Consider the following 288,358-nt stretch of genomic DNA (forward strand, 5'->3'; position numbering starts at 1 on the left):
CGTCTCTTATTCCAGCCAGGGCTCGTCTCTGCAGGAAATAACAGTTATCTAGAGCACCGCTTGCAGAACACATTACTTATTTTTTTCCCAAATTCTAAACTACACCAGATGAAGAAAAAAAGGCCACAGTGTTGCTCTGCACAGCAACTGGACTACCTCCCCCGTTTAAAACAGTATCCTCAAAAATAAAATAACTACATCACTGAAGTAATAATATTCCTTAATTAGCCCCTATGGTAATAATATCCCCCATCCTGGCCCCCGTGTGTCTCATTCCTGGCTCCAGCCATATGTTCTCCCATCCTGGCCCCATATGTTCTCCCATCCTGCCCCATCTGTCCCATGATCCTGCCCCATCTGTCCCATGATCCTGCCTCATATGTTCCATGATCCTGCCCCATCTGTCCCATGATCCTGCCCCATCTGCCCCATGATCTTGCCCCATCTGTCTCCATTGTATCCATCCTGCCCCATGATCCTGCCCCATGTCTCCATCCTGCCCCATGATCCTGCACCATGTTTCCATCCTGCCCCAACTGTCTCCATCCTGCCCCGTGTCTCCATCCTTCCCCCGTGTCTCCATTCTGCCACCTGTGTCTTCCATCCTGCCCCGTGTCTCCCATCCTGCCTCCGTGTCTCCCATCATGCCTCCGTGCCTTCAGCCTGCCCGAGTGTCTGCCAGCCTGCCCCGTCTCCATTCTGCCCCTTGTCTCCATCCTGTCCCGTGTCTCCATCATGCCCCCTGTGTCTCTATCATGCCCTGTGTCTCCATTCTGCCCCGTCTCCAATCTGCCCCGTCTCCAATCTGCCCCGTCTCCAATCTGCCCTGTCTCCAATCTGCCCCGTCTCCAATCTGCCCCGTCTCCAATCTGCCCCGTCTCCAATCTGCCCCGTCTCCAATCTGCCCCGTCTCCAATCTGCCCCGTCTCCAATCTGCCCCGTCTTCATTCTTCCCCGTCTCCATTCTGCCCCGTGTCCATTATGTCCCGTCTCCATCCTGCCCGTGTCTCCAATCCTGCCCCGTGTCTCCATTCTGCCCCGTGTCTCCATTCTTCCCCGTCTCCCATCCTTTTCTCTGTGTCTCCAGCCTGCCCCAGTGTCTCCCAGCCTGCCCCCATGTCTCCAATCCTGCCCCGTCTCCATTCTGCCCCTTGTCTCCACTCTGCCCCGTGTCTCCATTCTGCCCCATCTCCCATCCTGCCTCCATTCCTGCCACCTGTCTCCATTCCTGCCCCCGTGTCTCCATTCCTGCCCCCGTGTCTCCATTCCTGCCCCCGTGTCTCCATTCCTGCCCCCGTGTCTCCATTCCTGCCCGTGTCTCCCATCCTACCCGTGTCACCATTCTGCCCCGTGTCTCCATTTTGCCCCCCGTGTCTCCATTCTGCCACTTCTCCCATCCTGCCTCCGTGTCTCCCATCGTGCCTGTGTCTTCAGCCTGCCCCGTCTCCATTCTGCCCTTTGTCTCCATCCTGCCTCATCTGTCTCCATCCTACACCATGTCTCTATCCTGTCCTGTGTCTCCATCATGCCCTGTGTCTCCATCATGCCCGTGTCTCCATCATGCCCCTGTGTCTCCATTCTTCCCCGTCTCCCATCCTGCCTCTGTGTCTCCAGCCTGCCCCAGTGTCTCCCAACCTGCCCCCATGTCTCCAATCCTGCCCCGTCTCCATTCTGCCCCTTGTCTCCACTCTGCCCCGTCTCCCATCCTGCCTCCGTGTCTCCATTCCTGCCCCTGTGTCTCCAATCCTGCCCATGTCTCCAATCTTGCCCCTGTGTCTCCCATCCTGCCCGTGTCACCATTCTGCCCATCTCCATTCTGCCCCAGTCTCCATTCTGCCCCAGTCTCCCGAATGCCCCTGTGTCTCCCAGCCTGCCCAATCCTACCCTCTCTCTCCATTGTGCCCAGAGTCTCCATTCTGCCCTGTGTCTCCCAGCCTGCCTCCATGTCTCCAGAATGCTCCTGTGTCTCCCAGCCTGCCCAGTGTCTCCAATCCTACCCCCTCTCTCCATTCTGCCCCTTGTCTCCATTTTGCCCCATGTCTCCATTCTGCCGTGTCTCCCATCCTGCCTCCATGTCTCCAGAATACCCGTGTTTCCCAGCCTGCCCCCGTGTCTCCATCCTGCACATGGTCCATCTGTCTCTATCCTGCCGATGAAACATATTGCGGCTTATCGCTTTCAATAAAAAAAAACCTCTCAGCAATAGAGTAACTGAACCTGTGTCTTAGACAGAAGCCTGCCGCTGGGGCCCGATCAGCAGAAGAGACGGGGCCCTATGTGAGCCCCCTCTGCTGCTCAGGCCCCATATGCCAGTCAGGGCAGTAGTGACCTGATGGCGGCCCTGCCAATAGGCTGAAAAATTTGGACCTGGGCCCCCACATACATGTTGGTCAGATGTATTAGCCCTTGTAGAGTTCTAAATCCTATAAAAACGTACATATCGTCTCCCCCATGATGTAATAATGTCAAAATCCTACACTAATATCACCCATCCAGTGCTCCGTCCTTGTATAATGTCCTCCATCCTGAGCCCCTTCCAGTATTATATGTCCCTCATTCTGGGCCCCTTCTTGTAATAATGTCCTCCATCCTGGGCCCCTTCCAGTAATATATGTCCCTCATCCTGGGCCCCTTCTTGTAATAATGTTCTCCATCCTGGGCCCCTTCCAATAATATATGTCCTTCATCCTAGACCGCTTCTTGTAATAATGTCCTCCATCATAAACCCCTTCCAATAATATATGTCCCTCATCTGGACCCCTTCTTGTAATTACATCCCCCATCCTGGGCCCCTTCCAATAATATATGCCTCTCATCCTGGGCCTCTTCTTGTAATAATGTCCCCCATCCTGGGCCCCTTCCAATAATATATGTCCCTCATCTGGACATCTGAATGTGGCCCTTTGAGTCATTTGACCTAAAGAAAAACTTGCACAGACCCTCAAATAAGTTTTATCATAGTCCCGATAAATGTTACTCACATTTACATGTTTTAGGCAAAAGAAAGGTTCTTACATTCCCATCAGGCTTTTAGTCTTTTCTGAAAGGATGGAACAACTTAGTCCAGGAGCCAGCACTGGAGGTAGGGGTCTGGATGACATAATTCCGATCCCAGTGGAAATATAAAAAAATATGGAGACTCCTAGTGGAATTGATACAGAAAGCATAGTACATTGGAAAATGGTATAACTTTTCATTTAACAAAGAATAAACGTAAGGATGTTTGGATTATGCACAGATTGTCGGATTGTCGGGACTGCTATATACTCACTCCCTCCACAATTACTATGGAGCCTTTCTCCGATACCCAAAGAAATTTGCAAATGAATAAGACACCTTCAAGAGCTGTAAAACAAAGAAATACAACAACAACCCAAAGAAAAAAAATCACAGTCCTTTAGCCATTGATAAATATTGTCGAATTGATCAAGAACCTTTCATCCTATTCATGCTGTCCAAATCACGGGCAGGATGAATTAGATCATAGCTGCATGATTGCTTCGGAATTTCAGAGAAAATATATTTTGAAGATCCACCCAAGGGATCATAGTGGAAGCGCAGACTAGTCCGGACCTTTACAGCACTGATAGAGGTGATTGACAGGTCTCTCGCTATGGAAGAGACCTGTCAATCACCTCTTGCGGTGCTGGGAAGAGCCGGCTGGTAGTGGTACCGGACTAGTCCCAGGCTGGATCTTCAAAACATATTTTCTCGGAACCACCAATGTGTTTCTGAGAAAAAAATATGCATGGCTGCAATAGCATAGTGAGACTCATGACAGGTTCCCTTTTGTATAATTTCCCCAAAAGATTTAGAAATTCTGTTAAAGTTGTAAACTTCTGTTGAAAATTGCTGATATACCGTACATAAATTACAAATAAATGAAACTTAATGAAAATGAAACTTTTGAAAATTGCTGGTATATAAATTACAAAAAAAAAAAAGAATCTAAATGATAATTAAAACTTACTAGTCCTGATTCATTTGCGTTTCATTTTTTTGTCACTTTTTTCTTTTTTAACTCTTGTGGTATTGTGGACAAATTTTGCAACAAATTCTTCAAAATGGCGCACCTGATGTAAGAATCTTGCTCAAAAACAAAAACGTTCATTATTTTTGCCTTTCTCCTTCTGTGTGACTTTTTAGCACAAAAAGTACCATGTTGCAAAATTTAGGTAAAAATTTCATGCATATATAAAATTAATCCAGGGGTGAAGTGGAGTAAGGCTGAGCATAAATTCTGTGACTGTTCAAAAAGTGCCAATTGATGAAGTAACAAATATATGTAAAAAAAAAAAAAGTAAAAAAAAATTAAAAAACAAGAAAAACAGGCGAACACATATAAAAGAGACTTTAAATAAAAGAGTAAGGAGCAAATGAAAAAAAGGCAAAAAAATGCAAAAACTAGACAGAAAAAGGTGAAAATGCAATAATGAATAATAATAATCTTTACAGCACCAACATGTTCCGCAGCGCTTTACAGTTTAAGGCTACGTGCACACGTTGCGGTTTTTGCTGCGGATCCGCAGCGGATTTGACGCTGCGGATCCGCAGCAGTTTTCCATGCAGGGTACAGTACAATGTTACGCTATGGAAAACAAAAACCGCTGTGCCCACGATGCGGAAATTTGCGGAAAAAGCCGCGCGGATTTGCTGCGGAAAAGAAGGAGCATGTCACTTCTTTCTGCGGATTCCGCAGCGGTTTTCAACATGCACCAATAGGAAAGTGCTGTTGAAAACCCGCAGAGGAATACGCAGAAGAAACCGCAGGAAAATCCACAGTGAAAACCGCAGCGGTTTTGCACTGAGGATTTTCCAAATCCGCAGCGGAAAAAAACGCAGCAGAATCCGCAACGTGTGCACATGGCCTTACAGTTTCAAACACAACAGTCATAAGTAACAACGTTAACAATACAATAATTAAAGCAACATAAGACGACCCTGCTCGTGAGAGCTTACAATCTACAATGAGGTGGGGGAGATACAAAGCACAGATGTGTATTAACAATGATGTATTTACAATGATGGTCCAGCCATCTTCAGGGGGTGGGGGATAGATGGAGATAGTGAATGGGCTACACACACACACACAAACATAAAATGACTGATTAGGGAATGTGGTAGGCCGCTCTGAACAAATGTGTTTTGAGCGAGCGCCTAAAACTATGCAAATTGTGGATGGTCCTAATATCTTGGGGTAGAGCATTCCAGAGGATTGGCGCAGCACGGAGGAGTCTTGGAGTCGGGAGTGGGAGGTACGGATTAGTGCAGAGGTTAGTCGAAAGTCATTTGCAGAGCACAGTGGTTGGTTAGGCCGATAGACCAAAATGAGGGATATTATCTATTTTCCCTATAAAGTGGGAGGCCAGGTCATCAGCACAAATGTCTGCATAGGGGCTTGTGCTTTTGGCCTGAGGAGGGAGTGAAAGGTGTCAAAAAGTTTCTTGGGGTTGTTGGATAGTGAGGAGATCAGGGTGGTGAAGTAGGTCTGTTTGGCTAGGTGAAGGGCAGAATTGTAGGTCCTTAACATAAATTTGAAGTGTATGAAGTCTTCTGGTGTGCGAGTTTTTCTCCATAAGCGTTCAGCACTCCTAGAGCATCGCTGGAGAAATCAGGTTAGCGATGTGAGCCAGGACTGTTTTACTCTGTATTTGGAAGTTCTGAGGGTGAGGGGAGCTACTTGGTCAAGGGTGCTTCTAAGAGCGTCATTGAAGTGATGTACAGCCAGATCAGGGCAGGAAAAAGAGGAGATTGGGGACAATGATGAGTGCAGGGAGTATGAAAGTGTGTGATGGTTAATAGCATGTAGATTTTTGAATGTGTGGTAGGTAGGAGAGTGCTGGGGTGGGTGAGGAATTGTGAGTGTGAAGGAGAGAATGTTGTGGTCAGAGAGGGGAAGCGGTGAGTTATCTAGGTAGGAGATTGAACAGAGCCGGACAAAGACCAGGTCAAGGGTGTTACCGTCCTTGTGTGTCTCAGAGGTTGAGAGCTGTGAGAGGCCTAGAGAAGTGGTTAGTGATAGAAGCTGGGATGCAGACGTGGAAGTGAGGCTGTTAATGGGGATGTTGAAGTCTCCCAGGATAAGGGTTGGTAGTTCCGAGGATATGAAGTGTGGCAGCCAGGCAGAGAAATGGTCCAGGAAGTGGGTGGGTGAGCCTGGGGGCCGGTATATGACCGCTACTCTGAGGGAGAGGGGACGAAAGAGCCTGATGGTGTAGACCTCAAAAGAATTAATGAAGCAACGCCTCATTAGAAAAAAAATACCAAAATACAGTGCTACAGTGCAGTCATATAAGGCGCTAAAAATAATATTATTGCAAACTGGATAAAGAATTCACCACCATGTGGGAAAAAAATATGCTTGCTTATGTAATGCTTGTTCTAAATAATAGCCTCTAAATAGCAATGATCCAAAAGTTACAATTATATTTCCAACTGGATGCACTATATCCAAACTTAGGACCCATTGGACTTATATACGGTTCTATAGATTGGGTGGGTTTAATTCAAATTTCACATGTAAATTGTAATCTGCTTTAATGTTACAAATTATTATAGCCTTGCTGTTTAGAATTTTAACAAATTGTTGTGGAACTATAAAAGTGAAATATAAAAGTGTGAATACTTACCTCTCTCAATGACAATATATCGGCCGCATCTCCACTGCAAAGGTTCTTCAATGAGAGACGGGAGACTGATCACATGAACTTAAATATTTTGTAAAGTTTTTCTATTGTTTTGCATTTGATCATTTTAATTAATCCCACGACGGATTGCAAGAAAATAGGGAATAAACTAAAACAAGTAAACTCACTACTAGATGCCACTTAAAAAAAAAGTATATTCTATAACATCACTGAGTAAGTTTAAAGGTAAATGGCTACCAGCAATCATACATGTATTAGTTTTATTAGAGCTACCTGGCATGTCAGTGTTTAAAGGGAATCCTGATTCATGACATGTGTCACTTACTCAGCTGCTTGCTGCAGTTTTGATTCAAACTGTTTTTTTCTACTGCGGATCTACCAGTTTTCTAACTACTGAGGTCTGTATAACCCCGCCCTCATTACTGACTGGCAGCTGTATGCACTGTGTATAGGCAGAAAGCTGCAAATCAGTGGTGGGGACGAGGTTAGACTACCTGGCAGCAAGTAATCGCCTGCTGATAAAACAATGATTTTATAGAAACTAAAGCAAGCAGCCCAGTAAGTGATATATATCGCTGGAATCAGGATCTTTGTCTCTACATTATGCTGCTCTCAGATTAAATAGCAGAAACCAGTTGACAGATTCATTAAAGTCTCAATCCAGCTCTTTGGAATGGAAAGGATAGAGACAAATTAAGGGGATGTACCCAGAACGTCATTTAGACATACCCACATTGTGCTTCAGGAAAAACCAGGGGCTATTTTACCTAATGTGTTTTTTTCTGATGGATGTCACTTGTGGAAGCTTTCCCACCAGCATTTTTTTTATTTCACACATAACATAGTGATGGTGTCACGAAATACAACGATTCAACAGGGGGGGTCGGTCAGTGCATGGCGCAACAAACACACAACGGGGTGGAAAAGGGGAGAGGAAGGCCCTACCGATAGGGAAATGAGGGATGGACACCCCCCTGAGCCCGTCCCTGAACTGCCCTAACACCCTAAGTGGGTCCTTCCCCCCACCACCATCAGGAACCTGTGCAAACACAAATTACAATTAAAGAAGACCAGATCCAAATCGGGTCAGTTTTTGCTCTTACTTCCCATTGCTCAGTGAACAAGACCAGGTTAATCAACCACTTTACAGAAAGCAGACAGAAAGGATACGAGAGTGACTGTACTCAGAGAGTGGTAATAAATGGCTGCACATCCAATTGGAAGAGTGTTACAAATGGGGGGTCATCATTTTTATAAATGATCTAAATAAGGGAACTGAAGGTAATCTGATCAAATCTGCAGACGATGCAAAGCTGGGAGGGGTAACTAACACTAGAGAAGACAGAGAAAGGATTCAGGAGGATCTAGATAAGCTTAAACAATGGGCAGTGACTAATAGAATGGTTTTTAATGGGGAAAAATGCAGGATTCTACATTTGGGCAAGAAAAACAAAAATTACATCTACAGAATGGGAAGAATAGAACTAAGCAATAGCACGTGTGAAAAAGACTTGGGTCTACTAATAGATCACAGACTGCACATGAGTCAACAATGTGATGCAGCAGAAAAAAGGCAACACAGTTCTAGGCTGTATTAAGAGAAGCATAGAGTCTAGATCACGTGAAGTAATTATGCCCCTCTACACCTTCTTGGTTAGACCTCATCTGTAATACAGTGTCCAGTTCCGGGCGCCAAGTTTTAAAAATAGCCATCGAAAAACTAGATCGAAAAACTGGAGCAAGTTCAGAGAAGAGCTACCAGAATTGTGATGAGACTGCACACTATGTCCTACGAGGAATGGTTAAAGGATCTGGGAATGTTTAGATTGCAAAAAAGAAAAATAAGTTGAGACTTAATAGAGGTCTACAAATATCAGAAGGGCTGTCACAGTGTAAAGGGAACATCATTATTCTAATTTGCATATGTAAACACAAGAAGAAATTAAATAAAACTGATAGGAAGAAGATACAGATTAGATATTAGAAAAAAACTTTTTGAAAGTGAGGGTGATCATTGAGTGGAACAGGCTGCCACGAGAGGTGGTGAGTTCTCATTCAATGGAAGTCTTCAAACAGAGGCTGGACAGACATCTGTCTGAGATGGTTTAGTGGACACGATGATTCTGGAGGTCCCTTCTAACTCTAACATTCTATTCTATACCTCGGACCTGGCTCCCTAAAGGACCGTCGAGGGGTTTCTTGTACCTAATGAGGAACCAGATGGGACGTTGCTGTGCATAGTTAACCAGGAGGGGGGAAGTGTGCAGAGGGATACAAGAACCCAGGGGGAGGAAACTGAAAGCACATGCACGAAATAAGGAGAACTAAGGAGAATAATAAATGAAACAAGAATAATCTCACACCAACCTAACTGAGGAGAAAGGAAAGGTACTGGGAAGGCAAACTCACAGCAGAAATACACACGGTGTTTGCCCAGCAGGGAAAATCCCTTTGAGAAGAGCCGGAACTCCTTAGCACTAATCCATTTAGAAATATAGCCAGCAAGGAAGTGTAGTGAAGGGAGAATATACACACATATACATGTATATATGTGTGTGTATATATATATATATATATATATATATATATATATATATATATATATATATATATATATATATATATATACACAGTACAGACCAAAAGTTTGGACACAACTTCTCATTTACTAACTATGTTACTATCAATTATTAGGTTCTTTAGGTTCTGTAGAAGGACGTAGATCTGGGGATTTATTATGATGGAATATAGGCTGAACTGGATGGACAAATGTCTTTTTTCGGCCTTACTTACTATGTTATTTAAAGATTTTTCTGTATTTTCATGACTATGAAAAATTGTACATTCACACTGAAGGCATCAAAACTATAAATTAATACATGTAGAATTATATACTTAGCACAGTGTGAAACAAGTGAAATTATGTCTTATATTCTAGGTTCTTCAAAGTAGCCACCTTTTGCTTTGATGACTGCTTTGCACACTCTTGGCATTTTCTTGATGAGCTTCAAGAGGTAGTCACCGGGAATGGTTTTCACTTCACAGGTGTGCCCTGTCAGGTTTAATAAGTGGGATTTCTTGCCTTATAAATGGTGTTGGGACAATCAGTTGTGTTGTGCAGAAGTCTGGTGGATACACAGCTGATTGTCCTACTGAATAGACTGTTAGAATTTGTATTATGGCAAGAAAACAGCAGCTAAGTAAAGAAAAGTGTCCATCATTACTTTAAGAAATGAAGGTCAGTCAGTCCGAAAAATTGGGAAAACTTTGAAAGTGTCCCCAAGTGCAGTGGCAAAAACCATCAAGCGCTACAAAGAAACTGGCTCACATGAGGACCGCCTCAGGAAAGGAAGACCAAGAGTCACCTCTGCTTGTGAGGATAAGTTTATCCGAGTCACCAGCCTCAGAAATCGCAGGTTAACAGCAGCTCAGATTAGAGACCAGGTCAATGCCACACAGAGTTCTAGCAGCAGACACATCTCTACAACAGCTGTTAAGAGGAGACTTTGTGCAGCAGGCCTTCATCGTAAAATAGCTGCTAGGAAACCACTGCTAAGGACAGGCAACAAGCAGAAGAGACTTGATTGGGCTAAAGAACACAAGGAATGCACATTAGACCAGTGGAAATCTGTGCTTTGGTCGGATGAGTCCAAATTTGAGATCTTTGGTTCCAACCACCGTGTCTTTGTGCGATGCAGAAAAGGTGAACGGATGGACTCCACATGCCTGGTTCCCACCGTGCAGCATGGAGGAGGAGATGTGATGGTGTGGGGGGTGCTTTGCTGTTGTCACTGTTGGGGATTTATTCAAAACTGAAGGCACACTGAACCAGCATGGCTACCACAGCATCTTGCAGCGGCATGCTATTCTATCCGGTTTGCGTTTAGTTGGACCATCATTTATTTTTCAACAGGACAATGACCCCAAACACACCTCCAGGCTGTGTAAGGGCTATTTGACCAAGAAGGAGAGTGATGGGGTGCTACGCCAGATGACCTGGCCTCCACAGTCACCAGACCTGAACCCAATCCAAATGGTTTGGGGTGAGCTGGTCCGCAGAGTGAAGGCAAAAGGGCCAACAAGTGCTAAGCATCTCTGGGAACTCCTTCAAGATTGTTGGAAGACCATTCCCGGTGACTACCTCTTGAAGCTCATCAAGAGAATGCCAAGAGTGTGCAAAGCAGTCATAAAAGCAAAAGGTGGCTACTTTGAAGAACCTAGAATATAAAACATAATTTCAGCTGTTTCACACTTTTTTTGTTAAGTATATAATTCCACATTTGTTAATTCACAGTTTTGATGCCTTCAGTGTGAATGTACAATTTTCATAGTCATGAAAATACAGAAAAATCTCTAAATGAGGAGGTGTGTCCAAACCTTTGGTCTGTACTATATATATATATATATCCCAATCCAGAATGTGATAGAGGAACCAAAATGGGACAATGGGAAACATGTATAGATGAGAAGGCCTAGGAAGAAAAAATAAAGACAACATCAGCATAAGGACAGAAAATAAAAGGGCAATAGCTCAGCAAAACATGGAGCCAGAGATCACAGGATTGAATCCCACACCAAGCCATGACACCATTTCACTTTGGATTTGGATTCTTGGACAACACAAGAAGAAAATTATATTTTAATTTAATTATATTATAATTCCGAAACGTGTGCTGCCAAAACTTCTAGAAGGTGTCTTCCATAAAAAACATAGGGCCTGATTTATTAGTGCATTTACGTCTATTTATTTCCTCTAGTTTTTGTTAATTTTAGCCATCTTTTCATTTGCTCCTTTTTCCTTCTTTCAATTTCCCCCTTTTTGTAAAGTCTACTTCATATGTGTATTTTTTATGTCCGTCATTGTGGGTGGAGTTTCCAGATGTCGCAACAAATTTTGTTTTCACAAAATTGTCTGACATTTAGTGCAACATGCAGCGGTGACAGGCTTCAGGCACTGAAGATGCTGCGTCAGGCACTGCGGGAAGTGGCATCAGGCTCAGGCATTGCAGGAAGCGGCGCCAGGCTCAGGCACCGCACCGCAGGAAGAGGCGCCAGGCTCAGGCACCGCAGGAAGAGGCGTCAGGCTCAGGCACCGCAGGAAGTGGCGTCAGGCTCAGGCACCTAAGGGAGAGACGTCAGGCTCAGGCATCGCAGGAAGAGGCGTCAGGCTCAGGCACCACAAGCAGCAGTGTCAGGCTCAGGCACCACAGGAAGTGTCGTCAGGCTCAGGGACCAAAGGGAGAGACGTCAGGCTCAGGCACAGCAGGAAGAGGCGTCAGGCTCAGGCACCACAAGCAGCAGCATCAGGCTCAGGCACCGCAGGAAGTGTCGTCAGGCTCAGGCACCTAAGGGAGAGGCGTCAGGCTCAGGCACCGCAGGAGGAGTCGCCAGGCTCAGGCCCCGCAGGAAGAGGCGCCAGGCTCAGGCACTGCAGGAAGAGGCGTCAGGCTCAGGCACCGCAGGAAGTGGCGTCAGGCTCAGGCACCTAAGGGAGAGACGTCAGGCTCAGGCATCGCAGGAAGAGGCGTCAGGCTCAGGCACCACAAGCAGCAGTGTCAGGCTCAGGCACCACAGGAAGTGTCGTCAGGCTCAGGGACCAAAGGGAGAGGCGTCAGGCTCAGGCACCGCAGGAAGTGTCGTCAGGCTCAGGCACCTAAGGGAGAGGTGTCAAGCTCAGGCACCGCAGGTAGAGGCACCAGGCTCAGGCGCCGCAGGAAGAGGTGCCAGGCTCAGGCACCGCAGGAAGCGGCATCAGGCCCTAGCACCGAAGGAAGCGGCGTCAGGCCCCAGCACCAAAGGAATTGGCGTCAGGCCCCAGCACCGAAGGAAGCGGCGTCAGGCCCCAGCACCGAAGGAAGCGGCGTCAGGCCCCAGCACCGAAAGAAACGGCGTCAGGTTCTGAGACTGTGAGGTGCTGCTACGGGTTCAGGGACTGATGATGCGATTTTGGCAACCATCAGGTGCGGGTTTGGGGTCAGGGACCGCCAGGTGTGGCTTTGCGTTCAGGGACTGCTGATGTAGTTTCAGGGACTGCCAGGTGTGGCTACGGGTTCAGGGACCGCCAGGTTGGGCTAAGGGTTCAGAGACCGCCAGGTGCGGCTACGGGTTCAGGGACCGCCAGGTGCGGCTACTGTTTCAGGACTTAGCCACAAAAAGACCTGGGGATCAGATGTACTACCTACATGGGGGACCTGGTAACATACACTTGCACGCAAACTAAATCAAGGGAACTACAGTAGTTGCTCAGGTACCTCTCTACTGGGGAGGGTGCCTTTTATACCAGATGCCTCCCACCTATTGGCTGGGGGCATTTACAAAGTATGCACACTGCTCCTCTAAGAGCGGGGAAGTGCGCGCACAATGCGCATCGCCGGGACGCTTCTGCGGCGTGGACAGGAAGCAGGAGATGAAGAGCTCACCGCGCAGCCGGGGCAGTATGTTGGCATCACTGCATGGATGGAGAAGATTGTTCATACAGGGGTGTTGGAATTAGTATCACTGGAATTAGAGTCTCTGTCCCTACATCATGCTGCTCTCAGATTAGGAGGCAAAAACCCGCTGACAGATTCCCTTTAATGATTATCTTCATACAGTATATAGTGAAGTATAACAACAGATACATAAAGCCTAAGCTACCAATATAACATCTACAATCACCGATACTTTTACTAAAGCACATACATCATTAGCAGGAATAGTTCGGTTTGCGCTGGGGAGTCATCCACGCGAGAACATGGTACAATAATGAGGATTATTACACAGAACATTAATTCTCTCGGCTACAAGCTTTCATCTGATCATAAAAATCCACAGAGATGAAGCATCATGGAACCAGTATGGAGATTACATCACCCCAGAGCTCCAAAGTAATCACAAGAGAGGGAGAGACCACTAATAGGAACCTGGCAATCACCGCATGGGAGCGGCACCAACGTCTGCCAGATATCAGCATTAACCTTTTGGCAGAGCTGGGTTAGCTACTGCAGTGTACATTGTGAATGGTGATAAACTGATATAGTGGAGAACCCCAAATCCAGGTGAGGATAGAGTCAGATGGGCGGCTGCTTCATGGGAGCGCCAAGCTGGCGGTGGGAATGTTGCAATAAGGGCGGTACACTGCAGCTCCGGCCGGGCACCTCAAGAGAGGATCAGACAGGATAGAGTAAAAAGAACCGGTCATGGAGAGCGCAAGCAACGTAGTTCAGCTCGTGTTAAAAAACTCTTCATTTATTAGTTTCCACAACGCGTTTCAACGGAATGGCTCCGCCTTCCTCAGATGGTAGTTATACATAGAGTGGGATGGGGAAGGTATATAAAGGGGGAGCAGCCTATGAAAATTAGGAAGCCATTCTTCAGAAGGCCCACATGATTAAAAATGCAAATTCTGGCTGCACTCAAATATAAAAACGGATGCAATACACAATAAATAGAACCAACCTAAAAAAGAATACAAAACAAATAAAACAAAGTGCATAAAAAATTACAACAACATACATATATTTCGTGACTTACTCAATAGTGATTTTTAACCCCTCAGGGGCCAATGTGCCAACTTTAAAACTCCAATAACTCTCCTTTCTTATTAAATTATTGTACCGATCAGGAAAATCATCTGGAATCTGGTCGATAACAGTAAGTTTTAATTAATTCAAATTTTTGTGGTGCACTAAAGAAAAATGTTTCGAAAGACTATGTAGCATGAACCCATTACGAATATTATGACGGTGCTTATTGCGCCTTGCATGCATCTTCTGTATCGTCCGACCGATGTATTGCAAACCACAACCACACTCAAATAAATAACGTAGCAAGATTGGTAATTAACATGACAGTTGATTTTAAAGATGGCGCCAGTGGTACGAGATTTAAATTCAAGTGCCCCATTCAATATAGAGGCGCAACACAAACACTTAGAAGTCCTACATGCAAAACACCCCGGGTTGGAATTTATCCGGGTTGTAGAGGAAAGTGAGGATTTGAGAGTTGTGTTGCTAGGGGCAACAATATTCCTAAGAGTTCGATTTTTCTGAAAAATCGTTCTGGGTTGTGCGGATATGTGTGTAGACAATATGGGGTCCCCTTTCAGGATAAACCAGTATTTTTTAACAAAGTTACGTATGGTGGCATGGGATTGGTTGAAAGTAGTGCTACAACTCCAGTTCACTAAATCTAGGGATTTATCCGACGTGTTCTCCTTAAATTTTATTTTCTCAATGCATTTCTTTTGTGTAAAGGGCATCACCAACCAAGTTCTTAGGGTAGCCTTTGCTCCTAAAGCCATTTTTTAAAATTTCTGCCTCTTTAAAAAAAAAAAACAACTGTTGAGAAAGTCACGTAATATATATATGTTGTTATAATTTTTTATGCACCTTGTTTTATTTGTTTTTTATTCGTTTTTAGGTTGGTTCTATTTATTGTATATTGCATCCGTTTTTATATTTGAGTGCAGCCAGAATTTGCATTTTTAATCATGTGGGCGTTCTCAAGAATGGCTTCCTAATTTTCATAGGCTGCTCCCCCTTTATATACCTCCCCCATCCCACTCTATGTATAACTACCACCTGAGGAAGACGGAGCCATTATGTTGAAACGCGTTGTGGAAACTAATAAATGGAGACTTTTGTAACACGAGCTGAACTACACTCACTGGCCACTTTATTAGGTACACCTGTCCAACTTCTTGTTAACACTTAATTTCTAATCAGCCAATCACATGGCGGCAACTCAGTGCATTTAGGCATGTAGACATGGTCAAGACAATCTCCTGCAGTTCAAACCGAGCATCAGTATGGGGAAGAAAGGTGATTTGAGTGCCTTTGAACGTGGCATGGTTGTTGGTGCCAGAAGGGCTGGTCTGAGTATTTCAGAAACTGCTGATCTACTGGGATTTTCACGCACAACCATCTCTAGGGTTTACAGAGAATGGCCCGAAAAAGAAAAAAAATCCAGTGAGCGGCAGTTCTGTGGGCGGAAATGCCTTGTTGATGCCAGAGGTCAGAGGAGAATGGGCAGACTGGTTCGAGCTGATAGAAAGGCAACAGTGACTCAAATCGCCACCCGTTACAACCAAGGTAGGCCTAAGAGCATCTCTGAACGCACAGTGCGTCGAACTTTGAGGCAGATGGGCTACAGCAGCAGAAGACCACACCGGGTACCACTCCTTTCAGCTAAGAACAGGAAACTGAGGCTACAATTTGTACAAGCTCATCGAAATTGGACAGTAGAAGATTGGAAAAAAGTTGCTTGGTCTGATGAGTCTCGATTTCTGCTGCGACATTCGGATAGTAGGGTCAGAATTTGGCGTAAACAACATGAAAGCATGGATCCATCCTGCCTTGTATGGAGCATCTTTGGGATGTGCAGCCGACAAATCTGCGGCAACTGTGTGATGCCATCATGTCAATATGGACCAAAATCTCTGAGGAATGCTTCCAGCACCTTGTTGAATCTATGCCACGAAGAATTGAGGCAGTTCTGAAGGCAAAAGGGGGTCCAACCCGTTACTAGCATGGTGTACCTAATAAAGTGGCCGGTGAGTGTACATCGCTTGCGCTCTCCATGACCGGTTCTTTTAATTCTGATCAGGTCAAAGTGGTCAGTTTTAGTTATTACTTTATTCCCGCTGCATATTTAGGAGGGAAGAAAGGCCATGAATGGACTTGTTACCCCGGTGGCTCCTATTACAGGAATGCGCTGGTATCAGTCAGATCCGCACCACCAGCCTTTACGTCACATTAGTATGAGCAGACGGCATGGCGGGGGGCCGGAGGTTATACACTGGAGGGCGAGTGGTCAGATGTTATACACTGGGGGGCGAGTGGTCAGATGTTATACACTGGGGGGCAAGGGGCCAGATGTTATACACTGGGGGGCAAGGGGCCAGATGTTATACACTGGAGGGCAAGGGGCCGGATGTTATACACTGGGGGGCAAGGGGCCGGATGTTATACACTGGAGGGCGAGTGGTCAGATGTTATACACTGGAGGGCGAGTGGTCAGATGTTATACACTGGGGGGCAAGGGGCCGGATGTTATACACTGGAGGGCGAGTGGTCAGATGTTATACACTGGGGGGCAAGGGGCCGGATGTTATACATTGGAGGGCGAGTGGTCAGATGTTATACACTGGGGGGGCAAGGGGCCGGATGTTATACACTGGAGGGCGAGTGGTCAGATGTTATACACTAGGGGGCAAGGGGCCGGATGTTATACACTGGAGGACGAGTGGTCAGATGTTATACACTGGAGGGCGAGTGGTCAGATGTTATACACTGGGGGGCAAGGGGTCGGAGGTTATACACTGGAGAGCGAGTGGTCAGATGTTATACACTGGGGGGCAAGGGGCCGGAGGTTATACACTGGAGGGCGAGTGGTCAGATGTTATACACTGGGGGGGGCAAGGGGCCGGATGTTATACACTGGGGGGGCAAGGGGCCGGATGTTATGCAAGAGAGGGAAGGGAATCAGGATGTTATACACCGGGGGCCGGATGTATTACAGCTAGGGCATTGGGGCTGAATGATAAACCTGAATTCAATATTTAAAGGGAACCTGTCACCAGGTGTGGCCAATATGAGTTACGGCCATCACCATTCAGGGCTGATATATAGCATTCTACAATGCTGTATATTTGTCCCCAACCCGACGTGGAAAAGAAAAATTATTTTATTTTACTCGCCTGCAGGTCGGTCCGGTCTAAGGGGTGTCACTGGTCTTGGGCCGGCACCTCCCATCTTCTGGTGATGCCATCCTCGTTCTTGCTTCACGTGGATGACATGTCCTACGTCACCCACATAGTCTCCCCGACATCGTGCTCCTGACGCACTATCCCACCCTGACGAGGGCAGAGTGCATGCGCCAGGAAAGGTCATAGAGCCAACCAGGCGAGTATTGCTCTTTGTTCCTCACCTGATCCATTAATCTTCTCCTACTGCGCTTGGAGAGCGATACATTTTTCTTTTTTCCTAAGTGAATCGCATTTTCTACAAAACCCTGAATACATAGAGACTTGTATGGGCCATTTACAGCATATAGATTTTAACCCCCAGTGATCCTAAAAGCAGAGTGTGCTGTTTTCCGTCGGCAGGTGGCTGTCGATGTCCTGTCATTCTCCATGAAAGCTTACAGGAGGTAGGAAAGCAGCAGCGGGCGTCCGCTCTACAACAGGAAATGCTACCGAGCCCCGCTATTCTTGGGAGATGCCCACAGCTGGGAAACCACGGACATCGTAAATAAGAGGACCACCTAGGACAGATGCATGATATATACATTTATTCAGGACAGAAGGCATTTCAGAATGACACCCAATATACTGTAAATATATAAAACACTTCTAATGGTTGGCTTTTCTGGACCTTTGTGAATGTCCTCAATGTCTTCTCCACCTTGGCAGTGCACACAAATACAGAAGGAAAAAAAACGTGTCTCACAACATCTGAAGCAAACGCTCACATATAGAGGCTTCAGTGCGAAAATCAGAAAGCTGCAACACAGCACCCATTCAACGCGGCTCCTCAACCTGAAAAACGGAGCCTTCAAAATCAAACTTGGGAAAAAGAGAGCAAACATCGAAGCAGCAAGGACGTGTGGGCCGAGAGACGTCAACCTGGAAAGTGAATGTTCACTTTTTTTTTTATTAGACCATTTTTTGGTCTAAAAATCTTTTGCCAATTAATATCTAAAAGTTAATGTGTAATCAGAAAATGGCCCAAGGTTTATATCTGGATTTTATGTTAAACATTTTTTTTTATTTTTTACATCACTGTTCATATAAAAAAACACAGATGTCTTCCAATTTCCACTCTAGCCACTAGGCCTAGTACTAGACACTTACTTCTTGTTCTGTACAGAAGACTTTCCAGCAGTCTCATTATCTTCACAGACAGGATAATAAAGACAGATTAGACCTCTATATATAGTATATAACACAGTATCCACCATTCACCTGTGATGTCACAGCTCACCTTCTCCCCTTTGTGCTTTTGTAAAGGTCCATGACTGCTTAAAGAAAAAAAAAGTATGAGTCTAGAATTAGAACTTATTGCCAGTGTGAAAATTGCAAGATTTCCGATTTTTTTTATATAAATATATAAGGATATGATAAATTAGAATAATATTATCCAAAATTACACAAATAATTTTAAAGGAAAAAACTGATTTAAACAATGGGCCATTTTCCTTTCGATATATCCTTAGTAGTGATGAGCTAATGTGCACTGATAAGGTGTTATCTTAGCATGCTCGGGTGCTAACAGTGTCTTCGGTGTGCTTGAATAATATGTTTGAGTCCCCGCGGCTGCATGTCTCGCGGCGGTTCAACAGCTGCAACCCACGCACGGATTTCCTGTTTGTCAGACAATCCCTGCATTTGTTGTGGATGTCGAACAGCTGCGAGACATGCAGCCGCGGGGACTCAAACATATTATTTGAGCATGCCGAAGTCACTCGGTTAGCACCTGAGCATGCTTAGATGACACCTCGAGCATGCTCACTCATCTCTAATCCTTAGAAGATTGGGAGTTCTGTTTTGCTGATGCAGAGCGCCGATTTCTTACATCCCCCATACATATTACCCTGACTTAAACCAAACGCAAATAAATTGGCCGACAGTCTGATATATATGGGGGCCCCTGAAAGATGATGTTGGGGGGAGATAAGGATCTGGCATTTACCAATTTCGGCAGAGCAAGGAGCTGTGAGAGACAGCTGCGGCTGAAACACTAGTATTTAACCTTTGCCTCTGTAGGTTTCGCAGCTCGGAGTAATCTCCAGTTACTATAAATTTCTATTAAAAAAATTCTATTAAAAAAATATTCAGCCTTTTGGACCTATTTAAGTGAAATAAAAACAGTTACACGTGGAACATTCACTTTAGCATATGGCACTTAAAAAACAGTCACAATAATAAAAACTCTTCCCACCTTTACTACGTGTAGCAAGCAAAAATACTATTCCAAGAATATACTTTTTTTATACAACAAAACTAGGTATTTACCAGGCTCCTCAGAAAAAGCCAGAGAAATGAGCATGACCGCATATGTCCAACAGGCAGATGACGGCAAGAGAATGATTGAGTCAGGACTACGTGTCTCGTGCCTCCTGGTCCAGCCCTGCTCCCAGCACTGATTGGCTGCTTTCTGCCTCTGCACTGTGTACACAGAAAGGAGCCAATCAGTGGTGTGGGCAGGGCAACACAGAGCTCAGCTTTCAGAGCTCTGCAGTGCAGAGGAGGCCGTAAAGCTCTGATGACTCGGAGTAACAGGTCACTGCTCTCGAAGGCAAGATAGGACAGGATTTTTATTTGGCAAAAAAACAAATCTATATGGAGGAGGACTGAAGCATTTTATAATATATTTCCTATATATGAATAGTTTCCAGATAAAAATATATAAACACAGTATGTATATATGGACACGCACACAACAGACATGAAGAATAAAACACTATACAATATTTGGTTCGACACTTTGTAATAAAACGTAGACGATGTTCATCAAGTTCTCCTAAAGGGTTAGTCCTGCTCCGCTCACCTCCGCATGGACGGCATCAGTAGACGTGATGTCACCTGAGCCGCTTGATGGAGAAGTAACCGGAGCAGGACTAACGCTTTCCATTCGGTAGTTTCCATATTGCAGCTCTCTAGCTGTGTCCCATCATCAGCCTGAGGATGATGGGAGGTGTAGCTTCATAACCGGAGAGGCGCACGCTGGAGACTACAGCTATAGCTGGACGCCACCAAACACTGAACACCTTCTACAATCTGTCCGCCTCCCTCGCATCACCAGGTACATCCTATAGGCACGGCTTTCCTTTTCTAAAGGGCAAAGTAAAATTAAAAGGCTGCCTGAACAAGTGTGGTCGGCAGGTTGAATGGTTTCTTTAGACATCTCCATCACCAGAACTGGTCAAGAAGGAGAGGTTGGTGAAGGACACAGTTGTGCTTTCATGTTTTTCAGAGGTTTTATCCATTCCCTAAGGATATAAAATGGAGATCGCTGAGGAAGGCCCCTGTGCTCATTGCAGTGTAGCTTTCAGTACAGGCTGGTCTTCTTCATTATTCTAAGGAACTCCTGCTCATTCACTTCCCCGTCTCCATCCCGGTCAGCTTCATCGATCATCTCCTGTAAAAAGAAATAGACTATAGGTGGAATACTGAGCCCAGCAGACGTTCACATCTTCTCTTCTCTGTGGATACAAGGAGATAATCTGAAATTAAAGGGGTTGTCTGGTGAGAACAAGTTATCACTTATCCTGTGTATAGGTGGTAACTCGTTGATCGGGGAGGGTCCGATGGGAGAGACTCGCCGTGGAATTTTTTATCCCCATTACAATATGATCTCGCAGTTGGATTTCTGACCCTCGCCCCATTCATTCTCTATGGTGCTGCAGGGAAAAGTGGAGCGCAACCCTCAGCAGCCCCACTGGGATGAATGGAGCGGCACACTGCTGCTCCACTTTAAGCCCGCAGTCAGGTGGCCATATAACAAGGATGACGATTGCATCGCAATGCTCGGACTGGCTGGCGGCTCTCCTGACCCAAGTGTGAGACCTTGTATTTCTCTGCACTTCTCAGGCTCGGGTCAGGAGAGCCGGCGGCCAGTCCGAGCATTGCAATGCAATTGTCCATCTGTCTGCACCCTCACTGGGATGAAAGTGCCAATCAGTGTCAGTCCCAGCAGTCGGACCCCCAAAGATCAACAAGTTATTACCTTTTCTGTGAATAGGTGATAACTTGTTTTCATTGGACAACACCTTTAGGCTTTAAGGGGTTGATCACTTTCAACACCCTCTTTCCATTAAAAAGGCGAATGGCGCTGAAGGATCTTAGGTGGTCTCATCAACAGGTGAGTCAGATCAACCAGAGTTAGACCAACCCTTTGCGGCACAGCCCCTCTAAATACCCACATCCCCCTTACTGTCCACATTCATAGGACTGTTCACTATAAACAACATCTGACAAATCACAGAGAATTGCGAGAAAATGCCGATGACTGGGGAAATTCCCAAATTAAACAGTTATTCCCATCTTTAGAGGTTATAAATCCGTAGCCCCCACCGATCGAGCCAAAGAAAAGTTATCTGCACAGCCCCTTCTGAATGGAATGATGGCCCGTGGTCGCTGGAGATACTGGAGTACAACTCTAAGCGTTCGGACACTCACCGCTCCAGCGACTTGTGTATCAAGGCTTTGGCAACTTACGTGCCGAAACACAATGCCATTTAATCACACTATGTTGTGATACAGCAGCGGCATTGTGCAATGTTTGGGTGTTGATTTCTCTTTTTTTGCTGAGATTTTAGAGCAATTCTCCAATCAAAACTCCGTGCTTTTTTTTTTTTAAACTCCTCATGTTTTTTGGAGAGTTTCTGGGTCTCAAAACATAGCCAAAATAACCTCAGTGTGAACACAGCCTTAACCTGGAGATCGTTGGTATAATCTTTACCTCTACTTATTTTCATACTGAAGCAAGAATTGTGTGATTTCTGGGGAGGAGAATGATGGCCGAGCTCTGAATCGTTAGATATTGGACCTAGTATTGCAGGCCAGCCCTACACGGTTCAGGGGGAAGTCATGGAGCAGCAATATGTAGCATTAGATTAACACTATTAGGCTATGTGCAGACGTTCAGGATTTCTTGCAGAAAGTTCCTGAGCAAAAGTGGACATTTTCTGCAAGAAATCCGCATGCGTTTTTTGCGCGTTTTTGGTGCGTTTTTTGGCGGATTTTTCCGGAGGTTCCCAATGCAATAATATACTGGGAAATCCGCAAAAAATCCGCAAAATTAATGAACATGCTGCGTTTTTTACCGCAAAAAAAATCATGTGCACAAAAATTGCGGAATGCATTCTAAATGACAGGATGCATAATGTATGCGTTTTGTATAGCGTTTTTATAGCGAAAAAACGCAAAAAATCTGCTACGTGTGCACACAGCCTTAATCCATAATCTGCTCAGCTGTAGACACATTTCTGGCATAAATTATTATAAATTCGTCTCTCCTTTTTCAAAGCACCACTGATTTTTTTTTTACAGTGACACAAAGTTAAAAAAAAAAAGTTGTGAATTATGACGTACATGTGGTGTGTGCCATAATTTAAGACTTTTTTAAAGCAGTTTCTGGCATAGAATGTTCCCAAGGGGGGGAATTGTGACATCATGCATAGAATGTTCCCACGGAAGGGGGGGTTGTGACATCACACATAGAATGTTCCCATGAGGGGGGGTTGTGACATCACGCAAAGAATGTTCCAATGGAGGGTTGTGATATCACACAAAGAATGTTCCAATGGAAGGTTGTGACATCACGCATAGAATGTTCCTACGGGGGGGGGGATGTGACATCACGAAAAGAATGTTCCAATGGGGGGGTCGTGACATCACACATAGAATGTTCGCACAGGCAATATTTGTGACATCACGCATAGAGTGTTTCCACGAGGGGAGGGGTGTGACATCACGCATAGAATGTTTCCATGGGGGAATTTGTGACATCACGCATAGAATGTTCCCACGGGGGGGATTTGTGATATCACGCATAGAATGTTCCCACAGGCGATATTTGTGACATCACGCATAGAATGTTCTCACGGGGGGGAATGTGAGACATCACGCATAGAATATTCCCATGGGGGGGATTTGTGACATCAAGCATAGAATGCTTGCACGGGGGGAAAGGGATGTGACATCACGCACAGAATGTTCCCATGGGGGGTTGTGACATCACGCACAGAATGCTCCCACGGGGGGGGGGGGGGGGGGGTTTGTGACATCACGCATAGAATGTTCCCATGGGGAGATATGTTACATCACGCATAGAATGTTCCGACATGGGGGGGAATTTGTGACATCACGCATAGAATGTTCCCACGGGGGGAGAGGGTTGTGTCATCACGCATAGAATGTTCCCACGAGGGGGGGATTTGTGACATCACGCATAGAATGTTGCCACGGGGGGAGAGGGTTGTGACATCACGCATAGAATGTTCCCACGAGGGGGGATTTGTGACATCACGCATAGAATGTTGCCACGGGGGGAGAGGGTTGTGACATCACGCATAGAATGTTCCCACGAGGGGGGATTTGTGACATCACGCATAGAATGTTCCCCTTGGGGGGGGTTGTGATATCACTAGTGTTGAGCGATACCTTCCGATATTCAAAAGTATCGGTATCGGATTGGATTGGCCGATATCCAAAAAAATATCGGATATCGCCGATACCGATACCCGATACCAATACAAGAGAATGGGACACAAATATCGGAACGTAAATCAGCCCTTTCTGTCCTTCTATATGCTGTTCTGGAGGGGGGAAGAGTGTGGGCGGTGCGTGGGCAGACACTGTGAGTGTCTGTGTGTGCGGGCGGGGTCTGTGCGGGCCTGCCAGGGATCTAATTCTATGCGGCGCTGTATCCGGGCTGCCCAGGCTCTATGCGGCGTGCCGGGGCTCGATGCGGCGTGGGGGGGGGGGGTCTCTGTGCGGCGTGGGGGGGTCTCTGCGGCGTGGGGGTGGGTCTCTGCGGCGTGGGAGGGGGGGTCTCAGTGCGGGCATCGTCCGATGGGACTACAAGTCCCATCGGGCTATGCCTGCTACACTGACAGTGATTGACACATTAGCTAATGATGGGACAGTAGTAGTCCCATCATCCGGCTAATGTGTTGAATGTAAAAAAAAAAAATTACTCTATACATGCTAAATACATACATACATGCTACATACATGCATACATGCTACATACATACATTCTACATACATACATACATGCTACATACATACATGCTACATACATACATGCTACATACATACATTCTACATACATACATGCTACATACATACATGCTACATACATACATACATTCTACATACATACATACATTCTACATACATACATACATGCTACATACTACGTACATACATGCTACATACATACATGCTACATACATGCTACATACATACATGCTACATACTACATACATACATGCTACATACATGCTACATACATACATACATGCTATATACTACATACATACATGCTACATACATACATACATACATGCTACATACATGCTACCTGCTACATACATACTTGTTATGATCCTTAGTGGTTGAGGATCACAAATTACTCCAGCTAAGTAACAAACATAGGACAAGCTCTAGGGAGGTGGCAAACTGGACTGACCGCAAATCTGAACCTATCCAAACACACTAGAAGTAGCCGGTGAACGTGCCTAAAAAATCCTAGACGTCTCGAGCCAGCCTAAGGAACTAACTACCCCTAGAGAGAAAGAAAGACCTCTCTTGCCTCCAGAGAAATAATCCCCAAAGATATAGAAGCCCCCAACAAATAATAACGGTGAGGTAAGAGGAAGGCACATACACAGGGGTGAAAGCAGATTCAGCAAATGAGGCCCACTAATACTAGATAGCAGAAAATAGAAAAGGGAATCTATGCGGTCAGTAAAAAACCCTTACAAAATATCCACTCTGAGATTTCAAGAACCCCCGCACCAACTAACGGTGTGGGGGGAGAAACTCAGTCCCCTAGAGCAACCAGCAAGCGAGGAAATCACATTTTAGCAAGCTGGACTAAAAACATAATGAACACTGATAATCAAAAAATGATCAACAAAAACTTAGCTTGTCTTGGAGAGACTGGGAGCAAGGTAGACACCAGGAATCTGAAGAGCACTGAATACATTGATAGCAGGCAAGGAACTGAGTATCCAGGTGAGTTAAATAGGAAACCAACCAAGGATAACGAACAGCTGATGCTGCCAACCTGCAGAAAGACAACACTACACAGTACCGCTTGTGACCACTAGAGTGAGCCCAAAAATAGAGTTCACAACACATACTACATACATATATGCTACATACATACATGCTACATACATGCTACATACATACTACATACATTCTACATACATACATGCTACATACATACTGCATACATACATACATCCATACATACTACATACATGCTACATACATCCATACATACTACATACATGTTACATACATACTACATGCATACATACTGCATACATACATACATACAGTACATACATACAGTACATTAAACATAGATTACATACTCACCATTACTTGTCATTTTGATCCCCGAAGCCAGTGTCATCTGTAAAAAATGTGAAAAAAACAAACAACCAATATACTCCCTGTCCGCAGAAATCCACGAGTGTCCCACGACGATCTCCCGTGGAGAGCAGCAGCAACAGCTGTTGCAACCGCTCTCCAGGGGCCCCAGAAACACAATGACGGGAGGAAGGTATCCTTCCGCCACTGTATTCCTCCGCCGCTGTAAAAAAAAAGTCCCTAGTCTCACTTTATGGCATTGCTGGCTGACAAATTTTCCCAGGCAGCAATTGCCATAAAGTGACACTTTGAACTCAGGTAACCTCAGTGATGCACTGCAGGAGCCATTGTCTCCTGTCAGTGTGTCACTGAGGGTCCTATAGAGCAGTGACATCACCCGATGTCACTGTTCTATAGGGGAGATCGTCGTGGGACACTCGTTATTAATTGGACTACGGCGGACAGGTAGTATATGGTTTATTATTTTACGTTTTTTGCAGGCGCTGAAGTATGGTAAGTATGGTGAAATGAAGAATATTAAAATACTTTTTCCTAATGTGTGTGTGTTTTATTAACCCTTTTCTTACTATTGGATTAATAATGGATAGGCGTCTTATTGACGCCTCTCCGTTATTAACTCGGCTTAATGTCACCTTACGATAGCAAGGTGACATTAACCCCTTATTACCCCATATCCCACCGCTACACGGGAGTGGGAAGAGAGGGGCTAAGTGCCGGAATTGGCGCATCTTACAGATGCGCCATTTCCGGGGCGGCTGCGGACTGGTATTTGCAGCCGGGGGGGGGGGGGGGGGGGCAATATCCATGGCCCCTCTCTAGGCTATGAATATCAGCCCGCAGCTGTCTGCGTAGCCTTTCTGGCTATAAAATATAGGGGGACCCCACGTCATTTTTTTGGGGGGTCCCCCTATTTTAATAGCCAGTAAAGGCTACGCTACTGCGGGCTGATATTCATAGCAGGCTACAAATATTGGCCCCCGGCTTTCCCCCTCTGGCGCAGAAAATTGCGAGGGAGCCCACGCCGTTTTTTTCCGATTTTTTTTTTTTTTAAATTCAACGCTCATAAAGGCCTCTTTCACACTTGCGTCGTTACGGGTCCGTCGCTATGCGTCGGGCCGACGCACCGACGCACGTTGTGAAATTTGTACACGACGTGGGCAGCGGATGCAGTTTTTCAACGCATCCGCTGCCCATTCTGAAGTGCGGGGAGGAGGGGGCAGAGTTTCTGCTGCGCATGCGCGGTAGAAAATGGCGGATGCGACGGACAAAAAAACGTTCACTTGAACGTTTTTTCGTGCCGACGGTCTGACAAAACACGACGGATCCATTGCACGACGGATGTGACTTGTGGCCTTCCGTCGCTAATACAAGTCTATGGGTAAAAAACGCATCCTGCGAGCACATTTGCAGGATCCATTTTTTTCCACCGGATCCGTGTTTTACCGCCGGATCCGTTTTTTTCTGCCAGATCCGTTTTTTTCCGCCGGATCTGTTTTTTCTCGTTGTATTAGCGCCGGATTGCGCCTGATGGCCACACGTTTCATCCGTTTTTTTGCCGGATCCGTCAAAAAAGCTGTTTCTGCCTGACGGATAACACATACAGAGGAACGTTTTTTCTGTCCGGCAAAAACACGCACAGCGACGGATCCGGCAAAAAACGTATGAAACTGAGATGTGAAATGATGAATCCGGCTTCTGAATCTGTTTTTTCATGCATGTTTCCATTCAAATCATGCACATTTTCCGTTTATTTTTTTTCCAAATACTGCATCAAAACCTGCATCAAAACTGCACCAAAAACTGCATCAAAAACCGCACCAAAAACCTGCATCAAAAAAAGCACCAAAAACTGCATCAAAAACAGTATCAAAAAGCTACATCAAAAACAGCACCAAAAACCGCACCACAAACCTGCACCAAAATCTGCATCAAAAACCGCACCAAAAACCTGCACGAAAAACTGCATCAAAAACTGCATCGAAAACCGCATAAAAAAAGCACCAAAAACTGCACCAAAAACATACATCAAAAACAGCACCAAAAACTGCATCGAAAACCGCATCAAATACCGCACCAAAAGCCTGCATAAAAAAGCACCAAAAACTGCACCAAAAACATACATCAAAAACAGCACCAAAAACTGCATTAAAAACCGCACCAAAAACTGCATCAAAACCTGCATAAAAAACTGGTGCAGTTTTGATGCGGTTTTTGATGCTGTTTTTGATGCAGTTTTTGATGCAAGTTTTTGGTGCAGTTTTTGGTGCAGGTTTTTGGTGCGGTTTTTCATAACGGTTTTTTATGCCGTTTTTGGTGCTGTTTTTGATATAGGTTTTTGGTGCAGTTTTTGGTGCTGTTTTTGATGTAGGTTTTTGGTGCGGATTTTGATGCAGTTTTTGGTGCTTCTTTGATGCAGGTTTTTGGTGTGGTTTTTGATGCGGTTTTTGATGCAGGTTTTTGGTGCGGTTTTTGATGCAGTTTTTGATGCTGTATTTGATGTAGCTTTTTGATGCTGTTTTTGATGCAGTTTTTGGTGCAGTTTTGATGCAGGTTTTGATGAGGTTTTTGGAAAATAAATAAACAGAAAATGTGCATGATTTGAATGGAAACATGCATAAAAAAACCGGACAAAAACCGTTCCTATGTGTTTTCCGTCCGGCGGAAACAGTTTTTTTGACGGATCCTGCAAAAAACGGATGAAACGTGTGGCCATCAGGCGCAATCCGGCGCTAATACAACTTTATGAGAAAAAAACGGATCTGGCGGAAAAAAACGGATGCGGCAGGAAAAAAGGATCCGGCGGAACAAAAACGGATCTGGTGGAAAAAAACGGATCCGGTGGAAAAACAGATCTGGCGGAAATAAAACGGATCTGACGGAAAAAAACGGATCCGGCGGAAAAAAACAGATCCTGCAAATGTGCTCGCAGGATGCGTTTTTCCCCATAGACTTGTATTAGCGACGGATCGCGACGAATGGCCAAACGTCGCGTCCATCGTGCAACGGATCCGTCGTGTTTTGGCGTGAACGTTTTTTTGTCCGTCGCATCCGCCATTTTCTACCGCGTATGCGCGGCAGAAACTCTGCCCCCTCCTCCCCGCACTTCAGAATGGGCAGCGGATGCGTTGAAAAACTGTATCCGCTGCCCACGTCGTGTACAAATTTCACAACGTGCGTCGGTACGTCAGCCCGACGCATAGCGACGGACCCGTACCGACGCAAGTGTGAAAGAGGCCTTTATGAGCGTTGAATTTAAAAAAAAAAAAAACGGTAAAAAACGGCGTGGGCTCCCGCGCAATTTTCTGCGCCAGAGGGGGAAAGCCGACGGCCAATATTTGTAGCCTGCTATGAATATCAGCCCGCAGCTGTCTGCGTAGCCTTTACTGGCTATTAAAATAGGGGGACCCCCCAAAAAAATGACGTGGGGTCCCCCTATATTTTATAGCCAGAAAGGCTACGCAGACAGCTGCGGGCTGATATTCATAGCCTAGAGAGGGGCCATGGATATTGCCCCCCCCCCCCCTGGCTACAAATACCAGTCCGCAGCCGCCCCGGAAATGGCGCATCTGTAAGATGCGCCAATTCCGGCACTTAGCCCCTCTCTTCCCACTCCGGTGTAGCGGTGGGATATGGGGTAATAAGGGGTTAATGTCACCTTGCTATCGTAAGGTGACATTAAGCCGGGTTAATAATGGAGAGGCGTCAATAAGACGCCTATCCGTTATTATTCCAATAGTAAGAAAAGGGTTAATAAAACACACACACATTAGGAAAAAGTATTTTAATATTCTTCATTTCACCATACTTACCATACTTCAGCACCTGCAAAAAACGTAAAATAATAAACCGTATACTACCTGTCCGCCGTAGTCCAATTAATAACGAGTGTCCCACGACAATCTCCCCTATAGAACAGTGACATCGGGTGATGTCACTGCTCTATAGGACCCTCAGTGACACACTGACAGGAGACAATGGCTCCTGCAGTGCATCACTGAGGTTACTATAGTTCAAAGTGTCACTTTATGGCAATTGCTGCCTGGGAAAAATTGTCAGCCAGCAATGCCATAAAGTGAGACTAGGGACTTTTTTTTTTACAGTGGCGGAGGAATACAGTGGCGGAAAGATACCTTCCTCCCGTCATTGTGTTCCTGGGGCCCCTGGAGAGCGGTTGCAACAGCTGTTGCTGCTGCTCTCCACGGGAGATCATCGTGGGACACTCGTGGATTTCTGCGGACAGGGAGTATATTGGTTGTTTGTTTTTTTCATATTTTTTACAGATGACACTGGCTTCGGGGAACAAAGTGACAAGTAATGGTGAGTATGTAATCTATGTTTAATGTACTGTATGTCTATATGTATGTATTGTATGTATGTATGCAGTATGTATGCATGTAGTATGTATGTAGTATGTCTGTATGTATGTAGCATGTATGTAGTATGTATGGATGTATGTAGTATGTATGTATGTAGCATGTATGTAGTATGTATGGATGTATGTATGCAGTATGTATGTAGCATGTATGTATCATGTATATAGTATGTATGGATGTATGTAGTATGTATGTAGCATGTATGTAGTATGTATGGATGTATGTATGCTGTATGTATGTAGCATGTATGTAGTATGTATGTATGTATGTATGTAGCATGTATGTAGCATGCATGTAGCATGTATGTAGTATGTATGTAGTATGTAGCATGTATGTAGCATGTATGTATGTAGTATGTATGTAGTATGTAGCATGTATATAGCATGTATGTATGTAGTATGTATGTATGTAGCATGTATGTAGCATGTAGTATGTATGTAGTATGTATGTAGTATGTAGCATGTATGTAGTATGTATGTATGTAGCATGTATGTAGTATGTATGTAGCATGTATGTAGTATGTAGCATGTATGTATGTAGCATGTATGTATGTAGCATATGTGTATGTAGCATGTATGTATGTAGCATGTATGTACAGTGGGGCAAAAAAGTATTTAGTCATTCAGCAATAGTGCAAGTTCCACCACTTAAAAAGATGAGAGGCGTCTGTAATTTACATCATAGGTAGACCTCAACTATGGGAGACAAACTGAGAAAAAAAAATCCAGAAAATCACATTGTCTGTTTTTTTATCATTTTATTTGCATATTATGGTGGAAAATAAGTATTTGGTCAGAAACAAAATTTCATCTCAATACTTTGTAATATATCCTTTGTTGGCAATGACAGAGGTCAAACATTTTCTGTAAGTCTTCACAAGGTTGCCACACACTGTTGTTGGTATGTTGGCCCATTCCTCCATGCAGATCTCCTCTAGAGCAGTGATGTTTTTGGCTTTTCGCTTGGCAACACGGACTTTCAACTCCCTCCAAAGGTTTTCTATAGGGTTGAGATCTGGAGACTGGCTAGGCCACTCCAGGACCTTGAAATGCTTCTTACGAAGCCACTCCTTCGTTGCCCTGGCGGTGTGCTTTGGATCATTGTCATGATGAAAGACCCAGCCACGTTTCATCTTCAATGCCCTTGCTGATGGAAGGAGGTTTGCACTCAAAATCTCACGTTACATGGCCCCATTCATTCTTTCATGTACCCGGATCAGTCGTCCTGGCCCCTTTGCAGAGAAACAGCCCCAAAGCATGATGTTTCCACCACCATGCTTTACAGTAGGTATGGTGTTTGATGGATGCAACTCAGTATTCTTTTTCCTCCAAACACGACAAGTTGTGTTTCTACCAAACAGTTCCAGTTTGGTTTCACCAGACCATAGGACATTCTCCCAAAACTCCTCTGGATCATCCAAATGCTCTCTAGCAAACTTCAGACGGGCCCGGACATGTACTGGCTTAAGCAGTGGGACACGTCTGGCACTGCAGGATCTGAGTCAATGGTGGCGTAGTGTGTTACTTATGGTAGGCCTTGTTACATTGGTCCCAGCTCTCTGCAGTTCATTCACTAGGTCCCCCCGCGTGGTTCTGGGATTTTTGCTCACCGTTCTTGTGATCATTCTGACCCCACGGGGTGGGATTTTGCGTGGAGCCCCAGATCGAGGGAGATTATCAGTGGTCTTGAATGTCTTCCATTTTCTAATTATTGCTCCCACTGTTGATTTCTTCACTCCAAGCTGGTTGGCTATTGCAGATTCAGGCTTCCCAGCCTGGTGCAGGGCTACAATTTTGTTTCTGGTGTCCTTTGACAGCTCTTTGGTCTTCACCATAGTGGAGTTTGGAGTCAGACTGTTTGAGGGTGTGCACAGGTGTCTTTTTATACTGATAACAAGTTTAAACAGGTGCCATTACTACAGGTAATGAGTGGAGGAAAGAGGAGACTCTTAAAGAAGAAGTTACAGGTCTGTGAGAGCCAGAAATCTTGATTGTTTGGTTCTGACCAAATAATTATTTTCCACCATAATATGCAAATAAAATGATAAAAAAAACAGACAATGTGATTTTCTGGATTTTTTTTTCTCAGTTTGTCTCCCATAGTTGAGGTCTACCTATGATGTAAATCACAGACACCTCTCATCTTTTTAAGTTGTGGAACTTGCACTATTGCTGAATGACTAAATACTTTTTTGCCCCACTGTATGTAGCATGTATGTATGTATATAGTATGTATGTAGCACGTATGTAGTATGTATGTAGCATGTATGTATGTATGTAGTATGTATGTAGCATGTATGTATGTATGTATGTAGCATGTATGTATGTAGCATGTATGGAGTATTTTTTTTTACATTCAACACATTAGCCGGATGATGGGACTACTACTGTCCCATCATTGGCTAATGTGTCAATCACTGTCAGTGTAGCAGGCATCGTCCGATGGGACTTGTAGTCCCATCGGACGATGCCTGCACAGACACAAAGACCCCCGGCAGTCCGCACAGACCCCCCCGGCAGGCCATACAGACCCCGGAGAGGCCGCACAGACCCCCCGGCAGGCCGTACAGACCCCGGAGAGGAAGCACAGACCCCCCGGCAGGCCGTACAGACCCCGGAGAGGCCGCACAGACCCCCCGGCAGGTCGTACAGACCCCGGAGAGGCCGCACAGACCCCCCGGCAGGCCGTAAGACCCCGGAGAGGCTGCACAGACCCCCGGCAGGCACGCACACTCGCACAGACCCCGCCCGCACAGAGACACGCAGTCTCCGCCCACGCACCGCCCACACTCCATTATAGTGATTTTTGCACTGTGGGGACTTCCGATTCCGATTTCGCAGAAATATCGGAACTCGGTATCGGAATTCCGATACAGCGAATATCGGCCGATACCCGATATTTGGAGTATCGGAATGCTCAACACTAGACATCACGCATAGAATGTTCCCACTAGGGGGGTTGTGACATCACGCATAGAATGCACCCACTGGGGGGGATTTGTGACATCAAGCATAGAATGTTCCCACGAGGGGGGATTTGTGACATCACGCATAGAATGTTCGTACGGGGGGAGGGTTGTGACATCACGCATAGAATGTTCCCATGAGGGGGGGTTGCGACATCACGCATAGAATGTTCCCAAGGGGTGGGGAGGATTTGTGACATCACGCACAGAATGTTCGCACGGGGGGATTTGTGACATCACGCACAGAATGTTCCCACGGGGGGTTAGGGTTGTGACATCACGCATAGAATGTTCCAATGGGAAGGTTGTGACATCACGCATAAAATGTTCCCACGGAAGGGGGGTTGTGACATCACGCATAGAATGTTCCCACGGAGGGGGGGGGTTGTGACATCACGCTTAGAATGTTCCCATGGGGGGGTTGTGACATTACGCATAGATAATTCCCATGGGGGGAGGGGGGGGTTGTGTCATCACGCATAGATTGTTCCCAAGAGGGGGGATTTGTGACATCACGCACAGAATGTTCCCACGAGGGGGGGATTTGTGACATCACGCATAGAATGTTCCCCTTGGGGGGATATGTGACATCACGCATAGAATGTTCCCACGGGGGGAGAGGGTTGTGACATCACGCATAGAATGTTTCCATGGGGGGGTTGTGACATCACGCATAGAATGTTCCGATGGGGGGATTTGAGACATCAAGCATAGAATGTTCCCACGAGGGGAGATTTGTGACATCACGCACAGAATATTCCCACGGGTGGGTGACATCATGCATAGAATGCTCCCACAGGCGATATTTGTGACATCAAGCATAGAATGTTCCCACTGGGGCGATTTGTGACATCACGCAAAGAATGTTCCCACGAGGAGGAATTTGTGACATCGCGCATAGAATGTTCCCATGGGGGGGGGGGTTGGGACATCACGCATAGAATGTTCCCACTGGGGGGGTTGTGACAGCAAGCATAGAATGTTCCCACGGGGGGGGATTTGTGACATCACGCATAGAATGTTCCCACGAGGGGGGATTTGTGACATCACGCATAGAATGTTCCCACGAGGGGGGATTTGTGACATCACGCATAGAATGTTCCCACGAGGGGGAATTTGTGACATCACGCATAGAATGTTCGCATGGGGGAAGGGTTGTGACATCACGCATAGAATGTTCCCAAGGGATGGCGGATTTGTGACATCACGCACAGAATGTTCCCACGGGGGGTTAGGGTTGTGACATCACGCATAAAATGTTCCCACGGAAGGGGGGTTGTAACATCACGCATAGAATGTTCCCACGGGGGGGGGGGGGGGGGGGGTTGTGACATCACGTATAGAATGCTCCCACTGGGGGAATTTGTGACATCAGGCATAGAATGTTCCTATAGGGGGTTGTGACAACACGCATAGAATGTTCCTACGGGGGGGTTGTGACATCACGAATAGAATGTTCCCACGGAGGGGAGGTTTGTGACATTGCGCATAGATTGTTCCCACTGGGGGAATTTGTGACATCACGCACAGAATGTTCCTACGGGGGGTTGTGACATCACGCATAGAATGTTCCTACGGGGGGTGGGTTGTGACATCACGCATAGAATGTTCCCATGAGGGGGGATTTGTGACATCACGCATAGAATGTTCCCACGGAGGGGGGGGGGTTTGTGACATCACGCACAGAATGTTCCTACGGGGAGGGGGGGTTGTGACATCACGCATAGAATGTTCCCACGGGGGGGTTGTGACATCACGCATAGAATGTTCCCATGAGGGGGGATTTGTGACATCAAGAATAGAATGTTCCCATTGGGGCGATTTGTGACATCATGCAAAGAATGTTCCCACGGGGGGGAATTTGTGACATCGCGCATAGAATGTTCCCATGGGGGGTTGGGGCATCACGCATAGAATGTTCCCACTGGGGGGGATTTGTGACAGCAAGCATAGAATGTTCCCACGGGGGGATTTGTGACATCACACATAGAATGTTCACACGGGGGAAGGGTTGTGACATCACGCATAGAATGTTCCCACGAGGGGGGATGTGTGACATCACGCATAGAATGTTCACACGGGGGAAGGGTTGTGACATCACGCATAGAATGTTCCCAAGGGGTGGAGGATTTGTGACATCACGCACAGAATGTTCCTACGGGGAGGGGGGGGGGGGGTGACATCACGCATAGAATGTTCCCACGAGGGGGGGATTTGTGACATCACGCACAGAATGTTCCCACGAGGGGGGATTTGTGACATCACGCATAGAATGTTCCCCTTGGGGGGATATGTGACATCACGCATAGAATGTTCCCACGGGGGGAGAGGGTTGTGACATCACGCATAGAATGTTTCCATGGGGGGGATTTGAGACATCAAGCATAGAATGTTCCCACGAGGGGAGATTTGTGACATCTCGCATAGAATGTTCCCACTGAGGGGGTTGTGACATCATGCATAGAATGCTCCCACAGGCGATATTTGTGACATCAAGCATAGAATGTTCCCACTGGGGCGATTTGTGACATCACGCAAAGAATGTTCCCACGAGGGGGAATTTGTGACATCGCGCATAGAATGTTCCCATGGGGGGGTGGGTTGGGACATCACGCATAGAATGTTCCCACTGCAGGGGTTGTGACAGCAAGCATAGAATGTTCCCACGGGGGGGATTTGTGAAATCACGCATAGAATGTTCCCATGTGGGATGGGGGTTGTGACATCATGCATAGAATGTTCCCACGGGGGGAGGGGGGGGGGTGACATCACGCATAGAATGTTCCCACAGGGTGGTTGTGACATCACGCATAGAATGTTCTCATTGGGGGGATTTGTGACATCACGCATAGAATGTTACCATGGGGGGGGAGAGGGTTCTGATATCACGCATAGAAGGTTCCCATGGGGGGTGTTGTGACATCACGCATAGAATGTTCCCACGGGGGGGGGGGTTGTGACATCACTCAAAGAATGTTCCCACGGCGATATTTGTAACATCACGCATAGAATGTTACCATGGGGAGGATTTGTGACTTCACGCATAGAATGTTCCCATGGGGGGGTTGTTTCATCACGCATAGAATGTTCCCATGGGGGGGTTGTTTCATCACGCATAGAATGTTCCCATGGGGGGGTTGTGACATCACGCATAGAATGTTCCCACTGGGCGGATTTGTGACATCATGCATAGAATGTTCCCACGGGGGGGATTTGTGACATCACGCACAGAATGTTCCCACGAGGGGGGATATGTGACATCACGCATAGAATGTTCCCATGAGGGGGGATTTGTGACATCACGCATAGAATGTTCCCATGTGGGGGGGGGGGTTGTGACATCATGCATAAAATGTTCCCACGGGGGGGAGGGGGGGTTGTGACACCACACATAGAATGTTCCCACAGGCGATATTTGTGACATCACGCATAGAATGTTTCCACAGGGGGGGGGTTGTGACATCACGCATACAATGCTACCACGGGGGGGGGGGGAGGGTTGTGACATCACGCATAGAATGTTTCTATGGGGGGGGGATTTTTGACATCACGCATAAAATGTTCCCACGGGGGGAGAGGGTTGTGACATCACGCATAGAATGTTCCCATGGGGGGGTTGTGTTATCACGCATAGAATGTTCCCATGGGGGGGGGGGGATTTGTGACATCACGCATAGAATGTTCCCACTGGGGGGATTTGTGACATCACGCACAGAATGTTCCCACGGGGGGATTTGTGACATCACACACAGAATGTTCCCACGAGGGGGGATATGTGACATCACGCATAGAACGTTCCCACGGGGGGAGAGGGTTGTGACATCATGCATAGAATGTTCCCACGGGGGGTTGTGACATCACTCATAGAATGTTCCCACAGGCGACATTTGTGACATCAAGCATAGAATGTTCCCATGGGGAGGATCTGTGACATCACGCATAGAATGTTCCCAAGACGGGGGATTTGTGACATCACGCATAGAATGTTCCCATGTGGGATGGGGGTTGTGACATCATGCATAGAATGTTCCCACGGGGGGGGGGGGGGGGTGACATCACGCATAGAATGTTCCCACAGGGTGGTTGTGACATCACGCATAGAATGTTCCCATTGGGGTGATTTGTGACATCACGCATAGAATGTTCCCATGGGGGGAGAGGGTTCTGACATCACGCATAGAATGTTCCCACGGGCGATATTTGTGACATCACGCATAGAATGTTACCATGGGGAGGATTTGTGACTTCACGCATAGAATGTTCCCATGGGGGGAGTTGTTTCATCACGCATAGAATGTTCCCATGGGGGGGTTGTGACATCACGCATAGAATGTTCCCACTGGGCGGATTTGTGACATCATGCATAGAATGTTCCCACGGGGGGATTTGTGACATCACACACAGAATGTTCCCACGAGGGGGGATATGTGACATCACGCATAGAAAGTTCCCACGGGGGGAGAGGGTTGTGACATCATGCATAGAATGTTCCCACGGGGGGTTGTGACATCACTCATAGAATGTTCCCACAGGCGACATTTGTGACATCAAGCATAGAATGTTCCCATGGGGAGGATTTGAGACATCATGCATAGAGTGTTCCCATGGGGGGGATTTGAGACATCATGCACAGAGTGTTCCCATGGGGGGGGATTTGTGACATCACGCATAGAATGTTCCCATGGGGGGGTGACATCACGCATAGAATGCTCCCACAGAGTGGTTGTGACATCATGCATAGAATGTTCCCACGGGGGGTTGTGACATCACTCATAGAATGTTCCCACAGGCGACATTTGTGACATCAAGCATAGAATGTTCCCATGGGGAGGATTTGAGACATCATGCATAGAATGTTCCGACGGGGGGGGGGGGGGATTTGTGACATCACGCATAGAATGTTCCCACGAGGGGGGATTTGTGACATCACGCATAGAATGTTCCCATGGGGGGGTGACATCACGCATAGAATGCTCCCACAGAGTGGTTGTGACATCATGCATAGAATGTTCCCACTGGGGGGGATTTGTGACATCACGCATAGAATATGAACATAAGGATGAATGACCTCGGGGAGATCAAAACATCCAACATCGCGGAGACACCATCACGTGTTTCTCAACGCAGTGATCCAGAACACTGCCCCCATCCCTTATGCGAAATATGCAAATGCATGCAGAAAAGCCGCAGAGACACCATCACGTGTTTCTCAACGCAAACAATGAATAGTCAGGTCTTTCACTGGGAAGGAACAACCACGGGAAGGGCAGCATCCAATAAAGCAATACCACCTATGCCAAAACATGGTATCTATCCACAGACAGCTGTTTCGGGGTATTTGCCCCTCATCAGTGTGGATCACTGCGTTGAGAAACACGTGATGGTGTCTCCGCGGTGTTGGATGTTTTGATCTCCCCGAGGTCATTCATCCTTATGTTCATAGCCTTTTCACTAGGCACTGCTCCTAATAGCCAGTTTCCTACTCCACACTGATGAGGGGCAAATACCCCGAAACATCACGCATAGAATGTTCCCACGCGGGGGGATTTGTGACATCACGCATAGAATGTTCGTACGGGGGGAGGGTTGTGACATCGCGCATAGAATGTTCCCAAGGGGTGTGGGGGATTTGTGACATCACGCATAGAATGTTCCAATGGGGGGGTTTGACATCATGCATAAAATGTTCCCATGGGGGAGTTGTGACATCACGCATAGAATGTTCCCACGGGGGGGGATTTGTGACTTCACGCATAGAATGTTCCCATGGGGGGATGTGACATCACGCATAGAATGTTCCCACGGGGGGAGAGGGTTGTGACATAACGCATAGAATGTTTCCATGGGGGGGTTGTGACATCACGCATAGAATGTTCCGATGGGGGGTTGTGACATCAAGCATAGAATGTTCCCACGAGGGGGGATTTGTGACATCACGCATAGAATGTTCCCATGGGGGGGTTGTGACAACATGCATAGAATGTTCCCACTGGGGGGGTTGTGACATCATGCATAGAATGTTCCCATGGGGGGGATATGTGACATCACGCATAGAATGTTTCCATGGGGGGGTTGTGACATCACGCATAGAATGTTCCGATGGGGGGGTTGTGACATCAAGCATAGAATGTTCCCACGGGGGGGGGATTTGTGACATCACGCATAGAATGTTCCCATGGGGGGGTTGTGACAACATGCATAGAATGTTCCCACTGGGGGGGTTGTGACATCATGCATAGAATGTTCCCATGGGGGGGATATGTGACATCACGCATAGAATGTTTCCATGGGGGGGTTGTGACATCACACATAGAATGTTCCGATGGGGGGGTTGTGACATCAAGCATAGATTGTTCCCAAGGGGGGGGATTTGAGACATCAAGCATAGAATGTTCCCACGAGGGGGGATTTGTGACATCACGCATAGAATGTTCCCACTGGGGGGGTTGTGACATCATGCATAGAATGTTCCCACTGGGGGGATTTGTGACATCATGCATAGAATGTTCCCATGGGGGGGGGGGGGTTGTGACATCACGCATATAATGTCCACACTGGGGGGGTTGTGACATCATGCACAGAATGTTCCCACTGGGGGGATTTGTGACATCACGCATAGAATGTTCCCATGGGGGGGTTGTGACATCACGCATATAATGTCCACACTGGGGGGGTTGTGACATCATGCACAGAATGTTCCCACTGGGGGGATTTGTGACATCAAGCATAGAATGTTCCCACGGGGGGGATTTGTGACATCACGCATAGAATGTTCCCATGAGGGGGGATTTGTGACAACACGCATAGAATGTTCCCACGAGGGGGGATTTGTGACATCACGCATAGAATGTTCGCACGGGGGGAGGGTTGTGACATCACGCATAGAATGTTCCCAAGGGGTGGCGGATTTGTGACATCACGCATAGAATGTTCCCAAGGGGGGGGGATTTGTGACATGACGAATAGAATGTTCCCACGAGGGGGGATTTGTGACATCACGCATAGAATGTTCCCACTGGGAGGATTTGTGACATCAAGCATAGAATGTTCCCACGAGGGGGGATTTGTGACATCAAGCATAGAATGTTCCCACGAGGGGGGATTTGTGACATCACGCATAGAATGTTCGTACGGGGGGAGGGTTGTGACATCACGCATAGAATGTTCCCATGGGGGGGTTGCGACATCACGCATAGAATGTTCCCAAGGGGTGTGGCGGATTTGTGACATCACGCACAGAATGTTCCCACGGGGGGTTAGGGTTGTGACATCACGCATAGAATGTTCCAATGGGGGGTTATGACATCACGCATAAATTGTTCCCATAGAAGGGGGGTTGTGACATCACGCATAGAATGTTCCCACGGAGTGGGGGGGGGGGGTTTGTGACATCACGCCTAGAATGTTCCCATGGGGGAGTTGTGACATCACGCATAGAATGTTCCCACTGGGGAGGGGATTTGTGGCATCACACATAGGATGTTCCTACTGGCGGGGTTGTGACATCACGCATTGAATGTGCCCACTGAGGGATTTTTGACATCACGCATAGAATGTTCCCACGGGGGGGTTGTGGCATCACGCATAGAATGTTCCCACTAGGGGGATTTGTGACATCACGCATAGAATGTTCCCACTAGGGGGATTTGTGACATCACGCATAGAATGTTCCCATGGGAGATTTGTGACATCACGCATAGAATGTTCCCACGGGGGATTTGTGACATCACGCATAGAATGTTCCCATGAGGGGGGATTTGTGACAACACGCATAGAATGTTCCGAGAGGGAATTTGTGACATCATGCATAGAATGTTCCCACTGGGGGGATTTGTGACATCAAGCATAGAATGTTCCCACAGGGGGATTTGTGACATCACGCATAGAATGTTCCCATGAGGGGGGATTTGTGACAACACGCATAGAATGTTCCGAGAGGGAATTTGTGAAATCATGCATAGAATGTTCCCACGGGCGATATTTGTGACATCACGCATAGAATCTTCCCACGGGGGGGGGGGGGGGGGATTTGTGACATCACACATAGAATGTTCCCACTGAGGGGGTGACATCACGCATAGGATGTTCCCACAGGCGATATTTGTGACGTCACGCATAGAATCTTCCCACGGGGGGAGATTTGTGACATCACGCATACAATCTTCCCACTGGGGGTTGACATTACGCATAGAATGTACCCACAGGCAATATTTGTGACATCACGCATAGAATGTTCCCACTGGGGGGGTGACATCACACATAGGATGTTCCCACAGGCGATATTTGTGACGTCACGCATAGAATCTTCCCACGGGGGGAGATTTGTGACATCACGCATACAATCTTCCCACTGGGGGGTGACATTACGCATAGAATGTACCCACAGGCAATATTTGTGACATCACGCATAGAATCTTCCCACGGGGGGAGAGGGTTGTGACATCACGCATAGAATGTTTCCACGGGGGGGGGGGGGGGGGGGGGGTTGTGACATCACTCATAGAATGTTCCCAAAGGCGAAATTTGTGACATCACACATAGAATGTTCCCATGGGGAGGATTTGTGACATCACGCATAGAATGTTCCCACTGGGGAGGGGATTTGTGGCATCACACATAGGATGTTCCTACTGGGGGGGGTTGTGACATCACGCATTGAATGTGCCCACTGGGGGATTTTTGACATCACGCATAGAATGTTCCCACGGGGGGGTTGTGGCATCACGCATAGAATGTTCCCACTAGGGGGATTTGTGACATCACGCATAGAATGTTCCCACTAGGGGGATTTGTGACATCACGCATAGAACGTTCCCATGGGAGATTTGTGACATCACGCATAGAATGTTCCCACGGGGGATTTGTGACATCACGCATAGAATGTTTCCACTGGGGTGATTTGTGACATCACGCATAGAGTGTTCCCACGGGGGGGGGGGGGGGGGGAGGGGGGGATTTGTGACATCATGCATAGAATGTTCTCACGGGGGGGGGGGGGGGGGTGTTGTGACTTCTCGCATAGAATGTTCCCACGGGGGGGGGGATTTGTGACATCACGCACAGAATGTTCCCATGGGGAGGTTTGTGACACCACGCATAGAATGTTCCCACAGGCGATATTTGTGACATCACGCATAGAATCTTCCCACAGGGGAGGGGGGGGGGGGATTTGTGACATCAAGCATAGAATGTTCCCAGGGGGGGGGGGGGGGGGGGGGGGTGTTTGTGACATCACGCATAGAACGTTCCCATGGGAGGAGATTTCTGACATCACGCCTAGAATCTTCCCACGGGGGGGGGGGGATTTGTGACATCACGCATAGAATCTTCCCACGGGAGAGGGGGGGATTTGTGACATCACGCATAGAATCTTCCCACGGGGGAGGGGGGATTTGTGACACCACGCATAGAATCTTCCCACTAGGGGGATTTGTGACATCATGCGTAGAACGTTCCCATGGGAGTAGATTTGTGACATCACGCATAGAATGTTCCCACGGGGAGGGATTTGTGACATCACACATAGAATGTTCCCACGGGGGGGGGGGGGGTTTGAGACATCATGCATAGAATGTTCCCATGGGGAAGTTGTGATATCATGCATAGAATGTTCCCATGGGGAAGTTGTGACATCATGCATAGAATGTTCCCATGGGGAAGTTGTGACATCACGCATAGAATGTTCCCACGGGAGGGGGGGGGGGATTGGTGACATCACGCACAGAATGTTCCCACGGGGAGGTTTGTGACATTACGCATAGAATGTTCCCAAAGGCGATATTTGTGACATCACGCTTAGAATGTTCCCACGGGGGGGGGGTTGTGACATCACGCATAGAATGTTCCCACTAGGGGGATTTGTGACATCACGCATAGAACGTTCCCATGGGAGGAGATTTGTGACATCACGCATAGAATGTTCCCACGGGGAGGGATTTGTGACATCACGCATAGAATGTTACCACGGGGGGGGGGGGGTTTGAGACATCATGCATAGAATGTTTCCACGAGGGGGGGGGATTTGTGACATCACGCATAGAGCGATAGTGTTCCCACGGGGGGGGGTTTGAGACATCATGCATAGAATGTTCCCATGGGGAAGTTGTGACATCACGCATAGAATGTTCCCACGGGAAGGGGGGGGATTGGTGACATCACGCACAGAATGTTCCCACGGGGAGGTTTGTGACATTACGCATAGAATGTTCCCACAGGCGATTTCTGTGACATCACGCTTAGTATGTTCCCACGGGGGAAGGGGCGGGGGGTTGTGACATCACGCATAGAATGTTCCCACGGGCGATATTTGTGACGTTTAAAATCTGCTGCCCGAGTAATCCACCTGTCGCCCCGCTATTCCCCGGCCTTTCCCCTCTGCCAATCCCTTCACTGGCTCCCCATTGCCCAGAGGCTCCAGTACAAAAGCCTAACCACGACGTACAAAGCCATCCACGACCTTGCTGACAGCCTTACAATACACCAACGCTAACGGTGTGACTAAGTGCATTTAGTTTCTGCAATATATTAAAAGTGTTAATAGCAGGATCTAGTGGAAATATCACCCACATATACCAGACTGGTAGCACCTATTGGTAGCAGTTTTATTATTTAACGTTATTATTGTATTAGTATGCCATAAACAAGTAGCATAATTGAGATATAACATCAAGTGTGGTTTATTGGACAACAACTGTTTTAGTACTGGCCTTTACCTTTAGAGCGATATCTATGTTATTGCTTTAAAAAAAAAAAAATTATATCCCTGACAGAGTTGGCACACAGCTTGTCTTGATATCAGCAGCTTCAGGGCTCTTCTTAGCACAGGCGTGTTTCTTATTTTCTTGATTAACCTGATCGCTAAACAGCATAGCGAGAAAAAAAATTAAAAACGGCAGAATTACGTTTTTTTGGTTGCTGCGACATTGCATTAAAATGCAATAGAGGGCGATCAAAAGAACATTATCTACACCAAAATGGTATCATTAAAAACGTCATCTCAGCGCTCAAAAAATAAGCCCTCACCCAACACCAGATCACGAAAAATGGAGACGCTACGGGTATTGGAAAATGGCGCAATTTTGTATTTTTGTTTTTAGCAAAGTTTGGAATTTTTTTCACCACTTAGATAAAAAATATCCTTGACATGTTTGGTGTCTATGAACTCGTAATAACCTGGAGAATCATAATGGCAGGTCAGTTTTAGCATTTACTGAACCTAGCAAAAAAAGCCAAAACAAAAAACAAGTGTGGGATTGCACTTTTTTTTTTGCAATTTCACCACATTTGGAATTTTTTTCCCGTTTTCTAGTACATAACATGGTAAAATCAATGCGGACGTTCAAAAGTACAACTCGTCCCGCAAAAAATAAAGCCCTCACATGGCCATATTGATGGAGAAATAAAAAAGTTATGGCTCTGGGAAGGAGGGGAGCGAAAAACGAACACGCAAAACCGAAAAAGGGCTGCGACTTGAAGGGGTTAAGATTATTTTACTTGTTTTTTATTATGTATACCCCTCCTCACATGTAAAGCGCCATGGAATAAATGGCGCTATAATAAATAATAATAATAAATGCTGCAATAAATAGCCTAGAAGTGCACCGAAATATGATGGTGGGGAACCAATGAAAGCAATAATGACCCAAAGTGGTGGCACCTCTGCAGCTCGATACAGGCAGTGAACGTCCACCCTGGTACTAGTACAACACGTTTTGGGTTGCTTTCTATGAATGGCGCAGAAACGTATTAACAGTCCATTCAATCACCAACAGGCGGAGGAGTTTGGCTGCTAAAAAGATCTGAATTCCACATTATTATGTCCAACCCCGGATCTGAACCTGTTGCACCCAAATCTACACTTTTTGCACAGCGGCGATCGCTGCTTTAGTTCCACCTGGGTTCTGCAGAACACTTATAGGACAAGACACTTCTGAATACTAATAATATAACATTCCCAACACCGAGCTTTATAGATCTAATGGCCGATATGCCGGGATATTTCATTATCACCATCCTATCAGGCTGCAATAGTCGGGGATTACAGACCTGTAGTTCCTCATCAGTGAGGTTCTCGCCCAGCTCTTTTGCTACTCGTTTCAGGTTCTTGAAAGATATTTTTCCGGTCTCGTCATCATCAAATAACCGGAACGCTTTCATTATTTCTTCTTTAGAGTCCTTTTCAGCCTAGAAAACACATTTTGATCAACTGTAATGATTTAATCAAATATATAACATATTATGTAAGAAAATTAAATTAAATCTATACATTGACCTAGAGAATATCTAGTGAGTTGTAACATGGAGACGGAACTGGAGACGGGACTAGTCTGCCGCTTCTCCCTGCAGATCTCACCGATGTGTACCTGTCAATCATACATAGCATGGCTGGGAGATGCTGTCCACACTAGTCTAGATTTTCTCTGAAACACTCTGGGTGTACGGTCTGCAATCGTGCCATGGTTTGGGCAGCATGACTGACAGGTTCCCTTTAAGTTTCCGGCAGCCAGGATCTGAGTTGTGTGATACATGCAGTGGAAAAAGCCGTGCTGGTTTCCCTTCAATAACCTCTGACAAAGTCTAAGACGGCCATTATTATACTAAGGCTACAGTCCTGCAGCGAAGGTTATACTAATTATTGTGCAATCGCCACATGCGGAGTGAAACTCTTCAAGCCGCCTTCTCTTTGATGGGACCAGATCCCATCACTGGAAAGAAAAAACATGGCCGAGCCTTGCAAGTTCCTGCATCCCATCAAAGCCACGCAGTGAGATCATTTCACAGCCATTCACTTCCATGTGACGCCATATAACATCATCGGACCCACAACTTGGTTAATAATGTAGTTATTTGTCAGTCCAGTGTTTGTATTTTCTTTGGACTGGGGACAACTATGTCTCTCCAATCCAATACGTTATTCAATCCGTATTCTCATAAAAGGGGTATTATGTTAAAAAGAACAAATGCTATTCTATGCAATACTGGATGCAACTAATTAAAAGGAATTTGTCAGGGGGATATGAAATGATAGATGTTTAAACTGATCTAAATGAGGCTGAAGGGCAATTTGTAGACCTGAACCCTCTGTCACTCCAGCTCTATTCACCGGTCAGCGCCACCTCCTCCTGCCTGACCGATGGCTCCTTTGCCTGAACTCGCACAGCATAGAGGCTGTCATTCAAGCAGGAGTAGGCGGCACTGTGCGGGAATAGAGCTGGAGTGACAGAGGCTTCAGATCTACAAATAGGACTTCCGCCTTATTTGCATATCTATTCAAACACAAATTTCTCAGTAAAGAAGGAAAAGGTATTGATTTGTCTTTGAAAGAGTTACATGTGCATATAAATAGCTTGGGGGTGAAATCCTGATGATGGATTCTCTTTAAAGGGACTCTGTCAGCACAAAATAAATGTACAAACCAAGTACAGGCGCTCGGCGCACCCTTGTTGTGGCCAAACTGTTCGGTGTAACTTCCCACCTGCTTGTCTTCCATCTGTGTCCCCCCTTCCCAGGCTCTATGAAGCCACAGCTGTCAATCTAAATACAGTTTGAGGGGTGGAAATAGGACTACAAGCAGGCAGGAAGGTGCACAGAACCGTTTGGCCCCGCCATGGTGCAACAAGCTCACGTTCTTGGTTTGATCAGTCATTTTGTGCGCCCTTTAAAGTTTTCTGAATAGCTGCAAGCAGAGACTTCAATTGACAAGTTGCTCGTGTTACTAACAGTGTGCAATGTTACCTATTTAATCCCTTAATATACGGCATCTGCTTTATGGCAATGAGAGGATCTTACCATCTTCTGGGTCATCGCTGAAAGAAAGTCACTGAAGCTGATTTTCCCTGTTCCTTCCTTATCGATATCTGAAATCATCTTTTTAATTTCTTCTTTTTTGGGTTCAAACCCCAGAGCTCGCATAGCAACCTGAGAAAGTGAAAAAAAAAGTCAGAATATATGAAATAAGCAACGTAACTAGGCAGAGCTCAATACTAGCGGATGAGGCAGTGCTCAGATCTGCATGGGGTCTTCTGTACCCATTGAATGAAAGCAACGGTGCTAAATGGAACCGATGCATTGGCCCTAGGCCTGCGGTGGTAAGAGGCGACGCAGGGATATTTCTGCCATTCCCCTGCACCTCCTCACTATAGCAGAGCCGGGTATGCAGCGTTGTACCATTCCACTCTGTACCCTGACCAACCTATGGAGTCGCAGCAAACAGAGGCTGCGAAGTACCCCGGAATCTAATAGTGATCGGTGAGGGTACCCGGGGTTGTTCAGCCACTGATCAGTTATTGATGACCTATACCAAGGATAGGCCACCAATATTCTGAACCCAGGAAACTCCTTCTTAATGGGACAGCTGCACAAACAAGTTCAGAAATATCAGAGATGGAATACTATCCCAGCCTGATGACAAGGCCCTTCAGAATGACCAATATTCTGGCAGCCGCACTCTAGCTCTATATCCATGCAGAATAACACTGTCACCTTCAGCTCCTTTACGTCTATGGTTCCACTGGAATCGGTATCAAAAAGATCAAAGGCCTCTTTGATCTCCTGCTTCTGCTCCTCGCTGAGCTCAGGTTTTGGACACGGCTTTTTCCTCTGAACTGCTGTTCCTAATGATGGCTTCTTGTAGTTAGATGCCTAAAAAGGAGCAGATGAAAGCTAAGGATTCAGTAGCTCGCGGGTCTAGAGACACATGGGAATATAGTAAGAAAAGCAGAACAAATGGAAAAGAGAAAAATAAAAAATTATAAAAATTATTTTAAAGGGATTTTCTGCTTTTATCCAAACCCCTGTCCCCAGCTGCAGTTTTTTAAAAATATATATATTTTTTTACTCACCCTCCCCAGGTCCATCATGGAGTTTCTGTTGCTGCTCCCAGTGTCTGTTATTGTCTGCGGCAGTAATGTCACATGGATAGCGCTGCAGCCAATAACTGAACTCGATGACTCATGCCAACTCCTTTGGAGCCGTTGGGCTCACTGATTGGCTGCAGCACTGTCAACGTGACATCAGCGCTGCAGACAATAACAGACACTGCAGACTCAGCCCAGAATCTGGGGAGGATGAGTAAAGCACGGCTTGTTTAACACAAACTTGAGCCAAAACCTAAAGGGTTGTGCCAATTTAATAGTGTCAACATTAAAGGGGACAACGTATTGATTGCTAAGGGTCTGACCGCTAGGACCCCCATCATGAAAGCTGGACAGTGCAGAGCCCCATCTGAATGGAGCGAGAGTCGGGCACACACAGCTCTGCTCCATTCATCCTCTAGGGGTGTGATGGAAATAGTTGTGCACAATGCTCATCTACCACTGGCAGTCCAATAGAGAGTGAGTGGAGTGATGCGTAAGTTTGACTACTGCTCCACTGAGACGGGGCCCTGCATGCAATCAGCATGAGGAGAAGGAGGACTTATAGACTGGATTACCTTACAATTAAAGATTGATGATAATCTGTGCAATATAATATGTCATTTCAGAAGAAGGAGCCCTTTTCAATGAGATTTATTAAAGGGCTTGTCCGGTCTTATTCATAAGTCTGTAGTCACATAGAGTGACTGCAGACTTGTAGTCTACTCACATCTCATGCACTGCTTCTCCGCTGCTGGGAACGGCAATATGCATTCTCCTGGCCACATCCCGACTAGACTTCTCCCAGCCTCGCTCAATAACCTTGCACTGAGTCCACCCCCGACTAGTCGGACTGTGACCGGGCATATACATATTGCACTCACATGACCGCCGTTCCAAGTGACGACACTGAAAAATCCTCACAGCGTACAGTATGTGAGGATTCACAGCTCTGAAGTCACATAGTGACTGCAGATATGTAGCGTAAGATCAGACAACCCCTTTAAATCAAATATCGGATAATCCTCCGTGCTAAAGGAATTTTCCTCCTTGCATTTCCACTTATACCACACATTAGAGCATTCCGGGGGCAAAAGTGGACTGATCGTCTACAGCAGGGGTCACCAACCTGTGTCGCACAGCTCTGTGGTGTGTGGCTCATGGCTGTCTGTCAGCTTGATGCATTAGTAACAGGTCTAGCAAACAGCTATGAGGAGCACGTCTCCAGGTGGGGATTTTTGTGAGTAGCCCCGCACTTTTGTGGCGGGGTACAAGGTGCTTTCTGTGGATGGTCACAAGGTACTTTCTGTGGGGGGGGTACAAGGTGCTTTCTGTGGGGGGGGGGGGGGACAAGGTACTTTCTGTGGGGGGTACAAGGTACTTCCTGTGGGGGGTACAAGGTGCTTTCTGTGGGGGGGGTACAAGGTACTTTCTGTGGGGGGGTCACAAGGTGCTTTCTGTGGAGGGGGTACAAGGTGCTTTCTGTGGGGGGTACAAGGTGCTTTCTGTGGAGGGTCACAAGGTGCTTTCTGTGGGGGGTACAAGGTGCTTTCTGTGGAGGGGGTACAAGGTGCTTTCTGTGGGGGGTACAAGGTGCTTTCTGTGGAGGGTCACAAGGTGCTTTCTGTGGAGGGGGTACAAGGTGCTTTCTGTGGAGGGTCACAAGGTGCTTTCTGTGGAAGGGGTACAAGGTGCTTTCTGTGGGGGGTACAAGGTACTTTCTGTGGGGGGTACAAGGTGCTTTCTGTGGGGGGTACAAGGTGCTTTCTGTGGGGGGTACAAGGTATTCTGTGGGGGGTACAAGGTGCTCTCTGTGGGGGGCACAGGGTGCTTTCTGTGGGGGGGTACAAGGTGCTTTCTGTGGGGGGGTACAAGGTGCTTTCTGTGGGGGGGTACAAGGTGCTTTCTGTGGGGGGTACAAGGTGCTTTCTGTGGGGGGTACAAGGTGCTTTCTGTGGAGGATCACAAGGTGCTTTCTGTGCGGGGGTACAAGGTGCTTTCTGTGGGGGGTACAAGGTGTTTTGTGTGTGTGGGGGGGCGAAGGGTGATTTCTGTGGGGGGCTCCGGCTGTCATTGTAACAGTAGTGTGGAGCTCTGGGGGTCACTGCGGTGGGGTAGGGAGGTGCTGGATGTGGTTTTCAAGGTAAGAAATGTTGGGGACCACCAAAAACTATACTATGGTGCGTACATAAGAGCTCATCACTATCATGGACCAGCGTGGGGATAAAACTGGCTCCAGTACCCAACCTTGTGGGCCACAGAACGGCACCGCTGCCTAAAGGGGAGTGGCAGAGGATGCATATTTATACTTTATATTTATTATTATTTTTAGATATTCAATTCACATCAGGACTACAAGATACCAGGTCCTTTCAGCTGCATCACATCTAATGTGGTGTACCTAATTATTTGTACTAAATGTCCAACTGGGGGTCTGTATGTGGGGGAGACAGGGCAGAAACTGAGAACAAGGATGAACTCTCACCGCCATACAATAAGAGAAAAAAGAATGGATATACCTGTGGCAATACATTTCTGTCTCCCAAATCATAACATTATGGACATGAAATTACTTGTGTTGAAAGGTAACTTCAAAACACAGAGAGACAGAAGAGTCTGGGAATATAAACTGATGACGACCTTTGACACTCTTAGTGCAGGAATGAATGTGTCACATGCATTTATGTCTTTTTACATCAACTAAGGAACTTGCCCCTCAGACTATGAGGGGTCATCACAACAGAGACCCCAATCAGAGGACAATAAAACATTCCTTATCTAAGAACTGGCCCAACATTTATGGACATAACTATTTATCTCTCATGGTAATTCTGCTTCATGCCACCTGTCTTATCCATGGGTTTTTTTTGTTCTGTGCTATGTTGTGCATAAATATGTGATTCTTCAGAATTTGTATTAGTCTTTGCCTGATGAAGAGACCTGTGTAGTCCCGAAAGCTTGCAATTTGTTACCATCTTTTCAGTTAGCCATTAAAAGGTATCAACCACTGAGGACTCTCAATTCTAAACATTTTTTTATTATTTTTAATAATTTATTACGTTTTCTCATTTATCTTTTTTTCATATTTTTCTAATATTTGTTTCTATTATTGTTACATATGCATCAGTATTTATGAAATCCTTCATGTTTCCATCCCACATATGAAGTGGTGCAATAAGACAATGCTAGAGTCAGCCTCCTAGATTCCAGGTGAGGTGTGAGCCCCCAGCATGCACCTGGGCAGCCACCCCGCCTACACTAGAGTGTATCCTCACTAGGGCACAGTACAGACTCAGCGTTATATTATATCTGACCAATGTTTTACAACTCACCATATCGGGCTGCAGCGCTACCGAACCAGTACCTCTCCTACCACACGGCGCAACCGCCTGCTCCAATCATTAACACGGGACACACTCAGTCAACCAATCAACGCTCAGCAAATTAGTCAACTTAATTCCTATTGGCCATCTATCAACAGCTTAACCAATAAGAAATAGACTGTCATTGGCCAGAACGAGGCTTGACACGCGGTGCTACCCCCAGGCGCATACTGAGTGACGTTACATGCTGGTTACCATGGGAGCTGCTGATGTCTTTTTCTATTGGTTTACTGAGTGTTAGGTTAACCAATCAGATGCAAGCATTTGAGCTCGGCTGATTCTCAGCCCATAGTCAGGCATGTTATCTGCAATTCTGCATGTTATACAGGGAGGACTGGGAGCTCAGAAGATAACAGCGGGGAGAGGGCTGAGAGCACCGGGGACAGGTAAGGGCAACTGGGCCAACCAGCGTCTGCACCGCAGCACAGGCTCAGGGCAGACATTTAAAGGGGCGGTCTAGCGGAAGCAGCAGTGAAGACAAGCAGGAATCCCTGTCTGCTGGTCGCTATGGAGACTTTGGCTCTGGAGCCTATCTATGTGATCTGGAATTATTTGACCTCCGACTAATTGCTCCATTGATTGTTTCCTACTATTTTGTGTATATCAGTCATACTTTCATTGTGGGAACCAGCAACCAGTCATGATGAAAATGATCTCTGATCTGCAGGCAGGGTGTTATAGAGCAGGAGGAGCTGATCAGGGTGCTCCACATTTCTTGTGGGAAAAGTTTCTGTAAAACTTGCATTCCATCCTTTGGAATCCTTGATGTTTGTATGTGGAAGTCCAGTGAGCGGACCTACTCTGTGTATGTGGGAGTCCAGTGGGCGGACCTACTCTGTGTATGTGGGAGTCCAGTGGGCGGACCTACTCTGTGTATGTGGGAGTCCAGTGGGCGGACCTACTCTGTGTATGTGGGAGTCCAGGGGGCGGACCTACTCTGTGTATGTGGGAGTCCAGGGGGCGGACCTACTCTGTGTATGTGGGAGTCCAGGGGGCGGACCTACTCTGTGTATGTGGGAGTCCAGGGGGCGGACCTACTCTGTGTATGTGGGAGTCCAGGGGGCGGACCTACTCTGTGTATGTGGGAGTCCAGGGGGCGGACCTACTCTGTGTATGTGGGAGTCCAGGGGGCGGACCTACTCTGTGTATGTGGGAGTCCAGGGGGCGGACCTACTCTGTGTATGTGGGAGTCCAGGGGGCGGACCTACTCTGTGTATGTGGGAGTCCAGGGGGCGGACCTACTCTGTGTATGTGGGAGTCCAGGGGGCGGACCTACTCTGTGTATGTGGGAGTCCAGGGGGCGGACCTACTCTGTGTATGTGGGAGTCCAGGGGGCGGACCTACTCTGTGTATGTGGGAGTCCAGGGGGCGGACCTACTCTGTGTATGTGGGAGTCCAGGGGGCGGACCTACTCTGTGTATGTGGGAGTCCAGGGGGCGGACCTACTCTGTGTATGTGGGAGTCCAGGGGGCGGACCTACTCTGTGTATGTGGGAGTCCAGGGGGCGGACCTACTCTGTGTATGTGGGAGTCCAGGGGGCGGACCTACTCTGTGTATGTGGGAGTCCAGGGGGCGGACCTACTCTGTGTATGTGGGAGTCCAGGGGGCGGACCTACTCTGTGTATGTGGGAGTCCAGTGGGCGGACCTACTCTGTGTATGTGGGAGTCCAGTGGGCGGACCTACTCTGTGTATGTGGGAGTCCAGTGGGCGGACCTACTCTGTGTATGTGGGAGTCCGGGGGGCGGACCTACTCTGTGTATGTGGGAGTCCGGGGGGCGGACCCACTCTGTGTATGTGGGAGTCCGGGGGGCGGACCCACTCTGTGTATGTGGGAGTCCGGGGGGCGGACCCACTCTGTGTATGTGGGAGTCCGGGGGGCGGACCCACTCTGTGTATGTGGGAGTCCGGGGGGCGGACCCACTCTGTGTATGTGGGAGTCCGGGGGGCGGACCCCACTCTGTGTATGTGGGAGTCCGGGGGGCGGACCCCACTCTGTGTATGTGGGAGTCCGGGGGGCGGACCCCACTCTGTGTATGTGGGAGTCCGGGGGGCGGACCCCACTCTGTGTATGTGGGAGTCCGGGGGGCGGACCCACTCTGTGTATGTGGGAGTCCGGGGGGCGGACCCACTCTGTGTATGTGGGAGTCCGGGGGGCGGACCCACTCTGGGTATGTGGGAGTCCGGGGGGCGGACCCACTCTGGGTATGTGGGAGTCCGGGGGGCGGACCTACTCTGGGTATGTGGGAGTCCGGGGGGCGGACCTACTCTGGGTATGTGGGAGTCCGGGGGGCGGACCTACTCTGGGTATGTGGGAGCCCAAGTTTAGTAACCCGGCCCCATCAAATTGGCTTGGGCTGGTGGTTCATGTATATTGATCATGTTCCTTTAGAGTAGATTGCATTGGATCCATATTTATATCTCTTTTGTTTTCAGGTGAACATTGGAAAAAATATATTTAAATGGCGACACGAATCCGACCTGTAAGTAGCGTAATGTGGACTGGATTAATTATTGTATACATTTCTGTCACTTGGAAAGGGAATCTATCAGTAGGTTTTTGCTATTTAATCTGAAAGCAGCATGATGTAGGGACGGAGACCCTGATTCCAGTGATGTCAGTTACTAGGCTGTGTTTTTCTGTTTCGATAAAATCAGTGTTTTATCAGCAGATTATTACTATAGAACTAGGTATCTCATGCTTCCTTGTTCTTCCACGCCTCCCACCACCGATTGGCAGGTTTCTGCCTATGCACAGTGTACACAAAAAGCTGCCAATCGGTGGTGTGGGCGGGTTTATACAGGGCTCAGCATTCAGGGCTCTGCTAGATCTGCAGCAAAAAAAACCTGATTGTATCAAAATGACAGCAAGCAAATCAGCATGTGACACATCGCTGGAATCGGGGCCTCTGCCCCTACTTTATGCTGCTCTCAGATTACATTGCAAAAACCTCTCTATTACACATCCATATTCCTTAACGTAAACTGTTCTGTTAAAAAAATCTTCCTTAGGAATTACTCCATTGTTAGGTAACCCCACGGCTGTGTTTTATTTCAACCAATCAGACATTGCATTGAAATGCAAAATGTTCATAGCAAATTGCACAGATTTGGGAATTTTTGCACCTAATGCTTCACCTATTTACCTGCCAAAACCAAACTGTCCAGAGTCACTGTCATTTATTGAACAGTTAAAGGGATTATCCGGTCAAAACCGATAAGTCTGCAGTCACTCTGTGTGACAGCAGACTTATGAATCCCCCCAGTGCGCACACTACACTGCAGAGATTCGGCAATTTCAGACCCTTGACCAATGGGAGTGTAAATAATACGTACCCTCCATTCCCCGATCTGAAACCGGCGAATCCCCACACCACACAGTGTGTGCACTGGAGGGATTCATAAGTCTGCAGTCACACAAAGTGACTGCAGACTTATCAGTTTTGACCAGACAACCACTTTAAAGAAGTTGACAACTTTATCTTTTTTTTTCTTGTACTTAAATGCATGCATTCTTGGCTAAAAATCATTTTTGCAATTGGACTTTATTAAAGATGTTGCAGTGTTTGCCTTCTGTAGCCTCTGTTGCTCTTTCTACTGCAGAATGAGTAAACTGAGAATCTGTAAGTGAGCTAATTCTGCCCGTGCATTGGGAGTGTTTCTCATTGTATTTTCTGATTTATGACCAGAGATCACATCAAAGTTGAATGTGCAGGGAAACCAAGACCCTGTAAAAGGAAAATGGTGTAAAATGTTTGATAAAACCAATTGCAAAAATGATTTTAGCCCCAAATATATGCATTTAAGTAAAAAAAAAGTCATCGGAGATAGACAATCCCTTTAAAGGAAGTCTGTTTTTTTTCCCAACCATTAAAGGGAACCTGTCGCCAGTTTTTTATTTAAATCAACATAGGTCCAAAAAGTACTTAAGGGCACTTCATCAAAATGCAACCATCAAATCCCACATCATTTAATGTTAGGGACAAAGAAGAGATCCCACACAATATAAAATCAATAATTTTTTATTCAAACCAATAAAGGACAATAAACAACAGTAAAAAAGCAAAATGCCATCTAGGGGACGCCAGAAAAAATGAATAGAAAAATTCCCCACATTCAATCAATAATAATCTAAGGCAAAAATTTCTTTATTATCAACCGATACAGAATATGTTATAATTGTATTAATACTTTTTTTGGCAATAATAGCCATTCAAAAAACATACTCCACACCTTTTTATTCCAACAAGACTCAATATATCTAAAGCCAGGTTATATTAACATCAGTAATCCTGTGTTATGTGTAACCAACAGGGAAAGGAGACCTGTCTTTATAAATCACTGCATGGTCTCCACATTATATACATGCCAACAACCTTCCCCTGGTATCTGGTGATTAGGGTGGTACAATAGATAGTAAAGGTTGATAGTTACCTAATGTGTGGTTTGTTCTGGCGTCCCCTCACCCCGACGCGCGTTTTGCCGCCTGCTTCTTCTGGTGGCGTGTGTGTTTTATTTGCCAACAAATGCCACCACCTTTTTCTGCTGCTGTTATGCATTTCACAAACTATTAAACTGTCTCCTGACTCCCCTGTAAACCTCAAAATACCATTTGATTTGGTGTAAATGAGTCTGGTCCGGTCTGATGGGCGTCTGTTCCTCTCCGCTAGTAAAACCCGTCCTCACGCTCTGATAGATGCGGATGACGTGTCCTGCACCATTCACATAGCTGAACCAACTCTTGTGCCTTTATCAGTGGTAGTTTTGAGGTTTATAGGAGGAGTCAGGAGTTTACTGAGGAGAGCACTTATGGGGCCAGGTCCACCCACTGCGCACTTGTGACTTCATTTGCATATTTGCCACAATGATAAAAGCATGTTTCCACTCCTAAGATCCCTACCAGCTGCTGTTATCGGCTTTATTGACTGACATGGAGTCTTAGAATGATGAATATTATTATATCAGAAAGTGGATTTCTAGTTTTGGGGATGAATCATAACAGTGTCGTACCCCTGAGATGACTTGAGGGGCCATCATATGACCCAGCGCCCACCCCATATTCCTAAATGCTCACTCATTCCATCAGGGAAACCTTGGAATTGTCATTTGCTGTTTCCATGATGCTACTTTACGGCCGATCCCATACCGTGCCCCCTAATAAAGACCTTCTGTATATTCTAGGCCAGCAAGAAATGCACTGTGATTGGTGGATCGGGATTCCTTGGCCAGCACATGGTGGAGCGCCTGCTGGAGAGAGGATACTCCGTCAATGTATTTGACATCCGTCAGGGCTTTGAGAATGAGCGAGTGCAGTTTCATATTGGGGATCTCTGTAGTAAAACGGTAAGAAGACATAAATGTCTCCACTGGGATCGGTGGGGGTCTTAGAGTTCAGACCTTCATCGAAAATTAAGTGGTGGCATATCCCAGCAATGTCCCATCACTACAATTTTTGTGTACAGGTGTTATTTGTAATTTTCACATATAGCAGTAGTACCTGTGATGGGCCATTCACTTGTCTGATTTTTTTTGCAAAGGGGAAATGTCCGATTTTCCCTTCACCCAAGACAGCACTCCTAAATATACAGGTGCTGTCATGTGTTCTGGAAAAACCGGCTACCGGTAAGTAACCTTGGTGTTGTCCCTTCTCCCAGACAGCACCCATATATTCAGGTGTGCTATCATGGGTTCCGGATAAACCGGCTACCGGTAAGTAACCTTGGTGTTTTCCCTTCTCCCATGACAGCACCCATATATTCAGGTGTGCTCTCATGGGTTCCGGGAAAACCGGCTACCGGTAAGTAACCTTGGTGTTTTCATCCAATCCTTCAATAAAAATCGGCAATGCAAGTCTATGGGTCCGGGGAAAAATGAAATTGTGCTTGGATGACGTCAGAGTTCAGTTCGTTTTTCACAGACTGTCCGAATGGAGAGGATTGACAATTGTATTTATTTATTTTTTTATATTCTTCACATATGAGAAAATCAGACCAGAATAATCCGTTTTTCACGTATGTGGAGAGATCAGATATCTGCACGAGGCCTTGCTGAGATGCGAATTCGCTTTATTTACAAACCTTCCATTGTCTTAGTCCTTACATACTCTTCGTTATCTTGCAGGATTTGCTGCCGGCGCTCCAGGGTGTGAACATTGTCTTCCATTGCGCATCACCGGCCCCTTTTAGCAACAATAAGGAGCTGTTCTACAAAGTGAATTACACCGGGACAAGGACAGTCATCCAAGCCTGCAAAGAAGCCGGCGTTCAGGTGACCGTAGGAATAAAGCGGCGTTACAATGTGGCGTTCAGTGTCACCGTCCATAACAACGGGCATCTGTAGGAGCGCTCACATTGCTGTTCTGCCAAGAACACGTGGGCAGCACTTCAGAACCAGGGGCTACTCGGCCCCACCAGTAATGGCCGGTGTCACTGACTCGCTTCACATTGAAAGGAATTATGTGTAAATGTCCGAAATGTCTCCAACCGTAGTTAGCACCATTCACATTACCATGTTGTAAAAACTGGTTAAAAATTCCAAGTGCGGTGAAACGGCGTTTTTTTGAGTTTTTTTTTTATCTACAGAGTTCATTGTGCAATAAAAATGACCTGGTAACATAATTCTTTAGGTCAGTACAATTACGGCGATACCAAATGGGCATTTTTTAGTAGACACTTTTTTTTTTTTTTGTTACAAAAAAAAAGAGAATAAATTGGCTTTGTTTCTTGAGGTGGTGTTTGTTTGTTCTTTTGTTTGGCATTTTTATTAGTACCATTTTGGAGTAAATACAATCTTTGGAATGTAACTAATAAAATAGCAATTTTTTTTTTTTTTGTTATCATTCTGGCATTTATCGTATAGGTTAAATGATTTTATATTTTCATAAATTGGGCTTTTAGGCCAAGGATATATTGCGAGTTTTCGTAGCGCTGCAGATTTATTTTAAATATTTAGCTCCAGCTGCAGCCCAAAGCGATGCATTGAGTTGTATGTAAGTGGTGGTCTGCCGATTTAACTGAGAATCCATCAGTGAGCACTTTCTGACGGGAGAGTTTGTAACTCTTTAATCTGTCTTTTTCCAAAACTCTTTTAGGCCTCTTTCACACGTCATTGTCTCAGGTACATGTGGTGACAGTTTTCACACGTACCAGAGACACTGACAGACATAGACCCATTCAAATGAATGGGTCTGTGCACATATCTGCACGGACTGTGTGTCTGAGTGACACACACGTAGACATGTCCGTTTTTGTGCATCTGCACGGATCACACGGACCCATTCAAGTCAATGGGTCCGTGTAAACACATACCCCACATGGATGCCATCCTTGTGATGTATCAGTATCACACGGACGGCCGCCGAGGAAGAAGCACTGCAGTAAGCTCTGTTCCCCGGCAGCTGGTGCTGAACCCGGCTCTCCTGATTCTCCCCTGCTCTGCTGTGATCGGTGCGAGCAGAGGAGAATGATGAGAGTTATCTTAAAGTCCGAACAATGACAGCAGGTGGGGGCTTTTGGGACTCTTAGGGTACCGTCACACAGTGCCATTTTCATCGCTACGACGGCACGATTCGTGACGTTGCAGCGTCGTATGATTATCGCTCCAGCGTCGTAGACTGCGGTCACATGTTGCAATACACGGCGCTGGAGCGATAATTTCATGATGTATTTGCGATGTAGAAGCCGTTGGTTACTGTGCGCACATCGTATACAACCTGTGTCACACAATGCAATCATGCCGCCACAGCGGGACACTAGACGACGAAAGAAAGTTTCAAATGATCTGCTACGACGTACGATTCTCAGCGGGGATCCGGATCGCAGTAGCGTGTCAGACACAACGATATCGTAAATGCATCGCTGGAACGTCACGAATCGTGCCGTCGTAGCGATCAAAATTGCACTGTGTGACGGTACCCTTACCCCCTATCATCTGACACCTGCTGCCGCTAATAACAGTGACAGCAGGAGCGGATGATCGGGGTATTCCACAGCCGCCACCTGCGATCTAACTAAATGAATGAAAAACCTGACGTGGGTTCCCCCCTATTTTCTTGAACCAACCAGACAAAACTCACAGCTGGGGGCTGCAACCATCAGCTATCAGCTTCTCCAAGGTTGGTTATCAAGAATAGAGGGGTCCTCACGCCTTATTTTTAATTAAATAAATAATTTTAAAAAAAGACGTGCCCTCCCCCTCAGCCTAAAAATAGCAGCCCCCAGCGGCCCAGAAAACGTGAATCTATTAGATGCGCCTTTTCTGACATTTTGGCCGACTCTTCCCACTTGCCCTCTAGCGGTGGCAATTGGGGTTAATATTTGTGGTGTTGATGTCACCTCTGTAATGTCAGGTGACATCAAGCCCAAAGCTTAGTAGTGGAGAGGTGTTAACAAGACACATGTATTTATTACTAATCCTATAGTTATATGTTAAATAAAAAACGGCCAGAATAAAATCATTTATTTGAAAAAATGGCACAGACTCCTTTATTAATCTCAATTATACCATACTTACTGCATCGCCTATTTCCTGTGAAGCCCTTCCTCTCCTGTAATAAAAGTTAAATAAAAAAACAACAATATACCATAACTGTCCGTCGTTCTGTCCCACGCTGTAATCCATGTCTGGGGGCTAAATAGTTTTCAACCTGGACGGTGACAAGATGCGACCGTCCCGGCTGAGAACCATTGGTGAATGAGATGCTGAGAGTGCAGCATCAGTCACCAGCGGTGACATCATCACTGGCTTTTTCCCACATTCCTGAGGTCACCGTAGTTCAGCCCGGCCTCGATGATGTCACTGCTGGTGACTGATGCTGCGCTCCCAGCTGTTCATTGACCTTTGGTTCTCAGCATGGACAGTCACATCTTGGCACCGTCCTGGTTGAAAACTATTTAGCCCCCAGACATGGATTACAGCGTGGGACAGAGCGACGGACAGTTATGGTATATTGTTGTTTTTTTATTTTACCTTTATTACAGGAGATCAAGGGCTTCGGGGAATTAGGCGGGGTGTAAGTATGGTTTAATTTATAATATTAAGAGTCTATGTCATTTTTTAAATACAGGATTTTATTCTGGCTGTCTCTTTATTTAACATATAAGGATTAGTAATGGATAGGTGTCTTATAGACATTCTCCAATACTAAGCCTTGGGCTTGATGTCACCTGACATTACAGAGGTGACATCAACCCCACAAATATGAACCCCACTTGCCACCGCTAGAGGGCAAGTGGGAAGAACCAGGCAAAGCGCCAGAATTGGTGCATCTAATAGATAGGCCTTTTCTGGGCAGCTGTGGGCTGCTGTTTTAAGGCTGGGGTGGGGCAATATCCATGGTTCCTTACCAGCCTGAGAATAGCAGTCCCCAGCTGTGAGCTTTAGCAAGGCTAATTGTCAAAAATGGGGGGACCCCACACTGGTTTTTTAAAAAATTGTTTATTTAAATAATAAAAAAAAGGCGTGGGGACCCCTCTGTTCTTGATAACCAACCTTGCAGAAGCTGACAGCTGAGGGTTTCAGCCCCCAGCTGTGAGTTTTGTCTGGTTGATTCAAGAAAATAGGGAAGAACCTACATGGGGTTTTTCATTCATTTATTTTGTTAGATCGCAGGTGGCGGCTGTAGAATACCCCGATCATACGCTCCTGCTGTCACTGTTATTAGCGGCAGCAGGTGTCTGATGATGGGGGTAAGAGTCCCAAAAACCCCACCCGCTGTTATCCTTCGGACTTTAAGATAACTCATCTTATCATTCTCCTCTCCTCGCACCGATTACGGCAGAGCAGGGAAGAATGATGACAGCTGGCTTCAGCACCAGCCGCCGGGGAACAGCACTTACTGTAGCGCTTCTTCCCTGGCAGCTGTCCATGTGCTACTGATGCGGCACACGCGTGCCGCATGTAGTACATACCCGGACACGGATATCTCCGGTACCAGTTTTTCCAGTACTAGAAATATCATGACGTGTGAAACTGGCCTTATACTGGTTCATAATCAGAGCCCACATGAAGGTTCAGCTGAACTGGTCATACATCACCTGGACATTTGAGTGGGTCAGGAAAAATTATCATTTGCCTGTTCATGCAGTTGTCTTCCTTGGAAATTTGATTTACGGAGAAGTTATTCTCTGCAAATTTAATGTCCCTTATTCTCCAGAACGCAGAGCGTAATACATGTAATTTGTAAAAAAAAAAAAAAAAATAGTTTTTGCTTCTTATACTGTCCTAGACGTCCGGCTGTCATGGCGTCCAGGAGATCAGCGGTGGCGGCATCATGTCATCACAATGTGTACCGCGATCTTCTCCATCGCACGCGCAGAACCGTCCCGGGCGCTATTACTTCCGGAAGTCCTGGCCAGTGTATGAGGACTGATGATTTCAAAACGAGCGTCGGGGAAGGTGCCGTCAAATCTGCCAGTCCACATCTCACCTCCAGTCCAGCCAACAGGATACAAATGTGCATAACAAAACCTGCAGCCATTTTTTCTTGTTATTATACTTTAAAGCTAATTGCCAACATAAGGCTCTGCATATGTAGAAAGTGACACACGTCGTCGCCTCAGTTGTCTGTCTGGAAACCTTCCCAGCGTCTTTATGGTTTGGGGATGGTAGAGATTTGCACCTCGGTCACTGATTATAAGGGTGTTCGCTAACGTTATCCTTTCCAATCTCCATCTCCTCTTACACACGGCGTGAATTAGCGCTGAGGCTGCTGTAATCACAGGATGTTATTTAGGACCATCGCTGCGGCTCTGTATCTCTCTTTCTTGGCAGCCTCATTTTGTGGATTGTAGTAAAGACCACCAGTGATTAACTCTAACAGTAAAGGGCTGTGACCCCATTATAGTAGGGTCCCTTACTGATTATAGACATGTATATGACATCATGATGTGCACACGTGGTCAAAATTGTTGGTACCCTTGTGTAATGACAGAAAAACCAACAATGGTCACAGAAATAACCTGACAAAAGTAAAAATAAATAAAAAATCTATGAAAATGAAAGTCAGACATTGCTTTACAATTGTGCATCCACAGAATTTAAAAAAAAAATAAAATAAAACCCATGAAATAGGCCTGGACAGAAGTGATGGTACCCATAACTTAATACTTTGTTGCACAACCTTTTGAGGCAATCACTGCAATCAAACGATTCCTGTAACTGTCAATGAGACTTCTGCACCTCTCGACAGGTATTTGGTCCCACTCCTCAAGAGCGAACTGCTCCAGTTGTCTCGTGTCAGAAGGTTGCCTTTTCCAGACGGCATATTTCTGCTCTTTCCAAAGATGTTCAATAGGATTTAGGTCAGGGCTCATAGAAGGCCACTTCAGAATAGTCCAATGCTTTCCTCTTAGCCATTCCTGGGTGTTTTTAGCTGTGTGTTTTGGGTCATTATCCTGTTCCAAGACCCATGACCTGCGACTGAAACCAAGCTTTCTGACACTGGGCAGCACATTTCTCTCTAGAATCCCTTGATAGTCTTGAGATTTCATTGTACCCTGCACAGATTCTAGACACCCTGTGCCAGATGCAGCAAGGCAGCCCCAGAACATAACACAGTCTCCTCCATGTTTCACAGTAGGGACAGTGTTCTTTTCTTGATATGCTTCATTTTTCCGTCTGTGAACATAGAGCTGATGTGCCTTGCCAAAAAGTTCCATTTTTGTCTCATTTGTACATAGGACATTCTCCCTGAAGCTTTGTGACTTGTCAACATGTAGTTTGGCAAATTGTAGTCTGGCTTTTTATGATTTTTATTCAACAATGGTGTCCTCCTTTGTCGTCTCCCATGAAGTCCACTTTGGCTCATACGACGGATGGTGAGATCTGACACTGATGTTCCTTGAGCTTGAAGTTCACCTTTAATCTGCGTAGAAGTTTTTCTGGATCTTTTGTTACCATTCGTATTATCCGTATTATCTCTTTGATTTGTCATCAATTTTCCTCCTGCGGCCACGTCCAGGGAGGTTGGCTACAGTCCCATGGATCTTAAATTTCTGAATAATATGTAACTGTAGTCACAGGAACATCAAGCTGCTTGGAGATGGTCCTATAACTTTTGCCTTTAACATTTGTCTATAATCTTTCTAATCTCCTGAAACAACTCTTTCCTTCGCTTCATCTGGTCCATGTTGAGTGTGATACACACCATGTCACCAAACAGCACAGTGAGTATCTGTAGCCCTATATACAGGCCACTCACTGATTCCAAGATTGTAGACACTTGTAATGCTGGTTAGTGGACACACTGTGATTTAACATGTCCCTTTTGTCACATTATTTTCAGGGGTACCATCATTTCTGTCCAGGCCTATTTCATGAGTTTTTTTTATTTTATTTTTATTTTTTTAATTCTGTGGAAGCATGGTTGAAAAACAATGTCTGACTTTCAATTGTTAATTTTCATAGATCTTTTATTTATTATTACATTTGTCAGATTCAAGTTATTTCTGTGACCATTGTGGGTTTTTCTGGCATTAAACGAGGCGTACCAACAATTTTGACCACGTGTGTAACAATACAGGGCTGTGACCCCGTTATAGTCGGGTCCTGTACTGATTATAGACATGTATATGACATCATGATGTAACAGTAAAGGGCTGTGACCCCGTTACAGACGGGTCCTGTACTGATTATAGACATGTATCTACTATATAATTGTCTAAGGGTCACTTCCATCTTTCTGTCTGTCTTTCTGTCTTTCTTTCTGTCACGGATATTCATTGGTCGTGGCCTCTGTCTGTCATGAAATCCAAGTCGCTGATTGGTCTCGCCAGCTGCCTGTCATGGCTGCCGCGACCAATCAGCGACGGCCACAGTCCGATTAGTCCTTCCCTACTCCCCTGCAGTCAGTGCCCAGCGCCCGCTCCATACTCCCCGCAGTCACGGCTCACACAGGGTTAATGCCAGCGGTAACGGACCGCGTTATGCCGCCAGTAACTCACTCCATTACCGCCGCTATTAACCCTGTGTGACCAAGTTTTTACTATTGATGCTGCCTATGCAGCGTCAATAGTAAAAACATCTAATGTTAAAAATAATTTAAAAAAAATAAAAAATCATTATATACTCACCTTCCGCCGCCTTTCCCGCTCCTCGCGACGCTTCGGTTGACCGCTCCATGCAAGCGGCAGGTTCCGGTGCTAAGGATGGTGTGCGACAAGGGCCTGCCATGACGTCACGGTCATGTGACCGCGACGGCATCACAGGGCCTGCACGAGAAGGACCTGCCATGGCGTCACGGTCACGTGACCCCGACGTCATCACACCCTGGGACCGGAAGCTGCCGCCTGCACTCGGAAGGTGAGTATATGTTTATTTTTTATTTTTTAATTTGTGACATACGTGGCTGGGCAATATACTACGTAGCTAGGAAATATACTACGTGACTGGCCAATATACTACGTCGCTGTGCAATATACTACATGGCTCTGTGCTGTATACTACGTATCTGGGCACTATACTACGTAGCTGGGCAATATACCATGTGACTGGCCAATATACTACATGGCTGGGCAATATACTATGTGGCTGGGCTATATACTACGTGGCTGGGCAATATACCATGTGACTGGCCAATATACTACATGGCTGGGCAATATACTATGTGGCTGGGCTATATACTACGTGGCTCTGTGCTGTATACTACGTCACTGGGCAGTATACTACATTAATGGGCAATATACTACGTGGCTGGGCAATATACTACGTCACTGGGCAATATACTACGTGGGCTGGGCAATATACTACGTGGGCTGTGCAATATACTACGTCGCTGTGCAATATACTACGTGGCTCTGTGCTGTATACTACGTCACTGGGCAATATACTACATTAATGGGCAATATACTACGTGGCTGGGCAATATACTACGTCACTGGGCAATATACTACGTGGGCTGGGCAATATACTACGTGGACATGCATATTCTAGAATACCCGATACGTTAGAATCGGGCCACCATCTAGTATGACATAATGATGTAACAGTAAAGGGCTGTGACCCCGTTATAGTCGGGTCGTATACTGATTATAGACATGTATATAACATCATGATGTAACAATATAGGGCTGTGACCCCGTTATAGTCGGGTCCTATACTGATTATAGACGTGTTTATGACATCATGATGTAACAGTAAAGGGCTGCCTGTGACCCCGTTATAGTCGGGTCCTGTACTGATTATAGACATGTATATGACATCATGATGCTTCTTATTTCCAGGATCTTTCTGTTACCATAATAGTGAATAATAAAACCACTTCATTATGGTAGGACGGTTTACATAACCAGCAGGTTCCTCTCATGGCCGCCGTACATACCTGAGCACTGTAGTCATTTGGCATTCAGTTTGTGATTTGTCATTTCTATATTATTTCTGTACAATTACAGTTATGGTGTAATCATAGCAACCATCCATGTTACAGCCTGTAGTCTTCCCTCCTGATAATACCTCACATATTCACACTTAATGCCTTCACAGAAAACATGGTGTTGCTGCCCTCATGCACGGCAGGGCGCACATTCACTCTGTCAGCACCATTATAGTCTGTGGCCCCGTCGGCACATATCTCCAAATCCCATTTTGCGGGGGGCTCAGACGTAAGCCTTGACGACACCACCTAATGCGTGCTGGAACACAATATGAAAGCACCCTAAGAGATAACATGTACTGAAAAACCTGAGTATGTATTACAAGACACGTCGGGACCTCCAGAGCAAGACACTGCGGCATGCAACTGATTTAACACTATTCTATCAATGGCCCCCTATATCAATTCAATTAATCACAATCTCCGCTCACCTAGCCTGACTGACAGCGCCTCAGTGTCCCTCCTCCTTGCTGCTGCTGAGATCTCACATTGCTCAGTACAACCTGCAGCCGTCAGTCTGGGTAGGTGGAGACGGGATACACTTGGGCTCATTAGTAATGTCACTTTTTAACTGGACTCCTAAAATGTTCCTTTTTTAGTATGAGAATTATGCATCCATTCTGGCATAGATTTCCAAAGTAAGTTCACCAGCCTCATCAGGTCTAAGAGTTCTGTTTATTATTGTAATACAGTGGATATAGTAAAATCTGGGAACCTAACTTCTCCATGACCACCTTCCCTTGATCCGGGAGTCTGGTAAAAGTTGAGTTTTCCTGGATAGTAACAGCTATGGTCCAAACGTTGTAGTTTAATTCCAGATGGAGCTGAGCTGCGTTGGCTTTCATGGCACGGCTCATCACATTGTTATGTGTTGTTATGGGATGGATGGAGAATACAATATGTTTCTCGATCAATGGGTGTTGAAACTTCTCACAGCTGCTTTTCGCCTTGTCTGAATAGCTGCTTTCTCAGGGTGGAGGCCACTGGGAGTTCCCACCTGAAGGGACATGTAGAGGTGTGGGGGATGATTAAGGGCAGAAGGTTGGGCCGTGTGATGCAAGTCACTGCTAAATGGAGATTATCTGCTTACTGTGACACCGGATGGCACTGACTGATCGATTGTGTGTAGAAATGAACACGAGAAGTGCCGCGTCTGTTTTCTATGTCAGTTTCAGGGACTGCGCTGTCATTTTCTGGTATCCTCTCATGTATGACATGTCCCTGTGTGGTTAGTCCCTTTTACTACACAATCTTATGGGTTCATAGCACCAATAACAGGAATTCTTTTCTAATCCAGAGTTGGATCTCTGCTCGTATAATAAGGAATACAGTCACTTGATATCAGGAACTTTTCTTCATGTTATCACCTCTCCTAAAAACTATATACGGTACTTTTTTTTTTTTTTGTATTTTGTGTAATTTTTTTGTGTCGCTACATTATTTTTGCTATTAATTGCACTCATATCGGGAGATTTATCAAAATTTGTGCTAAAGGAAAAATGTATTCCAGTATTTTGAATAACTAAAAGGGGAATCTGACTGTGCCACCGCCGTAACCATGTATGAAAAAATAAAAGATGGATTATCAATTCAATAATATATATATATATATATATATATAATGTAATCATAGACTAAGGGAATGCAGGAGGCTCACGGGGAGCACTGTGCTGCCTGAAACCTTCTTTTTCTGCAGGTTAATGTTAAATATTAGTAATTGAAAGGGGTTCTTCACTACTAGGACGACTCCTTCTTAATTACTATATTCCACTTTTTGTAAAATAAAAATACCCTATATTTAAAGGGGTTGTCTGCCCCTGGCGGACAAGTATGCAGTCATTTTATGTGACTGCCGACTTGTCAATACTCACAGCTTGCCCAGTGCACAATGTGAGAATTCTCCAGCTTCAGGAGCGGACGGTCATGTCATGTGACCCTAAATATGAGCAAGGCAACACACATCTAGTCGGCACATGATGGCATGTATGCCAACCACTCCAGTCGTCGGAGAATCCTCACAGGGAGCACTGTGCACACTGTGAGGATTCTCAAGTCACATAGCCTACAAGTCTGCAGTCACTCTAAGGCCGGACAACCCCCTTTAGCGCCTATACTTGTGCAAGTCCAGCGATATCGGTGCCAAGGCTCACATAGTTATTCCACACCTTCCCCAGATGACAGCAGTTAATCCCATGGAAGCCAATTAGTGGCTGCAGGGCTCCCGTGGCATAACACCTCCCATCCCGACGCCATTCATTTATTTTACAATGGGAAATATAGTATTTTAGAATGGGTTTTCTGAGTAGTGGACAGCTCATTTAGAATCCTATATTTTTTTTTCTTAGAAACTAGTGTTGACCAGCAGTGCCAGTGTTGTATTTGAAGGCAAAGACATTAAGGATGGAACTGAGGACCTTCCATATGCCCGTAACCCCATTGACTACTATACGGAGACCAAGATACTACAAGAAAAGGTAAAACAGCATTATAATCTTCATCTGTGATCAAAATCGTGTTTTCAGGACTGTGTTGTAACACCAGGCGCAACCAAAGGGTGGCACTGTTGCTGGAGAAAAAAGTAGACCCTTTTTGGTTATTTTACCGTTGTTTTTTGGGGGGTTTATTTTATGGCATTCATTGTTTGTGCAGTAAAAATGACTTGTCAGTACTAGGGTTGAGCGACTTTCATTTTTTTAAGATCGAGTCGGGTTTCGCGAAACCTGACTTCCTCAAAAGTCGAGTCGAGTGAAATCGGCCAATTATCGCGAAGAGTCGGGGATCGACCGAAACACGAAACCCAATGCAAGTCAATGGGAAAAAAATCTCCTCCTCCCTCCTCCTCCCCCCACCTCCCTCCTCCTCCCCCCACCTCCTCCCCCCCAAGCGATAATATGGCGATAGGTGTGCACGCCCCTGACACCTATGTCATCACGCTGCCCACACTTTCATTGGCTGAAAAATGGCACTGAACGCGTCATACAAAACGCGACTTTGGCGCGAAGATCGTCGACCACATGGCCGATCCCACACTAGGATCGGGTCGGGTTTCATGAATCCCGACTTTGCCAAAAGTCGGCGACTTTTGAATTTGTCCGATCCGTTTCGCTCCACCCTAGTCAGTACGTTTATGGCAATACTAAACTTATGTAATTATTTTTATTATTATTATATTTTTTTTTATTGAATGGTAAAAATTTATATTTTTCAACCAGTATGAAGAATTATTTTTTGCTTGCCGAGTTGTAGATTTTAATGGTACTATTATAGGGTACCCACAATGTTTTTTAATAGCATTTTTTGGTAGACGGTTCGGCTACCAAAAGAAGAAAATGGCAATTCTGGCATTTTGTCCTTTTTTTTTGCTTTATGTTGTTATCCATGTGGGTTAAATAATTTTATATATTGGACTTTTGCAATGGTTGCAAATGATGTTTATTGCCAAGATGGCAGCCATGGGGGCCTTCAATAGACTGTCAACCGCCGTGGCACCCCACCTGTACACCTTGCAAATGTCACTAAGGGGGCGACGGATGCCCACTCGCACTCCCTGTTTGATGTACATGTACGTCACATGTCTGGAAGGAGTTAAACACACCATTAACAGGTTAAACCAAAAACGTATTCATTTCCTCATTTACTACTGGTGTAATCTGTTGCAGGAGGTTCTGGGATCAAACGACCAAGCAAATAATTTCTTGACGGTGGCCATTCGCCCCCATGGTATATTTGGTCCAAGAGACCCTCAGCTTGTTCCAATAATGGTGGAGACAGCAAAACGTGGCAAGATGAAAATCATGATCGGGTAAGTGGCCATGTCCGTGCCAGCTTTAACTCCTTCAGTATCATTATCCTATCATGCTCCGGGTCTTCTTAATAAACAGGCCTTGTTGTCCATAGCAACCAATCAGAGCTCTGGTTTCATCTCAGAAACTGCTCCGGAAGGTTGAAAGCTGCTCTATGATTGGTTGCTAAGGGAAACAAGGCCTGTTTTTCTTACTAGACCTTTTTCGTAGTTTTATATTTGATTTGGTATCTTTCCATTTTATTACTTTACACATCGATTCAGAAATGGGAAGAATCTGGTGGATTTCACGTATGTGGAGAATGTGGTCCACGGCCATATCCTGGCGGCTGAATATCTACAGAAGGACTCTCCTCTTTGTGGAAAGGTATGCTTTATGTTTGGAGCTGTATCCTATATGTTATGTGCAGTGGGAAAGATGGAGCACAGCTGAGTTCATCCGGAAATAGAACATGTTGTCAGGAAATAACCTATTGTTTAAATCGTGTTCAAATGTTAAAAATATATCTGATAGTATCACTATTCATTTCACGATCTTTATTACAAAAAATCTGAAATATTGCAATTTTCACGCAGGGTACTAGGCCATATACTAGACTGACACTTCCTGTTCTCTACAGATGACTTTTCAGCAGTCTCATTATCATCACAGACAGGATTTCAATGTGCCTGGTTTGGAGCATGCACAGACAATGCATCAGTCAGTCTATTAATGTTAATGTCCATGTGAAGAACAGCGAGAAGGAGCCTAATATTAGGCTTAGATACCATAAAATTATACATTAAATAAAGTCATATGGGAAATAAAAAATATAACAAATTAAAAACAAAATACTTAAATGGCCATACCAATCTCCAAGATCCTACCCCAATATGTAGTAGGTGTATTAATAATTATAGTATTAGCAAATACCTCCAATTAGAAATGTAGTATAGTTCTTCTGATTTGTTATGTCTCTTTCCTCATGTGCAGGCATTACAGGACCTTACATATCCATGGTTACGACCACTGATATAGTGACAGTTAGTTCGCTAATGGTCGATAGAGGCCTAACAGTTATACAGTTGTGTGAAAAAGTGTTTGCCCCCCTCCTGATTTCCTATTCTTTTGTATGTTTGTCACAATTAAACGTTTCAGATCACAAAACAAATTTAAATATTATACAAAGATAACACTTGTAAACACAAAATGCAGTTTTTAAATGAAGATCTTTTATTAAGAGAAAAAGAAATCCAAACCGACAGAGCCCTGTGTGAAAAAATGATTGCCCCTGATAACTGGTTGGGCCCCCCTTAGCAGCAACAACTGCAATCAAGCGTTTGCGATAAGTGGCAATGAGTCTTTTACAACGCTCTGGAGGAATTTTGGCCACTTATCTGTGCAGAATTTCCGTTCTTTGCAGGTTTCTGAGCATAAACTGACATTTTTATTATCATGCCACAGCATCTCAATTGGAATAAGGTCAGGACTTTGACTAGGCCACTCCAAAGTCTTAATTTTGTTTTTCTTAAGCCTTTTCAGAGGTGGACTTGCTGGTGTGTTTTGGATCATTGTCCTGCTGCATAACCCAAGTGCACTTCAGCTTGAGGTCACAAACAAATGGCCGGACATTCTCCTTCAGGATTTTGTGGTAGACAGCAGAATTCATGGTTCCATTCACCACAGCAAAACAGCCCCAGACCATCACATTGCCAGCACCATATTTTACTGTTAGTATGATGTTCCTTTTTTTAAGTGATGTTTTGCTTCTATTCCAGATATAATTGGACATACACCTTCCAAAGGTTCAAATTTTGTCTTCAGTTTCTTGGCGATTTCTCGCATGGAATAGCTTTCATTTCTAAGAACAAGAATAGACTGTCGAGTTTCACGTGAAAGTTCTTTTTTTTTTTTCTGGCCATTTTGAGAATTAATTGAAACCAACAAATGTAATGCTCCAGATTCTCAGCTAGCTCAAAGGAAGGTCAGGTTTATAGGTTCTCTAATCAGCCAAACTGTTTTCAGCTGTGCTAACATACTTGCACAAGGGTTTTCAATGGTATTCTAACCATCCATTAGCCTTCTGTCACAGTTAGCAAACACAAAGTACCATAAGAACACTGGAGTGATGGTTGTTGGAAATGAGCCTCTATACACCTATGAAGATATTGCATTACAAACCAGACGTTTGCAGCTAGAATAGTCATTTACCACATTAACAATGTAGAGAGTGCATTTCTGAATCATTTAATGTTAGCTTCATTGGAAAAAACTGTTTTTCTTTCAAAAATAAGGAAATTTCTAAGTGACCCTAAACTTCTGAAGGGTAGTGAATGAGTTTCACTTTTTGTATTGAAGAACTGAAATAAATTAACTTTTTGATGATATTCTAATTTTGTGAGATGCACCTGTACATTTGTTTGGTGATCTGAAACATTTGTGACGAACATGCAAATGAATAGGAAATCAGGAAGGGGCAAACACTTTCACACAACTGTATGTCACGTTAGCCAATGTTAGCCAAGGGAGGGATATATACTAGTATGTATAATTTTTTTTACATATGTTTTATTATACATGGACTCTTTGCTGAAATTTGCATTGCATGGAGGAAACCAAAGCAGCCACACTATAGGTCTACACAATGCTTTAGTACTGTGGATATTTGCTGGATCAAAATGAAACTGAGAACAACATTTTGTACCTGGTGCTTATACGATACGATACACTTTATTGATCCCGGGGGGAAATTACAGTATAATATATGATATTGTATACAATATGCAGTGCTCCTTTTGCAGTGCTGATATATACATGTCTACGAATTCTCTTCTTTTAGGCATATCATATCACAAATGACGAGCCTATTCCATTTTGGACATTTATTTCTCGGGTCTTGGTTGGCCTGAATTATGACGCCCCCAAGTACAAGATTCCCTACTGGTTGGCTTATTACCTGGCTCTGTTTGTCTCCTTTTTGGTGTTCATTGTGAGCCCACTTATCACAATTAAGCCAACGTTTACACCGATGAGGGTCGCCCTGGCGGGAACTTACCACTATTACAGCTGTGAGCGGGCCAAGAAGGACATGGGCTACAAGCCAGTGGTCAGTCTGGATAAAGCTATAGAGAAGACTGTCCAAAGTTACCCACAACTGCGGAGAGCAAGTCAGTAAGAAGACGTGACCATGGGGAAGACTTCTGTTTAATAATTTTCTACAAGTAGCGACATTAGTAACCAAATCTGAATCTGACCTAGCACTGATTTATTTTGGCATTTTAATGAAAATGTGGGCAAAAAATATGAAAAATAAAATACTAGGGCATAATTAAAAATCCCTATAATTTAATTGATCTATAAAACTAATGCTATAAATTCGGTCATAAAGAGCAGATCACAGTATTTCATTTAGATCCCAGACTTCATTTCAGCGCATATTTTCAATGCCATTTTTTTTTTTTTTTTTTTTTTGCTCGTAATTTTTAAATGTAAATGTTCATATTGAATCTAACATTCCTAAATATCGTACTGAAAATTGCTAATAAAACAATTGTCTATGAAGTAGTTAATGTATCTTGTCACTTTACAGTTTTTGTATTTTTTTTTTCTTCACTTTTTTTTTTTCTTATATATATATATGTTTGGTATTTACAGCTGATATTTGCAAAGCATTTCACCCTTTGCAGCGCAGACTCTGCATAGACCCAGCTTAAGGGTATGTTCCCACGACCCATATCTGCTGTGGAATTTTCACTGTAAAGAAAGTTGTGGATTTTCGACACATTACACCTTTCACATTGCACAAGTCGAAGTGTGAATTTTTCTTGCAGCATGTGAATGAGATTTCTCTATACTGTAATTTGCAGCAGGTTTATAGCACACAAATCCGCAGGGGCGTACTTACAACGTGGGACCATAAACTTACAGTGGGGAAAATATGTATTTGACACCCCTCTGATTTTGCAAGTTTTCCCACCTACAAAGAATAAAGAGGTCTGGAATTTTTATCGTAGGTTCACTTCAACTGTGAGAGACAGAATTTAATCAAAAAACAGAAAATCACATTGTATGATTTTTAAATAATTAATTGCATGAAAAAAGTATTTGATCACCTACCAACCTGCAGGAATTCTGGCTCTCACAGACCCGTTAGTATTTCTTTAAGAAGCCTCCTACTCTGCACTCATTACCTGTTTTATTTGCACCTGTTTGAACTCATTACATGTATAAAAGACCCCTGTCCACACACTCAATTGCAATCCAACCCTCCACCATGGCCAAGACCAAAGAGCTGTGTAAGGACACCAGGAACAAAATTGTAGACCTGAACAAGGCTGGGATAGGCTACAGGACAATAGGCAAGAAGCTTAGTGAGAAGGGAACAACTGTTGGCACAATTATTAGAAAATGGAAAAAACACAAGATGACTGTCAATCGTCATCGGTCTGGGGCTCCATGTAAGATCTCGCCTCATGGGGTAAGGATGATTCTGACAAAGGTCAGGAATCAACCCAGAACTACACGGGAGGATCTGGTCAATGACCTGAAGAGAGCTGAGACCACAGTCTCAAAAATTACACTTAGAAACACACTACGTCGTCAACGCAAGGTCCCCCTCCTCACGCCAGTACATGTCCACATCCGTTTTAAGTTCGCCAATGACCATCTAGATGATCCTGAGTAGAGAGAAGGTCATGTGGTCAGATGAGACCAAAATATAACTTTTTGGTATCAACTCAAATCCCTGTGATGGAGGAAGAAGGATGAGTACAACCCCAAGAACACCATCCCAACCGTGCAGCATGGTGGGGGAAACATCATACTTTAGGGGTGCTTTTTTGCAAAGGGACAGGACGACTGCACCGAATTGAAGGTAGGATGGATGGGGTCATGTATAGGGAGATTATGTCCAACAACCTCCTTCCTTCGGTATGAGCATTGAAGATGGGTTGTAACTGGGTCTTCAAGCATGACAATGACTAGAAAGACACAGCCAGGTCAACTAAGGCGTGGCTCCGTAAGAAGCATTTCTAGGTCCTGGAGCGGTCTAGCCAGTCTCCAGACCTGAACCCAATAGAAAATCTTTGGAGGGAGCTGAAACTTAATGTTGCCCAGTGATAACCCCGAAACCCGAAAGATCTGGAAAAAATCTGTATGGAGGAGTGGGCCGAAATCCCTGCTGCAGTGTGTGCAAACTTGGTCAAGAACTACAGGAAACATATTTGCAAACAAAGATTTCTGTACCAAATATTAAGTTTTGTTTATCTACTGTATCAAAAACGGTACTTATTTCATGCAATAAATTGCTAATTAATTATGTAAATATCATACAATGTGATTTTTCGGGATTTTTTTAAGATTCTGTCTCTCACAGTTGAAGTGTACCTATGATAAAAATTATAGACCTCTCCATTCTTTGTAGGTGGGAAAACTTGCAAAATCGGCAGAGTACCAAATACTTATTTTCCCCAATGTATATGTGCCTATACCTATCAGTTATTTGTGGTCCAAGGCCTGTTCATTTTGGTGGAACGGGTTAACCACGTATGAGTATGTCGTGTCTCTTCTACCATGTGAATAGGCCCAACATTTGCAGTGTCTGATAACAGCTTATTCTTCTGCCCTATTGAGAACGCACACACGCTTGTTGGTTGAGTTGCTGGTTGTCGGACCCCCACCGATCTCATATTGATGTCGGCCTTGGACATCTCCTTCAGGGGTATTTCTGCACAAGACATATCTGCTACTGGTTTTCCTTGTCTAAAGCTGAAAATCGGCAACAATAAAATCCACTCCAGTCCAAACCGTTTTGATTTCAAGGTGGATTTAGTTGTGGAAATTCTCTATTGCAAATGATGAAAGTTCACATCAGGTGGATGATCTCTAATTAATTTATGAGCATTCGTCTAAGAAAGTTTGAATTGGGATCTTCTGCTTTCACCATGGGAAATACTAAAGTCAAGACATGATCCCTATTACTCTATATAAAAAAAAGTTTACCAGCAATTATGAAAAGACGCTTGTAAAGCCACATGTAAAAGCTCATCTGCATCCAACATCAGGAATATTAGACTCCAGCCTTTAAAATAGCAAAAACCATAAAGGAAAGTATTAGACCAGGGATTCATAATCTGTGGCTTGGGAGCCACATGTGTCTCATAGGACTATGATGTGTGTCTCGTGGCTGACTGATATGTTTTGGTGCATCAGCACCAGGTCTAGCACACTAGGTAGAGCAGGTCTCCAGATGGTGAGTTTTGTGAGTAGCCCCATATAGAGTAAAGTTAGATGCAGATATATTGGGGTTCAAGAGATAAATTAAGTACTAAGCTCGACATAGTGAGAGGGAGAGCTTAAAGTTGGATGCAACAGCGGGGAGGGACTTCTTGAAAGAAGAATACAGAATGAGTGTAAGGTGGGAACCCCTAGTTGGAAGTATACTGCTTTGGTGTGATTTCTGCGGTGAAGTTTTGGTTGTCGTTATACAAGTAATGGAAGGTCTGATGTCACTATTCGGGAGGTGGGCTCTGGATGTGGCTCACGATGCTCTTTCAGAGCTAAATATGGCTCTCGAGGTGAAAAAGGTTGGGGATCACTGTATTAGACTATCCTAAATGTAACCATGATATATTCTAATCATGAAACCTAAGAAGATGGCGGATATTTCTAAATGGTACAGGCTCAGCTCCAGATGTGTTCGGCTGGCCATACACCAACTGTCTGCTATCTCTCCTGACTCCCTGATGCACATGAGCTCTCGGAGCAGTAGAATCTTCATGTGCTTCCAACGGGTAAAGAGGAGAAATATGCGACTTATCTCCTGAAGGACAAAATGGTTAGGCCTTAAAATTTAAATGATGCAACCCTTATCTCCTACAGAATCATCTATCGGATTGTCTGTTTGTTAGGCAATCCACGCATGTGTTGCAACTGTCGAACAGCTGCGAGACATGGAGCTGCGGGGACTCCAACGTAGTTTTCGAGCATGCTGAAGACACCGCATGCTCAGATAACATGATATCCCAACATGTTCCCTCATCACCAATCCTTACTGATAGAGAAGATCATCTCTCCATGCCGAATACATGATGACCGGTCATTCAGACTCACACTTTACACTTGTACCTGGAGAAAGAAGGACGAATAATGAAACATGGTGTCTCCACGTGACACGCAATGACGGGGACAAGAAGCGTTTTATAGATCTGTCATCGTTGTTTCCACAATACACTTCTGCAAAGTCAGAAAAACCCATAATGTCTTGTGTTCCTCAAAGCTGCTAAACTGGTTTGTGGTGGAAAAATCTATAATTGTCAGCAATGGTTAAAAATCTTTCAACCTGACCATGGTTGGTCAATGACTAAACATGAAAAAAAGAAGCTCGGTGACTGTTTCCAGGAGACTGGGTCAGCGATGACGCCTTCAGTGGGAATGTGAAGAATGTGGCAGCTATGCCCACTTAGAGAAAGAGAAAGATGAGGACGGAGGAATTTTTGTAGGACAAACCTGTTTGGTTCCCTGAAGGGCACAACTCCCTTCGCTCCTCCCAGGCCTCAAACCTTGGGCTTGGCTGTTTTCAGTAGAGCACATCTTCAGTCAGGTAACCCTGAGTCACATCGACCTGACAGCTCTGGAGACAGGTACTACAGACAACGCCTGGACTGGGATTACTCAACAAGACCGAGGTCTGAATTTATAAGTCGCAGGATTTGTAAAACCTCGCAGCGCAGGTAAAATCTGATTCTGGAAAAAAAATCATAGTGGCAGTATAGCATTAAAGGGATATGGCTGAAATAAAGGAGCGCTCGGAATAAAGTATAGAGTGGCGGAGTCGGTGGATACGTCTATGCAGAATTTTATGGTTCTTGCCATATATGCATATGGGTTTATGGACTTATGTTGTATGCTCACAAGTATGTATTCCTTGCATCAGCCTGTCCAATATATGTCGCTCTGCAGTAATTTGTGCAGTATGTCCCATATATGTCCTACAGGCAAGGCTTACACCAGAGCTAGTGCAAAAATACTGATTTTATTTGCCTGTGTTATATCCCTGCTTCACTCACATTATAGTATATATTGATGTCCATATTGATGCACATATATATATTTCTATTCATTCATTTATTAAAATGTTTTTCCAGTTTTCCCACATTGCCTTATGTTCTCCATAACCATCCGATCGTCAGGCTGCAGCCAATCTGTGTTCTCTCTCTATAAATACTAAGGTTCCGCTATTGTCCCCTGCTATCAGCCATATCGATTAGGAAAGGGAAAATGGCTGTTATTCAATATAATCCCTTCCGCGATGACCCTTACTTTATCTCACCCATCTGCAGCGCCGGGGAACATGTCTGTGCCCATGTGTGAGCTGTTGTAATCTGTATTTTTATAGGTCGCAGATATTATTAGGTTTTTATGGCCCTTTTAAAGTTTCGGTTTATTACAGACTAATGTATTTTATAGGAATCTTTTAGATATGCGGCGTTGGCATTTAAAAGGTTAACGGCACATAATATTTTCTGCGCTGTAAATGCCCATTCAGACTCTAACGGCGTTTTGGCTATTTTCTGTAAATTTTGATTCATTTTATGAATATGCTCTATATATATATATATATATATATATATATATATATATATATATATATATATATATATATATATATATATATATATATATATATATATATATATATATATATATATATATATATATAGTTTTTTATGTAGTGGCAAATTCTTGACAAAGTTTTGGTCTTGTGAAACTACAACTCCCAACATGCACTAACATATGACTATTAGCATAAAACGCCTGTTCTGTCCATGTAATTGTGCAACAAAGCAATGAAGAGCTGGGTTTGTCATTTGGCGTGGCATGTCGTAGGAGCAGGGTTGTACAAAATTGGCTCTGCTACATCTGTACATACCTGATTGGGTTATTTCGCGGTTGCCCTGTGTACCGTCCTTGGCTTGTAAACATATTCCTGCCTTTGTTTTCTTGGCATGTTGAGAAGATTGTATCTCAATTATATGGTGCAGAGTCTGAATGCTTAGACACCAGGATTCCTTGTAGGGGCGGCTGATTCTGTAGTGTTTGTGAAATGAAGGCTGTAGAAGAATGGGTTAATACCTGACCGCACACACTATATACAGTATATGCAGTACCTATAGGCATATATATCTATCCAGGGTGCAATCACAGTGGTGGTAGAGTCCTAGGAGGGTCCTAAAGGATTAGAAAACTGAAACTATTACTGATGCTTAAGAAATTGGGATGGGGCCTGGGAACTTTAAAGGAGTTGTCCATCTTTGAGGACAAATGTAATATACATTTTAGTAACTTCTACATCCCCAAAGCATTAATATGACTCTGTATCCCTTTAAAAGATAAGCACTCTGATGCCTTTATGACCACAAAGCGATGGTCTTTGTGAGAAGTTCTCTTTTGAATATCCATGCATATGTGTGTGGAAGTGCTTTGGGGCGTGACCATGCACTTCCAGATCCTCAGCCTCACGCTGCAGCATAATACAGGATCGGTGCAAAATACATCATGTATTTATTTAGAGAGCAAAAAGGCTACTCAATGGTGGACATACTGTATGGTTGGAGTTTTGTGTTGCATGTTGTACAGTAGTTACATAGGTTGAAAAAAAGACTACGGTCCATCAAGTTCAACCTTTCTCCACCAATTATACTGTCCATTTTTTGGTCATTAAATTTGACTATAGCCCGCAATGTTATGTGTACTGAGAGAATCATCCAGCCCTTTTTTAAAAGCTGTTATAGTGTCGGCATTTCACAGTCTGACTGCTCTAACTGTAAAGAACCCTTCCGTACCTTAGTACTACCTGCATAACTAAGAGCGTTAGACTGTGGGTCTGGATACTGCATGTGAGTAGTGATTAGCAGATCCATTTGTGAGACTCCAGTGCGGCCTCTAGGCCAGTGGTACGCGACCGCTTGATGGGAGGCCCGTGAATCTCTTACCTTTCGAAGTCCTCGGCGCGGCTTTTGATTGGCCAGGACTGGCGTCATTACACACAGATAACGTCGCACCAGCCCCGACAAATCCAATTCCGTGCCTGGGACAGCAGAAGGTAGAAGGTTCATGGGCCACTGACCTGGACTGGAGTCCCACAGATCGATCCGCTCATCTCTATATCTTTATTAGTGAGGTAGGGTGTACTTTAATCTGCTGAATGCACATATCCCACAGGGATATTCCTGTTATTTGGCTTTATTATTGTAAGGGTCATATTAGGAAATGATGATTGGGGGAGACATCTTCCCATCTATAGATGCCATGCATATTGCCAAGGTCTAAGGTCACATTCACAATTTTAATATTTGGTCAGGATTTTACCTCACTATTTGTAAGCCAAAACCAGGAGTGGGATAATCAGAGGGAAAGTATAATAGAAACACGTCACCACTTCTGGATTTATCACCCTCTCCTGTTTTTGGCTTACAAATACTGAGGTAAAATAGTGACCAAATACTGAATGTGTGAACGTGGCCTAATTCTTTTCTTTTTATTTTTAATAAAAAAAATAAAATGACATAATTGGTTACATTTCCTATCCCACAAGATTTGTAGAAAAACATGGCCTCATCCCTCAAAAGGTAAAACTGTTTTTGGTACGCATAGCAGTCTAGTATGGAACTGTCCCAATTCTCGTATTTTGTAACTTGCCGTTCACTCTGGGCAGTTCCTCTTCTAGACCCTTTCTTCTATCACATTCTTCATTGCCCCTGTCCAATGACTCGGCTTCCCTAAAAAGCTCATTGAATTATGCCTGTGTGTAGTTTGACAGAGAGAAGAGCAGGAAAATCGAGACAAAGATCTGTCCCCACTTTCTGCAATCCATCTATGCTACAGTCAGATTAGCTTGAGAACAGGCAGTGGATTACTCTTGACAACAGACAATGGATTACTCTTGACAACAGGCAGTGGATTACACTTGACAACAGGCAGTGGATTACACTTGACAACAGGCAGTGGATTACACTTGACAGCAAACAGTAGACAGAAAGTTACTCAGAAGGGAGAAATCTAATGGAGTGATTTACTTAGCGGTACAAAGATATAATTTAAGTAATTATCAGATTGTATATTTATCACATTTTTATCAAATGAGATCAAGTTATCTGAAAGTACAGGGACCATTAAATGACAAAGACATTTTCCAGCATGTTTTTAAAACCAGTTGTACAATATCAAATTCTTTTGTTTAGGCCAATGAATCAGATTCTGTCTGACCTCCTCAAGCAGATGTGAAACATGGAAAGATAATAGTGCGCTGATAAGATCCCCATACACTTTAGATAGCTTTTCAGCTGACAGCCGTCTCATCCGATTCTGATACACATTAGTGCTCACTATGCTGAGTGCTCCTGTGACCTCTGTGCTCTCGGGTGGCAATTTATCTCTTTGAGAACAAAAACACCAGCAGTCCATAATCAGACATGCCAAATTCTTATCTTCCCCAACATAACCTGTCTGGAGCCCTCATACACATCACACTGTGGACCGAACCCCTGGATATTCAACTTTAGGCGAAATTTGTCTAATTTATGTGGGGGCCTTAAAAGAGGTGATAGAAAAAATAGTCAGCACAGTAGTAGGACAAAGCACAAAGGTAGAGGCTCAGGCAGATTATCCTGCAGCTTTAGTGCTGGATTCACAGCTACACAGCTCAGTATGTTTTTATGTATAATGTGTCCTGTAGAGAAAGAAAAACAGATATCCATTTCTCTTTTTTGGAGACATCATAGCAGATAGTTTGTACCTAATAAGTCAGAGAGTAATGACCCTAAGATTGCCTTTTTTATCTACGAACTATATAATCCATTGTTTGAGGAGACACAATTACACTGTAGAATTGACAAAATTGTGACTGCAAAGCTTTTCTTTCCCTTGATAGCTATGTCTATTGTTCGTTGGCTACAAGATGGCCATACAACTTGCTTTCTGGCTTCCGTTCGTTAGTCCTGTCAGGGCCAACCGAACCCCCAGCAAAATAGGATTCAGGCGTGTGTGCCGACGGGCCTTAGACTATAATGGTGCTGACAGAGCGAACGTGTGCTCTATTGTGCAGCATTTTCTGGCATGTACGCCAGAAATCGTAGACATAAAAATGGACAAACTGTTGGAACAAAGATGAAATTCTGATGACAATTAGAAAAGAAATGGTCCAAGTTTTCTCCATGAAACTTGGACGATTTTTCATTTACACACTTGCAGGCGCACTAAGGCATATGCCCACTTTGAGAAACGATTATCATGTAGTACGGACATTTTTAATTTTCTCCTACTCGATACCTATAACATCAGTGACCAGATTTGATGTAATTACTAAGATGCCTTTGGCGTCAACCCAAGGATGAGCGCACAGCGTTGTTTGTGAATAAATAATCAAATTTGTATCCTCTAAGGCAGGATAGAGGAATCTAATGCAAGTTAGAAAACAGATACATGGACTGTTTTCTTTAAGTTCCCTCCCTTTAATTTATATTGAATAGTCCTTAGTGTGACATAAGTAAAGGTGAGACCTGCCAACCAGAGGAAACCATGACGTAACGCGGATGACAAACTGATCAGAAATGTTGTGGAGCCAGTGACGTTAGTACACGAAAAGTCTGTTATTGCCGTATACAGTGATACTTTTTACAGATGACCACCCAAAACTCCAAATGGATGCTAGTCCATGTTTTTTCGGAGGAGAGAGTGGGATAAAACTCTGCCAGGCAACATATTACCTACCAAAAGCAAAAAAAGAAGGGGCATGATAATTCAACATGCCTGATCATTCTCTTTCCTGACATCATCTTTTTTCAAATAGTCATCATTTTACACCTATTCAAAGGAAAGGGGGAAAAAATGCATGTAAAAATTTTCATAAAATATTCACACATTGCAGCATTTTTCCTTCAAACGCACTGTTTTTTGATGCAGTAAATTCTGGTGCAAATACCCAAGGTGTGCTCATATCTGTGTTTGTTCACACGTAGCTTTTTTTATGAGGTTTTTATGTGTGTTTCTTTCGTGGGAAAAATACGCAATATTTTACAGTAACAGCAAAATGAATGAAATTCATAAAATCTCATTCACGCAATGCGATTCTTATTTTGCATTTTTTTTCTAAGTACAGCATGTCCATTCTTTCAGAATTAATATTTCAGTTGTACCCCATTGGGATCAAAATGGTTTTAGTAACTAATAAAATGCACCAAAACACTCATCAAAAACACGTGGGCGCTATTCTGGCCATGGCATGAGTTTTTTATGCAGAAAAAAATGCATAAAAAATGCCACGTGTGAACAAGCCCCAACGTCATATATGTGTTCAGCGACGAGGTTTTGTATTTTCCTTGACATGTATCTCACATATTTAAGATCGTTGAAAAAATCCCTACAAAGAGGGGAACTATGGTGCTGCTTGGCAGTCTGCTGTCAAGTGTATCTATGTATATGTGATTATGGCCGAACTTGTTGGCACCCTTGAAATTGTTTCACAAAATGAAGTATTTCTCCCTGAAAATTATTGTAATTACACGTTTGTTATTACACACAGTTATTTCCTTTGTGTGTATTGGAACAATACAAAAAACTGATAAAAAAGGCAAATTGGACATAATTTCACACAAAACCCCAAAAATGGGCAGGGCAAAATTGTTGGCCCCCTCAGCTTAATATTTGGTTGAACACCCTTTAGAATAAATAACTGCAATCAATCACTTCCTATAACCATCAACAAGTTTCTTCCATCTCTCACCTGGAGTATATTGAAGGCTCCTTCTCCCAACAGCAATTTTAAGATCTCTCCACGAGTGTTCAATGGGATTTAGATCCGGACTCATGGCTGGACACTTCAGAGAATAATTGTGGTTCTCAGGTCCTCAGACAGTTCTCTTCTCCTCTTTCTGTTCTCCATGCTTAGTGTGACACACAAGGTAAAGATTGAGTCATCTTCTCCCCTTTTTATCTGGTTTCAGGTGTGATTTTCATATTGCCCACACCTGTTACTTGCCACAGGTGAGTTTGAACGAGCATCACAAGCTTGAAACAAAGTTGTTTACCCCCATTTTTTATATTTTTGTGGGTTTTGTGTGAAATTATGTCCAATTTACCTTTTTTTCCTCTGTTTTTTATAATATCCTAAACATTCACAAAGACCCCTTGTCACTTAGACCAATAATACTTGAAATTAGATAATTAAGTGAACGTTTAATTCTCAACTACAACCCTTATTAGTCTAACATACTCTTTATGATGTATTTAAACAATAATAATGTGAATTTTTAGATGTTTTTCAGCCTTGGGGACATTTAGTTTTAATCAAATCCATTTATTTGGGGATAAAAATAATGTTTGCAATTGGGTTTCATTAAAAAAAACAGTGGAGAGGAGCTCAAAAAAGCCAAGTACAAACTTCCTATCTGACTGTCATAACCATCTGACTGATGGATTCTCAGTTAACTCATTCCGCAGCCAGCAAGCGACAGTGCAACATAGAGGCTACAGAAAGCAAACAGTTAAAAAATATAATGAAATCCAATAGCAAAAATAATTTTTCATCTCAATTACATGTATTTACATTACAAAAAATGTCCTAAAAGGTGGGCAAGTCTTTTTTAAGGTTTACTGGTGCTAATATGATAATTCAGTTACATTCTTGGGTGCATCATCTGAACAGGCGCTTGGGGCACAAATGTATTCCCCTGTTGGAGTTGATTTAATTCTATGTTTTGGGTGTGAGCTATTCGCCCTCAGGATAGTATTATGAACCTGAGGTTTGCGGTAAATAGATGGTTGAACCGCACTCATCTGTACATCACCCCTTAAGGGGAACCTGTCATATCCCCAAACACAGATAACCTTACAGATGTAGGGTTAATTTGCAGGTTAATAACGTTAGCAAGCAGCTGGTCCATGGCACTGAAAGCCCGGCTACTGGGAGAAAATGAACTTTATTCCTTTCCGGGAGCTGCCATCTTTCAGTCATAGAGGCATGGCCAGCACGGCTACAGCCACCGCTTACAGCATTGTACTAGGCGGCTGTAAGCGCACTCCAGCACTTTGATTGACAGCTGGTTCTGCACAGATGAGCTGCAGAGCGAGCTCTTAATTATAGTGTTGTGGAGTGCAAACAGCTGCCAATCACAATGCCGTGAGCGGTGACTAAAGCTGCTCCAAATATGTGTAACGAGAAATGTTCATATTGCCCACACCTATTACTTGCCACAGGTGAGTTTGAACGAGCATCACATGCTTGAAACAAAGTTGTTTAAGTACAATTTTGGAAAGGTGCCAACATTTTGGTCTGGATCATTTTCTGGGTTATGTCCAATTTGCCTTTTTTCGCTGATTTCTTGTGTTGTTCCAATACACAAAAAGGAAATAAATAGGTGTCTAACAAAACGTGTAATTGTAATAATTTTCTGGGATAAATATTTCATTTTCTGGAACGTTTTCAAGCGATCCAACACTTTCGGCCATGACTGTATATGGGTCAATTTATTGACGCTTCTAATTTAGAAAACTGGCATAAAAGCTTTGAAAAGTCGCAAAATTCTTTACGTAGTGGGGAATTCTGCTCTTTTTTTTTTTTCGACTTCTGGTATTTTTTCACCAATTTCACTCAGCTCCACCAACATGTATGTGACTGGGGCTCGGCTACATACTGATGTCAAGTTGATCAAAAATGTCTGCGCGCTGTACACCACAAATAGGACAACAGTCAGGGACTGGCGCAGTGCACGGAGGCACACATCACTTACTAGAGGTGCAAAATTCATTAAATGGAATGCTCCTCTTAATGGACTCAGCGCCTTCTGTTTCAGTAAGTCTGATGCACTGCTTTTCTGTGTTACGCCAGTCTTAATAAATCTGCCCCATAGTGTCCAGATCTTTGCTGAGCAGCAGTTGAAAGGGTTTTCAGAAGGAGCATTACCACGGCATTGAAACAGCACTGGAACATAGTGTTTGGGAGAGAAGGAAGCAAAATAAGGTAATAAAGTATATTACAGAAATTCATAACTTTCCAATGTCTGGAGTATATTGGGTTTTTTTTTTACTTATGGGGCTGAGGACTAGCAGGCAGGTAGTTACTAACTACCTGCTTGTTTTGCCTACCGACAATGTCTGTTGGCACAGAGCAGTGACTCTCCTGCTTCCTTTGACCTCTTCTGCTCTTCTCTGACTGCCAACGTCATGCTGATTGACAGCCGGCTGCCCGTAGTTAGGCAGCGGGGAGCTGGCTGTCAATCAGAACAACATTGGCAGTGACGTCTCAACGAATGGGCAGATCAGACGAGAAGGAGCTGCTACTGTGTTGATGTGGAAACAGAAGAATCACAGGCAGCAAAGGTCCACGACCACTCTGGGTTGGCAGAGATCTTCAACAGGCAGGAACTTAGCCACAAAAACAAGCAAAGAACCCTTTAATATGGGACGTTCGGCATGTGCCTAGTAGGGTTTTTGTCTTCCTCTCGGTCAACATGGTTTGATTGTCTTTTTTTAACCATCTCATAGATATAACTATCCGTGGCACGATGCTGTAGAGTTCATCCAAAGTTTGGTCATAAATCTGTAATTAACGCTTGCAATCAACTACTATTTAGCTGCCATAGCGAACCTCCATCAGTAGTAATCTGCGATACCTTACAGGCCTGTAATGACGACTTCTCTTTCTTCCTCCATTACATGGTTCTGTCATTAATTGATGTTTTATTGCATCAGGAAACACCTTATTCCCGGAGCAGGATCCTACATGTTCTGTAGGAATGCCCGGCCAAACCTCAGCCAGCAGCTAATATACCAGAAATACCGATTACGTACCATGGAGAAATAGCAGTACCATGGAGAAATAGCAGTACCAATAACTATGGGGGGAGATATTGAGGTACCGTACGCCCCATAAATGTGCTGCAATCATATACATATATACATATCTGCCATAAAAAATATGTATTTGTCCTGGGTCCCTCGGTGGTCCCTCGGGGTTCATTCCTATGTGGCAGTAATGGTCTGTAGCTCAGCAAGAACTACATGTACGTACAGCTGCAGAGCAATAGTCAGGGCGTCTTGCCCGGACAGCTCCGAGACCACTGCTTTGAACTGTAATTTCAGTCGATGACCCGGATTAACCAGTTTATTTGTGTTAATGCACAATTAGAAGCATTTCCTAAGCAATCTATAAGCTTAAGAAAAAATTTTACCCATCAGCAAAACACTTTCACTTTAAGGCTATGTTCACACGTTGCGTTGTTGCTGCTTTTTTTAATGCAAATTTGAAACTGCATTTTACACCACCTGCAAAGGCTAGGAGATTTTTGGAAAACTCATGCACACACATTATTTTTTTTTCTTCCCGACTGATTTGGAAAACTGCTGCGTTTTTGCAAACTGCAGCATGTCACGTCTTTCAGCGTTTTTTCACCCGTAGAAAACAATGAATAAATGAAAAAAAATAGCAAAAAACGCAGTTATCAGGTTTCGCTGCATTTTTGGTGCAAAAACATAAGGAAGTTGCGTCATGTTTTTTATTTGGGGGGGGCACGAAACTTTATCAACATGCACAAGAGACAATGAAAAATCAACCCGTGAACGTAGCCTAACTGGAAAAAGTTTGAAGATTAAAAGTGGATGAAATTAATAGTAACGGGTAATGGTAAAAAAACAAACAAGTGTCCGTCTTGAAGAGGGTGAGTATGTGACTGGGGGCAGTGAACTTAAATTTAAAGCACTACTCAAGGGGTGAAAAAAAGTAGTGCTTTAAAACTTACTTAAAAATCATTGTTCTCGGAAGCACTTTGTACCATATAAAAAAGTGCTGCCGAGAACAATGGAATGATCTGCGCACAGAATGATCACTCCTTGCACAGGGATGTGTAGTTGGACTGCCTAAGCAGACTATTAAATGGTCTGCTGAAAATGGCCGTCTCTTGTACGTAGACAATCAGCAGGCTTTTAACGTCCTTGAGAGTTACCAATAGCAGATTTCTGCCCAGCGACCAGTGATCAATGATGCAGCAAGTAAATCAGCACTCATTTCAAGGTTTTGTGTCATATTAATATGTTATCTTCTAAGGGAAGGATAAGAGGTAATCTTATCTTTTGATCGCTGGGAGTCTGACTGAGGGACCCTCATCTCTCCTAAGAACAAAATGTCTGAACGGAGCATCCTAAAATTGCAGTACTAGGCATATTAAGGAGTCCTGTAGGAGAAGCTGTAATGGTCACTATGGTAGTAGCCACCCAGAGTTTTACAGAACCAAGTATGTTTCATAGGAATGATGATTTTATTTGTATATACTATTTTTTCTTTGGTTTAGGGGGTACCGGTTCCTCTACTGAAAACCAGTGGAATGCTCCCTAAAAAACAGTATGCAAGCTAGTTCTCCAAGAGGAAGGAACCTGTCTCTTTCTAGTGCCACCATCAGAGGCTACTATACAATAAGTCAATATCTGATCTCGCCAAACAGGGTGTACTAAAAATTGAAAAGACTTTCATCCACCGACATTTGTTTGAGGTTCTTGCTCCTTGTCAGTGTAGAGTACGGTAGTGGTTGGCCCAGGGTAGAGACCTTTGTTAGAGATCTAGGGAGTACTGTTTTTCCTTGTGGGCTGTTAAGGGGTAGGAAATTGACATACTGTATATGGGAATTATGTTCTATGGGTGGCACAAGAAATCCAGCTTTCTTCCTTTTGGAGGAGAGATAACTTGAGTAAGTATAGGAATAATATAGCAATATGTAGGCAATATACAGTACCTTGTGCAGAACCTCAGGGGCGGTGCATGACTACTAAAGAGAGACTTTATCCCCGCCCCCTCGGCACTATATTTACTGAGAATTGAATTTTGTTGAGTGTTCCTTTAATTACTCACTTTTTAATTACTATTGTATTTTCTCGGTGTTCAGCAGATAACATATTGTACTACTTGACTGAAACCTCCAATGAAAACATTGCATCACAGTATCAGCACCCTGGACTGTGTGATGTGATCTGGAGCACTCAGTCATGGATAGTCACCATGCAAAGCTGACATTTTTTGATTATGAGGCAGGTGTACAAAATATTCACTTACCTCCATAGTTCATCATTTTATCCCTCAAACATTCATGCTGCCGAGATCCACCTAATTCCAGTCACTGCAGGGTGTTATTAGCAGCGATTGTCAGATATCAGGTTTGTTAATATCCTCATTCACAGGAGATTACTTTCTTGGTGAATCATATAGTATCTGTTGGTGATGATGTCAGTCTGTATCTGGCAACATACGGTATCAGTGATATTGGCTAGGAGACTGATGAATGACACCATTTTTGGTGGTCTGGTTAGAAAGATTCTTGCATAGGTCTCCACTATGTGAAAATCAGCGGAACTGATTGATCATCTGATTTATATAAATCTTCCCCAACAAATAATGTTGGGGGAGAGAAGGATCAGGACTTTGGATTTTCAATTGGCGATACTTTTGATTTCTAGGGAGATGAGTCGCTGCCAATGGTGTCTGGCAGTGCTTTTCTCTTCTCTAGGGTCACACCACCATTTTTTCTCTCAACCAAGAAAATTGATCTATTTATGTTGATCACAATCTGATCATACTAGCACAGTGTGATCCGATTTTTTCAGATGTGGAGAAGATGTAAAAAGAAAAAAAATTCTCTATCTTCTCCATTCTGTCAGTCTGTGAAAATGGAATTCGAGTACAGTCCAATTTTTTTTATGCATTTCGCCATTTCTCTGCATGGGGCACATCCTATCTGCACAGCGTATGTTGGAGATTTACAGATATTTTATTTGGTTTCTTCTCAGCCAAGGAAAATGTTGCTGGGCAGGTTAGACAGGCATTGGGTGGCAAACAGACTGACAAGAAACTATGTTTCTGCAACCACACCCCCCGAGAGGAATTAACGAGAAGCTATCACACCCTCATTAAAAAGGATGGGGTAGGTTTTAGATCATTCTGGAAGAGAAATTGTTGCAAAAACACATGATAATCTGTAGGAAACATTTGTTAATTGAGCCAATGATATATGAAGTTGATATCCAATGTTCTCGGGAGTTTGTCCCTGAGGCTCATTCTTTATTAGGTCTACCTCAGGGTTATACGGGTTGCAAGAAGCCATGGAGGAACTCACAACAATCAGATATGTTCCACTTTCAACGACCTTTGCATTTCTACAACAATAAAGGTGACCATACACTATGGATACCTGTCAGACAAGCATGTGCAATGGAGAAATGAGAAGTCACTGCTAGACTGCTCTTCAAAAATGGCCTGTCTCCCACAAGAACAAAGAAACAGAAATGTAAAAATCTTCCACTGGAAATTTTCTTTTTTTCCCTTGACATCTGAGAAGAACATTAGTTGGTCAGCCAGTCCATCGAAATTTGGTCTGGAGAACCTTACATACATAGTCAATGTTTTAAATAGCTCTCAGAAAAACTTTAATTTGGTCGATAAACTAGCCCATCTGCCCTCTTGAACAAAAGCATAATTAGTTTAGCCAAGCATGCGTGTGTTCTGAATGGGTAGATAAGAGACAGGCGCTGTAGGACACCTGTAACAAAACTTTATCTCTCTTGAGAACAAAAGTGCTGGGGGTACTTGAAACCCAACTGCCCAATCCTTATCTCCAAGTCAAGAGGTCCCATTAAGATGATTCAGCCAACATTTTGCAGGTTCAACTATCCTAAGTGCCAGAAGCAAATCCCATCTACTGATCGGGCATGGACCCACCTCTTCAGTCCTGGTTCCATGGTTGGACCATACTATCAGAGAAGGGGTGACCTGTGGTCTTCTCACATTGCTTGCTCGGTTGCCTGACTGCTTAATGTGAATATCTAGACTTGAACATATTTTTATTAATCTACTAGATGGCAGCCCGATTCTAAAGAATCGGGAGTCTAGAATCCATATATACTTTATTTATTCAAATGTAAGAATAATACAATTAATAAATAATAGTAAGAAAGAACAAAAAATGGCTGCACTCACCAGCTCTTGACAATTCTTGACAGTACGGCACATTTCTGATTGGTCGCTCGCGGCAGGCGGCAACCAATCAGAAAAGTGCCGCGCACCACGAAGGCATATATCTTTGTCCACCCTGAGCGGGTGTAGGACGCTGGTGACGTCACTTATCTCCGGACATTATCTCCGGACAAAGCCACGGAAGTTGGCACAAATTGCCGGAAGTAGTATTCTAGGCAATTATATATTAGATTTTAATGTTATCAGTGTTTACCTTTGAACGTTTATATTGTATTGTCCTGTCACCAGCCATGTGTACGATTATCGGCCGAAAGCCTCTCTGGAACCAATAATCACCCCATGTAAAGGTATCTTTATAAGTTAAAGATTCAGAATACTATGACTTTTATCATATCCTGAACAGTCAAGTTTTTTATGAACCGTTAAGGTTTTCTGGTTGAAGTAAAAAAAACTCTGAGTGTTTACAGTTTGAAACCATAAAATGTTGAAAAATTATGTCATTCTTGAGTATATCACTCAATGGTGCTCATAAACGTGTCAAATTTGATCTATAATATACTGTAATATACGTTACTTTAATCTTTAATATACTTAAGAACAGGGCCCCAGACATCACACAGGGGGTCTGAAACACCGCACAGTGGTCCAAAATATCGCTGTGCTCTGCCTGGGGCCCCATATGCTGCCTGGGGCCCCTGTGCTCTGCCTGGGGCCCCATATGCTGCCTGGGGCCCCTGTGCTCTGCCTGGGGCCCCTGTGCTCTGCCTGGGGCCCCTGTGCTCTGCCTGGGGCCACTGTGCTCTGCCTGGGACCCCATATGCTGCCTGGGGCCCCTGTGCTCTGCCTGGGGCCCCATATGCTGCCTGGGGCCCCTGTGCTCTGCCTGGGGCCCCATAGGCTGCCTGGGGCCCCTGTGCTCTACCTGGGACCACTGTGCTCTGCCTGGGGCCCCATATGCTGCCTGGGGCCCCTGTGCTCTGCCTGGGGCCCCATGTTCTGCCTGGGGCCACTGTGCTCTGCCTGGGGCCCCATAGGCTGCCTGGGGCCCCTGTGCTCTGCCTGGGACCACTGTGCTCTGCCTGGGGCCCCATATGCTGCCTGGGGCCCCTGTGCTCTGCCTGGGGCCACTGTGCTCTGCCTGGGGCCCCATATGCTGCCTGGGGCCCCTGTGCTCTGCCTGGGGCCCCATATGCTGCCTGGGGCCCCTGTGCTCTGCCTGGGGCCCCTGTGCTCTGCCTGGGGCCCCATGTTCTGCCTGGGGCCCCTGTGCTCTGCCTGGGGCCACTGTGCTCTGCCTGGGGCCCCATGTTCTGCCTGGGGCCACTGTGCTCTGCCTGGGGCCCCATAAGCTGCCTGGGGCCCCTGTGCTCTGCCTGGGACCACTGTGCTCTGCCTGGGGCCCCATATGCTGCCTGGGGCCCCTGTGCTCTGCCTGGGGCCACTGTGCTCTGCCTGGGGCCCCATATGCTGCCTGGGGCCACTGTGCTCTGCCTGGGGCCCCATATGCTGCCTGGGGCCCCTGTGCTCTGCCTGGGGCCCCATATGCTGCCTGGGGCCCCTGTGCTCTGCCTGGGGCCCCATGTTCTGCCTGGGGCCCCTGTGCTCTGCCTGGGGCCACTGTGCTCTGCCTGGGGCCCCATATGCTGCCTGGGGCCCCTGTGCTCTGCCTGGGGCCCCATATGCTGCCTGGGGCCCCTGTGCTCTGCCTGGGGCCCCTGTGCTCTGCCTGGAGCCCCATATGCTGCCTGGGGCCCCTGTGCTCTGCCTGGGGCCCCTGTGCTCTGCCTGGGGCCCCATGTTCTGCCTGGGGCCACTGTGCTCTGCCTGGGGCCCCATATGCTGCCTGGGGCCCCTGTGCTCTGCCTGGGGCCACTGTGCTCTGCCTGGGGCCCCATAGGCTGCCTGGGGCCCCTGTGCTCTGCCTGGGGCCACTGTGCTCTGCCTGGGGCCCCATATGCTGCCTGGGGCCCCTGTGCTCTGCCTGGGTGTAGGACACTGGTGACGTCACTTATCTCCGGACATTAGCTCCGGACATTATCTCCGGACATTAGCTCCGGACATTATCTCCGGACATTAGCTCCGGACAAAGCCACGGAAGTTGGCACAAATTGCAGGAAGTAGTATTCTAGGCAGATGGGCATTTCCTGAAGGAAATACATGGTGCTTGAACAGCGCTACCAGCTTTACAGCAGCACTTTTCACACACGGGACTGGGGGGCGCGCTTACTTTTGCACCCGGGGCCGGGGGCGCGCTTACTTTTGCACCTGGGGGCGCACTTACTTTTGCACCCGGAGGCGCACTTACTTTTGCACCCGGGGGCGCACTTACTTTTGCACCCGGGGGCGCACTTACTTTTGCACCCGGGGGCGCACTTACTTTTGCACCCGGGGGCGCACTTACTTTTGCACCCGGGGGCGCACTTACTTTTGCACCCGGGGGCGCACTTACTTTTGGGGCTCCTCGGCCTCCGATTTGGTTGGTGGGGCCCCTCGTCCTCCGATTTGGTGGGTGGGGACCCTCGGCCTCCGATTTGGTGGGCGGGGACCGGCCTTCAATTTGGTGGGCGGGGACCCTCGGCCTCCGATTTGGTGGGAGGGGACCCTCGACCTCCGATTTGGTGGGCGGGGACCCTCGGCCTCCGCTTTGGTAGGCGGGGCCCCTCGGCCTCCGATTTGGTGGGCGGGGTCCCTCTGCCTCCGATTTGGTGGGCGGGGACCCTCGGCCTCCGCTTTGGTTGGCGGGGCCCCACGGCCTCCGATTTGGTGGGCGGGGTCCCTCTGCCTCCGCTTTGGTGGGCGGGGCAGCTCGGCCTTCGATTTGGTGGGCGGGGCTCCTCGGCCTCCGATTTGGTTGGTGGGGCCCCTCGGCCTCCGATTTGGTGGGCGGGGCCCCTTATCCTCCGATTTGGTGGGCGGGGACCCTCGGCCTCCGATTTGGTGGGCGGGGCCCCTCGGCCTCTGATTTGGTGGGCGGGGCCCCTCGGCCTCCGATTTGGTTGGTGGGGCCCCTCGGCCTCCGATTTGGTGGGCGGGGACCCTCGGCCTCCGATTTGGTGGGCGGGGACCCTCGGCCTCCGATTTGGTGGGCGGGGACCCTCGGCCTCCGATTTGGTGGGCGGGGACCCTCGGCCTCCGAATTGGTGGGCGGGGACCCTCGGCCTCCGATTTGGTGGGTGGGGCTCCTCGGCCTCCGATTTGGTGGGCGGGGCCCCTCGGCCTCCGATGTGGTGGTCGGGGCCCCTCGGCCTCCGCTTTGGTGGGCGGGGCCGGGCCCCTCGGCCTCCGCCTTGGTGGACGGGGCCGCTCGGCCTTCAATTTGGTGGGCGGGGCTCCTCGGCCTCCAATTTGGTTGGCGGGGCCCCTCGGCCTCCGATTTGGTTGGCGGGGCCCCTCGGCCTCCGATTTGGTGGGCGGGGATTCTCGGCCTCCGATTTGGTGGGCGGGGACCCTTGGCCTCCGATTTGGTGGGCGGGGACCCTCGGTCTCCAATTTGGTGGGCAGGGACCCTCGGCCTCCGATTTGGTGGTCGGGGACCCTCGGCCTCCGCTTTGGTGGGCGGGGCCCCTCGGCCTCCGATTTGGTGGGCGGGGTCCCTCTGCCTCCGATTTGGTGTGCGGGGACCCTCGGCCTCCGCTTTGGTGGGCGGGGCCCCTCGGCCTTTGATTTAGTGGGCGGGGCCCCTCGGCCTCCGATTTGGTTGGTGTGGACCCTCGGCCTCCGATTTGGTGGGCGGGGACCCTCGGCCTCCGATTTGGTGGGCGGGGACCCTCGGCCTCCGATTTGGTGGGCGGGGACCCTCGGCCTCCGATTTGGTGGGCGGGGACCCTCGGCCTCCGATGTGGTGGTCGGGGCCCCTCGGCCTCCGCTTTGGTGGGCGGGGCCGGGCCCCTCGGCCTCCGCTTTGGTGGGCGGGGCCGCTCGGCCTTCGATTTGGTGGGCGGGGCTCCTCAGCCTCCGATTTGGTTGGCGGGGCCCCTCGGCCTCCGATTTGGTGGGCGGGGACCCTCGGCCTCCGATTTGGTGGGCGGGGACCCTCGGCCTCCAATTTGGTGGGCGGGGACCCTCGGCCTCCAATTTGGTGGGCGGGGACCCTCGGCCTCCGATTTGGTGGGCGGGGACCCTCGGCCTCCGATTTGGTGGGCGGGGCCCCTCGGCCTCCGATGTGGTGGTCGGGGCCCCTCGGCCTCCGCTTTGGTGGGCGGGGCCGGGCCCCTCGGCCTCCGCTTTGGTGGGCGGGGCCGCTCGGCCTTCGATTTGGTGGGCGGGGCTCCTCAGCCTCCGATTTGGTTGGCGGGGCTCCTCAGCCTCCGATTTGGTTGGCGGGGCCCCTCGGCCTCCGATTTGGTGTGTGCTCTGCCTGGGGCCACTGTGCTCTGCCTGGGGCCCCATATGCTGCCTGGGGCCCCTGTGCTCTGCCTGGGGCCCCTGTGCTCTGCCTGGGGCCCCATGTTCTGCCTGGGGCCCCATGTTCTGCCTGGGGCCCCTGTGCTCTGCCTGGGGCCACTGTGCTCTGCCTGGGTGTAGGACACTGGTGACGTCACTTATCTCCGGACATTAGCTCCGGACATTAGCTCCGGACATTAGCTCCGGACATTAGCTCCGGACATTAGCTCCGGACATTAGCTCCGGACAAAGCCACGGAAGTTGGCACAAATTGCAGGAAGTAGTATTCTAGGCAATTATATATTAGAAGTGCCAAATTGCACACCGTGATTTTATTTAGTGATGGATCTTACAAGAGTTGTGTTCTAGACATCAATGCCTTCAGTCATGCTGCTGATGAGGATTAGTGATGAGTGAATATACTCGTTACTCAAGATTTCTCGAGCATGCTCGGGGGTCCTCCGAGTATTTGTAAGTGCTTGGAGATTGTTTTTTTACCGCAGCTGAATGATTTACATCTGCTAGCCAGCATAAGTACATGTGGGGGTTGCCTGGTTGCTAGGGAACCCCCACATGTACATATGCTGGCTAACAGATGTAAATCATTCAGCTGCGGCAAGAAAAACGAAATCTCCGAGCATGCTTGAGAAATCTCGAGTAACGAGTATATTCGCTCATCACTAATGAGGATGGATTTTACTGTGGGGCAACTGATGATGATCAATGATAAAATACAGTTGTATTATTAATCTCTCACCTTCTCCTTCACGTAAAGTTGTTCTCAGCGAATTAAAAAATAGAAAAGATTGGAAGTGTAATTCTGAATAAATGCTAATTACCTGTAATTTATCAATCACATTTCCCCATTAGCCACATTTAGGGAGAAAATCACTGTAGCACATTAAACAGCCCCATTTAGTTACACTGACAAGAATCTGTCATACAATATTAATACATGTGCAGTTAGTAGCTCCACTTCTGTGACCTGGAAATAAAATATCGCATAGTATATATTATTTGCAGGTCACAGCAGTTGTTCAGCAATCAGAAACTTAACTGGGAAAAAAACTTAACCGAAAACTGAACTGAAGTATAAGGCTACTTTCACACTAGCGTCGGCCCGACGTACCGACGCATACTGTGCAAGCGCCGCACAACGGGGGCAGCGGATGCTGTTTTTCCACGCATCCGCTGCCCCATTGTGAGGTGCGGGGAGGTGGTGGCGGAGTTCCGGCCGCGCATGCACGGTCGGAAATGGCCGACCGTCGGCACCAAAAAACGTTACATGTAACGTTTTTTGCTGCCGGCGGTCCGCCACAACACGACACAACCGTCGCACGACGGTTGCGACGTGTGTCAATACGTCGCAATGCGTCGTTAATGTTAGTCTATGGGGAAAAAACGCATCCTGCAGACGACTTTGCAGGATGCGTTTTTTCGCCAAAACGAAGCATTGCGACGTATGCAAAAAAACGCTAGTGTGAAAGTAGCCTAAGTTGGTATGCATGCAAAATATTGGAGCTTGTTCACACTGGCCATGTTCTTACATAAACACCCCTGTTATCTCCACTAGTAGAACAAATAGGGTGGACAACAGTGTGAGCAGCCTTTTCTTACATTAGCACTCATCATATCTCCAGTATTAGATCAGATAGACAGGGCAGACAGCAGTGTGAGCAGCCTCTTCTTCCCTCAGCTCTCCTGATATACCCAGTATTAGATCAGATAGACAGGGCAGACAGCAGTGTGAGCAGCCTCCTTACCTCAGCTCTCCTGATATCCCCAGTATTAGATCAGATAGACAGGGCAGACAGCAGTGTGAGCAGCCTCTTCTTACCTCAGCACCCCCCCTGGTATCTCCAGTATTTGATCAGATAGACAGGGCAGACAGCAGTGTGAGCAGCCTCTTCTTTCCTGAGTACCCCTGGTATCTCCAGTATTAGATAAGATAGACAGGGCAGACAGCAGTGTGAGCAGCCTCTTCTTACCTCAGCATCCCTGGTATCTCCAGTATTAGATAAGATAGACAGGGTGGATGGCAGTGTGAGCGGCCTCTTCTTACCTCCGCACTCATGGTATCTCTAGTATTAGATAACATAGACAGGGTGGACAGCAGTGTGAGCAACCTCTTCTTGCCTTCATACCCCAACACCCCTGTTATCTTCATTAAAAGAATAGGTAGACAGGGAGGACAGTACTGTGAGCAGCCTCTTCTTACATTAGCACTCCTCATATCTCCAGTATTAGATCAGATAGACAGGGTGGACGGCAGTGTTAGCAGCCTCTTCCTACCTCAGCTCTCTTGATATCTCCAGTATTAGATCAGATAGGGTAGGCAGCAGTGTGAGCAGCCTTTTCTAATCTCAGCACTGTTCATATCTCCAGTAGTAGATCAGATAGACAGGGTGGATGGCATGTAAAAAGAGAGAACAGTGAGCTTTTAAGTGGCAGCTATCACTCTCCTATTTCATAAAAACTTTAAAGAGGTTGTCCGGTCTAAAATGAAAAGTCTGCAGCCAACTAGCCTCACGCTCTAGATGGCTTCTGCCCAGGAGTATGCATATCGCATACAGCACTGCCGTTCCTGGCTTACAGACAAATCTCCGTAGCACACAGTGCGTGCTCTGGGGGATTCAAAAGTCTTCAGTCACATAGATAGATAATTGATATGGATAGAACAAGGAGAAAATTTACAATTTGCATTAAAAAGAATGGAGCACAGAATTTATTTCAAAATTAGCACAAACATAATTGTCCTACCTCGGTCAACACCCAACCATTTGTCATATGCCAAGTACTTAAATCTGTTCAGTTAGTATTAGAGTTGTGGTCAGAACATGCTTATTATTGATCATACACTGCGCCTACATTTATCAAGATATTTCATGCTGTGTAAGAGTGAATTCACACTTAGCAAATTTGTTACAAACTGTCCCATCGATTTGGATGTAGCTTCTAGAAATCCATTTGCTTATGAAAGAAACAGTCAAGCACCGATGTATGACACTTCACGGGAATATACCCTTGTAATGCCCATAGATTTGTTTATGATCCCATTACACTTCCTCCATGGATATTTTTAAAATGATCTCCTATAACAGACAATAGCACCACCTCAAAAACCCAACCTCCAAAAAGAACTTGGTCATGGTCTGCACCTTGATCAGGCCAACCTGGGAAAGTGTTTTGACCCTATCCAGGTTTCAATTTGCCATATATTTACTGCAGATGTGGTGTAGACTGCATATACGAAGCAGAATTTTCTCAATACAGCACATGTGCCGGCCAGGGCCAAATGGAGCAGTTTAACAGTTGATTTGAAGCCTCTGTCACTCAACTATTCCACACCCAGCGCCGCCTCCTTCTGCTTCACTGACAGTCGCTATCCTATGTGACTTCAGGCAAAGAAGCTGTCAGTCAAGCAGGAAGAAGCAGTGCTGTGTGGAATAGAGCTGGAGTGACAGAGGCTTCAGATGTACTATAGCTCTTAAGCCTCATTTGCATATCAATTCAAATGCTGATTTCTCAGTAATGGAGAAACAGACTGGCCAGGAAGAGGTATTGCTGGACTTGCCTTTGAAAAGGCTATATGTACATAGTTTGGGGTGAGAAATCCTGCTGACCGATTCCCTGTAAAATAAAAAATATTAATTAGCTTACTCCCATTTTTATGAAACTTAAAATGTAAAAGAAAACTACAGCTTTTAGTGCAAGAAAACAAGCTGTGATACAATTCTAGCAAAGAAAAAAATAAAAAGTTAAAGGTCTCGAAAAGTGATGTTAAAAAATTGAAAACAAAGAGCGTCATCCCCATAACTTGCCCTATTGCACACATAAACATTGAGCCGTCTCTCAGTTTTCTGCATAGAAGACATTTCCAGATTGTTTCATGGGTATTTCTGGACTGATCGTGGGTGAGTCTTATTTTTTGGCAGTAATCTGTTGGGAGGTATGGATCTCCACCTCTACTTATATTTAGAAAGGAATAATTCATAATGCAGACCAAGATGATTATAACATTTCACAGTTGCTGGCAGGCTGCTCTTATGTTTGCTGTCATTGCATTATCAACATTTGACTGAAATAGTTTTATCATACAACAGACTGGTTACTAGTCATACATAGCCAAATAATCCAGTACCTACTAACCAGTATGCGATCAATGCTCAAAATATGTGTATCTGGACAATGTATGACTCTCAAATAAGCATCTGTCTAAATGATAACTAAAGGTTTAAAGAGTATCTATTTTTTATTTAATTATCTTTTGGGCATTGCAAAGTTATCATTTTTGTAATTTCTTAATTTTCTTATTTTGTTTTCTTCTCCCCCAAACACTATGCCTTGGAGGTGTTTCAATATCCATTGCATGCTCTTTTGGAAGTTCATTTCAACTGCAGCTCACCAAAGATCTGCATACTATATTCAAACAATTAGATTCTAGGAATTCCCTTCTCTGAGTATCTCTGCTCCCTACTCTCTAGCACACAGTAGAATTGCTGTAGAAAGACTGTTTGACTAGAGTGTAAAGATCTTTGCTGAGCAGCAGCTAAAAGCATGTCGGGATTGCCTGTTTGTTAATCAACCCCCACATGTATTCAGGCTGTCTAGCAGCAGCAAATCATGCAGCTGCGTGGACATAAACTAAATCTCCGAGCATGCCGAAATACTCGGAGACCACCCGAGCATGCTCGGAGAAACTCGAGTAACGAGCATACTCGCTCATCCCTACAAATAAAGTGTAGATGCTTACATGCAGTGTGATTGGGTCAGCGTGTCCCTGCAGCTGCAATATGCGTTTCGCCATTCTTTGTCAGAAGGTGTGTTGGGGATGTGGAAGGCTAGAGTTTATTAAGCCTAGTTGGACCAATGGTACTCGAGTCTGAGGAGGGTGTGTGCGTCAAATGTCCGTGTTCTGATTAGCGCTGGTCTCCCTGCTTAGCAGCACATGCATCACTGACATCACATCCAGATGAACTAACAATACCCAATATGTTGTTTATAACAGGTTAGGTCTTGTTAGTCTATCTCATCAGGAACAACCTGATTAGATAGGTTATAGTGACAGACCAATATAAACTTAGCTTAGATTGTCACAATTCCACCACTCACAGTGTCCTATGGATGCTATGAATGACCGCTCTACCGCCCTATGGGTGCGGGGGATTGCTGAGCTGTCAGGATTGAGAGTGACAGCTCTGAGGCAGAGGTGTGAGTATTGTGAATGACAGCTCAGCTGTCCTATCTGGCTGGGTCTATGGGATCTCCTCCAAGGGTCATCCGTTCTGGGTGATTACAGGGCTATTTAACAGTCTGACATTTGTCAGACCATTGCCAACTGTAGCTTTGCTCAAGTGGTGTGTGTGTTTGAGCTGTGCTCTGAGTTGTATGCTAATCTCCGTTGCCGACCTTGGATTTACCTTTGATCTTCCTTTTGATATACCGTTTTGTCTTGATCTACCTTCCTGATACTCTGATCTCAGACTTTGACCTTTTGTCTCTCCCCTTTGTCTATTACGAGCCCTCTTGGTGCTGACCCTGGACCTCTTAACTATCCGGCATCACGGCAAGTCCGGGAATAGGGACTAGTGTCACACTGACTAGCCATAGTGTCACATTACAGTTGTCCATACTACGTTTTTTCTATCTCCCACCATTATGGAACCAATTTGCACACTTTGTGATTAGGTGATGAATCGGACCCAGGTAGTTCAGGATCTGACCAGTCTCAGCTGTTGGGTCAGTTTTCTACCGATAGGTGCTACTCAGAATCCTTTGTTGCCGGCAGTAGCCATGATGGCAGTACTTTGTGATGTGCAATTGGTCTCTCCTGAACCAGTAGTTGCTCTCCCTGATACATTTTCAGTGGAGAAAGATCAAGGAGGCCTGTAGATTATTTTTTACCCTGTGACCCCTGTCTTCAGGGGATGAGTCCCCGCTGGTGGGAATAATCATATCACTGCCATGAGGCCCTCAGACTTGGGTTTTTTCTTTGTCCCCACAAGACCCAGAACGGTATTTGGTTCACATCTTTTTTGACGCGTTGGGGTTAATCTATGACAACCCTGAAAGGATCTAGGTCATGGAGGTAAAGATTATGACCCTGACACAGAGGGGCCGCACTGCTGAGGATTACTGTACCGAGTTCCGGCAATAGCCCACGGAAGTGCTGTGGAATGATGCAGCTCTCCTCTCAAGTGCCAGTTTCACAGAGGCCTCTCCGATACTTCCAAGGACGCTCTTCATACTCCACCTTGTTCCCTGGATGAGGCCATGACCCAGGCTATTCGATTGAATTGCAGAATTTTGTAGAGGCATCATAAGAGTCAGGAGGGGTTTTACTGTGGTCACACTGGGCATTTTCTTCGTGACTGCACAAAACGCCCTCAAACAAGCAAGCCGGTAGGAAATGCCTAAGTCTGACTGATTGTTGAGGAGGTCACCCAGAATTCCAGGTACCTCTTTACTCCTCTGATAAAGTGCCGTTAAACGTGGAACTATGTTTCAGGAATCTGCTTTTTCTTTCATTGATTGTGGACCTGCAGCCAACTTCATTGATTCAGGAATGGTTCTTAAACTAGGATTAGGAACCGTTAGATTAGAGAGACCCATTCAAATATTCGCCATTGACAGGATACCATTACTCCCTCCAGAACTTTGTGCAGCTGGTAACGGTGGAATTCACACTTAGAGTGGGAACTCTTAACTTTGAATCCATTTCCTCCTATGTTTTGGATAATTTACCTGCTGTGTTGGTATTTGGGTTTCCATGCCTGAGTATTCACAATCCTGTTATTGATTGGTGTCAGAAGGATATTGTTAAGTGGAGTCCCGATTGTCATAAGAAATGTCTTAGTTCTGTACAAATTTTCTCCGCTAGTCTGGAGGGGCTGCCCGGATATCTGAATGACTTCAAAGATGTGTTCTCGGAAAAAGAGGTAGAGATACAACCTCCCCATCGTCCTTATGGTTGTCCTATTAATCTTATGAATAATGCCAAATTGCTTATATCTCACCTGCGTATTTGTCGGGCATGAACATACCGCCATGAAAGAATATTTAAACAAAAGTTTAGGGTCATATCTGTCCTTCCTCCTCGCTGTAGCTGCTGGGTTTTTCTTAAAAAGAAAGATGGTAGTCTCGTCCTTGCCTCGATTTTAATGAATTAAACAAAATTATGGGTCTGAATACTTACCCACTTTCGTTCATCCGCTACCTATATAATCAGCTTACTGGGGCTAAATAGCTTTCTAAACTTGATCTTAGAGGGGCTTATAATTTAATATGCATCCTTAAGGGTGATGAAAGGGAAATGGCGTTTTTAACGTCTGAGGGCCTATTTGAAAATGTTGCCATGCCTTTTGGGTTAACCAATGCACCCATAGTATTTCAAAACTTTATGAATGACATTTTCTGATATTATTGGAAGGTTTATTGTGGTATACCTTGATGACTTTCTAATTTTTCCGCTTGATCTGGATTCACACTACAAATATGTCTGTTTTGTTTTACAAAAGCTCAAGGAAAATTCTTTGTTTGGTAAATTGTTTTCAGTTCAAGAAATATCATTCCTAGGGTTCATTGTATTGGCTGAAGGGTTTAAGATGGATAATGAGAAGCTGCAGGAAATAATCGAATGAGTTCAACCTTGAGACTTTAAAGCATTGCAATGTTTTCTGGGATTTGCCAAGTACTATAGAAAATGCATTGGTTTTTTTTCCCCAGATCATTAAGCCTCTTATGGATCTCACAAGTAAGGTGGTGGATCTTAAAGTTTGGTCGCTGGATGCTATTGGAGCCTTAAGTAAATTGAAAGAGAGTTTCATGTCCGCTCCAGTTTTAATCCAATGCAATGTCAAGAAATCATTTAAGAGGTGGATAGAGGTGGATGCCTCAGAGGTCAGGGTAGGGATATTTTGCCTCAAGATCCTAAAACTCTGACAAACCTGCGGCCATGTGCAATTTTCTCTAGGAAATTTTCATGTGCTGAGAGAAATTATAATGTTGGGAATCGCAAGCGGCTCGCTGTCAAATTAGCTTTTGAAGAATGGAGACATTTTTTCGAGGGAGCAATACATCAGGTCACTGTGGTGATGGATCATAAAAAAATATAGCTTATATTGAATCTGTTAAACCAGTGTTTCTCAACTCCAGTCCTCAAAACCCACCAACAGGTCTTGTTTTCAGGATTTCCTTAGTATTGCAAAGGCAATGGAATTAATGCTTGAGCAGGGGATGAAATTATCACATGTGCAATACTGAGGATATCCTGAAAACTTGACCTGTTCGTGGGTCTTGAGGACTAGAGTTGAGAAACACTGTGTTAAACATTTAACTCCAAGGCAAGCCAGATGGACCTTATTTTTTTCTAGATTCTATTTTGCCATCATGTTCAGGCCAGGGTCAAAGAATGTTAGGGCTGACACTTTATCAGCAGCCTTGATTCAGTTTCTCCCCCAAAACCTCCATCCTCCATTCTTCTTCAGGGTATTGTGGTTTCCATGGTATCCACGAAGTTGGAAGCAGAGATGTGTGAAGTCCAGTTTTAGCTCCTGCTGCTACTGCAGGATCAGTTGTTGGAACAAATTTTAAGGTGTTTTGCTGTAGCTCAGTAGGAGGGCTGGTCCTCATTTTTACCTCCTAAAAAAGCTGACAAGAAGAATCAAGTACTAAGTCCAAGAGTAAAATATATAATGTTTATTGATATGGTTTAAAAAATATTAAATAATTTAAAAAGTGGCGATGGGAACTGAGATAGCAGCCTGCAATGTGACTATCAGGGAATTAGCATGAACGTAGTCATAACAACAACCAGCACAGTTATACTGAAAGGGATATTACTACAAAATAGGGTATATATGGCCATGACAATAATATAGTATAATCAAGTGACACAAAATAATTATTCAAAGACATTCACATAATTGGGTTATAAAGTGCAATCAATAGTAAACAGTAAATTTCATAGTAGTTGATGGTAAATATGCTCTAAAGAGAAATAAAGTCAGGTGCAGTCAGTAACCATGATAATGATGTACGTAAAGAGGCATGATTCAAAATAAGGCATGGTAAAAAATGCAAGTGCAAACAGACCTTAGTGAATAGTCACTATGTGGCAGCCAGGACCCCGATGCGCATTTCATGTTAGCTTCTTCAAATGGGGGAAGTAATAGTTCACCTTTAACAGTCAGGTTAACCAGTCTACTGGAACCTAGCTTTTTTTTTGCAATCATAGTTTTCATCCCCATTTTGGTGAATTCTCTAGGATGAGTTCTGGGTGTCCTGGAGTAGAGGTTGCTATACAGAAAATTGAGAATGTCTGGAGGAAGGTTAAAAAGAACATTGGGGTGGCTCAACTTTGCCAGAAAAAGAAGGCCGGTAGGAAACATTCGGCAGGTCCCTTATTGAAAGTAAGTGATAAGGTTTAGTTGTCATCCAAAATTATTAAGTTGAAAGTGCCATCAGCAACGTTGGGTCCTGAATTATTGGCCCGTATGATTTTAGAGATAGATAATCTGAAGGCATTTAAATTAAAACTCCCTCCATCTTTTCGCAATATGTTCCATAGATCACTGCTATAGGAGTTGTCCTTTCGGTTTTGTCTCCCTCATCTCTGACTCCTCTGGTTTTTGTTAATGACAGTTTAGAGCATAAGGTAAAAAACATTGTTGATTCTCGGAAAGTCCGTAATTCTCTCCATTATCTCATCCATTGGAAGGGATATGGACTGGAGGGGAGATTGAAGTCAGTGCCTTCAATTGTAGGTTTCCTGGAAAACCTGGGGGACTGGTGGCCCCCCTATAAAAGGGTGTACGGTAACAATTCCACCACTCACGGTGTCCTATGGACACTGTGAATGACAGCTCTGCCACCCTATGGGACTGAGGGTGTAACAACCCTGCCGGCATGAATGCATGGCATCTCATCCCCCACCTGCCTGATACATCAACTTACTGCTCCAGGCCATGCTGTGAGTTCTGTTTTCTGCCGGTTCCATGCTGTGTGCCTCATGTCTCCTGCATGCTCTGTGCATGCTTCCTGGCTGTGTGCATAGGGGGGTGGAGCTGGCAATTCCTGATTCTTATTGAGACTGTGTGCACCTTCCTAAGGTGTTCCGGGCCAATTGCCAAGAGGCCTCTGATACTTAAGGCATCCCCACCTATTGGAGGATGCCTGAACAACTTTCTCCCTCAGTAAGTGTCTTGCAACGGAGCTACCAGGTCCTGTCCTGTCTCAGCCACCCTGTGGGGCATTGTACCCTGGCCTGAACCTGTGTGTCTTGTCTCAGCCACCCAGTGGGGCTTTGTACCCTGGTCTGAATCCTTGTCTTTGTGCCTTGTTTCATTCCTGTCTGTACTCTGGTCTATATCTGTTCCTGTTGTTTCCTTGTCTGTTGCCTTTCCCACTCAGCTGTGCATTCCCTTGTGTCTATTCCTTCCTGATCCGCTCACCTCAACATGTGGCTCTGCGCCTCTCTGCTCTGCTCGCCACAACTTGTGGTTCTGTGCCTTCCTGCTCTGCTCACCACAAACCCGCGGCTCTGCTCTGTTCTGCTCCGCTCCTCACTTTGTGGCTCTGCGCTGCCCACCGCAACCTGTGGCTCTGCGCCTCTCTGCTCTGCTCGCCGCAACCTGTGGCTCTGCACCTCTCTGTCCTGCTCACCGCAACCTGTGGCTCTGTGCCTCTCTGCTCTGCTCGCTGCAGCCTGTGGCTCTGTGGTTCTGCTCTTGGCTCCACCTCCAGCGGTTCTGCTCTTGGCTCTGCCTCCAGCGGTTCTGCTCTTGGTTCAGCCTCCAGCGGTTCTTCTCTTGGCTCCGCCTCCAGCAGTTCTGCTTTTGGCACTATCTCCAGCGGTTCTGCTCTTGGCTCCGCCTCCAGCAGTTCAGCCCTTTGCTCTGTCTCCCTCAGCTCTGCTCTTGGCTCCGCTTCCTGTGGTTCTGCTCTTAGCTCCGCCTCCTATGTTTCTGCCCTTTGCTCCGCCTCCCTCAGCTCTGCTCTTAGCTCCTCCTCCTGCGGTTCTGTTGTTAGCTCTGCCTCCTATGTTTCTGCTCTTTGTTCTGCCGCCCTCAACTCTGCTCTTAGCTTCGCCTCATGCGGTTCTGTTCTTAGCTCTGCCTCCTACGTTTCTGCTCTTAGTCCGCCTCCTGTGGTTCTGCTTTGCATCCGCTCCTTTCGGTCCTGCTCTACTTCCATTCTGCAACCTACAGGTCAGGTTCCTACCTGTTCCCATATACCCTCCAGTTTGAACAGGTCCCTACCTGTTTCCATACACCTGTCTGCATTCTGGTCCCTACCTAGTCAGTAGTACCTGTCCTGCCAGAGTGCCAGCCATGCCCACCTGTCAGAGTCTCGGCCATGCCCACCTGCCTGCCAGTGTCTCAGCCATGCCCACCTGCCTGCCAGTGTCTCAGATGTACCCACATGCCAGTGTCTCAGCTGTGCCCGCCTGCCTGTGTCTCAGCCGTGCCCGCCTGCCTGCCAGTGTCTGTCATACCTGCCTGCCAGTGTTCCGTCCCCCAGTGGGATCAGCAGCCACAGCCAGACACCACCCTGGAGTGGTACCTGGCAGCTAACTGCTGCACAAGCCTGACCTCACCATCAGAGGCTCCAGTGAACACCAAGGTAGCTGCTTAGTCATGCCCCTTCTAGAGAAGTCTGGTTTGTGGCACATTGGGGCCACATCCCCACGCTCGCGCCAACCAGTCAGGGCGCGAGCATTACAGAGGGCTTGCTGAGCTGTCAGGATTGTGAATGACAGCTCAACCGTCCTATCTGGTTGTGTCTGGGATCTCCTCCAGGTGTCATCTGTCATGGGTGATTACAGGGCTATTTAGCAATTTGACAGTTGTCAGCTTTGCTCAAGTGGTGTGTGTGTTTGCTCTATGTTTTGAGTTGTGTTCTGCTCTCCATTGCCGACCTTGGATTTACCTTTGATTATCCTTGTGATTTACCTCTTTGTCTTGAGCCGCTACCTTCCTGATACTCTGCCCTCGAACTATGACCTGACTACACTTTTTGTCTTTTTCCTTTGTCTATTATGAGCAACTGATCCCAGATCTCTTGATTATCCTGCATCACAACAAGTCCGTTAAGTAGTGACTAGCATCACATTGAGTAAAGACTAGCGTCACATATATTCTACAAATTTATAAAACCGCATAAACCATTGGAAACTAAGACCCAGTTTATATAAATCGTCTTTATTTCTATGCCCTGTCATCAGATGTGCAGAACTAGGTAAGTACATAAACTATGCTGTCCATGTACCCGTGGGGTCTATGATCCAGACTAAAGTAGGGGTATTTTATAAAATATGAGGATCTCTACCTTACAAATAGATTACTTTATTTGGAAAATTAATGATTGGATAGATCAATCTAAGGCTCAATTTTCTTTTTTTGTGTATTAGCATCCTGTACATTCCTGTTTCAAACGGAAGGAGAGGAGTGCCATTGGTTTTAAAGGGGTCCGTCTGATTCTTGTCTGTTTTTAAAATAAGCAATAAATAAACGGCTTCCGTGTGAAACAGGAATCTGTAAAAGGATCAGAAATGTTGAAGAGGCATGTTGAAACTGACATGTGAACAGAGTCATACTGTGAAAAGAAACAGGAAACCTTTGGAGTGTTGAATAGTGGAATGTGTTCAGAACAATAAAGCATAACAATTATCAATGTAAATCAAAATGAATATCCCATGGAGGTCTGGATTTGGAATGATGCTCAAAATCAAAGTGAAAAATCAAATTACAGGCTGATCCAACTTCAGTGGAAATGCCTTATGACAATGAAAAGATGCTCAGTTGTGTGTGTGGCCTCCTCATGCCTGTATGACCTCCCTACTGTACAACGCCTGGGCATGCTCCTGAGAAGGCAGCGGATGATCTCCTGAGGGATCTCCTTCCAGACCTGGACTAAAGCATTCGCCAACTTCTGGACAGTCTGTGGTTTAACGTGACATTTGTGGATGGAGCAAGACATGATGTCCCAGATGAGCTCAATCGGATTCAGGATTGAGGAACGGGCAGGCCAGTCCATAGCTTCAATGCAGGAACTGCTGACACACTCCAGCCACATGAGGTCTGGCATTATCCTGCATTAGGAGGAACCCAGGGCCAACTGCACCAGCATATGGTCTCACAAGGGGTTGGAGGATCTCATCTCGGTACCTAATGGCAGTCAGGCTACCTCTGGCAAGCACATGGAGGGCTGTGTGGCCTTCCAAAGAAATGCCACCCCACACCATTACTGACCCACTGCCAAAGCAGTCATGCTGAAGGATGTTGCAGGCAGCAGATCGCTCTCCACGGCGTCTCCAGACTCTGTCACGTGTGTCATATGTGCTGTGTGTGAACCTGCTTTCATCTGTGAAGTGGACAGGGCGCCAGTGGCGAATTTGCCAATCCTGGTGTTCTGTGGCAATGCCAAGCGTCCTGCACGGTGTTGGGCTGTGAGCAAAACCCTCCATCTGTTGATGTTGGGCACTCAGACCATCCTCATGATGTCGGTTTCTAACCGTTTGTGCAGACACATGAACATTTGTGGCCTGCTGGAGGTCATTTTGCAGGGCTCTGGCAGTGCTCCTCCTGTTCCTCCTTGCACAAAGGCGGAGGTAGTGGTCCTGCTGCTGGGTTGTTGCCCTCATACGGCCCACTCCACATCTCCTGGGGTACTGGCCTATCTCCTGGTACCACCTCCAGCCTCTGGAGACTACGCTGACAGACACAGCAAACCTTCTTGCCACAGCTCGCATTGATGTGCTATCCTGGATTAGTTGCACTACCTGAGCAACTTGTTTGGGTTGTAGAGTCCGTTTCATGCTGCCACGAGTGTGAAAGCACAACCAACATTCAAAAGTGACCAAAACATCAGCCAGAAAGCATTGGTACTGAGATGTGGTCTGTGGTCCCCACCTGCAGAACCACTCCTTTATTGAGGGTGTCTTGATAATTTCCATCTGTTGTCTATTCCATCTGCACAACAGCATGTGAAATTGATTGTCAAACAGTGTTGCTTCTTAAGTGGACAGTTTGATTTCACAGAAGTTTGATTTACTTGGAGTTATATTCTGTTGTTTGTGTTCCCTTTACTTTTTTGAGCAGTGTATATATATATATATATATATATATATATATATATATATATATATATATATATATATATATGTATTTTATACATTTCTTGGTGTAAATGCAGGAAGACACATTTACTGATATTGACTTCATAGGAACGTGCTTCTTCTTGTCAAGTTATTTTGTAGAAGAATTCAGGTCCTATAGTTAGAATTACACCTGTGCTGCCAAATAGCTGGAGGGACGGACCTGAGTTGTGTCACGCGTACAGAATCATAAAGCTGCATTTAGATTTGCTGGCTTCAGTCTTGAAAAGCCCACCGGCAGTAGACGCATGATGTATGTAGCTTGTATGGGTTACAACATGGTCTAATTACTGGAAGCGAGAACTTTGCAGCAAGCAACCAGAGACAGTTGTAAAGAAGAATAAAATGTTTCCTGCAAAATTAAGTCTATTAATTTACACTTAAGTGACTATGTAAGGGTACTTTCACACTAGCGTTTTTTGCAATACGTCGCAATGCGTCATTTTGGCGAAAAAACGCATCCTGCAAAAGTGCTTGCAGGATGCGTTTTTTCACCATTGACTAACATTAGTGACGCATCTGCGACGCATTGCCACAAGTCGCAACCGTCGTGCGACGGTTGCGCCGTGTTGTGGCGGACCGTCGGCTGCAAAAAACGTTCCATGTAACGTTTTTTGCCGCCGACGGACCGCCATTTCCGACCGCGCATGCACGGCCGGAACTCCGCCCCCACCTCCCCGCACCTCACAATGGGGCGGCGAATGCGCTGGAAAAACAGCATCCGCTGCCCCCGTTGTGCGGCGCATTCACTGCTAGTGTCGGTACGTTGGCCCGACGCTCTGCGACGGGCCGAGTACGATGCTAGTGTGAAAGTAGCCTAAGTCATATTAGTCAGAAATCCACCTCCTGTTCCACCAGAAGCTCAGGCGTCTCTCTTTTCTAAGTCCAATGCTTTATGCAGAAGCTTCAGACAGGCTGCTGTGTATAATAATTATAAAAATAATGTTGCAGATGTAGCTCCTTATCCTGACGATATTCTCAGGGTCGGCTGCAAGTAGTTTATGCAGTCCCTTGGGCTACAATGTCCTGGTGGTCCCCTTTTACCTTTTGACGTTCCCACCTTACCTTCTAAGAGATATCACTTTTTTATTTCTTGGTGGATACAAGCTATAGGTTTATCATTACCATTTTTGGGTCCATACAATAATCTGATCTCTATTCATTCCATATTTTTGGGAGACGAAGTGACCCCCCAAAAATGACGATTTTGATTTTGTTTTGGTGTTCTCTCTATATGATAAATATTATAATATTTTATTTGAAAACAATAGCATTTTTTTTTTTTTACATTTTAAAAACTTTCTGGCAAAGGGTGAACTTTTATGTATATTTTTTGTGATGTTTTAGATTTTTTATTAGGTTCCCTAGTTGATTTGAACCTGAGATAACTTGTATAATACACTGCTATACCGTAATATTGCAGTGTATAATACCCTGAAATACTTTAATATTGCAATGTATTGTAAAATTACCATCTCCCATGAAGCCAAGCCACAGGCTGGGCTTCATAAGTGTTCACACACGGAGGACAAGAGTGGCTACAGCAAGTATCTGGCTGCCATAACAATGCCATGTTACCCATTTCCAGCCTGTTAAATGCTGCTGTCACAATTGACAGCATAATCTAAGGCAGTGTTCCCCAACTCCGGTCCTCAAGAGCCACCAACAGGTCACGTTTTCAAGATTTCCTTAGCATTGCACAGGTGATAATTGCATCACCTGCACAGGCAATAATTCCATCACCTGTGCAATACTAAGGAAATCCTGAAAACATGACCTGTTGGTGGCTCTTGAGGACCCCAGGGATTTTCCCATCTCAGAAGCGCACATTAGGGAAAATTTCAGAAGACACCTATCTGTATGGTTTTGGGAGTGTGGAAGAAAATTGAAGTAGCCCGAGGAAACAAAAAAAAAAAAAACACAGGTGGAAATTGAAAATTCATGCTCATCTGGTCTCTGGCCCCAGGGCTTCAAAGCAGCAGGGAAAAGAGGTTACTGATATTGCTGACATGCCTCTCACATTGTGCAGGTTTTACCTATTTAGCCAATGGCTGTTCATGAAGACACCTGGAAAACGTTATCAGGTGGCAAAACTGCACACAACATTTCTAGTGGTAACATCAACTGGACTATCACTGTTTGGACAACGGTGGAGTCTCCTAGCGCAAAGGTCTACATTTACTTTGACCCACATCCTTAGCATTTGTCTCCTCTGGATGAGATATACAAAACTGAAGACTCAATAGTAGGAATTTTCCAAGACTGGCCTTTTATACTCCGGTCTAAAACAGCAGTGCGATGAAGTAAAATATGCCAAGATTTGGTGTTGTGTTCCAGATAATAATATTTATTGTGCTACACGTTGGCATAGATTGTCACTATAACTATTGCCAATTTTTGGTGTAACTTAACATCTGCCGGTTCACAGGGACGCTTGCCACCTTAATTCTCCCTCTCTTCTTATACTTTTAAGACGTGTGAAAAGTTGAAATAGCGTGAGCCAAAAATTTGCAACTTTTTACAGGTAGAAAAGTGGCGTACAGCAATTGGTAACTTCTCACAATGAGTATACGGTAGTTTCCCTATTTTCTTTGTCAGAAATGAAATAGAATGGCGTTACACCACACCGTCAAGAGACATTGCTGTTTCACGATAAACCATATTTCTTCTTCTGCCAATGATTGTGTATCATTAATAGGAGTCTTGAAATTTCTAGCTAAAGCAAAAACAATCCCTAGCTGGCGTCATCGGTCTTCACCCACATAACGCCAGCTGTATTTATGTATACCATGTTTTAAGGGCTGACAACAATGAGTGCACTCATCTTCATCAAATGCACCTCAGAATAAGGGGATAACAGTGAAGGCATTCGATGCCAAATCATACAGTTATTAATAGGAAGTTATACAAGGTGGTGTGTGTAGTTGTGGTGACATACAATGTGCAGAGATCCATTTAGGGAACATTCTAGCATTTCATGTATGAATATGGTGGGATCATCCAAAGGTTGACTCCCTTTGTTCCAGTAGAGATGTTGGGTGTAAACTACCATGATATTCATGCTGCAGACATCACTAGGCACCATAACCTACCGAAGAACTGGCACCATCATGGGCACACTCCAAGTTGGCTGTAACACAAAAGTCTTTATGATAAGATCATGAAATCCATTTATGATGTCTTGATCGTGCATTTGGCCTGTGTAGATGGCCTGTCCATCAGAGAATCATTGGTGAACTATAGGTCATAGTGGGCTTATTTATGAAGTATAAATGGTGGAAGGTCAAAAAGACTTGTTCATTGCTGGAGAGGTGAGTGGGCTGATGGCCTGATAGTGTATTAATGGGCCTAGGTATATGCTCAGTTGATCACCTGGCAATCTTTTGGAGACCCTAATAACAAGAGTTAAAGGTTTGATATCACTGATCACGGACTGTAGATTGTCATAGAGAGCAGAGGGAGAGTTGACCTAAAAAATCATTATTACTTGAGTGTAGGGGACTGGAGTAATTCAGGAGCACAAGAGGGAAGCTCACAGAAATCTGTGGTGATTGCTCCTAAAGTGGTGTGGAGTGAACACACACTGTCAGCCTGGGAAGTCTGCTGAGGCTGTGAGAGACATAAGCCGAGAGGGAGACAAAGCAGATTGGGTGGTGTTAGACTCATGCATCAGCTAAGCCTAGGAATGGCTGTGTGGGTCATTAGGCTGGGAGAGACTGAAAAATAGCATGTAGTGGTGACCTAGCTGCCCTGACTTGTGTGGTGTGGCCTGGCTGGTTAAGTCTGGTGGTATATTACACAAAAATGAAGTTTAGTAGGAGACGTTGGTTATCAATGGGCTCCAAGGAATTAAGACAGAAATGTAAATGACCCGTCTTCTGTTTACAAAGTTTTCGATGAAAAGTTGAGTTGTGAATACCCATAAAAGTGGGACAAGTTTGACAAACCTATGTGCAGGTAAACCCTACCTGGACATCTGTGCGAAGCAGTACGGGTCTGAGACCTCTGTGAAGCTAAAACAGCTAGAGAGGGAAAGAAAGTTATACTTTAACTTATAGTCTGGAACCCTCAAGCAGAAGCGTTACATAAAATGAACTCCAACCACCAAGCTATGTGTGCCTGTGTGAGAGTTGTAACCATTAAGTTTATCGTGACACTGTGTGCGAAAAAATGAAAAGCTAAGTTTTTCTGTTTCAACTAACCTTTGTCTGCAATGGTATCTTTGAAGGTGAAACACTCAGCCACCCCTCTACTGAGTTTTCGACTGTAGACAGTGATTTATTCAGTCAAATGGTGGAGGAGAAGCTATATTATTCTCTTCTCTCATTCAATTTAGATGTTTTATTGGGGAAAAGTAGAACGCTGTACAATCATGTAAACTACAGGTGCTTCTCACAAAATTAGAATATCATCAAAAAGATAATTTATTTCAGCTCTTCAATACAAAAAGTGAAGCTCATATACACTCACCGGCCACTTTATTAGGTACACCTGTCCAACTTCTTGTTAACACTTAATTTCTAATCAGCCAATCACATGGCGGCAACTCAGTGCATTTAGGCATGTAGACATGGTCAAGACAATCTCCTGCAGTTCAAACCGAGCATCAGTATGGGGAAGAAAGGTGATTTGAGTGCCTTTGAACGTGGCATGGTTGTTGGTGCCAGAAGGGCTGGTCTGAGTATTTCAGAAACTGCTGATCTACTGGGATTTTCACGCACAACCATCTCTAGGGTTTACAGAGAATGGTCCGAAAAAGAAAAAAAATCCTGTGAGTGGCAGTTCTGTGGGCGGAAATGCCTTGTTGATGCCAGAGGTCAGAGGAGAATGGGTAGACTGGTTCGAGCTGATAGAAAGACAACAGTGACTCAAATCGCCACCCGTTACAACCAAGGTAGGCCTAAGAGCATCTCTGAACGCACAGTGCGTCGAACTTTGAGGCAGATGGGCTACAGCAGCAGAAGACCACACCGGGTACCACTCCTTTCAGCTAAGAACAGGAAACTGAGGCTACAATTTGTACAAGCTCATCGAAATTGGACAGTAGAAGATTGGAAAAACATTGCTTGGTCTGATGAGTCTCGATTTCTGCTGCGACATTCGGATGGTAGGGTCAGAATTTGGCGTAAACAACATGAAAGCATGGATCCATCCTGCCTTGTATGGAGCATCTTTGGGATGTGCAGCCGACAAATCTGCGGCAACTGTGTGATGCCATCATGTCAATATGGACCAAAATCTCTGAGGAATGCTTCCAGCACCTTGTTGAATCTATGCCACGAAGAATTGAGGCAGTTCTGAAGGCAAAAGGGGGTCCAACCCGTTACTAGCATGGTGTACCTAATAAAGTGGCCGGTGAGTGTAATATATATATATATATATATATATATATATTTCAAGTGTTTATTTCCGTCAATGTTGATGATTATGGCTTACAGCCAATGAAAACCCAAAAGTCATTATCTCAGTAAATTAGAATAATTAACAAAAAACAAATACAAAGGCTTCGTAAGCGTTTATAAAGGTCTCTTAGTCTGCTTCAGTAGGCTCCACAATCATGGGGAAGACTGCTGACTTGACAGATGTCCAGAAGGCAGTCATTGACACACTCCACAAGGAGGGTAAGCCACAAAAGGTCATTGCTAAAGAAGCTGGCTGTTCACAGAGTGCTGTATCCAAGCATATTAATGGAAAGTTGAGTGGAAGGAAAAGGTGATAGAAAAAGGTGCCCAAGCAACCGGGATGTAATAATTATAGGGGATCACTCAGGAGACTCTTTGCGTGGAACAAGACAACTACAGGACACAGTTTTATAAGTGGTAAAGTCTATATTATCACACGGTGATTCAAACAGGTGCAGAGAGAAACTCAAGTCCACATCACTTGGTGTAAATATTAAATGCAGCTTAGCAGTCTATAGGAAACTTCAGAGGAAAATGCAATCAAGCAGAAAGTCTATGAAGCACAGTTATTCTTGAGGATACTTGACACGAATAAATCCTTGTCTTAGTCCAGGCACAGATAGATATGCTTATTAGGCAGTTCAAATCATATCTTAGCTCAACCAGGGAGGCCTGGTTAATAGTCTCAGGTTATTGCAAAGCAGCAACAGCTTACATGACCAGCAAATGCAGATGGAAGTAAACACGAACAGCAGATGAAGGAGGATTACTGGAAACTTGTGTATGCAGCAGGAACTCAGAGCAGAGTAGCAGGATCACCACACAGGTTCACAGGAGCAGGTGTATAGCCAGGGAGTCACCAGAGGTCAGGAGCTGGATGCAAGGCAGAATACTCTAGCACAGACTGAAGGCTGGGGTGGAGTTTTATAGCAGGAGACACAGTGCACATGAGACCAAAGACGCCATCTTGAAAAAGGGCAGTAATGCACAAAAGGTAAAAAATGTTCAGAGTCCTGACACGGGATAACTGCTGCCTTGAAAGGATTGTTAAGAAAAGGCCACCACACAGACATATCCAGGACATGGGCAAGTGTCGCATTCCTTGTGGCAAGCCACTCATGACCAATAGACAATGCCAGAAGCCTCTTACCTGGGACAAGGAGAAAAAGAACTGGACTGTTGCTCAGTGGTCCAAGGTGTTGTTTTCTGATTAAAGTACATTTTGTGTTTCATTTGGAAATCAAGGTCCCAGAGTCTGGAGGAAGAGTGGAGAGGCCACAATCCAAGCGCAGCCATCTACCCTATACAATAGGGTGACTCTATATAATAGTGACTCTATATAATATATGAGTTTCACTTTTTGTATTGAAAAACTGAAATAAATTAACTTTTTGATGATATTCTAATTTTGGGAGAAGCACATGTAGGTTAAAAGGTTGTGGGAATAGTTACACATGTCCACTGGAACATCTCAAGCTTTCAACACGGCTTTGTCAATGAATAGGCCATAATGGGTCACCACCATCATTACTCATCTTGACATGGAGTCATTATATAACCCATTCTTTACACTGATTTGCTATTGTTCTGTCCTATGATATTATTACTATAGTCTCATGCACTAATAATGAAAGCTTCTTCTTGCTAGATTTATGGCATCATGTAAGAGACTAGTAAAACAATATAAAAGTACATCTATAAAAACAAGTTCAAAGGTAAAAGCGTTGGGTCTAGACGGCCCTTTTAATAATTGTCTGCTCTCAGACACCTAATACAATGCTATCTAATATTTGCACATGTTAACATGCGGACTTAGAAGATACAAAGCATTACACGAGGTGCTTTATGTAGCTTGGATAAAGGTCTTTGTATTATTGCATCTCCACCACCGCTACGGTGAATCGAGTTGACATGGGTAATTTAATAAAGTTCTAAAGACTCCTTGAATGCTGCGATCACAATTGTGATGTCTTTCTAGAAATGTCTAGGTCCTAATTACCCCCAATGCATTAGACAACAAACACATACCAGGGATTCTCTAAAGCAAAGTACAATACGCTATCTATAATCATGGCTCTCACAAAAAGTCAGTTGACTTGTGTTTCAGTGATTAACCACTTCTACACCATGTTTGTATCCTTTGCGATAATCTTATCGATCTTAGGACTTTTGTGGGGACCTTTAACAAGGGCAGACAATCAGCCTGTTATGAGCGTTGATTTACCATACAATATGCCGAATGACACTTGTTACACTTCCCGTATGATATAACAATAATTACTATGATGGTTAGTTCCAGTAAAATTTGCTTATTCTCACCAGATCATCCCATATATACATGTGCTGCCAACCAATATTCATTGTAATGCCCACTGCAGCCGTTAAAAATGACCGACAATCGGCTACCGGCAAACCAATCCGTGGTCATTTACTGGCCTGTTTATGTAGCGCCCCCCACTGCTGCAGGGCCGAGGGGTACCCGGTACCGGGCCTCTGAGTCTCTGCTCTGGGGTTGTCACGGCGGCTAGGCCCCGGTCCGTGACCCTGCCGTGGGGCGCACAGTGAATAATAGGTGTGGATGATGGTGGGGATGCTGTGGTGGTGCGGTGCAGTAAATAACGAGGACACCAGGTTGCAGTCTCTTTACCTCTTTACTAAAGATCTCTGGGTCCTCAGTCCGGAACACGGTTCACCAGGCTGCGCAAGTCCGGCCGGTCCAATGGCACCTCCAGAGTTCTCTTCACAGGTGGAAATCGGTGCCTTCCTACTAGCGCTATGTGTTGTGGTCCTTCCCTGCTGTGCTTACGGAAAGTACCCCACAACTGTTGTGTCTGTTTCTGATGTTCCCTCACAACTCGATTAGATGATGTTCTGCTAATCCTCCGTCCCTCCCTGATGTTCTGGTTGGGACGGCACCCGTTTGACGGGTAGGCTCGGAGCTCTTCCGGGACCCTAGAGTCGCCCCTCTCCACAAGTTGCCCCCCAAGACTGCATAGGTGATATGTGTTAGACAGCCCGCCTTAGACTGACTGTCCTGCCGCGGTTTGGAGTATTGCTTGAAGCTGAATATTATTCTACTCCCTCGGCGTTCCGGCCACCGGTAGTGCGCCTCAGTAGGATGTTGCTTCGGTCTTACAGCACGACTCCTACTGGTATTTCTCCTTTGCGTGATCTCGTTTCTCACTCAGCACAATCTATCTCGCTTCTAATCCTTCCTTGGGGACTGCCGCTACCCGGAGCAGGCACGGTCCCGTAACGTTCTTTCTTGTTGCCAAGCCTCTGTCAGGATCCCACCCCTGACAGAGACCCTACTGTATCTTCCCCCACAACACCCTCTGCCACAAGGTGTTGCCTGGTTCCAACCCAGTCAGCTTTCTGATCTAACTTCCTGCCTGACCCGCAGTTTACCCACTATGGTGGGGAGTGGCCTAATGAATAGCACCCTTAGCTCCCCCCGGAGGCCCAGCTGTGAAATGTATTGGTGTCTGTGATACCTGGTCAGATGAACTCCTTCAGTGCCATCAGACGCACCACAGCTCCCCATAGTGGCGGAGCCACAGTACTGCAACGACCAGGACTCTGGGGCGCTGCACTCCCCCCTGGTTAAACACAGTACTCCGGGACTGGGAAGAAAACAACAATACAAGTTAGCAAAAAGACATACAGTTTTGTTGAGTGCAATAACAATAAGTATACTTGAACAGGCTTCCCTTTATGGGAGGTAAGGACACTTGAACGTTACAAACATGGTTAACATTATAAATTACAGGCTATAAATAACTCCTGTTACCCAACCGGGTATTCTACTAAATGCAAAATTGTTGAACAATAATTTAACATTGCCTTTAAGGACATACACTCTGTATCCACTAAAGACCTTCCTATAATCACATTATAAGGTAATTTAACTTTTTCATTCTCCTTCTTTAGATCTGCAGGACCGCCTGTCCTATCGGCACCAGACCTTCTGCCTCTCCTTTCAATTACAGGACCGCCCCGTTCAGCCAGGGCCTACTGCCTTTTCAACTACTATACACAGTATAGAACATAACATTACTTTCAGTTTAAGAGCACTGAGCCATCTCTACATGACTCCTATGAGGACTCAGGGTTTACCTTCTATCCTAACTATCTATCAACATTATCAAAACATTTTCTATTGAACATTAAGCCTTCTCATTATCTTTCTTTCTATCATGCATGCTGGACACCACGTCTATCCCTACGGGCCCACTGCATCCTTCTTCTATCTTTCAACTTTTTCTTCTCAGAGAACATCATCAGTATTTCTTCACAATTAACTAATTAAATACATATAACTTTCCCATGTTGACATTATCATCTCTTTCTTTGGTCAAGACATTATTGCTTCCTATCTTAAGCAATATCACAGTTTAAGCGCAACAAATGAACATCCCCTTTAAGAGGGGACCAAGTCTTTATGAGGTAGCACGCCTTCTCAAGCTACCAGTCCTTACTCAGCAAAGGTTCCAGTGTGGTATCTTCACAAAGAGTCCTTCTTTAAGTAAAACCAGTAGGGAGCGCCTTTAATAAGGTGCAAACTATATACAAGAAGTTCGGATCATGCACTGTTCATGATTTCAGCAGTTCTGTAAACTTTGTGCAAACTTTAGAAAAAAACAAACAAAAGCAAAACAATAGGGATCCCAGGTCCACAGAAGGATCCCCTTAAGAGTTAACCCTGGACGGGTTCAACAGCAAAAATCAGGAGACAAACAATTAAAAACTATGTACATCTTTAAAGCATTATGCTTACTCGTTCTTCGGGGAGGAAGGTGGTTTCCTCCCGGGCATCACCAGGCCAACGGGTCGTCCTGCTGGTTCAAGGATCGGGTCCCGCCCCAACAACGACAGGATCCCTCGCCGGGAGGTTCTTTTTACCGAGGATCCAGCATGCCCCCACGGTGCACGATAGGTCCGGGTCCCTCGCTGCTCCACAGGATCAGGTTCCGTTGTCTTTTTGGCGGGAAATTTATTTTCGGGAGCTGCAGCGGCGGCCTGGAGCGCAACGCACCGCTGGACGCCCCGCGCCATCCAGCCTGCTTCGCCGGTTGCTCTCCTCCACCTGGTGTAAGTGACGGCATCACCCGGCTCCAGGTCGCGATCAAACCTTCCACTGCAAGGTTCCACCTCCTCTCGGTCCACGTGAACTTGTAGCGGCTCCCCGATCTCCTGGATAACCCCGCGCCCATGTCGGGGGTTGAAGGAGACCACTACACCCCAGTGGGACAAGGGGGGCTCCTCGACAGTGGTTAAGTCAACCTGGGTTACCGGTTGTGGTCGGGCTCGCCATGCAGCCATCAAGCGCCGCAGGTGCTCGGCCTCAGGCATAAGCTTCAGGCCCGGTGTCTGCGGCGCACTTTCAGCCGCGACCGGGTTGAGAGGAGCAGGGGACATCGGAGACAAGCAGACCTCCGTGGGCTGGCCCAGCCGAGCAGTCACACGGGCATCGGCCTCCAGGCGGGCAGCGATCCGCCGGGCCTCGGCTGCGGCCATACACTCTTCCGACGGCGGCCGGGGGGGTCAGCCCATCGCTGGCTCCGTCAGGGTCAGCTCCCGCAGTGACGGCGTATCCAGAGCCACCTCGGGCTGTCCAGCCTCTCTCCGGGTTCGACCATTCCCGCGCGGTGCCTCCGGCGTCGCCATCTTTGTCTCCTCTCCAATGTCTTCTTCCCGCGGTCTCTTTCGTGGGCGGCCCCGTCTCCATGGTCTCCACCCTCCAAACAGGATCAGGAGGCGGACCTCAGCTGTTGACGGGCACGTCCTCAGGACACAGAAATATTTGGACTGGGCGGCCATTGCTGTTCGCGCTCTCCAGCTTGCCTACGCCCACTTCACGCCCCTCTTCTCTTGCTGCGCTCTCCTCAGCGCTGCAATGGCGGCGGATTTTGGCGGCAAATGGCGCAGCACAGTCCTTGCAATAAAGTACAGTCCAAGCACCATAAATCACAGTTCCAAGGCACACATGACCCGATTCTTCAGGCTTAAGTAGATCCTGTTCGTGACGCCAAGTTGTAGCGCCCCCCACTGCCGCAGGGCCGAGGGGTACCCGGTACCGGGCCTCTGAGTCTCTGCTCTGGGGTTGTCACGGCGGCTAGGCCCCGGTCCGTGACCCTGCCGTGGGGCGCACAGTGAATAATAGGTGTGGATGATGGTGGGGATGCTGTGGTGGTGCGGTGCAGTAAATAACGATGACACCAGGTTGCAGTCTCTTTACCTCTTTACTGAAGATCTCTGGGTCCTCAGTCCGGAACACGGTTCACCAGGCTGCGCAAGTCCGGCCGGTCCAATGGCACCTCCAGAGTTCTCTTCACAGGTGGAAATCGGAGCCTTCCTACTAGCGCTATGTGTTGTGGTCCTTCCCTGCTGTGCTTACGGAAAGTACCCCACAACTGTTGTGTCTGTTTCTGATGTTCCCTCACAACTCGATTAGATGATGTTCTGCTAATCCTCCGTCCCTCCCTGATGTTCTGGTTGGGACGGCACCCGTTTGACGGGTAGGCTCGGAGCTCTTCCGGGACCCTAGAGTCGCCCCTCTCCACAAGTTGCCCCCCAAGACTGCATAGGTGATATGTGTTAGACAGCCCGCCTTAGACTGACTGTCCTGCCGCGGTTTGGAGTATTGCTTGAAGCTGAATATTATTCTACTCCCTCGGCGTTCCGGCCACCGGTAGTGCGCCTCAGTAGGATGTTGCTTCGGTCTTACAGCACGACTCCTACTGGTATTTCTCCTTTGCGTGATCTCGTTTCTCACTCAGCACAATCTATCTCGCTTCTAATCCTTCCTTGGGGACTGCCGCTACCCGGAGCAGGCACGGTCCCGTAACGTTCTTTCTTGTTGCCAAGCCTCTGTCAGGATCCCACCCCTGACAGAGACCCTACTGTATCTTCCCCCACAACACCCTCTGCCACAAGGTGTTGCCTGGTTCCAACCCAGTCAGCTTTCTGATCTAACTTCCTGCCTGACCCCCAGTTTACCCACTATGGTGGGGAGTGGCCTAATGAATAGCACCCTTAGCTCCCCCCGGAGGCCCAGCTGTGAAATGTATTGGTGTCTGTGATACCTGGTCAGATGAACTCCTTCAGTGCCATCAGACGCACCACAGCTCCCCATAGTGGCGGAGCCACAGTACTGCAACGACCAGGACTCTGGGGCGCTGCACTTACACAATCGGAACTCAATTCTGTGCTCACAGGACAATAGCTAAAACTATTCTTGCGCATATTATGTCATGTTATCGGCAGAACATCTCCTGTTTACATGTGAAAATTCGTTTTCGATAACTAGGAATTTTAAAGGGGTTGTCCTCTTAACTATACAGCTATGTTTTTAAATTAATTAGTCCCCCTTGTAAAATAAAAATAATACTCAGCTCCACCATTCCAATGATGTCCGCACCGGTTCTCTTGGAGCTCGCGTGACATTGTTATGCCATGTTAGCCCTCTAGCAAAACAGTGGCCACCTTTGGGATCCTGAGCTTTCATTTTCCTGGAATGAATGTCAAATTAGTGGAAGACGTGATAGCGCATCAATCCAATAGCAGCCATTGATTGGCTGGCGGGCTCACGTGGCATAACAATGTCTTGTGAGACTCATGAGACCCGGCATTGACATTGCTAGAATGACGCAAGTATGCGAGATGAGTATACCGTATGTTATTTCTTATTTTACAAGAGTTACTGCTTCATTTAAAAAAGGGTTGTCTGGGTAATGAACAAACCCTTTGTGTCAGCATTAAGATTCTCTTACCAGATGAAGAAGAATTTTAATTGTTTGTTTGGTGATTGTCGGCCTATTTGGACAGGAAGGTGTGTTTCTAGAAATGCTAAGGTCACAAATATCTGCTCATCTAAGTGGGCCTCTAGGCTTGCATAAAAGATGGGATCAACCCACATAGGAGCCTTTGCTTGTTTGTCTGGTGATCACCATGCATGTGTACACAAGGGATACAAGCATTTCTTTAGATATCCTATAGGTGTGATGTTATAGTCCAACACAGTGACCAGACTGAAAATTGTGCATTTGTTTGGGGAACAGTCAACCTCTTATTTTTATGGATCAACTGGTCTATCAAAATGTCACTCTTTCCAAGTTCTGGAAAAAAAAAGGAAAATGAGACCCAAAGGTCCAGGTAAGACAATCCCATTTGAAGAGAACCAATCACTTTCTGCTAGAGACAGAAATTTATTACAAATTTGTGCAATGAAAGGATCATCTAGGACACAGATACAAGTAGACATGCCAGTGTTCTGCATAGACCCATAGGAAGCCTTAAGGATTATTTTCTCCAGTGTGCCCAAGGTTCCCAAAGTCCATCAATAATTCTTGCAACGAAAAGCACTTAAACATCGACGAAAAATTCTCCAACATACAGTATCTAACATTATTCAACCATTGACTAGATGTCACATTTCCTAGTGTTTGTTAGTCTTGATAGCACCATTTAAAGTGTCCCAAAAATGACCATAAATTTTTAGGCTTGGACATCATTTCACGGCCTAAAACCTGTACTTACTGGAATTTTTTTCCCACAAAAAGCCCAATTCGTACCTTTTGCATTAACAATTGTTGTGACTGTGATACACACAAAGGGCCATGAATACATTTTGCCTCTGGTAAATATTACTTAAACGGCAGAGAAAATGAAATCAATGATAGTAGACATCTTGACCTTGATGCTCGTCAAGTAAGAATAGACAATGGATGGGTTTATGTGAAATGTTGTCATCGTTATGTAACAGTGGATGAACTCTCTGATTCATTCATTCATTCATTCATAAAACTGCTGAAAATAACTCAGTCGTTAATGAATCAACCTTGGAAGACGAAAAAGTAGGATGCCGAATCCGAGTCTTCATTAATGACAGTAATACCCATGGTTGAGGCATGATTTTGTAAGTATGAGACTGAATGAGGCAGATCTTTTTTTCTGGAAGTCTCATGTTGAAAATTGCAGACCATAAGAAGTTGCCTTGTTGCCTTGTATTTAGCAGTGTAGAAGTGGGAAGCCCTGGGTACCAAGTGGAGAATTTGACAATATTATAAAAGTTAAAAAATGACTTTATTGAGAAAAATTAAGAAAAATGCTTACCCATGGCCTTTTTTCCACTTTGGGTCTTGCGTTCAAATTCCAATGTTCTCCACTGCTCTTCATGTGATGGTCTATATAAAAGACTCAAGTTCAGGCTTTGTGATTGGCATATTAGATCTTCAGCATTGGAAATGTACCTATTTACACCAATTTAAAAATGCAGGGTCTTCTGGAGCGATGGGTTTGGCCATCTTGAGGTTGTGTCTCAAGTTGTTTAGTTACAGAACTTGTCTGACATTAGTCAATATACATGGAGTTATTATGGAATTTTAGACAGCAATTTAAAAAATTGAGGCTGATGAAAAAATGTTCAGCCTCATTTATGTGGTTTAGTCCTTTTTGATTTTAGAATGCTTTTAGAAAGAATTGAAGCTACTTTCAGCACCCCCCCAATAATTGGCATAGTGTTTCATAGTTTTTTTCCTTATCTTTTAGGTGAATTATTGTCAAAAGTAAATACAAAAGTAAAAAAATGGAAAAAGAATATTTTCTAATTTTAGTTCCCCAAAATCTACACTAAATGATTGTGCTATTGATTCATAGTTAGTGAGGCATAGAACACAAATTATTTCATTATTATATTGGTTTAATGGACGTATACAATCGAGAGCAATTGGAGAAAAACACCCATTGTGTAATGAGCTGTTAATTTGTTGATTAAAATCCAGTGTGACCAACAAGTTTAGCAAGTTATTATGACATTAATCATATTCTCAATTGAGATAATGTAACTTTCAACTGAAAGTGATGCTCCAGCTTGAACATACTTAAAGGGAACGACCAATGCATCCTACTACAGTTCCTCTCTTGCTTTGGCATCTAAGACCTTGCCCTCTCCTGGATCTTCTCATACCTTACCAACTGAACATTTAGCGTCCCCTACTCCCACACTACCTCCTCATCCCACCCTCTCTCTGTTGAAGTCCCTCAAGGCTCTGTTCTAGAACCCTTCTCTTCTCGATCTATACCCTTGGCCTGGGACAACTCATAAACTCCTATGGCTTCCAGTACCATCCGTATGCTGATGACTCCCAGATCTACCTCTCTGGCCAAGACGTCGCCTCTCTGCTCTCCATAATCCCAGAGTGTCTATCAGCCATATCCTCCTTCTTCTCTTGTTTCCTCAAACTCAATATAGACAAATCTGAAATCATTATCTTTCCTCCATCTTGCGTATATTCCCCACCTGATCTATCTATCACAATAAATGACATCATGCTTTCCCCTGTACCGGAAATCCGCTGCCTTGGAGTAACCCCTGACTCTGCCCTGTCCTTCAAACATCCAACTCTCGCTGCTTCCTGTCGCCTCCAGATCCAAAACATTTCCAGAATGCGTCCTTTCCTCAACCCTCAATATACTAAAATGCTTGTGCATGCCCTCATCATTTCCCACCTCGAATACTGCAACATCCTTCTTTGTGGCCTACCTTCTAACACTCTCACACCTATCCAGCCTATCCTTAACTCTGCTGCCTGACTAATTCATCTCTCTCCTCACTGTATCCCTGCTTCCTTCTTTGCAATTCCCTTCATTGGTTCAAAATTCCCCAACCATCCAGTGCCAGCTACTAACACTGACCTACAAAGCTGTCCATAACCCTTCTCCTCCTTACATATCCTAACTAATCTCCCAATATCTTACCTCACATAATCTGCAATCCCCCCTAGGCCTCCTTCTCGCCTCCACACTTATTCGTTCTTCATCCAATTGCCTCCAAGACTTCTCCTGAAAATACCCCATCCTCTGGAATTCTGTGCCCCAACACGTTTGATTAGCCAACACATTCGGATCCTTCAGACGGGAACCTGAAAGCCAATTTCCTCAAGAAAGCTTACAATCTGCTATAACCGCACTGCCATCTCAAACCACCTGACCCACTGCAACCCCCCAACCTACTGTCTCCTTCCTCATCATCCTGTAGAGTGTAAGCCCACAAAGGCAGGGTCCTCTTCCCTCTGTACCAGTCTGTCATTGTTAGTTTGTCTACTGTAAGTGATATTTCTATTTTGTGTGCAATCCCTTCTCATGTACAGCACCATGGAATCAATGGTGCTATATAAATAATAATAATAATAAAAAGGAAGTTGTTACCAGAAAAAAAACGCTATTAACCTGCGCATATGGGTTTAATCTGCAGGTTAATAGCATTATAATGCTGGCCAGTGCCTGAACATAGCCGAACGCTGTAGCGGTGAAAATGAACTTTATTCTCCCCAGCAGTGTTACTGTTTCAGTCACGGGGGGCTGCACCAGCCCTGGTTCAGGCACTGCTCTGAGTGTACAGAGAAATAAGACCTGTCGCCAGTTCAAAAGTGGGCAGTTTGCAGTTTTTGCTCTTATTTTATTCCCACTGCTCCTCTGAGTATACTGTTTTGTTTCTCAATCCATCCTTTGGTTCCTGAGATTTTGGGCCTTTTTATTTAGTGCCAATTTTATGGTCTTTACCAAGGGAACGTGGTTCTCTGGGGGTGTGCCTTTAGGCAGCTCTACATAACACTGTGAGCATCAACCACAGGAAAATTAGCACTAAATAAAAAGACACATATTTGTGAAATTGTATGATGGATTTAGCAAAAACAACCTCAAGAAATTAGTGGAAATTAAGTTAGCACTTCTGAGGCAGCTGAGGGCTGGTGTTATTAGTCTGTGAGGGAGCTAATATCCATAGCCTCTTACCAGCCTATTAATATCAGCCTGCAGATGTCTGCTAAGCCTTTGCTGGTTTTTAAATATAGGGATGACCCCATGTAATCTTTTTGGGGTCCCCCAATTGTAATAACCAGTACAGTCTGCGTAGAGAGCTGTAAGCTCATATTAATAGGCTGGGAACATTTATGGATATTTGCCCCTTCCCAGAATAATAACACCAGCCCTCAGCTGTTTGCTTTCCCTCAGCTGGTTATTAAAAATAGGGGGGATCCTAGGTCATTTTTCCGGGGACCCCCATTTTTAATAACTAGAAAAGGCTTCTCAGACAGCTGTGAGCTGTTATTAATTGACTAAGAACCTTTATGATTTTAGTTCCTTCCCAGAATAATAACACTAGCTCACAGCTAGTCAGCTTTTCTGATCCTGGAACACTTTTTGTTTTTCTTCTGTGACCTTCTGTTACAAAGTTATGCCCCCAGGTGCATAGCACAGAACTTCTCCCCCTCATTTTTCTCCTCTCTATGCTGGAGCTGTGTTTTGATTGGCCAGTGTCAGAGGAGAAAAAGTCAACGCCCACAAAGAAGTTCTGTGGCATATACCGAGTTGATGAAGGGAACATTTGCATCATTATTACCGGAGGAGGGGGAAATTGGCATAACTTTGGAATGGAGGGGCAAAGAAGAAAAAAGGAAAACTTCCAGAATCAGTGGAGCAGCAGCAATTGGAGGAGGCTATCAGTTTAAAGGTGGTATGTAAAGATCTCAGGATGTGAACATATAACCAACAGGTAATGAGTCACCTTCCCAATATGTTCAGAGATCATACTATCGCATATTTGGTTTTCCTTACAGAAGAGATGAGTGCCTCAGAAGCTGAGAGAAAGAACATCCTAAAACAGATGAAAGTGCGGACAACATACAAGAAGGACAAGAGCTGGATAAATCAACAAAACTCAGAAGATGAGAGAGATGAAATCCCAAGCCCGATGTAAGAAGTTCTTACTGTTTTTTTTGAATGTTACGACAAAATTAGTACATCGTAATTTCATCACCTTTCAGATTACATACAGTAATTTAACCTTCATCGACATGAAGTATACATGAAGAAGGCCTTAATAGATATGGACGCCTTTGGGTACATTTTTTTTAAAATTAATACATATATTTGGGGTTAAAAATCATTTTTACAATTGGGTTTCATTAAACAATTTGCACTGTTTGAATTTTAAAGGCTCATTGCTTCCCTGCACTTCCCTAGTGTATTCTCATTTTATGAAATAGTTAAACAGCATGAAAATAAACAAGTTTCCAATTTACTTGCTTTTTCTATATACTATGAGAGCTTTGTCTTACATTCCTTATAACTCATTGACAAGGAAATTGACCACCAGAACCTGGTTGAGTGTGCACAATAGATATATTCCAGGACAGGAGTTAACTCCTGAAATCCTAGTCAACTCTCTACAGCCCATTAATTGCTATACAGCAGTTGAACAGCTGCTCACCTCTCCCTCCCTGTCAACTTCTGATCCAGAGTTGCTATCATTCCTGAAAAATCACAAGACACAAGCCACCACCTGTCAGTGTTTCCAAAGCAGTTTTACTATAGACTGCCCATTCTCACTTTCCCTTTCACATGTGCTTGTTCAAAGGCATATATGCAAATATAGTGATGACACTGTAGACTTCAGAACAAGCACTGTTACATCTGAGTGTACCACAGTAGCAGGATAAGCTCAACAGAAGGATGATGCCACTTAACTAGAACTGTCATTTAAGGAGGAGCGCCCGCCCACCCAGCTACAAAGAAGTGAACAGACTTGAGAGCTTTTTGCTGTTCAAGGCACATGTTGAGAATAACCTTTTAACTGAGAAGCTGTCAGTCAGCTCATTCTGACCGGAGAATGTATACCGTAACTCTTATTTCTTTTTTGAAGATGAGCTCCTCTTCTCTGGTTTATGACCACAAAGTTCATCTAACCTTTGATGTGGTCTGTGATCATAAATCCTCAGAAAAATACAAAGAAAAAAGCTCTAAACTCTCCCGCCAGAAAAAAAAACACACTGACAACTTTTCAGTTAGTTAATTCTGCAGACACAAACAGACCCCAGCAAGCACACGTGTTCAGAATGTATGTCTGTGACCATAAGTTGGTTTCCTAGCAGTACTAATAGTCTAATTGGGATCATACCATCAAATGGAAGAGCTTCAGAATTTTTTTATCCATGTACTTCGTAGAAATAAGGCCAATTTCTGAATACTTTTATAATATAATTTCTCTCTTTTTTTTTTTAGATCACCACAGCTAAAGTCCCTCGAGGGCAGGAAGTCCCTTTGGTCTCCAACCCCAGATTCAAAGCCTGAGAGGTGATTATATGTGTAGTCACTAATATACAGATGTACAAAGGATGTGGAATTTAGAGAAAATGAAAATTAACATCTGAATCCTTTGAAACAGAATCATGAAGCTTAAATGGGATGTCCTCTGCTGGACAACCTTTTCTTAACTGCTAAAGTGGCCATAATAAAATTATAAAATCAAATAAACTTACCTCCTGGACCAACGGCGGTTGTAGAGTGTTGGCATAACTTTCCCAGGGGTCACATAACATTATTACGTGACGTGACCACTGAAGCCTTTCATTATTCCATGAGAGAGGACGTCAACTCTGACAAAAGAGTGAAAGCTGCAGCCAATTACTGGCAAGAGATTTGCTGCAGTGGTCACTTGACCAGTAGGAGACACAGAGACGGTATAAGAGAAGTGGCACCATTCCGGGAAGTAAGTATATGTTATTTTTTAATTATATTATGGCCACTTTAGCTGCCACGTAGGGATAGGCCACAGGTGGACAACCCTTTTAACCACGGTTGATGGCCCTTTATAATGCTAGGATCCAGTGCACGTCTTCTCAAACAGACAACCCCTTTCTACATGCCCTCTAAGGGCTTTTCCGAGGATGTTATGAAGATGGGTATATCATGGTCTCACTTTACTAACTTTTTGTTATATTATTATAATACTCTTTTTTTTGTCTTTTAGGAATTCAGGATCATTTACAGCTAAAGAGATTATTACAACATCTTCATCACCACCGGTTCATTCAGTCAATAAGTACGCAATAGATTGGCTTAGAAAGAATTTTCATTTATCATGATCATCGCCCTCCAAAAAAAACCCGTGGTACTCCTCCACCGATCCAGCACTGACGCGCCAAGAGTCCTTTCAATCTATGTTTACAAGCATCCAGCACATGATCACAGCCAATCAGTGTTTGTCCCTGTGCACATTAGATTGTTGCCCAAGTACCCCAATAAGCCACCATAGATATGTTTTATGTCATTACTTAATGTAAATGCCACTGCACTCCTGAATCTGGCGATGTTTTTCTTTTGTTCCTGTGCCTCTCCGTTCCTGAGATATTGTCCTCTCTACCTTGTATGTAAACCTTGGCTTGTTAGCCTAGTGGGTGTGGTCATAAGCTCATCCAATGGGAGACTTCTTGATGACCACACCCAAATGGCTAAAAGACTAGTGGAACATGCATGGAAGAGGAGGCCATATCTCAGGAATGGAGAGAAGCAGGAAAAAAAAAACATCTCTGGATTCGCGAGAAAAGCGGTATTTACACCAGGTAAAAAAATACATATTTATGGCAAGTGACAGGTTATCTGTAATCTAATGTGTATTTCTACTTTTCTCCCATAAAAAGAGAAAAAACAAGGCGCCCCCAATGTGTCACACTGTTTAAAAAACACACATACAGTCCTTTGTAGGGAATGTGCTCACCTATTGGTGTTGTGAAACTGGGTCACAACTCCCAAGAAGGCATAATCGTAGCAGCAGGTCTCCACAAGAATCCAAAGGGATGCTGGAGGTAATAGTCTTAGGCGAACTGAAGACCGCGCACACGAGGTAGATTTAAGGTGGTTTATTGAAGCCTACGCGTTTCAAGAGCTATCTTGCTCTCTTCTTCAGGGCATATAGTACAAAACACAAATATGGGGTATATTTATACAAAAAGGAAGGGGAGGGGCCCCAAGGCCCTTGTACTATGATACATAAATACCTAATAAAACACATATTTAATAACATATAAAAACATTATTCTTTATTATTTATAACCTAGGAACATTATTTGATATAAATAAAAAATAAATTTAAAATATAAAATTTAAAAATGTAAATAGGCCATGAAAAAAATAAGTAACCTACTGGGTGTTCGAACCGGGGAACTCTGTATAGAATTATATTGTTTAAGCTATTCTAGTCCTTGCGCCACAGAATACTGGTAAGTTCCTTATCAATTTCTCTTGTGGAGATGAAAACATCTAAAATGTTCTTATGGGCAAAAAAGCTAAATATTGCAAAACGAACAATATATGCCGTTATAAATTACTTAAAAAATTACATGGTGTTATATTTATTATAAATTATATATAGTTATAAAAATATTAAAATTGTTACAACATGAGTGGTACTAGAGCCATCCCATGGGACACAAAGAAAAATTGTTATTTGGAGTGAGGCTTAATGATAGGAACCACACTTCAATTAGAGAATTTATTCAGTCACAATAGGTCTGATATTACATTTAGCCCTTCAGGCTCCAGAGAATTCAAGGTATATATCCAAAAAACCTCTTTCTTATTAAGTGACTGTGTGCGATTAGGGACATGTGCAGGAACGTGATCAATGGGGTGAACATGAAATAGTGAAGGATTGCTGTTATGTGAGATGCTGAAGTGTTTGGAAAGACCATGTTTGAGGTAACCTATTTTAATGTTGTGTCGATGGGAATTCATACGGAGGTGCAGTGGTTGTGTTGTCCTACCAACATATATCTTGTTGCATGGACAAGTAATAATGTAAATAACATAGGAGGTGGTGCAGGTGAAATGGTGACTGATTGGAAAAGGGTGAGGAAAAGAGGAGTGTTTAAATGCTGTACTGGTGTGTGCTATGATACCACAGCACAAACATTTCTTGTGAGAGCATTTGAATATACCTGGTTTTAGTGAAGAAGGTGATTTTTTTAAAATATCAGGGAGTCTGCTAGGTGCCAATTTATTTTTCAAGCTGGGTGCTCTCCTAAAAATAATTTTAGGATGTTGTGGCACCAGCTTACCTAGTATCTTATCCTCTCTTACTATGTGCCACAACTCATTGATGGATTTTTTAATGAATTTGTGGTCTGTGCTGAATGTGGTTACAAAACTGCAGGTGTATTCTTCTGGGCTGGCTGCAGGGTCAGCTTTTTCTTTTTTTAGTAACAAATCTTGATTGAAATTTTTATAAACATGTTCAAGTGCTCTATTCACCAACTCTCTGGGGTATTTTTGTGCTAAAAACTTATTTTTTAAAATCTCAGATTGGTCCTTAAAATCACTATCAGAAGAACAATTTTTCCTAATACGCATAAACTGGCTTTTTGGAATGTTACAGAGCCATTTGTCAAGATGGTTGCTATTGTAATGGACATAGCTGTTACTATCTACTTTTTTAAAAAAGTTTTTTGTATGAATCTTTCCATCCACAATGAAAAATGTCACATCTAGATAGTCAATGGCAGTTTTGTTAAAAACAGAAGTAAAACCAAGACCCCAGGGGTTGTTATTGAGCTCTGACATTAAATATTCTGGAGGTTTAAAAGTTGTGTCCCAAATAAAAACAAGATCATCAATATAACGTCCATAAAAAAACAATGCAATCAATAAAACCACTATTATAGATAAAAGAATTCTCAAAGTGACCCATAAATAAATTAGCATATGTAGGCGCTACCCGAGATCCCATCGCTGCACCACGTGTCTGGTGGTACAGTTCACCCAAAAAAGTGAACTATCTTTCCATTTTATGGAAATTAAATTAAACTCATTAGAAATATAAAATGGAAAGATAGTTATATATTTGTTACAGTTGATGTGTGCTCCCTATATACAAATATCAAACATGAAATTGGACTTGCAAGTATGAAATCATTTATGGATACAGATCCGAGATTATTGGATAAACAAAAACAGTTTTTAATGTCAGGAATGGAGTTCATTTTAAAAAATAATTATTTTACTTTTTTGGGTGAACTGTACCACCAGACACGTGGTGCAGCGATGGGATCTCGGGTAGCGCCTACATATGCTAATTTATTTATGGGTCACTTTGAGAATTCTTTTAACTATAATAGTGGTTTTATTGATTGCATTGTTTTTTATGGACGTTATATTGATGATCTTGTTTTTATTTGGGACACAACTTTTAAACCTCCAGAATATTTAATGTCAGAGCTCAATAACAACCCCTGGGGTCTTGGTTTTACTTCTGTTTTTAACAAAACTGCCATTGACTATCTAGATGTGACATTTTTCATTGTGGATGGAAAGATTCATACAAAAAACTTTTTTAAAAAAGTAGATAGTAACAGCTATGTCCATTACAATAGCAACCATCTTGACAAATGGCTCTGTAACATTCCAAAAAGCCAGTTTATGCGTATTAGGAAAAATTGTTCTTCTGATAGTGATTTTAAGGACCAATCTGAGATTTTAAAAAATAAGTTTTTAGCACAAAAATACCCCAGAGAGTTGGTGAATAGAGCACTTGAACATGTTTATAAAAATTTCAATCAAGATTTGTTACTAAAAAAAGAAAAAGCTGACCCTGCAGCCAGCCCAGAAGAATACACCTGCAGTTTTGTAACCACATTCAGCACAGACCACAAATTCATTAAAAAATCCATCAATGAGTTGTGGCACATAGTAAGAGAGGATAATATACTGGGAAAGCTGGTGCCGCAACATCCTAAAATTATTTTTAGGAGAGCACCCAGCTTGAAAAATAAATTGGCACCTAGCAGACTCCCTGATATTTTAAAAAAATCACCTTCTTTACTAAAACCAGGTATATTCAAATGCTCTCACAAGAAATGTTTGTGCTGTGGTATCATAGCACATACCAATACAGCATTTAAACACTCCTCTTTTCCTCACCCTTTTCCAATCAGTCACCATTTCACCTGCACCACCTCCTATGTTATTTACATTATTACTTGTCCATGCAACAAGATATATGTTGGCAGGACAACACAACCACTGCACCTCCGTATGAATTCCCATCGACACAACATTAAAATAGGTTATCTCAAACATGGTCTTTCCAAACACTTCAGCATCTCACATAACAGCAATCCTTCACTATTTCATGTTCACCCCATTGATCACGTTCCTGCACATGTCCCTAATCGCACACAGTCACTTAATAAGAAAGAGGTTTTTTGGATATATACCTTGAACTCTCTGGAGCCTGAAGGGCTAAATGTAATATCAGACCTATTGTGACTGAATAAATTCTCTAATTGAAGTGTGGTTCCTATCATTAAGCCTCACTCCAAATAACAATTTTTCTTTTGGTCCCATGGGATGGCTCTAGTACCACTCATGTTGTAACAATTTTAATATTTTTATAACTATATATAATTTATAATAAATATAACACCATGTAATTTTTTAAGTAATTTATAACGGCATATATTGTTCTTTTTGCAATATTTAGCTTTTTTGCCCATAAGAACATTTTAGATGTTTTCATCTCCAAAAGAGAAATTGATAAGGAACTTACCAGTATTCTGTGGCGCAAGGACTAGAATAGCTTAAACAATATAATTCTATACAGAGTTCCCCGGTTCGAACACCCAGTAGGTTACTTATTTTTTTCAGGGCCTATTTACATTTTTAAATTTTATATTTTAAATTTATTTTTTATTTATATCAAATAATGTTCCTAGGTTATAAATAATAAAGAATAATGGTTTTATATGTTATTAAATATGTGTTTTATTAGGTGTTTATGTATCATAGTACAAGGGCCTTGGGGCCCCTCCCCTTCCTTTTTGTATAAATATACCCCATATTTGTGTTTTGTACTATATGCCCTGAAGAAGAGAGCAAGATAGCTCTTGAAACGCGTAGGCTTCAATAAACCACCTTAAATCTACCTCGTGTGCGCGGTCTTCAGTTCGCCTAAGACTACTTTTCTCCCATGGTATTATCCATAGTGATAGCATTATGCTATAAATACTTTCTTTATTTCACCAGGCAATTCTCCTATAGTGCGAATGAAAGTAACAAATCATCATCTACATCTCAGCCGTCCCCGCCATCATCGACCACCGGTGCCAAGTAAGTTACACAACAGGACTCAAGCGGATATTGAACAATTAATTATCATGATTGGTCAACCATTAAATCAGGCATCTTACTTGTTATTTGCCATTTTTACTCCTTCTGAAGCCTCGGCCCGGTCACAAAACTGATGTCACTTTAGGCTCTAATGAGTTGTAGGAACACAAATTGGAAAAATGGCCACACAAAGAAAGATATGCGGCACATAGATATGTAGCAGATATGCGGCACACGGATATTTAGCCAACATGCGGCACATGGATATATTGCACACACATATGCAGCACCCATATATGCAGCAGATATGCGAGGTATGGATATGTGGAACATGGATATGTAGAAGATATGCATCACACAGATATGTAGCTGATATGCGGCACATGGATATATGACATAAACATATGCGGCCGAAAGATATGTGTCACACAGGTATGTAACAGATATGCGGCACATGGATATATGGCATAAACATATGCGGCCCAAAGATATGCGGCACATAGATATGTAGCCAACATGCGGCACATGGATATATGGCACACACATATGCAGCACCCATATATGCAGGAGATATGCGAGATATGGATATGTGGAACATAGATATGTGGCACACGGATATGTAGAAGATATGCAGCACACAGATATGTAACCGATACGCAGCAGATAGGTAGCAGACATGTGGCACATGGATATATGGCACACACATATGCGGCACACAGATATGTAGCTGATATGCAGCAGGGGAGCATTGATTATCAAAGTAAATTAGTAAGTTTAATCAATTTCTACTTTATCCACCACATTTAATGTGGAAGGGTAATCCCTTAAATAATTAATTTCTGACTGCCTGTAGATGCCAAAAGGAGGAAGTTAAAGGGAATCTGACAGCTGTTACATGCGGCCCATCCATGGGCACCGTTTATCAGATACTGGCTGCACGATTTCAGCCATATGTGTTTAACGCTGCGACATTTCAGAGAAAAACACAGCTTAATAGCTGGAGGGGAGAGCGCTGCACAGGAGACTGGTCAGAGAGGCGGGTCCTTTGTGCTTTCTCCCCGCCCGCTGCCCTTGAGTGACAGGTCTCCCCCTATATACAAAGGGCAGCAGGTGTGGAGAAGCTGCCAGGGACCCGATTATCTGACATTATATTCCCTGGTATCCGACATCTCACCCCGCAGTAGTGTAAGTTACAGGATTTGTGATTCATTTATGGCAAAGTTTCCTATATTTGTAAAGTGCATTGTATCTTTGAAAGTTTAGAAGAAGATGGCTTGTGCAGAGTAACTGAGTTTTCTTGTATCTGTGCAGGGTGACGCCATCTTACATTATCAGGTACGTGCTCTTCTATAATCAGTAACGTCATACATAACACAATATGTAACTGATATAATAATATAAAACAACAATACATAGTCACATGGGTCCATGGGTTGGGAATGACAAAGCTCTGTCAAGTTCAACCTTTCTCCACCAATTCTACATTGTCTGTCATTAAATGACCCAGAAGGAAATCATCCAGCATTTTTTTTATAAAAGCTGTTATAGTGTCGGCCATTCCACAGTCTGACTGCTCTAACTGTAAAGAATCATTTCCATCACTCTCTCTCTCATTTTCCAATATCCTTTTTATAATATGAAGCCCAAAACTGGATCCCATATCCTAGATGTGGCCTTACCAGTGATTTATAGAAGGGTAGTCGGACTGGCCCACCGGAGAACAGGAGAATCCCCCGGTAGGCCCCTGTGAAGGAGTGCTAATGAGTAATGCTATTACACTTGATTCATAATTTGCAGAAAAAGGTGTAATCTAATCATTCATTAAGCAAGCTAGATAAATTATTATATAGAAGCAAAAGTAAATCTGCGTACTAGGGTCAGGTTGTTTTTCCATGGAGCTGAACAGTAGACCCCAAAAATCAATGTTACTGGTGGGCCTTTGCCAAACCAGTCCGACACTGGTAGTATTAACTGAGATCATAGATTGTTATCCCTTTTTATATAACACCAAAAAGCGAAGATAAAAGAAGAAATTAAAAATCCCCATCGAAAGAACATGGACACACTATGGATTATGGATGGATTGGTCTTTACTTGCCTCCAAGACTTCAACCATTTACATTTTGCAGGGGGCCAGGTACATGGGTGCCCATGTGATATATCTGCCCCTGAATTCAGCTCTGCTACATCTTAACCTGTTTGTTTATTGTTATGTTTTTAAAGGGAACATGTCAATGGACAATGCACAGGGTTTTCTGTGTTACATTTATTTTTTTTTATTTTGGCAGTTTTTTTTCCCCCTCATATCACAACGTATATTAAAAAAATTCGGAATCCTGCAATTTTCACATTTGTCAATGGGGCAGTTTTATACTGCCTGTTCTTTCATGAAGAGTTTTCAGCAGACTTATTATCACAGGCAGGATTACAATGACAGGAAAATACCTCTATACTGACAGCACAGGATCCACCAACCACAACAGGCGATGTCACAGCTCCTCTGCTCCCCCTCTTCACAATGGTTTTGGCACACGCTCATTAGATGCTTCAATACAAAAGATAGAGTCTGAGACTGTTCATTGCCTCTAATGTACATGTGAAATTTCTGAAACGACAGGAAGTATAAGTCTGGAACCGCTCCAGTAGAAAGTGTGAAAATTGAAAGATTTCTTATTTTTATTAAATAATGCGATTTAAAAAAAAAACTTTCGTAAAAATGCAAAAGAAAAAAAACATTAAATATAAAAACCTGATTTAGGCAATAAGTAATTTTGAGATGACACATTCCCTTTCATTCATTGATAAAATGTGCCTTTGTATTGTAGGGGTCAGCCAGTAAATGCTGTCTCACAAGTAAAGACCCCAGCGTCTTTCAATGGATTCCAGAAGAGGTAATGAATATTTATCTATGTACTGTATGTAATGCTCTGTGGGGCAATAGAGGTGTAACATGTATCTAATCCCAGTTCTGGTACAAAGTATATATTTCTTATTATGATGCAAAGTATATAGCGAGCTGATAAAGCCATAGTAGAGCCGTAAGCTCAATAGCCTAACAGGAGGCATAGGGAGCAGAAAGGGAGGCAGTGGAGGCCGGAGACAGCAGGGACTCAGTACTTTTTGAAGCCTGTATGACTATGCGACTATGCAACTTAAAATCTGCTAAGAATGAATCCTATACTTCAGCTACTTCCAGCTGTAGAAAGAGGATAGGAGTATAAAGAGGCGAGATTGGGAATAAAAATTGGAACAAGAACCTTGTAGAAAGCCAAAGTTGTGTAACCCCCAAACATGTTGATCTCAGTTACAGCACAGTCCAGCCTCGGACATCAAACAGCCTCCCAAGAGTGCCCACCGCTACCGGCCATAAGATGTCCACAGACGAATACAAGAAATTGTAAGATACATTGTCATCCCCACATTGTGGTCTTTGATCCTCCGTTGGTCTATTCCCACCAACAGTCCTTGAATATTTAGGGACTTTCCTGCAAACTAGCTTTTTAGTGTTTGCAAATTTGGATAAAATAAATAAATTTGGTGGTATGTTTCACAATTTAGAAGTGAAATGTTGGGAGGTGGGCTTTGAAAGGTATTATAATTTTGGTACTGATTTTGCTATTTTGGACAGGGCGCCTTATAATGTAAGGAACAAATCTACAGATCTGTCGGATGACGAGACACCTTATACACAACAGGAACAAGCCACACGGTAAATAATGATTAATAATTTATAGACTGTATCACTGTAGGAGCACAATTTTACAAGCAGCAATGTCCTTGCCTGTAAAGCTATTTTCTATATATTGTGCAATCACTACACATTTCTATCACTATAGGATGTATGGATATTGTATATTAATTTGCTTTCTTGCTGTTGCAAGGACTGAACAAGCCAGCAGCGTATTAAGAAACACATCATCGAGGGACCGATCCTACGTCATATCTGCAGCTAAAAGAAACAGCGGGTGAGCTCTTCATAGAATCATTAGAATATTAGAGTTGGTAGGGACCTCCAGGGTAATCGTGTACAAACCCCTGCTCAATGCAGGATTCACTAAACCATCTCAGACATGTCTGTCCAGCCTCTGTATGAAGACTTCCATTGAAGGAGAACTCACCACCTCTCGTAGCAGCCTGTTCCACTCATTGATCACCCTCACTGTCAAAAACTTTTTTCTAATATCTAACCTGCATCTTCTCTCTTTATCTCCCCCCTTTTGTTTGGATTAATTGATTGGATTAAAAGAGGCACTCTCAAAGAGATTAGGAAATGCATAAATAACACAGAACTTACAGGGTTCACACATCCCTAATAACCTGTCAAAACATTTGGGACTAAAGGTACCTTCACATTAAGCGACGCTGCAGCGATAGCGACAACGATGCCGATCGCTGCAGCGTCGCTGTTTGATCGCTGGAGAGCTGTCACACAGACCGCTCTCCAGCGACCAACGATGCAGAGGTCCCTGGGTAACCAGGGTAAACATCGGGTTACTAAGCGCAGGGCCGTGCTTAGTAACCCGATGTTTACCCTGGTTACCAGCGTAAAATGTAAAAAAACAAACAGCACATACTTACATTCGCGTCCCCTGGCGTCCGCTTCCTGCACTGACTGAGCGCCGGCCCTAACAGCAGAGCGGTGACGTCACCGCTGTGCTGTACTTTCACTTTCACTTTACGGCGCTCAGTCAGTGTGGGAAGCGGACGCCGGGGGACGCGAAGGTGAGTATGTACTGTTTGTTTTTTTTACATTTTACGCTGGTAACCAGGGTAAACATCGGGTTACTAAGCGCAGCCCTGCGCTTAGTAACCCGATGTTTACCCTGGTTACCAGTGTAAAACATCGCTGGTATCATTGCTTTTGGTGTCAAACATGACGATAAACGCCGGTCTGACGACCAAATAAAGTTCTGAACTTTGTTCAACGACCAGCGATATCACAGCAGGATCCTGATCGCTGCTGCGTGTCAAACTAAATGATATCGCTAGCCAGGACGCTGCAACGTCACGGATCGCTAGTGATATCGTTTAGTGTGAAGGTACCTTAACACAAATTTAGATTTTCACACCATTTCATCCTTTAGGTTTTAAAGTGTCAATTTTCATTAACTCTAGATTGTTATGAAGAGTGATCAGGTGAATTACAAAAAAATTGTGAAATCAATCCCTACCATAAAAATGACCTGAATCACAAGAACCCCATTTCCACTGAATTTCGGCCATGGGTCAAAGCGACCTGCTTAACCAATTTTATTATTAAAGCAGTCTGGTATTAGTAGCTTTTTTGAATTTTTATCTAAAACCTATACTTAAATAACACTGCTTCCTTCCTACCTCTATATTCATAGGTTCATAGGAAAAGTAAAAAAATAGACTACTTTATGTGCTTCATTATTTAAGAAACAGAAGCCTTTAAGGCCGTGTATCGAATGAACAAAACTCTACTTTTTATTTTGTAACAACTTTGCCCAATAAGATAGAGATAAGTTTGGGCTATCGCAAAGATTAAAGAAGTTGTCCTCTTAGAACAAGTTATCCACCACCATCCTCAAGATAGATGATAACTTGATGATCGGTGTGAGTCCCACTACCGGGACCTGCACCGATCAGTAGATTTTTTATCCTGGTTACAAAAGGACTTGGCTGGTAGGATGCCCAACTGTTGTTCCATGCATGGGGCTCGGAGCCCCATAGGACATGAATGGAGCCCAGGTTGAGCTTACGTACTCCCGTTCCATTCTTACAGGATGTAGGGATTTAGCTAGTCGGTAATGGTCAGCGGTCACACAGGAACGCAGTTTCTTGTTCAAACCGGAAGGTTTATTAACTCTACAAACTTCCAACAGAAAGTGATAACAAGGTAAAGAGATCATACAGCAGTATGAGAAAACAATACCAACAGATTGTAGCAAGCATATTACATGTAGAACATCCCAAATAGGGTTAATTGAAAAAATATGAATTGCATATTATTGTCTACATGTAATATAAGGACAAATAGAGGCAAACTGCAACTAGTACAAACATCAAACACACAAAAAATAGCAGTCAATAAGTCCCAAAGTGTATAAATGTTATTACATAACAATATTAAAATCCAGAAGTACAGGTACATTGGCATGGGTGAGGAAACAACGAAGTACCCTCAGTGGTCATGGGTAACAAACCAGGGCTGATAGGCTTCAACACTCCTACATAGTATCACCCATAGGCCAGAATATGGCCAATATCTGTGGTACAAAGATACAAATAGAATCATATGATATTAACGGCAGAGAGAGAAAAAAAACAATCATACATACCTACTGTATGCGGGAGTGCAGAGCTGACAACCCACCCCGACGCGCGTTTTGGAGCATAAAAAACTCCTTCCTCAGGGGGCGTGTGGGAGCCGATACAAATTATGTGTATATTTATAGACCGCCAGATGGAAAATGAGCCGCTCACCTGTACGCCGCACCATCCGTCACCACCGTATCTTTGTACCATAGATATTGGCCATATTCTGGCTTATGGGTTATACTATGTAGGAGTGTTGAAGCCTATCAGCCCTGGTTTGTTACCCATGACCACTGAGGGTACTTAGTTGTTTCCTTACCCATGCCAATGTACCTGTACTTCTGGATTGTAATATTGTTAAGCAGTATGAGAAGCAGAGCGGTTCAGCTGCTCAATATTCAAAGTCCAATACTCGGCCTCTTGCAACGTACACCCGTCCTCCACCTTCTATACACAGACCCAAATACCAGAGGTGTTTGCACCTCCACTCCCGGACAAGGAATGAACAGCTCAGCTGCACCTCCTGGATTCGAGGGTGGGAATGACTAGTCCGCCCATCTCATCTAGTCATTCCTAACACACCTGGATCCATATATTGGTCCTATTAACCCTCTCAGCGCCTCTTATCCAGGATTCTGACAGCGTCTTGTCTACATGGGATAAAAGTGTCCCTCTTGCCGATCGACGAGATTCCTGAAGTCAAGAAGTTAACACTTTTCCTGTGGATAATTGATAACTTGTTTTCACTGGACTGCCCCTTCAAGCATACAATATGTTCCCACTCTCTAAACAGTAAGTGATATCGGGGGTAATTTGGAAACCAAGCCTTTCATTTTTGGGTGAGGAAATATAGAAAAATAGAGAAACAATTACTAAATTACTATTACGTTTGAAGAAAAAATGTTCATACCGTCACATTTATGATCGTGATATTTTATTTCAGAATCGGAACACAGGAAACATCGACCCCTTTTGTGGCCAAAAGGTGAAATTATTTATTTGTGCAATATTTTTTACAATTATATTACAATAAATTAAAATATAGTTTGTTACCTTTTTTTTCAGTTTTAACTTGTAAGAACTCTTTTAACCTTTTAGGGAATTTTGAGTTCCCAGATGAGGTCCTCTGTTCAGGAGCCTTATTTCTTGGCCAAAGTGGAGAGCGCTTACAAGGCCTGTCCTCATCTCCTGCCCTTTTAACATGAAGGAGAATGGCCACTGCTTGATTGACAGCTTGGATCAGTGACATCTTTGTGCCACTGTCCCAAACCGTGCTCCCACAATGCTGTTATATGAGGCTGCTTTGCCCCTGTGGTATGGGAGGAGCACAGTTACTCTGAAGCTGCCCAGATCAGGAGATAACAGGGCGATCCAGCCAGCTTCAGGGCAGTGCTTACAAGCTCCATCGGAAAGTGCTTGTAAAGACCCCAGATTTCCTTACAATATAGCCAGAAGTCATATATTTATTTATTTTGTTCTTAAAGGGTGCAAATAGAGGAAGAAAATAGTCCAACCAAGAAGAGTCAAACGCTACCTAAAACCCTGTCTTCATATCTATACGATGATAATAAAAGGTATGTACTATACTGACTTTCCAATAATCTTTATTATAGGGGTTCAGGACTTATACCGCTAGGATATGCCATCAATATATGGTATAAGGGGGTCTCACCTCTAGGACTTCAATACATTGAGAGAAAAAATTGAGGGTTGAGCTCATGGTAATATTTTTTGATGTGATGATAAATGGAATTTTTCCTTATTATGGTTTTGCCTATTTTTCAGATGTTCTTGGTTTGTTTTACATTACGAATATCAGATAGTGGGAAAATAATAGGGCCAGGCACTTCAGATGCGCACCCTCTGCTCTGCTTTTCGATAGGGCCTAACAGGGTCATTCCAGGGTTAGTCCATCCCTGTCGTCTTTTATGTGACCTTCCCTTTACATCCTATAATATATTATAAACCATTGCCTCCTTATTGTTGCTATTTTATGTATTTCTCTGTACTATTTTTGCGTTAAGAGTAAAGTTTCCCCCATAAACATTGGACGAACATCAGCTGAACCCACCGATACTGACGGTTCGGCCAATAGTCTAATGTATATGGGGGCTCCCATAAGGATCTTGCATGTCCCATTTTGGACTGCCGCTCCTTTTGTTGTCCCTAAGATAGGCTGCCCCCAGAGATGTTTGGCAGCGGCTCTCACATGGAGAACACAGGAGCACCCCTGTGTTTAAGAGAGTCGGCCAAGATGGCTGCTGGCCAAACGATCTTTTAGTTATATAATACATATCATATATCATATAATATCATATATATCATATAATACATATCATGTCAAGGGATTGTACCACTCAGACAGCCACTTTTCATATACCCTGTATGGGCATATAGATGTTAAAGAGGGGCTCTCCATCTTAGGACCCCTTTTGTTATTCAGATTAAAGAACTAAAAAAACTAAAAAAAACACCAGTTTCATCCATGTATTAAATGCCAGATATTGATTCTCGTAGCTGGCACATGTAGTCTTCGATTTAAAAGGGGTGGTCTTGATGAGGTAGGTGACACCTTGTATGATCACAATGAAGCGATATATTAATATTCCTTCTTGTGTAGCCTACTTTAGATTTTTTACCTTGACACTGTGTTGTTTGACGCCTTTTTTTGTGTGTTTTAGAGTTGAAAACCACTGGAAAGAAGCACAAGCAAAGCAAGCAAGTTCACAGGTGGCCTCCTCCGGACAAGTGTAAGTTTTGTGTTTTTTAATATAACTCATGACTCAAGCTACAATTTACGTGCCCCAGAATATCCCCTGACTTGTCAATGGCAGAAGTCGTCTGTGTAACCAGAAATTCAGTGTTAGAAACACGAGTAATATCATTCACTCTGAACATAAAATTTAACCATTTAGTAATTCCATGAGGTCTACCTGGAAGTGGCGGACCTCTTGGGTTGCAATGGGCTTGGTTTGAGTTACACTAAGGAGTGGGAACTTTGCGGTGTGAGAAATGTGGTGAGACTAGCCGAGGGTGGTAGACTTCTATCAATATGGCTGTAAAGCAGAAGGTCAGGGCAGGGCGGCAGACAAGAACCAAGGTCAAGTTACAAGCCACATCTGAAACTGGAAGACTACATTGAAACACACCTTTTCACGGCAAGGAAACCATTTAGTAATTCCATGAGGTCTACTTGGAAGTGGTGGACCTCTTGGGTTGCAATGGGCTTGGTTTGAGTTACACTAAGGAGTGGGAACTCTGAGATGTGAGAAATGTGGTGAGACTAGCTGAGGGTGGTAGACTTCTATCAATATGGTTGTAAAGCAGAAGGCCAGGGCCACATCTGAAACTGGAAGACTACATTGAAATGCACCTTTTCAAGGACAGGAACTATAGCTCCTTATTCAGGTGCGTTGTTGGGGGTCCGTTGAGTATCTGAGGTCTGCTGGGCATTAGCTGGGGAAGAAGGATCAGGGCGTACTTACCCTTAAAAAGACTGGGAGTGGTTTAGATAAAACGTTAGTGGTCTAAGGCAGAGAACGGTGCTGGTGGCCACATGACATGGCATGACATGAGAGCTCGTGGAGAATGTAAGGTGGATGGCACCAGCAAGCTGGTAGATAAACAATGAAAATAAACTCAGAGCAGAACATTCAGCATACGATTCCAGGTGGTAAACTGGATATTCATCCGCCTGATGTAGTAGTAATGTAATTCCTTGGTACCTAGAGGCAATAATAGCCTATTATGGTCCAGTGGCCTGCTTTGTCCTGGTGGTCCGGTGGAGGACAGATCCTACTTAATAAGTGTCAAACTTACAAGCTGAGCTCCTAGACCATGGTTGTTACATTTTTCCAAAAGGTTCAGACAACAGGACCGTGACCGTCGACCGTGGTCAGAGCCCCCTCAGCTGCTGCACAGAATGATGGTTATAAAGGATATAAAAGCGGAGGACGGCTTTACGTTTACAATAACATGCTTATATTTACATGATATATTCGTACCATCACTTTTGGATTCTTGTAACCTCATGGGATCGCCACAAAAACAACACAAAACTGTATTCTATCTACAGAACCGACAGAAGCAGCAGCCCAAAATTAACTTCTTACTCTACAAGCAACACCGTGGAGACCATAAAGTCAACAATAAAACCCGAACCAGCAAAGATCACAGTTGTCAGAGAAGAAAGGTCTGATATTCCATATACTAATTCATATCATGTGATTATATATCACCTATTACATTACTTCTTAATCACTTATTTTAATTTTACTTGTTTTAATACACTTTTTCATTATGGATAATTGATTACACTCCTTCTCAAACAGTTTATCTGATACATTAACTGCATTTGGGCTGCCCATAGACTTTATACAGTACGTCTGTGTGGTCCACATTTTACTCTGCACTGACGTTCGAAAATGTCAGTGCAATATAACAAATTTGCATGGAATTGTTCAGTATGGAACCAGCTGTCAGATACAGCCAGACTCCCCGCAGAGAAGATAAACATATTTTATTACCATGTTTCCTTGGTCGATCTTTATATATAAAGCACTGAAGCAGCACTTGTGTATACAGACTAAGGACTGTCCCACACGTCCGTGTCCGTGTGCCCGTGCGTTTCTGTGGCACATCAGTGTGGCACACGTGTGCCGCCCGTGTGCCGACTGGTTACCACACGCACCGTGCAGGAGACAGCGCTAGAGATAAGCGCTGTCCCCCCCACCTGGTGCTGAAGCCGCCATTCATATCTTCTCTGCAGCAGCGTTTGCTGTAGAGAAGATATGAATAATCCTTTTTTTTTTGTTTCTCGTGTTTAACAAAGATCCCTGTCCCCACCCCCCTCCCACCCCCTGTGCGCCCGCCCGCTGTTATTAAAATACTCACCCGCCTCCCTCGCTGGCGCTGCTTCCTGTCCTGGCCGCACCTTCTACTGTATGAGCGGTCACGTGGGGCCGCCGATTACAGTCATGAATATGCGGCTCCACCTCCCATAGGGGTGGAGCCGCATATTCATTTCTGTAATCGGCGGCCCCACTTGACGGCATACAGGAGAAGCTGCGGCCAGGACAGGACACTGCGAGGGAGGCGGGTGAGTATTTTAATAACAGCGGGCGGGCGCACAGGGGGTGGGAGGGGGGTGGGGACATGGATCTTTATGTTAAACACGAGAAACCCCCCAAAAAAGGATTATTCATATCTTCTCTACAGCAAACGCTGCTGCAGAGAAGATATGAATGGCGGCTTAAGCACCATGTGGGGGGGACAGCGCTTACTGTAGCGCTGTCTCCTGCACGGCACACGGACTGCACACGGACAATGTCCGTGTGCGGTACGTGTTTTACACGGACCCATTGACTTTAATGGGTCCGTGTAATCCGTGCGCTCCCACGAACACTGACATATCTCCGTGTTTGGCACACGGAGACACGGTCCGCAAAAAATCAATGACATCTGCACAGATGCATTGATTTCAATGTGTCTACGTGTGTCAGTGGCTCCGGTACGTGAGGAAACTGACACCTCACGTACCTGAATCACTGACGTGTGAAACCGGCCTAAGAAGCATATGCCTGTTCTTCTTCTTCCAGAGCCACTGAAAATATTCAGTATGTGATCCCTGGGTGTAGGGAGGAGGCAGGAACTGCTGGGTACTAGGAGACCCAGTCAACTCTGCTGTGCAGGCAGGAGGCTGAAATTCTCCTATAACTCAGGCTAATACACCAGGGGAAGTCAGCAACAACAACAAAAATTATTAATATGTTAAAATTCCCCCCAAAGGTCTTTTAAGACATCAAAGAGGCACATTGTTTAAAATAAATTAAAATAAATAAATAGCAGAAATAAAAAAAAAAGCATATATAAATGAAAAAAAAATTGCCAGTTTAAGCCGTTGTCCCTAGCAGACTCTCCACACCCCATAAAAAAAGATATATTCAATATATAAACATTATTTCTACAGAAAGGAGAATGTAGTTGGAATTTTTTTTTTTTTGTGGTTGTAAAAAAAAATTCAAATTGTGAAAAAAGATTTAACTATTTTTCCTAGTATTCCAAAATGGAAAGAAAAATATTTCCTATTCTTTACAATTTTAGCAAAAATAAGCATATTAAAATAGAGTGAAAAGGAGGCAAAAAAATTGCTTGAATGTTTTTTTTTTTTTTTAAGTCGTTAAAAGTGCAAGTGTGATAAAACCCCAAAATGCACCTAATCAGGAGGGGGGAAATTATTTTTTCAATTACCGTCTATTTCTGGCTGCAGAATGAGTTATCAGATAATCCGTCAGTGAGCTCATTCCGAGGTCTGACAGGAGAGTTTCTAACTATTTTATGCCATTTTTTAAGCACCTCTCAAATGATTTATGACCACAGAACTCATCAAAGATGAATGTGCAGGGAAACTAAGGTCCTGTAAAAGCCACACTATGCAAAGTTTTAAATGAAACCCAATTGAAAAAAAAAAAATTTTACTCGAAAACCATGCACATCTAAGTAAAAAAAAACAATTGCTCGAAAAGGTGGACACTCCCTTTAACTACAGTGACCTCTTCTGGCAAATTGCGGAACTGAGCGACAGATGTAGATCTTCAGTAGTTGAATGAAACTTATTTTTATTAAGTAGATCGATGACTAAACTTGGTCATAGACAAAGACTATTTCGCCCAGTAAATTAAAATTGCATTTATTAGTGATTTAGTAATATTTTCAGTTGCTGAATATGCTACTCTGACTAAATAAAGTAATTTTATTATCACCCACACATTTTGGGGGTGAGCAAAATGAGGTTGGCTCATAAACTCTGTATATGATCTTTTTACATCTTGGGGGATAAAAACAGTATAGTGTCAGATCTCTGCCCCCCACTAACAACGAGAATAACAGCCTTAAAGTCCCGTGTTATTAGAATGCTACTGAGCATGTGCGACCACTGCTCTATTAACTTCCCATATTAGTGATGGTCGCACATGCTCATTACCACTTTGGAACCCGAGTTCATGGGAGCATTGTGGTCCTAGGATCTAGCCTGCCAGTGATCACACCTAAGCTATAGAAAGGTAATAAATATTATTTATAGGAAGACCCTTTAAATTCCTCTTGTCGTTACTATGATTAATTCACAAATTTTGAAAAAATGGAATTTAATTTATTTATTTTTTTTTTTTTTAGAAACAATAATGAGAAAAATATATCTAAGCCTGCCACAGAAAGTGAAGTCCCTACAGTTACTACAAGGAAGGATCGGTGGGTAGAGGATTTATTTATTTATTTTAGGAAATTTATATTTGAGAAATGAATTCTAGGAATCAATTTAAAAACAAATGACAGTATATACACAGAAGAGAGGAAGCCCCCGGCAGGATGAGTGCAGGCTATGTATCAATTATGACGAGTGAGTTTATTAATGTGACCCTCGTGGGCAGGGCCACAAAAACTACAATTGGTAAAGACCACAAGTCTTCCTGATTGGTGACCCGGCCCATGAGGGTCGCATTGATAATACTTGTATATTATTTTTGCCCCTTTTTAAAGCCGTAAGGGATTTTCCAAAAGTGACGCTATCACTAGATGTGTCGTACCAGAGAGTGGGGACCTGACACCTGGGATCCTTACCTATTATTAGATCGATGGGTCCATGGCCGGTTCCTCTGTCAGTGCTGACCCCTATCAGAACGTTCTTGTGGGTTTTACCTCCTGACATCCAGCCTGTTATTGGCCAACATGGTTACTATTCTGACCCATTTGTAATGAGAAGTAAAAATTATGCAAAAAAAATAATAATTCCATTTTGTCATTTGTACTTTTTGTTGGGTTTCACGTATGAAGAGCGGACAGATAATAAAGCTGTTCTCCTCGGAAGCCAATCATGGTCCTTGTTTCTTGATCTAAAAACAATGCCAGAAAATGAGATCAGTATCCTGATTGGTCGAAATCGACAACTCCTACTGTCCGCACTTGCTTTCATACATTTTCAGGATCACTGGAGACTTTATTTTCATCTTTTGTGAGCAGAATTTTCTGCAGAGCTGCACCTTTTACTGTTCTAGCCTGTTTTACCTGTACGTGTGTCTTTATTAACACGTAATGTAACTACACATATCATACTTCTCTCTTTGGCAGCGTGGAGACGACAAAGAAGAGCGACGCTCTCCCAGAATCTCTGTCTTCTTATTTGTATGATGACGTCAACAGGTAAAGACCATAAAAATTAGCACTAAATAAAAAGGTCCTTATCTCTAGAACAGTATGGTGGATTTAAAAGAATCAAAAAATGTAATTCTCAGTAGAGCAGAGGATAAATTAGGAGGAAAACGGGCAACTTTTGACCTGGTGACAGGTCCTCTTTTACTGTATAGTAAAGCAAACAACTATTTCTGTTATAATCCAGATCAAATCTATTATTACACACTGCTACGATAGGGAACCTTGATGCTGTTATATATATATATATATATATATATATATATATATATATATATATATATTTAGTTTTTTGTGCATGTATTTTCAGGTTTGAGAAAAGCAGGAAATCAACTCAGCCTGCACTGACACCATCACAGACACTGACTACCAGGTTGGTTCCATAGTTTAATCGTCTCGACCATCCGATCACCGACAACAATCCACCTCACCGGCATTAATTGTTTTCTGCAGGGTGACAGAGCGTCCAGAGAGCCCAAAACTGACCTCACGGAGCACCCACACGGAGAGCACAACCTCAGCTGTGAAGACCGAGCCGGGGAAGATCACAATAAGAGAAAGTGGACCCCCTACTAATACTGTGACTACAGGGAAGGAAAGGTGGGTCGCGGATTTATCTCTTTATTAGCAAATGAAGAAACCTACACAGAAGAGAGGAAGCAGGATGTGCGCAGGCCGCTCACCTACCAGTCCAGATCCACAGCAGATATCAGAGGGTCAGCCTTGGATTTCTGCTGCAAAAAATACACACCAAACACTTCCCCCAAATGTCGCTTGAGCGACCTGTGACTTGAAGAGTATTTTTGGGATGAGCACCATCTATACTCGTGTTAGGATAAGCTCGAATTATGTGCATTGAAACAAAATAATGCCAGTGCCAAATTCAATTTATGACAGAAACCAACATCACCCGACAGACCCAACTGATAACAAGAAGGTCCCTTGAGATTCCATCATTGTGTCTGACAGTTTGCTATAAATAAAATTTGGGGTTTTTTTGGGGACTTTTTTTTCAACAATAAATTTTTATTGAAATTTTACGTTTACATATGGTGCATTAGAAAGTAACATTACAAAACTGTGAACATAACTTATGCACAATGCTTGTAAATGAGTAACATGCGTTCCTATATACTAACAACAATAAGGGGTAGGGGGAGGAGGGAGTAAGGAAGGCAGGGGGAAAAGAGAAAAGTAGGGGAGGGGGTTGGGAGAGGAAGGGGGAAAAGGGGGACCCGGGGGTAAAATCACTATATACGCGATAATTGCGGAAAGTCATTCTGAGACCGAGGGTTCAGCGTTTGTTAAATAAAATGCAGGTACGGCAAAGGGAGTGTGGCTAACATATTCCGCCCAGGGGAGCCATACTTTTTCGAACTTGCCCACTTTGTCCATTAGAATAGCAGACAGCTTTTCATTAACCATGTACCAGGAGAGGCGTGATTTAACTACAGAAAAGTCTATGGTTGATTTTTTCCAGGCCAGAGCTATCGTTTGCTTGGTTGCTAAAAATATAAATGATATTAGGGCCTGAGTGTGTTTTGGAATGTTGGGGATTCGCTTGTTGAGTAGGGCCTCCCAAGGGTTTTTTCTAAGATTTATGTTTGTAACAGAAAACACCAAGTGATAGATTCTGATCCATAATCTCCTGACAATTGGGCATAGCCACCAGATATGGAACATGTCTCCAATTGAGTTGCAACCCCTAAAACAATTTGGGGAGTAGTTGGCAACTGTCTTGGACACTCTAGCTGGGGTCAGATACCAGCGGGTCAGCACTTTATAATTGGTTTCCAACATGAGGGTGTTTAGTATTCCTCCAGTGGAGGAGGACCAAATTTGGGACCATTCCGAGTCAGACAGAGTGGAGCCAATATCGGACTCCCAGCGAGAGGTGTATTTCAAACAGTTTCTATGTGAGGGTGAGTTTAATAGTGAGTAAAGGAGGGATATAGTTCCCGAGGCGTGGGGGCTTTGACGACACCTTTGTTCGAATGGGGTAAAGGTGTATGGAGGGGTTGAGTTTTTTAATAAGGAGATGACAAAGTTTTTTAGCTGTAAGTATCTAAATATCTCTCCAGGGGGGAAACCGTGTTTTTCTTGAAGGGCCGGGAACGGGATGATCCCGTCGACATTGAAGAGATGATGAACTCTAGATATCCCCACTTCAACCCACTTTTGGAAGTATCTAAGGGGTCCCATGCCTGGGGGGAATAGGATGTTATTCCATAGTGGAGCAAGGGGCAAAAAGGGCGAAATTAGCTTTGAGGAATATTTATGTGAGTCCCAGATTGCTAGAGAGTGTCGTATAATGGGGTTCGAGATATGCTTGCGTTGAGTTGGGAGAATCCATAGAATCGTATCTATGGTGTCGGGTTGCATCTCGGATGCCTCTAAGGATAGCCATAAGGGAGGTTCAGTGTAGGCGTGGTATAGAGTCAGTTGGCCCAGTTGGGCGGCGCGGTAATATTTAGAGAGGTTGGGAACTCCCAAGCCCCCTTTCAAGCGATGACGGTAGAGGGTGGTTTTATTTACTCTGGGGAGACCTCCTCTCCAAACAAAAGTGTCTATTGATCTTTGGGCCATTTTAAGGAAGTACGAGGGGATAGGGATTGGCAGGACGCGGAAAAGGTAGAGTAGCTTGGGGAGAATCGACATTTTCAAGGCACGCACTCGGCCTAGCCATGAGAGGTGTAACTTCTCCCAAGATTGGAGCAAAAGGCGAAGTTTACGGAGCATAGGCGGATAATTGGCTGCGTAGAGGGAGTCTAGATTAGCCGTCAGTTTTACTCCTAAATAATCCAAATGCTTAGCAACCCACTGGTATGGAAAATCTTTTTGGAGCTGTGTTATAGTTGATTGCGGGAGGGATACGTTCTTTTGGGGACTTTTTTGATAAAATTGCGTGAATCCCTTTCTATTTCTCTTTATCTAACCCATGCTACCACATGAGAGCTGGATTCTTATTGGTCGTAATAAACTACAACTCCTACTGTCCGCACTTGCTTTCATACATTTTCAGGATCGCTGAAGACTTTGTTTCCACCTTTTGTGAGCAGAATTTTCTGCGGAGCTGCACCTTTTACTGTTCTAGCCTGTTTTACCTGTACGTGTGTCTTTATTAACACGTAATGTAACTACACATATCATACTTCTCTCTTTGGCAGGGTGGAGACGACAAAGAAGAGCGACGCTCTCCCAGAATCTCTGTCTTCTTATCTCTATGATGACGTCAACAGGTAATCTATGCCAATCATGGAAAATCTGGCGCCCAAACTCATCGGACTGTTGACTCCAGAAATCTTGCTTAAAGCACTTTCAAAATTTGCAAAATTTTTGAGTACCGTAAGAGTGCGCACATATTTTTTGACTTTTTGCGTTTTCTCCTGCTAGTTTCACCCAGCTAAGCCAAAATGAGAAGAGCTGGGTGGGACAGGGGAAGAAGAGGATGCGGTGACCCCCACTTGTCCAATTCACGATGAGCTGTGGTGAGGAACATGGAAGCACATGCGCTGGATTCATTAAGGGGCATGCACCTCTTAATAAATTAGGGGCCTCTGACTCCAGCACCTCCCCCTCATCAAGAACCAGCGTGGACAACACCAGTCTCGATTAATCAGGACTTTAGGTGCTGACACTTATATGGGATCAGTAATCCTGATGACATCTACATTGTTACATAGCCATTAATGTTGGCTTGTTCTAAAAAAAAATGGTAGCCAAACACACCAGTTTTGCCACACCACATATGTGCCTTAACTTTCCCGTTAATGCAGATGTCAAGGAAAAGAGGAAAGAGGGATGGAGCATATTGGATTTCAGCATGCCCAATCCTTTCATAAGCTTGGGAGATAAATTACCTTCAGAGGTGTCTGACCGCAACTTACTCCCCTCTCCCAGTTGAGAACACATGCACACTCCGCTGTACTGGAAATACATGTGTATGGATGGGTCAACAGGAATAGCTTGTTATAAGCACCTTAAGAGACTCTCTCGCAAGGTCCAAAGTGGGAAGTTTTTTCTTTTGTTTTATTCCTGCTGCTTCCTTTAATAGTTTGTTTTTTAGTTTTATTAAATCCACCATACGGTTCCAGAGATATAGGCCTTTTTATTTAGTACTCATTTTTATGTTCTTTATCATTGAGGTGGTACTTACAGGGTAATAATGCAAAGTAGCCTAAGTACACGCCCCCGAGGATCCTACGATCCACGTCTTATTGGTAAAGACCATAAAAATTAGCACTAAATAAAAAGGTCCTTATCTCTAGAAACGTATGGTGGATTTAAAAGAATCAAAAAATGTAATTCTCAGTAGAGCAGAGGATAAATTAGGAGAAAAACGGGCAACTTTTGACCTGATGACAGGTCCTCTTTTACTGTATATTAAAGCAAACAACTATTTCTGTTATAATCAAGATCAAATCTATTATTACACACTGCTACGATAGGGAACCTTGATGCTGTTATATATATATATATATATATATATATATATATATATATTGTTTTTTGTGCGTGTATTTTCAGGTTTGAGAAAAGCAGGAAATCAACTCAGCCTGCACTGACACCATCACAGACACTGACTACCAGGTTGGTTCCATAGTTTAATCGTCTCGACCATCCGATCACCGACAACAATCCACCTCACCGGCATTAATTGTTTTCTGCAGGGTGACAGAGCGTCCAGAGAGCCCAAAACTGACCTCACGGAGCACCCACACGGAGAGCACAACCTCAGCTGTGAAGACCGAGCCGGGGAAGATCACAATAAGAGAAAGTGGACCCCCTACTAATACTGTGACTACAGGGAAGGAAAGGTGGGTCGCTGATTTATCTCTTTATTAGCAAATGAAGAAACCTACACAGAAGAGAGGAAGCAGGATGTGCGCAGGCCGCTCACCTACCAGTCCAGATCCACAGCAGATATCAGAGGGTCAGCCTTGGATTTCTGCTGCAAAAATACACACCAAACACTTCCCCCAAATGTCGCTTGAGCGACCTGTGACTTGAAGAGTATTTTTGGGATGAGCACCATCTATACTCGTGTTAGGATAAGCTCGAATTATGTGCATTGAAACAAAATAATGCCAGTGCCAAATTCAATTTATGACAGAAACCAACATCACCCGACAGACCCAACTGATGACAAGAAGGTCCCTTGAGTTTCCATCATTGTGTCTGACAGTTTGCTATAAATAAAATTTGGTTTTTTTGGGGACTTTTTTGATAAAATTGCGTGAATCCCTTTCTATTTCTCTTTATCTAACCCATGCTACCACAGGAGAGCTGGATTCTTATATGTGGTAATAAACTACAACTCCTACTGTCCGCACTTGCTTTCATACATTTTCAGGATCGCTGAAGACTTTATTTCCACCTCTTGTGAGCAGAATTTTCCGCGGAGCTGCACCTTTTACTGTTCTAGCCTGTTTTACCTGTACGTGGGTCTTATATTAGCATGAAATGTAACTACACATATCATACTTCTCTCTAGCAGGGTGGAGACCACAAAGAAGAGCGACGCTCTCCCAGAATCTCTGTCCTCTTATCTGTATGATGATGTCAGCAGGTAATCTATGCCAATCATGGAACATCTATGCCCGGTATCAGGACTTTAGGTGATGACGCAGCTATGGGTCCAATGATCCTGATGGAGAAATTCACCAGATTAGTTCAGTTTGTCAGTTCATGGGAAAAATTCATCAGTCATCTCATCTCAAGTTGGTGAATCGAATCTTTAGCCTGATTGCACCATGTCTCGTCCAATCGGATGATGCAGGAGGAGATCAGGATCGGGCGATTCTCCAGGCAGATAAATCTCTGACAGATGAATTTTGCAGCCGATTGTTCCACTCTTTTAATCCAAAATTGGGAGAATCGGTAGAAATAGCTGTGTGGCCGACAGTTATCTTAGGTCATTCATTCTCCTTGATGTCTTCTGTGTAGTTGAAGACCATTCTTTTCCTCTCTTCTTACTTATCTGACTGGGAAAATGTATGAAAAATGGATGAAAAATTATAACTTGAGACAGTTTGAGGCATGAGTTAGTTTGACCTAAGAATGGTAAGACTGAATTCTTTGAAGAACTGTATACATTTACTTACTGTAGTCGTCAAAGTTTTAACAAATTGCCTTAAAGTGTTAAACACATCTTACAAGCTTTGGAGGGACTGGGCGACCATCTAATGTATATGTGTCATGACTTCCCTGTTATTGCAGATAGTAAAAATGAAAGAGGGATGGGGCATCTTAACTTTCAACATGCCCAATCCCTTCATGATCATTGAAGATAAGCTGCCGCCATAGGTGCTTGACCGCGGCTTACACTCCTCTTATTATTAAGAGCACATGGACACTTGGCTGTAGAAAAACAACACACGGTACTTAGTGTTGGGCTATGAAACAAAGACCAAACCATGCAGATAAGAAGTAACAAATGGAGGCAAAAAACGGTGGTTTATTAGCCTATAGTGACAACGTTTCGGTTGTGAGATATGAACCTTTCTCTAGCAGTGATAGGATACAAATGCCAAATATTTAAAGGCAAAGTGATTAGGAAGGTCAGTATGCAATGTTATAAAAAATACATATACAAGTTGAATATACAATATGCAGATGTATGACCATGTACATATACATTAAGAATGCCTGTAAGTGAAGATATTGTAGTATGACAGTGTACAGAAAAAGTGCAATGGTGCTTAACTTTGCAGGTTAATACCAGGTAAAAAAAATCATAATAATAAAATGTATATATATATATATATATATATATATATATATATATATATTTATTTATTTTTTTGCATTTTCAGGTTTGAAAAAAGCAGGAAATCGAATCAGCCTACGCAGACACCATCACAGACAGTGAATACCAGGTTGGTTTTGCAGTGTAATCTCCTCGATCATCTGATCACCCACCGACAACGTCCACCTCACCGGCATTATTGATTCTCTGCAGGGTGACAGAGCGTCCAGAGAGCCCAAAGCTGACCTCATGGAGCACCCACACAGAGAGCACAACCTCAGCTGTAAAGAGCGAGCCGGGGAAGATCACAATAAGAGAAAGTGGACCCCCTACTAATACAGTGACTACAGGGAAGGAAAGGTGGGTCGCAGATTTATCACACATAACATATAAAAGAATCGGTCCGTTTTTCATGGACGAGAATCGCACAAATGTTCCCAAACAGTGATCCGTATGTAATCCGTTTGCAATGCGATGATGCGATTTCCTCGCATCTATGTATCCGTATGACATGCGTATTTCTCAATGCGTTTCCCCACTGAATTTATCGGCTCGATGGGCTGAAATTAGGAAAATGCTTGCGTATTTCTGGCAAGTCACACTAAAGGTCCGTGTGTTCTCCGTTTTTTTCTCGCACCCATAGACTTGCATTGGCAAGTCTCGCCCGTTATACGGTGCAAATCGCTGCATGCTGAGATTTCACTCGCACGTACAATACGGCTGAGAAAAATAACGGATGATGGGAGCTGCCCCATAGATTAACATTGGTCCGAGTGCTATGCGATTTATTCTCGCATAGCACTCGTCCGTAGTCCTCTCTAGTGTGACTCCGGCCTTTATTAGGATATTTCTGTTGAACAGTGAATATTGGAGTCGATTCAGAAAGCAAATGATGAAACATACACAGAAGGGAGGAAGCAGAATGTGCGCAGGCCGGTCACCTACAGCAGCGGGTGCTGTGTACTGATTACATGACTATCAATGTGACATGCCTGGTCCATAGGTCAGGAAAACTTGTGTTATTAAAAAGCATAAAAGTCAGTAAGAGAAGATGTAACGTTCTCAACAACAAAAAAGTACCTGGATACTGAATCCAGGACAGGAACACAGAGATGTTGGAAAAAAGAGTAACTAAGTTGAACGCTTGACAGCAAATTAAGATTTCTAATTGCCAGACAATAGGGCGAATCCAGATCCACGGCAAAAATGGCAGCACATCCACAGAAGACGTCAAACCTTGGATTTCTGCTGCGAAAATACTGTATACACCAAAGACTCCCCCCAAATGTTGTTTGAGCAACCTGTGAATGGAAGAGTACTTTTTGGATGAGCACCATCTATACTCATTTTAGGCTAAGCTCGAATTATGTCCTCTCTGCATTGAAAACAAAAAATATTGCCAGTGCCAAATTCATTAGATGACATAAACCAACATCGCCCGACAGACCCAACTGATAACAAGAAGGTGACTTGAGTTTCCATCATTGGGTCTGTTAGTTTGCCATAGATAAAATGTATTTTTTTGGACTTTTTTGACAAAATTTGTCAAACGATATGAACATAGTCTAATTTTTTTTGCCCCTTTTTTAGCACAATGAAGTTTTTTCCAAAGTTAAAGTTACGTAATATAAATAGGATGGTCCATGCACCGTGAGTGGAGGTCTGAAGTCTGGGACCTGTACATATTAGTAGATTGGAGGATTCTCGCTATCTCTGCTCTGTACTGATTCTTCCCAGGAGCTGAACAGTGATCAGTAGAGATGGGCGAACCCGAGCAGTAAGGTTCAGCGACCGTACCGAACACCTACTGTTCAGGCATGGACACCGAAGATGGGCTTCACCAGAAAGTCTGTGTTACTGTTTAGGTTTGGCCCCCCGAACATCGGGTATTTGTCGCACTGTCATGTGCATGACAGCACGGCAAACACTGCTTCTGATGGGAGGTAAAATAATTACCGACGGTCAGACAGCTGCGCTTACCACGCTGTCAAATGACAGCATTATCCCACAGCTGTGATCGGAGGTGTAAAGTTTAGCTCCAGACACTGGGGGCCACTAATAGGACTACTGTTTCCATCATCCGATGCCGATAATAACAGTGAGAGCAGGAGTGTCTGATGGGAGTATTTAACAGCCGTCTCCTGCGCTGTAAATAAATAATAAAAAAAAAGGTGTAATTTCCCCTGTATTTTTGATAACCTGACAGACAAAACTCACAGCTGGGGGCTGCAACCCTCAGCTGTCAGCTTCAGAAAGGCTGGTTATCAAGAATGAGGGGTCCACACTCTCTTTTTTTTAATTATTTAAATAAAAAAATTTAAAACGGCATGGGATCCCCCCCATTTTGACAACTAGCCTTGCTAAAGTAGACAGCTGGGGGCTGGTATTCTCAGGCTGATAAGGAGCTATGGATAATGCTACCCCCCAGCCTAAAAATAGCAGCCTTCAGCCTCCCAGAAAAGGACAATTCTGGCACTTTGCCCGGATCTTCCCTCTTACCATGTAGCAGTGGCAAGTGGGGTTCATATTTGTGGGCTTGATGTCACCTTTGTATTGTCAGGTGACATCAAGCCCATGGATTACTAATGGAGAGGCATCTATGAGACACCTATTCATTACTAATGCTATAGTTACATGGTAAATAAAGACACAGCCAGAATAAAGTCCTTTATTAGAAACTAGATTGTGGCCCGATTCTAACGCATCAGGTATTCTAGAATATGCATGTCCCCGTAGTATATGGACAATGATGATTCCAGAATTCGCGGCAGACTGTGCCCATCGCTGATTGGTCGAGGCAACCTTTATGACATCATCGTCGCCATGGCAACCATTATGACATCTACGTCGATACTGTGCCCGTCGCTAATTGGTCGAGGCCTGGCGGCCTCGACCAATCAGATGCGGGATTTCCATTATGACATCATCGTCGCCATGCTGTGCCCGTCGCTGATTGGTCGAGGCCTGGCGGCCTCGACCAATCAGACGCGGGATTTCCAGGACAGACAGACAGACAGACGGAAAAACCCTTAGACAATTATATATATAGATAAGACTAAACACAGTTTTCCATTTTATTTAAAAATAACAAACACAGTTATACTCACCCCATGCCTAATTCTACCGAAGCCCTCGTCTCCTGTAATAAAATAAAAATAAAAAACAACAATATACCTCACCTGTCCGTCATTCTGTCCCGTGCCATAATCCATGTCTCAAGATTGATAGTTTTCAACCTGGATGGTGCCAAGATGTGACCGTCCAGGCAACATCCAGGAGAATTTCACTGCAGTGAATTTGACTGCTGTGAACTCGCCTCTGCACCATGAGACTTTTTCTCAGTGTGCTAGTGGTGATCTCACCGGAGGCAGTTCAGCCTGGTTGGGATGCAACCTCAGTGACCTGCAGTAATCTCGATGATGTCACCGCTGCTCAATGATGCTGTGTTGCAACAGCTCATTCATCAGTGGTTCTCAGCCTGGACGGTCACACCTTGGCACCATCTAGACTGAAAACTATTAATCCCCAGACATGGATTGCGGCGTGGGCCAGAACAATGGACAAGTAAGGGATGTTGTTTTTTTTTATTTTTGTTTTATTACAGGAGAACAAGGGCTTCAGTGGAATTAGGTGTTAGGTGAGTATAACTGTGTTTGTTATTTTTAAATGAAAAACTGTGTTTAGTCTTATTTTAAATAAAGGACTTTATTCTGGCTGTGTGTTTATTTCCAATATAACTATAGGATTAGTAATGGTTAGGTGTCTTATAGACGACTCTCCATTACTAACCCATGGGCTTGATGTCACCAGACAATAGAAAGCTGACATCAACCCCACAAATATGAACCCCACTTGCCACCACTACAGGACAAGTGGGAAAAGGCGAGAAAAGCACCAAAATTGGCACATCTAATAGATGCACCTTTTCTGGGGCCTCTATTTGTAGGCTGGGGGGGGGCAATTTCCATGGCCCTTTACCAGCCTGAGAATACCAGCCCCCAGCTGTTTGCTTTAGCAGGGCTGGTGGTCAAAAATGGGGGGACCCCACGCCGTTTTTTAAAAATTATTTATTTAAAAAATGTAAAAAGCAGCGTGGGGACCCCTCTATTCTTGATTACCATCCTTGCTGAAGCTGACAGCTGAGGGTTTCAGACCCCAGCTGTGAGTTTTGCCTGGCTGGTTATCAAAAATACAATTTTTTCAAAATTATTTATTTACAGCCAGGAGCGGCTGATGAATGCTCCCATCCACCACTCCAGTTCTCACTGTTATTAGCAGCAGCAGCAGGTGTTAGCTGATGGGAGCAGTAGTCCCATCAGCCGACACCAGTGATCGGAGGTAAACTTTATACCTTCGGTCACAGCTGAGCGCTCACGCTGTCATTTGACAGCATAGGAACCGTGTCTGTCTGACCAGCAGTAATGATTTTACCGCCAATCAGAAGTAGTATTTGCTGCACTGTCATGTACATAACAGCATGGCAAGCGCTGGATGTTCGGGCCCCCCATTCAAGTGATTTGGGGTTCAGGTCCGGGTACTGTTATGGTATCCGAACCCAAACTTTTATTTAACTGTTCGGCCAAACCCGCCGGACCAGGGGTCCGCAAATCTCTAGTGATCAGTATTAGTGATGAGCAAACGTGCTTGGATACTGTCTTATCTGAGCATGCTGGGTGTTATCCGAGTATCTTGGGTGTGCTGGTATATTATGTTCAAGTCCCCATTGCTGCATGATTTGCAGCTGTTAGACAGACATAACACATGCGGGAATTGCCTGTTTGTTTGGAAATCCCCACATATGTTGAGGCTGTCTTACAGCCGCAAATCATGCAGCTGCGGGGACCAGAACATAATATATGACCATGCCCAAGATACTCGAATAACACCCGAGCAGGCTCAGATAAGATGGTATCCGAGCACATTCACTCATCACTAATTAGTATGTTTTTGTGGGTTTTTACTTTCTGATATCCATCCTCAGCCTTTTATCCCTTTATTAGGTGACCTGGTTACTAACCTCTTTGGTCAATAGATACTACGCAAAAAAATATTTCATTTTGCAACTTATTGGGATTCACGCATAAAAGCGCATAGATAATAAAGCAGTTATTCCCGGCAGCCAATCCCTTTCCATTTTTCTTTATCTAACCCATGCTACCACATGAGAGCTGGATTCTTATTGGTCGTAATAAACTACATCTCCTACTGTCCGCACTTGCCTTCATACGTGGCTCTAAAACATTTTCAGGATCGCTGAAGACTTTATTTCCACCTTTTGTGAGCAGAATTTTCTGCGGAGCTGCACCTTTTACTGTTCTAACCTGTTTTACCTGTACGTGGGTCTTATATTAGCATGAAATGTAACTACACATATCATACTTCTCTCTAGCAGGGTGGAGACCACAAAGAAGAACGACGCTCTCCCAGAATCTCTGTCCTCTTATCTGTATGATGATGTCAGCAGGTAATCTATGCCAATCATGGAACATCTATGCCCGGTTTCAGGACTTTAGGTGATGATGCACCTATGGGTCCAATGATCCTGATGAGAGATAAGTGGAGAAATTCACCAGATTAGTTCAGTTTGTCAGTTCATGAGAAAAATTCATCAGTCATCTCATCTCAAGTTGGTGAATCGAATCTTAACCTGTTTGCACCATGTCTCATCCAATCGGATGATGCAGGAGGAGATCAGGATCGGGCGATTCTCCAGGCAGATAAATCGCTGACAGATGAGTTTTGCAGCCGATTGTTCCACTATTAATCCAAAATTTAGAAAGTCGGGAGAAATAGCTGTAAATAATAATTTAAGATAAGCACATGGACACTTGGCTGTAGAAAAATGCCATACTTTGTGTTGGGCTATGAAACCTTGAAGCTGTAATGTATATATGTATGGAAAGTCAGAGCAGCACCAGGGTAATGTGGACGCTGAGCCTCCCTGGCAAAGACCAAACCATCCAGATAAGAAGTTACAAATGGAGGTAGCACACCTAGCCTAGCAATAAGGCAAAAACGGTGGCTTATTAGCCCATAGTGACAATGTTTCGGTTCTGAGATATGAACCTTTCTCTAGCAGTGATAGGATACAAATGCCAAATATTTAAAGGCAAAGTGTTTAGGAGGAGTGTTTATACAATGTTATACAAAATACATAAAAATACTGTCATGACACAGCTGTCGGGTGACCCGGGACCAAGGGCTCCTTCCCTGTCCCTAACAGTAGGGGGTGCCCTAGCTCGCCCTATTCCCCTGGATCTCCACTCTTACATTATCTCCTGAGACAGCCCTCCGTCTGTTCTCTTCTCCCACCCAGGGAAGAAGGGGCGCTACTGTGCACCGTAGTATACCAACCCGACAAACAGGGCAACACAAACAAGGGTTAACAGAAAACTCTAGGCATTCAAAATATTCACTCACATATAACAGTGGAATATACCGGGGTGTGAAGGTAGGGGAATAAACCAAAATAGAGAAGGATAAGGAATTACCACACTTTCAAACCAAGCAGCAGTCACTAATTACTCCTCCAACACTCCTTCTCATATGAAAACCTTCCTCCTGAAGCCGTGCAGCAAATGCTAGCTCTGACAAGGATTTGCATCAGAGCCCAGATTATAAAGGGGAAAGGAGTGGCTAACTGAGCTCAGCTGCGAGCGCAGAGATTTTCCACATGGCCAATTTACCCCTGTTCTGCCAGAAGGAATAAACACCATTAAAATGAAGGAGAAGTGCTTCTTCTCAGTGCCGGAGTAGGAGCAATGAGACGCTGCAGTCTTCTGGCTCCACACTGTTGGGGTAACCCCATGACATATACATACGCAAGGTGAATATACAATATACAGATGTATGACCATGTTCATATCTATTAAGAATGCCTGAAGTGAAGGTATTGTACAGTAGTATCAGAGTGTACAGAAAAAGTACAGTAGTTCTTAATTATGCAGGCAAATAATAGGTGAAAAAGATCACAATAATTAAATATATATATATTTGCATTTTGCATTTTCAGGTTTGAGAAAAGCAGGAAATTGAATCAGCCTGCACAGCCACCATCACAGACAGTAACTACCAGGTTGGTTAAATAGTTTAATCTCCTACACCATCCGATCACCGACAGCAATCCACCTCACCGGCATAATTTGTTCTTTGCAGGGGAACAGAGCGTTCAGAGAGCCCAAAGCTGACCTCATGGAGCACCCACACAGAGAGCACAACCTCAGCTGTCAAACCCGAACCCGGAAAGATGACAATAAGAGAAAGTGGACCCCCTACTAATACAGTGACTACAGGGAAGGAAAGGTGGGTTGCTGATTTATTTCTTTATTTTGGATACTTTTATTGAAAAATGAATTGTTGGACTCTAGTCAGAAGGCAAATGATAAAGTATACGCCCCCGGCAGGATGGGTGCAGGCTGCAGCAGTAAATACACATCAAAGACTTACCCACATGTCATTTGAGTTGGCTGTAAAATTGCCGTATTTTTTAGATAAGCACCACCTATATTTGTTTTAAGCTGGACTCACTGTTTTCTGAACAGTAATGTGCATTAGGTTTTAGAAATTAGCTGATCTTTTGAAAATTGAATTTGCCAAATTTTTCCCTGAAATTTTCATTTGCATTGATTTGATTTGCCACAAATTGAAAGTATTAAAGCCTCCAATTGCCCTGAAAAAGGTGTGTCTAATACTCTGAGGTCTCCTAGGATTGTACTCAAAAGCTTTCAAATTCTTTAACGCAAACACAGCTTTAGTAATGTCAAAGTGACTTCAACACACGGTGTATGACTATTGGTGAATGGATGGTAACTGGTGGTAACCTCGGCACTGATAGACTTTTTATGTTTTTTAAAATTAAAAAGTTCCAAGATTTAACCCATTTTGAGAGCAGATGCCTATTGTGGAAGCATTTGTACGTATGCAGTGTATTCTGAGGTAGCCATGGCTTTTTCACCTAAGGTGATCCAAAAATTGCCCTTTATAAGGAGTAGAAACAAATTTGGCATTTGCAGTTAGTTTGGCTTCTCTCAGTCATTAAAAAGGGGACTATAGACCAGAAAACAGAGTTGTCATTAATGGAACTGAAAGTCCACAAAGTAAAAAGTTAACTGTTACACCAGTGGAAGATGGGGACTGTAAAATACTGACTCAACTGATGGTGTCACTGTCAGAGTTAACATAATCCTTTTGTGCCTTAGACAACTGATGCGTCATATATTCCATAACATCCTCTTTCTGAAGACAAAAGAGGCAAATTGTTATCTGCTTTTGGTAGCTTTACTGGCCAGATTGCTGGTGCCAGTAGCCAGAAGTCATGATATTTTCTTTCTATTAGATTGCCCTGTTTATGGCAACTTACGCTTTTTATTTTAGCATACATTTTTACTATACTATAATTAACTTTTGTCCCTGTTTTGTACTGCTAGTCCCTCCTTACCAACAAGGACCGTCCAAAAAAAAATGCTCAAAACACAGCTTACCCAAAAAACAGCAGAAATAGGACAAAGCATCGGTATGGCTGTAAGTCAAATTTCACCAATAAAAGGGGTGTACAAATATTCAGTAGTTGCTGACACACACACTTTGAGGGTCACAGAGTTAAATGTCCGTATTTTTTTTTTAACTTATCTATCTTTTTTTTTTTTTAACACAATTCCCCCTCACCAAAAAAAAAAGCACCAAGCAAGAAATGTTAATGACTTGACCAAAAAACAGAGCTACTGTAGGTGTAATGTAGAGGTGTCTTAATACGTTTGTCCATACAGTGTATATCAAATTGTTCTCTTTGGCAGAGTGGAGACCACAAAGAAGAGCGACGCTCTCCCAGACACCCTGTCTTCATTTCTGTATGATGACGTCAACAGGTAATCTATGCCAATAATGGAAAATCTATGCTTGATATCAGGACTTTAGGGACTGACATATCCATGGGATCAATGATCCTGATGAGACATAAGTGAAGGAACTCAGCAACTTGGTTTAGTTTGTCAATTAATCTTCGTGAATGACCAGAGGAGGAGGAATTCATCAGACTATTAATCTCAAGTTGGTGAATCGAATCTTTAAATTGATTGCACCATCTTTAGTCCAAAGAGAGGATTCAAGACCTGGTGATTCTCCAGGCAGATAAGTCATTGACGGATGAGTTTGGGAGCAGATTACTCCTCTCTCCCTATAGAGAAATGGGGAAATCGGGAGAGATAGCTGTTTGTCCAGGAGTTATTGAATGTCCTTTATTCTCCCTGAAGTCTTCTTTGTGGTTGAAGGCCATTCTTTTACTCTGTTCTTACTTATCTCCCTGGGAATATGGATGAAACATGAGTGGTGGGATATATCTTACAACATTGTTTCTACTTATTGATTGAAAGGAATATAAGAAGAAAAAAAACATAAGGAGATCAGACTGAGTGCATTGAAGAATTACTGTATATACATTTACATACATGCTAATGTTACTTTGTTCAATAAATTATCTAATGTTGACAAACACATCATCCGAGCTTCATCTGAACCAGTTGTGGAAAAACAAGGTGACCATGTAGGACATATTTGTCACGACTTTCTCGTTACTACACATGTTGGGTTGGGACATCTTGGATTTCAACATGCCCAATCCTTTCATAATCATAGGGGATAAGCTTCCACCATTCATGACTAACAGCAGCTTACTGCCCTCTCCCCAATGAGAATACATGCACACTTGGTTGTAGCAAAAGTGCATGTATGTGGATGGATCAAGAGGAATACCTAATACCTAATGCCTAAGCCCATCTTGAAGCAATCAACTGTTACTTCTATCATCAACTTGTGAGATGTATAGGTGTAAGAAAACATTGCAATCTCTGGGGAACTCAGCTTTTCTTTTTTAGGGACCACCCTCTACTCTTTGAAGAGGATATGGAATTGCTCCTCACCATATTTTTGTGGTCCATTTATAAATGTTATTTTCTCGCCACTTTGACTTTTCTTCTCAACAGTAAATCATAGTGACTTGTTCCATGGTCGGCACTAGAGATAGAAATTCGATTTGCGCTGTCCTCCTTTGGTGCCCAGTCCGGTCCTCTGTGGCAGATGGTCTTCTCTTTTGTATGCATCCTAAGATCGGCATCCACGGCACTTCTGGAGACGAGACCCCATGAGATTTCATGACATTATGGTGCTTAGTAAGTGTAAGATGCACCCAGGATCCCAGCCTGAGGATGGCGGCTACCAAAGAGGACCGGACAGGATATTGGACACAGGCGGCATGAATCAAATTGCGAATTTCTGGGTGGCAACTTTACAAACTATTATTGAATATGTGAAATGCTCCACAAGCTTTAGAATTTTTGCCCTGTTCCCAAATATTGTCCCAATAGTGGGTGTCCCCATGTCACTCATTGCCAGCCACGTAGTTGTGCCAGCCATATTTATCAGCACTGATGGTTCCTCTGTGTTTCTGTTACCGCTCGTTCTGTAGTGACATCACCAAAGTGCAACACCTCCAGTACATACTTACTGTTGGGATAGGCAACCTCAAATCTGTAATATACTGTATATATATTTGTATTTTGCCTCTTCAGGTTTGAGAAAAACAGGAAATCAAATCAACCTGCACAGCCACCAGCACAGACTATAACTACCAGGTTGGTTCCATACTTTAGTCTCCTCGACCATACGATCACTGACAACAATCCACCTCACCGGCATTATTTGTTCTCCGCAGGGTGACAGAGCGTTCAGAGAGCCCAAAACTGACCTCATGGAGCACCCACACAGAGAGCACAACTTCCACAGTGAAGCCCGAACCCGGGAAGATCACAGTCTTTCGTGACGAAAGGTATTTTTTTTGGGGGGGGGGACAGAGATGGAGATGGAGATGTTTTGGGGTAACTTTTTAGTTATTGCATCACATATGGTTGACTATGCTCTACAATTTTACATCCACATCAAACAACATTGGCCAAGGGACATCAGAGGTAAAGCCTGGGAATATTCTCCCCGTCTGTTACCATCAGTCCGACATTTCTCCATTACACAAAAGACTGTCACATAAAGATCATAAACTTGATCTGAACTCTGTTGGCTGCTTAACTAACCCCTAGGACCCCCACCAATCCTGCACATGGGGCCCCCAAAGTATCCTATGTGAGCTGCATAGTAGTGAACCTGCCTGACAATTTCTTTGGGGGCCCGGCCTCGTGAAGATCGCCATTCCATCGGTCCCATAAAAGTGAACAGAGCAATGGTCGCACATGCACACTATTGCCCTAGACTTTGGGACCCCCCTATTTTCTGGATCAGTGAGAATCCCAGAGATTAAACAACCAGAAATCATCTGTTTATCACCCATCCTTTAATCAGGTCTTAAGGTACCGTCACACTAAGCGACGCTGCAGCGATAGCGACAGCGATGCCGATCGCTGCAGCGTCGCTGTGTGGTCGCTGGAGAGCTGTCACACAGACCGCTCTCCAGCGACCAACGATGCCGAGGTCCCCGGGTAACCAGGGTAAACATCGGGTTGCTAAGCGCAGGGCCGCGCTTAGTAACCCGATGTTTACCCTGGTTACCAGCGTAAAATGTAAGTACATACTTACATGCGTCCCCCGGCGTCCGCTTCCTGTAATGACTGAGCGCCGGCAGTTAGCAGGGCACAGCGGTGACGTCACCGCTGTGCTGTGCTTTCACTTTCAATTTGCGGCGCTCAGTCAGTGTGGGAAGCGGACGCCGGGGGAAGCATGTGAGTATGTAGTGTTTGTTTTTTTTTACATTTTACGCTGGTAACCAGGGTAAACATCGGGTTACTAAGCGCGGCCCTGCGCTTAGTAACCCGATGTTTACCCTGGTTACCAGTGTAAAATATCGCTGGTATGGTTGCTTTTGCTGTCAAACACGGCGATACACGGCGACCTAGCGACCAAATAATGTGCAGACCTTCTAGCAGCGACCAGCAATTTCACAGCGGGATTCTGATCGCTGCTGCGTGTCAAATACAGCGATATCGCTCCCTAGGACGCTGCAACGTCACAGATCGCTGGCGACGTTGCTTAGTGTGACGGTACCTTTAATTGTATTCAGTGGGAAAACTTCAATAAAGAAAGTGGCCTGAGTTTCATCAGTTTTTCACTAATAGGTGACATTCAGTATTTGGTCAGTATTTTACATCTTGTGAAGTGCTGCAGAATATGATGGCGCTATAAAAGTATAATAGAAACACGTCACCACTTCTGTATTTATCACCCACTCCTGGTTTTGGATAACAGCTATCAAGGAATTTTATTTCATCTTACCGGAAACAGCTCCACTCTTACCCATAGCACTAGTCACTTAAAGGGGTTGTGCATTTTGAAAACCTATATTCATATACCCTTTAAATAAATTCAGAGTTAATAATGAGGGGTCCTCTGATTGGGAACCTCATTTCTTGGTCAGAATTAGGGTAATTATTATGAGTGTCTCTCGCTCTAGAGGACTGGTCCTGTCCTTCAGTACCCACCTATTAGAATGGACACTGTGTAATATTCTCCAATTTGACATAAAAATGTAATAATTTCTAAGGAATCCTTGTGTAATTACCTGACGCCCTCCTATGCAGACCTCTGCCTCTGTGCTACTGATTGCCGCGACTATTTTCTTCACCTTTACCCCCTGTACAGTATGAGACACTCCCACCTGCTCTCAGATTGGCCAGGTGAACAGCATTAGCCAATCCGAGAACTGGGGGCGTGTCTCAGACTACAGCTGTCTACAGTAGTCTAAGAAATGCTGTGGACACATTGGCTTAATAATTAGCATATTAGCAGTATAAAAAAGGCGACACGGTCACTTTACCAAACATCATATTACAGTTTTATGACAAACCAGTGGGTCACTTTAATTATCCTGGAAAATGTAGCAATTCCAGGTTTCCCACAGCTTATAGCTGATTGCAGGAAATCTAAAAAAAAATGAGGTATAATTTGCAATACTCTTTGTCAAGAGACCCTCAAGATTAGTCTGAACTGAAGAATCCCTAGCAATGAGCTGCAATACTAGATCCAGCCACGTGACACGAGTGGCACTGTGTCTGCAAAAATAAACAGATGTCATGAAACCATTTATCTACACAGGTAGAGTGTACAGGGGGTTACAGGGTGGTACATCCAGAATACAGGCAGTTAACCTTGAGATCTGTCTGATCGAGGCCTTATGATGAGTTTACCGATATCTTCTCTTTTTTGCAGTTATGGCACCAACAGAGAAACACCGAAGTCCCCAGTGCAAAGCCGCACTACGAGAGTCACAGAAAAGTAAGTAAAGCTCAGATATACAGCAGACGGGGGCGTCCTACAGGGGGTGCGGAGGTGACAGTGCTGGAGGGGGTCCTAAGGCCCTTCTGCCATTAAAGTGGAGCAGTAATATAAATGGCCCATAGCAAGTGAGGACGGTATTATTGGATCTGGATAAAGCATCAGCCTGGTTTCAACAATATAATGTTCAGCATTTGGGACAGAAAAGTTTCAGATTTTGTCTCTTTTTACCTGGGAGGCGACATGTTCAAAAACTTTAACCTTTGGGCAGACATTGACTGGAAAAACAAAGAGTAATTCTTCTAATAATTGAGACATAACAGAACCCAGACAGATGCTCTAACAATCAGCGCGGCCCCTCCACGCCCATCTACATCAGTTATGCTGCTCATCCGTTTTGGACATAAATAGCGTTTGACTTATTCTCAGAACGGGACAGATAAGTGGAATTCCCCAACACAGGTGTGAACTCAGCCCTAACCCTATGTACCACCACATTGGTTCTGAATCTAGATAGTAATAAATATTAGGATTTCACGATTATCTCAGTGATACATAACATATAGTAAAGTAGAGCACAATATCTACAGTTCATGAGTGAATGTCATTTCACATTACTGTGTTTCTAAGCAGCAAAGATGCACCAGGTGCCATAAATCTAATATCGTCATCACTGTCCACAAGTGTCACCGAGAGTCCACAGCCCAGAACACCTGCTGGACCTGGGAAGATCACCGTCATCAGAGACCAAGGGTGAGACACGTGACACCAGTATATATGCAGCAGGACTTCTAGAGAAACCTGATGAATTCTTCTGTCCTTCCTTTTTTTCTCAGTCTCTATTCTGTGTTTTTCTTTCTTTCCTTTCTTTTTCCCTGTCTCTTTTCACTGTTTTCTTTTCTCTCTTTTTTTTTCTTTTTCTCAGTCTCATTTTCTTTCTTTTTTTTCTTAGTCTCTTTGGTCTCAGTTTTTCTTTTTTCAGTATTTTTTCTCTCAATTTTTCTTTCTTTTCTTTTTTTTTCTCTTTTCTGTTTTTCTTTCTTTCCATCTCTTATTTCTTTTTTATTTCTTTTCTTTTTTTCTCTATACTTTCTTTCTCTGTTTTCTTTCTTTTTCCCTTCTTTCTGTCTTTCTTTGTTTCTCAGTAAAGTAAATGTTCAGCACAGCCCAGGGTGGAGGTGCATGAGAATAGATGCCCAGACCTTTAACTGTGATATAGAATATATACTCAGCACACTCCAAGAAGTCTGATGCAAAAGGGGGGTGTTTAATACATACAGTATTTATATTTACAAACGTTTCGGTCTCTGAAGACCCTCATCAGTGTGCTCTATAGATGCATCTCGGACTTGCGGTGGATACCACGTCTCCTCTCCTACCCTCCAGCCTGCTACAGGTGCGATCGGCTTGCTTAGCCCTCTACCCTCAAGACCCTCCTTTTGTCATAAACAGCGCTCGACCGGCCAGTGTTAGCCTTCTATTTCTAACAGCTAATCCTGTTAAATTCCAGTACCTGATGCAAAATCTCTATATAAAGGGTGAATAGCTCACACCCCCTGGCTCAAAATTATAGAGCACACTGATGAAGGTCTTCAGAGACCGAAACGTTTGTAAATATAAATACTGTATGTATTAAACACCCCCCTTTTGCATCAGACTTCTTGGAGTGTGCTGAGTATATATTCTATATCTTTGTTTCTCAGTCTCCTTTCTCTCAGTTTTTATTTCTTCTTTCTTTTTTCTCAGTCTTTTTTCTGTTTTCTATCTTTTTTCTTTTTCTCTGTATTTCTTTTTCTCTCTTTTCTTCTTTTCTTTCTTTTTCTTCTGTCTTTATCCTTCCGTCTTTCTTTCTTTCTTTCTTTTTTTCTCAGTCTTTCTCTCTGTTTTTCTATCTTTTCTTTTTTCTCTGTCTCTTTTCCGTTTTTCTTTCTTCCTCCCTCCTTTCTTACTCCCTCTTTTCTTTCTTCAACCTTTCTTTGTTCCTCCTTTCTTTCTTTCTCTTTTTTTTCTCAGTCTCCGATATCTCAGTTTTTCTTTTTTTTTCTCAGTCTCTTTTCTTTCAGTTTTTCTATCTTTTCTTTCTTTTTTTCCTGTCTATTTTCTTTTTTTTTTCTTTACTTCTTTCACTTCTTTCTTTCTCTTCTTTGTTTTTCTTCTTTATTTCTATTCTCTTTCTTTCTTTCTTTCTTTCTTTCTTTCTTTCTTTCTTTCTTTCTTTCTTTCTTTCTTTCTCACAATGTCTCCTCTTACATTACAGTGATGCAGATAACAGCAGAGGAACCAGCAGATCGACTGAGACAACCACCACTACTACTACGTCACGTGCCAAAATCACCATAGAGACTATAGAGAGGTGAGAAACTACAGATACCAGCAGATCTCAGGTCTCCTGGTGGTGGGAAGTCACATAACATAAGATGATACATTAGTGGGTCACATGCCAACAATGTGCAGAAACATCTTGTAAGACTTGAGAAGCTTTTGCGGAACGTCCTAATTTGCTCTTCTCAGTGTTCTCCTTCTGGTCTTGTATAATATTCCTAATGTTAGTTACAGAGTTCCTGTATAAATAAATGCTGTTTCATGGAAATGTCCCTGTATTTTAGTCCTAACTAGTGAGAATCTATGTAATAATTCATTGTTGTGTTATATTTTCAGCATATCTCCCAAACCTGCACCCAGAATGGAAACAAAACCAAAAGAAGCGCCAGCAGCTACTACAAGGTCGGGTTCTCCATCTTGCTGTAAATTGTCTAATTAGAGGGAGGCGCTCAGCATGTCTTTATATTTGGAAGTAGTCGCATGGCTGTGTAGTCGCTTGTCCGCCAATAAAAATGATACCTTTACTGTGGAGATCCGATGTGCCAATCATGAGAAATCTAGGAGAGAACTCATATGCAAATTAGGCAGGAAGTGCACTTGGCATGATTCTTCCAAGTACAATGCCACGCCCCAGTGCACTTCCTGCCTGATTTGCATATGACTTATATCCTAGTTTTCTCAGGACTGGCACATCGGATCTCCACAAAAAAGGTATTGTTTTTATTGGAGGAAACGCACCTATACAGCCATACCATTACCTCCATGTACAATAACTTATTGACAGGACTAAAAAAAGAATATATTATTTATTAGTATAACCAAAGGAAGATTTTATTTGAACCTTTAACCGAGTGTAAATCTTTGTTGTTTGCTGCAGAAATAAGGCCGAGCCATGAAGTATAAAATGCTTGTATGGCCGATATGTACAGTATTTCTACAACTCCCCCATATGTATGCACACTCCTCTTGGGAGGCATGCATGTGTACTTAATAGAGAGAGGAGTACGTTCCTAAAATACTCCTTTACCTGGTTTAAGAATAAGGGTGCTTTCAAATTGCGTTTTAGTACCGTTCGGTGGCCCCATTGAGGATTACGTCTAGAGCCCTGTAAAACGGGATAGGAACTTATGCGCTGACGGGGCCATAGACTATAACGGTGTCGGTAGAGCGAATGTGTGTTCTGCCGTGCATCATTTTCAGGTACGACTACTGCCAGACACTCACATACAGTCTGCTACGTCTTAGTGTCCACCTCCTATAGGTGTACACTCCTGATTATTATGCACAACAGAGCACACGTTCTCTCTGCCGGCACCATTATAGTCTATGGCCCCGTCGGCGCATATGTTCGAATACCGTTTTTCGAGGGGTTCAGACGTAATCCCTGACAGGACCACCGAACAGGTGCCGGAACACAATTTGAAAGCACCCTAAAAGGATTGGACATGTTGAAATCCAAGATGCCTTACCTTTCTCTCTCCCCCTCTCCAACCTACCAATGGGGGAAGAGTCATACCATCATCACTATATACAAACTGGTCAGCAGCATCGCCAAATCTGCAGCTTCAGTCAAAATTCATCCAAGAGAGGGTGATGTGTGGCATTGTGTCTGATCTCCATGTATATTTTCATATTGTAGTGATAACAAGCAGGATCTGATCTCCTGGTCTGATCTGGATACAAGTACAAACACCAGGTAGGTTCTAATGTGAATAGTTATATGGAGGGAGATTTTGTCCCTCCAGAGAATTTATCCCTCTACGCTCTGCCTAGTGGAAACCAATACCTGCTCCCTCCTAATCCTTGACCATTGACTCGAATTCCTACTTTTGCTAGTGTAACTTTTTTCATTAAAACTTTTCACTATCTTCTAGTCCCACTAGATGGCAGTAGTGAGGTGTCACATTTCCCTGTTGTCCCTGTGAGTGATCAGTACTGAGGACTTTCTTGAGCAAGTCGGGTGCACGTGTAATAGTCACCCTCGAGGCTCACCATTATGCAAATTCCGCTCTATGTTTCCAAGAAACTTAGTTTCATAACTTCTCCTCCCAGTTTGTTCTTCTCTTTACTATTTTATCATGAAAAGTAAAAAAAAAAAAAGCGCTTGATTTGGACGACCCATACTATTGACCCGTTTGTGAAGGTTTGGTGATATTTTGCAGTCGCCTATTTAGGATGTGCAAGAGGCACAATAATCGATGTACTGATTTGCGCGATTTCCTGTATAGAATATCTCAACCCCAGATGAAGGAACGTTTGAAGGAACGTTTCACTGGTTCTATTGACACTACTAATTAACAGTCCTTGGACTTGTGGTGCTTCAAGTCATTTCATTGTGTCAAATAAGACATTTTCTAATCCGTGCTGGAATCCTCACAGTACTTCAAACTCTTTTATTGTGTTTTCAAATCAGAGTAGGATTCTTCATCAGTTTTTTTTTAATTGATGGCATTTTTTTCAAATTCAAAACTGCATTTTTTGACACAATAAAAGAAACTTGACGTACTAGAAGTTTCAGAATTGTTATTTGTTAGCGGCAAAAGTGTCCACAAATTATTCCACCCATTCAAGGTTATTCTAGGTATCTTCTCGTTCCATGCTCATGTGAACTCACTTCTTCATGTCCGCGTTTTATTAGTGAAGATATATATGCGGGACGGGAAGAAGAAATACAAATATATATAATTTATTAAAAATTGTATAAATCTATTTTTTAATTAAAGGGGTTGTCCATTGCTAGATTTTATTTTACAGATGGGCTCAAAGGAGTCTAAAAAAAATAAATAATAATAATGTTAGCGCTATATAAAAAATAAAGATTATTATTATTATTATTATTATTATTATTAATAAAAAAATGATCTAGTGTACCACTGACTGTGACCTCCGCTCGTCTTCCCGCTTCCTCTTCAGCAGCAGTCAGTGGTCGTTGATTGTTTGCAGTGGTGTCATTCCAATCGAGCCGAAATAGACAGTCTTTTGCTTGGACAAGAAAGTCACCGCTGCAGCCTGTCAGTGGTCACTCATTGGCTACAATGGTCATATGACTTACCTCACTGGAAAAATAAGCGAGGCGACAAAGCTTACAAATATTGATGTAAAATACTGAACGTGTGAATAATGGGGAATAATGAACTCACTGCAGATTCTGAAATCCACACCATGAACAGAAAAGCTGCAGATTGGATCTATTGAGTTATAGCTGGACTAAACCCTAGCTAATCAGCAGCAGAAATCTAAGGTTCCCCTTCATCATTTTTTTTTTATCTTTTTTTTTGTCTTGATGTTTTTTGCTCCAAATTCCACAAAACAACATGCAAAGTGTGTATATTTTGCCCAAAATAAAAAACTGCTTTTTAATTTACATAGAACTTTTTATGACTTCCAGCCAAACAGGTGATAATGTCACTCCAGGGGTGAAACTGGGCTACATTTGCTCAAAAGTAAAAATAAATATACAGATGAATAAAAATAAAATATACTTTTAAAAAAATACACAAATTAAAAGAAAGAATAAGATGCAAATTAAAAATACCCAAAAAATAGACAAAAAAGACAGAAAAACAATAATGAATTGGCCCCTATGTTTCAATTTGGGGTTTTGGATAATTCACTTTCTGAAGAATCTATGGTGAATGTGCTCGGACAAGGTGTTATCCCTGCATGCGTTGAGACATGCAGCCCCAGGAACTCAAATATAGTTTTCGAGCATGCCAAAGTCATTCGGTTAGCACCCGAGCGTGCTCAGATATCACCTTATCCCAGCACGTTCACTAATCACTAACGGTGAATCTTCCTGTACTAAATAATGACTAAGATCGATCACATATCACCATGACTGCCCTTACTGGTGCATGGGGCCCAGTGATCAAGATCGGGCCCTCTCCTTTTTGCTCACTGGGCCCCAGCGGCAGAATTCTGCCAGTTCAATAACTGAACGTGCGTTCTCAGATGCACGTTCACTTAAGATAGATATTGCTGTGCGGGAAAGGGGAAAGCTTCCAGCACTGCCATAGTTAACAGCCGCCAGCCAGTCACAGGCCAGCACGCATTTTGCCAGCGTATGGAGGGAAAGCACGTGCTGCTGGACCAAAGCTAGGTAAGGAGAAACCTTTTATTTTTTGGTAAAGCAGTCTCACTATTTGAGCATTATGGAGAGACATGGGGGCAGAATGTAGAGACATGGGGGTAGTATGGAGAGATATGGGGGCAATATTTAGAGACATGGGGCAGTATGGAGGGATATGGGGGCACGATGGAGAGAAATGAGAGCAGAATGGAGAGACATGAGGTCAGGAAAGGGAGAAAGCATTGGGCAAGGAAAGGGAGAACATATGGGGTCAGGAATGACAGAATATATGGGGCCAGAAATGACAGAACATATGGGGCCAGGAATGGGAGAACATATGGGCCAGGTATGAGAGTACATATGGGAAGAGAATGTGGGGAATTATCACTGTATGGGCTGATATTACTGCTGAGATGTATTTTACTTTTGAGGATACTGTTTTCAGTGGGGGAGAGGTCCTGTTACTGTGCAGGGTGACACTGTCACTTTTTTTCTGGTGTACTGTAGTGTAGAAGTTGGGCAAAAATTTTCTGCAGAGACGAGTTCTGGCTGGAAGCAGTGAAGGTGGTCTGTGTTGGATGAAGAAGAAAAGCAAAGATGAAGGAATTTCAACTAGTAACATTGCCAGTAAATCAGTGTGTTACCTGTACACTGACATTATATGCTGTATGTTATATACAAAGCTCCTTTGTATAATGTCACCATTGATCACTGTATTACCTGTGCATGAACATTACATACAGAGTTCCTGTGAATAATATCGCTGGTGATTACTGTATTACTTGAACACTGACACTATACACTGTATACTATATACATAGCTCCTGTATATAATGTCTAGTGATGAGCGAATATACTCGTTACTCGAGATTTCTCGAACATGCTCGGGGGTCCTCCGAGTATTTTTTAGTGCTCAGAGTTTTAGTTTTTAGCTCCGCAGCTGAATGATTTACATCTGTTAGCCAGCATAAGTACATGTGGGGATTCTCTAGCAACCAGGCAACCCCCACATGTACTTATGCTGGCTAACAGATGTAAATCATTCAGCTGCGGCGCTAAAAAGTAAAACTCCGAGCACTAAAAAATACTCGGAGGACACCCGAGCATGCTCGAGAAATCTCGAGTAAAGAGTATATTTGCTCATCACTAATAATATCCCTAGTGATCACTGTATTACCTTTATACGGACACTATATACAGAGCTCTGGTGTATAATGTCACCGGTGATCACTGTATTACCTGTACACTGACACTGTATACTATATACAGAGCTCCTGGGTATAATGGTACTTATTGTAATATTAGTATTGTGTTTTTTTTTTATTAATGATCGGTATTGTAGTATTCATTTACTATGTGGTGGTAATATGTGGTCTGGTCATGGTGTGGCGGTATTTATCTCTTATATGTGGTATTATTGGTCATCATGTGGTGGTAATATGTGGTCTGGTCATGGTGTGGTGGTATTTATCTCTTGTATGTGGTATTATTCGGTCACTATGTGGTGGTAATATGTGGTCTGGTCATGGAGTGACGTATTTGTCCCTTGTATATGGTTGTATTCAGTCACTATGTGACGGTAATATGTAGTCTGGTCATGGTGTGACTGTATTTATTCCTTGCTTGTGGTATTATTGTTCATTTAAAAAAAATATATGACACATTTCTTAAAAGAAAAATAAATACAAATATACCTAAAATAGTATTTTGTATATGTTAATAAATGTTTAATAGGTTTGAGTAGAGTACGACCTGGCCAAAAGGGTTTATTAAACAAAAGCTGCTCACTATGTATGTGATCTGGTGTTAGATGGGAACTGTTAATGTTTAATTAGTGAGGATGTGGTGCAGAAGTAGAGTTTTTCCAAGAGTGGGTGGTGGGACTGCTGAAGGTTCAAGGGGTGGAGGTGCAGCATGGGCAGAGTCTCAAGGGGGCCCGGAAATTTTGCCAGTATAGGGCCTTCAAATTTCTAGTGGCAGCCCTGCATATCACCCATAATAACTGCAACCATCCAGACTAAGCTGGCCAATTATTATGTCTATGATCAATATGATTTACACAGTCATATTTCACATTGTAAAGCCCAATCATACGAGGTTTGACTCGCTGTCATCCATCTAAATGTCTCTATGTCATCTAATACCAAGAGCTGTGCTAGATGTGTCATAGTAATTAACATAAAATGTTCATTAGTTGGGCATCAATCGAAAGGAACAAACATGGTTCTCATGGTTTTTACTTATATGTATTGGGGCCTTTGGGATGTCTTCAATATCCCCAGCACTGTTATGACCTGGCGGTTAAGGAGCAACATGGAACGAGCTCTGAGGAGGTGGTATCTGTACTGACCGTAGTTCCTGATCCTAACACAAACACTAGAAGTAGCCGTGGAATGTTCCTGTCACTCCCTAGACATCTCGTCACAGCCGGAGAACTAACTACCCCTAAAGATGGAAACAGAAAGCTATCTTGCCTCAGAGAAAATCCCCAAAGGAAAGACAGCCCCGGCCCCCACAAATATTGACTGTGAGTGGAGAGGGAAATGACATACACAGAATGAAACCAGGATTTAGCAAAGGAGGCCACTTCTAACTAGATAGACAGAACAGGAAAGGATACTGTGCGGTCAGTATTAAAAGCTAGAAAAATCCACACAGAGTTTACAAAAAACTCCACACCTGACTAACGGTGTGGAGGGCAAATCTGCTTCCCCAGAGCTTCCAGCTAAGCTGAATATATCATACTGACAAGCTGGACTAGAGAAAACATAAAATGAGCTGAGCGATTAAGTCCACAGCAAGTGGACAACAAAAGAACAAGCAAAGACTTATCTTTGCTGAAATGGACAGGCTATCAGAGAAATCCAAGGAGAGATCTGAATCCAACCAAGAAACATTGACAGCTGGCACTGGCTGAAGACTAGAGCCAGGCTAAATAGCAGAGCCAGGAGAGACGATCAGTGGAAGCAGCTGCTAATGCTAAATCCAAGGAGCAGCAGTTCCACTTAAAACCACCGGAGGGAGCCCAAGGGCAGAATTCACAAAAGTGCCATTTACAACCACCGGAGGGAGCCCAAGAACGGAATTCACAACAGTACCCCCCCCCTTGAGGAGGGGTCACCGAACCCTCACCAGAGCCCCCAGGCCGATCAGGACAAGCCAAGTGAAAAGCACGAACCAAATCGGCAGCATGGACATCGGAGGCAACAACCCAAGAATTATCCTCCTGGCCATAACCCTTCCACTTGACAAGATACTGAAGCTTCCGCCTCAAAAAACGAGAATCCAAAATCTTCTCCACCACATATTCCAACTCCCCCTCAACCAACACCGGAGCAGGAGGATCAACAGAGGGAACAACGGGCACCACATATCTCCGCAACAAAGATCTATGGAAAACATTATGGATGGAAAAAGAAGCTGGAAGGGCCAAACGAAAAGATACCGGATTGATAATCTCAGAAATCTTATAAGGACCAATAAAGCGAGGCTTGAACTTAGGGGAAGAAACCTTCATAGGAACATGACGAGAAGATAACCAGACTAAATCCCCAACAAGAAGCCGGCGACCAACACACCGACTGCGGTTAGCAAAACGTTGAGCCTTTTCCTGAGACAACGTCAAATTGTCCACCACATGAGTCCAAATCTGCTGTAACCTGTCCACCACAGAATCCACACCAGGACAGTCAGAAGGCTCAACCTGCCCTGAAGAAAAACGAGGATGAAAACCAAAATTACAAAAGAAAGGCGAAACCAAAGTAGCCGAACTAGCCCGATTATTAAGGGCAAACTCGGCCAACGGCAAGAAGGTCACCCAATCATCCTGATCAGCAGACACAAAGCATCTCAAATAGGTTTCCAAGGTCTGATTGGTTCGCTCAGTTTGGCCATTTGTCTGAGGATGAAACGCTGAAGAAAAACACAAATCAATGCCCATCCTAGCACAAAAGGACCGCCAAAACCTAGAAACAAACTGGGAACCTCTGTCAGACACAATATTCTCCGGAATGCCATGCAAACGAACCACATGCTGAAAAAACAATGGAACCAAATCAGAGGAGGAAGGCAACTTAGGCAAAGGTACCAAATGGACCATCTTAGAAAACCGGTCACAAACCACCCAGATAACAGACATCTTCTGGGAAACAGGAAGATCCGAAATAAAATCCATGGAAATATGCGTCCACGGCCTCTCCGGGACCGGCAAAGGCAAAAGCAACCCACTAGCGCGGGAACAGCAAGGCTTGGCCCGGGCACAAGTCCCACAGGACTGCACAAAAGAATACACATCCCGCAACAAGGAAGGCCACCAAAAGGACCTAGCAACCAAATCTCTGGTACCAAAAATCCCAGGATGACCAGCCAACACCGAACAATGAATCTCAGAAATTACCTTACTAGTCCATCTATCAGGAACAAACAGTTTCCCCACTGGACAGCAGTCAGGTTTATCAGCCTGAAATTCCCGAAGCACCCGCCGTAAATCAGGGGAGATGGCAGAAAGAATCACCCCCTCCTTGAGAATACCAACCGGCTCAAGGACTCCCGGAGAATCAGGCAAAAAACTCCTAGAGAGGGCATCAGCCTTCACATTCTTAGATCCCGGAAGATACGAGACCACAAAATCAAAACGGGAGAAAAACAGGGACCATCGAGCCTGTCTAGGATTCAACCGCTTGGCAGACTCGAGGTAAATCAGATTCTTATGATCGGTCAAGACCACAACGCGGTGCTTGGCTCCCTCAAGCCAATGTCGCCACTCCTCAAATGCCCACTTCATAGCCAACAAATCCCGATTGCCGACATCATAATTACGCTCCGCAGGCGAAAACTTTCTGGAGAAGAAGGCACACGGTTTCATCAAAGAACCATCAGAACTTCTCTGAGACATAACGGCCCCTGCCCCAATCTCAGAAGCGTCAACCTCAACCTGAAAAGGAAGAGAAACATCCGGCTGACGCAACACAGGGGCAGAAGTAAATCGACATTTAAGCTCCTGAAAGGCCTCAACAGCCGCAGAGGACCAATTCATTACATCAGCGCCTTTCTTCGTCAAATCGGTCAGGGGCTTAACCACACTGGAAAAGTTAGCAATGAAACGGCGATAAAAATTAGCAAAGCCCAAAAATTTCTGAAGGCTCTTCACAGATGTGGGTTGAATCCAATCATGAATGGCCTGGACCTTAACTGGATCCATTTCTATAGCCGAGGGAGAAAAAATGAAACCCAAAAAAGAAACCTTCTGAACTCCAAAAAGGCACTTAGACCCCTTCACAAATAAAGTATTAGCACGAAGGATCTGAAATACTATTCTGACCTGTTTCACATGAGACTCCCAATCATCGGAAAAAATCAAAATATCATCCAAATATACAATCATGAATTTATCAAGATAATTCCGGAAGATACCATGCATAAAGGACTGAAACACAGATGGAGCATTAGAGAGCCCGAATGGCATCACAAGGTATTCAAAATGGCCTTCAGGCGTATTAAATGCTGTTTTCCATTCGTCACCCTGTTTAATACGAACAAGATTATACGCCCCTCAAAGGTCAATCTTAGTAAACCAACTAGCTCCCTTAATCCGAGCAAACAAATCAGAAAGCAAAGGTAAAGGGTATTGGAATTTGACCGTGATCTTATTAAGAAGGCGATAATCAATACAGGGTCTCAAGGAGCCATCCTTCTTGGCAACAAAAAAGAATCCCGCTCCCAACGGTGACGAAGACGGCCGAATATGCCCCTTCTCCAAAGACTCCTTAACATAACTCCGCATGGCGGCATGCTCTGGCACAGACAGATTGAAAAGTCGGCCCTTAGGGAACTTACAGCCAGGAATCAAGTTAATAGTACAATCGCAGTCCCTATGAGGAGGAAGGGAACTGGACTTGGGCTCATCAAATACATCCTGGAAGTCCGACAAAAACTCAGGAACTTCAGAAGAGGGGGAAGAGGAAATTGACATTAAAGGAACATCACTATGTACCCCTTGACAACCTCAACTAGTCACAGACATAGATTTCCAATCCAGCACCGGATTATGTACCTGTAACCATGGAAAACCCAGCACAACAACATCATGCAAATTATGCAACACCAGAAAACGACAATCTTCCTGATGTGCTGGAGCCATGCACATGGTCAACTGTGTCCAGTACTGAGGTTTATTCTTGGCCAATGGTGTAGCATCAATGCCCCTTAAGGGAATAGGGCTCTGCAAAGGCTGCAAGGAAAAACCACAGCGTCTGGCGAACTCTAAGTCCATTAAGGTCAGGGCAGCGCCTGAATCCACAAATGCCATAACAGAAAAGGACGATAATGAGCAAATCAGGGTAACAGACAAGAGAAATTTAGGCTGTACAGTACTAATGGTGACAGACCTAGCGACCCTCTTAGTACGCTTAGGGCAATCAGAAATAACATGAGCAGAATCACCACAGTAAAAACACAGCCTATTCTGACGTCTGAATTCCTGCCGTTCTGCTCTAGTCAAAATCCTATCACATTGCATAGGCTCAGGACTCTGCTCAGAGGACACTGCCATATGGCGCACAACCTTGCGCTCGCGCAGGCGCCGATCAATCTGAATGGCTAGAGACATTGATTCGCTCAAACCAGCAGGCGTGGGGAACCCCACCATAACATCTTTAAGGGCTTCAGAAAGACCATTTCTGAAAATTGCTGCCAGGGCATACTCATTCCATTTAGTGAGCACAGACCATTTTCTAAATTTCTGGCAGTATACTTCTGCCGCTTCCTGACCCTGACACAGAGCCAGCAAGTTTTTTTCTGCCTGATCCACAGAATTAGGTTCATCATACAGCAATCCGAGCCCTTGAAAAAATGCGTCTACATTAAGCAATGCAGGATCCCCTGACTCAAGGGAGAATGCCCAATCCTGAGGGTCTCAACGCAGCAGAGAAATGACAATCTTCACCTGCTGAATGGGGTCACCAGAGGAACCGGGTCTCAAAGCAAAAAACAATCTGCAGTTATTTTTAAAGTTCAAAAACTTGGATCTGTCCCCAAAAAACAAATCAGGAGTAGGAATTCTAGGCTCTAAAGCCGGAGTCTGAACAACATAATCTTGGATACTCTGTACCCTTGCGAGTTGATCCACACGAGAGAACAAACCCTGAACATCCATGTCAGCGCCAAAATCCTGAACCACCCAGAGATTAAGGGGAAAAAAAAGACAAAAGAGGCTGCAGAAGAAAAAAAAAATGGCTCAGAACTTTTTTTCCCCTCTTTTGAGATGCATTCAACACATTGCTGGCCAGCTGTACTGTTATGACCTGGTGGTTAAGGAGCAACATGGGACGAGCTCTGAGGAGGTGGTATCTGTACTGACCGCAGTTCCTGATCCTAACACAAACACTAGAAGTAGCCGTGGAATGTTCCTGTCACTCCCTAGACATCTCGTCACAGCCGGAGAACTAACTACCCCTAAAGATGGAAACAGAAAGCTATCTTGCCTCAGAGAAAATCCCCAAAGGAAAGACAGCCCCCCACAAATATTGACTGTGAGTGGAGAGGGAAATGACATACACAGAATGAAACCAGGATTTAGCAAAGGAGGCCACTTCTAACTAGATAGACAGAACAGGAAAGGATACTGTGCGGTCAGTATTAAAAGCTAGAAAAATCCACACAGAGTTTACAAAAAACTCCACACCTGACTAACGGTGTGGAGGGCAAATCTGCTTCCCCAGAGCTTCCAGCTAAGCTGAATATATCATACTGACAAGCTGGACTAGAGAAAACATAAAATGAGCTGAGCGATTAAGTCCACAGCAAGTGGACAACAAAAAAACAAGCAAGGACTTATCTTTGCTGAAATGGACAGGCTATCAGAGAAATCCAAGGAGAGATCTGAATCCAACCAAGAAACATTGACAGCTGGCACTGGCTGAAGACTAGAGCCAGGCTAAATAGCAGAGCCAGGAGAGACGATCAGTGGAAGCAGCTGCTAATGCTAAATCCAAGGAGCAGCAGTTCCACTTAAAACCACCGGAGGGAGCCCAAGGGCAGAATTCACAAAAGTGCCATTTACAACCACCGGAGGGAGCCCAAGAACGGAATTCACAACACAGCACCAGGTAGAAAAAGTTAAAATCTTCCTTCTTCTGCACAAAGCAATTTCCTCTTTTTGGGAAGGCTCCCTTGTTGCATAATATATTTACTCAGCTTTATTCTGCAATCACTAAAGATGCAATCAAAACTGATACAGCTCATTACACAATGACGCATTATGTAAAGTGTCTTTATGGCTGTTTACTTTCCTGCGGTTTTCTTCTTATGTGGTCGGTAGATTCTTTCTCATGAACATAAATATTCATTAATGTCAGTACAATATGGGAAAACATTGCCAACATCAACACACTGAACAATGATATTATTCCCTGTGGTCTCCTTGACGTGAAATCAAAGACTTCAAAAACAAAGGTGACAGCTAGGTCTGAAATACTGCATTGAGCAATGAATGGAAGTATTAGAAGGGACTGGTCTTCTCACCAAGGACCTAACGCTGGGTTGAAGATGTTTAAAAACTTGTAAATAATCAGGTTAGGTTCTTGGCAAAAATCGTCCTACTAGAAAATCAGGCTCCTTGGACTATGTTACTAACAAATAATGGATTCCACTTCGAAAATCTGACATGTGACGAAGAAATTGTACTGGTTCATGCCGACCTTCACATCTGAAAATGAGATGGATTTCCTTTTTATAACTTTTTATGACTTTGGGAAGCCCAGGACGAGACTCAAGTACAAAAAACAAGGAACCAATGAGAGCTAGATTGTCCAATCTATGGACACTATATGGCCCAGTTCATCAAAGCTTTTACCCCAGTCAGGGATGTACATAGAAATCATTGGACCCATAGCAGAATTCCTAATTGACCCCTACTATTAAAATTCAGTGGGCTCACAGAAAAGCATATCTCAAAATGTTGCAGCCTTTACAAAGTAATTTTCCTACTAATGAAGCCCTCATAAAGTATGATGCTAACAAAAGTGCCCCAAAAATGCTGTATGATACCCCCACAGTGAATTCCTCCACATGCACAGTATGACCTTACTGTACCCCACCTCAACTCTCCCTGTAAAGTATGATGATCCCAACTCAACATACTGTGACCCATATACAGCCCTCCATGCAGTACAATGTCCCCCACACCTCTACACACTGTACAATGGCCCACATTAGCCATCCAAACAGTATAATAGCCCCCACATAGCCCTCCAAATATTATAATGACCCCCACATAGCCCTCCAAATATTATAATGGTTCCCACATAGCCCTCCAAATATTATAATGGTCTCCACATAGCCCTCCAAATGGTATAACAAGCCCCTACATAGCCTTCCATATGCTATAATAGGCCTCACATAGTCCTCCAGATAGTATAATGGCCCCACATAGCCCTCCAAATATTATTATAGCCCCACACAGCTTTCCATATAGTATAATGGACCTCACATTGCCTTCCATATAGTATATTGCACTTTGAATACTCATCCATATAGAATAATGCACTTCCCATAGTCCTCCATATATTATAACGTACAACCCCATAGTCTTCCATATAATATAATGCAACCAATAGTCTTCCGTAGAGTTTAATGCAACCCCCATAGTTTTCCTACAGTATACTGCACTCCCCATAGTCCTCCATATGGTATAATATACCCCTATAGTCCACCATACAGTATTCTGGCCACCACAATTTATTCACTGATTTAAAAAAACAATACTCACCTTTCCTCATTCCCCCCACTGCTCCGGTCTCTGCAGCTAGCGTTTTGAAGCACCGCACATCTCAGTGCAGCGGGCACCATGTAATGACGTCACTACATCTGTTGCGCTGAGACGTCAGATGCCAAGGAAGAATGATGGAGGAGGGATCGTCATCTGATTCTCCCACCTCCATCATTACTTTCAAATGTATCGGCATCTAGGGCAGGGGCCTCCATAGAAGAAGAGTGTCCAGCTGCCATTGGTGATACTCCAGTGACGCCAGTTTACATGATGAGCGGCGGCACTCGCTACGCCAGAAATATTACTCTAGCAAGGACTGCAGTAGGATTTGTAGCCAGGCACACACAGAGGTGTACACCACTCTTCCTGATTCATAAAGAGGCTTATAGCTCGTCATGAATCAGGATTGCCTGACTCCAGCACATCTCATAATCAACGTGAACAACCATGGTCTTGTTGTATTAGGCCGTATAACTGTAATTGGGGCATGATGCATCTTTCCTCAGTGGCCATTAGAATTTTCTCACCTTGTCCAACACACTAGTAAAACTTTGGACACGACACATTCCTCTGAAATGGAGAGGAATAAAAATTACATGAAAACATGCTGAGAGCTTTGGACATTGTACTCTGTGTGAGTAACCAATAAACACAAGTTAAATGGATTATTAAAAGTCTGTCGTAAACCTTGCATTCATAACATACTTACCTTTCTGTGCTCCTGATTTATTTTTCTTCCTGGCAGTGCTGGCGGAAGAGTGTGGTGGTACATATGCTTAGCCTAGTCAGGTTGGTGAACAGTATCGCAGGCTAAAGGTGGACCATTCAATAATAGCGCCTGGTTAGCAGACCAGTTCCAGGTCAATCAGTGGGCCTATTGAACCTTTTAGGTCTTGTGTTTTGTACCCTGTGCCAGCTACCTAATAACTCAAACTAAAACCACTAGTGCTCTGCCACGTTTTTAGGCCACTGTATTACTGAAGGTACAAGACACCTGACTGAAGAGAGAAAACAGAGAGTTCAAAATCTCTCAATCTTTACCCAATTCACACCAACAGCTATAACAGCTATGCACCTTTTGGGCTTAGGGTTCTATTGCAGGCCTTAGATTAAAGGTCCGCTTCCCAAATTATGCAAACCCTCTATGACTGTCTGTCGTCGGATCCCTTTGATCCCCATCAAGAAGCTGTTGTTTCTTGACTAGGATTAAACCATGGTTGTCCACTCTGGTTTGACCTCGGACTGTCTGACCGTTCTTTTGCCTAACTCCTATAGACACTTCCCTGGATATCCCTGACTTCACTTCTTGGTTCTTTGTCTGTCCCTGCTAGTTTAGTTTATCCATTCAAGTTACTTCATCTGTCAGCGACTGCTCCGTGGACACAACCTGAGAATCTCTGCCATGAAGTCCAGATGTCTGTAAAGGGAGTAAAGTGTGAAAACCAAAGAACTCTTTAGTTGTGTAGCTGACACAAATGCTTCCTGCGGAAGCATGTTTTGGGCTGACGGTTTCATTGTAGCACCTCACCCAAAAGTATTTGCCAACTATGTGATCATGGATTATTTTCCAAAACTGAGGCAATCATGTTCTACAGATCTCATGTCTATGGCTAACTCTTATCTAACTGATATACAGAAGTTATGATGGCTGTAATATTAGATAAATGTTATTCTAACCTGGTGGGATCTGTTAATTATCTAACGTTCATGACCTTGGAGGTCTCTTAACTTTACCAGACATCTTGGTAAAACAGGATCAGACAATCCTTGAAATCAAACATGTCCAATTCTCTGTTTTTAAGAGATCTAAGTTATTGCCAGAGGGCTCTATTATCAGCACAGTCCCGTTTTCCTCTGGTAAACATAATCAAGCATTAATGTTTTTGGAGAGGTCAGGCGTTAAGGCTATCAGATGGCTTTTCAGCCTATAACCATCTTTTGTGTAGCCATCCTTAGATTTGGCTACCCGTCTCTATATGGACAGAGTTTATACTTAGACCTGACTTTTTTTTTTTTATTTGTTTATTAATTCTAGAATAAACTATACAATACACACGTTTGCATTTGTTATTATCAATGACAGTATGGGATACAGATAGGTGCAATGCATCATCATATCTAAAAATATTGCAAAAGTAACAAACTGTGCATGTTAAATCACTGACGTCTTATAAATCACCTATTATATAACATTTAACTACATCAATTTTTAATAGTACGCCGCCAAGAAGAAAGTTCCATACAGATTTCGCCCTTTAAGTGATGCACCCCAAACCACGAGCCCCACTCTCACATAGTTGTCAAGTTAATGGGGATTATAAAGTATTATAAGAGGAGTTCCATCTACCCCAGATCTTCTCGAATTTACCTGGACATCCTCTATATTGACATAGTGTACACTCATACGGGATGATCGAATTCACCAGATCGACCCAGGCTCTGAGAGATGGGCAGGAACCACCCATCCAGGGCAGTATTTAGAGTTTCTGCTGCCCTAGGCACTTTTAGTGCTGCCTCCCCCTTTGGTGAGTATGACACTATTGGCAGTGACTTTGGCAAGTATCGCTGATGTGAAAGTCGCCTTTTGCAGCAGATCCGGCAGTTTTTCTGCATGTGCCACGTAACAGATCACTTACGACAACACTGCGTTTGGCCTCATTCATTCCTTATGGGATTTGCGGCACTTGCCATGATCTGGCAAATGCGGTACCATACCTCCCAACTTTTGAAGAAGGGAAGGAGGTACAAAGTTTGCGGCGTAGTGCGCCGCGGCAAATTTTAGGCCACGTCTCTGACCACACCCATTTCACAACTAGTCACACCCATATCCACGTCCCCAACCACAGCCATTTAGCACTGCTGATCACACTGTTTTATATACAATAATTATAAACGAAAAAATATGGCCACAGTGCTCCATACTGTATAATGGCCACACATGATGTTCCATACTGTATAATGGCCACACATGATGCTCAATACTGTATAATGGCCACACATGATGCTCCATACTGTATAATGGCCACACATGATGCTCCATACTGTATAATGGCCACACATGATGCTCCATACTGTATAACGGCCACACATGATGCTCCATACTGTATAATGGCCACACATGATGCTCAATACTGTATAATGGCCACATATGACACATATGATGCTCCATGCATTCTGTATAATGGCCCACCCCCCTCCCATCATGTATGCATGGCTCATCTCCCCCTCCCTGTATGCATAGGTGGCTCATCTCCCCCCCCCTGTATGCGTGGCTCATCTCCCCCTCCCTGTATGCATGGGTGGCTGAGGCACTGGCTCATCTCCCATCCCCCCCTGTATGCGTGGCTCATCTCCCCCTCCCTGTATGCATGGGTGGCTCAGGCACAGGCTCATCTCCCACCCCACCCCCCCCTGTATGCGTGGCTCATCTCCCCTTCCCTGTATATGCGTGGGTGGCTCGGGCACTGGCTCATCTCCCCCTCCCTGTATGCATAGGTGGCTCATCTCCCCCTCCCTGTATGCATGAGTGGCTCAGGCACTGGCTCATCTCCCATCTCCCCCCCCCCCCGTATGCGTGGCTCATCTCCCCCTCCCTGTATGCATGGGTGGCTGAGGCACTGGCTCATCTCCCATCCCCCCCTGTATGCGTGGCTCATCTCCCCCTCCCTGTATGCATGGGTGGCTCAGGCACAGGCTCATCTCCCACCCCCCCTGTATGCAAGGCTCATCTCTCCTTCCCTGTATCTGCGTGGGTGGCTCGGGCACTGGCTCATCTCCCCCTCCCTGTATGCATAGGTGGCTCATCTCCCCCTCCCTGTATGCATGGGTGGCTCAGGCACTGGCTCATCCCCCATCTCTTCCCCCCATATGCGTGGCTCATCTCCCCCTCCCTGTATGCATGGGTGGCTCAGGCACTGGCTCATCTCCCATCCCCCCCCCTGTATGCGTGGCTCATCTCCCCCTCCCTGTATGCATGGGTGGCTCAGGCACAGGCTCATCTCCCACCCCACCTGTATGCGTGGCTCATCTCCCCCTCCCTGTATGCATGGGTGGCTCAGGCACTGTCTCATCTCCCATCCCCCCCTGTATGCGTGGCTCATCTCCCCCTCCCTGTATGCATGGGTGGATCAGGCACTGGCTCATCTCCCATCCCCCCCTTGTATGCGTGGCTCATCTCCCCCTCCCTGTATGCATGGGTGGCTCAGGCACAGGCTCATCTCCCCCCCCCCCCCCCCCCTGTATGCGTGGCTCATCTCCCCTTCCCTGTATCTGCGTGAGTGGCTCGGGCACTGGTTTATCTCCCCCCGGGCCCCGCCGTATGCGTGGCTCATCTCCCCCCCCGGGCCTGGCTGTATGCGTGGCTCATCTCCCCCCCCGGGCCTGGCTGTATGCCTGGCTCATCTCCCCCCCCCTGGGCCTGGCTGTATGTCTGGCTCATCTCCCCCCCCTGGGCCTGGCTGTATGCGTAGCTCATCTCCCCCCCTGGGCCTGGCTGTATGCGTGGCTCATCTCCCGACTCCCCCCCTGGGCCTGGCTGTATGCGTGGCTCATCTCCCCCCTGGGCCTGGCTGTATGCGTGGCTCATCTCCCGACTCCCCCCCTGGGCCTGGCTGTATGCGTGGCTCATCTCCCCCCCTGGGCCTGGCTGTATGCGTGGCTCATCTATCCCCCCTGGGCCTGGCTGTATCATATGCGTGGCTCATCTATCCTCCTGGGCCTGGTTGTATGCGTGGCTCATCTATCCCCCTGGCCCAGGGGGGATAGATGAGCCACGCATACAGCCAGGCCCAGGGTGGGAGATGAGCCACGCATACAGCCAGGCCCAGGGGGGGAGATGAGCCACGCATACAGCCAGGCCCAGGGGGGGAGTCGGGAGATGAGCCACGCATACAGCCAGGCCCAGGGGGATAGATGAGCCATGCATACAGATACAGCCAGGCCCAGGGGCCCTGGGCCTGGCTGTATGCGTGGCTCAACGGCTCCCCGACGTGACGCTCCCATCCTGTATCATACGGCTCGGCTCCCCGTCCACCACGGTCCTCCTTCATCCTCCCCAGCTCCCCCCGTCCTCCCTGGCTGTCATCATTCATACACTCACCGTCACCTCACACACCGCGCAGAAGAAGAAATCCGGCTCCAGCTCTGTCCCTGCACAGCACAATACGGCTCCAGCTCTGTCCCTGCGCAGCACGGTGCACCGTTCCCTGTCCTGTGTGAGCGGCGCCGCGGTCAGGTGGTACCGCTCATTTAAGGTGATGATGAATATGCATGATGCATATTCATCATCTTAATGAGGCGGCACCATGTGACCACTCACACAGGGCGAGTTGCAGTCGTGCAGCCGCTGAGAGCAGACCAGCCGGCACCGCTGGAGCAGGTGAGGTGATTATAATGACAGTCAGACAGGAGGCATCTGTGGCGGCGCCGGGGGGGGGGGGGGGCGGGGTTTTAGGTCGCTGTCTACTCTTAAGGTGACCACCATGGCCGGACCGGACTTTATAATTTAAAAAAAAAAAAAAAAACCTGCTCAGGTGCCGCCTCCTGCATTGTCCCCGCCCTAGGCACGTGCCCACGAGTGCCTAGTGGGAAATACGGCCCTGCACCCATCCATCGTAATGCTAACACCTTCCGTGCCATAAAAAGTGCCTCTCGTAGAAATATTCCGGTATAATGATCCCAAGCTTCCGCATCCCACACCCCAAACAAGCAGATCAGTGGTTCAAGTGGGACAGGAATCAGTAATAAGGATGTTAATAATGTTGTCACCTCCTTCCAATAATGAAGAATAACATGGCACTTCCAAATCATATGAATGAAATCTGCATCACTTGAGTGGCACCTCAAGCAATCTGACGAATGGAGGCGGCCCATTTTAAAAAGTCGCACTGGGGTCAAATAAGACTGATATATAATATACTACTGGGTCATTTTATTATTAATTGAGGGAGAGACTTTAGTTGGGGACTCCAAAATATCCTCCCACTCTTCTCCCGATACATCAGGAAGAAGTCCCTCCCACTTCCCTTTGATGGAACTTATAGTACACCCAACTCCCATGGACAACAAATAAGTATATAAGGAGGAAATAAGTCCTTGAGGGCCCTGTGAGTTGAGAATACCTATCAAAGGTAAAGATGAAATAGCTCGATCTGTACCCATATTCCGCATGTGTGATTGAAAGGCTGATCTTAGCTGCAAATAACGGAAGAACTGAGATCTCGGAATACTGTGGGTATTCTGTAGTTGTTCAAAGGATACAAAGATCCCTTGGTTATATACATCTCTCACCGAGAGAACACCATACGAAATCCAAAAATCAGTGGATGGATGGCTCAATAGTCCCGGAAAGTAACTATTATTCCACAGGGGCATTTCAACTACTACATCTACAAATCCAATGACTTTTTTAATATGCCTCCATATTAATCGTGCCAACCGGAGTAAAGGCAGCAAACGGGGAGCATTAACTTTCTCTAGTTTTAAAAACCCCAGTGGACAATAAACCCGGGCAGAATGGAACTCCGAGTTAGGCAGGGAATTATTGGGCATCCATTTATTTATTGCCTTAGCCTGACCGGCGAGATAATATAAGTAGAAGTCCGGCAGAGCCGCCCCACCCCCCTGCTTCGGCCTCTGTAATGCAGATAATTTAAGTTTAGGTCTAGTTTTCCCCCATATAAAGGATGTAACCAGGGAATTTAAACTCGCAAAGAAGTGTTTGGGTATGGGCACGGACCTGACTTATTTTTGTCTCAGTGTTCGCAATAATTTTCTCATGATGGATGCCCCCATGGTTGTCCTTTTCAGTTTTGACCGTGACTTTTCTGGTCATGTCCAAGGAGTCACATGTTCTATCTTTCATTGGGTTCTTAAAACTTAGTGCCAACACCAAGGTTGAACTAGGTCCATCTATCTCGTTTATGGGGTCTGTTATTGGTCATTTTTCACATCTGTAAGGAACCATGGACAATCTCATGACTCGGACAGCTCTGAGTCTTCAGAAATACTTTTGAGATTTATAATAATATCCCCCTTACTCATCTTCTCTTCCTTTCATAAATGGATATATAGAGTATAATTTACTCAAAAACAGCAGTCACATACTCCTGGACCTACTGAATCACTGATCCTTTCCTGTCATTTTCCCTCGCGCTTAGCCCTTAACTATATTAATTTGCAGTGACACGAAGCACAAGTATGGTTGCAATCTAACAATGCCTAATTCATGCATTTGCACTGGTTGTGGGAGTAGAAAAGCACCTAGGTCACACCCTACCTACTGATATTTGACCCAAGGTGCATTGAAATAGTAAACTGGTTGAGTGAGAAGCGGTGGAGGTTACATTTGGCAGAAGTGGACTGAGCAGTGAGGTTGGCTCAGCTGAAGACGTGCAGTAAGTTTACAATCTAGGGGTAAACTTTGGGCTGGAGGGGGTTTAAGGCATAGATTGGAGGTACACTGTTTGGGGTGTCCATATGGAACTGCAAATTCCACCTGGTTATGTTAGATTTCTGAACATCTACAGTGAGCAAGGCAGACGTTATAGTGATTGACAGAAGTGGTTGCATGAATTGTATGGCTGTGTAACGCTTAAAAAGCTTCTTTTATAAATGAGCACCGAAATGTTATGATTGGGTCAATGGTTGTGAACCTTAGGATTAGTAGGGGGCTGACGGCTATATTTATTTGGCCACAGCTAAGACTTCATATGCATGATATCTACTGTACATTGTTCTAAATTTACATGCAATGTCTACATGCATAGAAAATAAAACCAGCCTATAGTCCTCCAAGAAAAACACTCAGGGACTAGGCTGTGTTCAGTAATCCCATTAAAGCGTACTACAGTCAGCAAGAAACGACTGATATCAGGAAATAGTGGGTTTTTTTTTAACTGGACAGCAACTAAAGATAATATGGACATTATATTGTGTACAGTTTATAATTTTGCCTGCCTTCATGCTATTCCTGGTGTGGTTGGGCGAAACAATGTCCATATTTGATTGATTTGTTCCATTGTATATTTTTAGATAGTAGCTCCACCTGCATATACTTTCTATTGTGTAATAACACATTGTTATATATGAGAAACTTGATAATATATGTAAATTAGATTATATGTCAGGAACTACAAAAGATTAAAGGCAGAATTTGCCTATAACTAGGACCAGATTGCATGGTTTCCCAAGGGTCTGGATTAGGAGAGGGCTTATTGGACCATTCTTCTGCTCCACAACAATACCTAATAGTAGTATATTATCTTAATTTATTAGCACTTATTGACAATATGGCGCCCAGGCCCCTCACAGTCCAGCCCTGCAATATAAGAGAATAATGCAACTACTTATGGAAAAAAACCAACAAATCCTCAAAGTACAGGGGTGTAGCCTAGTGAGGAGTGGGGCAGACAAGTCACTATGCCTTGATCAGGATATTTAGCTACCCGGTTGGTTGCGAACCTAGCTCTACACAGATATGGAGCCTAGCTAGCTATGACGCTGTCCTTGGGACCATAGATCCTGCACCCATCTCACAAATTGGACCCACGGCTTTCTGAATTCACTTCTATGGAAGTTCTAAAAATTACAGAGCAAGCAATCACCTATATGGGAGTTTAGAAAATTCTTGACCATGCTTGCTTGACTTTTGAATCGTCCATATATGTTAATATTAGAGAGTCACCTCTGTGGGGTCATCTCTCCATTCTTGGTGACTGATTCTCAAAAGAGGTGCAGGTCCTATACATTTTACTTGAACTTGTCAGACATCTTTGTGGAGAAGTAATAACTGTCGGAGCAAGGTATAACCCTCTAAAGGTAATATTTAGCTAAATCAGATTCAGACCTGGCACCTGCGAAACTCATGATATAGTTAAATGAAGAAGAATTATATCCTTCCCAAATTCCTAGTCAACCCCCACAAAAATACAGTATATATATATATAATACCAAAATAATTATTTTATAGTCTTTAGGATACACGTGAAATAAATGTCAAAACCATTAGTCACCGATGGTGATAAAAAAAAAAAAATCAATGGGTGAGTCAGGGAAATTTTACTTTGTCCTTTGTCTTTGGAACAAAAGGAGAATAATAAGAATTGTAATTATTTAATTTCCTTGTTGTCTAATAGGATAGCAAAGGAACGATCCATCACCCCAACACCGGTGCCCCGTCAAGCCAACAAAGACAGGTAAGTGCATGTCCCTGAAACAGTGTTGCAGAAATCCTCCATTGAATACACAGGTTGGTTTTGCTATGAGAGGTTAGGACTTAACCCAAGATGACGAAGTTCCCATTGTTTTTAACCTACGCCAGACAGGGCAGAGTAGAGGGAGGCTCCTGCTGCAGGCAGCTGTCTTACAGCCAGGCTCAGGAGATACACAGGCTGAGTGGTCATGTGTATGGGAAATCGGGACAAATAAGCTAATCATTCAACCAACTGCAGTTGAAGGTTGTATGAGCTCCTTTTTCTTCTTTTCATTAGTACAGAATACACTAATAGCTGGGTATAAGTTTTGACTCCTAAAAATACCACTGTCCGACCAGCTCTATCCTCACCCATCCCTTGTCGATTGTGAGCCCTCATGGGCAGGGTCCTCTCTCCTCATGTACCAGTTATGACTTGTATTGTTCAAGATTATTGTACTTGTTTTTATTATGTATACCCCTCCTCACATGTAAAGTGCCATGGAATAAATGGCGCTATAATAATAAATAATAATAATAATAATAATAAAAATACATGTTAAGACAGTTTTGTATGTTTCACTTCACGCTGTCAGTGAGAAGTCTGCAGGGGAACCTCCGCTCATTATTATCTCCCCAGAGCTGAACAGTAACAGGTATTATTACTAGTACTACATCTATTATTATAAGGTGCAATGAAAATATAAAAAATTGGAGCAACTAGTTATTCTGATATAAATTTGTCATGGCCTAAAATGTAAAAAGTTATATTCCAAAGTAGTGGGTCTCATAACAAATCTCCAAAGGGCTATTACTACATTCTAGAAAAAGTACCATAAATAAAGTGCAACATTCATGAGATCTATGGAAATATGATAAAGAACATAACATGGAGATTGTTTAGCAAACTGTTTTCAAATGTTGTATTAAGAAAAATAGTATAATAGAAACATACAAAATGCAAAATTAGAACAAAAAATTGAAATAATTAAATAATTTCTTCTCTATGAAGTGTCTATTAGACTTGCTGATCTCTGAGCCAGGAATCTCAATCTTTCCCCAAAAACAAAAGGGTCCAAGTTCAAAGTAGAGGACTGCACACCTTCATATTTAATTGATATATGCAATTGCAGCATCCTGTTTTCCTGATTGGGGCCCTGGTCATTATAATAAATAGAACTTATGGAATATAACACAATACTGCATGTTTCCATTTTAGCTAAATAATTCAATGACTCTTTTAAATCCATTTTATTTTCAATTGAATCATTAATGCGCATTTTTATTTCCAGAAGCAATCAGCCTTCAAAGCCTGGTTATATCAATACTGTGGATGAGACTAAAGTTAGTGAGACCAGATACCGAGTTCCTGAGAGTCTTGATGAACCAGAATCCTATATCAGCAATAATCGGTAAGAAGCAGCAATGTTATAATTAAGCTGTAATGATTATTATTTTTTTCGATTTTTTTATTTTGTTATAGCACTTTTATCATTTTAAAAAACGCTTTTGTCATTGTTTAGATATTATTCAATCATACTTTGGGTACCGTGATGGGGTCTGTCCCCTCTCTCAGGATTGCTCATCAATCACTCTCAATGATCACTTGATCATTCTCAATAGCCATTCTAATCATTACATAAGTAATATAATTTACGAGGGCAACACAAATTATCATACTAATCGCTTAATGTGCTGAAGTATTGTAGTTGGCACAAAAACAGGTGGGATGAGCTAGCCAATTGCGGGACCCCAAATAATAAAAATCTGGGGACAGAGATAAGAAATTAACTCAAACCTATAACTTATAGCTGAAAATATGGTACTCTCTTACTATATTTTCCCTTTTATAGTTAAATATGTATGATTTACTTGTCAACAGATCATCTTCTGGAAATAAAAGAGTGACTTTTTCATCCTCCGAGACAGAATTTGAGCGCCCTCGAACCCCAGAGCAGAGAAGTAACTCTCCAAGGTTATTACCACTACATTAACTACTGTATTATTATCAACCTAACGACTTAATGAATATATATGTCCGTATGTATGATCACTTATTGTACTATGGCATCACACATGTCTAGCTGTAGACAACACGTTATACCATAATCTGTTAATTTTACTGAGAGGAACCACATCCTATTTATTGATGTTGCTGCGGTGAATCATCACAGGGTAATTACTTATTCAGATATCAGTGCTGCAAATAACTTCCACCATTTTGGAATAAAATTTCATATTTTAATAAAACATTCATTCATGAATCCTGCATTCATGTTCATGTGAGCCAGGATCTATGTTGGTCTGAAACAATGGTCCATCACTGTCCCTCTGGCTCTTTCAGTAGAGCGACGCGGATTTAAGTATATAAATATATATTCCACATATACAGTATATATGCACATATTTCTATGCATACATGTGGGTGGAATATCTATATATTACCAAGGAACATTTGTAAGCTTAACATGGATTAACAGTATGAAACAATGATGTACTTTCCTCTTCTGCTCACAATAAAAGAGTAGATGTTAACACTTACTAGGGGCCAATGACAAGACCAGTTGACCACATTAATTAATAGATGACCCTGATTAATTTTTTTTATATCTCAGTCCTATCGCACGTCCTCGTGAAACCACCACAGTCACCACAGAGTCCAGATACAGAGTTCCAGAACTTCTTGAAGACACAATGCTAGAAGCAGGTCCATCCAGGTAATTGACATCTCTTCATTTCTCGAAAATGTTTCCTAAAGCCATATGGTTTGCCTTTTGGGTTATATTCACAAGTTATGAAGAGTACATTTCTCCATGTGGATATCAAGCTAGTAAGAAAAACAAGAAGAAGGTCCAATCCCTTGAAGCATATGGTAATTTTTGACCACAGATACCCAACTGTTTGGTAGTTGCTTGTCCTCATCGGTACGGAGTAGGGATCCGTTTGACTGTATGTACTATCACAAACTTACAGGAATGTCCTCATACTGGTATGTAGGATTTTAGATGTGCCGAAAACTTTCACTAGATGTTACACCAGTAACGATGAAGTATTGATGGATGAAATAGTTGCATGTTTTTCTGGTGAGATCTGTTTGCATAACTCCAGTGTCGTACATGAATAGTTTTTCTATTACCAGTTCATCGTTGGAGTCTTATTAAACCAAAGCACTCATATGAGTCACCATTATACGGTTCATGGAAGGGCCCCATTGCTAAATTGAAATTTAACAACCATATAGTTACCGCCCTCAATAATCTGCATTTAGGCTGAAGTTTACATAGGGATAGTATATACCCAGGAAGGTATAGACTAGTAAAACTCATACCACAAGAGCATCATCCCTCCACCATGCGGTCATCCATGTCCATGTCCCAAGTTGTGCATTCAGTCCTTTTGCTGTATGAGATAAGTGAAATGTCACTCCTTCCTTACCTCAAATTTACAGATAGGAAAGTCAGAGAGTGCATGCAGCCCAAACAGATGTTCCCTCTTCTGATTGATTTTCCTACTGGTCGTAATGACAACAGTCAATAAGTCTGACCGGTCAGTGCTGCCTTCTCCTGCTTGACTAATGGCTCCTTTGCCTGAGGTCACACAGAGGCTGTCAGTCAAACAAGAGGAGGCGGTGCTAGGAGTGAATAGAGCTGGAGTGACATAGGCTTCAGATCTACCATAGCTCTCCTTATCACTTTAAATGATGATTTCTCAGTAACGGATGAATGGACTAATCATGTAAAGGTATTGCTGGACTCATTTTTTCAAAGGCTTCATACAGATATAGTTTGGGTAGTGAAATCCTGCTGACAAATTCCCTATAACAAGTGCAATGCCACTCTATTTATTGTCTGTGGCAATGATGGGTATAGCTGGAGTGCTGTCATAGGGACCTCTGCTTTAGTGAATGGTGGAGGGTCGCATTAGACATCTATTCCTAACTTCTTAAACTTCTCCACTGGTGGTGAACATTTGGCACCAGGTGTTTTCATAGATTAGATCATCACTTAGGACCCCGACAGTGAGACCACCTGTGATTGTCCAAGTGAAGAAACCCATTAGTAAATTTTCGTACACACTAGGAAGCTCTGACAACTATACTCCATGCACCTACACACGATCATCAGAGAAAAGTCATGTTTTCCGTCTACCCCCAAAAAATTCTTCTAACATTTTAACAAAGGGAGAGGTCTAACCCAAAGATAAGTGCCTGAAGGGAGGTGACGGGTCCCGAGGCAGAACATTAGACATTTCTAGTTGTGTGTGGCTCCCAGTTTGCACTTCTATGTGGGTTTTCAGCATTCCCAGCATGCTTGGGGTTGGTGCAGTCCACTGTTTTTTGAAGGAGGTGGCTCCATCGGAGAACTGGTTCTACCAGCGCTCTCCACTGTACGATATGTGGATGATTAATCGCCCTGAGACTAGCACTATGTGCACATTCAGCTGTATATAACAGTCATGAAAATTCTTTCTGCTGTAATAAAGGTGATGCGGCATAGATCCCATTGTTTATCCAGCGGTAACGTATGGTAACGTATAGACCTCCTCCTCCTGCTACTAATACAAAAGAAGGGTAACACGCACGTAATAGCAGGTTCTGTGGATCTAGTAAATTCTCTCCATTCCTGAATCCATATTATTCATAAAGAAGATTGTTACTAAAACTGAGCTGTGCGTAAAAAAAAACTCCTAAAAAATCAGGTCTGATCGTCTAATAAAAATGCTGTAATTCTCTATATACTTTGTATATTAGTCAGGACCAGGCAAAGCAGGGTATATGGAGAAAGCTCTGGAGCTGAGAATCCTCCATACAGTGTGGGTGCCGGCTGTGGAGTCAGTAAGCCAAACCTCCGACTCCAACTCCTCAATTTCTATGACAACGACTCCGACTCCACGACTCTGACTCCGACTCCACAGCCCTGGTTATACAGTTAGTGGCCGTATCTAAGGCCAAATTCACACAAGCGTATTTCCAGGACTGGGTACGGACAGCAATGCCTGGTCATATGTGTCCATGAGGCTATATATTTGGGTTGGGAGAACCGCGGTCAGTCTGGGCATTGTGGTCTATATACGAACCATGAAATACACTCATGTGAACCCGGTGTAATTGATGCAGTTTTGACCTCCGAGGTGACCCTATCAATCGTAACAGCGGCATTTAAGAGGATGGAAACAAGGGAAGGTGTCCCTTCCAACCCCCAATGCCCCTTTTTTTCCCCACAACATGATTGTGTGTGGTGCTGATGGCCCAGTCATGGTTAGCAGGGGACCTTGGAAGACCCTATTTATGAAATGTTTGTACACCTTCAAAGGAGATAATTTAATAATGAACTGTACTATTAATGCTATGCAGGAGGGGAAGCAGACATAAGAGGGCCCCTGTGCAAGAACAGGATATGGGCCCTTTACAGTCCCATGACTCATCATAATGCACCATTCCTCCTGCTATTGGGGGTGTATGTGGCCCCCTGATCTCTTGGGAGATGTCCACCCCTGATGCTATGTATTGTACAAGTTATCCCTGGTTGAAAGTATTATTTGATTCTTCTTTTCCTTGTTATTTTTTAATTATGGAGGCATTTACCCTATGATGTTTTTCTCATGGGCGGTTTAGTAATGTTCACAGTCGTTTTTGTAAGTCAGCTCAGGGGTTAACATACAGCGGTCGGTTGGCGGCTCCGTCTACCAGGACTGCGGAGCTTTCTCCAGCTTGTCAGCATTGATTAGGGATATGCCCGTTTTATACTTTTTCTTTGTCTGTCCCGCTCTTTTACCTTGTGTGACCTCGATCACATCTCATAAATACAGAGAAAAGCGTGAAACGTTTGCATGACATTACTGCCTCCTCTCATCACTGTCTCCACGTAAAAGCTGCAATTATTGGAGGTGACGTGAGGGTATACGGGTCTCACTAGAGAACGCGTGATCGGCTTAGGAGATACACACAGGACTAATTTTTATGCATCGCAAAGGGATTTCCCAATGAATCCAAAGACTAACCCAATAAATATACATTTTTGAAAGATATTAGTTGCTGTGAATTCAACTAACTTTGCATAAATCAATCATATAAGCAAATATAACTTTGTAATATATCTTATCAGTGAAAACTGCTTCTTTCTCCACTTATGAGCCACTTCTTCCTATCCCCTTGCCTCGCGAATTCATCATTTAATCTGAGAAAAAAACTTCAAATATGACTTGGTCAAAGCAAGAAGGACTGTCAGTTTACAAAGGGTTCCGGTCACACATTCTATTATTTAGAGAGGAGGAGTGAAGAGCACTCAGCGCAGCTTCAAACAGCTGATTTACCTAGTGCTGGATTCACAGTAACACAGCTCAGTACTACTTTTATAATACCCTCCATGCCTTTGCCACTTCTGTCTTTGTGCTACAAAGGAAGTTAGAGCAGAAATCTCTCTCCACCCACCAGCTCAGAGAGAGAACGGAAAATGATAGAGCTAAATTACTGAAAAATGCAGGATACAGGTGATGTAACGGCTAAAAATAGTTCGATTCATGATGTATTCACTAATGACAGCTTATTCTGAACAGGTGTCGTATATGCTGTCATGAAGTGCTTGAGATGCGTATTGACAGCTCAAGGCAAGGGAGAGATTTTTTGGAAGTTTTAAGGAGGAGATGAATTTTTACAAACGTTTTGACATGTGCTGAAACCTCCACCAATCATGAAAAGAGGGACCGAAGAGCCAAACTGAGCCCTGCTTGCCTTCAGTCTCTGAGCGCATGACTGGGTGCTTCTATTCCTTTGTTTTAGCAATCAGCCCTTTGACCCCTAATTATCAAAACTTCTCTACGACCTATCAAACGTTTTGCAGAAGTTTAGTTACACTCTAATGATGAAGATATTGCTTGTCCTTACCTTAAAATAAACAAAAAACAGCCAACTAGAACTTTTATAGGGGTCATCGCACCCTTTTTTCATGGGAACCTCCAGGGTCAGCTGACCATAAGTTGGGTTTCAGAAACCCCAATGATTAGTTATTGGGGGAAGCCGTGGCCAGACATAGATTATCCCCATAAGTACAGGCCTGGCCATGAGAGCTGGTATTTGCAGAGGCTTTCCATTGTAAGAGGACCTTCATGAGCAAGGACATACATCGAGACGTTTTCTGGAAAAGGGAGTCGTGCATGTCATCATCCTTAGACAGTGTCTTCTGGCCGTCTGCTTATCTATTTAAGAACAATTAATAAGCAGCAATTACATGATTATCCGAGCTAATTACATTCCAAACCGGAAAATTGACTTAATGTAGCGGAGCAAACTCTCTTCTAATAGGGAAAAGATTTCATTTCATACATGCAGAAAATATTTCACTGCTACTTTATTATCATAGTGTACTGATCCTTCGTTGTACGCCCCAAAGGTCAATGATTGCATCTTAAAGTCATAAAATTGTCATTGGCATAAATCAAGATTACAAACAAATAAAAGAAAATTTTTAATACATCATTTCAGAGAAATGTAAATATTTCTCCACTTATGAGACAATTATTCCACTCCCTCCTCAGTCACGAACTGATCATTCACTCTGAAAAAAGCTTCAAATGCGTCTTGGTCAAAGCAAAACTGACTACCAGCACAGTGAGGAGTCAGGTTACAGATCCTATTAAGGTTTATGGAGAGGGGAAATGTTAGGAAGATAGGAGGACGCAGAACAGTGACAATCTATGTTCACAAAGGTAGAGACACAGGCAGATTGTACTGCAGCTTTAAGCAAATTTCCCTTTTGAGCTAGATTCACAGCTACATTGCTCAGTACTGCAGTAAAATGTCCACCATGCTGCTGCTGCTGCTTTTATCTCGTATCCCACAGAGAAAGAAGAGCAGAAATCCATTTGTATATGTGTGTTGTGTATGGGAGACATCATAGCAGCTAGTATCCACCCACTAGCTCAGAGGCAACAGAAAATTAGTCTATTCTGAACAGTCACCAGTCTGTATGCAGTTAAATTAATTTTTTGATATATTTCACTATCATACCTTTACATTATTCTGTAGCCATACCCTTTATTTTAATTTATTGTAATACTTAAATTGTGGTAGTTTTCTTTATTTTTCTTTATTTTAAGTAACCTGTTTATGGATCAATGTTTTCCAATACTCTTGTAATGACACATAATGATCATGGAGGATACTGTACCTTGTGTAGATGACATGTCTGAATATGATAATTGTGGTCTTTTAATTAGATCCAGCTCACGTACAACAGTCACTACAACTCGCTCTACGGATCCTGTATACACAGAATATATGGACGACTCCAACAACCGATCCACACGGTAATTGAACTGAGAAGGGATCATCCCATTCATTTATAAAAATGAAAAAAAAATGTAATAATTAAAAAAAAAATGTCATTCTAAATCTTTTTTTATTTTTACACACATCACCTAATGCAACCAGTCAAGGAAAAGCAAATTCCATCATCCACTGTATATATAGTGCCGTCACCCAAAATATAGTAAATCCTGCAACCCAACATCCTCAGTCTTTGATTCTTTCCAAGACGTATCTTGTAATAAAGGCCATGCAGCCATCATGCCAGTGTGCACAAGGCCTTACCTATGTTGTAAAAGTGCTTACTAAGGAATGCAAGATGGAGTGATTGTAGGTTTCTCAGTTGATTTCAATCAGCAGTTGATTCTTGTTATTTCCAGGACTGTATCCAGCTCCAGAGAAAAGACCACCACAACCACCAACGTGGAGACGAGATATGAGAATTCTTCATCTGATGCCAGCCAGTATGATCCTCAGTCATCCAAGTAAGCTGCACTTCAGATTACACACAACCGATGTGCCCTGGTTCCTAGTCATGGCCAGCCTAAGGGACCCAATACTTGTTACACAGACGTCGGCCAAACCTGCCGATATGGTCAGTCTAATGTGTATGAGGGCCTCATGACTGATGATGTCGGAGGAGATAAGGATCCACCCAGTTCAATTTTGCAGGATAAGACGCTACCATAAAAAGTCTGGCAGTGGCTCTCTCCTAGAGAACCCAGGAGCGCTCCTCTGAGCGAGCGCTCCTGTGTATAGTGGAAACAATCGGCCAAACCATCGTGCGGCCAACAGCTACCGATTGTGTACGGGGCCCCCTAAATCTGACCACATTCATAAGATAAAAATGGGTTCAAATGTTCAAATTTGTCCATTGCACCCAATCATCGTTTTAAGATTGTATATGAAGTATCTTTTGCAATACCCAAAGGTTGTCTTCTAAAAATGTGATCTCTTGGATTGGATTTTCTCTGATCATTTTCCACTATGCACCACTACTCTTCTTGTGATCTCCCAGTTTAGTGCGACTTGTTGATGGTCTTATCGTTTGTACAAACTATACTTCGCTTGATGTATACTTCGCTAATCTTGGCCATCATAAAGCCTGAGGAGGCTTCAAAGAGGCACAAGAAATTTTGGCTGGTTCTTGATTACAGCATATTTCTACAATTTTCTGAACAATGTTTACACATTAGATAGAAATCGGCTGAACCTGGAAATTTAGGTGGCATCAGCCAACCAGCTAATTAATGTACGGTGGCCTCCCAACTGTTGCCCAACAGATTATGTCTGGGGACAGAAGGAATTCAATCACTTGATCTTTTGGGGGGAGAGCTAAACAGGTGCCTGATGATTTTGGCAGCAACTCTCTCATAGAGAAAATGGGAAGGTTGAGCCGATTGCGCCTATGTATGGGGGAGTGTAGGGAGAAATAGTCAAACACTTGTTTAGCCAAAATATATCGAATGTGCATGGTCAGCTTACACCATACAATCGGAATTTGTTGTAATCTTGACACTAAGTGTTCAAATTCCAAGCAGTGCCCCCATAGGGGACATTGAGTATTACACAGTAACCAACGATCTAACCATGCAATGCATTAATATGCCGGCTCCAACAGAGCATATGACGCATTTTGCACACACTATCGCTTATAGTTAATGAAGGAATCTATACTTTTAACTCCTTAAAGCATTCTGTAAATTAAAGTCATCTAGTGCTTGTTATCAGAAACACTGGTAAATGGTGGTTATACAGCTCCTAAAGGCTGCAGTTACGCCTGGTACAATGTGTGACTCTTTGTGCATTTGTCTTATTTGGTATTTTATTCTCTTTTTATAGCAAAGGAGTGCTATTTGTAAAGGAATATGTGAACTCAAGAGAGAGCATGAAACCTCCAACCACCTCCGGGTAAAACTTAAAGTGTAATTTCTACGTGATAATGTGAGATTTATATGAACATGTTACATATCTCTGAAGTGTATATAGTCAATAGAATTTCAGCCTGTCCCATCTGAATCAGCAGGCTTAGCAGACCTTATTCTAATGTGTATCATCAATTTTAGAATAAGTCATCAATGTATAATTAGAGAAAACCCCTTTAAAGAGGACCTATCACTTGTCATAAATACGGTATTTTTTTTTTTATTACCTGGTGTAAATGCTGCTGTTCTGCTGAATCCAGCTTTGTGTTACATAAAGCGGGCTCACACAGATAGGCGGATCCACTAAGCCCAAGGTCCAGGTGGGCACACGAACCATGGTCAATGGTGCAACAGCCAAATGGAGCACACGGAACATGGACATGTAGGATGCAAACTAGACGTTTATTAAAGTACTGGAAACCACAGATGGAAAGCAGAGATACTGTACACATCAGGCAAATTTACTGTACACCTTAAGCAGGCATCAGAGTTACTGAAGACCTCAGACAGATAGCAGAGTTACTGAAGACCTTGGACAGCAGAGCAGGAGCATAATGACCGAGGTGGCAGACGTCGTGACTGGGCCCGTGAGGGTGAGCGGTCCATCAACCCCAGTGGAAACTTCAACTAGATGTGCATCCTTGGACGCACATCCAGTTAAGTTCATTGTGGCGCACATACCCATCGGGTCCGTAGACAGCAATACATGCTGCCGGCCAACCAGAGGCCAGCAGCTGACGTCGGCATGCATGTTACTGGGGACGCATGGCAGTGACATGTTCTCTTGTAGCTTGCACAATGAAGTCAGCTGCCGGCTTCAGAAGAGGACACCATGTGGCGGGGGAGCGGAGGGAAGGGGAGTATAATTTTTAGGTTTTTTTTGTATATATTAAAAAACAGTGGCAGAACGGTGGATATATACCAGGATGGGGGATATATACCAGCATGGGGCCAAGGATAAGGGACATATTATTACTTATCATTATAGCGCCATTTATTCCATGGTGCTTTGCGTGTGAGAAGGGGTATATATAATAGAAAACAAGTACAATAATCTTGAACAAAAATAGTTATCGACTAGCACAAGAGAGGACCCTGCACGCGAGGGCTCACAGTCTACAAGGGATGGGTGAGGATACAGTAAGTGAAGGTAGAGCTGGTCATGCAGAGGTATGGTGGAAAGAGAGTTACTGAAAGTTGTAGGCTTGTTGGAAGAGGTGGGTCTTCAGGTTCTTTTAGAAGGTTTCCACGGTAGGTGAGAGTCTAATATGTTGGGGTAGAGAGTTCCAGAGTAGAGGTGATGCGCGAAAGAAAGCTTGTATACGATTGTGTGAAGATGAGATAAAAGGGGAGTAGAGAAGGAGATCTTGTGAGTATTGGATACTGTGTTCAGAAAAGTACCTGCAGAGATGTATGGAGGAGACAGGTTGAGGTTGGCTTTGTATGCCATGGTTAGAGTTTCAAAGTTAAGTCTCTGGGCAATAGGGAGCCAGCGAAGGGTTTTGCAGAGTGGAAAGGCAGGGGAATAGTGGGGGGACAGGTGGATTAGTCGGTCTGCAGAGTTTAGGATAGATTGAAGGGGTGTGAGAATGTTAGAAGGGATGATACAAAGCAGGAGGTTGCAATAGTTCAGCCAGGAGATGATGAGGGTATGCACTAGAGTTTTTGCAGATTCTTTGTTAAAGAATGTGCGTATCTGAGAAATATTTTCGAGTTGAAGTCTGCTGGAAGTGGAAAGGGCTTGGATGTGTGGTTTGAGGAAAAGATCAGAGTCAAGGGTTACCTCGAGGCATGCAGCTTGCAGGACTTGGGAGAGTGGGCAGCCATTGACTTTAATCGATAGGTCTGTTGGAGGCAATTGAGTGAGATGGGGGAAAGATGATGAATTCTGTTTTATCCATGTTAAGTTTTTAAATCTAGCAGAGAAGAAAGATTAAATAGCGGACAGACATTGTGGGATTCTGTTTAGTAAGAAAGCAATATCGGGGTCCAGAGAGGTAGATCTGTGTGTCATCAGCACATGCTAAAAACTGTGGGACTCTATGAGCTGTCCCAGGACGAAGGTGTAGATGGAGAAGAACAAGGGTTCTAGAATATACCATAATGGGGGAACCCCGGTCCAAATCTTGCACCAGGGCCCATCGGATTCTAGTAACGCCACTGTAGCAGAGTTGCTGAAGACCTTGGGCCGGTAGGAGGCATCATGGAGACACAGTGAGATAGCAGACAAAACTCTGGAGTGACAAGGATGTCTAATACCATGGGAACCGCACACAGCCATGAAGACGTCTTGAAAACTGTAGGCAGGCTCGTAGAAGAGGTCCTAAACGGCAAGTGGGTAGCAATACTGGAAACCGCAGATAAGCAGGTGAAAACCTCCACTGACAGGTAGCAAGACCACTGGAAATCGCAGATAAGTAACTCATGGACAGGGAACCACAGATAACCACTATATCTCCTGATAAATGTCGACTGGAACTGTGCACAGCAAACAAAGAGTTACTACAAGTATTAGAGCCATACAAAGACACATGGGTGTCTCTAGGTAGCCTTTATATAGTCCTTGGAAGTACAGCACATGGCCCGATGTGGAGCACCAGAAAATAAAACAGACCGGGGCATATGCGTAACACTTTGTTTTTCCTCTGCCTCTCCATTCCTGAGATATGGCTCTCTTTTCCCTGTGAGTCAGTCTTGTTAGTCAATTGGGCGTTGTCTCAAGCTCCTCCCTAGAGGAGTCTTATATAGGGTTACTCCCACTTGGGTAACAAGACTAGATTTATGTACAGGGAAGAAAGAGCCATATCTCAGGAATGGAGAGGCAGAGGAAGAAAATAAAAACCACCTTGGATTCAGGAGAACAGCGGCATTTACACCAGGTCAAAAACAAAAACAAAACATATTGATGGCGTATTACATGTCCTCTATAAGCCATGATGGGTCAGGTATGCTGTATAAGACTAGTAGTGATGATACAACTTTTTCTCTGACAGAAGCTTCACAGATTACTCAGATGATGGGGAGCATGTGTCCTACAGCAGCAGCTCCAGTTATCTGTACAGCAGCCCACCAGAGAGGTAAGATATGGAGACGGACGTCACGTGATCGTTACCTACCCAGATACATGTGTTTTTCAGTGAGGGTATACTTTATTCTCCTGTGAGGTGACATCAGTCCTCTCTATATAAATTAAGTTATATCATGTATTCTATAAAAATATAATAATTATTGATTACTTTTCACGTAAAACAATATATTCTTTACGTGATATTATCCTAATGTCAAGAGGTCGGCTGAACTCATGTGAGCTATAGACATAATTGTGATACGTGCTGTCTCTTTATGACCCAGATTTCAGAATTCTGCTCTTAAATATTAATGTGTCAGTCAAACTAAGCAAAAAAAAAATCAAAAAATGAAATGTCAGCGTTGTCTCTCTGTGTGATCCGACGCAGATATCAAGGGACGTTTTCCCTTTGATGGATATAGTCAGGATCAGTCGGTTCGCTGTTGTAGTTAAAACTGCAAAAAACTGGAAATGGAATTTTGGTTTGGAGTTTTTTAGACTTTTTTTTTTACTTCCCTACAGTATTTGTGACTTAGTTGTACAAGGAAACAAACCTATAATGTGGGTTTTAGCTTTGCCAGAAGCTTGTATGGGAAGCAGGACAGATCCGATGTCAGAAAGCTCATGCAATCTATAGCTACCCGGGGCAGAGATGAATGCAGCGTATATGCAACCAATGAAAGGTCCAGTGGGTAAGGGGGCACTACTATTAGTAAGGCTATGTTCACACGTGGCGTTTTTGCTGCGTTTTTTTCTGCTGCAAAACCTGCTTTCTTGCCAGTAAAAAAGCTGCAGAAAAAAAAGGACGTTTTCCTTGTTTTTTCTTACTTTTTTTCTGCATTTTTTGTGCGTTTTTGTCATGCTACATTTGTCTCTCGCACATGCTGATAAAGTTTAGTGACACAAAAAAATAATTAGATTCTACTTCATAATGTTTTGACACAAAAAAACGCAGCAAAACCCGATACCTGCGTTTTTTTTTCTACAAAAATGTAGATGAGATTTTCAGTATCTCACCTACTTAGATGATACTGTATTGTATGCGTTTTTGCAGCGTTTTTATACAATTTTATTGTACCAGCAAAGTGAATGCGATTTCTGAAATTTCAGGCTTATATTTTGCTGGCAGACTTGATCCATCAAAGCGGTTTTTTTTTCACATCTGCAGTATGTCCATTTTTTCAGCGATTTTGCGATGTTTTTACCTATTCAGATAAAGGAATAAAAAAATTCTAAGTAAAGTAATCCTGATTTTACATGTTCACAAAGAGGGTAATGTGTTGCCTCTTGCCTTCTGTGCCTAGAGCACGAAAATACCCTGCCTCCGCCATGCTTATCAAGGGCTGAGATTATTGATTTCATAGCTCGCAATTGATGCATCGTTAGAGAGACTTAAAGGGGTGGTCCATGACGAACGATCAGAGTCTGGTGTCCATGTACTGCTTGTATACAGGGGCCCTCTGCTGTCTGTGCCCACTACTGACACAGGTCGCCCTGCTTTCATCACTCTTGCTTTTTGCTGACCACTGACAACCTGGTGGAGGAGAGTGGACTGTAGTTGTCACTTCCACGGAGACTAGAAACTATGAGCGGAAATCTTGATTTTTTTTTTCCATTTCATACTTCTAACAGGTTTAGGGTCAGTTGTTCTCTTAATTACTTACTTCGTTTATCACCTTTGTTTCCAGATCTGGTGAAGGTCCCTGCACTTACTGCGGTCGGGAAATCAAAGACTGTCCCAAAATCATTCTAGAGCACCTTAATATCCACTGCCATGAATATTGCTTCAAGGTAACAACGCTTTGTATCATTTCTATCAGCTTTAGAAAAATGCCTGCAGTAATTCAATAGGAGCCTATGGAATACTGTGTTATTGAGTTCAGCAGATATAGATATATATGGCGCTCAGAGCTCTGACCCACTGAAATTGTGCTCTGACTCCAGAAAATATATATCCCAAACAATAGCCTATATCACAGGCACTTCCAAAATAAAGCAAATATCCAAGAAAATAGAACCAAGACGGAAGCTTTGTGCCAATAAAAAAACATGAATTTTATTAATAATACATTAAAAATTCTGGTAAAGTCCAAATGACAATCAGTGGAAAAACATAAGACAAAATATACTGTCTGCTGAGGAAATACATATATAGATACACCTATCCAACATAAAGTGTTCCCTAATAAATAGAGCCCAGTAGAAAAAGGTATAAAATATCGATAGTTCAAGCAAATAATAGCCTAAGTGCTAGAATAAACAATATTATATATGTGGGCTAGGTAGAAATGCCTGGGTCAGCGCTGCATGTCACATATAAGCTGGGGCTACAAAACATATATAATAAGGAGGTATATTAACCTAAAAAAGAGTAAATAAGCCCTAAGAAAATTGAAAATAGTGTCACTGTATGTAACTCAACATACTGACCACATAGTGATGCTCAGATATAAGGCATAATGAAAGGTATATAAGATAATGCCACTATGTATATCAATAGACTGACCACATAATAGATAATGCACAAACATTAGGCATAGAGAGAGGTGAAAGTATATTTACCTATAACAGCAGAGCAGTAGATGGACCAGAAAATATATGTCCAGTATTTAAGAAATAATTCAACAAAAAATTTTGGACATAAAAATTACATATTAGTTCAAGGTGGAGATTGAGATTTAATACACCTTCTAGAAGGCCGATGCAAAGATTCTACCACTGCTTATTGAAATAGGAATAGGAATTCAGCTCAACATACTGGACAAGTGCTGCTGTTTAACTATATAAATGCCAGTGTCACTCTCCGACAGCAACATTTAAATGGTAGGAAGCTGGAACAACTGTTCCTGAGCCCATCAGCCACTCACAACACAATCGCAGGGAGTCAATGATTTGACATGGTACCCAGGGCCAAATAAAGGCCCCCATCGTGGTGCCCTGGGCTGAGTTTCATAGATCAGTAATTTTACTGTATACTGCAATACCATAATATTGCTCTATATAATACAAGTGATCAAATGATTCAAGTTCCCTAGGGGGACTAAAAAAAATAAAGTAAAAATGTGTATATATATATAAAACAATAAAAATAAATAAATAATAATAATAACAAGTTTAACTCATTCTCCTTTTTCCCAATTCCAAAATTAAGAAATGTAGTAGATGAACATATTTATTTTCACAGCGTCCATAAAAAACAGTGTATGAAAGTATAAAATTAAACCGTTAAAGACTTTCAAGCAAAAAAAAAAGAAAAATCAAATTGCCATTTTTCTGTCATTGCACTTCACCCAAAAGGTGTCAAAACATCATATGTGCCCCAACATGGTATAAAAAAAACTACAGCTCGATGGAAAAATAAAAAATAAAATAATATGTTGATGGAAAAATAAGAAAAAAATAAAAAACTGACTCTTGGAAAAAAGGAGGAAAAGAAACAAAGTGCAAAAATGAAAGGCCACCTGGTTGGGAAAGGGGATAAAAGTGTTCTAAGATGGAAATATCACCACGGCGGAGATCGTCTGCGCACCGGTTTCCAGCTTTAGGGGCAGATGAATGTGCCATTACATACTCACACATCGTGTCGTCGCTTTGCTTTGCAGTGTGGGATTTGCCACAAGCCTATGGGAGATTTGATTGACAGCCTGTTCATCCATCGTGACGTGGTTCACTGCGAGGGTTGTTACGAGAAGCTCTTCTAGTAAGTAGAATATATATATTACTATTCAGTAACATGAAAGAAAAAAGCAAAGGTGAAAAAAAATAAAAAATAAATAAATTATGCATTCAGCCTAAACCCTGGTTCCCATGAATACAAACCTTTGCAAAAAGAATCCATTACTGCCTCTTTTGCCACCATGGAAAGTTATGGCCGGTCACACAATTCCCTTGCGGTGGTGTCTGCTTACAACGCAACTCCCTCGTGATGTCCATGTGCTGTGACAGAGGTTGATTTGGCCAGCCAGCCCCTTTGAGGAGAACCATTACAAGTGACATCTGGCTAATGGGATGTGCCGCGGTGCTGGATACCAGGGTGTCCTGTGCCAATTTGCTAATTGGCCTTTTGTCAGTTTATTTAGACATAGGCTGGCAAGCTGAATCTTTCCACGGCTGAAGGAAAACCGGTCTACAGTTTGTGGATCACTTTGTGGAGTTGACAGGGAATCTCCGTTACCGTCGCTTTTCAAACCTCCGAGCAGGGGATAAATATTAAAGATCACTTTTAATGAAGACCTGTCACTTGCAGTAAATCGTTAAATCTATCACCTGGTGTAAATACAGCTTTTCTCCCGAATCCAGCTTTGTTTTTCTTTTGTTCCTGTGCCTCTCCGTCCCTGAGATATGGCCTCTTTTTCCCTTTATGCCATCTTGACTTTTTAGACCAGTGGGCGTCGTCATCGAGAGGTCTCCCATAGACAACAGCGGAGGACCACACCCACTTGGCTAACAAGACTAGATTTATATATAAGGAAAGCAGAATCACAGGAATAAAAGAAGAAAAAAAAGGCCGGATTCAGGAGAATTTACACCAAGGAAAGAAAGACATAAACATATTCATAGCAAATGTCCGATTTAGAGGCTGGGATGCGCGGCTGTGCTGCCTCAGAAGTGATAGTTAGGGAGGTATATATAGCTAAAGTTTATTAAAAAAATGCATAGGGTTATGGGATTGGGCACTCAGCAAGTAGCTTCCGCGGGCCTCTACACAGTTCTTCACCTCTTTAAATAGGTTATCAAGGACTTTTTTTTACTATGGGCAAAATACTAACAGGCGCGTAGTTGCTACCTACCAGCCCGTTGTGCCCGGCGCCGATCTCTGCCAGCATATAGAGGTCACAGACCGCTCCTGGTGGCGATTCAGCAGCTTCCATTGACGTGACATTGATAGAGCAGTAACTTCTCTTCTGCCCAGTTGACGGGATGTGACTACCGATGTCATGCTGATTGACAGCCAACTCCTTACTGCCTAACTGCGGGGAGCCGGCTGTCAATTAGCATGATGTCAGCAGTCACGCCTCACCAACAGGACAGCCTGGAAGAGGAAGAGCTGCTCCATTGACGTGGAGCAGCTGAATCGCTGGCAAGAGCAGCTGATGACCGCTATGTGTCGGTGGCAAACAGAATAAATAAATTAAAAAAATTAGTAGACCTGGAAAAACTCTTTAGGGGATTATCCTGTTTGTATAATTCCTTTGATATTGTAGGGAAATCTGATTATGAAGCAAGCTGTTTTTCAAACAAAAAGGGATGCATCAATCATGACTTGGGACCACTAGCATCCATTAGACTGGGTGGGACCAGTGCATTACTCCATTGTCCTCTGCAGACATTTTTTTTTTTAGAGAAAGCAGTCACACTGGGGTCCTGGTGCCTCAATAGCCCCGTAATGTACATAATAGTAGGTGAGGGGTCCGGTTACAGATTTTACAAGACACCCAGGACCTTCACGTTATAAGAGTGTAGTAGATGAGACAACCCTTTTATAAGAGTATTTCTCCCCGATACATTATGTGTTTAGAAAACCCTGCGTGTAGGTGTAATCTGGTATAAAGAAATCTACAGTATGTGCCTCATTATCTAAGCGCGTCCAGAACTAGAAGGAATGTATTCATACAATGGGTTCTATATGGAACATCCCGGAGTATCACACATTGGAACAATATGAGAGGGAAAACTGATGAAAGCAGCAGAGAACGGGCAGCCATGCAGACAAATTGGGAAGTGACTGTAGATTCACAGCGAAGAGATGCAGCGGAGCGCGGAAAAATAGCCTGAATTATTCATGGCAAAGAATAGCACGGCAATCAGCTGGAAATAAGGGAAGGATAGATAGATAGATAGATAGATAGATAGATAGATAGATAGATAGATAGATAGATAGATAGATAGATAGATAGATAGATAGATAGATAGATAGATAGATAGATAGATAGATACAGATAGATAGATAATTCTGGGAACGTTCTAATGTATATATATTATTTTCAGCGGTCAGACCCAACTTCTTCACACTGATGTATTCTTTCTGTTTCAGGTTAAGAGAAAGAAGACTTTTCCGTCCACTCCCAAGATTTACTAAAGCTACAGCCACCTTTTTCTTTTTTTTTTGGGTTAGAGATGACCTGATCGCTACATCTAAAGTATTTTATTACTTCTGTTCCATTTACTTCTAATCTCCAAGGTGTAAATGATCCGCTCAGAGTAACTCTGCCCTTATCTTCTGCGTCATGTCAGCTCTTTATAACTCTATTGGTGATTTATAGAAATCGACCAATCGTGTATGTAGGACAAATCAGTCATAATAATTCAATATGTCAGATACAAGTGAGAGGACCACACTGGTGAGGTCTTGGACCACCACTGATACTCAGAATGCAAAACACATCTGATACAAGTGAAAGGACCACACCGGTAAAGTCTTGGACTACCAATGATACTCAGAATGGAAAACACGTCAGATACAAGTGAGAGGACCACACCGGTAAAGTCTTGGACTACCAATGATACTCAGAATGGAAAATATGTCAGACACAAGTGAGAGCACCACACCAGTGAGGTCTCGGACCACCACTGATACTCAGAATGAAAAACACATCAAATACAAGTGAGAGAACCACACCAGTGAGGGTCTCGAACCACTGCTGATACTCAGAATGAAAAACACGTCAGATACAAGTGAGAGGACCACACCGGTGAGGTCTCGGACCACTGCTGATACTCAGAATGAAAAACACGTCAGATACAAGTGAGAGGAGCACACCTGGTGAGGTCTTGGACCACCAACGATGCTCAGAATGGAAAACACGTCAGATACAAGTGAGAGGACCACACCGGTGAGGTCTCGGACCACTGCTGATACTCAGAATGAAAAACACGTCAGATACAAGTGAGAGGAGCACACCGGTGAGGTCTTGGACCTCCAATGATACTCAGAATGGAAAACACGTCAGATACAAGTGAGAGGACCACACCAGTGAGGTCTTGGACCACCACTGATAACCAGAATGTAAAATGTAATGAAATCAATAGCAGTTTGCACACAATGATGTGTAGTCAAAGTCTCTCCGCAGAGCTAAAGAGGTTCACATGCATCTTCGATATGTTAGATTATTACGATTGGATTTCCCCCTTTTAAAATAACCATTTACAATATTTATCTGCAAAGTCTGATTTCCATCTAACCTTTCCTCTTCATTGCTCTCACTGCCTAATTATGTAATGAACAATTATATAACTGCAGACCTTATAATAATAATTATCACCGGAGATAATAACCCAATATAGTTCTCTGGGTTCTGGACCCGTGGAGTCGCCTGCGGCACTACAGAGTCACGGGGACTCAGTCTGGCACCACGTTGAGTTTCCATTCCTCTAGAAGTGAATACTTTCATACTTAGTCTCAAAAACCTGTCACCATCCTCCCAACCCCCCTAAAAAAAAAGAGTTGATCTAACCACTTTTGGGCAGGGTTTACGTAACCACTGCACCTTAAGATCAGTATAGTCTTGGCAAAATTGTCAAAAATAAAAAGGTATCAAAGGAACACATTGTATGCTTCAGAATTCCATTAGTGGGTGCAGAGGTCGAGTAAAACCCTGCAAAAAAAAAACTCCAAAAAGCTATGGGTTCATGGTGCTGTAAAGCTTGAGGTATAAACGTCAATGTCATATATAAAATATAGATCTATATGTATTTTACTTGGACCATATGACTTTTACCATATAAAGGTAATATTCCTAGTAGGATTTTAGTGAACAGGGACCTTGGGGGATGAACCAATTGATCACAGGGATATCAAGGTCTGTCTTTGTTTTTTGTTGTTTTTCTATTTTACTGATCCAGTCCTTTTTATTATTTAGTATAAGGAATATAACATTGATCTCATCCATCCAAGCAAAAGAGGGGTTGGTAGAAATAATTGCTGCACATCCTGTTGTGTTCACGCAGACGTGTTTGGGTTCATGGTATACGATATATTATAATGAGGCAGGTGGGGAATTGGATGCAGGAGCAGAGTCTATACCAGTATGGATGAGATACTCATGGAGGATGTCAGTGTATGTTATGACCAACAATAAAGTATTACTTTAAACTATTGTTTCCATTTTTCATTTTCAAAGAAAAAAATCGCACCAAAGCGATGCTGACGACCAGCAAGTTGCTGCAAACATGACGTACAAGTCTCAAGGGATCCAAACCAGAAAATGATGACCACCAATGTTTTTGGGAAATTCCAGAAACATTCTCTGATGGCTGAATACTGGTTCCTATTAAAAGGGGTTGTCCACCCTTGGGGCTCAAGTTTTCAGTCACTCTATGGGCTTGCAGACTTATGAACGCTCAACATGCAGAGTGTGTGATGTCAGGAATCGGCAGCACCAGGAGCGTTACTGCAAGTACAGTATGTGATTTGCATAGATGCAGTCAAGTGCCGACTAGATGTGCACAAGTTCACTCAATGCAAGAGAGGCTGGATAAGTCTAGTTGGAATGTGGCCGGAGGTATGTAAATCAGATGCTTGCGGTCACATGACCACCAGTTCAGCACGCATTGTGAGAATTCACAAGTTTACAGTCATACACAGTGATGCACAAATCAATAAGGTATTGGAGCGCCCCCAGTAGGGCTTTGGGGTACTCGGTACCTGGTCCTTCGGTTCTCAGTGGGGATGTCACGGTGGGTGACCCGGTCCGTGGCCTTAGGGACGTCCGTTGTAAATGGGGGTAATGTCTTTAAAGGGATAATGTTCGTGACGCCACCTGTGGTATTCGGTCAGGGTGACCGACGCTGCTTGGTCAGCTGGGGTGATGTGATGGCAGCTAGATGGTATACCTTCCCACAGGTGAAGTGTATCCCCAGGGCTTCCCAGAGTGTAGATGGGGGATGGTGGATGATGTAAGGCGGAGTGAATAACGAGGACACAAGGTTGCAGTCTCTTTACCTTTACTGAAGACTTCAGCATCCACAGTCCAGGGTACAGATCACAGGGCAGGCAGGGTTCGGCCGGTCTGAAGGCAAATCCAGAGTCCCCTTATCCAGGTGGAAATCAGTAGCCTTCCTCTAGCGCCTGGGTGTTGTAGTACCTCCCTGCTGAGCTTCTCGGTAAGGTCCTCACAACTGTTGTAGATGTTATGTCTCTTTCTCTTTGTCCCCCTGATGGTATGGATAGGACAAACCCATATGACTGGTGGCCTGAGGCTTTTTACAGGGACACTATCACACCCCGGCCCCCACAAGTTGCCACCGTGCCTCCTGGGTATGGGTCAGGCAGCTAACGTGGAATTAACTGTCCTGCCGGTCTCTGGAGCAAAGCATAGAGATCCTTACTCCCTCGGTATTCTGGCTACCAGATCCTGCGCCTCAGAAAGAAGTAGCTTGTTCCTGGCTGATCTCCCTCTGATATTCCTGTCCTGTGCTCTGCTTTCCTGCACACTCTCTGCAATATGCTCACTTTAGTGTCTTCTTCCAGGAGTTGCAGCACTTAATGCCACAGAGCTCCTCTTCCTCTGTCTTCCTGACAGGAACTGAACTCTGAACTCCTTTTCCCTCCAGATCAGGATGTTATAAAGGGGAGTTCACCTTAAACAGGCTTAGAGCTCCCCCTTCTGGTCTGGAGTGTGAACATGTTGCATGCATTGTGTTACCTGATAAAGAGATCTCCTTTATTGCCTTCAGAATGTAACATCACTCCCCCTGGTGGAAGAACGACATTACTGCAACGACAAGAACTCTGGGGCGCTGCAGTATTACCTATCCTCTCGATAGAGGATCTCTCTCTTAAAGCTGGACTCATGCATCCAACATTAACTGTCCAAGTACGGACTACCATGTCCAAACTAGCCAGCGGTCACGCGACTCATTTCAAGAACCTCATAGCTAAATATGAGGCTGTTGAGTTCAGGACAGGAGACCACATCCGGCCAGGAGACCGCATCTAGTCAGGAAGCCACATCCAGTCAGGAAATTGCATCCAATCAGGAGATTGCATCCAGTCAGGAGATCGCATATAGTCAGGAGATACCATCCAGTCAGGAGACCAGATCCAGTCAGGAGATTGCATCTAGTCAGGAGACCACTTCCAGTCAGGAGACCGCATTCAAGCCAGTCAGGAGATCACATCCAGTCAATAGACCGCATCCAGTCAAGAGAGCACATCCAGACAGGAGATCGCATCCAGTCAGGAGACCGCATCCAGTCAGGAAACCGCATTTGGTCAGGAGACTGCATCCAGTCAGGAGACTGCATCCAGTCAGGAGACTGCATCCAGTCAGGAGATCGCATGCAGTCAGGAGATCGCATCCAGTCAGGAGACCGCATCCAGTCAGGAGACCGCATCCAGTCAGGAAACCGCATTTAGTCAGGAGATCGCATCCAGTCTGGAGATCGCATCCAGTCAGGAGATCGCATCAAGTCAGGAGATCCATCTAGTCAGGAGACTGCATCCAGTCAGGAGATCGCATGCAGTCAGGAGATCGCATCCAGTCAGGAGACCGCATCCAGTCAGGAGCTCACATCCAGTAAGGAGACTGCATCCAGTCAGGAGACCGCATTCAAGCCAGTCAGGAGACTGCATCCAGTCAGGAGATCGCATCCAGTCAGGAGACCGCATCCAGTCAGGAGACCGCATCCAGTCAGGAAACCGCATTTAGTCAGGAGACTGCATCCAGTCAGGAGACTGCATCCAGTCAGGAGAGCGCATGCAGTCAGGAGATCGCATGCAGTCAGGAGATCGCATGCAGTCAGGAGATCGCATCCAGTCAGGAGACCGCATCCAGTCAGGAAACCGCATTTAGTCAGGGGACTACATCCAGTCAGGAGATCCATCTAGTCAGGAGATCGCATCCCTTCAGGAGATCGCATCCAGTCACAAGATCGCATCCAGTCAGGAGATCACATCCAGTCAGGAGATCGCATCATGTCAGGAGATCCATCTAGTCAGGAGACTGCATCCAGTCAGGAGATCGCATCCAGTCAGGAGATCGCATCCAGTCAGGAGACTGCATCCAGTCAGGAAACCACATTTAGGCCGGGATCACACATGCGAGAATGCGAGATGCCGGCGGGGAGCGGGATTGTGTGTGGTAATGTGGTGGGGGGGCAGGATTATGTGTAGTAATGTGGAGGGGGGGGGGGGGCGGGATTGTGTGTGGTAATGTGGTGGGGGCAGGATTGTGTGTGGTAATGTGGTGGGGGGCGGGATTGTGTGGTAATGTGGTGGGGGGCAAGATTGTGTGGTAATGTGGTGGGGGGGCGGGATTGTGTGTGGTAATGTGGTGGGGGGACGGGATTGTGTGTGGTAATGTGGTGGGGGGGCGGGATTGTGTGTGGTAATGTGGTGGGGGGGTGGGATTGTGTGTGGTGATGTGTGGGGGCGGAGCTACTGTGCAGGGGGCGGGATTAGCAAATAATCACGATGCCTCTTATATATATAGATGTGGTGGGGGCGGGATTGTGTGTGGTAATGTGTTGGGGGGGTGGTATTGTGTGTGGTAATGTGGTGGGGGGGCGGGATTGTGTGTGGTAATGGGGTGGGGGGTGGGATTATGTGTGGTGATGTGGGGGGGTGGAGCTACTGTGCAGGGGGCGGGATTAGTGAGTAATCACGATGCCTCTTATATATATAGATGAGAGCGTTTAGCGCATAAAATGGCCAATTTATGTGTACCTGGTAGCCACATTAGGGCATCTCTCGTATACCAGGTCCTAATGTGGCTACCAGGTACACATAAATTGGCCATTTTATGCGCTAAGCGCTCTCATTTTTTCATATTTCTAGTGCAGTAATGCAGTTCAACTTTCAAATTTCATGTTTGCATATTTTATCGCTACAGTGTGCTGCCTTATTTATTTGACTGTGTACGAGTTGGTGACTCTAGGTTCAGCACCTGTTCACACTTGATCTATGTTTGGATGTGACGGTCAGTTTTTTGAAACTTGTATTCACTAGCCTTCTGACCGAGCACTCCGCCTCTTAGCCACAGGTGTTTTAATCGCAGCAGGTCAATTACCCTTCCAGAGAGAGAGAAATTTAGTCTAAGAGTATGTGTCCACGTTCAGGAAACGCTGCGTGTTTGACGCTGCGTGGGGCCGCAGCGTCAAACACGCAGCGTCCAGATGTTCCAGCATAGTGGAGGGGATTTAATGAAATCCCGTGTCCACTATGCGTGGAATCACGCATCCGTCGGCCCTGCAACTCCGGACATGCTGCGCGTCTTTTAAGATCGCAGCATGTCCGTGTTCCTTGCGGCGCCGCTGCGCCGCCGCAAGGAATAACACAGGGCCCTATGCGTGGGGTGCGATGATCCCGGATGTGTACAATGAACACATCCGGAATCATCGCGTCCCAGAAGGGGGCGGGGCTTAGCGCCGAGCGGGTTTGCCGCTCCGGCGATACCGCCGGCCATCCTGATCGTGGACACATACCCTTAGAAGAGGTTTCACAGATACCCATTCAGATGAAGACGTTTATTCTCAGCGAGGAAAGGAAAGTCTAGGACCTGGTATACGAGAGATACCCTAATGTGGCTACCAGGTACACATAAATTGGCTATTTTATGCGCTAAACGCTCTCAATTTTTCATATTTCTAGTGCATTAATGCAGTTCAACTTTCAAATTTCATGTTTGCATATTTTATCGCTACCGTGTGCTGCCTTATTTATTTGAGGAGATTGCATCCAGTCAGGAGACCGCTTCCAGTCAGGAGATTGCATCCAGTCAGGAGATCCATCTAGTCAGGAGATCGCATCCAGTCAGGAGATTGCATCCAGTCAGGAGACCGCTTCCAGTCAGGAGATTGCATCCAGTCAGAAGACTGTATTCAGTCAGGAGATCGCATCCAGTCAGGAGACCACATCTAGTCAGGAGACCGCATCCAGTCAGGAGACCACATCTAGTCAGGAGACCACATCTAGTCAGGAGACCACATCCAGTCAGGAGACCACATCCAGTCAGGAGACCACATCCAGTCAGGAGACCACATCCAGTCAGGATATCGCAGTCTGTACAAAGACACTGAATATGGCACTTATGAAATCAGCCTTACACTTTTCTAGGTTTTCCAATACTGAGTATAACATTGGGCCTGCGTGTTATATTTAAGAAGTTATGTTTGGTTGGACCACAAATGTGATTTGAAGCTACCAAATCCCAATTTAAATCCTCAACAGCTCCACCATCCACATATGAAGTTTGATTGGTGGTAACAAGGATTTTGGCTCTGTAGACAAAAGCCCAGTTGGCTAAACATACTGCATGTTTTTCTAATTTTGGGAAACCCACAAGTGGTCATCATCACACATTGCTTCACAGAGTGTCTCTATCTATGTAATACTCGATCATTGATGGCTATTCTTGAATTTTAGGATGGCAGGAGAGTTCTGTGAAGGAGCATCCTTTTGTAAAAAAATAAACACAAGAAAAAGACTGCTTAATGTGATTACAGTTCTCTGCAACTTTGTGTGTATTATTGTATTTTCTAATAGCCCAAGATCTTCATCGGAACCTGTGGTAGGGTTTGTTCTTTATGTTTAAGGCTTCTTTTACACTTACCGTGATTTTAGCGGCCCATTTTTGCGGGCCGTATTACCATAATTTTTCCGGTCTGCCGCTAAAACGGGAGGCAAAAATCTAGCGGATAGCCATTTTTCTGGATTAGAATAGTAGGGAAAACATAGGGCCAAAAAAACACGGAGATCCGCAAAAACGGAATTCACGGTGCACCGCAAAAACAAGCTTGCGTTGCTTTTGCGGCCCGAATTGATTTTTAATGGGGCCCGTGTCCATAAGCCGTGAAATATATCGAGCAAGCTCAATATTTTTTCACGGCTGTAAATACGGCCCTCACGGCCTTACGGCGTACGGCGCTCCTACGAATTTTTGCGGCTCCATAGAAATGCATTGAGGCCGCAAAAATGGGCCGAAAAAACACGGCAAGTGTAAAACCAGTCTAAGGGAGGTTCTTACTCCCCAACAGCATGAAATGTTTATTGTGGTGGCTTGGTATGTAATGTGGGGTTTCTCTAAGAGATCCCCTTAAAAATAATATACATTAAATATTTTGATCACCGTGACCTTCCCGGACAAATTTGTTTTTTTGCACATTTGTTTTAAACTCCCCCTCTTCCATGACTCATAATAACCAGAGACTAAAATTCAGCCTTGGCATTTGAAAGCAGATAGGCTCATGCTGCCTCCGACCCCTTCCCCAGATTGGGGTCTAAAGAGGTGTAACGATCATGGTTGCAGAGGTCGCAACCGCAATGGTGCGGATGAGTGACCAACTGATGCCAGCGCAAACTTCAACTGCATGTGCTTCCTTGAAAGCACATTCAGCTGAAGTGTATTGCGGCACCGAGACCTGTTGGATCCGTGTGCTGTAATACATACTGCCAGCCAATCAGAGGCAAGTGACTGAAGGCGCACGGCAGTGACATCATGTGCTCCCATCACTTGCAACCTGTAGTCAGCTGCCGACTTCAGAATAGGAGGCTGTGGGGCAGGGGAGCGGATAGGAAGTGAGCAGAATCCTTTTTTTTTATGCATTAAAGATCAACGGCAGAATGAGGGACATATGCCAGGATGGGGCACATATGCCAGCATGGGGCCCAGGGTAAGGGACATGTATATCAGGATGGGGAATATATACCGGGATGGGGCCCAGGATAAGGGACATAGGATGAGCCAGGATGAGGGCTATACGGATGGGGCCAAGATGGGGTACATACAGGTCCTTCTCAAAAAATTAGCATATAGTGTTAAATTTCATTATTTACCATAATGTAATGATTACAATTAAACTTTCATATATTATAGATTCATTATCCACCAACTGAAATTTGTCAGGTCTTTTATTGTTTTAATACTGATGATTTTGGCATACAACTCCTGATAACCCAAAAAACCTGTCTCAATAAATTAGCATATTTCACCCGTCCAATCAAATAAAAGTGTTTTTTAATAACAAACAAAAAAACCATCAAATAATAATGTTCAGTTATGCACTCAATACTTGGTCGGGAATCCTTTGGCAGAAATGACTGTTTCAATGCGGCGTGGCATGGAGGCAATCAGCCTGTGACACTGCTGAGATGTTATGGAGGCCCAGGATGCTTCAATAGCGGCCTTAAGCTCATCCAGAGTGTTGGGTCTTGCGTCTCTCAACTTTCTCTTCACAATATCCCACAGATTCTCTATGGGGTTCAGGTCAGGAGAGTTGGCAGGCCAATTGAGCACAGTAATACCATGGTCAGTAAACCATTTACCAGTGGTTTTGGCACTGTGAGCAGGTGCCAGGTCGTGCTGAAAAATGAAATCTTCATCTCCATAAAGCATTTCAGCCGATGGAAGCATGAAGTGCTCCAAAATCTCCTGATAGCTAGCTGCATTGACCCTGCCCTTGATGAAACACAGTGGACCAACACCAGCAGCTGACATGGCACCCCACACCATCACTGACTGTGGGTACTTGACACTGGACTTCAGGCATTTTGGCATTCCCTTCTCCCCAGTCTTCCTCCAGACTCTGGCACCTTGATTTCCGAATGACATGCAAAATTTGCTTTCATCAGAAAAAAGTACTTGGGACCACTTAGCAACAGTCCAGTACTGCTTCTCTGTAGCCCAGGTCAGGCGCTTCTGCCGCTGTAGCCCATTTCCTGCACACGCCTGTGCACGGTGGCTCTGGATGTTTCCACACCAGACTCAGTCCACTGCTTCCTCAGGTTCCCCAAGGTCTGGAATCGGTCCTTCTCCACAATCTTCCTCAGGGTCCGGTCACCTCTTCTCGTTGTACAGCGTTTTCTGCCACATTGTTTCCTTCCAACAGACTTACCATTGAGGTGCCTTGATACAGCACTCTGGGAACAGCCTATTTGTTGATAAATTTCTTTCTGGGTCTTACCCTCTTGCTTGAGGGTGTCAATGATGGCCTTCTTGACATCTGTCAGGTCGCTAGTCTTAGGGTACCGTCACACATTGAAATTTTCATCGCTGCGACGGCACGATTCGTGACGTCGCAGCGTCGTATAATCATCGCTCCAGCGTCGTAGACTGCGGTCACACGTTGCAATCACGGCGCTGGAGCGATGCCGAAGTCCCCGGGTAACCAGGGTAAACATCGGGTAACTAAGCGCAGGGCCGCGCTTAGTAACCCGATGTTTACCCTGGTTACCAGCGTAAACGTAAAAAAACAAACAGTACATACTCACCCGTCGGTGTCCTTCAGGTCCCTTGCCGTCTGCTTCCTGCTCTGAGTGCAGCCGTACAGTGAGAGCAGAGCGCAGCACCGCTGTGATCTGCTCTCACTTTCCGGCCGGCACTCAGAGCAGGAAGCAGACGGCAAGGGACCTGAAGGACACCGACGGGTGAGTATGTACGGTTTGTTTTTTTACGTTTACGCTTGTAACCAGGGTAAACATCGGGTTACTAAGCGCGGCCCTGCGCTTAGTTACCCGATGTTTACCCTGGTTACAAGCGAAGACATCGCTGGATCGCTGTCACACACAACGATCCAGCGATGTCAGCGGGTGATCAAGCGACGAAAGAAAGTTCCAAACGATGTGCTACGACGTACGATTCTCAGCAGGGTGTCTGATCGCAGTAGCGTGTCAGACACTGCGATATCGTAATGATATCGCTAGAACGTCACGAATCGTAACGTCGTAGCGATGGAAATTTCAATGTGTGACGGTACCCTTACCCATGATGGGGGTTTTGAGTAATGAACCAGGCAGGGAGTTTTTAAAAGCCTCAGGTATCTTTTGCATGTGTTTAGAGTTAATTAGTTGATTCAGAAGATTAGGGTAATAGGTCATTTAGAGAACCTTTTCTTGATATGCTAATTTATTGAGACAGGTTTTTTGGGTTATCAGGAGTTGTATGCCAAAATCATCAGTATTAAAACAATAAAAGACCTGACAAATTTCAGTTGGTGGATAATGAATCTATAATATATGAAAGTTTAATTGTAATCATTACATTATGGTAAATAATGAAATTTAACACTATATGCTAATTTTTTGAGAAGGACCTGTATATACCAGGAAAAAGCCCATGATGGGGCACATTACTACATACAGTAATGGGCGCAGCGTGACAATACGTATGTTCTTCTAGGATTTAGAACGCTGAAAGAGCCCATACGTCTGACCAACATACGGGGGAGGAGGGGGAAGGTCCAAATTTTTCATGGGGGCCCATCGGAATATAGTTACGCCACTGGGGGTCTCTATTACTAATTATTACCCTGATTTACTACAAGAACAATATTTCTAATAATACCACAATAATATCTGTATTTTCGCGTGCCAAGAGCACAGCATCTTACAATTCCAGTAAAGTGGATGAAATATATAGAAGTCTCTTGCCTACTTTTTTTTTTTCATTACATACACACGCTGCATAAACTGACCGGTGGTGCACACTTCAAATCTATGCAAAAGGAAAATAGAAGAAAAACTGCTTGGAAAAAAATCTTGCACACCCATTGTTAAAGAGATATAAATGTATTGTAGTTAATCAATACATTTCAGAGAAGGGGTTTTGCCGTTTTTGCGCAGGAAGAAAAAAGATTTTGCCCAAGTCTGATTCCTGATGCCTGTGCCAGCAGAATCCGTCCCCCCCACCCATCTCAGTATAATGACCTCAAACTAAGCATAATGGCTCCCACCAGGCCCCCACTCAGCATAATGGGCCCCTCTTAGTATAATGGCCTCCCTCCACCAACCCCAACTAAGTATAATGGCTCCCACTCAGTATAATGCCTCCCCACCCACTCAGTGTAATGACACCCCCACCGGTCCCCTCACTCAATAATGCCCCCACACTCAGTATATTGGGCTTGACCAGCCCCCCCACTCAGTATAATAGGCTCCTCTTAGCATAATGGCCCCAATCGGCACCCCACTCAGTATATCCCCCCCCAACCAACCCCCCACCAAGTACAATGATCCTCCCACAATTACAGGGAAATGAAAAAGAAAAAAGAACACATCACCCGTTTCCCCTGACACGTTGCTTGACTCTGTGCAGTGTGAGTTCTACGGCTCCACACTACAGATGTAATGTAATGACGTTATTGTGCCTGTAGTGCACGGAGTCTGAAACTCCATCATGGAGCGTCGATTGTTGCTGTGAACCTCCTAAATGCTGCTGTCAATAGCTGATAGAGGCATTTAAGGCCCACAATCCCGCCTGGACGTCAGATCGGATCCCCTGTGACGCAATAACAGGGAAATAACAGATTGCTATGGCAGCTGAGTGTTCGGGGCCTGTCATGGTGTGATCTCTCCTGTGGCTGGGCATCATAGAAGACAATGACTTTTACTATCCACCGTAATACAAGCGATTAGACGATCGCTGGTTCAGTTCCCCTAAAGGGACTAACAAATAAACAAAAAAGTTAAAAAAAAATGTTTAAAGAAATAAAAAAGATATAAAAAATTAAAATCACCTCCACAGTTACCATTAAATAAATGTAAAAGAAAATTAAAAAATAAATATATTTGGAAAGAAGGTGTCCAGAAATGTCCAATCTACCAGAATATAAAATGAATTAACCCAATCTATAAAAACTGTAAGGAGAAAAAAAAATTGAAATGCCAGAATTGCAGGGTTTTAGTTGCTGCAACTCCATTAAAAAAATGTACTAAGAAGTGATTAAATCGTCACATATGCTCCAAAATAATATCAATGAAAGCATCAGATCAGCACGCAAAATACAGGCTCTACAACCCTCCACCGACCAAAAAATAGAACTGTTGTGGGTTTTTAAAAATGGCGACTCAAGCTAATTTTTTTTTCTTTGAATTTCTGAATATTTATTCAACTTAAATAGAAAAAAAAGTTTTGTATCGAGGTAATGATGCTGACCCGGAGAAGAGTATTTACAGGTTTATTTTTACTGCCCAACGAATGCCACAAAAAAAACGAAACCCAAAAAACAATTGTGGAATTGCAATTTTTTTTCTCGCAATTTCACTTCACGTACATCATATGATAAAATGGATGGTGTCATTTAGAAGTACAACTAGTGCCACAAACAAACAAGCTTTGTCAGCTGGAACGTAAAAAAAAAAGTTACGACTCTTGGAAGAAGGGGAGAAAAAAAATGAAAGCAAAAAAAATAAAAAAATTGTCATCTCCTATCTCAGTAATGTAACATTCTGTCTTAACTGAATACAGATTTTGCCCTTGAATTGAGAATTTTGGGAATAAAAGATCAGTCCAGGAGGAGAAAGAAGCAGATTTCTCTGAGTTATATAACAAAGTTTTTTTTTATATTTTCACATGTACTAATAATTTATGAAATAAAAATTAAAACGACAATTATTCTTTTAAGGTGGTCTGGCAATACCCTTTAATACCCAAGTAGTATGTTTAATGGCTTTGCTTCAAGATATTAACTTGTTTGCTTTTTTTTTTTTGGGAGGGGGGGGGAGTGCTTTATATATAGAGGTCATCCCCGGACAGGAAACTCTTTGAGGTTCTGATAAGTATTTTCTAAGTTGTATATTTGTATCTGACCAAGTCGGTCACATCCCCACATCCTATGCCGTGATCCTACGGTTTTATCCAAAAGAAGTGTCTCCTTTTTATTACTCATTTAGTGACATTTTATTTGTAGAAGGTTTTGGGGGAAGGGGACGCCATTGTGAATTCTATTTTTACTGGATCCTCAGTCATTACATGTGTGTTAGCGCTAATTATCAGGCTTCAGCATGGAGCAATCGCCAGTGTAAGTGCTGGCCGGTATTGGTGATAAGGCGCCTACGTGGTCGATATTCCTGATAATTTCCACAGCTGTTCAGATGGGGAGAGAGGAGGCTCCATCCTGGTGTCATATACGCAGTGCGGAGCCCTGAGCCCAGTGGTGAGCGGAGGAACAATGCTGGAACGCTCTAGGGCGGCCCTCTACTTCCCCGTGCCCAAGATAAGATCACAATTATGTGTAATGTTCTTATTGGAACGTTTGTTCCAGTGGAACCACCATTGGGATCAACCGGAGGGGAAGAGGAGCTCCTCTGGGGCTGACAGGACCGTGCTGTGGTTGTGCACGTCCCCCTTCTGTTTTTCTCATCCATTGGTTGAACTTGATGGACTTTTGTCTTTTTACAACAGTATTAATGCTGTAGTTATGACTGTATCATTGCCAGCACGCACACCGTAACCAGTGAGGTCTCCCTTCACCCGCGTGGCTTTCCTGGTGGACGCCCTCAACAGCAACAGCTTCGTTTTTCCCATCCCTCTCCAACAGTCTCAATAAGTGATCCCCCACCTGGCTTAGTCACTTGTTGGGCTATCCTGGTTCCTGCCCCTCCATGTTTCTGGCCTGGCTCTCCAGCTGGTCCCGGTCACACCACGGCTGACCACTCAGCCAGCCCCCGCACATTCCCTTGCTGTCTCTCTAAGGTGACACACCTTTGGCTTCTCCGTTCTCTTCTCTGGTGGGATAAGGAGAGGCATCGGCACATTCTTCTCTTACCAGACCTACCCTGATCTCCTCTGGCCACTAGACCCATGAGTCCTCCAGACACTGGGTCACACATCGGCAGCACCTGCAATCAAGGACCATCCTCAAATCTTCCAGTCCCGACACCTGTAATGGGGGCAAACTGCAAGTGCCCCTACTTGTCCGCTTACACTCTGTAAGGATGGGGTCATAAGACGGAGACATAAAAATGATTGCAAAGAGATCAGAGTGGGGAAAAAAAGCGATGCTGACCCCCCAATCTCCCAGTTCTCCTCACAACGTATACTCAGCCAGTCAGTGACTCGCTCGTGAGGCAAAACCCAGAGCAGAGACCACTGGGGGCAAGGGTCAGATATGGTACTGCAGGGGACGGTTACGGTGAATATCACTTTCCTAAAGGTGATATGTCATCATGTCAAAACAGGACACATTTTCTTCTTATTTTATTCCCGTTGCTCCCCGGAGTTTACAGTTTTTTGTCTTTTTAAAATCCACCGTACTTTTACGAAGGTATGGGACTTTTTTATTTAGCAGCAGCCTAAAGACACGCCCCCGAGGATCCAGTGAGCCACGCCCCCTCTTGTTGGAGATCAAAAAAGGCTCCTATCGCTCCTCAGCATGGGGACCCCTGCCCTCTCTCGTCAGCATGGTGCCCCATGCCCGGCATCCACCCTTTTCTGCCTACACCCACCGTGCATGGAAGCAGAACCCAGGAGGGCTCCATACCCGCTGGGCGGCTCCTGTAATACACTGCAGGTACCTCCTGTGACTGGAGGGCACTCTGATCACACAAATGTAACCCCTTACATGTCACGGTGAGCAGTGACAATGGCATCTAAGTGGATAGACCGGGGTCAGAGACCTCATCACCCCCCTGGACCCTTGGACAACTAAGAATGACGCCTCCCTAGACCCAAAGTGGCAGAGGATTTTTTTTATTTAGAGATTAGCATTTCACATTTTCTGCTTAAAAATGTGGGCAGGAGACAAAACATGATGCTGCTGTCACTTTAAGACTTTTCTTCCTCATGAAACGTCCTATGTGCAAATCACCAGTGTGCAGCGCGAGCATAACGGCGGTCACACTGCACAGCACTGCCGGCCGGCCAGGGATCAGCAGCGGGAACCCCCGCCAGGCACCTGCTCCCTGCGCACTGGCCACACCCCTAACACAACGCCCCGCCCCCTCTTGTTTGTGGCTGCGATAACAATCGTCCCCCCGCCCCATTCCTCCAGAGCTCCGCCCAGCTCGTTACACATCTAGAGCGTTCCGACAGGGCCCGCCCCTCCGCTCCGCTGTGATTGGTGGGTTCCCGGCAGACCTCGTTGTGTTCCTAGTAACCCCGCCCCCTCAGACCGTGGCGTTCACTGAGGAATCGGATCCTGCCGCTGTGTGAAGAGGAGTGCGCGGCCCCGAGAGATGCTGCAGCCGTGCTGAGCGCGAGGTGAGAGGGAGCGCGCCCGGTGACAGGTGGAGGCCAGAGTGGCGGCGGCTGCTGTAGAGGAGGGGGCCGCCCGGCGGAGATGAGCGGAGCACGGACAGGTAGGATGGAAGAGGGGGGATGTGGAGAGCGGCGCTGGGGGCGGACGGCGGGCTGAGCCGCTAGCTTTTGTTTCCATGTGTAGAGCCGGCAGTGTTATCTTCCGGAGCCAGGCCGCCAGCCCCGCCATTGTCTGCATCCGCCTGCTCCCCCACACCGGCACCGAGAGAGGGAGGCGGCTGTGCTGTTATCTCCCCACTCCACTATATATGTGTGTACTGAGCACTGCACCCCCCACTGTGTATACTGCACCCCCCATCTATATATACTGTGTATACTGCACCCCCACCTATATATACTGTGTACACTGCACCCCCACCTATATATACTGCGTACACTGCACCCCCCACCTATATATACTGCGTACACTGCACCCCCCACCTATATATGCTGCGTACACTGCACCCCCCACCTATATATGCTGCGTACACTGCACCCCCCACCTATATATACTGTGTACACTGCACCCCCCACCTATATATACTGTGTACACTGCACCCCCCACCTATATATACTGTGTACACTGCACCCCCCACCTATATATACTGTGTACACTGCACCCCCCACCTATATATACTGCGTACACTGCACCCCCCACCTATATATACTGTGTATACTGCACCCCCCACCTATATATACATTGTACACTGCACCCCCCACTGTGTATACTGCACCCCCCATCTATATATACTGTGTATACTGCACCCCCATCTATATATACTGTGTATACTGCACCCCCACCTATATATACTGTGTACACTGCACCCCCACCTATATATACTGTGTACACTGCACCCCCCACCTATATATACTGTGTACACTGCACCCCCCACCTATATATACTGTGTACACTGCACCCCCCACCTATATATACTGTGTATACTGCACCCCCCACCTATATATACTGTGTACACTGCACCCCCCACCTATATATACTGTGTACACTGCACCCCCCACCTATATATACTGTGTACACTGCACCCCCACCTATATATACTGTGTACACTGCACCCCCACTGTGTATACTGCACCCCCATCTATATATACTGTGTACACTGCACCCCCCATCTATATATACTGTGTATACTGCACCCCCCACCTATATATACTGTGTACACTGCACCCCCCACCTATATATACTGTGTACACTGCACCCCCCACCTATATATACTGTGTACACTGCACCCCCACCTATATATACTGTGTACACTGCACCCCCCACCTATATATACTGTGTACACTGCACCCCCCACCTATATATACTGTGTACACTGCACCCCCCACCTATATATACTGTGTACACTGCACCCCCCACCTATATATACTGTGTACACTGCACCCCCCACTGTGTATACTGCACCCCCATCTATATATACTGTGTATACTGCACCCCCCACTGTGTATACTGCACCCCCATCTATATATACTGTGTATACTGCACCCCCCACTGTGTACACTGCACCCCCCATCTATACATACTGTGTACACTGCACCCCCATCTATACATACTGTGTACACTGCACCCCCCATCTATACATACTGTGTACACTGCACCCCCCACTGTGTATACTGCACCCCCCATCTATATATACACTGTGTACACTGCACCCCCACCTATATATACTGTGTACACTGCACCCCCACCTATATATGCTGCGTACACTGCACCCCCCACCTATATATACTGCGTATACTGCACCCCCCATCTATATATACTGTGTATACTGCACCCCCATCTATATATACTGTGTACACTGCACCCCCACCTATATATACTGTGTACACTGCACCCCCACCTATATATACTGTGTACACTGCACCCCCACCTATATATACTGTGTACACTGCACCCCCCACCTATATATACTGTGTACACTGCACCCCCCACCTATATATACTGTGTACACTGCACCCCCCACCTATATATACTGTGTATACTGCACCCCCCACCTATATATACTGTGTACACTGCACCCCCCACCTATATATACTGTGTACACTGCACCCCCCACCTATATATACTGTGTACACTGCACCCCCCGCCTATATATGCTGCGTACACTGCACCCCCCACCTATATATACTGTGTATACTGCACCCCCATCTATATATACTGTGTATACTGCACCCCCCATCTATATATACTGTGTACACTGCACCCCCACCTATATATACTGTGTACACTGCACCCCCCACCTATATATACTGTGTACACTGCACCCCCACCTATATATACTGTGTACACTGCACCCCCCACCTATATATACTGTGTACACTGCACCCCCCACCTATATATACTGTGTACACTGCACCCCCCACCTATATATACTGTGTATACTGCACCCCCACCTATATATACACTGTGTACACTGCACCCCCCACCTATATATACTGTGTACACTGCACCCCCCACCTATATATACTGTGTACACTGCACCCCCACCTATATATACTGTGTACACTGCACCCCCCACTGTGTATACTGCACCCCCATCTATATATACTGTGTACACTGCACCCCCCATCTATATATACTGTGTATACTGCACCCCCACCTATATATACTGTGTACACTGCACCCCCCACCTATATATACTGTGTACACTGCACCCCCCACCTATATATACTGTGTACACTGCACCCCCACCTATATATACTGTGTACACTGCACCCCCCACCTATATATACTGTGTACACTGCACCCCCCACCTATATATACTGTGTACACTGCACCCCCACCTATATATACTGTGTACACTGCACCCCCCACTGTGTATACTGCACCCCCCATCTATATATCCTGTGTATACTGCACCCCCCACTTATATATACTGTGTACACTGCACCCCCCACTGTGTACACTGCACCCCCCATCTATACATACTGTGTACACTGCACCCCCCATCTATACATACTGTGTACACTGCACCCCCCATCTATACATACTGTACACTGCACCCCCCACTGTGTATACTGCACCTCCCATCTATATATACACTGTGTACACTGCACCCCCACCTATATATACTGTGTACACTGCACCCCCACCTATATATACTGTGTACACTGCACCCCCACCTATATATACTGTGTACACTGCACCCCCACCTATATATACTGTGTACACTGCACCCCCACCTATATATACTGTGTACACTGCACCCCCACCTATATATACTGTGTACACTGCACCCCCACCTATATATACTGTGTACACTGCACCCCCCATGTATATATACTGTGTACACTGCACCCCCCATGTATATATACTGTGTACACTGCACCCCCCATGTATATATACTGTGTACACTGCACCCCCCATGTATATATACTGTGTACACTGCACCCCCCATGTATATATACTGTGTACACTGCACCCCCATGTATATATACTGTGTACACTGCACCCCCCATGTATATATACTGTGTACACTGCACCCCCATCTATATATACTGTGTACACTGCACCCCCATCTATATATACTGTGTACACTGCACCCCCCATCTATATATACTGTGTACACTGCACCCCCCATCTATATATACTGTGTACACTGCACCCCCATCTATATATACTGTGTACACTGCACCCCCATCTATATATACTGTGTACACTGCACCCCCATCTATATATACTGTGTACACTGCACCCCCCATCTATATATACTGTGTACACTGCACCCCCATCTATATATACTGTGTACACTGCACCCCCACCTATATATACTGTGTACACTGCACCCCCCACTGTGTATACTGTACACCCCCAACTGTATACTGTACACCCCCACCTATATATACTGTACACCTCCGCTGTGTATACTGCACCCCACCTATATATACTGTGTGCACTGCAACCCCGCTGTGTATACTGTACACCTTCCTCTGTGTATACTGTACACCCCCACCTATATATACTGTGTGCACTGCACCCCCACACTGTGTATACTGTACACCCCCAATATATACTGTGTGCACTGCACCCCCACTGTATACTGTACACCTCCACTGTGTATACTGCACCCCCACCTATATATACTGTGTGCACTGCACCCCCACTGTTTATACTGTACACCCCCAATATATACTGTGTGCACGGCACCCCCCACTGTGTACACTGCACCCCCCAATATATACTGTGTATACTACACCCCCCAATATATACTGTGTACACTGCACCCCCCATATACACTGTGTGCACTGCTCCCGCCACCTACACTCACCGGCCACTTTATTAGGTACACCATGCTAGTAACGGGTTGGACCCCCTTTTGCCTTCAGAACTGCCTCAATTCTTCGTGGCATAGATTCAACAAGGTGCTGGAAGCATTCCTCAGAGATTTTGGTCCATATTGACATGATGGCATCACACAGTTGCCGCAGATTTGTCGGCTGCACATCCCAAAGATGCTCCATACAAGGCAGGATGGATCCATGCTTTCATGTTGTTTACGCCAAATTCTGACCCTACCATCCGAATGTCGCAGCAGAAATCGAGACTCATCAGACCAAGCAACGTTTTTCCAATCTTCTACTGTCCAATTTCGATGAGCTTGTACAAATTGTAGCCTCAGTTTCCTGTTCTTAGCTGAAAGGAGTGGTACCCGGTGTGGTCTTCTGCTGCTGTAGCCCATCTGCCTCAAAGTTCGACGCACTGTGCGTTCAGAGATGCTCTTAGGCCTACCTTGGTTGTAACGGGTGGCGATTTGAGTCACTGTTGCCTTTCTATCAGCTCGAACCAGTCTGCCCATTCTCCTCTGACCTCTGGCATCAACAAGGCATTTCCGCCCACAGAACTGCCGCTCACTGGATTTTTTTTCTTTTTCGGACCATTCTCTGTAAACCCTAGAGATGGTTGTGCGTGAAAATCCCAGTAGATCAGCAGTTTCTGAAATACTCAGACCAGCCCTTCTGGCACCAACAACCATGCCACGTTCAAAGGCACTCAAATCACCTTTCTTCCCCATACTGATGCTCGGTTTGAACTGCAGGAGATTGTCTTGACCATGTCTACATGCCTAAATGCACTGAGTTGCCGCCATGTGATTGGCTGATTAGAAATTAAGTGTTAACAAGAAGTTGGACAGGTGTACCTAATAAAGTGGCCGGTGAGTGTATATACACTGTGCACTTCATCCCTCACCTATATACACTGTGTGCACTGCATCCCCGCCTATATATATACACACTGTACACTGCATATATATATATTACATGGGCACTATACAGTGTACTGCCTGTGATCTCCGTCCTATACAGACGGTATATGACCAGTGCACTGCGTACTACATGGGCGCTATACTGTGTACTGCCTGTGATCTCCGTCCTATACAGATGGTATGTGACCAGTGCACTGTGTACTACATGGGCGCTATACAGTGTACTGCCTGTGATCCTGAGAAGCACTGCTCTAGTGACATTATACCGCTATGGTAGAACAGTACGTGGGTGATTTCCATGTTTGGGCTCTTTGGTGCCTGAAAATCACAGGAAAGGTCTGGTCCTCTGCACATTTCCCTTTCTCTCCCCGCTGCTCAGGTGGGCTTGGTTTTCAATATCCGCTACATGAAGTGTTGTTGTTTAGGTGGGCGCTTTGTCTTTTTCCCTTGCTCCAGATTGTGACACATTGTCGCTTCTACACGCTGTGGGCCGAAGTTTGCGGCACTTCCCCCTGTAGTATTATAGTTGTGCACTTCATGTCTGCAGGGAAGGTTTTCTCTCTGCAGAAAGTTCTGGAGGAAAAAGGCGTTGGTGGCAGCGGGCTGCTCTCCGCTCAGCCTTTCCTCTACTCTCACTTTTCCCTTGTGAGTGTTTATATTGTATTTTGTGCAGGAGGCGTTTAGTTTCCGTGATTGCCGAGGGCTGTGTCCGCCCGGACTGTGCAAACAATGTCGAGCAGGTAGATGGTGACAGCAGGCGGGATCCGCTTCATGCCTCCTGCTATCTAACTTTACAGTATAATGGCTCCTTATCTGAGTCTTCTATGTGAACCTTCTTTACCTTAGGGGGGAGGAAGATATAAACCGACCTGGGCCAGATTACTGATTACGAGACACAACCCCTCGTTACAGTTATCAGCCCATTTACATCATCACACTACCACTGGCTATACACTGTGTGCAGAATTATTAGGCAAGTTGTATTTTGATCACATGATACTTTTTATACATGTTGTCCTACTCCAAGATGTTCAGGCTTGAGAGCCAACTACCAATTAAGTTAATCATGTGATGTGCATCTCTGTAATGAGGAGGGGTGTTGTCTAATGACATCACCCCCCTATATAAGGTGTGCTTAATTATTAGACAACTTCCTTTCCTTTGGCAAAATGGGTCAGAAGAGAGATTTGACAGGCTCTGAAAAGTCCAAAATTGTGAGATGTCTTGCAGCGGGATGCAGCAGTCTTGAAATTGCCAAACTTTTGAAGCATGATCACCAAACAATCAAACGTTTCATGGTAAATAGCCAACAGGGTCGCAAGAAGCGTGTTGGGCAAAAAAGGCGCAAAATAACTGCCCATGAATTGAGGAAAATCAAGCGTGAAGCTGCCAAGATGCCATTTGCCACCAGTTTTGCCATATTTCAGAGCTGCAACGTTACTGGAGTAACAAAAAGCACAAGGTGTGCAATAGTCAGGGACATGGCCAAGGTAAGGAAGGCTGAAAAACGACCACCTTTAAACAAGAAACATAAGATAAAACGTCAAGACTGGGCCAAGAAATATCTTAAGACTGACTTTTCAAAGGTGTTATGGACTGATGAAATGAGAGGGACTCTTGATGGGCCGGATGGATGGGCCAGAGGCTGGATCAGTAAAGGGCAGAGAGCTCCACCAACTAAGACACCAGCAAGGTGGAGGTGGGGGACTGGTATGGGCTGCTATCATCAAAGATGAACTTGTGGGACCTTTTCGGGTTGAGGATGGAGTGAAGCTCAACTCCCAGACCTACTGCCAGTTTCTGGAATACAACTTCTTCAAGCAGTGGTACAGGAAGAAGTCGGTATTGTTCAAGAAAAACATGATTTTCATGCAGGACAATGCTCCATCATATGCCTCCAACTACTCCACAGCGTGGCTGGCCAGTAAAGGTCTCAAAGAAGAAAAAATAATGACATGGCCCCCTTGTTCACCTGATCTGAACCCCATAGAGAACCTGTGGCCCCTCATAAAATGTGAGATCTACAGGGAGGGAAAACAGTACACCTCTCGGAACATTGTCTGGGAGGCTGTGGTGGCTGCTGCACGTGATGTTGATCATAAACAGATCAAGCAACTGACAGAATCTATGGATGGAGGCTGCTGAGTGTCATCATAAAGAAAGGGGGCTATATTGGTCACTAATTTTTGGGGGTTTTGTTTTTGCATGTCAGAAATGTTTATTTCTAAATGTTGTGCAGTTATTGGTTTACCTGGTGAAAATAAACAAGTGAGATGGGAATATATTTGGTTTTTATTAAGTTGCCTAATAATTCTGCACAGTAATAGTTACCTGCACAAACAGATATCCTCCTAAGATAGCCAAATCTAAAAAAAAACCGCTCCAACTTCCAAAAATATTAAGCTTTGATATTTATGAGTCTTTTGGGTTGATTGAGAACATAGTTGTTGATCAATAATAAAAATAATCCTCTAAAATACAACTTGCCTAATAATTCTGCACACAGTGTATACCAGATGATCAGCGGTCATTTAATGGCCTGTTCATGGCAGCCGACCACGGAAAGATTATTACCATTGATCTGTCCATCTAGAATATACTCATTCGACAGCACATTCCCTGTTTACACAAGACAGTTGTGTTGCCGAGTGAATATTTTAATGTCGGCGTGAGCAACCCAATCGCTTGACAAATGAGCGTTTTACTTGTGATTGTCGGCGTCTTTACCCAAGCCGATGATCGTCCAACAAGTCTTCTAAAGAATGCTGCTCGTACCTGATGCTCGGCTAGTCATGACTGTTTATGGCCGCTGTCAGACGGCCGTATAAATCGGACAGAGATCGGACTCCATTCACAGACTAGCTGGCGGCTCTCCACGCTCGGGTCAGGAGAGCCACCGGCCAGTCTGAGCACTGCGGTCTGATCTCGTCCGAGTTACTCTGGGCATCAGTTTTTTTTCCTTTACGTTGTCCTAATTTTTTCACATATTTTGCTATGGGCTTTTTTTTGTGGGGATGAAAATAAATGCAACAAAACATGATTTGGAAAACATTAATGTGGACTCTGAAATGCTGTAACTTGCTTAAAATAACAAAAAGAGCAGGTATTCTCTCTGGGTCCAGCACTGGTTCCCTGCCACTGCTCTGGTCTCGTGGTTTGGCTGCAGCAGTGACATTATGTCGACAATGTACATCACTGCGGTAGGCAATCGATGAGCTCAGTGGCCTGTGTAGTCACGGACGAGACCAGAGCAACAACGATGACTCAGGGAGGGTAAGTATCTGCCGTGTTTGGTATTTTACAACATTTCAGAATGTGGACAACCCTTTTTAAATTAAATTTGAGCTCCGTATTCTGGTGCCATCAGCCATGAGCAAGAGATTGGCTTCACTGGTCACCTGATATTCCTGCTGCAGCCACATCAACAAACACTGGGTGCAGCAGCAGTAAGCTGTCACTGGAGCTGCTGGGAGCACGTACAGCTGATCCTGGTATTTTCCTTATAGGAAGCCTATTATTTCAGGAAAATAATGATGGACGGTCCTTCTAATTCTTCTTCTGAGGATTGTTAGGATCCCAGTAGGGCTAGTGAATTTTGCCTAAAAAAAAGAGATTTTAGAGAGTCAGTAGTTTGGCCTCCTCCAATCAAAAAGTGATGGCAAATAACTTTTAATGGAGTAACATCCCCTTTACTTCTGTATTTTCCCTTCTCACACATGCCATCTGTCTACACCCCTGTAGGCAATGAGCTTTTCTGCTGTTTGTTCTGTCACCTCTGTTCAGCCTCGGCCCGCCTTATACAAACATGTCTGCCCTGGCTGCAGTATAATGGGCACATAAACTGCGCTGCTGTACGTCTGTATACTATAGAGCGGGACTAGTCTTGTGCTATGACCGATCTCTGACTTTATGGTGGTAGAAGTCCGATATACACTGCGATACTTTAATTTTCCCTCAACTCATTCTTTATGCCTAAATCTTGTCTTTGCAGTGTCCATTTGACAATGGTGGTCCCTGAAAGTTCCCCTGGCATTCAGCATGACCGCATGAGGAGTGACACTATGATGGAAGGAGAAGGCAAAGCTGACGCTAGTTCCGACCTAAAAGAAGTCCGCAAACTGCACGAATTGGTCCGAAGGCTGGAAATTCAGAACCAGCAGTTACGGGTGAAGAAGACTCTGCAGAGCACAAGCCACGATCCTGGCGTGGATCCGCACCTCTCCGCTCTGCACTGCTCCGGAGTCATGAACAGTATGAACATTCAGCCGGAGATGGGAGATCTGCAGATCATCCCGAACCTGCACAGCAAACTGGAGCAGATCCACTCCGAGAAGGAGAACATCCCCCGCCTACGGGCGGACTCGCAGTATGACAAGGTGTGCTCCGACTCCAAGCCAACCGCTAAGGAAGGCAATCACTGTGACGCCGACGACAGCTCCTACATCAGCCTGGACGTCAGCGGGAGAACAGAGGAAAGCGTGGGCAAGATGTCGGGGAGGAGCTCCAGCGGGGATCTAGTGGCTTTCTTGGATGAAACTGCACTGGATGAGGTGGAGGTCCTGGAGTTGGGCTCGAGCAGTGAAGACGACGAGGACTGCTGGTACGTCCATGTTTATGGGGGGTTGTAAGCACTGTCTGACCCTTTAAATATTACAGGTCAGATTAAAGCTCCGAGCAGACAGACTAATATTGTAGCTGGAAATATCCACTAATGTAGAAGCAATTTGCTTCTCTGAAATATTTAAGCCCGCGCCTGCGTCAGCACGGGGATAAACGTCCCTTGACCTAGTTTTTTTTTTTTTTTTTTTCCTTAGGCTGCAATACATTATATTTTATTTGCTTGTAAACCAGTATAATAGATAGTAGGTTTTTGCTTTTTATGTCCCCTCTTGTACAGAAAAACCTTTATAATGATTGACTGACTATAGGAAAGGTAAAGACTTAAAAGTCCCTAAAAGCTTAAGAGGGTGCATAAAAAAAAAAAAGTCCCATTTGTTAGAGAAACAGCGCCACTCTTGCCCCATTGCCTGTTCGGGGGTATTGCAGCTTATCTCTGTTCTTTCCATTCAGACTAGGCCTTCCTTCCAGATACAGCCCACGGATGAGTGGTGGAGTCTAAGGCCAAAAAACAGGTGTTTGGTCAAATGTCATACAACCCCTTTACAGGGGTTGCACCAAGTAAAAGGGATAACTTATTGATCTCTGGGGGTCTCACTATTGGGACCCCCACCAATCATGAGACCCATCTGAATGGAACAGAGGTGCTCACACTCTATATATGTGACTACATAGGTGAATATGCTTTCCTTAACCGTTTTCCTGACCAAGTGCATTTTTGAGGTTTTTCTATGTGTGCTTTTAACGGTTCTCAATTTTTTTCTCTTTCAGATACTTAAATAATTTTCCATATATACTCTGATCACCCCATAAGAGACCTGTGGTGTTGGTGGTGGGGGTTATTTTAACATATTTAATACTTTTTATTGCTGGTTCCCCTCTAACTGCGGCTGCTATATTAGCCCTAGTTACATGGAGAATTCAGCTTCCTGGCTGCTTGGCAGAACTGACTTTTTTTTTTCTAGGACCCATCAGTGTATATAGTGATCACAGACATGACAAACCATGTTTGGCTTCTCTGTGGAGAGTCTGGCTTTGTCTGTCAACCAGCTTTCCACTCCCAAAGTTGCACGGTCTCCTGTAAGCAGTTTACTCTGCATTTACATTTTAGAATGTCAGTGCAAAGTAAAGAGTGGACCATCTGGATATTTAAAATTCTATGGGCGATCAGAGCAGTGTCTGATGATTTCTTTATCCCATGCACATTCATTAGACTCATGCCCATTTTATTTTAAGGCTTTACGTGTCGCCAAACAAGCTTGCGAGTGCAGAGCAGAAGCCGGATTCTCCTCTAAAATGGTGCAGACAAGTATTGGATCACCACAGCCCTGAGACAGAAGCCGCCTGCAGAACACTGATTGGAAAGCTCGACCAAGGTGGGTAAAGTGATATATAACTTTCTTTTTTCCCATTGCAGCCCTGATGTGTAGCCAAGGTGCAGGATTAGTGATGCCGTTTCAGATGCTAAGCTGAGGTTACATTTTATATAGTCGTCCATGAAGACGTAATAATCTGGTGATCCTCAGTAAACATAAGGTGAACCAAGCCAACATTGCCCTAGACGTTAAAGGGATTGTTCACAACTGGACAGCCCCAGCTTAATCACTTCCTGGGCCCGATGTAAAGTAAAAATAATGGATATTTGTGCCATTTCAGTGATCTCCGCTATTCCTGGAGGTTCATATGCTGTTGACCGCTGCAGCCTATCGGAGGCCGCTGGTCGGGTGCAGTCTGTTTTGTCGGAACAGACATCCGCTCTTTACGGACTACTGATGACCTGTTGGAAATAGTAACACCAACATTGCCGGAATGGCCCCGCTGCGGGAGGCCAGTATCCATTGTTATTTGTGACCTCGAAACAGTGTCTGCAAATCGCGATTTTGGTTTGACTTTTGCCATGTGGCAAGCCTTGTTATAGAGTGCTACTTCCAATAGGTGGCGTTAGAGTTTAAGTCCTCTTCCTCTCTGAAGAGGTAGTTTGCATATTTCATTTCCCAGAGGAGCACTGCATGGCCTACAAGTCTCCTTACACTGACATGTCAGGAATGTCCCTCTCCACAAGGAGAGCCATTAGGTCACTGTACACACATGAACTACATCTATGTAAACCTTCTCTCTTTGCAGTACTATAAGGCAGCGGCAGGTAAGCCTTTTCCCATCCCTCGCATCCTACATTTTCCCGCAGCTGTCTATTCTGTATCGTGGCGTTGCATCTGTTCTCTCCTTTTATAATACTGTTATGCTTTCAATCTGTCATTGTAGCAAGTAGATGGAAAAGCCTTTACTGCAGCCCGCTGGCATCGCCGAGTGCATATAACGCCAACCATGAGACCAGCTGTTGTAGCAATACACTAAACTCACCGGGGTGCCTGAAATCCACTAACAAAGCACTACTAACCTGTGGCAGCTCAGGTACGGCATGCTGTGAATGGCACCTTTCCTAACATACACGGCCTCCTTGTTTGATGTGTGCACAGATCCGACGGCCATCATTAGACGAGTTCTCCTCTGTTAGGCTTCACACCGTACAATGTAGATGTGGAAATAACACTGGCAGCAAATGTAATAAAAGCAGGCAGCCGTGAGGTCTGTGCTTACGGGGCATGACCTCTGAGGTTCGGTCACATGCTGGTGGGCACCGAAACAAAGCCCACCACAGACGTATGGTAGACAATGCACTGCCCAGAGTTGGGCAGGGCGATCAGCCGGTGAGAATGGTCTCGTCCTGTATGTTATTACATTTGCTGCATCTTGGGTTGATTCCAGACATCTGTATGACAATGGTCCTAGTACAGCCCGTGACTTCAGGACTAACACTGGGTCTCCTGACCCAGAATTAAAGCCTAAATATGCTTATGAGGCTGTGGCGTTTGGACCAGGAAACCTGCTGTCAATCCTGAAGTTATGGTCCATGTTTGGACCGTGATATACAAGTCTCAATTTTGCTGCACAAAGCTGAAATGTACAGTAAAGAATACCTTTAGTTTCCCCCCCCCCTCTCCTTTTTATTTTTTCCCCTCTCCTTCCCCCCCCTTTTCCTCTCCCCCCCCCCTCCTTTTTTGTCCCCCTCTCCTTGTTTTTTTTTCACTTTTGTGCAAAAAAAGTTTTTCCTTTTTTGCTCCGATATCAGTAGGCTTTTTGTACATATTCATATACTCGCTCTTCCATAAAATCTGTCGAGCGTAAATGGAGAAAGGAGATGCACTTTGTTTGTGATGATGCCTACTGTGGCCCGGTTGGGAAGGGGGGAGTCGAGGCTGATTGATCTGAGCCTGCAGTGACATTTGCATCACACAATGAAGCCCATAAGATGGAAAACTACACTTGCTAAAACCAGGCAAGGGAAGGAAAAATTTTTTTTACAAATTGGGGTAAAAAAAATATGTAAAGGCCAGGGATACATAAAGGCAGTCACGTGAACAAAATGCACCTGGACAGAACACTGCAGACCACCAGAGTGACAGAGGATTACACAGGTATATTTTTTTTTAATGCATTCTTTGTCTTGTAGAAAAAAAAAAAAAAAAATTTTTTATATATATTCCTGGAACAAAGGGAGCTTAACCTCAAACCTAATAAGGACGGACCCTTGAGCCAGGTTATGTAATTTTGGCTGATCCCGTAGGTGTCACTTGATTGCCCGGTGTGGAGACTTTGGCGTCATCCGGCAGGCACAACCCCCAGCTGCTCGGCACAGGGTGTGAGCTGTAGGTTGTCAGCAGCTGGAGTGCCCATGTGTGCCGAGCTCTGCTGTACTGTGTATATTCGGGTGTGGTTTATTGCAGTTATCGGATCTAGCGGGCACGTGTTTGTCATTGAGACTTTGATCCCTTCTGGTATCGCAGTAATGGTCACGAGTATATCGTCACCTATATGCCAGCCCTCCTCCGTACGAGCGTCCATCTCTTATGGTGGTCTCTGCCATGTCGGCTCTTACCAGATCCCCTTCCCCAGATTTATGTCCTGATTGTCTTTTTTTCCTCCAGGTTACATGAGCATCCATTCTGCCCTCAGCTCTCAGTCCTCTGTGGACAGTGAATTAAGCACATCCGATGACTCCATATCCATGGGATACAAGCTCCAAGATCTGACTGATGTCCAGGTGATGGCCAGACTTCAGGAGGAAAGTAAGTCCCACACGCAGTGTGTGGCCTTCAGGCCGCCATGACACATCTGTGCACATCGGTCAGCCTCGGGATTAATGTCATTGATTACCCAGAAGCTGAACACGAATCGCACTTTATTCTGTAACGATGCTCCGCTAACAATCCGATCACAGCAGGTAAGGCCATGTATCAGCTCGATATCATGGTAGGACCTGTATGGTGTGGTCTTCCCCCACCCTGTGGCTCTTCAGCTGTTGCGATGGTTGATGCACGATGGGAGTTGTTTTGTAATAGCTGAACTCCCTTTTTTTTAATGCATTTTTGCTTTTATTCAAACCTCGTTTTGCAGTGTCTGTCGGAGCTAGACTACAGAAGGATTTCCCCATGTAAACCTCCGATTTCTGCTCCTGCCCGGCCATACAGCAGCATCCATCACCCATAGGCCTCCATTGTCAGAGTTTACTGTGTGCCTCCTCATGCAGCAGCAGATAGCGCCGTGCCATACAGTAAGAAAGCTCTGCCGATGGCGGCCTAAAGGGACAATAATGTGTTTATGCTGATGTGCCCAGGGATGGTGCAGTTCCTCTCCGCTCTTCTCGCCGCCATCAGTTACTACTTGGTTACAGACCGTAGCTTTTCAGAACACTGTGGACAATTTCCGTTCTTGCATTTCCATTCTCTTCCTAGAGCCATAACTCTTAATATTCTGCCTGCAGACATATGAGAGCTTGTTTTTTGCGGGACGAGTTCTGCTCTTGAATGACCCCTTTCATTTTGCCACATAGTGTACTCAAAATGGAAAAGTGTGGTGAAATTGTGAATAAACAAAACACAATTGTGACATTGTTTTTACAGTGTACAGATTGTGGTAAAAAGAACCATGTGATATGTATACAGCGATGCCCTACTTCCTCACGATACCAAACCTGTCCAAGTTGTTTTTTTTTTTTTTTTTTTTTTTGTGGTGAAAAAAGAAAACGTAAGTTTGCTGAAAACATTTTTCGGGGGGTTTTGCCACCATTTTCTGAGACCAGTAACATTTTTATTTTCCCGCCAATAGAGCTATGTGATGGCTTAATTTTTGCAGGTTTTTATTATACCGTTTTTGGATAGATGTGACTTTTTGATCACTTCTTACAGCCTTTTTTTTGTGGAATTGCAGCAACCAAAAAAACCCTTAGGCCATGTTCACACAATGCGTTTTTTACCGCGGAACCGCAGCGATTTTGCCGCTGCGGGTCCGCAGCTGTTTTCCATGCAGGGTACAGTACAATGTAACCCTATGGAAAACAGGAAACGCTGTGCACATGATGCTGAATTTCACTAAAAAAGCCGCGCTGAATAGCTGCGGTAAAAAAGAAGGACCATGTCACTTCTTTGTGCGGAACTGCAGCGGTTCTGCACCCATAGACCTCCATTGTGAGGTCAAACCCGCAGTAAAACCCGCAGATCAAAAATATATCTGCGGGTTTTATTGCGGTTATGGGTGGAGAAACCGCTGCAGCAGGAAGTGCGGGGAAGCGGGCGGAAGTACGTGGGCGGAAGTGCGTGGGCGGAGTGTGTTCCGAAGAGACATGGAGGCGTGTGTGTGTGTGTGTGTATGTCCCCATGCGACGCTAGTGCCACCACTGTGCTAAGTCGCCGTATGGGACTACTACTCCCATCCGGTATTAGGATGGGAGAGTTGTCCCTGTGTCCGGCGACTTAGCACAATTGTAAAGTTACACAAAACACACACAATACACATACATGACACACAGTACATACAACATATAACACAGAGTATATACTCACCAACAGCACACTGGTAGGCGAAGCCCTCGATCCCCTAGAAAAAATCCCAAAATAAAAAATCAAATTCATACTCCCTGTCCGCAGAATCCATAAAACGAGTGTCCCACGCCGATCGGCTGCTCTCCGGCGATACACTGCCAGGAGCGAAGCTATATATATAGAGGGTCCCCCTATATATATATTTTTTTAAATCATTTTAATAGCATTAATAATGGATAGGCGTCTTATTGACGCCTCTCCATTATTAACCGGGATTAATGCCACCTTACAATAGCAAAAATACATGCAACTGAAATACGTGGCACTTAAATGCGTGATACGTGGCACCCCTATATTTAACATGGGGGCGCATGGACATGCGTTGCACTTGCGTTTTGCGACGCATGCGTCACTGCGGCGCACGCGTCCGGGCACAGAGGACGCAGCAAGTTGCATTTTTGCTGCGTCCAAAATCAACCAAAAAAAGGACGCATGCGGCGCAAAACGCAACATTGTGCATGCGTTTTGCTGCGTTTTTGTTTGCGTTGTGCGTTGCGTCGCCGACGCTGCGGCGCACAACGCAAATGTGAACGTAGCCTTAAATACGTGGCACTTAAATAGCTGGATAGAGCTGGATCCGCGGGCTGTGATCTGGCCTACGCTCAGCACTCTGCGGAGCGCTGTCATTCAAAACACGTCCACTCATTTTGGTGTTTAGTCCCAAAATGGAGGATGGAAGAAGAAAAGGGTTGGACAAGGAAATGACATCATTTCTTTTTTTTTTTTTTTTCCCCACTGCAGTTAAAGCTTTATTTGTGTCAAACACAGACAATCTGCAGAGAAAACTGCATAAAAAACCGCATCAAAAAACGCACCAAAAACCGCACCTGCGTTTTCTGCCAAGAGCTGCGGTTTTTAGTGCAGAAAAACAGCAGGGAAATCAGGAATGTGTGAACATGGCCTTATAATTTTGGAGTTCTTTAATTTTTTTTTCCCCCCCTTTTACAGTGTTTACCGATCAGGCTAATTGTTGTATTTTTAGCAGACTTTTCTAAACACGGCGATACCATTTATTTATTTTATATATCTTTATTTTCAATGGGGTGAAAAGGCTGGTGACCTGAGAAGGTTTTTCTCTTGAATTTTTTTGTTCTGGCTTTTCACTCTTGGTTTCTTTAGGGGCCTTGAAGATGCAATTGTCTGATGTGAATAATTGCAGGTGGAGCATCACTCCATCCGCCATTATTAGCCACAGGTGCTGTCATACACAGCCATCACCTGCTCCATACTCCCGCTTCCGACATGCGCTGTACCTGTACGGCAGATGTCCTAAAGGGCCCATCCCAACAGGGTGCCCCTCAATTAGAAAGGGCTGGTCCAATCAACTAGTCAGGGGATCATAAAGTGATCGTACTTTGTCTGAATCTGCAGCAACACAACTGCCTGTATAATAGAAGTACATGGGGCAGTGCTGACGTGCAGATTTTACACAGGTCTCCGGCAGGACTACGCTTCCAGCTCGGCCTCGGTTTCCCGCCGCAGTTCTAGCGCCTCCCTCAACTCTCTCAGAAGAGGAACCTTCAGTGACCAAGAATTCGACACCTACAGCTTGGAGGACGACGACGACTGTGATTGTTCTCTGTCCTATCGCAGTGCCCACCGCTATTCCCCATCGCCCCTCAGTTCGCCACGTTGCCAGTCACCTTCAGCTACAGGTGACGGCAGCAGATCCGCAGTGTCCCGCATCCGACCTCCTCGCAGATCTATGCAAAATCAGGCGCCGGAGCGGATGAAATACCCCAGTTATGAAGGTAAGACCATATCGATTCTTTGCTACATGGGGGGCCGCCTCTGACCTACGGGGTCACAATACATACAATATATACGGGGTCACAATAATACAGATCTTTGAGCATCTTTTGACCACAGAATCAGAAATATTGTAAGTCTGGTGAGGTTTGCCAATATTTTATCCCGGCCGCTGTAACCAATAATTATATTGGGGTAGTTTATATATGGGTTTAACCTGACCATACTAGATGCACAACGCTTGCTCCCCAGCAGCTACAAATCACTACTTGGACACCAATACTGCCCCATATGTGTAAGGAATATAAGAATGTTATTTCTATTTCATTAATCCTTTTATTAAATTTTTCCAGATGACCTGAGACACAGCATGCCCAATCTTGCAAAAACAAGTCTTCGTTCCTTGGAAGCCGTGAGAAGCAGTCGCAGTTTGGAGTCCGATCTCCAGGGCCCGAGCAGCCGACTAACCAGGATTCAGCCGTCTACAGGCAGTATGTACTGAGAATGGATTGTGTAGGGCGATCGATGTGTAGAATGCAGTCACACTTGCAGGGATCACTAGAGGTAGAGAACAGTGATGAGCAAAGTGCTCGGATAAGGCATGCTCTGGCGTGCTCTAAAAATATATTCGAGTCCCCACGACTGCATGTCTCACAGCTTTTAGACAGATGCAACACATACAGGGATTGCCTAACTAGCAGGAAATCCCAGCATGTGTTTTGCCTGCTGAGATATGCAGCCGCGGGGACTCGAACATATTTTCCACACAAGACACTCGGCACACAAGCATCCTCGGGGAGCACCTTATCCGAGCAGTTACTGTAGACTCCCTGCAGCAAGGAGTGATTGGCATTTTCGGGAACAAGAACAGTACCTGGACCCCGTTCACATGAATGGGGGGCGCGAACATCCAGTGTTTGCCTCGCTGTCTTGTACATCACAGCTTGGCAAACACTGCTTCTGATTGGCGGTAAGATTAATACCCCTGGTCAGAGAGCCATGGCTCCCACGCTGTCTGATGACAGCACGAGCCAGCAGCTGAGATCAGAGGTATAGCAAAAGCAGGCAGCGGCTGATGGGGGAGTATTCATCTGCCTATGCTATAAATCTATTTTGAAAAAAAAAAATTGCATGGGTTCTCCTGTATTTTTGATAACCAGCCAGGCAAAACTGACATCTGTGGGCTGCAACCTGCAACCCTGAGCTGTCAGCTTTAACAAGGCTGGTTATCAAGAACCTTAAGGGTCCCCACACTGTTTATTTAAATAAAAAAAAATAAAAAAACAGCATGGAGTCTCCAACCCCCTACCACCTCATTTTTGACAACCAGCCAAGCTAAAGAAGATACCTGGGGGCTGGTATTCTTAGGCTGGCAAGGGGCCATGGATATTGCCCCCTCCCGAGCATAAAAAAATTGCAGTCCTCAAATTGAGGACTTTATTCTTGCTGTGTGTTTATTTACCATATAACTATAGGATGAGTAATGGATAAGTGTCTTATAGACGCCTCTTCATTACTAGCCCTTGGGTTTGATGTCACCGGACAATACAAAAGTGACATCAACCCCACAAATATGAACCCCACTTGCCACCGGGCAATGCGCCAGAACAGATGACAGGGCGAACCCGAACTCTAACACTGACTTCCTGGTGAAGGTCAGAATCCGTGCCTGATCAGTAGGTGTTCGGTATGGACCCCAAACTTTACGGTGTGGGTTTGCCCATATCTACGCACAACTGATTTTTTTTTTCCTCCATATTTTTAACAAAATGCTCGTGCTGAGCCTGAGGGGGATGATTTATGACAAGCAGCAATTATACTTATTGTAGCGCCTGAAAAAGCTGTTCAAATAGCAAACGTTTTGCCGTGTGTTGCTTTAGGTTTTAGCACAGATTTGCTTTATTTTCATTGTAGGTGTCGCACAGAATAAGATGCGGTACAGTTCAGGCTCCAGCCATCCTGCTGGTGTCCGTCCGCCCATGAAAACGGGTTTAAGCACAAGCTCCCTCATGAACTCCAGGCAGCCAATGAAATCCTCCGGTTATAACGGATCAGGCGGGATCCGTAAGATGTCTTCACCTGGTTTAGCCCCGGTCATTCCCGGGGCCTCAAGATCCAGTAACCTCCCGCCATCTGTGAAACACTCAGGGGTAAAGTCTCAGTCGACGTCAGGAAACACTGCTCCAAAAAGCAAGATGGCGCAGCCTTCCAGGAGGTGAGCTTTTGGATCAGATGACCTTCTATGTTGGTTGGTGCCCCGTTTGGAGGGCAACATGCCCCTAATACTGTGCTGAGGCACAGAAACGAGACCACAGCTTACACAGGCCAATGTAAAGATAAATACAGGAATTTAAAGGGTTATTCCCATCTCCCAAGATCCTATCCCAATATGTAGTAGGTGTAATAACTTTAGCAAATACCTCCAATTAGGATTGTAGTATAGTTCTTCTGATTTGCTGTCGCTTACCCCATGTGCAGGACATTGCAGTAGCTTAGGTATCCATGGTTACGACCATCTAGTGACTGTTAGTTTTTAGTAGCCATGGATACTGAAGGTACTGCACATGGGGTAAACAGAGAAGGTTATCAGAAGAACTAGACTACATTAGTAAATGAAGGTTTTTGCTATTTGTTATATCTACATATTGGGGTAACATCTTGGAGCTGGGAATACCCTTTTAAGTGCAGCTTATATAGGCATTTCCACTGACAGCCATACAAGTCTGGCAGTATCTTCTGGAACGCTACAACTCCCCCATTCTGTTGGGGCATGCTGGGATCTGTAGTGTTTCGGCCGCTGAAGTGCTGCAGAGATTGGACACGACAATGCCAAGAACTGATGTAAAGTGCAGGTAAACCTAAACTCCTCAATCCCGTCTTCTCTCGTTAATGCAGATCCCTTAATTCCAGAACGAATCCTCTGGACGATGGCGACTCGTGGAAAGAAGGATGCTATTAAATCACCCCAAAGACGAGGCGCTTTTTTTTTCTTTTTCCTGTTCAGACTGGTCCAGCGGGCTGGACCGTAATATTTTAAAGGGGGTGGGGAGGGAGGAAGAATACACAGGGCGACCCTTGCCTGTTTCCAGGATCTGAAGACCCATTTTGTGTTTTTTGCTGTAGTTTATGTTTCGGACTTTCAGCTCTTCGGACATCCTGCAGGGTTTGTGTTTGTTGCTTGTTGTAAACTATGAATTCTGTCACTGTACCGAGCCACTGGGTTTCAGAAGGCCAAAAAAATAATCTAGATTTGTGTCATTGGACATTTTTGCACTATTGTTAAAGCTCCGTCTACACATGTTGAAGGCGCAGACATATATATTTTGCGCAAATCTTCCCAGTTGCCCCATAAGTTTATAGTGTACAGGGCTGCACAACACTCGGGCTTCCGGCAAGAGCAGGATTTTATTTGGCCACCATTATGTGGGGGGAGATTGGGATTGGACATGTTGAATTTGATCGCCTGATCCTGTTTGTTCTCCATGGAGATGAGCCTCTGCCAGACCCCCACTCCTCTGAGAACACATGGCGAGGTGGTCCTGTATAGGGGTGGGGGGGGGTCTGCTGACCGTGTTTGGGTGACTGATCTAGGGTGTGAGCCCACCTCAAAGGGAATTGGTCATCTGATTTATCGGAAGCATAAATCAGAGACTGGCTGCAGCGCTCCTGGTGATTGACAGGTCAATGCTTGTTACTTGCATTTGCTCCTAAATAAATGTTTTTTTGCAACTTAAAAAAACAACACACTATAGCTGAAAGGGTGGTCCGGTCTCCCAAGAAAAGTCTACAATTACTATATGTGTGCAAATCGCCAATTGTCATAAGTCCCCTGTATTCCCCGTGCAGGTGGGTGGCCACGTGACCATATATATGCAATTTCTATTCTCGCGGTCACATGCTGACTAGTCGTCTGCGATTTTTTTTTTTTTGTCAATGCTCTTCTATTGAAACTGATAAGATTAGTCTGCAGGTGACCGCAAGTATGGAAATGGCGATGCATTCAGAAATACCAGGAAATCCTGACCATGTGCACTTCTATAGTCACGATTTGACAGTCTGAGTCACATAGATTGATGGCAGACCCTTCTTCTGACCCGATGCTTGCCAACTCCTGCAATGTAAATCCAGTGCTTGAGATCATATGTTGCTTCATTCCCAGTGCCGGTGCCTCAGGCCTCATTCAGAGCTCCTGGCAAAAAAAAAAAGGCAAACTGATTTCCATTATTGATATGGATCCAAACTTCACCCACTTTTGGTCTTTGTAATAAAATTGATCTGGAAACCAAGCCGGTCCATCTTTTGTGCCGATACACTTGAATGGCTGAATTTGGAAAACAGAACACTCATGTGAAACCTGGAAGTCTGAATGGCCGCTTATCACTTAGTGGAGGCTTGGCTTCGATACATGGTGACTAGGGTTGAGCTATAAGATCCTTCGCTCTGGTGCAGTAGCCATGGCTGCCCCCGACGCCTCTTCTGATTCGTGGGCCCATGTGATATAATCAGAAGTGGTGGCAGCCATGGACTGCGGAGGTGGCTGATGCACCAGGGTCCTGCGGATGGTTTTGCCTAACTTTGATCTCGGACCAGCACTGGACTAATTGCAGTCATTTAGTAAGTGCTTTACATTTTAGATACCCCCTTTTAATTTCAGCCCAAAATCGCTCCTTCCCCATGTGTAGACACGGAGTGCACGGTCAGATCCTGCTGGGACTTGGACGGTCTCAACATTTTCTAATATTTGCTCATTCAGAGGACTCGAGAAACATTTTGTATTTTTTTTTCTACTTCAGAGCAGAAACATTTTGTTTTTTTTGTTTCATCTGCAAGTTTTTAACATTGTGGACTTGAAGCGGTTTAAATGTGTGAATGTGTATATACATAGATCTATTCCAATATGAAGAAGCCACTGGATCCCCTTCCCCGCCACAAGGACCGGCCTAGTAATCACAGACGACGACGGTGCACAATATTTGTGTGGTTCTATAATGTGGATTTAGTTGCATTGTGTAGAAGAGACTGTTTTGTGGAACGTCACCTTCTGATTTCCTGCTTGACAACCTCTCAGTAAATGGAGAACCGTAACATTGCGTCGTGCTCTTATTTCTGACTCTTCATACGTGTATAATGAAGAAAAGGCGGTCAGCAGGTGGAACAGAGCTGAACTTGTCATGGCGGCTTTTTGGGTAGTGGGGTGTGATTACATGGGATTAGCTGCAGACTTATTTTCGTTAGCTTAAAGCCTCAGATATGAATAAATGTGCAGATTCACAAACTTGGCCCTGCTACATGGGCTGTAAAGACAAAAAAAACAATGTCCGGACTACATCCCTGTTTATACTAAAAAAAAAAAAACTGCATTCACTCTTTTTGCTTAACATGGACCTTTAGTTTTTCTAATGCAGCACTCCAAGTCACCACTAGAGGGAGCATTGTGCATTGAACTCTATCAGAGTATGCAGTGGCTCTCTAGAGGAGCAAGAAGCCAAATTAAGGGGGTTGTCCAGCCATAAAAATAATATCTAACAGTATCATTAGTGATTGGAGGTGCTGGCTTAGCTATTGACTAGTAAGAGATTGGTAGAAACTTGGCTGACTTCTTCCAGCAGATGGGACTGAGCTGTAATATTAGAGTCTGTGCTGGGGTTGGAGTCAGTAAGCCAAACCTTCAAATCTGCAGCACTGGTCACTACTGAGCATGTACGTAAAGTGCAGCACAGATTCATCTCAGCTAAAAGCAGAGATCCTTAGATCAGGAACAGAACAGACTTAGGACATTTCATAACTTTCCCAATTATGAAAAACATTTATAGCACATCCTGCATTGTACCCAATTTATTTATTTTAGGTCCATTTTATTCTGATCCCAACATGCCTACAGCTACTTTACTGCAAGTGTCAATACTTGTCAGAATGCCAGTAGGTTTCCAACATTCACTATATTTTGTTAGCCATAAAAAGGTATCACACCCACAAGATTCCCATTTTGTTTCTCCCACTGAGAGCACTTTTGTTTAACTTTGCCATTATACCCCCTCCCGCAAGCATTTATAACTAAACTAGATGGTGGCCCGATTCTAATGCATCGGGTATTCTAGGGTATGTATGTTGCACTTAGCACAGCCACGTAGTATATAACACAGACACATAGTATATAACACAGCCCATGCACCATATCCCTGTTAAAAATAACATAAAAAGTTATACTCTCACCCTCCGGCGTCCACCAAAGCTGTCCTCATGCTGCCAGCAGCTTCTGTTCCCAGTGATGCATTGCGAAATTACCCAGATGACTTAGCGGTGTCACGAGACCGCTAAGTCATCTCTGTAATTTTGCAATGCATCACTGGGAACGGAAGCTGGGCGGCAGCATCGCACATTGGTGGACGCCGGAGGGTGATAATAAAAATTGTGCTAATTTTTATCATATCTTTTTACTATTGATGCTGCATAGGCAGCATCAATAGTAAAAAGTTTGTCTGGGATAGGGTAACACACTGGCACTGACTGGAGAAGAGTAGGGAGGGGGCAATTTGCAGCCAAACTAAGCCTGTCGCTAATTTATCCCAGCCGGCCACGACCAATCAGCAACACGGGATTTCCGTGACAGACAGACAGATGGAAGTACCCCTTAGACAATTATATAGATAAAAGAGCCACTTTGTGCTCTTTTAGTTCGGGTGCATGGCACTGCTGAAATAGTTTTTGAAATTTGTCCCTCATACCTCAAAGTTGCCAGGGGGGGCAGGTCTTTCCCCCCTAATCCAGACACCTCCCAGCTGTCACTCATGGCCTCTGCGTGCCGCCTCCTCTTCCTTCATAAGCGTCCCCGGCGCCTGCTCTGTAAGTTCGAAGGGCAGCGCAACTGCACATGCCCAAAAAAATAACAGCGCAGGCAACGCTAATGAAGGAAGAGGAGGCGACACCCTGCGTGCAGAGGCCCTGAGTGACAGCTCGGAGGCCTCTGGTTCCATTTAATTGGCCACCACATTTATCGTACACATGGTGGTACAGAGGTTTTCCCCAACCCATAGAGTAAGAGCCGCTTTCTAGAATAACCAATACTAGATGGACCATTCACTCTATGCCGAGATGTTGTTGCTAAAGCTGCAGAATTGTGATTGCAGCTCTGGAGTGTAATAAAGGCTGTAACTCCAGACCAGTACACCATCAGGAGGGCATATCCCAGCAGGTCACTGATCCTTATCGTTTGAAGCTTAACCCCATTCTGTCTCCATTTTCCATATTACAACGCAGGGGGCATGACCGGCGTCTGCACCACTGACGGTCAACAGTGTGACTACACCCTTAAAGGGAGTGTTAAAAAAAAAAAAAACCAAAACAACCATAATATTGGGGAATTGTCCTATTGTATAGTATACGTATGTAGGGAAAGCGTATACTTTGCTTCTGACCTCTACTTTTGCCAGTTGTCAGGCTATAGAAGTGCTGCAGTGATTTTTTATTTATTTTTTTTTGTAACTTTATTTTCAGCAATTTAAGATATTTAATAATTACAAAACACATACATAAAAAGCAAACATCTCAGGAGGCAAACAAACCATGAAAGGAGAGGCTGTTCTAACAGAGAACATTGTAAAACAATCCAAATAAATCAACATTTCAATCCCAGCGGGGTAATCATCATCTGTAACCCGCCTAGCAGCACACAAAACGGCCTCAGGGAGACTAAGAAAAGGAAAGGAGAAAAAAACCAAACATTTCCATCTAGAGTCGTCATCTTGCAGATCTTTCTGGCACCACTGCCACCATTACTGCGTCCACAGAGCGTGCAGCTCATCTACAAGGAGTGTTTCATGGAGTGACAACCTCTGAAGCTACGAGTTCAGGGCAAGAGACCCCTGGTGGTCAGTGAGGGCATTGCAGAGTTCAGGGCAGGAGACCCCCCCCCCCCCGGTGGTCAGTCAGGGGCATTGCAGTCAATCTATGGGCCATGAAATTTGCAATCACTTGTCAGAATGTCCAAGCGGACGTTGTACCGGGTTTCACAATACAAACTGCCAACATTAAATAGATAGTAATTATACCAGCCTCGTAAGGTCCAAGAAAATCCATATCTGAATTGCTGTATAAGGGTGCAATCAGACGGCCATATTACTCACACGAACATTGCCTCGCAATCCTCCGACTGGCCATCGGCTCTCCTGTTCTGAGAGTGACGGTGTTTTTCTATGCAGCTGAGGTCAGGAGAGCCGATGACCAGTCCTAGGATTGTGACCAGATCAATATTGACTGCGCCCTTATCCTAAAAAGAGGAGCAGATGTGTCGAAATTACACCTGGAGAGCGAGCGAGCTGGAGTCATAAAATGCTCCTCTTATTATCAGGATTATACAAACATTGAGATACTGAAAAAATCAAAACGTACACTAGCCTTGTCCAGTTTCAAGAGATCAATTTAATATATGCCGTTTGGTAAAGTGGATGTGTTACCAGATTTCACAACACAACCTGCATACATTATTAAATGCATCACATAGTGAGCACAACGGCCTCATCAGGTCTAAGATCTATTTAATGTATGCTGTGAAATCTAGTCACTCATCCATTTTACCAAACTGCATACAATATTAAATTGATCTTTTATAACCAGATGAGGCTGGTGTACTTACTAAAACTCCATATCCAACTGGCTGTATAATGCTGACAATAGGATGAACCTAGAGAGTACTGCTAGACTTATCAGGATTATACAGCCATTCAGATATGGATTCTCTTAGCAAGTACACTATCCTCATCTGCTCTAAACAGATCGATTTAATATTGTACACAGTGGATGTTACCAGATTTCACAATACACACTGTATGCATTAAGACAACCTTAGGTCTGATAAGGCTGTTGTACTTACTAAGAAAATCCATAGCCGACTGGCCGTACGATCCTGATAATAAGATGAGCATTTTAGGAGTCCGGCTCGCTTACTGTTTAGGTCTAGCCTGGACTAATTTTATTATCAGGAATACACAGCCATTCAGATAAGGTTTTCTTAGTAAGTACACCAGCGTCATCAGATCCAAGAACTGTTTAATAATGTATGAACGTTATAGAAAAGGTAAAATCTGGTGACATTTGATTTAAAATGTGTTCTCTGACATTTATTGATGGTCTGTAGCAGGACCCCCAACAATAAGCAGAACGGAGGGGCCTGATGGATGCTGCGGCCCTTCATAATTTATCCAGGTGGGTCCTGCAGCCCCGCTTACCGGCATAGGTCACGCTGCAGCACCGGGCATAGACCCGGATACACCATCAATACAAAACTTGCCAATCTGAAGATTTGTAAAACTAGAAAAGTGGAAATATGCAAAAAACGAGATAAAGCAAGATGGAGGCCGCATAGTCTATATATCTGTTATATTATATACAGGGTTAGTTACAGCGATAAATCGTCTGAATAAAGCAGAACAACATCTGTACAGAATCTGAGGAGAACATGGGACAAGAGGTGAAGTCTGATGGCAACAACAAACCGGACCAAGAGTGGGAAGAGGGCATTGGGAGGCTTACTGCGGATTTCTAGTAACAAGATTGTTGATGGCCCAACCATGCCAGATTCAGGGCCTGTGACCACAGCATTGCAGACATGGAGGCACCATAATCACCTCAGGAAGAAATGCTATGGTTTTCCAAAAATCGGTTTAAAAAAAAAAAAAAAAATGGAATATGGGGAAATATGATGTGAAAAGGAACTTGAAGTGTGTCCATAGACCCAGGCACTCAGATCATTATAAAATGTGCGCGGCATGGTATCCAAGGCGAGCGATCGGCCGACGTCTGCCCCCCATATAGAGGAGGTCTACCCAAGGTGAGCGAACAGCCAACGTCTGCCCCCATACAGAGGAGGTCTACCCAAGGCGAGCGATCGGCCAACATCTGCCCCCGTATAGAGGAGGTCTACCCAAGGTGAGTGAACGGCCAACGTCTGCCCCCATATAGAGGAGGTCTACCCCAAGGTGAGCGATCGGCCGATGTCTGCCCCCGTATAGAGGAGGTCTACCCAAGGTGAGTGAACGGCCAACGTCTGCCCCCATATAGAGGAGGTCTACCTGTTGTGAATTGATTTGCAGGGCCCAGTCCATCGGCCATGTTGATCATCTTCGGCCACCGGACAGCATCCCTGCGAATCACCTCCTGCCTCCCGGCATCCGCGGCTCTTCTTTTGATCATCCAGCAAGGACGACTTGGCGAAAGGCGGGCAGAGATGGGGATGCCATTGCTCCTGCCCAGTGGCCACTGGCCAGGTCCTACAAGTCAATTACCAGCTGCGTGCACGAGTCCTAGAATTTTTGGATGATAACCAACATGGAGGGGGTTGTCTTCCAGCGTTCCTGAAAAATCGGTGTACAAACGCAGGACTGCCCAATTTACTACTCAGACGTGGGAGGGAAGAAGCGGCTGTAATCACTACCGATGACCCGAGCACATGGACACATCATCCACCTAAACTTCACAATGGAGGCCAGAGGTGAGGAATAACTGGAGATGGAGCAAAGTGATAAGAGATAAGGTCATGGAAACAATAGTGGGTTTGCCCCATGAAGACTGAGAGGTGTGGATGGCATCAATATGGCGGAACAAGCATTGCCAGGGCAGCAAAAATTAAAATGATGGAAACACTCGGCAAAGGTTAAAACATGAATCCGTCCTATATACACATAGTATGTAAGGAAAGAAATGGTGTAATGCCAGAGACGACATCTCTCCCGTCACCGCAGGTAGATGCCCGGCTGGACAGGAAGGCGGGAGCTATAAGGCATAGAGATACATTGTCCGGTATGGATGGAGGGACGACAGATCGAGGAGAACTTCCGACACCTCGGTGTCTGGGGAGGAAAAGGCTTTTCCATCAAGTCTCTTTTCTACAGGACGCTACGTGTGTGAACAGGTCGGACGCTACGTTCCACTTCCTGTTGACGGTCTTCATGCATCAGAGGAGATGGGCGGTTACTTATTCACACAGGGCCATGTCAGCCCTCCGCACGCTGCCGACACAATGATATAGATGACGACCTGTGGGCGAGAAATGTGCAACTTACAGGATTAGAACATCATGGTAGGGAAGAGTCGCTAAACTAGGACACGTGGCGGCACTAAATCCCCTAGTCACATTAGGGTACACTGGATTTTATCTTTTTTTTTTTTTTTTTTTTTTTTTTTATCACTGTCTACCTAAAAATATCAGATCACAAGCTCTTATACTAGACCTCCTGTTCTACACAGAAGTCTTTTCAGCAGCCAAATTATCCGCACAGACAGGATTGTACTAAATAACTTGTATAAACTATAGAGAACTCAGAAATCAAACATTACCTATAAGTGATATCACAGATCACCTCCTCCTGTACAATGGCTGATAACAGGATCCACCATTCCCAATAGGAGACGTCACAGCTCGCCTCCTCCTGTACAATGACTGATAACACCTCTATATACAGTAGATAACACAGGATCCACCATTCCCAATAGGCGACTTCACAGCTCACCTCCTCCTCCTGTACAGTGACTGATAACACTTCTATATACAGTAGATAACACAGGGATCCACCATTCACAATAGGTGACGTCACAGCTCACCTCCTCCTCCTGTACAATGACTGATAACACCTCTATATACAGTACATAACACAGGATCCACCATTCCCAATAGGTGATGTCACAGCTCACCTCCTCCTCCTGTACAGTGACTGATAACACTTCTATATACAGTAGATAACACAGGATCCACCATTCCCAATAGGTGACGTCACAGCTCACCTCCTCCTCCTGTACAATGTCTGATAACACCTCTATATACAGCTGATAACACAGGATCCACCATTCACAATAGGTGATACCACAGCTCACCTCCTCCTCCTGTACAATGACTGATAACACCTCTATATACAGTAGATAACACAGGATCCACCATTCACAATAGGTGATACCACAGCTCACCTCCTCCTCCTGTACAATGACTGATAACACCTCTATATACAGTAGATAACACAGGATCCACCATTCCCAATAGGTGACGTCACAGCTCACCTCCTCCTCCTGTACAATGACTGATAACACCTCTATATACAGTAGATAACACATGATCCACCATTCCCAATAGGTGACGTCACAGCTCACCTCCTCCTCCTGTACAGTGACTGATAACACCTCTATATACAGTAGATAACACAGGATCCACCATTCACAATAGGTGATGTCACAGCTCACCTTTATATAGAGTAGCTAACACAGGATACACAATAGGTGATATCAACTCACCTCCTCACTCTCGCTCCACAATGGCTCATGTCTGGATTAGAGCATGCTCAGATAACGCTTCTACACAAATAAATGGGGTCCAAATCTGTCTATTGCTGCTAATGTCCATGTGAAGAACAGGAAGGAGAGGCCTTAGATCAGGCCTAGTGGTCCGTGTAAAAAATGCTAAATTAAGTTTAAAATTCCCTCCCTCCAAAAGGTAATTTTTTAAGGACACAATCCCTTGAAGGGAGTTTTTTTTGGGGATTAGAAAATAACCTAAACATAAAAGGAATTCACAGGATAAAGGGATCGATCCTCGGCACTCACTATTGTCACGATCACAATAATGATGGTCAGCTTCAGATTCTTCATGCACATTGCCCTGGCGAGATTTCTGCTTGTGGTCTTAAAGGTCACAGACTGCAATGATAATTAAAGGGTTAAGAAACGTGACAGATGGGGGGGGAATATATATATAAAAACAGACATTTTTCTTTACATTGTGCCCCAAGTGCTCTACATACAGATGGATGTTCTACACTACGCTGAAGATTTTTCAGCGGTTTCATTATCACCAGAGGCAGGGTTACAAGAAAATATAACACTTTATATTCACAATAGATCACATAGGATCCACCATTCAGAAAAAGTGGACCCCGACGATCGATCACCACCACCTATCTTCTGGATAGGTGATTACAGATTGATTTTATGGATTCCAGTACGGCCACCATCCTGTCATAAATCCACCAGTAAAGTCTGGTGATGACAGACCCTGCCGTCCAATGAGCTCACTGACAGATTCTCTGGACAGTTGAATGTGTAAGGAATCGAGGGGCCTATAAAAGCCAAACAGTGCAACATTTTTAAATAAATCAAATAGCAAAAAATGATTTTTAGCACCAAGCACATTTAAAAAAAAAAAAAGTGGATAACCCCTTTAATAACAAACACCAAAAGGTTGTGTTTAGAGAATCATGTGAAATTATTTGTAAGAGGCTCCAGCAACAATGACAGAGAAGCCACTAGATGGCAGTGTTGGGGCACACAGCGGGCATTTACACCACAAGGCCTGGTGTATGCTGTGGTCTTGATAATCTCTGACTGTGGGGTCAGAGGGTACAATATTGGGTGGGGGAGGGGACATGAGCGTATTGCAAAGCTGCTGCGGAGGCGCTCTGATGTCAGGGGTCAATACCCCATTCATTAGAGCAGTAGTTCTGAAGAGGAGGAATAACTACAGCTCCCAGCATGCGCTGAGGGACTGTGGTCTCACATGATGGAAAGCCTACATGACAGTCACGTTCCCGCCCGTGGCAGCGCAGACATTCTGGGATTTCCTGGCCGTACTTACCGAGTCCACAAGGTTCTCCGTCTTATCTATCAGTAACTCTAGCCGCTCTCCTCTTTGGGCTACGAGATCTGGAAACCGGAAAGGTGAAATACGTTAAGATCGGAGCGGAAAATACATTAAAATGTAATGACACACATTCCGGCCATTAATCACTGCGGACACGGGTGCCCCCTGATGATTACGGGGTGGGGGGTGGGGTTACACCTAAAGTCCCCATTATCCTCCCCACTATACAGCCCGTATACAGTTATCAGAAAGTGACCCCTTGTTTAAAGGGAACCTGTCCCATGCATTTGCCCTACAGCTGCTGGTAGTCAGAGGCTTCGTGTATGCACTAAACGCGCACAGATCAGAACTGACGCCGAGGACGTACACAGCCTCAGAGTGTAAGCCCCCCGTGGGATTCCCTCGGGGCAGGTCAGGCCAGGCCATCATTCGCACTGCGTGGGCATGACTACTGGCCAGAGGAACGTGACATCCAATGCCACCCACATGACTGGAAGCCCGGGATTTACATAGACGACAAGTAAAGTAAAGGCGCCGCCGCCCCCCCCCCCCCCCCCCCCCAGGGGGACAGGGACAGGAACGGCTCGGAGAAGGGGACAGGAACGGCTCGGAGAAGGGGACAGGAACGGCTCGGAGAAGGGGACAGGAACGGCTCGGAGAAGGGGACAGGAACGGCTCGGAGAAGGGGACAGGAACGGCTCGGAGAAGGGGACAGGAACGGCTCGGAGAAGGGGACAGGAACGGCTCGGAGAAGGGGACAGGAACGGCTCGGAGAAGGGGACAGGAACGGCTCGGAGAAGGGGACAGGAACGGCTCGGAGAAGGGGACAGGAACGGCTCGGAGAAGGGGACAGGAACGGCTCGGAGAAGGGGACAGGAACGGCTCGGAGAAAGGGACAGGAACGGCTCGGAGAAAGGGACAGGAACGGCTCGGAGAAAGGGAAAAAGACTGATCAAGAAATATATGACTGCATGCATTTCACACACGACTATGGCAAAGGCATTAGCAGCATTAAAAAAACAAAACAATGATGGCGTCATGTACGCCGCTTTCCTGTGCACGGTCTGTACCTATATTCCGGACCATAATGCCCTTCAGCTCGTCCACTTGGGCTTGGGTCTCCGCTACACGGTCTACGCTCTTGGTTTCGGAATGATGTTTCTAAAGAAAAAAAAACGACAGAGGACACATTACACCCCATAACATCCAGCACGGCCATACTGGTCCCCGTCCGGCCGAGCCCCCCCGCCTTCCCACTAATTATACATGCAATTTGCATAAATCAGAAAAGGCAGCAGCAGCACCGTAGTGCTTTAGTAATGGCACCTGGTGACGCTTTTTTTCTGCTATGTTTTTTTTTTCAGTAGGTCAATTATTGCATAACCTTTATCTGGGGAATGGGCAGACAACCATTACATGCTCATAAAACTAAGGCTTCTTTCACACTTCCTTCAAGAAGCCTAAGAATACAGCACAACACGCACCAATATTTACATCCCGCACATGTAAGCCCACCTATTCCAACAGAAAATCCCCTAATCCCACTAAAATTCAATATAACCTGCACCCCTTTCCGGACTGTGGTATTCTCCCATAAACATCAGGGCTCTTTGTAGACATTTAAAGTTATTCTGTCAGTAGGTTTTTGCTATGTAATCTGACAGCCTGATGTAGGGACAGAGACCCTGATTCCAGTGATGTGTTACTTAAGTTACTGGGTGCAGCAGTTAGGATACAATCACGGTTTTCTTTGCTGCAGATCTAGCAGAGCTCGGAATGCTGAGCTGTGTATAACCTCGCCCACACCACCGATTGGAGGAATACAAAGCTGCCAATCAGCAGTGGGGACAGGGTTGGACCAGGAGGCACGGGACAACTAGTCCTATAGTGATAATCTCCTGCTGATAAAACACCGATTTTATTGAAACAGCAAAAAACAGCCTAGTAAGTGACACATTGCTGGAATCAGGGTCTCTGTCCCTTCATCAGTTTACATAGGAAAAACCTGGGGACAGATTGAGCCTTTGTTAGGTCCCAAGTCCTCCCGTGACTGTATGCATGTATTAGACAGACTAAGAAACTGTCTGTTAGTTTGCAGCCACACAATGTTCTAGTATGCGTTACTACACTAACACAAATTGTGCCATGGAAAGGAACATTGTGACAGAAGATCCACCCTGCCTGATCAGTCGCTCCTCACCCCTTCATCAAAGGGTCTTCACTGCCCCGACCAGAGCCAGCTGAGAGCCCCCTGTACAGAGTGGACTTAGCTCCTGAACCTGCGCCATACACGCACACCCACCATACATGTGTGGGGGGAGAAAAAAAAAACTAGAGGAATTACTGCACTCCAAAATGGGGGTATTGAAAAATACATCTCCTGCACAATAACCCCCCCCCCCCAAAAAAAAAAAAACAAAAAAAAAAACAAAAAAAAAAAACTAGCCCCTATACAGGTACTGTAAGTTGTCAGGGAAACAAACCAAAAAGGCACATTATGGCTCTGGAATGCTCTGTTGTAAAAACAAATTCCTACAGCTTTTAACCCATTAAATACCTATAGAATAAGGAAGTACAGCCGACAGTCCTCTGTATAATGGCTCCGTACAGCTTACAGAGGGCATGAAGTGTTTAATATTGCTTAACTAACAATTCCTAGTTATACATGGGGTATGGTGTCGGCTGAATAGAAAGGTAACTGCTAGTGATGAGCGAGCATACTGGGATAAGGTGTTATCTGAGCATGCTCGAGTACTAATAGTGTGTTTTATGTTTGAGCCCCTGCTGCTGCATGTCTCATGGCTGTTAGCAGCAACTTATGCAGGGATTTTTTCGTTTAAGCAATCCCTGCATGTGCTGCAGCTGCTGAACAGCCATGAGACATTCCGCTGCTGGGATACAAACATAAAACACACTATTAGTACTCGAGCATGCTCAGATAACACCTCATCCGAGCACATTCACTCATCACTATCAGTCATCAGTATGGCCGCCATTACTGCAGCCAGGAATTAGGCTACATTAGGGATTTGCTAGTTAGGAGATTCCCCTCACTACTGTAGAAGACGAGGGGCTGAGGCCTTTTTAGCCCAAAACAGTAAAGTCCTGATTATATATCCAGAGAAAGCAAAGAGCCAGCCTGAGCCTCCAGTGTGGAGCAATGACGGCCGGTGTGTGCAGTGCGGGGTCACACGTGAGCGGCTTCTACAGACTGCGATCATTCAGGCTCCCATGACAATGGCTGCTCCGTCCTCACCGCGGCGGCGCTCAGAGGTAAAGGCGATAAAGCTCCCCGTAGCCCCAGGTCCACGATTGCTCACGTCACAGATTCACTGTTCCACATCCTGCAAGTGTGAACACGGCCCATTTACTAACCAGCTGCGCAGCGAGGACGCTGGAGAACTCGCTGTTCATGGCGTAGGGGAGCGCGGTCTGTGCCCTGGAGCCGTACGTGGTCTGAAACCTCTTCTTTACTTCATTCAAGAAATTAAAGGCCCGGGAGCGCTCGAAATCCTGAACCGGACAAATATTTATTAAATTATATTATTATAGCATAGAAATACAATATATTAACCCCTTAATAACACAACTAATTTTCAGTTTCCCCCCCCCCCCCCTTCTGAAAACCATAGCTTTATGTATTTTTTCCCCATAATTAATATAAATAACCATATATTTACAGTATATATCTATATATTTGAGAAAATTGATGATTTATGGTGTTTCGACTTGTTTTTCCTTGTGTGTCAAATAAGGTTATATTTTGATAGATCACATATCTATGGACACAGCTATATCAAATGTGCTTTTTTTTTTTTTTAAGTTTATGGATGGGAGAAAGTTGGAAAATTCAACTATTTATTTTGTTTTTATTTTAATACTTTATTATTTACTTCTCCCAGGAGAACTGAACCTGTGATCATTTGATTGCTAGTTCAAGCTCTGATGGTTGCGGTTGGAGGCAGGTGCTGGCTGTGTACCACAGCTGTCACCCGACATCTATACATTAGGTCAGCTCCTCAGTCCGCTCCTTCGCCTACATCTGACCGCGACCGTCAGCTCTGCTTGCTGCTATTACAGGTGCCGGCTGTATAAAAACAGCTGGCAGCCGCCCCCGAATCCGCAGATTTACTATACGGAGCCGCATACAAGAGGCTCGTCATTCTCACTGTGGATCTAGTAGAAGGTTAATGTCCCGCTAGGAAACTACTTACGTCATCGGTGATGCAAAGGTAGATAATTCGGTCTTGACAGATGTAATGGAACAGATAACTGTTGGAAAAGGAAAAAAAAAAAAAATATTATAAACTTGTCCAAACCAGTAACTATACAAATGGCGCACAGCGCTGAGGACTCCATCAATCATCCATGAAATCTCCATCTTGTCTTATGATTTTCATTATGGTCAGTTGTACGTTCCAGCCGATTATTTTTTTATACCTGCATGAAACATGTAATCAATGACAAAAAAAAATCCCCTCCCCCTCCATTTGTTCTTTGCCTGCAGGGCCAATTACAGAGGGCAATGATCAGGAATCGGATGGGTCTGATGAGGGCCACCACATGTATTACGTAGCCAAGCATTTGTTTAGGGAGGCAACATTCTCTTGTACATACAAAGGTTGTGCAGCTCTATTCTACAAATGTATGCAGTAATTGCGCAGAATTAAAGTAGTCATCTCCACTAAAACTGACACAATTTTAGGCCTGCTGAGGCTGGTGTACTTACTTTGAAAATCCATAGTCAGAAAGGCTCTATAATTCTCATAATATGTTCAACCTAATACAGCCATTCTGACACTTTGGCAAAGCAAATACACCTTCTCATCAGGGCCGAGAGATCTATTAAATAACTTATGCAGTTTGCATGGTGATAGATCTGCTTAAAAACTGAAATAATTCAGGCCCCTATGATTCTCTCCCAGTAATATAGGCTGGATGAGAACTGTATCTAGGGCTCTGCTGTCTTCATAAGCTCATACAGTCATGGCCAAAAGTATTGACACCCCTGCAATTCTGTCAGATGATACTACGTTTCTTCCTGAAAATGATTGCAATCACAAATTCTTTGGTATTATTATCTTCATTTAATTTGTCTTAAATGAAAAAACACAAAAGAGAATGAAGCAAAAAAATTGATCATTTCACACAAAACTCAAAAAATGGGCCAGACAAAAGTATTGGCACCCTCAGCCTAATACTTGGTTCCACAACCTTTAGCCAAAATAACTGCGACCAACCGCTTCCAGTAACCATCAATGAGTTTCTTACAATGCTCTGCTGGAATTTTAGACCATTCTTCTTTGGCAAACTGCTCCTGGTCCCTGATATTTGAAGGGTGCCTTCTCCAAACTGCCATTTTTAGATCTCTCCACAGGTGTTCTATTGGATTCAGGTCTGGACTCATTGCTGGCCACCTTAGAAGTCTCCAGTGCTTTCTCTCAAACCATTTTCTAGTGCTTTTTGAAGTGTGTTTTGGGTCATTGTCCTGCTGGAAGACCCATGACCTCTGAGGGAGACCCAGCTTTCTCACACTGGGCCCTACATTATGCTGCAAAATTTGTTGGTAGTCTTCAGACTTCATAATGCCATGCACACGGTCAAGCAGTCCAGTGCCAGAGGCAGCAAAGCAACCCCAAAACATCAGGGAACCTCCACCATGTTTGACTGTAGGGACCGTGTTCTTTTCTTTGAATGCCTCTATTTTTCTCCAGTAAACTCTATGTTGATGCCTTTGCCCAAAAAGCTTTACTTTTGTCTCATCTGACCAGAGAACATTCTTCCAAAACGTTTTAGGCTTTTTCAGGTAAATGTTGGCAAACTCCAGCCTGGCTTTATGTCTCAGGGTAAGAAGTGGGGTCTTCCTGGGTCTCCTACCATACAGTCCCTTTTCATTCAGACGCCGACGGATAGTACGGGTTGACACTGTTGCACCCTCGGACTGCAGGGCAGCTTGAACTTGTTTGGATGTTAGTCGAGGTTCTTTATCCAACATCCGCACAATCTTGCGTTGAAATCTCTTGTCAATTTTTCTTTTCCGTCCACATCTAGGGAGGTTAGCCACAGTGCCATGGGCTTTAAACTTCTTGATGACACTGCGCACGGTAGACACAGGAACATTCAGGTCTTTGGAGATGGACTTGTAGCCTTGAGATTGCTCATGCTTCCTCACAATTTGGTTTCTCAAGTCCTCAGACAGTTCTTTGGTCTTCTTTCTTTTCTCCATGCTCAATGTGGTACACACAAGGACACAGGACAGAGGTTGAGTCAACTTTAATCCATGTCAACTGGCTGCAAGTGTGATTTAGTTATTGCCAACACCTGTTAGGTGCCACAGGTAAGTTACAGGTGCTGTTAATTACACAAATTAGAGAAGCATCACATGATTTTTCGAACAGTGCCAATACTTTTGTCCACCCCCTTTTTTATGTTTGGTGTGGAATTATATCCAATTTGGCTTTAGAACAATTCTTTTTGTGTTTTTTCATTTAAGACAAATTAAATGAAGATAATAATACCAAAGAAAGTCATAGTTACTTACCGATAACGGTGTTTCTCAGAGCCCATGACAGCACACCAGAGAGAGGGGATCCGCCCTTCAGGGACAGGAAACCTACAGGATAAAAGGGCGGTACCTCTCCCCTGCATCAGTTTTGTTTACAGAGCATCGGAGGTCCTCCAGGTTAGTCACAACAACAAAAAAAATATACAATTTAACGCATCTCTTAGCAAGTAAACACCGTGTCTATATGGAAAACCACTTCACACAAAATAATGTGCTCACCGCACACGTGATGAGGGGGGGGAATAAGCAGGTGCTGTCATGGGCTCTGAGAAACACCGTTATCGGTGAGTAACTATGACTTTCTCAGTCGCCCATGACAGCACTACCAGAGAGAATTGCAGAGATTATTGCTTAGGGAGGGACCACAGCCTGCAGAACCCTTCTTCCGAAGGTCAGGTCAGATGAAGAGGCTAGGTCTAAGCGGTAGTGTCTGAAAAAGGTTGAAGGTGATGACCAGGTGGCCGCTTTACAGATTTGATCTAATGGTACCTCCGACCTTTCGGCCCAGGAGGTCGCCATAGCCCTCGTAGAGTGGGCCTTCAGTCCCTCTGGAACGGCGTTTCCGGTGGATGAGTACGCCAAGGCTATTGCGTCTGTCACCCATCGAGCAATAGTGCCTTTAGAAGCTTTGAGTCCTTTTCTGGGCCCCTGGAAGCAGATAAAAAGAGACCCTTCCTTCCTATGCTGCTGGGTGATTTTAAGGTATTGGGCTAGACACCTTTTCACATCTAGTGTGTGGAATTTCTCTTCCTTCTTATTTCTAGGGTCTGGACAAAAAGAAGGAAGGATTATTTCCTGAGATCTATGAAATGAGGATGCAACTTTTGGCAAATAGGCAGGGTCTGTTTTTAGTATAACTATCATCCAGGATTTGTGTAAATGGATGGTTTGCGGATAGGGCTTGGAGGTCACTTATTCTACGGGCCGAAGTCAGGGCTATTAGGAGGGCCGTTTTAAGTGAAAGAATCTTAAGAGGGAGTGATTCTAAAGGCTCGAACGGGGATTCTGTTAGGGCTGACAATACTAAGTTCAAATCCCAAGATGGTAACCTCCGTATAGTTACGGGTTTAGACCTTGCGGCTGCTCTGACGAATCGTACTACCCAAGGGATGGCTGATATGTTTTCACAGTATAATGCTCCTAGGGCTGCTATTTGTACCTTTAATGTACTTACTGAAAGGCCTAGGTCTAACCCTTTTTGTAAAAACCTCTAGTATTTCAGTGATTGGGACCCCGTCCTGCAATCTTACCCCCGAGGATGATAGAAATTTTTTCCAGGTTTTACCGTAAATTTTTGTAGTCACAGGTTTTCTACTTTTCATTAGAGTGGACACTAGTTTGTCAGAAAACCCTCTTTCCCTCAATAGTGACCTCTCAAATACCATGCTGTCAGATGTAAATTCTCTGACTGAGGGTGGAACACCGGTCCCTGAGACAGGAGGTCCGGAAGATCCGGAAGGACCCAGGGATCGGTGATTGATAGCATCCTCAGCCATGAGAACCAGGCTCTCCTGGGCCAGAAGGGGGCTATTAGGATGAGTCTGGATCTGTCCTGCCTGACCTTCCGCAGGACTGCTGGAATGAGAATGGTGGGGGGAAAAGCATACGCCAGTGTTTGTGTCCAGGGAATTGTGAATGCATCCACAGCCTGGGGGTTCCCCCCGGAGTCCAGGGAGCAGAAGGCTTCCACCTTCCTGTTGTGAGAGTTGGCAAAGAGGTCTATCACAGGGACTCCCCATAGATCTGTGATTTTGTTGAAAATCCCCTGATTTAGAGACCACTCTCCCTGTCTTAATTGGGTACGACTCAAGAAGTCCGCTTTCTGGTTTTCTACCCCCTTTATGTGTAGGGCCGATAGGGAAAGAAAGTTGTTTTGAACCAGGCTGAAAATTTCGGAGGTGGTCCTCATTAATGTTTGGGATCTGGTTCCCCCTGGTGGTTTAGGTAAGCTACCACTACTCTGTTGTCCGAGAATACTCGGACATGGTGACCTTGTAACTCGTTTAGAAAGTACAGTAAGGCATGCTTTACCGCTCTCAGTTCTTTTTGATTTGAGGAAGACACGAGCTCCTGATTTGTCCATAACCCCTGAGCGATTCTGTTGTCCAGGTGAGCCCCCCACCCTGTGGGACTTGCGTCTGTAGTGACTATCTGAGATGTCTCTATCACCCAAGGAACTCCCTTTGACAAGTTGCTGGGATTTAACCACCAGGCTAGGGAACGAATAGTAGGCAAATCTAGAGTCATGCGACCTTCTAACCGCCCTCCCAGTAGTTTCTGGTTTTTTAAGACGTCCCACTGGAGGGGTCTTGTGTGGAGTTGCGCCCACTGAACTGCTGGGAGGTAAGCAGAGAGGGACCCCAGCAGTGACATCGCCTTCCTCAGAGTCATGGTAGGGTTCGCACGTGCTTCTGACACTAAGTGAATTATTTTTTGTTTTTTCTCGTGTGGCAGGAGACACATTTGAGAATTTGAGTCTAAGATGAGACCCAAAAATTCTTGAACCCTGGCTGGTTCCAGCTTCGACTTTTGGAGGTTCACTAACCACCCCAATTTTTTTAAAACGTCTATGACTCTGTCGCGTTGCTGGCAGCAGAGTTCGGCCGAATTGCTCACAATCAAAAAGTCGTCTAGATATGGAATAATCAAGACATTTTCCTCTCTCAGATGCGCCATCATCTCTGCTATCAGCTTGGTGAAGACGCGAGGGGCAATTGATATACCGAATGGGAGAGCCTTGTATTGGTATTCCTTTGTCTGTCCTTTCATGACTACCGCTAGTCTGAGGAATTTCTGAGAAGATTTGTGGAAGGGGACATGATAATATGCATCGCTGAGATCTAGAACTATCATAAAACAGTTTAGAAACAGATTTTTTATCGTTGACTTTATTGACTCCATTTTGAACCTCTGGTTTTTTACATAAGTATTCAACTTCCGTAAGTTTATTATGGTTCGGAAGGTTCCGTCTGGTTTGGGCACCAGAAACAATGGAGAATAAAATCCCTTTCCCCTCTCCAGAGGGGGGACCTCTTGGATGACAGATTTGTTTAGTAGTTTTATGATTTCTAGCTCCAGGGCTTCTTGCTGTAGGGGAGACGACCTCAGCGGTGTTACCACATAGTTCCTTGGGGGTAAGGATAGAAAGTTTATGTGAAGCCCTTTCCATATTAGATTTATAATCCAAGGGCTGGACAAAATTTTCTCCCAGGCCGGGAGGAATTGAGATAATCTCCCTCCCACCCTGGGAGAGATGTCACTTGGAGGGGGGTTTTTTATCGCGAGGGGAGTTACCAAAAAGGAACCCTCTATCCTTCCTTCTCCCGTCATCCCATCGGGTTTGTTCTCTTGGTGGTCTCCTTTTAAAAAATTTTCTGTTCCGAAAGGGCCGCTTATTATATGTTGGGGCAAGGACGAGAAACCCTTTCTTTTTATCACCCGCTTTTTGCAGGATATCATCCAGAGTTTCTCCAAAGAGAAATTTGCCCTCACACGGGATGGAACAAAGTTTCTGTTTAGTTTGCAAGTCCCCTGGCCAGGTTTTCAGGTTTTCAAGGTTCTACGTGCTGCATTTGAAAGGGCTGCGGATTTGGATGTCAATTTAATTGATTCAGCCGAAGAATCCGCCAGGAACGCCGTAGCTCCTCTAATCATAGGGATAGACTCTAAGATTTTATTTCTCGGGACCCCATCTCTGAGCTGTTTTTCTAGGTTATCAACCCAGATCATTAGAGACCGTGACGTGCAAGCTGCCGCTATGGTAGGCCTTAAGCATCCTCCTGCTGACTCCCAGGCCCCTTTGAGAAAGGTATCTGCCCTCTTATCGAGAGGGTCTTTCAGGGTTTCCATGTCCTCGAACGGTAAGGCAAACGTTTTTGAGGCTTTAGCCACCGCAACATCTAGTTTGGGGGCTTTATCCCATGTAGCAGAAGCGTCATCTTCAAAGGGGTACTTCCTTTTAATAGAGTGGACCGATGCGTTTTTCCTTTCCGGTTTCTCCCACTCTTTTTAATTAATGCCTGTATATTTTCGTTAAAGGGGAATACTTTACGCTTCCTTTGAGATAGTCCCCCAAACATAATGTCCTGAACAGTTTTGTCAGGACGGGGGGTCCAGAACCCCCATTGTAGATCTTATCGCCTTAACAAGGCCATCGACCTCCTCTAGGGGGAAACAATGACGACCTCCACTCTCGTTATCTGAAGAAGAGGATGAGGAGTCATGCGTATCTGAGCTCTTACTCCCGGAATAGGAAGGGTCAGAATCCGCAGGGGAAATAGGTTGTTTTTTAGTAGTCTTCCCACTTTTAAAGGAATTAAACGCAGTCTCAACCTCCGATTTAATTACGGACCGTAATTCGGAGGCAAAGTTTGGGGTCTCCTCACAGAGGACTCGTTCTATACAAGACCCACATAACTTTTTATCCCACGTCTGCAACAAAGCTTTTTCACATAGGGGGCAGGTTCTATGCTTCATCTTCCCCGTTCTCTTCCTTGCCTAAGATAAATAGAGAAGGGGAACCCTAATTACAAAAGGTGAACTTTCACGAAGATCACTCACCAATCTGACGCAGCCACAGGTACCAGTTCTGGAGGAGGGGTCGCCTGAGAAGCATCCATGGGAGGCAGCTGATTTACCACACTGGAGCTTTTACTGCGCTGAGTGGAACGGCTATCAGACCGAGAGCTTCGGTTGCCTGCAGAAATCCGTTTTTCCTGAACGTCCGATTTCTGCCGACGGCGCTGTTGTTGCTGCTGCGGCGGTGGCGGCAGCGGCGGATGGAGCTATTGGTCGCTGTCCTCCATGGTATTACCGTGGAACAGCCTGCAGCCAGGAGCCTCCTCCATATAAATGCTATTAACCCCCTTCACCTGTGGCTGCCGAAAGAGGAAGCGTCCATTTTTTTTTTTTTTCCTTCTTCTTACTGCGCATGCCCGCAGCCAGCAACCCGGAAATGGAGTATTCCGGTTCCGGGGCAGCGCCATCTTGGTGCAGTCACTCAGAGCGGCGCCCGCGAACCGGAAGTTCCATACTACTTCCGGTGCGGCGCCATCTTGGATTCCGGCATTCACACAGCATGATGAAGCCCCAGGCTCCCATCAGAGCGGCGGCTGCGCTTCCCCCCCCGCACACACTACCGGACCCATCAGTCGAAGCTGTGGCGGCTTCGGATACCGGACCAGCCGTGGCAGGGGCGTCCCTGCTGCCAGAAGTCGGACTGGCCGGCCCCGGTCCTCGTTGGTCGGTCTTTACGCAGGTACCGTCCAGGGAGGTTCCCCGTCAGGGACAGGAAACCAAACTGATGCAGGGGAGAGGTACCGCCCTTTTATCCTGTAGGTTTCCTGTCCCTGAAGGGCGGATCCCCTCTCTCTGGTAGTGCTGTCATGGGCGACTGAGAATTTGTGTTTGCAATCATTTTCAGGAAGAAACTGAGTATTATCTGACAGAATTGCAGGGGTGTGAATACTTTTGGCCATGACTGTATATCAGCACAGTTTCTATCCTGCACTTATTTATATCTTCATGTGCTTTCCTTTTCCGGCAGGCAGTTTTCTCTGCCCTCACCGAGCCTGTAAAAGCTTTCTTCCCTGTCCACTCTTGAGATCTGTATATAACTACATCCTGCTGCCATCTCTAACATAAAGACAGGAGCAAAGAGCTCTGACAGATTTGTAACATCATCGCAAACCACTCAGCTGGATAAAAACCCTAACAGACCTGCAACAGAAATAACATTGGCGTTTGGTAGAGCGGCTTAATATACATTTTTTGCAAAAAAATATTAACCAAATAGCCTGTGTTTTTCCATCTTTTTATTAGCACTTGCTGTTTACTGTTATTTTTTTTTGTTTTACTGTGCTTTTTTTGTGTGGTTTGTCTCCTGGTGGTGTGAACAGTGTCCCTATAGGCCAGTTCACTGTGTGCCCCGCTCATGTGTTTGTTTTAATCGACAAATAACATTGTAGTAAATTTTTTATGAAGACTATTTAGCAGGTTGCTTAACTTTGCATTTACGAAGAGAATAAGAGTAACAATAATAATAAATAATATAAAGTGCACAGCTATGCTCAGGAACCCCAGCTTAGCTGCATTGTCAATTGAGAGTATAAGATGGTCTAAAATCCATCCTCACAGGTCATACACACATAAGTTAATGCAATTAATCTGAAATTTGGAGTTTGTAAATTCTTCTGCTTTGAAAGGTATCTACTGCTACCCTCAGAGATGATGCAAAAAATGAGCTGCATATATATGGCAGCCCCCTCCTCGGTCACCAGCATCAAGGGGGATTGTACGATACACTCTGGGACTCAGACGGTACCAACGTACACACCACTAGGTGTAAGATGTCTTGTAGAGCTCTGCCATTTTGCCAGTGACTGTTCTCCATGTAAAACATAACAAGAATTGATCACAACACCCATAGGGAATGCCTGGTCCCAAATACTATGGGATCTCACCTGCCATGAGAGTAGGTCAGTTTGTTGTTTTCCGATGGGATCTTAGCCAGGATCTGCTCCGTCACCTCCAGGAAGTTTCCTCCGCACCAGGCATGTTTGGCCAATATGGTGGTTCCCCTCGCAACGACAGCGAACAGGATGGCCATATCTGCAAAGAAGAGAGCGGACATGTCAGGGACCAGTGTGCAGGGGCGGCAAGCTCTGCGCCATGTCACTCGTTACGTAGAGTCAGCTTCTCCAACATCAAGGGCCAATCATCTGCTGGAAGAGGGAAACCGGCAGCAGCTCGGATCCTGCTAGTCTACATCTCGTACCGCTCCTTCATGACAGCGTACAGATGGCAAACCAAGAAATGAAGATCTCAGGCTAATCCAAGGTAACATCATAGAAAGACAAGATTAGAGACCGCATTATATGTAACTCATCATTGATGAGGGTTGGACGATTTGTTGCCCAACATCGATAATTGGGCCCAACCACTAGCTGCCCATATAGTTCACGTTGCTGAACACTCCTTTGGTCAACTTGTACCTCTTCTGACCCATTTATACACACTCCTCTAACCAAGAGCCTTCATGTGTTTTCAATGGGAAGAACAGAGTAATGCACTGCCAAACGTCTCTGACAGAGGCACATAAAAATGGTCGGGCAAGCAGCTCGATATGCCTGATCCTTCACATCATCTGTTCAGGAGAATCGGAAGGTTCAATTGACCTAACGTATATGGTGACCTTAATGCGTCCATCAATTTTCTTGCATGCTCCACACAAATAAAACCCATTTCTGGAACCCTTGTTAGTGAAAATCAGCAGATGGGACATCTTTGCTTCTGGCCATCAGAGCATGCTGGGAATTATAGTGTTGGAACAGCTGAAGAGCCACAGGTAGGAGACTACCGAGCTAGAGAAATCTTACACAAATAATGGTCAACCTTTTCTGTGTATTGTGGTTTCACTTCAGCAAGACTCAGTAGGCGTTCTGATACTTAAGGCACCTTGTACTTTGCCAAGTAAATCTGCAATCCCTGGAAACCGTGGGGACGGTGTAAACGGAAGGAAGACTCTGCATCATGGTGGAAAACCCCTTTAAATCATACTGGGCGGCGCGGCTCCCCCTGGCGACAGAGGGCGGCCCGGCTCCACCTTTTAGAATGACCAGAATGTTTTTAGCCTAAAGGCGCATGGTCAGTGAGGCCTTGTTACAGGTATTAAGTGCGGGCCCAAGAGCTTTATATTACAAATCTGACGGAAAAAGATGAAATAAGACAAAAGAAAGAAAAAAAAAATCCATTTGAAAAAGCAAAATAATAGATGGAGGAAGCCCCGAGCGGAGCCAAAAAAAAGGGGTATAGTCAGAGACTCCCTCAGACGCAGTAAACATAGGACTCCCCCATGTAAAACACAATGGCATCCCTCCGACAAGATCACCATTAATGACTGTTTTGCCTCCAATTCTTCACGGCCCGTTAGACGGCGATTGTTACAAGTCTGTAATCCACTAATGAGAGTAATTAATATGCCAGACGACGGAATATATTACCAGGCCCTGGAACTAGGAATAATCAACTGCTGCTCCGCAGCCAAGATAAAAAGCAGGAGTTCTTATTCAATTTCCAATAATCCAAAACTTCTGATAGTCCGCCACGATTATTATTTATTTATTTATTTTAAAGGATTGTCTATCTGGCTCAAATTCACCACTACCGTGACACTACAACCATGGAGTATAGTCACACGGTTCAGTTTATTGTTGCAAATAGAGAGACAAAAATGCAATGATTTTGTGAAGTATTCCAGGTGCTAACCCTACACCCCACATAAGAGGAAAACTTCTCATGAAGACAATCATTTATAATATAGAAGGGGTCCCTTTAAACAAAATCTATATTTTTGTTTATACAATTTTATAGTATTTTGATAAAAAAAAAAATTGCCTCCCGGTTTCTGTATTTCAGCCTTGTACAAAAACCTATCGTTCTGGATTGAAGCTTCTAGAGGGTCTGAACACTTTGGACTAACCCTTCTTAGAAGCCCCACCAAAATAACCCTTTAGACTGATCAGTGGGTGAACCAGTTCTCCAGGAAATCAATATCAAAGCCATATTTCCTCGTCCCAGATGTAAGACCGTGGATGAGATGAATGCACTTTCCGCGGTCTATGGTTAGAAAAATGATATGATCAGTCTGACTTCAGAGCTCGCGGATAATTGCCATCCATTTATCAGGCGAGGAGGGCGCAGAGTTTCCTCGCTGACATTTTGATTTAGAAAAATGCACTTAATTTCTTCCATTACAGAGGAAGTGAAACGTTACGGCAGGTGGATCAGGAGATCCGATAGTTATTAATAGGAATGATGCAATCATCCGTGTACTGAGGCTCATAAACCAGGTGAGGGAAGGCGAGGGGACGCCACCGGTCCGGGGATCACCCTTATTAATGTGTGGAGTCACCCGCACATTATAGGATAATGGCGGCTCATTATATGACGTCCGTGCAGGATACAGGGGTTTGCGCTTCGCCTAAACGATCAGTGATCAACTAAAGTCATCTTTAAACTTTAGGTTTTTTTTTCAGGCAAAACTTGAAAAATTGCAGAAAACAAGAAGCTTTATACAGTTTACCGCCGATTGGTAGATTTTCCGGTTGGCCGTTATCCTATTTACACAGACAGATCGCGGTATCGATGAACAGTGTCAGTAGTATCACGTTCTGTGCACACAGGCGGACACTCCCTGGCAGTGAGTCCTGTTTACACAGGACAGTGTGGCACTGAGGACGATGACCGTTCGTGCTGCGCAAATGATCATTTCACCAGATGAACGAGCTTTTGCTTGTTCAGCGGGTGATCAGAAGTCAGTTTACACAAAGATCATCGTGAAACAGCCGGGTTAGAAATGCTAAAGAGGGTGTGTGCACGAGGGCCAAAGTTCGGTGCAATCTGGATTGTCAGACGCAACCCCCGGCAGAGCCATTTACTATAATGAGGTAGACGGAGTCGCTTGGTACGACCATGTCAAACTTCTTAGGTGGTCACAAAAGTTTATCTACCATACTATTGTGTTCAACGGCCGTATGGGGTACAAAGCGTCTCTCCTAGCACATGGCCCCGAAGATACACTCAACCCAACCTAGTTTTTAAGGGGTTCACACTGAAGCTCTGACAAGAGCCATAAGTGTGATCATCACCATGACCACCTCCACCACCAACACAACCACCACCCTATGAGATGACCATACTCATTAGAGGAGCAGCAGTAGTCAAATTTGCCGCTTTCTGAAGGACCGGCCAGCCATCCGATTGTATGATGGTGCCCGACCTCCCAACACAAAATGTCCAGGGAAGAAAGGATTGGGAATTTTCATAGGATTAGATTCCAATCTGACCGATCCTTTGTTCTACTTTAAGGATCCCATTTACCAAGGCTCCAAGACAATGTTAAATGAGTCATGAGTAAAACTGTCTAGTGCAGTCGAAACGCGTCGACTGGGTCATGTCGACCATGTACATTTTTCTTTCGTACGCACTATATTTTCTTTTGAAAAAGAAAAATACAGTCCTGTTGAGCCAGACTCCAATTTTTTTCTATTTTCCAAGACAACGTACCGTATCGCCAGGGTCAAGTTATCATACAAGGGGTCTGAGAAGATCATGATGATCCCTAGGGCAAAACTGCAAAGTTTCCTTGAGGTCTGGAGTCCAATAGGCAGTACCACAGTCTTAGGCCGTGTTCACATGTACAGTATTTCTACGCCAAAACCAGGAGCGGGAAAAGAAAAAAAAAAAAAAACCCAGGAAATTGAATGCAGAGGTATAATAGAAACACGTCACCACTTCTGCATTTACCACTCACTCCTGGTTTTGGCTTACCAAATACTGATGTAAAATACTGACCAAATACTGAACGTGGCCTGAAGTGCAGTTCCTCCATAAGAAGGCTGCTATCCCAGCCGCTGAGTACAGGTACAGCAGTTCCTCTATCTACTGAGCTAGCTGACAACGCGTTTCACATTTGTGCTGGAACTGCTGATTATTTCAGCTTCCTCCACCAAACCACAGCGTTAAGCCCCCGTCTCACTAAGCGAGATCGCTAGCGAGATCGCTGCTGAGTCACAAGATCTCGCTATGTGTGACACGTAGCAGCGATCAGGCCCCTGCTGTGAGATCGCTGGTCGTGTCGGAATGGCCTGGACCTTTTTTTGATCGTTGAGGTCCCGCTGGGTAGCACACATCGCTGTGTTTGACACCTTACCAACGACCTCGTTGACGACTCAGACACTGAATCGTCATAATAGCTCCCATGTGACATCGTTGTACAGGTCGCTGGTGAGATGTCAAACAGTGAGATCGCAGCAGCGATCGTTGGGAAGATCTCACTGTTTGACATCTCACCAGCGACCACATAGCGACGCAGCAACGATCCCTGACAGGTCGTATCGTTGTCGGGATCGCTTTAGCGTCGCTAAGTGTGACGGGGCCTTTTAGACAGCTCAGAATTTTAGGTTTCAGCCTCCTTTATAGTCGCTGGACTTTCACACAACTTGACCTCATTTGATAGTTAATGTTGGAGACAACTTGGACAATGTATGTATCAAAGAAATCACTGAACTCTATATTGAATTTATGAGTGCTGAATATTTCCAGGACTCTATTGATGAGACAAACCAGATACAAGACTGAGCCTGTTAGGCGAGAAGGCCTGTGTTCTTTTGTGTGATGTCCTTTGTTTTAGTGATAAGTCATCTACATACGAAAAGAATATTGGCCCTCCGACCTAATGGAGGATACAGGTGTACACTGGAAATCTCCAATGAATAACCTCTATCCTGTTTGTGACCTATCATTATCTACATATGTACATAGTTCCTGTGGGTTTCCGTTATAAGTCAGTGGTCCTGAGATAGACATCCTGTCTTCGGCCTATGGATATGTATAGTGATACACAATGGCTGTGGTGTTTGGGTGACAAACCATTGTTCTTTGAATGGACATCTTGGAGCCAGCCCAAATGGAGTTGAACCTGTCCTACACAAGAGCTTTCTTCCCATCTGCAGGAAGGTGATGATTACTGCAGCCAATGACATGTTCACATTGCCGGAAGATGATTGGACATTTGCCACAGAAGATACCGGAAGCAAGGATGGAGTCATGGCTCGTATGTGGGTGTGGATGTGTATTGGTTTAGTATATATGTAAGGATCAGTAATATATCTCTTCCATTCCCACATCCCAGGTTCCACTACCCTCTCCTATTACCTCTTCCCTTTAATTGTACCCTTGTCCCTTAGTTAGACTTCCCTTATGTATGTCATTGTAAATACCTGGTTTGTAATAAACCCCCTTTTAAAGATCCAGTAGTTCTTGTTAATTAGGCTGAGTTCACATTGTGTTCAGTGACTCCATTAAACGGACTAGGTTACACCGCGGCATAACGTAGTCCGTTAACGCCGCCATTGACTCCAATGTCGGACGCATCACTAGCGCATGCCCACAATGGGCGTGCGCTAGGGATGTGCCGTCATTGAGTGACGGACCCTGGGACGCGGGCTGCAGCGTTTCCGGGTCCGTCACTGCTAGCGCAGATAGAGCTAGCAGATGCTCTATCTGCGCTAGCGCGCTGCAAACGTCGGCACTTGCGTTACAGCAGCCCGTTATCGTATGTGTTGAACGGGCTGCTGCTAACGCAGTGTGAACCTAGCCTTAGTGTTAACTGGCACCCCAAAACTCAGCAGATTCTACAGTTAATATTCTACATGGATAATCAGCAAATCACAGAGTGTAAAAAATTACCAGTGACAAATCTCTCCCATCGTCCCTCCACCAGTAACAGTGCCGAGGAGATGCGTGACTGTCGCCTACTTATGATAATTCACATTTGTTAGAAGGGTCAATAAACCAATCACAGGTGATCTTTTAGAAAAGCTATGATGTAAGTGTACAATTTCTCTACAGCTCCCCCACAGGAGAAATGAGGCATTACACAATGCCAACTCAAAATCAATGTGTTGTGTGTTATGCAGGAGAGGGCTGGTCCTCCAGAACAAGAGACGCTCCTTTTAGCTGCTCTCTTTTTGTACAAGAAATAAAAAAATGGGAATAATGTCCTGGTGTATCAATTTAGAACTTTACCAAGCGTGTAGCCACAATCTGATCACTCATGGTGAGCAAATGGTTGCCAGATATTCCTTTATAATCATGAGGCCATGGCCGCAGAATAGCGAGAGGTGACTTTAGCCGCCCTATGCTCGCCCCATGACTGAAAGCAGGCGGCTCATGGGAGGAAATAAGTTCATTTTCTCCCAGTAGCTGAACTTACAATACTTCTGGTCACTGTACTTAAACAGTATCTACCTGCAAATTAACCCTAAATCTGCAGGTAAAAAGCACATTCCAAGGTGACAAACAATAATAGACCATAAAGGTTAACAATTAACGATGCACCTTTATGAATGCAAAACATCCCTTTATTATGGGCCATATGGCAGAACACAAGTCTCTATAGAAAACATACAAGTCACCTCACTGCTTTCACTTTCCATTGGACTTTACCCTCTGCTATGACCCCATTGTGCAAGGTTTCCCTCTGTGGCTGCCAGACACTGGCCACGGGCCAAACCTGCCGTATCCCAGCATTGTGCTGCGGGGTGCAACACAATTAGTCCACTAGATGACCACAGCCATCATGTATACGTCATTCTCCAATATACATCTATTCCTGCTAGCGATAGATGTGCGGAGATCAGCGGCTGTCAAACACGCAATGTGCCACTCATCGCCCTAGGGATAATGCTCCCCAATAATGATCACTAAACCAGGGGAAAACAACCTGCAGTACATCAGCCATTATAACACTACAACTCCCAGCATGGAATGACAGGTTGTAGTAGTCCAAACTGTCATCATACTACAACTCCCAGCATGCCTTAACAGTCTGTGCCGTCCAGTCTGTTGTGAAATTACAACTCCCAGAATACCCCGACAGCCTCCTGCTTTAGAGCAATATTAAAAAAAAAAAAGGGTCAGGCGCAACCTTAAAGGGGTTGTCCAAGTTTTAAAGTTTTTTTCCAGTATTGGCTATATCAACACTTTGCTCCCTGCGGCCGCAGCTCGATGCCCCCTCTTTCCATGTATTGTATGAAAGACGACAAACTCTTAAAGAAAATGTCAACCTGTGCAAACAATCAGATCACATTGTTCCATATCGGGCAGATGCTGGGAATGAAACAATATACACAGCCGGCATCAGTGTAACAGACCTTGCTCTGATCGCTGCTGTCAATCACTGCCAGTGGCATTTACATGGACTGGCTGTGATGGTGGGGCGCCGATGGGTTACTCCATAGGAGAACAACTCTTCCTCTAAAGACTGCAGTACTGACGAGGCTGAAGTTGGTTTCTTATTTGTTCAGGTTTTTTTTTTTTTAATAGGTTTAACGAAGAAAAAAAAAAAAAGCATCACAATAATAACATACAATGCAGCCAAGTGCCCCGACGTGAATACACTTAGCTACAAAAATGATAAAACTGGCACAAAAAAGGGCATCAAAGTGGGCACCGACGGGCGTTAATGAAAGGGTTAAATGACTTTGGGCCACTGATATCACACTGCAGACATATAGAACAATGAGCCCCACATCAAACCAAGGTCTCTCCAGCCTGGCCCAAATGTGTTCTGGGCATCAGAACTGGCATCAAAGTGGGCAGACAACTGATGCCAGTTCTGATGCCCAGAACCCATTTGGGCCAGGCTACAGGGACCTGGGTTTGATGCAGGGCATCACTATCTGTGTATTCATAGTGTGGAATCAGTGGCCCAAAGTCATTTAACCCCCTTAAAAACACCAGTTACTTATTCAAATGGCCAAAAATCAACTGTCTGCCCACTTTGATGCCAGTTCTTATGCCCAGAACCCATTAGGGCCAGGCTGGAGAGACCTGGATTTGATGTGGGGCGCCCTGTTCTATATGTCTTCAGTGTGATATCAGTGGCCCAAAGGCATTTAACCCTTTAACGCCCTTCTGTGCCCACTTTGATGCCCATTTTTGTTCCAGTTTTATAATTTTTGTAGCTGTTAAGTGTATTCACATCAGGGCACCTCACTGCATTGTATGTTATTATTGTGATTTTTTTTTTTGTTAAACCTATAAAATAAAAAAAATAAAAAATAAAAAAATTGCTAAATAAGAAACCAACTGCAGCCCTGTGCAGTACTGTGGTGTTACGTCATATAAATGATGAAATGTTCATATTCTCAAAGTCCCCCAAGTGGAGTAAGAAAAAAAAAAAAAAAGAAAAAGGGGAGGCGCGCTTTGGGAATAACCAGCTCCAGTGCCAGAAAAGTCAAAAAGTGTAATTACGGGTCAGATATATTATGTTTTTACATTTTTAAGAAATTATTTTTAACCACTAAAATACAAAACAAAAACCTATAAGAGTTTGGTATCACTGCAGTCAGACTTATCTGGAGAATCATGTTATCACATTTTTTACTGCACAATGAATGCTGCTAAAAACCAAACACCACAATGGTGAAATAGTGTTTTTTTCCCCTCACTTGGGGGCCTAGCCCACAGCACGGCGGCCTAGATCGCAGCGCGGCGGCCTAGATCGCAGCGCGGCGGCCTAGATCGCAGCGCGGCGGCCTAGATCGCAGCGCGGGGGCCTAGATCGCAGCGCGGGGGCCTAGATCGCAGCGCGGGGGCCTAGATCGCAGCGCGGGGGCCTAGATCGCTGCACGGGGGCCTAGATCGCAGCGCGGAGGCCTAGATCGCAGCGCGGAGGCCTAGATCGCAGCGCGGGGGCCTAGATCGCAGCACGGAGGCCTAGATCGCTGCACGGAGGCCTAGCCCAGCAGTACATAAAACCCGCCAGCACTGGGGAAATATCACTGATGCAATCTCCTGATTATTTCAAAACTCCCTCCTGAGCCCGAGCAGCGCTCACATGACACAGTGCTGCTGTCCCCACCACCACATTCCCACCGTCTGCCCCCCACCACTACTACTATCTGCCCCCCACCACCACTACTATCTGCCCCCCACCACCACTACTATCTGCCCCCCACCACCACTACTATCTGCCCCCCACCACCACTACTATCTGCCCCCCACCACCACTACTATCTGCCCCCCACCACCACTACTATCTGCCCCCCACCACCACTACTATCTGCCCCCCACCACCACTACTATCTGCCCCCCACCACCACTACTATCTGCCCCCCACCACCACTACTATCTGCCCCCCACCACCACTACTATCTGCCCCCCACCACCACTACTATCTGCCCCCCACCACCACTACTATCTGCCCCCCACCACCACTACTATCTGCCCCCCACCACCACTACTATCTGCCCCCCACCACCACTACTATCTGCCCCCCACCACCACTACTATCTGCCCCCCACCACCACTACTATCTGCCCCCCACCACCACTATCTGCTCCCCACCACCACTACTATCTGCCCCCCACCACCACTATCTGCTCCCCACCATCACATCTACCCCCCACCACTACATTCCCACCGTCTGCCCACCACCACTATCTGCCCCCCATCACCACCACTATCTGCCCCCCACCACTACTACTATCTGCCCCCCACCACTACTACTATCTGCCCCCCACCACCACTATCTGCTCCCCACCATCACATCTACCCCCCACCACCACTATCTGCCCCCCATCACCACCACTATCTGCCCCCACCACCACTACTATCTGCCCCCCACCACCACTATCTGCTCCCCACCACCACTATCTGCCCCCCACCACCACTATCTGCTCCCCACCATCACATCTACCCCCCACCACCACTATCTGCCCCCCATCACCACCACTATCTGCCCCCACCACCACTACTATCTGCCCCCCACCACCACTACTATCTGCCCCCCACCACATCTACCCCCCACCACTACATTCCCACCGTCTGCCCACCACCACTATCTGCCCCCCATCACCACCACTATCTGCCCCCACCACCACTATCTGCCCCCACCACCACTACTATCTGCCCCCCACCACCACTACTATCTGCCCCCCACCACTACTACTATCTGCCCCCCACCACCACTACTATCTGCCCCCCACCACCACTATCTGCTCCCCACCATCACATCTACCCCCCACCACTACATTCCCACCGTCTGCCCACCACCACTATCTGCCCCCCATCACCACCACTATCTGCCCCCCACCACTACTACTATCTGCCCCCCACCACTACTACTATCTGCCCCCCACCACCACTATCTGCTCCCCACCATCACATCTACCCCCCACCACCACTACTATCTGCCCCCCACCACCACTATCTGCTCCCCACCACCACTATCTGCCCCCCACCACCACTATCTGCTCCCCACCATCACATCTACCCCCCACCACCACTATCTGCCCCCCATCACCACCACTATCTGCCCCCACCACCACTACTATCTGCCCCCCACCACCACTACTATCTGCCCCCCACCACCACTACTATCTGCCCCCCACCACCACATCTACCCCCCACCACTACATTCCCACCGTCTGCCCACCACCACTATCTGCCCCCCATCACCACCACTATCTGCCCCCACCACCACTATCTGCCCCCACCACCACTACTATCTGCCCCCTACCCCCACATTCCCACCATCTGCCCCCCACACAATTGTGTGAGCCGTCCCCCCCGGCCCGTACCTGCAATGGCTCAGGCTGTACGGTGCAGATACACACAGGGCGTTATTACATGCCAGCACTCTCCAGCTGCTTCCTCCCTGCACTGAGCACAGATCACGCTCACTTCCGCAGGTGACTCTTTGTCACAGCGCGGCATCATGGGAAATGTAGTTGCGTCCGGTAATTGCGCACAACGTGCGCGCCCCCTGCCGGTGAGCCGTGTATCTGCAGCGCATTTACATCAGCAGGCGCTGCACAGAGGAACACAACCTGGAATTAAAGGGGAACTCCTCGGTGATGGAAGGTGCCAGAGATGTGCCCGGGCTTCATGACTGCTGGGTCTGATCATTTTGAGGTCGTCTAGTGATCCTTAGGGTGTGTGCACACAGTGCTTCTTTGCAGAAATTAGTTTTTGCAGGAGAAACGCTGTGTACATTTTCTAGTTTACTCTTTGTTATGTTTTTTTTTTTTTTGATGCATTCAATAAGATGGACGAAAAAGCATCATAGATGTTGAAATAATGGACACGCTGCTGGTTAAAAAAAAAAAAACCTCAACTCAAAAGACACAAGGAAAAACCCTGACTGTGTGAACGAGATTGTGGGAACCTACTTGTTGCTGCGCTTTATTCTGCATGAAAAACGCGGCACAAATGCTCCATGTGAACACGATCCGACACCGAAAAACAGCAATTCTGGAGCCTTGTTGTAATTTTACGTCAGTGCTGAATGTGCTCCAGGGCTTTTACTTCATTTTGGATGGTGAAAAAAAGAGACGGAATCACATCTGTGTTTGTAAATGCTTTTATTACATTGCTTCTTATTTTCCTTTCCGTTCTCCTGAGGGACTTGAGTTGATTATGATCTTTTAATCGCCCGTACTATGTGCTGCAGAGCTTCAGTGTCATGGTCCGGACTGTCCGTGGGACCCCCGGCCTCAGCTGTCAGTCTCCTGTCTGACTGTGAGGCCGCCAAAGGGTTATACAGGGAGAGCGGGGTTTGTAGGTTTCTTACTATGGGCCTAAAAAGTAACCGGCAGATGCCTGCTCTACAGAGAGGTCACCGGCCGCTTGTGCCAGCGATTCAGCGGCTCCACGCCAGCAGAGCAGATCTTCTTCTTCCACTCTGCTAACAGGGCGTCACTGCCGATGTCTCGCTGATTGTCAGTCACATCCGTCAGCATGGCACAGGGGAAGAGAAGATGCCGACATGACAACAGCGGACGCTGCGGAATCACCGGCAGGAGCGGTCTGTGACCACTGTGTACCAGCAGGCAGGTGAGAGCCGCGACCTATCCGTCAGCTCCTAGGCCCGTAGGAAAATAAATAGTCCTGGCTTACCTCTCCAAGTTTGTGTCAGGAGACCCATGGCCGGACTTTGTATTGTGGGCCATATAATGTACATTGTGGTCCGTACACTGTGGTCCGTGCATTGTGGTCCGTGCATTGTGGTCCGTGCATTGTGGTCCGTGCATTGTGCCTTGTGGTCCGTGCATTGTGGTCTTTGCACCACGGTCCGTGCATTGTGGTCCGTGCATTGTGGTCAGTGCATTGTGGTCCGTACACTGTGGTCCGTGCATTGTGGTCCGTACACTGTGGTCCGTGCATTGTGGTCCGTACACTGTGGTCCGTGCATTGTGGTCCGTACACTGTGGTCCGTGCATTGTGGTCCTTACACTGTGGTCCGTGCATTGTGGTCCGTACACTGTGGTCCGTGCATTGTGGTCCTTACACTGTGGTCCGTGCATTGTGGTCCGTACACTGTGGTCCGTGCATTGTGGTATTTACACTGTGGTCCGTGCATTGTGGACCGTACACTGTGGTCCGTGCATTGTGGTCCGTACACTGTGGTCTGTGCATTGTGGTCCGTACACTGTGGTCCATGCATTGTGGTCCGTACACTGTGGTCCGTGCATTGTGGTCTGTGCATTGTGCCTTGTGGTCTGTGAATTGTGGTCTTTGCACTATGGTCTGTGCATTGTGGTCCCTGCACTATGGTCGGTGCATTGTGGTCCGTGCATTGTGGTCCGTACACTGTGGTCCGTGCATTGTGGTTCGTCCATTGTGGTCTGTACACTGTGGTCCGTACACTGTGGTCCGTGTATTGTGGTCCGTACACTGTGGTCTGTGCATTGTGGTCCTTACACTGTGGTCCGTGCATTGTGGTCCGTACACTGTGGTCTGTGCATTGTGGTCCGTACACTGTGGTCCATGCATTGTGGTCCGTACACTGTGGTCCTTACACTGTGGTCCGTGCATTGTGGTCCGTACACTGTGGTCCGTGCATTGTGGTATTTACACTGTGGTCCGTGCATTGTGGTCCGTACACTGTGGTCCGTGCATTGTGGTCCGTACACTGTGGTCTGTGCATTGTGGTCCGTACACTGTGGTCCATGCATTGTGGTCCGTACACTGTGGTCCGTGCATTGTGGTCTGTGCATTGTGATCAATCTGTGCATTGTGCCTTGTGGTCTGTGCATTGTGGTCCGTACACTGTGGTCCGTGCATTGTGGTCCGTCCATTGTGGTCTGTACACTGTGGTCTGTGCATTGTGGTCCGTACACTGTGGTCCGTACACTATGGTCCGTGCATTGTTGTCTGTGCACTGTGGTCTGTGCATTGTGGTCCGTACACTGTGGTCCGTGCATTGTGGTCCGTACACTATGGTCCGTGCATTGTTGTCTGTGCATTGTGGTCCGTGTAATGTGGTCCGTGTAATGTGGTCCGTGCATTGTGGTCCGTGCATTGTGGTCCGTACACTGTGGTCCGTGCATTGTGGTCCGTGTAATGTGGTCCGTACACTGTGGTCCGTGCATTGTGGTCCGTGTAATGTGGTCCGTGCATTGTGGTCAGTGCATTGTGCCTTGTGGTCCGTGCATTGTGGTCTTTGCACTATGGTCTGTGCATTGTGGTTGGTGCATTGTGCCTTGTGGTCTGTGCAGTATGGTCCTTGCATTGTGGTTGGTGCACTGCGGTCAGTACATTGTGGTTGGTGCATTGTGCCTTGTGGTCTGTGCAGTATGGTCCTTGCATTGTGATCCGTACACTGTGGTCCGTACATTGTGATCCGTACACTGTGGTCCGTGCATTGTGATCCGTACACTGTGGTCCGTGCATTGTGATCCGTACACTGTGGTCCGTGCATTGTGATCCGTACACTGTGGTCCGTGCATTGTGATCCGTACACTGTGGTCCGTGCATTGTGATCCGTACACTGTGGTCCGTGCATTGTGATCCGTACACTGTGGTCCGTGCATTGTGATCCGTACACTGTGGTCCTTGCATTGTGATCCGTACACTGTGGTCCGTGCATTGTGATCCGTACACTGTGGTCCGTGCATTGTGATCCGTACACTGTGGTCCGTGCATTGTGATCCGTACACTGTGGTCCGTGCATTGTGATCCGTACACTGTGGTCCGTGCATTGTGATCCGTACACTGTGGTCCGTGCATTGTGATCCGTACACTGTGGTCCGTGCATTGTGATCCGTACACTGTGATCCGTACACTGTGATCCGTACACTGTGGTCCGTGCATTGTGATCCGTACACTGTGGTCCGTGCATTGTGATCCATACACTGTGGTCCTTACATTGTGATCCGTACACTGTGGTCCTTACATTGTGATCCGTACACTGTGGTCCGTGCATTGTGATCCGTACACTGTGGTCCGTGCATTGTGATCCGTACACTGTGGTCCGTGCATTGTGATCCGTACACTGTGGTCCGTGCATTGTGATCCGTACACTGTGGTCCGTGCATTGTGATCCATACACTGTGATCCGTACACTGTGATCCGTACACTGTGGTCCGTGCATTGTGATCCGTACACTGTGGTCCGTGCATTGTGATCCATACACTGTGGTCCTTACATTGTGATCCGTACACTGTGGTCCTTACATTGTGATCCGTACACTGTGGTCCGTGCATTGTGATCCGTACACTGTGGTCCTTACATTGTGATCCGTACACTGTGGTCCTTACATTGTGATCCGTACACTGTGGTCCTTACATTGTGATCCGTACACTGTGGTCCTTGCATTGTGAGCCGTACACTGTGGTC

The 288,358-nt window shown here is 44.6% G+C and overlaps 5 protein-coding genes and 1 long non-coding RNA gene across 26 annotated transcripts; 4 read left to right on the forward strand and 2 right to left on the reverse strand.

Annotated features, from left to right (window-relative positions):
* Positions 1-17,903: 17,903 nt before the first annotated feature.
* CETN2 (centrin 2) lies at positions 17,904-51,411 on the reverse strand. The gene is made up of 5 exons (XM_077285411.1): positions 51,284-51,411; positions 47,581-47,739; positions 46,888-47,016; positions 45,145-45,282; positions 17,904-20,767 (listed from the first exon to the last, which is right to left on the reverse strand). Exons 1-5 carry the CDS (start codon positions 51,284-51,286, stop codon positions 20,678-20,680), a joined length of 519 nt encoding a protein of 172 aa, XP_077141526.1. The 5' UTR covers positions 51,287-51,411; the 3' UTR covers positions 17,904-20,677.
* A 58-nt stretch (positions 51,412-51,469) lies between these two features.
* NSDHL (NAD(P) dependent 3-beta-hydroxysteroid dehydrogenase NSDHL) lies at positions 51,470-73,046 on the forward strand. Its single transcript, XM_077285410.1, has 8 exons — positions 51,470-51,720; positions 53,769-53,815; positions 56,514-56,675; positions 57,453-57,599; positions 68,046-68,174; positions 69,360-69,502; positions 69,767-69,869; positions 72,322-73,046. Exons 2-8 carry the CDS (start codon positions 53,795-53,797, stop codon positions 72,655-72,657), a joined length of 1,041 nt encoding a protein of 346 aa, XP_077141525.1. The 5' UTR covers positions 51,470-51,720; positions 53,769-53,794; the 3' UTR covers positions 72,658-73,046.
* A 4,011-nt stretch (positions 73,047-77,057) lies between these two features.
* On the forward strand, positions 77,058-215,607 carry ZNF185 (zinc finger protein 185 with LIM domain). 18 transcript variants are annotated; one of them, XM_077285412.1, is made up of 47 exons: positions 77,058-77,212; positions 127,050-127,185; positions 128,494-128,565; positions 129,242-129,313; positions 134,290-134,373; positions 135,685-135,708; positions 137,199-137,264; positions 137,678-137,770; positions 138,002-138,082; positions 138,255-138,338; positions 141,596-141,637; positions 142,137-142,226; positions 143,334-143,402; positions 144,728-144,844; positions 147,826-147,900; positions 148,777-148,848; positions 149,168-149,230; positions 149,311-149,457; positions 152,025-152,096; positions 153,385-153,447; positions 153,528-153,674; positions 154,352-154,426; positions 155,673-155,735; positions 155,819-155,965; positions 160,995-161,069; positions 162,618-162,680; positions 162,761-162,907; positions 164,398-164,469; positions 166,168-166,230; positions 166,311-166,424; positions 168,809-168,874; positions 169,505-169,627; positions 171,132-171,227; positions 171,533-171,598; positions 172,836-172,892; positions 194,166-194,225; positions 194,818-194,877; positions 195,514-195,633; positions 196,104-196,196; positions 196,837-196,938; positions 202,436-202,525; positions 202,904-203,008; positions 204,366-204,434; positions 207,442-207,525; positions 209,204-209,306; positions 211,118-211,215; positions 213,550-215,607. In XM_077285412.1, coding segments are annotated over exons 2-47 (3,876 nt in total). In that variant the 5' UTR covers positions 77,058-77,212; positions 127,050-127,054; the 3' UTR covers positions 213,551-215,607. The 18 variants fall into 18 exon arrangements, with proteins under 18 accessions (XP_077141527.1, XP_077141531.1, XP_077141528.1 ...); XM_077285416.1 differs by having other exon boundaries at positions 195,517-195,633; XM_077285413.1 differs by having other exon boundaries at positions 169,508-169,627.
* Positions 215,608-229,314: 13,707 nt separating this feature from the next.
* Positions 229,315-252,072, forward strand: LOC143805776 (SLAIN motif-containing protein-like). Of its 4 annotated transcripts, none has more exons than XM_077285432.1 (9): positions 229,315-229,429; positions 238,676-239,284; positions 240,538-240,677; positions 241,564-241,713; positions 243,288-243,428; positions 246,674-246,991; positions 247,343-247,480; positions 248,904-249,204; positions 249,885-252,072. In XM_077285432.1, exons 2-9 carry the CDS (start codon positions 238,689-238,691, stop codon positions 249,946-249,948), a joined length of 1,848 nt encoding a protein of 615 aa, XP_077141547.1. In that variant the 5' UTR covers positions 229,315-229,429; positions 238,676-238,688; the 3' UTR covers positions 249,949-252,072. The 4 variants fall into 4 exon arrangements, with proteins under 4 accessions (XP_077141547.1, XP_077141548.1, XP_077141546.1 ...); XM_077285433.1 differs by having other exon boundaries at positions 229,339-229,527; positions 249,900-252,071; XM_077285431.1 differs by having other exon boundaries at positions 229,343-229,527.
* Positions 252,073-253,895: 1,823 nt separating this feature from the next.
* Positions 253,896-257,169, forward strand: LOC143805778 (uncharacterized). Its single transcript, XR_013221321.1, has 3 exons — positions 253,896-256,804; positions 256,854-257,001; positions 257,051-257,169. It is a non-coding gene; the product is annotated as an uncharacterized LOC143805778 (long non-coding RNA).
* VAMP7 (vesicle associated membrane protein 7) lies at positions 256,350-284,543 on the reverse strand. The gene is made up of 8 exons (XM_077285436.1): positions 284,320-284,543; positions 273,634-273,781; positions 264,822-264,879; positions 263,983-264,120; positions 261,678-261,768; positions 260,602-260,669; positions 259,575-259,667; positions 256,350-258,020 (listed from the first exon to the last, which is right to left on the reverse strand). Exons 2-8 carry the CDS (start codon positions 273,777-273,779, stop codon positions 257,955-257,957), a joined length of 660 nt encoding a protein of 219 aa, XP_077141551.1. The 5' UTR covers positions 273,780-273,781; positions 284,320-284,543; the 3' UTR covers positions 256,350-257,954.
* Positions 284,544-288,358: the final 3,815 nt, after the last annotated feature.

This window comes from Ranitomeya variabilis, chromosome 2 (genome assembly GCF_051348905.1).
Source record: "Ranitomeya variabilis isolate aRanVar5 chromosome 2, aRanVar5.hap1, whole genome shotgun sequence".
Taxonomy (NCBI): Eukaryota; Metazoa; Chordata; class Amphibia; order Anura; family Dendrobatidae; genus Ranitomeya; species Ranitomeya variabilis.

Bases quoted from the DNA above. Each gene is read 5' to 3' on its own strand.
- CETN2 (XM_077285411.1), bottom strand. The intron at 47,017-47,580 runs GTGACAGTGTTA...TCACTTTCTCAG, and splicing joins TAGACGTAAAGGAGCTGAAG to GTTGCTATGCGAGCTCTGGG. The intron at 45,283-46,887 runs GTAAGATCCTCT...TGTGTTTTCTAG, and splicing joins CAGCGATGACCCAGAAGATG to GCTGAAAAGGACTCTAAAGA.
- LOC143805776 (XM_077285432.1), top strand. From the start codon at position 238,689: ATGGTGGTCCCTGAAAGTTCCCCTGGCATTCAGCATGACCGCATGAGG. The intron at 240,678-241,563 runs GTGGGTAAAGTG...CTGTCATTGTAG, and splicing joins GATTGGAAAGCTCGACCAAG to CAAGTAGATGGAAAAGCCTT. The intron at 241,714-243,287 runs GTACGGCATGCT...TTTTTCCTCCAG, and splicing joins ACTAACCTGTGGCAGCTCAG to GTTACATGAGCATCCATTCT.
- VAMP7 (XM_077285436.1), bottom strand. From the start codon at position 273,779: ATGGCCATCCTGTTCGCTGTCGTTGCGAGGGGAACCACCATATTGGCC. The intron at 264,121-264,821 runs GTAAGTAGTTTC...TGTCCGGTTCAG, and splicing joins ACCTTTGCATCACCGATGAC to GATTTCGAGCGCTCCCGGGC. The intron at 258,021-259,574 runs GTGAGTGCCGAG...TCTCGCCCACAG, and splicing joins TTATTGTGATCGTGACAATA to GTCGTCATCTATATCATTGT.
- ZNF185 (XM_077285412.1), top strand. From the start codon at position 127,055: ATGAGTGCCTCAGAAGCTGAGAGAAAGAACATCCTAAAACAGATGAAA. The intron at 142,227-143,333 runs GTATGTACTATA...TGTGTGTTTTAG, and splicing joins CTATACGATGATAATAAAAG to AGTTGAAAACCACTGGAAAG. The intron at 166,425-168,808 runs GTATTTTTTTTG...TCTTTTTTGCAG, and splicing joins ACAGTCTTTCGTGACGAAAG to TTATGGCACCAACAGAGAAA.
- NSDHL (XM_077285410.1), top strand. From the start codon at position 53,795: ATGGCGACACGAATCCGACCT. The intron at 56,676-57,452 runs GTAAGAAGACAT...GTTATCTTGCAG, and splicing joins GGGATCTCTGTAGTAAAACG to GATTTGCTGCCGGCGCTCCA. The intron at 69,503-69,766 runs GTAAGTGGCCAT...ACATCGATTCAG, and splicing joins AAGATGAAAATCATGATCGG to AAATGGGAAGAATCTGGTGG.